A 288,358-nucleotide genomic window follows, 5' to 3' on the forward strand; every position below is an offset into this window, starting at 1 on the left:
ACTGAAAAGAAATATTGGTGAACATTGTAATTTAAATTACAGTGAAAAACTGAAAAGTCAGCATTATTAAAAACTGCTGAAAGTTCAAAATCTAAGTAGGTGACTAAACACCTGGATTAGGAGAATAGAATAGTGGGCTAAATAAAGAAGACACTGAGTGCTAAGAATTTAATTCTTGAAAGAGTAGACTCTGAAATTATTCCAAACATTTCTAAAGAAGTGAAAATAAATTGCTGTCTTCTAGGAAGAAAGTGTCATATCCAGGTCTACAAAAGAGTGGATAAGCTCCCATTGGACAAACTGGTTTGTGTCTATTCTGTTTGTCAGTGTTCATGCTCTCTGCTTATTCAATATTTTAAATATTGTACCTAGTATTATCTACTAGTTTATGATTAATAGGAGGAGGTTAATTTGTGCATTTCTTTGTTTTCTCTTACATATATGATTGAACTTTTTCTTGCATATTTGTTCAGCCTTTATCATTGAAAACCTAAGCAATATCACCATTTCTTTTTTTTTAATTGAGGTATTGTTGATGTACAATATTATATGTTTCAGGTGTACAACATAGTGATTCAAATTTTTAAAGGTAATATTCCACTTATAGTAATTATAAAATATTGGCTATATTCCTTGTATTGTTCAATATATCCTTCTAGCTTATTTATTTTATACATAGTAGTTCATACCTCTTAATCCCCTATATTTATTTTATACATAGTGTTTTGTATCTCTTAATCCCATACCTCTGTATTACCATTTCGTTAACCTAATTTTTTTCTCTATTAAAATTTCAATGGCAGTTTTCTTTAAAAAATTTTTTTTACAATTTTTAAAGGTTATTTCCATTTACAGTTATTACAAAATATTGGCAATATTCCTCATGTTGTACAATACGTTCTTGAGTCTATCTTTGTGTTCTTTTTATGGCTGAGTAGTATTCCACTGTATATTTCTTAAAGATTATATATATTACAATCAAGGCCTCCTTACTTTCAGATAACTCATAGCCTCATTAAGAGCTATAAGAGTCAGCTCAATAAATACTTGCTAAATGTAGGAATAATCCAGCCTCACAACCCCCATTGCTTCATTCTGTTTTACTCTTATTTCCCATGTCTCTGGACAGTTTTATGACGACTTTCCTAGTACTGACTCTGCTTAATATACAACAATGTGTGTATAAATGAAAGCTTAGAATTCACTCCTTCTTTGCTTCAAACCTGTTTTTTTCATTTAAATCATTTCTGAGCATAAAACTTTCACTCAAATATCCATTACAATGCCTTTCCTTTATACTTACTTCATTTTAACAATTTTTTCCCCCGAGGTATGAACCCAATCTTTATCTAGAATACATTTATATCTAAAATGTCATTCACTAACTACAAAAAATTATTAATCATCTATTAGCTTAAAAGCAGGCCTGTGCAAGTCAGTGGGATACAAAATGAACAGAATACAATCCCTGTACTTTGGAGATCACAGAAACTTTGCCAAAGGAGGCAAATAATAGACTGACTATTACCAAGTGTAAGTACTCCAGGCCTTGTGAGAAAACAGAGGAACTCAGTCTCTGTTAACTCTGTCTGGTAACGTCAGACAAGGCCTCTCGGATGAGGTAAAATGTAAATTGAATTTTAAAAGAGGAATAAGAAGTTTCCAGATAGAAAAGAGAGTGGAATTAAGAAAATCATACAGAGCAAACTCCATTTAATTAATTGGGTTAACTGCCCCGCTGTGAATCATTATGACATGGCCCCAAAGCAGGCTTGGGGTAGGAGACTGCTTTCTGGTGGAGCCCATGCTCCTCTCCTCCTGTTAGTTGGGTTGTATGCTTATCACATGCTGAATTTATTCTTAAAATTACTCAGTCAGTTAAATTTTTATTATCATTTTATTATTAATATAATATTACAGAAACAGATAAAGCAGAACAGAATAAAAGTCACTTATATAAAACCTTATTTGAATGTTTAGAAAGGATTAAGGTGAGTCTCTGAATACTTTGCTGTCAATTTAGGTATAGATGGACATTGCCAAAAGATATGGTAGACATTTAAAATAGTATTTAAGAATTTTTTACTCATATTTCTTTTCATTAGATTCTTACTCTACTACAAATATCCCCAATACAATTGCAGACAGATGTGGATGTTACAAATCATGCAGCTCTAGTCCTGGGCCCACAGTAAAGAAATACACTCAACTCCACATCTGCTTTACATTCTGGCTCATTGCTTAAAGTGTGATTGCATTTTGTTAATTACTTCTCCCCTGTCAGATTTTTTTTAAATGAACTGACCACTGGAAATTTTGATTTTTTTCAGAAAGAGCGTTTCTAAAAATCAGAAAAAGGAGCAAAACTATGGCTTAAAAGTCATCATTATAGAAAAAAAATGAATAATAATGTTTTCCTATCCTTCTTAATAATTAATTTATATAGTCATTAGAATATAAAAAAATGTTAAAGGCTAAGTTTGAAGTAAACATTTATTACCATGAAGAAGAAAAAGGAATACCAAGAAAAGCAAGTTTTATTGTTTTTTTTCAGAGACACACCGGCAGCATCTGCAGTGGTTACAAAAATTACACCAAATGAAAGAGTAATAAAAATTTTGCCACAATGCACAAAAGGTTGTTCCCTGTTAGTAGATTGTTAGAAGAGAATTTATCCTTTCACTCCATCAATCTATATGCCAAGCATTGTGCAGTTTACTCAGACTGTTCAAGAAGAGCTCCTCTCTTCTGGGAGGTAAGATCTGGTGAGAGGCATAACAAACAAAAAATTATAATTCCTTGCTATAAATAAGTTCTAAGTTACAAATACTACACCTGTGTATTAGTTTTTTATTGCTGCTTTAACAAATTACCACAGACTCTGTGGCTTGAAACAATACAAATTTATTATCTTACCATCCTGAAGTTCAGAAGTTTGAAATGCTTAGAATAAAGAACACCTCTACCACTGACATCAATCAATCCATTAAATAACAAATATTTATTAAGGACATTCTATTTTCAAGATTCAATATATGATACTATCTCTGTTCTTGTGGAATTTACAGCTCTTTAGTTGATGAGGCAGATATTAATAAAATGATCATAAACATGTAACATTACAATTACAATAGAGTAAGATCTGTGAAGATAAATCACATAGTGCCATAGAGTACGGGAAAAACCTGTCACTGGGGACTAGGGGAGAGGAAATTAAATGGTGATATCAAGAAATAACAGGAAATGAACACATAGAGAAGGGGAAAGTGCATTTAAGACAGAGGAAGGAACGTGTAAAAGGCCCAGTGGTGAAGTCTGAGGTTCAGTTAAGCAATTGAAAGAAGACCACTGTGTGGTAGAACATAGAAACTAATAATAAAGTAAGATCATACTAGGTTCTATTAAAGTTTTTTGTTAAAAATTTGAAGTATTTTGATTAAGGATCTTGAGCTGATTAGACTTGCTTTGTGAACTAATTGCCTTGGTAGCGATGGGCAACAGTGAATACAGAGGGACACGTTCATAGAATTGCATGGTGGTAGCCCAGATAGATTATAGTAGCTTGTTCTAGTGAGGAGAATGTGGAGGTCAAGAGATGGATTCTAGAGGTCTGTAAAAGGTGAGATCACAAGAACTGCTAATGGAAATGGAAGATGAGAGGATACGAAGTGTAAACAATGATTTCTAGTATTCTATCTTGAGGAAGTAAATATATGCTAATACTATTCAGAATTAAGTACCACTTAAAGAGAATCAGGTTTGCTGGGAGAGGATAAGAAGTTACTTTTGAGAAGTGTAGAGAAGAAAATTCAATTTTCTCTGAATTATCAAGCATTTCTGGTTCTTGTGGTGAGATGGTGGTAGTACTCAAGTAATAGGCAATAGGAGATTGGTAATGACTTAGATTAGAGGATTTGAAAGGCCCGTTTTTTCAGTACCAAGTGGAATTTTACTGGGGATGAGTTGAAGGACGGTGGGGAGCATTTCACTTGAGAATCCTGGACTTACATAGCAAGAAACAGAGAAGTATATGGCTTTTTCTACCTTCTGGTCCAGGAGCATAAATTTGGAAGTGTAAAAGGAAGATACGTTGCTTTTTGTTTTTGTTTTGTTTTGTTTTTTATAAATTTATGTATGTATGTATGTATGTATGTATGTATGTATTTACGTATGTATGGCTGTGTTGGGTCTTTGTTGCTGTGTGTGGTCTTTCTCTAGTTGCAGTGAGCAAGGACTACTCTTCGTTGTGGTGCTCCGGCTTCTCATTGTCGTGGCTTCTCTTGTTGCAGAGCACGGGCTCTAGGCATGCAGGCTTCAGTAGTTGTGGCACGTGGGCTCAATAGTTGTGGTACACGGGCTTAGCTGCTCTGCGGCATGTGGGATCTTCCCGGACCAGGGCTCAAACCCGTGTCCCCTACATTGGCAGGCGGATTCTTAGCCACTGCACCACAAGGGAAGCCCAGATAAATTGCTGAGACAACTGAAAATTAGGAAATTTTGGTCTGAAAGTGGAATACTAGATTAAAATTTGCAGGGTGGAGGATGTTAGGGTAATGTCAAGGTTTAAGTGTTAACCATGGATGTAAGTGAATTGTACCTGTTGTTTCACACCGGCTCTTTTTCCAGTTGTGTGACTTCAGATGAGTGACATAAATTCTTGGCACTTACATTTCCTACCTGTATAATGGGATAACAACAATAACTGTCTCAGAGGTTTGCTGTGAGTTTTAAATTAATTAATATGCAAAATGTGTAGCAAATACCTAGAACATGGTGAATTCTCCATAAGTGTTATTTTTATTATATACAATACATGGATTTCTTTTTCTCCATATTTATACTACAAAATACCCTGAGTTCAAAAAAATGTTTACCCTTGCACTTTGCACAACAACTCTATTCTGTATGATTCAATACAACCAATTTTAATAAATATTTCTTCTGTAAATCTTTCTCCAAAGGACAAGATAATAGTAACACTGTACTTGCTAACAACATAATAGCAGTTTCTCAATTAGACTAGAATTCTAATGGCAATGAATAACAAAATGGTTGTCTATCTGTTAGAAGAATTTATTTAGTATATTTTTATATGAACCCTTATGGTCTCATACTTCTGCAGGTTTCTTCTCCTTATTGTTATTATAATTATTACAAGTTAGCTGTCACTTGACATTTTCAGTACTAAAAAATTATTTTTAAAGCAAGATCACAATTAAGATGACATTAGGAGCCTCTCTTCCTATGAACAGAGCTCTCTGTAAATAAAAATAGAAAGAATAAATACCACTGTGGAACAACTTACCACTTCTAAATGATCTGTTATTTGTGTTATCTCATTTAATCATCATAAGATACCTGTAAGCGAGGTATTAAGCTGAGGAAACAAATGGCTAGAGATATAAAGCATTTATCTGCTATCACATAGTTACAGAGCAGTGGACACAGCATTCAAATCCAGGTGTCTGTCTGGTTTCAACATTTGATTTAATTCTTACTATATTTGTCTTTATTTCAGGGAGAATTTGAGCTATCTATAGCTGAGGTTAGGTGTAATTGAGACAAGAAAAAATTTATTTCATTTTAAGAAAGATCTTCCAGTAGCATTGAGATATCATCAAATGTTCTTCAGGGAAATAAAATGTTCTCTGTTGGAAACACATGGCATACACATCCACAGACTTTGTAGTAAGTGCAGCAGAAATTAAGGAAGTTGCAAATGATATTTTTAGAAGTGCACTTGTGACAGATCAGATTCCTGAAGCCTAGAAAGTGGTTGTCATAACACACTTATCAAAAAGTCATTAAGTGATGACAAGTATGGGAATAGAAAATTGGTTGGCTTAACATAAATTATGGGAGAAACTATATCAGAAAATCAAGTATGGAGAATAAATGCTTACAAAGATAAGTCACATTCAAAATGAAAAATAAAATTGCTTCAGTATTGCTTCAATAACTTATTTTTGTTATCATTTTAAGACACTAGTTTCAGTCACCTGTGGGATATACATTGACATTTATACCTGTACTAGTTTCCCACCTAAAACCATGAACTTGTAGTTTCCAATATAGCAAATGTGGTAATGGCTCAAAATAAAGAAGCACATATGGATATCAGTAGTGATGTTCAACTTAAATACATTAGTGTGACTTCGTGCTTGGTCTTTTCAGAAATATGTTTGGCTATCCAGTTATATAATAGGGAAGTGCTAGATGTATACATTAATTACTGCTGCATATCCAACCACCCCAAACTCAATGGCTTAACACAAAAAATACTTATTCTCATGCCCCTGTGGATTTCTAGAGTTTGATGATATAGACTATGCTTTGCTTCAAGCTGTTGGTCTGATTAGTCTTAACTGACAGCTCTGCTTTAAGCATGTTCATCTGGGGTCCAGGCTGTAGAGGTGGTAGCTACTGAGACATGTTGGCTAATTCTAGGTGTCAACTGGACTGGGCTTAGGGTACCCAGATATTTGGTCAATACTATTCTGAGTGTGTCTGTAACAGTGTTTTCAGATGAGACTAACATTTGAATCAATACACTGGCTAAAGTAGATTGCCTTCCCTAATGTGAGTGGCCTTCACCCAATCAGCTGGAGATCTGACAAGAACAGAAAGGCACATTTGCAGGTAAGAAGGAACTCCTCTCCCTGACTACCGTGAGCCAGGACATGGGTCTTTTCCTGCGTTTGGACTCCAACTGAAACGTAGATTCTTCTTGAGTCTTAAAACTGTTGACTTGGGCTTCCCTGGTGGCGCAGTGGTTGAGAATCTGCCTGCCAATGCAGGGGACACGGGTTCGAGCCCTGGTCTGGGAAGATCCCACATGCCACGAAGCAACTGGGCCCGTGAGCCACAATTACTGAGCCTGCGCGTCTGGAGCCTGTGCTCCGCAACAAGAGAGGCCGCGATGGTGAGAGGCCCGCGCACCGCGATGAAGAGTGGTCCCCACTTGCCACAACTGGAGAAAGCCCTCGCACAGAAACGAAGACTCAACACAGTCATAAATAAATAAATAAATAAATAAAAGAACGTGAATTTCTTTAAAAAAAAAAAAAAAAGATAAAGGAAATCCACCTTCTAAAAAAAAAAAAAAAAAACTGTTGACTTGCAGATTGCAGGTCTTGGGATTTCTCAGTCTTCATAATCATATGAGCCAATTGCTTGTAATAAACATTATATATTATATAGTAAGGAATGATAATATGTTAGATGTAATGATGTTATATACAATATATATTAAATATAATATTATGTTGTCTTTATACATATAAATAATATACATGTATCTTTTTGATTCTGTTTCTCTGGAGAGCCCTGAATAATATAACCAGGGAATCTCTTCTGAAGAAAACAAGAATTTTCTTAAGCCTTAGCTCATTGATACTTTCATCTGTATTCTATTAGTCAGAACAATCAGATGTATAAAAGTCATGTCCTAAAGTCAAGGAAGAAGAAAAGGATACTATACTCACTATGTGGCCATGACAAGGGTGAAGATTTGGGGCCATTCATTCATTATACTTCAATAGAGCCAACATTTTAACATGAAGATCCATGAGCATTGATATAATGTCTACTTTTTAGCTATTTTGCTAATCAAGATAATAAAACTGCTCACCTGTGGAATATATTTCCATTACACAAAGTGTAAGGATCAGACATACAATTTAGAATATTGTGTTATAAATACCATTTCTCTCCAGTATTTAGAAGGTACTCTAGAAAGTAAACTGACAAAAATATAACTATAAAATTAAGAGGTATTAGCTGCTTTAGAGGATTAAAATATCTTGCATTTAGTTTTGGTTTTACTAGATATGGTCATTAAACCTGGAAATTTTAATTTTGCATTCACTGTCACTCACTCCTAAAACCTCAAAATATACATGACGGAAATGCTCCAACTGAAAGATACAGACAATTAGAAAGAGAGAGGGAGAAAGGAGGGGAGAGAGAGAAAGAAACAGAGAGAGGCTTTGAGAAAGTAGGCAATTTTTCAAAAATTATAGTTTATATTCTCAAAAAGAGCAAATATTGCATACAGAAACAAGGAGTGTGATACCACAATAAATCACAGTAAATAAATAAATAATAAAAAATAAATAAATAAAAGCATTTAGAGAACAAGAAAGATCTTAGGATTTACAATATCATGGCAGAAATATAAAATTTAATAGACTGAGAAAATAATTTGAACAGACTTTCTGTAAAGTAGAACAACAACAAAAAAGGAGATGGAAAGTAGGATGTTAGAAAAATTAAAGCATTGACCCAGGATGTCTGATATCCAATATCAATCTACTAAGATTTCCAGAAGGCAGGAACATAAAAAAACAGAAGTCATCATTCAATAAATAATACAAGAATTCTGCAGCTACTCTCTCCAAATCCTCAGAACCAAAAAAAAAGGAATGTTATCAAACTTTTAAGGTAAGAACATGGCCATGTTATTTAAAATGTTCCACAATGCAAAATAGAAAGGGAAATTTAAAAATAAATTTTTTAATGAAAAAAAACCACACTATACCTAATAATGATTTTTTTTTTAAAAAAAGAAAACATTGATTTTCAATAGGCACAAATATCATGAGTCAGTTGGGCTGAAGTGTGTGTGTAGGAATAAAACATTAAAAGGCTCTGAGGTGAAGGAAGCATGTATTATTGTGTACTTTAAAAAAATGACAGTGTTAATGTAGCAAAGACAGGAAGGATGGATAACTGATGTGAGAAAAGCCTGGAGAAATAGGCAGAGAGTAGAAAATGTAAAATCTTCTGGGCTTGTTGAGAAAGTTGTCGTTAACTACAATAGGGTGGCATGAGAGTGTTTTAAAGAGTGGAAAGAACTGATGAGATGTGTTTAATTATGAAGTATGTTCAATTATAATAATTTCACCAATTTTGCAATCTTGAAGAATCCTCTTGGTGTCTAATCATGGGTCACAGAGAAAATGCGTACTTGCTCATAGTAATGAATCTGATAATGGACAATGAGAGTTAAGTTACATATAAACAGAACAGGTGATAACCTATATTATAAAATTTCATAGACAAATAGAAACTACTTACCTAAAGTATTACATTACTTCATTTATTTACTGATACCTATAATGTATTCAACATGGCACGCATATGAAAATATCATCTTTTTCTTCCAATCTCCCCACTCCAATACCCCAATATGGCTTTAGAAGAGGCAATACTTGTTTTCAATTTATACTAAAGAGAAAAAGACTATAAAACACCTTTAGATTGTTTTATCAAGGTCGACCAGGGATTGAACTCATGCCCCCTACAGTGGACGCGCAGAGTCTTAACCACTGGGCTGCCAGGGAAGTCCCTCAAGGTCCTTTTTTTGAGTCAGTTTTTCAAACCTTTCTTTTAAAGGTCTGGTTCTTGCTTACATTTCCAGGCTTATCTTTTGCCTTTTTATCTTTATACATCATGGTCTCTTGCTATAGCAAATTTTTTGCTTTCATAGGAATTTGCATGTCAATTACTCTTTATATATTGTGAGTTGTTTGGGGTCAGAGATAATAACTTTTTATGCTATGGTTATTTATGAGATATATGTCCAACATATTTCTTTGTCAGATACTATGCTGCAGACCAGGGACAAAAAGATATTATATGGTTTTGTCTTGGTTCTAGTAGTACTGTTCTATAGCAAGTGCTAAATATATATTTCTTGACTGTGTTATTAAGCACCAAATAAATACTTTTTGAATGAATTTTAATCTCACTTTGCTTTTTATCATTTAAAGCTTAAGTTTGAATAGATAGAGCTGTATTCACAGACAAAACTTTATTTGATAGCTCTTTCTTATCAGGAAATATCTCTACATTAGGCAGAATTTTGTCCCCATGACATTTGTCCCTAGTGTTACATCAAAGAATACATTACATTACATGGCAAAAAAGACACTGGAGCTGTAATTAAGGTTACTAATCAGTTGAGTTTAAGATAGAAAGATTATTTGGGATTATCTAGGTAGGCACAATGCAATCACATGAGCCCTTAAAAGCAGAAAAGCAAGTCAGGGAGATGTGGATAAAGGGTAAATCAGAGAGATTTGAAGCATGAGAAAGACTCCGCCTCCTATTGTTGGCTTGAAGATGGAGGGAACCACATGGTAAACATGAGAAGGAAATAAATTCTGCCAATAATTACTAATCTTGAAAAAAGACCCCAAGCCTTAGGTTGAATTGCAGCCCTGCTGACACTTTGCTCTTGGCCTTGTAACACACTGAACTGAGATTTCACCTATGTCATGCCAGACTTTTGACCTACCAAAACTGTGAGATGATAAATGAGTGTAGTTACAAGCTGCTATATTTGCAACTGGTTATGTAGCAATAGAAATCTAATTTACTATCTAAATCGATGTTCATTGCTATTGTGTTTTTAGTTCCCGTGACAACACTTCAATGTTAAGAGATTTAATCACATAGAAAAACCACACATGTAATTAAATTTAATTGTGTGTTTAATTTAATGAATTATAAATATGACACCATTTTTACTTTCAGTGAAAGCATAATCAATGTACGGGCAGTATACAGATTTGCATCTGTTTCCAAGGAGATTTTGTGTTATATTAGAAAGAGCACTGGAAGAGCAATCAAAATAGCTGATTTCAAGTGCAATACTGGCCACTTGAGCCTATGAAAATCTCATTTTCTCTGTAAGTAATATTTCTCATATTTAAAGTGGGGGTCATGTCAGCTCTCTCCCCTCTCATGGGGTTGTGAAATTCTAATGAAATAAAATGTATAAATACACTTTGTAAAACATAAAACATAATGCAAATGTGACTTATGATTATTATTAGACTACTGCTAAGTGAAATATTCATGTTTATGTTTTCGTAGTTAATGCAGATTAGTTTCCATAATTGCATAGTAATTACGCTTATAATCGATGTAGCCTTCTCAAAAAAGTAAATGGATCAATGAATGGATAGATGGATAGATACTCAAAGGTATATGCACTTAGATTTTTTTAGAAAAAATACTGTGCTCTAAGGAAGCTTTAAAATGTATTTAGAAAACCCCTTTTTCTGCATAAATGATTTTAGAGGGTTAATATCTTTGGAAATGTCTCATCTCATTAAATGTCACCATATAATTTATATACTTTTTTAAAGCAAAGTTGCTCAGGCAGTAAATTCAAAGGACAAGAATCTTTATATTATATATGTGGCATTATTAATTTTGCAGCATCTCCAGGAGATGCTAAAAATAGTATGTCATTAAATCATAGATGTATATAGAGTTTTCTAAGGTCTAGCTACTCACAAGTCTAAGCTCACAAAGAAAATATAAAGGCATTAAAAACTCATTAATATAAATAATAGAGTGAGCAAAACAGATATTGCCTTAGGCAGGGCATTTATTGGTCAATAACTCTTTATTAGTTGTCTATGTTATCATCTCTTTATTTTAGCCCTTCACTTCTTATCCTTTGATCTGGTAATTCCTTTTTACACACTGGACCCTTGTGTTATTTTCTGGCAAGGAAACTGACCTAGAAAAGATTCAACATAATTAATCTACACTTAAAAGTTTTCACTGTATCTTTATTAGTACTGAATTTTTAAATTAAAGATTTTATTTCTTTTTCAATGATTTTCAAACTCTGACTATAATGTGCTTTTCTTTATATTTATGCTGACTGGATTTATTGAACTTCTTTTATTCTTAGGTTCATAGTTTTCATCAAATTAGGATATTCCTTGGCCATAATTTCTTAAAATATTTTTTCTTCCACCTTCAGGCCTTATTCCCTTTGTGCTTCATTCTATTACTGTCTTCAAGCACACTGATCTTTTCTTCTGTGGCATCTAATCTGCTGTTAACATGAACCAGTGTACTATTTATTTCAAATATTGTTTTGTACCTCTAAAAGATTTATGGACTTATTTTTTAGAAGCTTTGGTCTTTTTTGCTATCTTAGTTCCCTCCTCATCATATTCATAGTTTTGTTTATATTCTGAGCATTTGGAACATATATATTAGGTATTTTAATACACTGTCCACTAATTCCTTCATCTCTGTCATTTCTGCATCTCTTTCTTTTGATTCATTTTTCTGCTGATTAGCAACCATATTTTCTTCCTGCCTATTTGCATACCTAGTATTGTTGTATTAGATCTTAGAAATTATGATTTTTACATTGTGGGGTGATGGATTTTGTTTTATTTCTTTAACAAGTTTTGGATTTTTCTCTGGCATGTAGGTAAGCTACTTTTTTGATCCTTTTGGGACAGCCATTAAGCCTTGTGAGGGTGAGTTCAGAGAAGTCTTTACAGCTGATTTGGCCCAACTTTTAAAGTGATATCCATGTGTGAACTATCTCTTATGCCCCATAATGTAAAATGCAATTCTGCTTTTGTATTTTTGAGCTCTAGGATTTGTTAGATTGGTATTATCCCAGCCACCTCATGGAATATCACCTTATTCATGTTCAGACCAGTAATAAGGTAAATATGCAAGAAAACCTCTCTGTAGTCCTCTGAAGCTCTATCTCTGTGCTGTCAACTACTCTCCCATATTCTTTCAGACACATTGAGCCTCCTCTACCTCCTTCCACCCCAACTTCTGGCTCTTCAGCTGGTTGAGATTACTTGGTTTTGTTTGGTTTCTCTTTCCCTGCACCACAGCCTGGAAACTGACCTCAGAAAGTAATCCATGTCAAGCATAAGGCTGGCTTATTTGTTTTCTTTCTCTCAAGGATCACAGTCCTGTTCTGGCTGTTTTCTAATGTCTGAAACCTGTAGATATATATGTTTTTATAGTTGTTTAAAGCAGCAGAGCTGTTCTTAGAGCAGTGCTTTATGGGCAGAAGTGGAAATATGCTTGAAATCATTAAAAAAATTTTTTTCTATTTCTTTCACTGAAAAGGCCCAGAAATAATGATATATCATGAACACAAGGATACCCAGCATCCAGATCCTTGTTTTAAAATACTATTAATCACTGAGATGAAACAAAACCCCTTATGGCTGACTTCCAATTTCCCATTGACTGATTACAGATATGAGACAGGGAAAGTAAGAGATGAGGCTGGAAATTCTTGTTACACTGGCAAGTAAAAAATGCCAAAAAAATGATGACAGTATGTCACAATTTTAAAGGTGTCTGAACAGCTCATATATCAAACATTTCAAGAATGCCAGTGAAAAACAGATGGGTTAATGTTTTAGGAGTAAAGGTCTTTCTCAAAATATAGAGTGACATTGATGTTGTAGGAAAAAATGAATAAATATAGATTCACTCTAACAAAGCCTAAAATAAAAGCCTTCACAAGATAAAGAGATCCACCAATAATTTAACTGCCAGGTAGAAAAAATTCAACATTCTTCTGATGAGGATAACCAAATTAAGATTTTCTGCAATATATCATCTATAATGTTTTATATATAGTTAAAATTTTAGACATGTGAAGAGGCAGGAAAATTGAATCCATAATAAAAGGAGAAAGCAAGTGAATAGAAAAAGATAGTCAGATGGCACATTTGTTAGAATTAGCAGCCAAAGTCTTCAAAATTACTATTAGAAATATGTTAAATAATTTACAGTAAAAGATGAATAGAATGGTAAAGATATAAGGAATTTTAGGACAGATTGAAATCTCTTTAAAAAGTACCAAAAAGAAATCTGAGAACTAAAAAGATATGATAATTGAAATAAAATTATTAGATGGGAATAATAATAATACAGAGAAAAGAATCATTGTACTTGAAGACCAGTAAATAGAAAGTATTCAATCTAATCTGAAGCGTAGATAGAAAAAAAAATAAAAAATAAAAAATAAACAGAGCCACAAAGACAAGGGGATGATAAAAACAGTCTAAAATACATGTAATTGTTGTCCCAGGAGGAAGAGCAAAAATGGGAAAGAAAAAATATTAACACTCAATAAAAATTTTAGCAGATTTTAAAAACATCAATCCACAGAGCCAAGAAGAAAGGAATTTCCAAGCTGGACAAATAGAGTAAAAACCACACCAGGTCTCAGTTTGGTCAAACTGCTAAAAATGAGATGTAAAGAGAACATCTTGAAAGCAACCAGTTAAAAAAAGAGAGAAAAAAAGAAAAAAGGGAGAGAGAGAGAGCAAGCAATGCATAAAGTAGAGAACAATAAACAGGACAGCTAATTTCTCAGAAGAAGTAATGGAGGGCAAAAGGCAATGAAATGACATCTTTAAAGTGCTTAAGAAAACAAAGTGCCCTCCCATCAGGAAACTTGCTCAAGCCTCTTAGATAGCCAGAGGGCAGACAGCAGAAGCAAGAAGAATTACAATCCTGCAGCCTGTGGAACAAAAACCACATTGACAGAAAGACAGACAAGATGAAAAGGCAAAGGGCTATGAACCAGATGAAGGACCAAGATAAAACCCCAGAATAACAACTAAATGAAGTGGAGATAGGCAACCTTCCAGAAAAAGAATTCAGAAAAATGATAGTGAAGACGATCCAGGACCTCAGAAAAAGAATGGAGGCAAAGATTGAGAAGATGCAAGAAATGTTTAACAAAGACCTAGAAGAATTAAAGAACAAACAAACAGAGATGAACAACACAATAACTGAAACGAAAACTACACTAGAAGGAATCAATAGCAGAATAACTGAGGCAGAAGAATGGATAAGTGACCTGGAAGACAGAATGGTGGAATTCACTGCTGCGAAACAGAATAAAGAGAAAAGAATGAAACGAAATGAAGACAGCCTAAGAGACCTCTGGGACAACATTAAACGCAACAACATTCGCATTATATGGGTTCCAGAAGGCGAAGAGAGAAAGAAAGGACCCGAGAAAATATTTGAAGAGATTATAGTCAAAAACGTCCCTAACATGGGAAAGGAAATAGCCACCTAACTCCAGGAAGCACAGAGAGTCTCATACAGGATAATCCCAAGGAGAAACATGCTGAGACACATAGTAATCAAATTGGCAAAAATTAAAGACAAAGAAAAATTATTGAAAGCAACAAGGGAAAAACGACAAACAACATACAAGGGAACTCCCATAAGGTTAACAGCTAATTTCTCAGCAGAAACTCTACAAGCCAGAAGGGAGCAGCAAGATATACTTAAAGTGATGAAAGGGAAGAACCTACAACCAAGATTATTCTACCCGGCAAGGATCTCATTCAGATTCGATGGAGAAATCAAAAGCTTTACAGACAAGCAAAAGCTAAGAGAATTCAGCACCACCAAACCAGCTCTACAACAAATGCTAAAGGAACTTCTCTAAGTGGGAAACAAAAGAGAAGAAAAGGACCTACAAAAACAAACCCAAAACAATTAAGAAAATGGTAATAGGAACATACATAATGATAATGACCTTAAACGTGAATGGATTAAATGCTCCAACCAAAAGACACAGGCTCGCTGAAAGGATACAAAAACAAGATCCATATATAGGCTGTCTATAAGAGACCCACTTCAGTACTAGGGACACATACAGACTGAAAGTGAGGGGATGGAAAAAGATATTCCATGCAAATGGAAATCAAAAGAGAGCTGGAGTAGCAATACCGTATCAGATAAAATAAACTTTAAAATAAAGAGTGTTACAAGAGACAAGGAAGGACATTACATAATGATTAAGGGATCAATCCAAGAAGAAGATATAACAATTATAAATATATATGCATCCAACATAGGAGCACTTCAATACATAAGGCAACTGCTAACAGCTATAAAAGGGGAAATCTACAGTAACACAATAAGAGTGGGAGGCTTTAACACCTCACTTACACCAATGGACAGATCATCCAAAATGAAATTAAATAAGGAAACAGAAGCTTTAAAAGATACAATAGACCAGATAGATTTAATTGATATTTATAGGACATTCCATCCCAAAACATTAGAATACACTTTCTTCTCAAGTGCACATGGAACATTCTCCAGGATAGATCACATTTTGGCTCACAAGTCAAGCCTCAGTAAATTTAAGAAAATTGAAATCATATCAAGCATCTTTTCTAACCACAACACTATGAGATTAGAAATGAATTACAGGCAAAAACAGGTAAAAAACACAAACACATGGAGGCTAAACAATACATTACTAAATAACCAAGAGATCCCTGAAGAAATCAAAGAGGAAATCAAAAAATATCTAGAGACAAATGACAATGAAAACACGATGATCCACAACCTATGGCATGCAGCAAAAGCAGTTCTAAGAGGGAAGTTTAGAGCTATACAAGCCTACCTCAAGAAACAAGAAAACTCTCAAATAAACAATCTAACCTTACACCTAAAGGAACTAGAGAAAAAAGAAAAAACAAAACCCAAAGTTAGCAGAAGGAAAGAAATCATAAAGATCGGAGCAGGAATAAATGAAATAGAAACAGAGAAAACAATAGCAAAGATCAATAAAACTAAAAGCTGGTTCTTTGAGAAGATAAAATTGATAAACCTTTAGACAAACTCATCAAGAGAAAGAGAGAGGACTCAAATCAATAAAATTAGAAATGAAAAAGGAAAAGTTACAACAGACACCGCAGAAATAAAAAAGCATCCTAAGAGACTACTGAAAGAAAGTCTATGCCAATAAAATGGACAACCTGGAAGAAACGGACAAATTCTTAGAAAGGTAAACCTTCCAAGACTGAACCAGGAAGAAATAGAAAATATGAACAGGCCAATAACAAATAATGAAATTGAAACTGCGATTAAAGAGCTTCCAACAAACAAAAGTCCAGGACCAGATGGCTTCACAGGTGAATTCTATCAAACATTTAGAGAAGAACTAACACCCATCCTTCTCAAACTCTTCCAGTAAATTGCGGAGGAAGGAACACTCCCAAACGCATTCTATGAGGCCACCATTACCCTGATACCAAAACCAGACAAAGATACTACAAAAAAAGAAAATTACAGACCAATATCACTGATGAATATAGATGCAAAAATCGTCAGCAAGATACTAGCAAACAGAATCCAACAACACATTAAAAGTTTCACACACCATGATCAAGTGGGATTTATCCCAGGGATGCAAGGATTCTTCAATATACGCAAATCAATCAATGTGATACACCATATTAACAAACTGACGAATAAAAAACATATGATCATCTCAGTAGGTGCTGAGAAAGCTTTCGACAAAATTCAACACCCATTTATGATAAAAACCCTCCAGAAAGCAGGCATAGAGGGAACCTACCTCAACATAATAAAGGCCATATACGACAAACCCACAGCAAACATCATTCTCAATGGTGAAAAACTGAAAGCATTTCCTCTAAGATCAGGAACAAGACAAGGATGTCCACTCTCACCACTATTATTCAACATAGTTTTGGAAGTCCTAGCCACGACAATCAGAGAAGGAAAAGAAAGAAAAGGAATACAAATTGGAAAAGAAGAAGTAAAACTGTCAGTGTTTGCAGATGACATGATACCTATACATAGAGAATCCTAAAGATGTCACCAGAAAACTACTAGAGCTAATCAATGAATTTGGTAAAGTTGCAGGATACAAAATTAATGCACAGAAATCTCTTGCATTCCTATACACTAATGATGAAAAATCTGAAAGAGAAATTAAGGAAACACTCCCATTTACCATTGCAACAAAAAGAATAAAATACCTAGGAATAAATCTACCTAGGGAGACAAAACACCTGTATGCAGAAAACTATAAGACACTGGTGAAAGAAATTAAAGATGATACCAACAGATGGAGAGATATACCATGTTCTTGGATTGGAAGAATCAATATTGTGAAAATGACTATACTACCCAAAGCAATCTACAGATTCAATGCAATCTCTATCAAATTACCAAGGGCATTTTTTACAGAAGTAGAACAAAAAATCTTAAAATTTGTATGGAGACACAAAAGACCCTGAATAGCCAAAGCAGTCTTGAGGGAAAAAAATTGAGCTGGAGGAATCAGACTTCCTGACTTCAGACTATACTACAATGCTACAGTAATCAAGACAATATGGTACTGGCCCAAAAACAGAAACATAGATCAATGGAACAAGATAGAAAGCCCAGAGATAAACTCATGCACCTATGGTCAACTAGTCTATGACAAAGGAGGCAAGGATATACAATGGAGAAAAGACAGCCTCTTCAATAAGCGGTGCTGGGAAAACTGGACAGCTACATGTAAAAGAATGAAATTAGAACACTCCCTAACACCATACACAAAAATAAATTCAAAATGGATTAGAGACCTAAATGTAAGACTGGACACTATAAAACTCTTAGAGGAAAACATAGGAAGAACACTCTTTGACATAAATCACAGCAAGATCTTTTTTGATCCACCTCCTAGAGTAATGGAAATAAAAACAAAAATAAACAAATGGGACCTAATGAAACTTCAAAGCTTTTGCACAGCAAAGGAAACCATAAACAAGACAAGAAGACAACCCTCAGAATGGGAGAAAATATTTGCAAACGAATCAACAGACCAAGGGTTAATCTCCAAAATATATAAACAACTCATGCAGCTCAATATTAAAAAAAACAAACAACCAATCCAAAAATAGGCAGAAGGGCTAAATAGACATTTCTCCAAAGAAGACATACAGATGGCCAAGAAGCACATGAAAAGATGCTCAACATCACTAATTATTAGAGAAATGCAAATCAAAAGTACAGTGAGGTATCACCTCACACCAGTTAGAATGGGCATCATCAGAAAATCTACAAACAACAAATGCTGGAGAGGACGTGGAGAAAAGGGAACCCTCTTGCACTGTTGGTGGGAATGTAAATTGATACAGCCATTATGGAGAACAGTGTGGAAGTTTTTTAAACAACTATAAATGGAATTACCATATGATCCAGCAATCCCACTACTGGGCATATACCCAGAGAAAACCATAATTCAAAAAGACCCATGCACCCCAATGTTCATTCCAGTACTATTTACTTTTGTAAATAGCCATTTACAATGGAAGCAACCTAAATGCCCATTGACAGATGAATAGATAAAGAAGATGTGGTACATATATACAATGTAATATTACTCAGCCTTAAAAAGGAATGAAATTGGGTCATTTGTAGAGACGTGGATGGATCTAGAGACTGTCATACATAGTGAAGTAAATCAGAAATAGAAAAACAAATATCGTATATTAAAGCATATATGTGGAACCTAGAAAAATGGTACAGATGAACTGGTTTGTAGGGCAGAATTTGAGACACAGATATAGAGAACAAATGTATGGACACCAAGGGGGGAAAGCAGAGGGGTGGTGGGGGGGTGGTGTGATGAATTGGGCGATTGGGATTCACATGTATACACTGATGTGTATAAAGTTGATGACTTTAAGAACCTTCTGTATAAAAAAATAAATTAAAAAAAAGGAAAAATTATTAAAAAATATTTAAAAAAAGAAAACAAAGTACATTTACCCTTATTTTTAAGAAATGCAAATTAAGCTAATATTAGTGGACAGAGGGTCATCATGTCTGTAACTTACTCTCAAATGGTTCCGAGAAAAAGAAACAGGTACATATAGCAGATAAAGCACATATGGTAAAATGTTAACCTTTGGGGAATCTGGGTGAAGGATATATAAAAATTCTTTGTACTATCTTTGAAAGCTTTCTGTACGCAGTACAATGTTAGAAATACAGAAAAAAACTGTATGTTTACCTAGAATTTTATATACAGTGAGGGTATTCTTCAAAAAGGAAGACAAAATAAACTTTCAGAAAAACAAAACCAGAGAGAATCTAGGACTAACAGAGCAGAGTTGCAAGGGCCACCACAGGAAGTGAATCCAGCTGAAGAAAATGAGACTGGAAATAATTCTTGCCTTATATGAAGTGGTATGATATTAATTCAAGGTAGGTGAAAAGTTAAGGAAGCATATTGTAATCCCTAAAATAACCACTATAAAACTAATTGAAACAGTGAATAATAAAATTCTATGTAGGAGATCAAATAGAATACTAAAAACAGTCAATTATTTTCATTATTTTAACAAAAAGTAGGGGAAGGGATGGAAACTAGGGACTTGAGGGCTCGTGGCCCAGTGTTCTGCCTCCTTGGTGTGGACTGGACCCTGCTGGCCCCTCAGCAGAAAATTACTGAAGAAATAAATGGCATTCTACAAAAATTGAGGCAGAAGATCAAAATCTGAGTCGTAGGCGGGTTAAATTTCGATAAAGTGCAGGTGAACTGGGAAATGACATGATTAAAAAAATATGATTGTGTGTTTCCAGGAAATGGCTTGGTAGCGTACAAAGATGGGCAACTCTTAATTAAACAGAATATTCAAGGTCACCTTGAATAAGGCCCTAATCCAAGATTTAATCAATGACTGTCTGAGCTACATTGTAGAAACCAAACTCCTGAAGAAGGAGTGCTTTCATTGAAATTCTAACTGGGATGTGAATTCATCCTCTATTGAAAGAAGCTGCAGCCCCAAAGAACACATGGAGTTCTATACACATTATAAAGAAAGAAAATGTAAGACAAAAATGTGTAGCAGATCTGTGGAAAGCATTTGCAAATAAAGGCCTCACATTTTCTGTAGGAGGCCAGATCAGCTTTGAGGTCTTTCGGGATGGATAAAGCAAGAGGTATTGCCTGGGACATGTGGAAAATCATGATTATAAGACCATTTCTCTCTTTGGAGACAAAACTGTGGCAGGTGGGAACGACCATGAGATCTTCACAGACCTGGGAACTGCAGGCCACACGAGTCTGTGCCTGAGGACACAGGCAAGATCTGTGAAGAGCTCTTGTACTAATGGTCATTTTCCCTGTGGGAAGAAGAGGGAGCTAATGAGCCTGACAGGGTCATTCGGTGGCCAAACCCAAGGTCTCCCCTTCATATGCCCACACTACCCAGCCCAGGCCAGGCTCTCCGCAGGGTTCAGTCATCTCATAGGGTACTGACAGTGATATCCTCATGCAGCAGAGAAACCTCCCTCTATCCCCAAACACGTGAGGCCTTCCACCTCCAATGCCAAAAGAGAGAAGAAAAGACTTGTCAAGAATGGAGCAAAGGAATAACCCCACCAGTAGACTTTATCCCTCAACTCCATATTTGCAATCACAGTATGCCTGGGCTTTGGGGAAACTTCCTATCAATCTAGAAAGATAGAGAAAGAACAAATGTGCCGGGCCCCTCCCTCTTCATGGGTCCTATGATAAATGTAACAGATATTTATGTTCGAACCCTCTGCATCAATAACAGAAAGGGGGATTTGTGATGAGTAAGAAAGGACAGGACAATTACAATGATTCGACCCTGGGACAAAAGTCTAGAAAACACTTTCTGAAATGAAGCTCCCTCCTGAGCGTCAGCTTGATGGGGCTTTGAAACTGAGAAGAATGTGATCACTGTGGTGGTATTCAGTTAAATGACTCTGTACAATCTTTCTTTTCCAATCCTGCTTCCTGATGCAGACCTCAGTACGGGCTGCCGACAGATGACAGGCCAAGTGACCACTGACCCCAAGTAGTTTGCACTCAGCTCTCCCAGAAGGCAGATCAGCTCTGTATTCACTACACCTTGAATACCCTGGCTGGTTCTCGGTAACCATGGAGATGGGAGGAAATAGAAACCAACAACCCCTGGTTAGAGAACTGGCATCAGCCGAACAGTCCTTCCCTTGGATGTAGGTTCTGATCCCAGGTCTGGAGAAACTAACTTGGGATGTTAAATTTTACTCAAAGTATCTTCTTATTGGACCTGACTGGCTTCCCAAAGGCATTATTTGCCTCTAGTTTCTCAGGTAAGAGCTTAGATTATTCATAGGAATAGGAGCTGCACTTTACCTCTCTGCAGACTTTTTAATAGAAGTTGTCCACCCAGGCCCTCACTTAGACTTTGACTTAAGGGGTGAGAGCAGCTGTGGTTGGGACCCTCTCTCCTCCCTTCCACATTCTGCAAGTTCTTTGTGAAACTGGAGGCAGCTCAAGGCCCTAGTTCAGAACACAGCTGAAGAGAGCTCCCAAGGTAATTGTTCACACGTCACTTTTCAGTATTTGGCAACGTTGAGACCCCCAAACCCTGCACAGATAGGTGCTGGGGCCAGCTTCAGTCTACAGCGTGGCCTCTGCTGGGGGTCACCTACCTGAATCCTGGGCCAGGAGGAGCCCTGTGCTCTGCATCCCCTGCCTCCCAGCCCCCAAACAGTTGCTTGCATCAGATAAACCTGGTTCCCTCCAAACCTTCTGGCTGCTCAGTCTTCTCTTAGCTCAGGATTGGGTTGGGAGAACAAAAGAAGAAATGCTGGCCTATGAAGTCTGCCCGGCTCAACCACTCCATTTACTACACACAGGACTGTCGTTTCTCAGTGATTCCCAGGCATGACCATCCAGTGGTATCTTTCCTAGTAGAATTTTGCAAATGATACTGCAATGACCTTTCAAAGTGAAAAGCAGCAAATTAAAGTGATTTTATTGTTTCCTAAAAAACAAGGCAAAACAAAATAAAAAGGCAGTGAAGGCTAAACAAAGGACAAAGAACAGATGATAAAAAATAGGACAAATAGCAAGAAGGTACAATTAAACCCCCAAATATCAATAATTATACTAAATATAAGTGGACATAATGCTCCTATTAAGAGTCAGAGATTGTTAAACTGGATAAATAAGCAAAACTCTGTCTATATGCAGTATACAAGAGATGAATTTTAAACACAGGAAAGTTGAAAGTAAAAACATTGGAAAAGTTATACTATGTAAACACAGCAAACTAAAACTGACATGCCTATACTTATATCAGATAAAGTAGACTTCAGGACATGGGGTATTTCCAGGTAATGAATATTCATAATGGTAAGAGAGTCAATTTAACAAGAGTATCTAAAAATATTAAATTGTATGTACCTAATAACAGAGCTCAACAAAACATAAATAATAACTGTCAGAACTAAAGAGAAAACTAGAGAAATCCATCATTATTGTTGAGCATACTGTAGGATTTTACTTACATACTTTCCTAGAACACAAAATACTAATCTAATCTGAGGCAAATCCCATTAATGGTTGATCTTGGTGAGGGTTTGATTCGAAAAGGACAAATTATATTTTCTCAGGGTGATGAAGATACTTTCTTTCTTGATCGGGATGGTGGTTTCACAGCAGTACACATTTGTCAAACTCTTCAGTCCATACACCTGTGCTTTTTATTGTATGTAAATTCTTTCTCAACAAAACCTCAAATCAATGCCCAGTATTTTCCATAATGCCCTTTTGTCACTTACCACATTTAATATTGGATTTTCTACACATTTAAATGTGTTATTTCCCCTTTTGGAATTACAGAGTCCTGCCTGAGTTGTTCATTTACCTTTGCAATTTTGCAGCACTTTTCCCAATTTGGATAATCAGTAAATACCAATTGAGCAAATAAAAATGAACTATAAATATTGAATCCAGCATTTTAAATTGGATTAAGTTTATTTTATATTGTAGAGCAGGGATTAGCAAATGCTGCCCCATGGGCTAAATTTGGTGCACTGCTTGTTTATGCATGGCCCTCAACCTAGGAATGGTGTTTACATTGTAAATGAAAAAAAAAAAAAAATCAGAAGGAGAAAATATTATGTGATAAATGAAAAATGATATGAAATTCAAACTTCACAAAACATAAATGGAGTTTTACTGTAACATAGGAAAGTAAAAAGATGAGAAAAGACATACCAGGCAAACACTGAGAGTGATGAAAAGCTGATATGGTTTTACTAGTATGAGATAAAGGAGGCTTTGCGGGCACAGGGTATTACCAAATATAACTGAGGAGAATTCACAAAGGTAAAAGGTGAAATAGAGATTTTTACTGGGCTGACATAAAGCCCAGGAATCTGAATTGTACCAAGCCCTCTGCAACAAAACCTGCTCTAGAGTAACTGGAATAACAAAATAATCCTTAGTCATGAGCCATGTAAATAATCAGCTATTTCACAAGATACAAAGTAACAGATGGGGTCACACAGATTTAGTGAGAGGAGTGCAAGTGATTATGTAGGCTCTAGGAGAGGATACAATTTGGAAGGCTGTGAGATAAGGAGATAACTGGTTTCTGCCTACACAGTTTCAGCAGCTTTGCAAAGATGAGATTTATAAATACTTTATAAATTAAAGAAATTAACTACAGCATCACTAAACTGAAAATACCACCTACGCCACTTGCACAGTTTTCTATTAATAGTGAGTGAAGCATTAGCTGCCAAGGCCTTGGAATAAATTATTATGGAATTAGAGCTTGCAGAGATGAGGTATTGCCTCTCATATACACATTACTTGTAGCAAGAAAATACCATATTTGGAGTCAATCTCTTGGAGAGTCCAAAAGCTACACACAGTTACATTGACATAAGAGCTTAGACTTACAGCCTTATTAATGTTTTATAGAAACAGGGTGGAGAAGATAAAATGGATAGTAATTTAAATGAAGATGAGATGGTTCTTCAGTACTTCTTAATCCTTTTGGTCTCTCAGCTACTTCTAAGAGTACAAGAAGGCATCCCTTGTTTTAAAAAGAAGCACATCATTCTATAGCGTTATTTATTAAGGAGGGAATACATTCAGTATTAATTACATGAAAGAGTATAGTTAGAAAATAGTTGAGGTCTACATTTAATAAATTGTCATGTAACTCTAATGTGGGTATAAAGAGGTTTCTGTTCAGGATCATCTACCTATAGTTAATAGAATAATTATAACTCTTACTGGCAAATAACAAGCCCATTGGGACTTGCTTCATCAAAAAGGAAAATTTATTAGCAGAATAGAATATAAGGGTAATTCACAGGTCACAGGGGCCTCATGTGGCCAGACCTCAGGAAAAGAACTGGAACCACCAGTATGACTGCCATTAGAGCTTTCTCGTTAATGGTCACTTTGGGCTGTTTCCTTGTTCAGTCTTGCTGCTGAACAACCTCTTCTCATACCTGAAAATGGCTTCTGTTAGCTTTCAAGTTTAGAATCCCTATTGTGGAGGGATGCCATGATAAAGGTTAAATGTCTGGATGCCTTGCTAAGGAACTATTTGGTCTGGTTTGTGTCAGTACCTCTCCTAGTCTAACCACAATGGGTCCTGCTACTGTGTCCAGAGAAAGAGGTCTCACTATTCCAATCTGAAAAGTTATCACTAGTCAAGCCAGAAAATATAGTAATAGGGCCAGATTGACAAGATATCATGTGTCTAAAAAATTCCCTCATCCATAAAAACAATGTTTGATTTTCATTTGTTGCCCTCAACCCACCAACCTGGGAAGCTATTGAGAAAATAACGATAAGAAGATGAGCTTAATATGAATCCATGCTCTTTTAAAATTAGTATCTAGATGCATTTGTCAGAATTCATTGAAAGGATACTGAGGGTTTATGCATTTAAGGTATATAAATTTTACCTCAACAGCAATAACCAAAAAGCACTAGAAACAAATATTGAACTCTGGTTAATAATATGCCCGTTGAGGTATTTGTGGGACCATACTGATGTCTGTAACTTTGTTTGAAATGCATCAAAAAATAATATACATGAATCAATGGTTAGAGGGATGTGTAGATGAATATAGACAAATAGGTCTGTGATAAAGCAAATATAGTGAAATGTTAATTGCAGCACTGACATAGTATATATATATGAATTTTTACAGAAAAATTCTTTCAACTTTTTTGTATGTTTGAAAATTATCCCAATGAAATATTGGAAAAAAATAAAAACTAAATGAATCAGCACTTCCTCACATAATGCATTCTCAATTAGTATTTCTATACACTTGAGAATCTAGAACAATCTCTATGCCTACTACTTTAGATAGTATTTTACATTGCTTTAAACTCATTTGCCTTTGGAGTTTCTAAGTTCAACGTGTACCTTTCTCACTGATTACAGTGGGTCATCTTAAACATTCCTTTCAAGTTTTTAATTACACAATGAAGAGTTATGCATTTTTAAATACAAAAGAGCAAAATCTGAAAATATAAATTATCTGTATACTCACTGCTCAGAGATATTTGGTGTATGTTCTTCTAGAATTTGTTTTAATAAATGCCCTTTTAAAGGTTGGAGAGACTAAAGCAAATATATGGTAGGCATGTATTATCTTTGCCATTTAATAGATCTGGCTAGAAACCCTGCTTTTTTAAAATCCGAATTTATCATTTCCCACCTGAAACTTGTCATGACAAATATTTGTTTTTATCCTTCAATCCTTTCTCATTGACCTAGTCCATGGGTATTTTATGTTCTATTGATTTTCTCAGCTAGTACAGTATTTCATGTAATTCTACATGTAATTCATAATACAATATTATTGGATTGTACTGTCTCAATAACTTAAGTACTGAGATGTTTATCAAGTACTGCCTAATAGGCACCACTATGAATTATGCCACAAAAATAATATAAAGGGAGTAAAACTTATTTTAAAACAATAGAATTATGCCACAAAAATAATATAAAAGGAGTAAAACTTATTTTAAAAAATATTAAACAGGTCATTTTGTTGAATGGTTAAGACAGGTAACTACCTTGAGCCCCAGTTCTAGAACCTTAACAGCTTCAAAGGAAGTAAAATAAGATACTTGTAGCACTTCCTCCACTGCACATCACATGCTCAGTAAATCTAAGTGAGAATTGCTATTAGTATGCTACTTTAAATTTGCATATTATTAGCATATTCACAGACTAAAATATGCTAAAAATGTCTGTACTTAAAAGAGGTTTCAATATTTTCCCCATAAGTAGTTTTTAAATTATTGATATTTTTATTAAGCCCATTTTCATTGATAATGCAGCCCAACTTCAGCTTAGACAAGTTATGGCACCACAAAGTCTGAATTTTTTGATTCTCAGTAATTGAGATTTTGTTATTTAAGAATCTAAGATAATGAACCTCACTTGATGTTTTAGAGTCTTTGGGATGACATCATTCTTTTATCTCTATACTGGACTAGTGACTCTGGTAATGCATCACTAAAAACAGTAAAATCTTTGTTCCTCAAATGATACAATATTATTTATGTTTTCTCTTTGAATTAAAGTTTTTCCATTTGTCACGAAACAGCCTTTACTAATCTGTTCAAATCGTTTGTATAATTCTCACTTCCCATCCATGTTTGCTATATTTTTTCAATCAAAAAGAAGAAAACATGATCGATTAATTTTGCTGTCCTCCGTATCTGATGGAATTTCCCTTCCAATTCCCTTTATGTGAGTCAACTGACATGTGGCAAATACCCTCCTCACAGATGGATGGGTAATAGCAATTGCACAGTTGCTGAATTTTGCAACACAGGTGCTTGGATTGGCTCTGCTTGCCTGCCAGCAATATACAGATCTTGGCAGTCCCCGCACAGTTGTAAAAAGAAGCAGAGGAAGAGCACATACTCATTCAGCTGGCACTCATCCTTTTCTGCACTGAGGCCCACAGTTGAGCCAGACTCACTGCTTTCATTGCCTCTTAGCCCCTGAATCACTGTCAGATTCTTGACCTAAATCTGCGACTTGCAAGGAAACCATTTTGGTTTAATTACAAATGTGCAAGTTTAATATAGAAATAATGTGTTCCTTCATGCAATACTTACTACCAACAAACGAGTGGGAACTGAGAAACTTGAAGATAGTATTTTTTCTTCCTAATACAAAATGGAATGTTTCTACAACAGAAATAAAAGTACATTTAAAGTGAGGTTTTCTTTAACAAAAAAATCATATATTTGCTATTAGTTTTTAAATTAAACCTTTGATTTTCCAAACATTCCTTGGTCCTATGTACTCGAAGATGTACCTTGAGAGAATGATTGCTATTTATGTATGTGGGTGGGTCTAAAATACTACTTGTGAGCTGTTTTTCAGCATGAGAATGTAAGAAAATTTGTCTGTAGTGAGAATTTATGCACTGGGCAAGTTTCTAGGAATCTTAGTACAAATTAGAGGCAGACTCACCCTTGAGGAACGCATGGTAGAGTTGATGAAAATGTTAGTGTGATACCTTCTCCTAAAAAGAAAGAATAAAATGAAGTGATACTTGTGGGGGAGTGGCAGTTGTGCCTGATAAGGGTCAAGAAAAGCAATAGAAAGAAACTGATATATATACTCGGGACTTATAGGATGTGTAATACTTCTTTAGGAAAGTGTGCAGATGTAGATAGTTTGGACAAAGGGAAATGGAAGGGTAGGTTTGTTTTGGAAAATGGGATTTACTTATGTTTGTTAGGATTAACTAGAGACGTGGTTCCAGAGATCCTCTTGGATCAGAAATGAAGAACTAATAATTTTTCCTAAGGATTATGAGGTTTATTTAAACATAGGCAGTGTGGATTGTATGTCAGAAAGAACACTTGATTTACACCCTCAACTAATGAACTGGTTCCACTTCTTGAATTTCCTGATCTCAGCTGCCCCATCTCACCTCACCATAATACACTGAGTTAACCAAAACAAAAATCTTAGAGTCATTCTCAAGTCTTCCTTTTTCTTCATGCCCCATATTCAATCCATTAAAAAGCTCTGATGTTCTCACCTTCAAAGCGTATTCCACCTTCTCATCCAAACTTTCGAGCCATAATCTTTTCTTGTCTGCAGTATTTTAATAGCCTCCTTATTGGTCTCCCTGCTTCTGTTTGGGGCACCTTTCCCAAGAATCTTTGCTTTCAAAATCTAAATCAGATCATGTCATTCCTCCACTTATTACTGTTCTAATAGCTCTCCATTGAATTTATAATAAAATGCAAAGTCCTAATGCTCTTATATGACCCTGCACGATTCAACTTCATCTCCTGTGGCTCATGCTATTCTTTCTAAATTCTAATCTTTTCCTCAAACACAATAAGCTTATTATGGCCTTGGGGTCTTTGCACTAACCTAGAATGCTCTTCCTCAGACATCCGTGTGATGATCTCATTCTTGTTATTTTCATCTCAGATTTAGATAACTGATTTGGGGGGCCATTTGTGACCATTCAGCCTAAGTCATCCTCCAGGCTTACGGTATAACAGTGCTCCTCTAAATAAGACCTTCTGAGTAGCTGGAAACATAAATAAGGAACTTGCAACAGAATGGAAATCAATGCACTGTTTCCTGATGGAGAAAGCTTTGCTGTGTAGCAAAAAATAGTATCTTATGTATAAAGAGTCATACTTGCTATATTCAGAAACTGCAGAAGCAAGTATGGTGAACATTCTAAGAAAAAGTGGCTTTATCTTGATCAGAAAACAGACCTGATTATCTGACAAAGAATCTGCCTGGGCATGGTATTATGACTTTTTTGCTTTTTGTTAACCTCCTATCTTATCAACAGAAAAAGGGAGGAAGGGAGTGTATAGGGGTAACAGAAGGTCAAAGAAATTCTCTCTGTGTGTGGTTGTTATTCAAATTTTGATGCTTCTTTTCCTTTATCTTTTAAGGGGGCGAAATGGCCTGGGTTTTGGGCAAGTCTTCACATCCATTTCATCTGTTCCAAAAACCCAGGATATAGGTACATTCTGATACTGATTGAAGCAAACTGTAAGTGCTCATTTTGGAAATTAAAGACTATAAGTTGTATTTTCATTTAAGGAGTCCTATTGGCTATATATATTTTTTTCCTGTAAAAGAATCAATGCCTCGGTTGAGATCCCAGAGTTCTGCACTGTGGAGCGTGGAAGAGCCATTTTGGCCTGGAAATGTTAAGGGCAGGTGTTACCAGTTATCCATAGACATTGAAGGACTTTAGTAAATTTCTTTGCCAAATGTATAATTTTGAATAACACTGCCTTCATGGATCCTCCAGAATGAGTTAGCAGCAAAATACTGCTCTAAGTAGTTGAAGGTGAAAGCGAGTGAAGCCCTGTGGGGCTTCCAGGCACGGATGCCCTTTTGTCCCCCATTTCTTATAGGCAAGACTGCAGCCTTCATGACCTTCCCTGAGTTCCAGAAGGTGGATTCAAGTGGTTACTAATCAAGGGAGGGAGTAGCCAAGAAACCACCTGAGGCAAGAATGAAGGGACCAGAGAAGCTCAAGATTAGGAGACCAAAGGCCACCTGAGATGAGATTAAAGGAGTGCAGGCCCTACACACACCCTAATCTTGTCAGAGACTTCACCTTCGAATTATTGTTATAAAACCCCTCATCAGGGCTTCCCCGGTGGCGCAGTGGTTGAGAATCTGCCTGCCAATGCAGGGGACACGGGTTCGAGCCCTGGTCTGGGAAGATCCCACATGCCACGGAGCAACTGGGCCCGTGAGCCAACTGGGCCCGTGAGCCACAACTACTGAGCCTGCGCGTCTGGAGCCTGTGCTCCGCAACAAGAGAGGCCGCGATAGTGAGAGGCCCGCGCACGGGGATGAAGAGTGGCCCCCGCTCACCGCAATTAAAGGAAGCCCTCGCACAGAAACGAAGACCCAACACAGCCAAAAATAAATAAATAAATAAATTTATTAAAAAAAAAAAAAAAACCCTCATCAAATCCTTTGGGGTTGGGACACATAGTTTTTCGAGGCAGAAGCCCCTGGTGTGTCTCCCTTTGCCTGACAAAGTAATAAAGCTATCCTTTCCTACTTCACCTAAAACTCTGTCTCCGAGATTTGATTTGGCACCAGTGTACAGAGAGGTCGAGCTTTTGGTAACAAAGGTATTAACATGTTTGATGGAATTATTTAGCATCATCCGTTATATTGCAGAAAAATGCCTGTCAAAAGCAACAGTATGGGTATTCAGTTGTTGTTATATATATTTTTTCCCTGCAAATAATTTAACAGGTTTGGCTGCCTTTTTACAATTACGTGTTATTATTTGTTTTGAATAGGTAATATATGCCCATGCTACAAAGTATAAAAGGCGCTCAAAGACAGAACATGACAAATAATTCTCAGTCTGACATTTCTATCACAGTCATCTAGTTCCTTCCCCAGAGGCATTCACTGCTATAGTACTTTTAAAACGTGTTTCCAGAGAGAATCTATGTATATCTAAGCATAGATACCAAACATATTGTTTTTAAATAGAAATAATAATGTAACCGAAAGTGGGGTCCGGCTGCTTACCACTCAAAAGCTAATAAAGAGGCCAGGTTGGTGGAAAGGAAAGTTTTCTTTATTTTGGATGCCAGCAACCAGGGGGAGGGTGGACGCCTGTCCAGAGGCCAACTCCCCCCCTCCCCTGACAATCAGGGGGCAAGAGCTTTTATAGACAGAGGGAGGGGGCTACAGGCAGAAACAATACACTCAGCTCTGACAGTCACCTTGAAATTGATCGTCGGTGGTCTGACCAGCGTCAATTTGATTGTTTCAAGTACAGTTAATCTTCAGTTCCCGGGTCGGTTTGTTTCCATTTCTTTGAGGCCAGTTCTCAGAATTGTGGCAGCTTATGTCATGGCTACAGCCTGGTCATCACATAGTTGACTTCTTCCACCTGCTGGGGGTTTCAGTATCTATAAGACAGCTCACAGGATATGGCTCAGAATATTATTTGTAGCCTTTGAGGAGGAACTAAAGGTCCTTGACTATGCTCAATGACTAAACTGTTGTTATTTGGTCTCTGACTGTTTTCCTTTGTTTCTGCATTTTCTCACTTGTCTGATTAAACTTATTCTTTGGGTAAAGTTTTTCCACAGACAAAAGGCGGGCTGAGGACATGGTGGGGCAAGGGCCATAGGGTCCTGCTCTGTTTCAATAACACATCTTTAATATTATTCACATTGATATCTATCAATTAAAAGAATCTTTGAGATTTTTCCATATCAACACATAAGGAGTCAATTACCTCATCCAACTGCTGCATGGTATTCCATTTTCTGAATAAACCACATTAGCTTTAACACCTTCCTATTAGTGGACATTTTTGTTGTTTTCTAATCTTTCTCACAAAGAAGAATTTTTTTTAAAGTCTTGGAGAAGTCCTAGGATACTGTACTACTCTAACATTTTTTCGCCCTGAGAAATACTGCCCTTATTCAATTTACAGGCAAAAAGTTTGTATTTAACATACTTTTTTCCCTGAATTACATCATCAATTCTTTCTTGTCCTCCTATTTCAGTTTTCACAGTTAGCAAGCTGATTGTGTTGTATCTCCTTCTTCAATCGTTCCTATTCATCTTTGGCTTTTTTTACTCCTGCTTTCCTTTTATCTTATTTTGTTTATTTTTCAATCCTGTCATATTGTCAGTGTGTTTTCAGCCAGGATCATTCTCTTTTATGATGTTCTTAATGTGGACTTCATACCTGAGATTTTATTTTTTCCTCCTTCTGTCTTGCGCTTTGCTGACTCATGTGTTGTATCTCTTGTTACCTATGATATCTTTCCTGAATTCTTTTATCTCTGCTTTGAACTATTTGTTATATAATTACTTATTAAGATTTTTTAGTTTAATGGCAATATATTTGGTCACAATTTTTATCTGCTCCAAGAATTTTTTTTTCGTAGTGAGTGTTTTTCGTCCATCCTTTATTTTCCTGATTTCTTTTTCTTTTGATTCTAGCATTTTCCTATAAATCCTGTGCTGGTTTTGATCTTGGGTGGCCTTGGCCTGCATTGGCTTGGAGCAGGATGTCGGTTCCCAGCCAGAGATTGAAGTCAGGCCACGGCACTGGACTACTGGTTAGTGACAAGACCCTGGCCCTGCGTCTTTGTAGAAATGAATTCCCACAAAGACGGAAAGTAGTGAAACAAGTAAAGTGTTTATTAGGAGGAAAAAGGGTACGTGTCAATAAGCACACAGGGGTGAGCTCAGAGAGAGGTCTCGCCCTCATGGTAGTTTGAATCACTTATATGGGACATTTCTTCTGGGTTTCCTTTGGCCAATCATCTTGCTTTGCCTGGTTCTGGGTCCGTATTTGGTATATCTCAGGGTCCTTCCCTGTGTGCGTGCACATCTCTTAGCCAAGACGGATTATAGTGAAGAGGCCTATGGGTAGGTTGACATAACTCCCTTTTGACCTCCAACGAACCTTTCTGTGCATGTACAGTCGGGAAGGTCTCCCTGACTTCAAGAATGAGATATATGTGATCTCTGATCTGGGCAGGGCTCAGCTTCTCCTCCCTCCTGCTATTTTGGAGTATCTGTCCACAGGGGACAAACTCCGGCTGCTCAGCCTGGGGCCCATCTATCTCCTGCCTCAGTTTCGTAATTTCAATGAGTTCAGTTTGGGACCAAGAATTTGCAGAAATTTTGCATGAGGCAAGAATTTTTCTTAGAACTTACTGAATTAGGTCATTATTTCCTTAGTTTATTACTGAAAAATATTATATTTAAAATACATTTTGATATTTAATTATGGCATCTACAATCTCTTAGCTTAGTGGTCCCCACTTGTTCATCTTGAGTGCTATTTTTTTTAATTAATTAATTTATTTTTAGCTGTGTTGGGTCTTCGTTGCTGCATGCGGGCTTTCTCTAGTTGCGGTGAGCAGGGGCTACTCTTCATTGTGGTGTGCAGGCCTCTCATTTCTGTAGCTTCTCTTGTTGTGGAGCACGGGATCTAGGCATGCAGTCTTCAGTATTTGTGGCACGTGGGCTCAGTAGTTGTGGCTCACAGGCTCTAGAGTGCAGGCTCAGTAGTTGTGGTGCATGGGCTTAGTTGCTCCATGGTATGTGGGATCTTCCCGGACCAGGACTTGAACCCGTGTCCCCTGCATTGGCAGGTGGATTCTTAACCTCTGTGCCACCAGGGAAGCCCTTGAGTGCTATATTAGAACAATAAAAGAAGAAGCATTTGGTGAATTTACTATGCCCGAGCCGCGAGTTGATTTATTGCATCTCAGGATTAGCGGCACCATGCCTCTTGACATAATCGAAAAAGCATCTCAGTGAAAAATGAAGGAGTCTTTAAATGCTGCTGAACATATAGGCATATTATATAAGGTATATCTGACAGTTATTGAGCTTCTATTACAACAAAAATAAAATTACTGGTGGAAGTGCTACTCAAAATGAAAACTAGTGCTGTGATCCAGTAAAAATAATTGTACAGTTCTTGTGACTATTATTTGAAACATTTTCAGTAGTCTTTTCTACAGGACAATTAATACCAATAGTGTGATCATCAGTTGATATCACTATAGCTGAGTTATTTGTTCTTGAGTGATATATCTCTTTGAGTTTCTGACGTAAGATACCTGACACACTGATTTACAGGTTTTGAGGATGTAGTTTTTTTTGTTTGTTTTTTGTTTTTTCTTCTTTTTCCAGCATAGGAATTTCTGCACAGATGTCACACATAATTCCAACCTATACCCCTTTACTTTTTTAGAATTAAAAAAAATCTTTAAAAATGCAGGTCAGCAGCATTTAGACTCTAACATTTTAACTAGTCATATTTCTAGTACTGAAGACTGAGCCAGACAAAGACCAAACGGACCTCTGAAGGTGAATACTGGTGTATCCCATTACCAAGCAAGGCTGGAAAAATGTGAAATAAAGCCAACAGGAAAAACGAAGAATAAACTGAAATAGGGCATTGCTAAGGCAGTTTTCTGTCTATCACACCTATCTTGGAATGGAATCCAGATAAATATCCCTTCTGTGGAAGGGCCGTCCACTAGAATTACCTCTTAGAACCTACCAGATATTGGATTTCCCCACTGATAAATTAAAATTATATTAAATATAATAATCTTTCTCCTCTTCCTTTGCCTGTATCTGGAGAACTAGACCAGCAATCCCCACCTATTTCTGCCAAAATTTATTTCAACATTTATATCACATAACACTGTGTTAGACCTATGGAAAGATAATTCATCTGAAAGGATGAATTATCTTTCCATAGGTAAAGCTAGCCTGCCTTTGAATTTCTGCTAGTGCAGAAATAAAAGAAAATTTTAGAGTATTTATAAACATATAAACATTTATTTTTGAAAGATCAAAGGAATTTTTATACTTATGAAATTGTAACAATGAGTTATAAAGAGAGAATAAGTTGAAATTAGAAAAACTATATGAGATGCAAAAAAATATAAAATTTAATAAAAATAATTGTGGTAATAAAAATAATGGATTAGTTACAGAAGACAAATCTGGGAGGAAGAGCAAACACCAGAAGGAAATTTTCCCAAATCAGAATATTTCTAAGGAAAGGAATAAAGAAAAATTAAAGTGAGGGTAAAAGGGGACAGATTCAGGTAATTTGACTCATGTATAATAGGACTATGGGAGGCGAGAACGGAGCAGACAGAGCAGAAATAACAAAAAGATATACACACGAAAACTTTCACCAAATTAAGATGTATATTAACTGGCAGATTGAAAGTAGCTTTGAAATCCTAGGGAAAATTATGTTAGATAAATAATACTTAGATATAACTTGGTGAAATTTTATTTTATGTATTAGTTTCTTATGGCTGCTGTAATACAATAACACAAACTTAATGGTTTAAACAATGGAAATTTATTCTTACACAGTTCTGGAGATTAGAAATTTGAAATCGGTTTCATTGTGTCAAAACCAAGGTGTCAGCAGGGCCACCTTCCCTCCATAGACTCCAGGGAAGAATTTGTTCTTTGTCTCTTCTGCTTTTGGTGGCCGCTGGCATTCCTTGGCTTGTGGCTGCATCACTTTAAACTCTGCCTCTGTGGCTACATTGCCTTCTCTTCTGTGTGTCAAATCTCCCTCTGCCTCTCTCTTATAAGGATACATGTTATTGCATTTACTGCTCACCTAGATAATCCAATATTAACTACTTCTCTTAAGATCTTCAACTTAATCACTTCTACAAAATTATTTTATGCAATATAAGGCAACGGTTACAAGTTCCAAGGATTAGAAAATGGCTGTCTTTTGGGCTTCCATTATTTAGTCTGTGAGTTATAAGTATGCTTGCATGTACGTGTAAATCTAGCAAGCACCCAAACAAAAGATAAAGATTATATGCATAAAAACAAAACTCTAGTTGCTCTTAGACTTTCATTCTGTAGAGAATTCTATGGAGTTGAGAAAAATATATTTAAATGGTGATATTATAAATTCAATGAAATAATCATTTATTTGTGAGGACACCAAAAGATTTTCTCAACTATAAAAAGGCTTGGTTTACTTCTCCTGAGGAAAAAATTGTGTTGAATTACAGACGAATGGGAGATGAATCAAGGTTAGAAACTTAAGGATAGGGAAGTCATTTTATAAAGGTCTGGCAATAAGCACAGACCTTTATAAAACTGACAGACGTAAACGTCAAATTAAGTCTCAGGGCTGGAGTGCCGGCTTGGCTCAGTCCAGATTTACACCCAATCTCTAGGTAATCTTCAGTCCTATGGCTTTATATACCATCTTTATGATGGAAACAACTTAATCCATATCTCTAATTTAGACATCTCCCCACTACTCTACTCTCATTTAACGAAGTGTTTTCTTGGTTTCTTTCTTAGAGACTACATAAACATCTGAAACCTAGCATGCCCTGAACCAAACTCTTGTTTCTCTGTTAGATCTATTTCTCTATTTAGACCTACAGCTTTCCCTGTCTCAGAATATGATAAATCCATTCAACCAGTTATTTAAGCAGAAAATCTTGTAAAAATCATTATTTACTCCTCTCTTTCTTTTGGCAAATCTTGTTGGCTATGGCTTAGAAATATAATAAATATAATACCTCTTACTTCTCGACAGGTACTAACTAGGCTCAAGCCATTCTTTTCTCTTGCCTGGAATAATTAAACAGCTTTCTTTATGCCCATTCTTGCTTTTGTGTAATCTAGCCTCCAAGGAACTAGAGTGCTCCTGCTAAAATAAAGGATGATCATGATTATGTTACTCATCTGCTCAAAGCCCTGTGATGGCTTCCTATCTGCCCTTCTCCTCACTTCCCGCCCCATTTCCTACCACCTTTCTCTATTTCCTCCAGCAGTTTAGATCTCTTGCCTGTTCCCTAAACACAGTAAGTGAGACGATCTCCCCAGGGCCTTCTCATTTGTTCCCTCTGCCTGAACTTAAGTGGCACAGTGTCCCCAATCATTCCACTACTCAATTTCTTTAGGTAGGATCCAAGCCAGACTCAATTTACTAAAACTTATATGCCTTGGAGGGATAATGTAATGTGATAAATCAAATACTTTTCATTAAGACATTAGCATAGGATAGTTGGAATTTTTGTTCTTCCAATGGATAGTGACAGTCAAAAAGAGGTTGAAAAGATGATTGAAAGACACCCTAGAAAAAGTTAGAATGTTTTTCAGGCATTAAAAAATATACATGAAAAAGTAGAATTCCATATAGCAGTGCCAGCGAATGATCAAGAACCTTAGGTGCTCTGGAATTCGAGGCATTCCTTTGTAGCCTTCAATCTACTCTAAGATAAGAAAATTGCTGCCTCTCTAACTGGCTGTAACACCAGGTGACCTGAGAGGAAGGACATGGTATTCACTCTCTGTCTTTGAAAACTTCAAAAATCTTAAAAGAAGGACTAGTGTTCTGTTAGAATTCTCACTTAATATTTTGCACATGACTTCAAAGAGACAACTCCAAGGGAGATTATTAAAATTTTATCTTTCATGGTTATGTGCAAATGTTAATTCACTTACCAAAGAGAATATTATGCACACATTTGGTTTAAAATTGAAATGCCACAGCAGATGTTAGCATTTGAGTTTTTCACTCACTTATTACCCTGCACAAAGATAGTAACTTCAAAATTAGCATATTACAATGTTGTAATACAATGATAGCACATTTCAACTAAAGAAAACCAGTAGAATGTCTTTAAAGGCAATGGGGGGAGGAAGAGTCCTCTTAGACTAAAAATGCCATTTTGTGTCTGGGGCTATAGACTAAAGACTCATTTCCACTGATGTGGTGAAAAATAACAACTAAACCAAGTTTTGTTCCTCCTGTGGAAACTGTCTTTAAGAAAAATAATATAAAATTACCTGGAGTGCCTTCAAAGGGGTCCTTGCAAGTAGGATTCCTGAAGTTTAAGCTATTCTTCATGATAATTTTTTTTTCTGGGAAGATGCTATTTTTTGTTCCCAAAGGCCTAACAGCCTAATGAAATTTGCATTATAGATGTATATGCAATCCTTTATATCACCAGTGACTCCTAGACCACTGTACAAGAATCTGTATCTAATTTTTTTCTTTTCTTTTTTTTTTTTTTTGCATTCATGAAAAAGAAAAGGAAAGAGGAGAGGAAAGAAGAGAAAAAAAGTAAAAACCTCCTACACGCAAAATGGGGGAATCCATTTGTTTACAGCCATTCTATCAGGAAAAGGGTATGCCCATGAAAATTTAAATTTGATGTGGAAGGGAAGAAAAAAAAATACTATGGAACATTAAGAAATGCTAAAAATGAAAAATTCCAAAAACTTGAGATTAACACGAGAATGAAAAGTACCATCTGCTTAAACTGTAAAAGATATTAGAAAAAATTACTAAAAAATAGATAGTCAACACCTCATAAATTCAAGTTTTACTGCCCTCTTCACTAGGGAATCACTTTTTCTGAAGGATATCTGCTGCAAGAAAACATTTGTATTTTCCTGATATGATATTGATAGTAGAATATTAATATAAATGTGAATGTGCCCTAGGCACTTTAAGAAGTGTTGAATTTTGGTTTAGGCTGTGAAAGTAAATATTGCACTGAACAAAGTTCAACAGTCAAGAAAGACTTTATATAAGGCTACTGCAGTAGGGGAGAGAGACTGAACTCAACACCCCTGAAATAAAAGATGTGAAGGTTTCTAAGTGTTGAGGTGAGCTAGTGAAAAAGTACTGGAGGACTTTGGGGGAGGGTTGACCAGTGGGATGTGTCGAGCTTGTAGAGTTATCCTAGAGTTTGAAATGTTTTCTTCTGGGATTAAGCCATCTGTGGCTGGTAAATGGCTCCCAAAGTAGTTAGGCTTCTACCTTCCCATCGAGACTGAGAGATGGAGGCACTATCTCTTATAATGTTTAATTTCAAAGTAATAGTTCCCAGATCCTTGTGAAAGACATTTCCTGGGTAGTAAAACTGGCAAGAGGTCAAGAGGCTGGGAGATTTATATACATTTCAAAGGGACAGAGAAAGAATTTACAATTGCAATATTTCTGAAGCAATTTCTCTAAGAAACTGGAGGTCAGAGGCCCACAGCCAGGAAGAAATCTGTCTAAAAGTTAGTCAAACTGAGGGGAACAGTAAGGCTATCTTGGTCAAGGCAATGGCTTTGAATTTATATTCCAGGTTGTATTAGGTATACTAGTAACCCTCCCTTTGGTTAAAATTGGGAGTGGCTATCCTAGATAGATGATAGATAGACAGACAGATGATAGATGATAGATAGATAGATAGATGATAGATCATTCTCTTCATATATTCACTTCAAGGATTATAGAATGCTTAACACTGTTATATACCTTTTTATAGTTTATTATCCAGAGACTTCTTTGATAAGTTTTCCCCCCTTTTCTCCCTGAACCATTGAAGGAAATCAAAAAGAATTAAAACAGAATAGAACATCTCACTTCAGAAAAGCAAGGTAATACAGTAATTACCTCAAGCAAAAGACTTCTGCAAATTCTTCTGAGGAGAAAAAAAAAACTCTTAGTAATCACCTACCTAGTTTAATAATCATTAAGTAATTAATCCCTAAAAACATCTCTTTTTGAGCCTGGTGAGAATGATTATTTATCCATATTTTTGAGAGTTCACAGACAGTTGATACTCTTTACATGAAAAGCGCAATGGAAAATGGGAATTAAAGTTCTGATTCCTTATCTTGAATCTGAATTACTATTATTAATTATTGTCAAGTGAAAAAATTCTGGTTTAGCTCAAACCAAATGATCTTCTGTAATAACTGCAGTTACATAAAACACTGTAAAATATTGTATGTATTTTATGTACTCTTTCTAATTTTTCAAACATACCTCTCAAAGCATATATTTATGGTAAAAATGACATCCTGAAAAGATAACTTTCTGGTGTGGAGGTCATAGAAAAAAAGTGTGCATGCCAAATTCATTTTACACATTCAGTAATATCTGTTACAGTTCCTTGTTCAGAGAAAAACAATTAGGTCTTCAGATATCAATATCAAGTACATTTCTTTCTCATGCCAAACTGCAAGTTTTATAGTTATCTGCTTGTGAGTAAAAAATGGTATGAATATCCCCCCACTTGCTGAAATCAGAATCACCTGGGAAACTTAAAAATACTGATGTCTAGGTTCTACTCCCAGAGATTCTAATGTGTAGCCAAGGTTGAAAGTTAAGAATCCCTGAGTTAAATACCCAAATACCAATGTGAAATTATCTACTCTATATATCTGCAATTCCCTTTCTCATCACCTCTTCTGCCCTGAAATTCTCAAGTATTTAGGATGGCCCATTTGATGGCTCTCCTCCTCCTCCACCCCTGCCCCCAACTTTTTTCTTCTACTTTTTTAATGCTTCTTCCTGGCTCTCTGAGGATTCACAGTGCAATTTTCCTGCTACACAGAGGAACTGAACTTGGCTGTATCTCATCCTCCCATCCATTCACTCAATCAACAAACCCCTACACAGTGTGATGGCACTTTGCAAGCAGTTCCCAGCTGCGAATCTAGAGATGAATCTCACCATATCAAGGCACTGACAATTAATTGCCTTGGAAATTTTGTTTTTTTCACTTTTCAGAGTAACCATAAAGGATTAAACCAGGCCAAGAAAATGGGCAATGTCTGGAGAAGAAAACAGCCTTTTATTTTTTAGTGAGATAAATGAGTTTTTGTGTTGTGTGTGCATGGTTGTGTTAGCATTCACTTCTAAAATCACTGTCACTCCTACTGCTTTATTATCGTCTCATGAATTGGTAACTCTAATGATGAGATTTCAGACCAAGGATAAGACAGAGTAAAGCAAAATAAACTCATGGATAAAAGCTTCAGAGTAAGTCAAGAGGTGTTCTAGTTAAAATTCAAGAATGAAGCAATTTGTTGTCCAAGGTAGGACAAAGTGGTCCATGGGATCTTTTCATATGACTGCATTTGTCATATGAAGGAGGTTACAGGTATTCTACAGACATTAGTTATGTTTTCCTCATTATTGCTCTCATTAAGAGAACTTTTAAAGGGTCTTTAATGCTGTTGAACAGGTATCATCCAGTTATTTCATATGTAGGAGGGCTCTACATAAAAAGGAGGCTCAAGTGATTCAGAAAACATAATAGATCCTAGGGGAATGGTCCCTGAAATGAAGATGGTGGTGTAGAATGGAAAGCCAGATAATTTGTCTATCCTTTGTATGGTTTTTTTCTTCATCTCAGGATGAGGGAAGAAATATAAAGCAAAATGTCCATTTACAGCAGCACTGAAATGAACTAACTTGGCTTGTATAACAACTCTCTTTAATCAGCTGAATTTGATAAAATACCATGATCTTTGAGTGACAATTTGATGAGGATGGCAGACTTATATTGGATCTAACTATAGACATACTTATGACCAATGAATAATGGGACTGTGTTAACCAACAGTCTACAGACGGATAGACTCACTTTATCCTATCCTGAGTGCTAGTTTTCAATGCTTAATTAGCATAATCAACAGTATTGCCCTTTCCTGGGATTTAAAATCCCCTGACTTCTCCCCTTTAGTGAAGCACAGTGAATTTATTCATGGGATGTGTTCTCTTGACATTCAAGTTAGTAAATGCAAATTTGTAATTTTTTAAATTATTAAAACAATATAGTTTGTCTGCAGAAAGTATAATCATTTCTTTTTTGGAATTGAACAATTTCTCTACTAAAATCCTGACATTTCTGGGTCCAGCCAAGGGTTCCCTTATTCCAGATGGTACGTGACTTCTGAAATTGTTCATTTAGACTTCTGCTCACCCACATTTTTTAATTTTTGAGTTACCGGAAGAGTAATTTACATGTGGGCATGTTTGAGGAGAGTTGGGAGGTGAGGAAAAAAAGAGTTGAAAGAATGAGGAATATAATTTGAGGACTCCAAGCATACATATTTTTAAAAATACAAAATATAAATAATTATATTCTTTTACATTTTGTCTCTTGGTAGTAACATTTTGTTTCTATCATAAGGTGTTTCCAAGTGACCAAGTCTGTTATTTTAAGATTCTCTTAAATAAATAAATTCTTTTGCCTTTATATAAAAAAACAAAGCAGCCAATTATTTTCTGTTTGTTTTAATATATCATATTAACATTAAATGCATAAATTAATTAAAGGAAGTGATATTGTAAATTATAGTATCTAATGTTTCAAGACCTTATCCATTTTTAAAAGATACCTTTTATGAGTGGTAATGAAAGTAAACTTGAGACTGGAAAAAGAACACAGATACTTTTTAGGGAAAAAAAAAAACATCTTAAAGTTATTCAGGAAAGAGAGAGTTTGAAGCTGCAAATTGTTTTAATATGCATATAATTAATTGTGAAACTTTATAATGTGAAATGTAATTAAACTTGTTCTAGCCATTTGGGTTTTGAAATGCTAGGTACAATACTAAGTGAAAGATGTGAGAAATCAATATTATCCTTCTGGCATTTTTGCTTCAGCTATATAATAGCTTTCTTACCAGGTGTGTAAGAGATATTTTTGCCTTGATCTACTGGAAGAAGAATGTTCAATAAAGGGTAAATCTATTAATTAGAGACCTGCACAGCTTTCTTTCTTGCTAGTGTAATCATTAAATTGATTTTTCCAGTCCATCATGTAATTGTTCCACCGATGGAATCCTGCTTTCCATTCTCGTTCTGCTTCATCAATATTTCCTGTAAAACATGGAATGAGTTGTATTAATCTAAATTTTTATCTCTGTTTACGTTCATTGAAAAATAATTTTGATTGCAGATGCCGTTATCTCCAAGTACACTGTACAGCGATGTTTTATTCATTATTTATTATCAACTTCTCTCACTACCTGAAAAGATTTTAATCGAAATTTTGTATATTATAAAACCTAAAAACATGGCATTTCAAACTGGTTCTGTTTGTTTAAATGTAAACATTTTTATTATTAATGAATACATTGTTGATGTTATAACAATTATATCATGCATTTACTTTAAATTTTATTAAATATATTTCATATAACTCCTTTGGGGGAATTATCTGAGAAAATAGTGCTAAAATATAAAATTATGTTTTCAAGACACACTGGAAGTATCCCAGAGCAAGGTATGGTATTTCCATACAGCTCAGTGTTGCTTACACTAGAAGGTTGTTCAGGCTTGTGTAGGATTGAGCAGCACCTAGCCAAAAATTTAGGAGTTTGTTTATTCAACCTGCTTTACAGTAGTTGAGTATTTAGAGATAGAGATTTTGAAGTACATTTTCAAAAATTGCTGATATTGAAATTTTATTTTACCAACAAATACATCACAGTAGACCACATGTGCTTGAACCAGAATGACTCAGTTTGGTTTATAATAAATTAGTCATTTAAAATTTGCCCCTACCCCACCTTATTTCCCTTCAAATTATGACCCTCTCATTTACAAATATTTTAAGTAATGATTGAGAATATGTAGTCTGTGATTTGTTAAATGATACCTCTTCTGGTCTCTTGGCAGATTAAATGCATTACCTCATTGCTATTCACACCCAGAGGACACAAGGGCAGCACTGTAGCTCTGTCAAGGGATGCAGAAGCCCATCTCTGATGTATATTGTGCCACAGAGCATTTAGTGATACACAGAGAACTGGTCTATCAGTAATGTTTCCCAAACAGATGAGTCCATAATTATAACTTTGGTGAGTAAAATCTGAGAATCAAAAGGCATATTAAACAATCGAATACAACTCTGAGATGTCCATATTTGCCTGAAACTAACCCCTAACCGCTATAAAGAAGAAACTAAAAGCATCTACTGTATTGTGATATCTAGTACGTAGCCTGAAAATTGCGGAATGTTCTGATGAACAGAATGGTAAAGTATAAAGGAACTAGTCAGCAATGTGTCTGGTGATTGAAAGTCAATTACTTTTATTTGAAAAATATAGAAAATAGACCTGAGGAGCCACATCAGTTATAAATAGCTGACATTAAAAAAAAACAAAAAAAAAAACAGGCAGTGAATTGTATATGTATGCCATTTTTCTCACAGAAAATGTGATCATTCATGTTGGTCATTCAGGTTTAGCCAAATATCTTCTTACCAATGAATTCTGAAATAGTAGGATAATCTGAACAATTTTCTCAGTATTTCCTTATACAAATTTAAGTAATCACTTCCTGAAGAATAGTTAACTAAATTACTAATTTTTTATTGTATTATTTAATGTATGTAGGTGGTCTTAAATATCTCCAAGCTTAGAATATTTAGAAATATTTGGATTGTGTTTTTAAATATGTAAATTTTAGAGATTTTTCCCCCCTTAGAAATCAAGGGTTCTACTATTTATCACTAATTTTTTTTTTCTTATGAGTTATCTCTTCTATACATATTAGTGTATATATGTCAATCCCAGTCTCCCAATTCATAACACCACCACCACACACCCCCACCACTTTCCCCTCTTGGTGTCCATATGTTTGTTCTCTACATCTGTATCACTAAATTTGTTTTGCTTCTATTTGAGTATAAATATATAAAATAAACAATTATACATTGTTTATTTTATATATTTATTTTTTCATTTATCCATTAGTTAATTCCACAAAAATTGGCTGAATAGCGAGAGTGCCCTATTTTAGTTCCACTGCTAGGTTTCATGTTCCTCTAGGGAAAAATTCCTAGTTTTGCTTTCTTTATTTAACTGCTAAGGTGCTGCTTATATAGTAAGCCCTCAAAACATCTCTAAACTTGATGGAAGAAGGTTGTTAAGATAATGTACACATTGGAATCAATTAATTGTAAAGTCACAGATGAACATTATCACTGTGCCATGAATAGTCTACCTTTTCCCCCTTTTACATAATCCATAACCAATTATTTAACCAAATGCTGAAACAAAACAAAACAAAACAAAAAACAACACACACCTGTCATTTCCAAGACTTTGGGAAAAAATAGTGTCCAGAATCTGCATTGTTGAGCACGTAGTTTAGTGTATACTCTTGGTGACTCTGTATTCAAGGTTAAATATTTTTGTTCATTGCTTTTGAAGACAGGCCATCTTGTACTATTGTTTTGGGTCCCATTTGGATTTCTAAAAAATTAAAGAGAGGCATTATAGTTCTACTGAAATTAATGATAGATAAAAATATATATATTTATATATATTGTTCTCAAAAACCAATAAGAGCTTTTAAAAAGTCAGGAAAATTGTGGATTTGTTTGATGATGTCAAGCATAAATGAACTGGGTTGAATGTTTTCAGCACCTTGAAGCACTATGTTAGTTAAAATTGTAGAAATTAAAATTTAAAGAAGAACTTATTACACACATTTCTGCTTAACATACAGGGAGAAAAATATATTTTATTCTAGAATGCTTATATTTTCTTCACACTTAAACATGTGTTTAAATTTGGGACTGATTACACATTTCCTTAGTATGTAATAACCTCGTTACCCTAGGGAACTGCCCTCAGTCTCATTTTTAAGTTGATCTTACATTCTTATAGATCTGTTCACTGATTAAAAATCTTTCAATAATTCCCCTGTGAGTTAGTTCAATAAAGGTTAGTGAACATGCTGCCACCCACATTTCCAAACTTATTTTCAGGTATTCTCTTCATGGGCCAACCAACAGGAATTAGGGACAGTTCCTTAGTGATTCCCTCCTCTATTTTACCTCCTGTCTTTGCCTAGCTATTACTTGTGCTTGGAATTCCTTCATTTTCTAACATCAGGAGTCTAGAACCTTCAGATTCTCTTTTTGTGCTGATGTTTCCCATATCTTTGTGATTTTTAAATCAGTAACACTTGGCTCTATTTTTCAGAAATTTATGATTTTTGGTTCTTTGGTACCTTGTAGGACTCAATAATATATTATTGCCTAGGTCACACAAACAGAAACTCAAAGAGTAAACATTCTGGAAGTGACTCTGTCTAGATAGTCACTGGTGATTCTAAAGATTTTTCTTTAATATATTTGTATGCTATTATTATGAGTCAGACCCTGCCTGGACTCTAGAAACACAAATGAATATGGAAAATATGGTTTCCCTCAGGGAATTTACAATCAAGGACATCCATGAAAACAAAGAACCAACAATATATGGTAGACTAAATCAAGCATAAACAAAGGGACAAAAATTGTCAGAAGAGGGAATTACGTAAAGGAATGCGATTTTAGCTGAAGTAAGGAGAAAAAATAAGGAACTGAACCAGAAAGAGAAGTTTGGAGTGCTAGAGAAAGGGAACAGAATTAACATAGTATAAATAATAAGTGTTATCTTAGTTCAAATAGCAATGAAAAAACTAGTTTTCTTGGATTCTAAGATAGGGGAGATCCTATTAGAATTATAGCTTTAGGATATAAGTGTTATAGCAGTAAGATCTGACAGCTTAGGAAAATGGTTTAGACTTCAGCTTGTAGGCATTTACAATTCTTGAGGGATTCTTTGCTAGATGGTTTATTGTGTACATAACATTTTAGAAATATTGACCTGGAGGTGGTATCTAGAATAATCAAAAAACCTAGAAATTAGTCACATATACTTGTATCATAAAAGGGAGACTAAAGTGATAGGGATAAGTAACTCATTCCTTTCTCTTAGATTCGTCTGACTTAAGCAAAGTCATATAAGAAAAACTCCAGTTGAACTTTTCTAAAAGTTTAGCTCACAGAATTCTCCATTATTCAAATACCTTCTGTATATTATTAATGGATAGGAAGTTGGGAGTAGTGATAGCAGATACACTTTTTTTTTTTTTTTTTTTTGGCCGAAAGCCTGTGAACCCCTAGAATTTGGAAAGCGAAGCAGGCATTCATCCAGCTTGGTTAACTAGAGGCAGATTTTGCCAACAAGAACTTGTGTTGAGTAAGTACCATAAATTCCTAATTTATCACAGATGCATAAATATTCAACCGTGATTCAGGGGCTGTAGAGATAAACAGCTTCTTGATGAACTAGTTGATTTTATGTAGGAGTTGGATGATTTAATAAGAATTATTAATAACCAGAGCTATTCAAGCTAAGCCAATATCAGAACAGGATTGAAACCTCTTGCTTTAGGGTATTATTTGAAAGAGGTCAGGAAGAAAATTTCTTCAGATCACAGATGGCACACTTGTCTAAGAGAATTATGTAGTCTTTTTCTTTTCTTTTAAAGCTTTAGAAACGAACAAGTACAGCTGCTGGAGGCTGGATATATTAAACCAGGAGAACCATCGGTCTGATTCGGTACAGCAATTCTTATGTTCCTAAATTGCCCACTTTCCTTCTAATTCCATTCTAATTAACTTATGGCACCATTTTAACTGTACATTTATTTCTGGCTTCTGCAAATGGCGACTTAAATAGAGCTGACTTGTACTTGAGTTCAAGAGCGAAACACTAATGGCACTGCCAGTGTTCATTTAACAAACTTTGTCCTATGAAATAACTCGTGACATTCCAAATTGTAATTCAGAGATAATAAAATTCCTTTGCCTATGGATGCAGATATAGTTTCCAAAAAGCGACTGAAATAGCTCTTGAAGTGATGAGGCATTTTACTCTCTAATTGAAGAAACCTCCAAAGACTCTAAAACTTTACCAGAGACATAATTCTCTTCCTATTTGTATCAATTAAACACTTTGTGAAGTCCAGTATAATTCCCAGATACAGAATTCTGAAACACTATATAATTTTAATTCCAAAATTATAAGATAAATTTAAACATCTTGACTTTATTATTTTTCAAAAATATTTTCTATTCTGGTTACAAAATAAAGACCTCAAAGTGATAATACTTAACACTTTCCATGAGATAAAGAAATCTCTTCTCTTTTCGTTACCAGGTTCTTTTCCCAATTTGTGGTATACAGAAGTGGTTTAACAGGCATCCATTTCACTTTTCCTCTGATGTAGGATAGAAAAATTTTAAGACATGGCTTATTTAACTAAAAAAGCAGAGTACCTTTCAAACTGTATTACAGGAAATGACCTGCTTGTCATTGGTATTTGAGCACAGATTTGAAAATTCATTTTATGAAGAAATTCTTTAAAAAGACATTAATTTACTCAGGATGCCTGCTATGAAGAAGTAGGATGCACTCAACTTCATGCATCAAGTTTTCTTTGAATTACAAATTCCAATATTGCCTACCTAATCCTAACACAGGAATTAAGATTCCCTTTAAGAATTCAGGGACAGTTATTTCTATTTTTTTTTTTTTTCTCATTTGAAGAACTTGTCTTTATTTTTATGGGATTTAAGCAAATATCAGAATTGTTAAAGGTGTGTTCCATTTGTTTCTTTAGCTTTTTAAAAATTTCCCTGGACCACAGACATCGTTTGTTCTTTCTTTCCGGCACAGGCAGCTCACTTTCCCTGTCATCTATTCAGTCCCTCTAATGTGGTCAAGTTTAGGCACTGACAATTTTTTTTTTTTTTTTTTGGCTGCATTGGGTCTTTGTTGCTGCGCACGGGCTTTCTCTAGTTACAGCGACTGGGGGCTACTCTTTGTTGCGGTGCATGGGCTTCTCATTGCGGCAGCTTCTCTTGTTGCAGAGCATGGGCTCTAGGCTGGCAGGCTTCAGTAGTTGTGGCACGTGGGCTCAGTAGTTGTGGCTCACGGGCTCTAGAGCACAGGCTCTAGTAGTTGTGGTGCATGGGCTTAGTTGCTCCACGGCATGTGGGATCTTGCCGGACCAGGGCTTGAACCCGTGTCCCCTGCATTGACAGGCGGATTCTTTTTTTTTTTTTTAATTTATTTTTGGCTGTGTTGGGTCTTCGTTTCTGTGCGAGGGCTTTCTCTAGTTGCGGCAAGCGGGGGCCGCTCTTCATCGCGGTGTGCGGGCCTCTCACTATCGCTGCCTCTCTTGTTGCGGAGCACAGGCTCCAGACGCGCAGGCTCAGTAGTTGTGGCTCATGGGCCCAGTTGCTCCGTGGCATGTGGGATCTTCCCAGACCACGCCTCGAACCCGTGTCCCCTGCATTGGCAGGCAGATTCTCAACCACTGCGCCACCAGAGAAGCACCAACAGGGGGATTCTTAACCCCTGGCCACCAGGGAAGCCCAGCACTGACGTTTTTAGAAGGTGAAACGTCTAACTATATTTTGTGTTTCCAAACAGTTGCCTTTGGGTCTACCTTCTTCTACTTTGAAATGTGTCCTCCAGAGCTAGGGGTTTCCCTGGGGCCGATTGCCGCACTGCAGGTCTAAGGCCCAGGTGTCCAGTCGGCTTTATGAATGATGAAAGTGGTTTTGATCTCCTCTGTTAGACACCTGTGTCTGTCTCCCAGCTCCAAATCACATGCCGCCTCTGGGAAGCCTGCCCGGCTCTCGTTTCCCATCCCATGAGGTGACATCTCCTGTCCTGCTGTAATTTCTAGGAAGTTCTGGGGAAGCAAACACTGTGTCCTTACGCTGGTGTATCCTGGTAACGTAGCCTGACACTTAGGCAGTGCAGGCAAGCTCTGCTGTGACGTCAGATAAGGAACTTCATTTCGTGTGCCTCGGTTTCCTTGTCTGGACCCTGAGACGGGGCCTGGCGCTTTGTGTGTTCCGTGGGAGCAGGTGAACCATCTCTTCTGGGTGGGCATTTTCAGCTATTTTAACTATGTATTCACTTGTCCTGTTATTTTGGAGGCTCCTTTAGTCCAGAGATGTCAGTAAATTCCACTTAATCCTCTTTTCTTCCCTGATTTCCTTTAAACAGGCATCCTGGGCTGTCTGGTAAGGAGCAGGGTTGTGAGAACTGTAGCATTTGGTTGCTTGGGCTTCTGAAAACAAAAACCTCAACAAAGAGTAGCTTAAAAATCAAGATTTTTTTTTTTTCCTGACACTATAAAGACAAAAGGAGGACAGTTCCTGGTTTGGTTGGGTCAGTGACTTAGAAGCATTTGTTACCCAGGATCCAGGCCTTCCCCTCTTCCCACTTGGTCGTTCTCAGTGTGTCCGGGGTCCTCGGGTGGCTTCAGGAATTCTGGGTGTCCTTACTGTATTGCTTTCTGTATTGTTTCAGTTATCAATCTCTGCAACTAGTTTTTAGGATGTGTGACTACATCTAACTTTAGTAAGATTCTTGATCCCCAGCTTCAGGGCAGGGTGGCCCAGTGAGTCACTGAGTTTATGGATCATGGGTTTTTCCTTGCAGCTCAAGTCACGTTTAACTAAAACAAATCTCTTCTGTTTCAGTGTCACCATCTGTCGGAAACTTAGATTTTGAGTGGGAACCCACACACAGGATGACCCTGTGTCCTGGGGGGGCTCAGGGGTGACAGGGAGGTGCCTTGTGATTGCAGTAGTCGTTAGGGGTCCCCTTCAGAGCCTCTGTTCTGTGATCCTGGCCACTTGAACAGGTTTCAGAGGGGAGCATCAGGCCCATGCCCCCTTCCACACAGCCTGGGGGCCTCTGCCGGACACCTCAGTGCCCACATATCTGCCTTAGCAGAGTCCTGCTAGTGTTGGAGGGTCTCCTGCAGAGGCGGGGGGTGGCTGTGTCCCACCGTGAGGACAAGGACACTGGCAGCAGAAGCTCTGGGAAGCACTCCCTGGTGTGAGCCCCCCCAGAGTCCGCCATCAGCCCCACCAAAGAGCCTGGGTAGGCTCCAGTGCCGGGTTGCCCCAGGCCAAACAACCAGCAGGGAGCCAGAGACAGTTATTTCTAACTAAGATATACAGTGATTTTAAAGTGAATATATTTTATAGTGCTTTACAATCTAGTAAAATGAAGCCACGATTAGTAGTTGTAAATTGAAAGGCCACCTGAAATATTCCACAATCATAAGAGTGCTAAAGGGATACAGTATATATTGGATAATTTCTTAAATATGCAAATATTCCTGGATTTATATTCTATGTCATGTCATGCTTAAATAAAACTGTATTTTTTGGGGGGGGGTGAGGTAGAAAAGGATAATTTTATTACTTTGCCAGGCAAAGAGGGACACAGTGGGCTTTTGCCTTCAAAAACTATGTGTCCGCAAACAGTATTTTAATTTAAAGAATAGAGGGGTTATAAGAGAATCTGAATTTAGAGATTAAATCCATTCTTTCATTAAACAAATATTAACTGAGAGTATAGTATTGAAACCGTGCAACTCAGATTGGGAATTGAACCCACGTTCTTTTAACTGAGATCACACACCTGGTCGCAGGACTTAATGAAGCTCAGGTTCTTGATGTCTCATCACAGAAAGAATTCAGTGAGAGACAAAGTGATAGGTAAGAAGTGGATTTATTTAGAGAGAAATACAATCCACAGATGGAGTGTGGGCAATCTCAGAAGGTGAAAGCGGCACCAGGGCATGGGGTTGTCAGTTTTTATAGGGGTGGGTAATTTCATAGGCTAATGAGTGGAAGGAGTATTCCAGCTATTTTGGGGAAGGTGTAGGGATTTCCAGGAATTGGGCCACCACCCACTTTTTGACCTTTATGGTCACCTTTGGAACTGTCATGGCACCTGTGGGTGTGTCATTTAGCATGCTGATGTGTTACAATGAGTATACTGAGGCTCAAGGTCTAGTGGAAGTCGACTTGTCCGCCATCTTGGACCTATTTGGTTCTAATCAGTTTATGTTGTATCCTTGAGCTATGTCATTCTTTTAAAGTTGTGCCCTGTCCCCTTCCCTCTTGTTTCATTATGTCAGGCTTGTTTGAATCACTGAAGATTCAACAAAAACAAAAAAGACAGAAATTCCTGCCTCTTACAGTTTTCATTCTATGAGAAAGATAGATGATAAAGATGAAAATAAGGGAAAATATATAGTATGTTAAACAGTAATAGCTGCTAGATATAATAATAATGTGGAGAGTGGGGATGATAGGAAATGAGGAGTGTATATTATTGTGTGTGTGTGTGTGTGTGTGTGTGTGAAGAGGCAGTGGTGAGGGACTGTATAATAATGAATTTGATTGGCCTTTGTCCACATTTCCTTGTGAGATAACCCCTAAGTCTTTGGAATTTTTCAGTGTACCTGATACTTTATGCTAACAAGGTGACTCATGTTGTGCACATGATGGCTTTTGCTAATGCGATGACTCAGGGTGAGGCTGTCACACTGATAATTTTAGGGAAAGAAGTATCCTCACCAGAAAGGCTAACCATGTGATTAAAGGGTTGGGACTATGAAACAAGTGATATCATCCTGATCTCCAGGAAGGAGAGGAGCCTGAAGATTGAGTTTCACCACTTGGCCAATAATACAATCAACCATGCCTTTATGATGAAGCATCAGTAAAACTGTGAACCTCAAGTTCAGGTGAGCTTCCTGGTTTAGCAATTCTCCATGTGCATATTGCCACATTTTTTTTTTTAAATGATAAAGAAACTGGATTTTATTTTACATGCCATCAGAATATTTCAAAATGTTTAAGAGGGTAAGTGAAAGGATAAGATCTACATTTTATTGTGTGAATTATTGAATTTTATTTTATTTATTATACAGCAGGTTCTTATTAGTCATCAATTTTATACAAATCAGTGTATACATGTCAATCCCAATAGCCCAATTCATCACACTACCCCCCCACACTCCCCCCGCCGCTTTCCCCCCTTGGTGTCCATATGTTTGTTCCCTACATCTGTGTCTCAATTTCTGCCCTGAAAACCAGTTCATCTGTACCATTTTTCTAGGTTCCACATATATGCGTTAATATACGATATTTGTTTTTCTCTTTCTGACTTACTTCACTCTGTATGACAGTCTCTAGATCCATCCACATCTCTACAAATGACCCAATTTCCTTCCTTTTTATGGCTGAGTAATATTCAATTGTTTATATGTACCACAACTTCTTTATCCATTAGTCTGTCGATGGGCATTTAGGTTGCTTCCATGACCTGGCTATTGTAAATAGTGCTGCAGTGAACATTGGGGTGCATGTGTCTTTTTGAATTATGGTTTCCTCTGGGTATATGCCCAGTAGTGGGATAGCTGGGTCATATGGTAATTCTATTTTTAGTTTTTTAATGAACCTCCATACTGTTCTCCATAGTGGCTGTATCAATTTACATTCCCACCAACAGTGGGAAAGGGTTCCCTTTTCTCCACACCCTCTCCAGAATTTATTGTTTGTAGATTTTCTGATGATGCCCATTCTAACTGGTGTGAGGTGATACCTCATTGTAGTTTTGATTTGCATTTCTGTAATAATTAGTGATGTTGAGCATCTTTTCATGTGCTTCTTGGACATCTGTATGTCTTCTTTGGAGACATGTCTATTTAGGTCTTCTGCCCATTCTTTGATTGGGCTCTTTGTTTTTTTAATATTGAGCTGCATGTGTTGTTTATATATTTTGGAGATTAATCCTTGGTCCATTGATTCATTTGCAAATATTTTCTCCCATTCTGAGAGTTGTCTTTTCATCTTGTTTGTAGTTTCCTTTGCTTTGCAAAAGCTTTTCAGTTTCACTGGGTCCCATTCGTTTATTTTTGTTTTAATTTCCATTACTCTAGGAGGTGTATCAAAAAAGATCTTGCTGTGATTTATGTTAAAGAGTGTTCTTCCTATGTTTTCCTCTAAGAGTTTTATAGTGTCCAGTCTTACATTTAGGTCTCTAATCCATTTTGAGTTTATTTTGGTGTATGGTATTAAGGAGTGTTCTAATTTCATTCCTTTACATGTAGCTGTCCAGTTTTCCCAGCACCACTTATTGAAGACACTGTCTTTTCTCCACTGTATATCCTTGCCTCCTTTGTCGTAGATTAGTTGACCAAAGGTGCGTGTGTTTATCTCTCAGCTTTCTATCCTGTTCCATTGATCTATATTTCTGTTTTTGTGCCAGTACCATATTGTCTACATTACTGTAGCTTTGTAGTATAGTTTTAAGTCAGGGAATCTGGTTCCAAGCTCCGTTTTTTTCCCCTCAAGACTGCTTTGGCTATTCAGGGTCTTTTCTGTCTTCATATAAATTTTAAGGTTTTTTGTTCTAGTTCTGTAAAAAATGCCACAGGTAATTTGATAGGGATTGCATTGAATCTGTAGATTGCTTTGGGTAGCATAGTCATTTTCACAATATTGATTCTTCCAATCCAAGAACATATCTTTCCATCTGTGTCAGCTTTGATTTCTTTCATCAGTGCCTTATAGTTTTCTGAGTACAGGTCTTTAACTCATTATGTAGGTTTATTCCTAGGTTTTTATCCTTTTTGTTGCAATGGTGAATGAGATTGTTTCCTTAATTTCTCTTTCTGATATTTCATTTTTAGTGTATAGGAATGCAAGAGATTTCTGTGCATTAATTATGTACCCTGCAACTGTACCAAATTCATTGATTAGCTCTAGCAGTTTTCTGGTGGCATCTTTAGGATTCTCTATGTATAGTATCATACCTTCTGCAAACAGTGACAGCTTCACTTCTTCTTTTCCAATTTGTATTCCTTTTATATCTTTTTCTTCTCTGATTGCCATGGAGAGGACTTCCAAAACTATGTTAAATAATAGTGGTGAGAGTGGACATCCTTGTCTTGTTCCTGAACTTAGAGGAAATGCTTTCAGTTTTTCACCATTGAGAATGATGTTTGCTGTGGGTTTGTCATACATGGCCTTTATTATGTTGCGGTAGGTTCTCTCTATGCTCACTTTCTGGAGAGTTTTTATCATAAATGGGTGTTGAATTTTGTCCAAAGCTTTTTCTGCATTTATTGAGATGATCATATGGTTTTTATTCTTCAGTTTGTTAATATGATGTATCATATTGATTGATTTGCATATATTAAAGAATCCTTGCATCCCTGTGAAAATTCCCACTTGATCTTGGTGTATGATCCTTTTAATGTGTTGTTGGATTCTGTTTGCTAGTATTTGGTTGAGGATTTTTGCATCTTTATTCATCAGTGATATTGGTCTGTAATTTTCTTTTTTTGTAGTATCTTTGTCTGGTTTTGATATAAAGGTGATGGTGGCCTCATAGAATGAGTTTGGCAGTGTTCTTTCCTCTGCAAATTTTGGAAGAGTTTGAGAAGGATGGGTGTTAGCTCTTCTCTAAATATTTGATAGAGTTCACCTGTGAAGCCATCTGGTCCTGGACTTTTGTTTGTTGGAAGATTTTTAATCACAGGTTCAATTTCAGTGCTTGTGATCGTCTGTTCATATTTTATATTTCTTCCTGGTTCAGTCTTGGAAAGTTAAACCATTCTAACAATCTGTCCATTTCTTCCAGGTTGTCCATTTTATTGGCATAGAGTTACTGTAGTAGTCTCTTATGATGCTTTGTATTTCTGCAGTGTCTCTTGTAACTTCTCCTTTTTCCATTTCTAATTCGATTGATTTGAGTCTTTTCCCTTTTTTTCTTGATGAGTCTGGCTGGTAAATTTAATCCATTCATGTTTAAGGTAATTATCGATATGTATACTCCTATTACCATTTTCTTAATTGTTATGGCTTTGGTTTTGTAGGTCCTTTTCCATTTTATCAATTTTGTTTATCTTCTCAAAAAAACAGCTTTTAGTTTTATTGATCTTTGCTATTGTTTTCTTCTTTTCTATTTCGTTTATTCCTGCCGTGACCTTTATGATTTCTTTCCTTCTCCGAACTTTGGGTTTTGTTTGTTCTTCTTTTTCTAGTTCCTTTATGTGTAAGGTTAAATAGTTTATATGAGATTTTTCTTGTCTCTTGAGGTAAGCTTGTATTGCTATAAACTTCCCTCTTAGAACTGATTTTGCTGCATCCCATAGGTTTTGGGTTGTCATGTTTTGTTGCAATTGTCTCTAGGTAGTTTTTGATTTCCTCTTTGATTTCTTCAGTGATCTCTTGGTTATGTAGTAACGTATTGTTTAGCCTCCACGTGTTTGTGTTTTTTCCATTTTTTTCCTTGTAACTGATTTCTCATCTCATAGCGTTGTGGTCAGAAATGATGCTTGATATGATTTCAATATTCCTAAATTTACTAAGGCTTGATTTGTGACACAAGGTGTGATCTATCCTGGAGAATGTTCCATGTTCACTTGAAAAGAAAGTGCAATCTTCTATTTTTGGATTGAATGTCTTATAAATATCAATTAAATCTATCTGGTCTATTGTGTCATTTAAAGCTTTTGTTTCCTTATTAATTTTCTATCTGGATGATCTGTCCATTGGTGTAAGTGAGGTGTTAAAGTCCCCAACTGTTCTTGTGTTACTGTCAAATTCCTATTCTATAGCTGTTAACAGTTGTTTTATGTATTCAGGTGCTCCTATGTTGGGTGTATATATATTTATAATTGGTATATCTTCTTCTTGGATTGATCCCTTGATCATTATGTAGTGTCCTTCCTTGTCTCTTGTAACATTATCATTTTAAAGTCTATTTCATCTGATATGAATATTGCTACTCCAGCTTTCTTTTGATTTCCATTTGCATGGAATACCTTTTTCCATCCCCTCACTTTCAGTCTGTATATGTCCCTAGGTCTGAAGTGGGTCTCTTGTAGATAGCATATATATGGGTCTTGTTTTTGTATCCATTCACTGAGCCTGTGTCTTTTGGTTGGAGCATTTAATCCATTCACGTTTAAGGTAATTATTGATATGTATGTTCCTATTACCATTTTCTTAATTGTTATGGGTTTGTTTTTGTAGGTCCTTTTCTTCTCTTGTGTTTCCCACTTAGAGAAGTTCCTTTAGCATTTGTTGTAGAGCTGGTTTGGTGGTGATGAATTCTCTTAGCTTTTGCTTGTCTCTAAAGCTTTTGATTTCTCTGTCAAATCTAAATGAGATTCTTGCTGGGTAGAGTAATCTTGGTTGTAGTTTCTTCCCTATCATTACTTTAAATATATCGTTCCACTCTTTTCTGGTTTGTAGAGTTTCTGCTGAGAAATCAGCTCTTAACCTTATGGGAGTTCCCTTGTGTGTTATTTGTCGTTTTTCCCTTGTTGCTTTCAATAATTTTTCTTTGTCTTTAACTTTTGTCAATTTGATTACTATGTGTCTCGGTGTGTTTCTCCTGCCTGGGACTCTGCCTTTCCCTGACTTGGGTGGCTATTTCCTTTCCCATGTTAGGGAAGTTTTCAACTATAGTTTCTTCAAACATTTTATCGGGTCCTTTCTCTCTCTCTTCTCCTTCTGGGACCCCTATTGTGCTAATGTTGTTGTGTTTAATGTTGTCCCAGAGGTCTCTTAGGCTGTCTTCATTTCTTTTCATTCTTTTTTCTTTATTCTGTTCCACAGCAGTGAATTCCACCATTCTGTCTTCCAGGTCACTTATCCGTTCTTCTGCCTCAGTTATTCTGCTATTGATTCTTTCTAGTGTATTTTTCATTTCAGTTATTGTATTGTTCATCTCTTTTTGTTTGTTCTTTAATTCTTTTATGTCTTTGCTAATCATTTCTTGCGTCTTCTCAATCTTTGCCTCCATTCTTTTTCCTAGGTCCTGGATCATCTTCACTATCATTTTTCTGAATTCTTTTTCTGGAATGATGCCTATTTCCACTTCATTTAGTTGTTTTTCTGGGGTTTTATCTTATTCCTTGATCTGGTACAAAGTACTCTGCTGTTTTATTTTGTCTATCCCTCTGTGAATGTGGTTTTCCTTCCACAGGCTGCAGAATTGTAATTCTTCTTGCTTCTGCTGTCTGCCCTCTGGTGAATGTGGCTATCTAAGAGGCTTGTTGTACATTGCCACAATTGATACCATGAAGGTAATGTATCTCTGAGGATATCAAAAGTTTCTGTTTGGAACCTTGTCAGTCATAGGTTTTGCTCTATGTATCTCTTCCTTTCATTCTGAACTATATCGTTTTGCTATATTAAAACTGTTCATCGTAATTATAGCATTTTCCTCGGTTCTGTGAATCATTCTAGTGAATTATCAAATCTGAGGGCATCCGTGGGGACTCTGAACTTGCAAGTGTTGTCAGAAATCTTGGGCCAACTTGACAGTCTGAAGGCTGTGTCTTCACCTTGACTTTGGCTACCTCTGGGTAGTGAAACTCTGCAATATTTGATAGGAAAGAAACTTTTAAGTGAAGAGGACAAGAGTAAGCCATGCAATTTTTTTGAGGGAAGAATATTTTAACAAAAGCAAGAGGAGACCTTCAAGATGGTGGAGGAGTAAGACGTGGAGATCAGCTTCCTCCCCATAAATACATCAAAAACACATTCATGTGGAACAACTCCTACGTAACACGTACTGAACGTTGGTGGAAGACCTCAGACTTCCCAAAAGGCAAGAAAATCCCCAAGTAAATGGGTAGATCAAAAGAAAAAAAAAAGAATAGGGATGGGACCTGCACCTCTGGGAGGGAGCTGTGAAGGAGGAAAAGTTTCCACACACTAGAGAGCCCGTTCACTGGTGGGGATGCGGGGGGGCGTGAGGGGAATCTTTGGAGCCATGAAGGAGAGCGCAGCAACAGGGGTGCAGACGGCAAAGCGGAGAGATTCCTGCACAAAGGATCTGTGCCGACAAGCACTCACCAACCTGAGAGGCTTGTCTGCTCACCCACTGGGGTGGGTGGGGGCTAGGAGCTGAAGTTAGGGCTTTAGAGGTCAGACCCCAGGGAGAGGACTGGGGTTGGTGGTATGAAGACATTCTGAAGGGGGTTAGTGCACCACAGCTAGCTGGGAGGGAGTCCAGGAAAAAGTCTGGACCTGCCAAAGAGACAAGAGACCATTATTCCAGGGTGCACAAGGAGAAGGGATTCCTTCCCCATGTGCCCACAGAAGCAGAGCACCACCTAAGTGAGCTCTAGATACAGGCACAAGCCGTGGCTATCAGCTCAGACCACAGAGATGGGCATGAACTGCTAATGCTGCTGCCGCTATAACAGCAGAATCCTATATGAAAGTGCAGGTAACTACCCCAACACCCCCACACACACTGGGAGCCTGTGCAGCACACACTGCCAGGGTCCCATGATACAGGGACAATTTCTCGGGAGAACACACGGTGTGCCTCAGGCTGTTGCAATGACACACCAGCTGCTGTTGCTGCAGGCTCACCCCTCATTCTAATTATGACTACCGTACCCCTCCTTCTGCCCGGCCTGAGTGAGCAAGAGAGCCCTAATCAGCTGCTGCTTTAACCCACTCCTGTCTGGGTGGAGAACAGATTCCTGAGGGAGGCCAGCACACAGAGGCAGGGTCAAAACCAAAGCTGAACCCCTTTGTGAGCTGTGCAAAGAAGAGAAAGGGAAATTTGTCTGTGCAGCCTCAGGAGCAGCAGAAAAAAATCCCCACAATCAACTTGATAAACTCCGCATCTGAAGAATCCCTCAATTGACAATGAAGGTTAAGAAAATTGAGGCAGTGGAATTTGGGAGCAACTGTAGACTTGGGGTTTGCTTTCTGAGTCTAATTTCTTTCTGGTTTTATGTTTATCTTAGTTTAGTTTTTAGTGCTTATTATCATTGGTAGATTTGTTTATTGGTTTGGTTGCTCTCTTCCTTTGCTTTTTTTTTTTTCTTTTTCCCGTTTTGTTTTAGTGTGTATACATATGCTTCTTTGTGTGATTTTGTCTGTTTAGGTTTGCTTTTACCATTTGTCCTAGGGTTTGGTCTGTTCACTTTTTTCTTTCTTTCTTTCTTCCTTTACTTCTGAACCACATAGGTGGCAGGGTCTTGGTGATCTGAACAGGTGTGGGGCCAGAGCCTCTGAGGTGGGAGGGCCAAGTCCAGGACACTGGACCACCAGAAACCTCCCCGCCCTACGTAATATCAGTCTGTGAGAGTTCTGCTAGAGATCTTTGTTTCAACACAAAGACCCAGCTCCAGCCAACGGCCAGCAAGCTCCAGTGCTGGATGTCCCATGCCAAACAACTAGCAAGACAGGAACACAAACCCACCCTTTAGCAGAGAGGCTGCCTAAAGTCATACTAAGTTCACAGACACTCCAAAACACACCACCAGACACAACCGTGCCCACTAGTAGGACAAGATACAGCCCCACCCACCAGAACAAAGGCACCAATGCTTCCACCAGGAAGTCTACACAAGCCACTGAACAAACCTCACCCACTGGGAGCAGACACCAAAAATAACAGAAACTATGAACCTGCAAACTGTGAAAAGGAAACCCCAAACACACTAAGTTAAACAAAATGAGAAGACAGAGAAATATGCAGCAGATGACGGAGGAAGGTAAAAACCGACCAGCCCAAAAAAAGGAAGAGGAAATAGACAGTCTACCTGAAAAGAATTCATAATAATGATAGTAAAGATATCCAAAATCTCAGAAATAGAATGGAGAAAATACAAGAAACTTTTAACGGGGAGCTAGAAGAACTAAAGAGCAAACAAACAATGATGGATTACACAAGAAATGAAATTAAAAATACTCTAGAAGGAATCAATAGCAGAAAAACTGAGGCAGAAGTATGGGTAAGTGACTTGGAAGATAAAATAGTGGAAATAACTGCCACAGAGCAGAATAAAGAAAAATGAATGAAAAGAATTGAGGACAGTCTCAGAGACCTCTGGGACAACATTAAATGCACCAGTATTCGAATTATTGGGATCCCAGAAGAAGAAGAGAAAAAGAAAGGGTCTGAGAAAATATTTGAAGAGATTATAGTTGAAAACTTCCCTAAAGTGGGAAAGGAAATAGTCAATCAAGTCTAGGAAGTGCAGAGAGTCCCATACAGGAGAAATCCAAGGAGACACACCCAGACACATGTTAATCAAACTATCAAAAATTAAATTCAAAGAAAAAATATTAAAAGCAGCAAGGGAAAATCAACAAATAACATTCACAGGAAACCCCATAAGGTTAACAGCTGAACTCTGAAGAAAGCAGTGACAAAACATATTTAAAGTGATGAAAGGGAAAAAGCTACAACCAAGATTACTCTACCCAGCAAGGATCTCATTCAGATTCAACAGAGAAATTAAAAGCTTTACAGAAGAGAGAAAGTTAAGAGATTTCAGCACCACCAAACCAGCTTTACAACACATGCTAAAGGAACTTCTCTAAGTGGGAAACACAAGAGAAGGAAAAGACGTACAATAACAAACCCAAAACAATTAAGAAAATGGTAATAGGAAAATACATACCAATAATTACCTTAAATATAAATGGATTAAATGCTCCAACCAAAAGACATAGACTGGCTGAATGGATACAAGACAAGACCCGTATATATGGTGTCTTCAAGAGACCCACTTCAGACGTAGGAACACATACAGACTGAAAGTGAGGGGATAAAAAAAGGTATTCCATGCAAATCGAAATCAAAAGAAAACTGGAGTAACAATTCTCATATAAGACAAAATGGACTTTAAAATAAAGACTATTACAAGAAACAAAGAAGGACACTACATAATGATCAAATGATCATTCCAAGAAGAAGATATAACAATTGCAAATATTTAGGCACCCAACATAGGAGCACCTCAAAACATAAGGAAAATGCTAACAGCTATAACAGGGGAAATAGACAGTAACACAAGAATAGTAGGGAACTTTAACACTCCACTTTCACCAACAGACAGATCATCCAAAATGAAAATAAATAAGGAAACACAAGCTTTAAATGACACATTAGAACAGATAGACTTAACTGATATTTATAGGACATTCCATCCAAAAACAACAGATTACACTTTCTTCTCAAGTGCTCATGGAACATTGTCAAGAATAGATCATATCTTGGATCACAAATTAAGACTTGTTACATTTAAGAAAATTGACATCGTATCAAGTATCTTTTCCAACCACAATGCTATGAGACAAGATATCAATTACAGGAAAAAGACTGAAAAATACAAACACATGGAGGCTAAACAATACGATACTAAATAACCAAGAGATCACTGAAGAAAGCAAAAAGGAAATCAAAAAATACCTAGAAACAAATGGCAATGAAAACATGATGACCCAAAACCTATGAAATGCAGCAAAAGCAACCCTAAGAGAAAAGTTTATAGCAATACAATCTTACCTCAAGAAACATCTCAAATAAACAACTTAACGTTACATCTAAAGCAATTAGAGAAAGAAAATTTAAAAAAAAAACCCAAAGTTAGCAGAAGGAAAGAAATCATAAATATCAGATCAGAAAAAAATGAAAAAGAAATGAAGGAAACAATAGCAACGATCAGTAAAACTAAAAGCTGGTTCTTTGAGAAGATAAACAAAATTGATAAACCATTAGGCAGACTCATCAAGAAAAAAAGGGAGAAGACTCATATCAATAGAATTAGAAATGAAAAAGGAGAAGTAACAACTGACACTGTAGAAATACAAAGGATCATGAGAGACTACTACAAGAAACGATATGCCAATAAAATGGACGATCTGGAAGAAATGGACAAATTCTTAGAAAAGTACAACCTTCTAAGACTGAACCAGGAAGAAACAGAAAATATGAACAGTCAAATCACAAACACTGAAGTTGAAACTGTGATCAAAAATTTTCCAACAAATGAAAGTCCAGGACCAGATGGCTTCACAGGTGAATTCTATCAAACATTTAGAGAAGAGCTAACACTCATCCTTCTCAAACTCTTCCAAATATAGCAGAGGGAAGAAAACTCCTATACTCATTCTACGAGGCCACCATCACCCTGATACCAAACCCAGACAAAGATGTCACAAAAAAAGAAAACTACAGGCCAATATCACTGATGAACACACATGCAAAAATCCTCAACAAAATACTAGCAAAGAGAACCAAAAGCACATTAAAAGGATCATACACCATGATCAAGTGAGGTTTATCCCAGGAATGCAAGGATTCTTCAATATATGCAAATCAATCAATGTGATACACCATATCAACAAATTGAAGAATAAAAACCATATGATAATCTCAATAGATGCAGAAAAAGCTTTTGACAAAATTCAACACCCATTTATGACAAAAACTCTCCAGAAAGTGGGCACAGAGGGAACCTACCTCAACATAATAAAGGCCATATATGACAAACCCACAGCCAATATCATTCTCAATGGTGAAAGACTGAAACCATTTCCTCTAAGATCAGGAACGAGACAAGGATGTCCACCCTCACCACTATTATTCAACATAGTTTTGGAAGTTTTAGCCAAGGCAATCAGAGAAGAAAAGATATAAAAGGAATCCACATTGGAAAAGAAGTGAAACTGTCACTGTTTGCAGATGACATGATATTACACATAGAAAATCCTAAAGATGACACCAGAAAAATACTAGAGCTAATCATTGAATTTGATAAAGTAGCAGGATACAAAATTAATGCACAAAAATCTTTTGCATTCCTATACACTAACAACAAAAAATCTGAAAGAGAAATTAAGGAAACACTACCATTTACCACTGCAACAAAAAGAATAAAATAGCTAGGTATAAACCTTCTTAAGGAGACAAAAGTCCTGTATTCAGAAAACTATAAGACACTGATGAAAGAAATTAAAGGAGATACAAACAGACGGAGAGATATGCTATTTTCTTTCTTTGGAGGAATCAACATTGTGAAAATGAATATACTACCCAGAGCAATCTACAGATGCAGTGCAATACCTATCAAGCTACCAATGGCATTTTTTACAGATCTAGAACAAAAAATTTCACAATTTCTATGGAAACACAAAGACCCTGAATAGCCAAAGCAGTCTTGAGAAAGAAAAATGGAGCTGGAGGAATTAGGCTCCCTGACTTCAGTCTATACTGCAAAGCTACAGTAATCAAGACACTATGGTACTGGCACAAAAACAGAACTATAGATCAATAGAACAGGATAGAAAGCCCAGAGATAAGCCCACGCACCTCTGGTCACCTAATCTTTGATAAAGGACCAAGAATATACAATGGAGAAAAGACAGCCTCTTCAGTAAGTGGTGCTGGGAAAACTGGACAGCCACATGTAAAAGAATGAAATTAGAACACTTCCTAACACCATTCACAAAAATAAACTCAAAATGGATTAAAGACCTAAATGTAAGGCTAGACACTAGAAGACTCTTAGAGGAAATATTAGCCAGAACACTCTTTGCCATAAATCACAGCAAGATCCTTTTTGACCCACCTCCTAGAGTAATGTTAATAAAAACAAACGTAAACAAATGGGACTTAATGAATCTTAAAAGCTTTTTAAAAGCTACTGTACAGCAAAGGAAACCATAAGCAAGATGAAAAGACAATCCTCAGAATGGGAGAAAATATTTGCAAATGAAGCAACTGACAAAGGATTAATATTCAAAATATACAAGCAGCTCATGCAGCTCAATATCAAAAAAAAACAAACAACTCAGTCCATAAATGCATGGAAGACCTAAATAAACATTTCTCCAAAGAAGATATACAGATTGCCAATAAACACATGAAAGGATGCTCAACATCACTAATCATTAGAGAAATGCAAATCAAAACCACAATGAGGTATCACCTCACACTGGTTAGAATGGCCATCATCAAAAAATCTACAAACAATAAATGTTGGAGAGGGTGTGGAGAAAAGGGAACCCTCTTGCACTGTTGGTGGGAATGTAAATTGATACAGCCACTATGGAGAACAGTATGGAGGTTCCTGATAATACTAAAAATAGAACTACCATATGACCCAGCAATCTCACTAATGGGCATATACCCTGAGAAAACCATAATTCAAAAAGAGACATGTGGGACTTCCCAGGTGGCGCAGTGGTTAAGAATCTGCCAGCCAATGCAGGGTACATGGGTTCGAGCACTGGTCCAGGAAGATCCCACATACCATGGAACAACTAAGCCCGTGTGCCACAACTACTGAGCCTGTGTGCCACAACTACTGAACCTGCATGCCACAACTGCTGCAGCCTGCGTGCCTAGAGCCTGTGCTCTGCAACAAAGAGAAGCCACCACAATGAGAAGCCCGCACACCACAACAAATATTAGCCCCTGCTAGCCGCAACTAGAGAAAGCCCACGCACAGCAATGAAGAGCCAACGCAGCCAAATAAATAAATAAATAAATAAATAAATAAATAAATAAATAAATAAATAAATTTATTTTAAAAAAAGAGAGACATGTACCACAATATTCATTGCATCACTATTTACAATAGCCACGACATGGAAGCAACCTAAGTGTCCACCGACAGATGAATGGATAAAGAAGATGTGGCACATATATACAATGGAATATTACTCGGCCATAAAAAGAAATGAAACGGAGTTATTTGTAGGCAGGTAGCTGGACCTTGAGTCTGTCATACAGAGTGAGGTAAGTCAGAAAGACAAAAACAAATACTGTATGCTAACACATATATATGGAATCTAAAAAAGTAGTTCTGTTGAATCTAGGATCAGGACAGGAATAAAGACACAGACGTAGAGAATGGACTTGAGGACACATGGAGGGGGAAGGGTAAGATGGGACGAAATGAGACAGTAACATTGACATATATACACTATCAAATGTAAAATAGCTAGTTGGAAGCAGCTACATAGCACAGGGAGATCAGCTCTTTGCTTTGTAACCACCTAGAGGTGTGGGATAGGGAGGGTGGGAGGATACGCAAGAGGGAAGGGATATGGGGTATATGTATACATATAGCTGATTCACTTTGTTATACAGCAGAAACTGACACAACATTGTAAAGCAATTATACTCCAATAAAGATGTTAAAAGAACAAAAAGAAAAAGGAGGAAGCAAAGGCTGGTGAGGCAGGTGTGTGCCTGGAGTTTTCCAAGAATAACAAGTAAGAGAGTGTGGCTCGAGTGAAGCCAGCCAGGGAGGGAGGATTGAGAGTTGACATTATTTAGTGACCTGTAGGATCTTATGATTTTTTACATCTACTCTGAATGAGGAAAGAAGCAATTGGAGGGTTTGCACAAAGAAAGGATAAGATCTCACTTGTATTTTTTAAAAGATTATCTCTGAGAATTGACCGCAGAGAATCCAAGAGCGGAAGCAGGGCGATTAGTAAGGAGACCACAGGAATAATTTAAGTGAGAGACGATGATTGCTTGATCCAGGGAAGTAGTAGCAGAAAATGAGAGAAGTGCTCAGAGCTTGCAAATATTTAGAAGGTAGAGCTCTTGCAATTGGCCAATGGATTAGATGTGGAGAGAAGGAGAGCAGTCAAAGATGACTCCAAGGATTCTGGCCTGAGGAATTGGGATGATTAATGGAGTTGCCATTATTCAGATAGGAAATGCTGCAAGAAGAGCATATTTGGAGGAAAATATCACGAGTCAGCTCTTCCAATGTCTTTAGGAAAAACGTCAGCTTTTTTCCTTCCTATGCAGGGAAAACCTCATTTCTTCCCTACTGTATATTTCTTCCCTACTGTATATTTCTTCCCTGTGTGTCTCCTTTCCTATCACATAGAACACGTCACTTCTGACACTTCTGATCATCAACTGTGTGAAGGCTTTTCTCACAACAATAAGCTAGTCTTTGACACCAGCTTGGTGTTCTACAATTTAACTAAATTCTGACACTATCTACCTCGACAGAGCATCAGATCTCACAAGAAAGGACTCAGTCCCACAAGACCGTCCCACCCTCTTGACACACTTTAGATGTCAGTAGCAAGTTCAGGTTATCACCTGTGCTTCTGACCAACCAACTATAGACTGGAGGTTCCAAGGACCCCTTCCTCAGGTTTGATTAATTTGCAAGAACAGTTCATAGAACTCAGAGAAACGCTTATTTACAATTACCAGTTTATTAAAGGATATAGATGAACAGCCAGATGAAGACATACATGGAGTGAGCTCTGGGAGGTTCCAGAGCACAGGAGCTTCTGTCCCCGTGGAGTTGGGGTGTGTCACCGTTCCAGTGCGGATGTGTTCTCCAGCCGAGAAGCTCTCCAACCCCACACTTCTGGGATTTTATGAAGGCTTCCTCACGTATTTATGATCAATTATTAACTTTCTTTCTAGCCCCTCTCCCCTCTCTGGAGGATGAGGGGTAGAGCTGAAAATTCTAAGCTTCTACTCATGGCTTGTTCTTTCTGGTGACCAGTCCGCATCCAGAAGCCCACCCAGAGTCACCTCATCAGAACAAAAGATGCTCCTGGTGCTCTTATCACTTAAGAATTTACAAGGGTTTTAGGAGCCTTGTGTTAGGGACGGGGTTAAAGACAAAGTAATAGAACCAGAGATGCTCCTAATGTTCTTACCACTTAGGAACGTATAAGGTGTTAGGATCTCTGTGCCGGGAACCACGCGCAGCGACCAACATATATATATATATTACTTATCATTTCACAAGTTAAATTTGAGATCCAAAGGGAAATGGTAAGTAAGCAGTTGGAATTTAGTGGTTAGTCTTTATTTTAATGAGAGTATCTCTGCATTTCAAATGGATTCACAAACTCTTTAATGTAGTGTTCCCCCAGGAGCACTAAAAATGTGACTAAATTTACAAATTTCAATACATAAATGATATTTTAAAGTATATATATTACAATAAATTAATTCATAGGAGTTACAGCACCTGCCCTCTCCCAGATCCTTGTCCTATGTTTGTTCTACCGTCTCCTCAGACAGGCCTTCCTTCAACTACAGAAAATTTTCACATTTAAAAATTACCACTGCATAGAAAATTATATTTCACAGATGGTAATTACTGTAATTTCAGAAAAATTAATACTCTGAGCTAAATAATGTGAAATTCTGCATCAAATAAATTTTTACTATGACTATAAGACACCATGGGGCAGTTTTAACATGTGCCTTACATGTAAACTATTTTTTACCATGATAGTTCAACATTTAAATAAAAATAATTGATAACATAGCATATAGCCTGTGCCTAAAGGGTCCACATTTTAGAAACAAGATGTGCGGATTTAGCACCCTTAGAAAAAGTCAGAAACCAACTGAGCAAAATTGAGAAAAAGAAAATACAAAGGAGACATTCAGTTAGTATCACGATTACTAGTGGGAGCAGCAAATGAAACATTTCACACGTTGCTTCTATTACTTTGACATATTTACAGGAAGAACAGACAAAGCAATTTTCATAGAGTGAACAAATTTACTCTTCACATTTAAGCATATAAAGATGAACATGAATTCCTAACAGAATCTGTTTTAGAAAAATATGGAGACACAAGTGAAACAGCAAAGGACAATAAACAGCAAAGGATAAATACAATCTTCTTTCTCCCAAGATCATTCTCTGCTTTGTCTTGCATACAGGAAACTTCTTAGGATAAATATGGGCATTAAATATATTTTGAAGTAGTTTTGGATTCCATCTAGAAGACTGTAATATATTTGTATATTTTTTAATTAAAACAAATTTATTGGAGTATAGTTGATTTACAATGTTGTGTTAGTTAATATATTTATAAAATTGATCAAGTTCCATTACTAATTATGTTTGTGTTCTAAAATCTGAACAGTCTTTGAAACTAACCCACAGATAGCTTTTTTTAAATTAAATAAGTAAATTATAATATTTATTCTTAATTATATAGCCAAATAAAGTGAGTTTAATACTCACTGAATTCTATTAAAATAACTGAGTATTAATTCATAAATTCATTACCAGTAATTCAATGATACTGGTTCCATTTTCATCTATAAGTCTATATCCTAGGCTGATTAGTTTTATAAAACTTCTTATACTGAATCTCATGGTTTTCTGCAAGCTTCCAAGATGAATCTTCAACAACGAATGGAATAATTAAATAATTTTTCTTCACAAATATACACACTTATACACACAAACACATACATTCCTGTTTATCTGGCTCCTGACTCCTGTATATTATCTATATACATATGTGTGTGTGTGTGTGTATTACACAACTTAAATATTAGGGATACCAAAAACAATTAAGCAAATATCATTTACATAAAAATGTAATCTATATCATAATATCATACTATTGCAACACACTGTAACAGTGCCAAATTATATAAATAACAATGATGTTTTGAGATTTGGAACAAATAACCTTATTTATTTTTGCATGTTCAGTACCTGTCATAAACCTGAGCAGAAAGTATATGCTCAGTAAATGCTTGTTGAAATGAGAACTAAGTGAATAGCCTTCAGAACTTTGGATATATTTTGAATTAATTCAGTATCAGTTATAAAATATTTTTCACAGTAGTATAAGAAGAGAGTAATTCCCTTTATTCTCATGTGTTAAGGTGAATTAAAATGTCTGGTAAATATTACTCTTCTAAGATTAAAAACTTGAAAACACACATTGATTCTTCAAGTGCCTAAAGCAATAATATATTTGACTTCAAAGTCCTACATGATCTGATGGGGGGGTCACAATGTGCATGAGTTTCTCTTAAACATGTTCACAAATTGAATCTCAACTCTTTTCCAAGTCTTGTGTCCTCCATCTAGATGCACTGTGTATTTTTAGGAAGGTTTTTATGACTGTACTATTTTCCCCCTGGATGTAATAAGGGCAAAAAAATTAGTTACTAAAGCAATATGGAGTGTATAATAATGTAGTTGTGTATAGAAATAATTTTATAGGTGGATTATTTGCAATTTAGATTATATTTAATGCAAACGTCTAAATCTAGGTCACTTTTGCTATTTGTTTCCTCCCATCTCCTGACATTTCCATTGCAAACTGTGGAAATGAGAGAAGTAATTATTGAAGGACAATTCCCTAGCTTCGTGAGCTTAAGTTTCCTCCTTACTTCAACAGGTTTGTTTTTCTAGGCAGGAATCTGGGTACCCAGAGGGGCAGGATTGTACTAGTACACTGTAGAAGTTTGCAATAATTCAGAAATTCTCTAGCAATGATTTCTTCCATCTAAATATACTGTATAAGTAGGATCCATGGTCAAGTTGGTTATTAAATTTTTATTAGCCCATCATTCCTAACTAGTGGACTGGGATACATTCTCAACTTCACAGAGAAATAGGAATACAGACTTTTATGAGAGAAAGAAGAGAAAAGAGAAGGCAAGGGAAGGGAGAGAATTAAAGAGAAGACTCCCAAAGATATACATAAATTGTATAATCCTGTTACCAAATCTGATCAAAAGGCAAAACACATCAAGGATCAAACTTTCTGGGGGGAAGGAAAAAAAAGGGAGGAAGATTTATTTTCACTCAGCACAAATAAAAAGGAACAAATTACATTTCGGTTATATAAATACCATTAGGAAGATGAGATATATTTAGCTGCACATCATACTCTAACTTTAAAAATAATTAGCAACTGTAGTAACTGGAGGCATGCAGAATATGGGATGAGGTTTCAGTGCTGGCAACAAGCAAAGGCCAATTATGATATAGTACAGATAGATATGTGCTGTGAAAATGGATGCCTGGGAAATAAGAAAAAAACATCCAGTCTAAAGGATGATTAAAAAAAGTAAAGCTGAACTTTTCATATAAGGTGAGACTTCCTGAGTGTTCCCTGGTGTCAGTACCTTGTCTAATCTTTTTTATTTTTTATTTTTTACTAACACTTAACGAAGAAACTGGCACAGATTTTCAGTGTTGTTGAACTTGATAATATTTAAGGGGGAAAAAAAGGAGTTAAAGATGTCTTAAACACACACAAAGATGCTTCTCCTTTTAATCCAGATCTAAATGTTCCAACACATTACCACCTTTGCTGAGATGTAGTTTCTTTTTTTCTCTAAATATGTAACCAAAAATCAGGTGCCCACTTTAAAGCACATTTTCTATTATTTTGTAGGAACATTTAAATTGTAATTAGTATTTAAAAGAGGTTTTTGTACTTAACCCAGTCTCCTAAATACTTCACTGAAGTGGTTGGATGGAACCATGCAAACAAATTGATTCCCAGGGCACAGTTTGCATTTAGCAATTAGGTTGCACTGCACATCTTCAGTTGTTCATCAGCCGAAAGGGCAAAAGGTTGCCAGACAAAAGATCTCTAAGATCTGCACTAGGTGGCTGGTATGATGGATGAACAAAGCTTTCATGGTCTGGAAGATTATTCTTTCTTCTTTCCTCTGCATTGTTTGGACAGAAGGTTTGGCTTAATTAGCTGGAGCGTTAAAGAGGAATACCAGGCAATGTTTAGCCTCCTCCAGCTCTCTAGAAAAATGAACTGGGCTGAATACTTGATTGATTTAATGAGAAGCAGAAATGTTTCCTCTCTTCCTTCCTTCCTTCTTCCTTCTTGCTTTACCTTATTAGCTTGGCAAGTGCATCCAGATATCCTGCCTAATTTCTAAATGTGAAAATGCATTATATTTGTACCTGTTTCTGTCTTCTAGTGACACTAGAGCAGTTGCTATCATTTGGATGCAAACATAACAATCCCGGAGGGGCTATAGCCCAACAGTCTGTAGAAAGTTCAAATGCACTTTTACATAATGGCACCAGAGCACTTATTTTAATAAGGGTGCAGACTTAGTATTAATTATAGATAAGAAAATAATCCCAGACTTGAAACAAATTGGCTTGTCTTTTGAGTCTTCCAAATTCTACTAGTTTTGTTCTTCTTCATGTCGGTTTGCTCTAGTCTGTGCCATAAAGTTGATGGCAGCAAGCCCACAGTTTCAAGAATAAGCCTAGGAAATGCCAAGAAAAAGTCCTGGAAACTTAGTTTTGTAGTAGTATATGCAAGTCTTAAAATAGCTTGATTTTAAGGGAACACTTGAACATTAGAAGGGATTTGGGAAAGCAAATGCTCTGAGAAAATTACATAAAACCTTAATTATTGCAGTTTTTTTCTTTACTGGAGAGTTTGAGTGTATCAAATAATTCTTCCTGAATTCAAACTTATTGTTCTTTTTATCACTGTTCACTGGGGGTTCCTTTATTTGAATAATCAACTCCATTAGGCTAGAAAGCTCCATGAGAGTAGATAACATGCCTGTTTGGTTCATTCCTGTAGCCTAGCACAGTCCGTGCTCAATAAAATCTGCTTGCTAAAGGTTTTTCCTATCAGAGGGCTTGCTTAAGTAAGTAAATGATTAGACTAATTGTACTGAAACTGATTGTAATTTTATGAAAAAAAAAAAAAAAAAAAAATATATATATATATATATATATATATATATATATATATATATATATATATATATATATATCTCCAATGTGCAAAGAAAAGATTTAGGTAATATGATGAATATATTGCAAACTAAAATTATAAAAATATTCACGTATATTTTATTTTATTTTACAGGACATTGATTCTAGGGAAAGTAAGGTGAAGGAAACAAATATATCATGTTAAGGTGCAGAGAGAGCAGTGACATTATTTTTGGAGAAACAAATATTTTAAGTAAGTTTTATTGCAATACACATATGTACAGAATAGAGCGCCAAATCATGCTTAATGAATTTTCCAAAGTGAGCACCCAAGCATACTGAATTTCTATCATTAAACTGGTTATACACATAAAATAATCTTATTTCATTTAAGATCAATTTTGTGTAATTTAACTAATCGGTGAAATTCTTTGGCCCCAGTGATATTAAATCTATATTAACATTGGAGAGATAACAACAAATATGAGTTTTTTATCTGCCATATAAGATACCATACCTTTTTCAATAATTCTTCTATCATATTAATTATTTGACCAAAACCTGGTAAATTAAAAATAATATTTTACATTATTTAAAACTTTTATGATGTGCCATGTAAGCCTTCAATTATTTCTCATGAAAGCATTGTATTTTATTAACAGGTAGTTGGATATATTTTATAATCAAAGATTTTCTATTCTTAAACTGTTTCAGTTAACTTTTTTCTGGATACTTTTCCTAGCTTTTCTATTAAATAATTTTTATTTTTTTACTCAGAGATAAATATTACGACCTTTAAATAAAGTTGAAGTTGAGATAATGTTGCTTAATCTCCTATTCAGTCTTTCATTGTGTCTAGAATATCTGCTTAAAGCTCTTCTAGCTTGTTTGTTCACTTTCCATAATGGGATGTGTGCCACATTCTGGACAAGGTCATTCCAATTCCTGACAACCTTATTCATCATTCACTCTAGTTGATCAAACAGATCTGTATTAAGACTCTACTAGAATTCCAGGCACTAGAGCTATTGTTTATTTTTTCTCAAAGAGAAATAGTTTTGAGGTTTTTTTGTACTAAGCTAAAATGATCTCCCTATGAATTTTACCTAAAGGTTCTCTGCTTTGTGCCCACATAAAATACATTAAAACTCTCTTTATGACAAAATTTTTGTTTTACTTGAAGCCAGATACCTCACCCCCTCACTCAAACACCTCTTTTTGTCTACCAGACTAAAGATAACCTCTTGGTTCATGAGAAAATGAGGTTATTCTTATTTGGAGATGTATTATATGACAGCCAGTATTCTGTTGAATTTTTTTTAATCCACAATAAAATATCAAACTTATGTTTTTTTCAGGAAGTTGTTTGTTACTCACTTATTGAATTATATTGACTAGCGTGTGCCAGGAACTCCATGGGCAATGGGCATAGCAGTGACAGAGCTGATAAGGGCCCTGATCACAGATTTCCATCAATGTAATGAGTGGAGATAGACAACAAATAAAGTAATATCATTAAAACTTCAGGTAGTTATTTAATCTATGAAGACAAGACAAGCAGTATAACCAAATATCTTTCAAGAACATGTGATAATTCAGAGCTGGCTATTGAGTCATAGAAAGGAATTGTGAGAGGAACTAAGGAAGGATACTGAAAGTGAACCTTACTTCCTGCACTGGTTCTTGGTTACAGCTTTCTGGCTTTTACCTAGAAAGAGAAATGTGAGAAGGAGTGGACTTTGCAGTTCTCATAGATGCTAAATACAGCCCAGGCAATTCCTTCTGGAATCTTCTTTAGTGACAATGATGAATGTGACTTCTAAATGACTTGCAAATTGCAGCTAAGTCAGTCACAGGACTCTACTTCTTATGTTCAAGGCAGATGGACCATAATAAAAACTAAAGAGATAGTTATTTTACACTGGGAAATGTGATTTAATAACTTGTGAATTTAAAAGAAGTGTTCCTTGGGCACTATTTCATGAATTTTATGCAAAAATATTGAGGTAATGAAAAATTAATATCTTTTCTATTAAATTGTATTCTGTCTTATGATTAGGGCTATAGATATATTTATCTTGTTATGATCAGATATATTTTCAACATTTTATGACTATAGAATTATGAAACAAAATATAAATTATGAAATATAATATAAATACAATTTTTGGAATTAGAAGTATTAAAATGTCCTTAATCTGAGAGGTGGGATAAATGTTTATTTTCTACATAGAGAATGGTAGATTTTTAAAGAAGATAAGGAGTATTTCTGCCAACAATATATTCCTCTTATGTTTCAAAGGTTTGTTTTATTTTTGTTTTTTGTTTTTTTGATACGAGGGGTTCTAAAGTGTTACTGCAGGTGTCATAATTTTAAAACAATTTTAATATCATAAAATGAAGCGGAAGAAGTATGTGTTATAAATGTTATTGGTTGTGTGACCTTGGGCAATTTGCCTAAATTCTCCAATCATTAGTTGATTTGTAATATAGGGATATTATTAATGCATTTTACATAGAGTGGTTGTAAACTAAATATGAAATATCTATACAGAATGTATAGAGCCATACCTGGATATGAATAAAATATTTAACAAATGTAAGCTATGATGATGAAGAGGAAGATAGTGATAGTGGTGACAACATTGTCCTGTAATCACTGGAGCTATTCTAGCAGCTGTTTGCTGACTTCCCACAGTAGGATCCACATTACTCACTGGACAAAGTTTGCCAATAAAGATGTGAGATAGATTTTATTTGGGAAATAGGGACACAGAAGAATTAATTACCTTGGCAACTCTGTGGTAAACATGCACTTCAAAAATCAAGTATGTGTTTGTCTAAAGGCCATGCTATTTCTGATGCATCATTGTTTGTTAGAAGTTTAATAAAAAAGCAAGGCTTTGTGTGTGTGTGTGTGGAGGTGAAAGAAAAACCAAGAAATCCATACTAAAGTGTGTGTTTAGATTTTCAACTTTTAACATCATTTATTTCAATATTTTCAGGATTAAAAAGTAATTAAAGTAAAAGTATTGCATCTTTTAAATGTGTTCATACTTTTAAACATTATCATCCCAACTCTTTTTTGGAAAGTACATTCTTTTGGACATTCATGTACCAGTAATTTATATTATCCGTACAATGATGACAGTGTTATACATGAGATAGCTTTTAATTTAAATGTATCTTTATTTTATGCTGTGTCTCTTTTGCTACTACCATCATTTCCTCTTACATTTTTAACGCTTTTTGTTGGTATAGTTTGAAAAGAAGTATTTTAGGTGTTTCTGCTTCCTATGCTGTAAATCAGTGATTCTCAATAGGAAGGGAAATAAGAATAAAAGAAAATGGTGCTGATTAGGAGACACATCCGCTTAGGGGTCTACCAGACTTATTTGCAGGACTTTTTAAAATTGCACATACCTACCTGGAAACTTTGATGAAGATGTATGTCTTATTCTCTACCTTTAAAATCACTGTCATTGTGACTCAGTATTCCAAAGGCAAGTAAGACCTTGTTATTCAAAGGTTTGTAATTAGTAAAAAAAAAACAAAAACAAATTGTCATTCAGATTCTGGGTTCCCTGGGTGTAACTTTTTGTAAGGTTCATTCCCCAGACTCAAATTTTCTTTGTGACTCTCTCCACTCCCTTAACAAACTTATCCACTCTCGGTTTTAATTATTCTTGTCTATGGTGAACTTGCCTGCCTCTCTCCACATTCTTCATCCACAGAACCTTGCTGGACCCTAGAGACGAAATCCCAGCCACTTGTATATATACCTATGTTTAGCATTCTGCTTCCCTGTTCAACTCAGTGAGACCACACTATATTTAACCTCCACAAAAGTGCACACTTCTGTGTTCTCCCATTCAATGGATACCCTCAACCTGCTCCCAGTATCACACTAAATCCTGAAGGGATGCATGATATTTGATTTATAATCACAGGCCTTGTGCTCAGACTCTACTACTAAAAATAGGGTAAACTTGCATGAAGTTATTCAACTTCTCAGGGACTATTTATCCATACATTTTTAATCGATTGTATCAAGGAGACCAAAGTGACTGGAGTATAGTGAGCAGGGAGGGAATTTTAACAGACGTAGACAAACAACATGCCATATAGGTTCTTTTAGATAATGATAAAATTTGGATTTTATTCTAGATAAACTAAGAAATCACTGGAGAGTTATTATCTCGGCAGTGATAAGATCTGGCTTACATCTTGAAAAATTAATTGCAACCATAATGAGGAGAATAAACTACAGAGAGACAATCGTGGAACCAGGGAGACTGGCTATTGTAGTAAACTAGAAGATACCTTCCTGGTATAGATTAGGTTTGTAACTGAGGATAGTAAGGTCTGTTATTTTTTGAAATACTTTGAAGGTTGAGCTACTAGAATTTGCTGATATGAAATGGAGGGAGTAAGGATTCAAAGATAGCAAAGGTTTGGGTTTTGAGAAACTTGTAAATATAGGGGACATTTACAGAGATATAAAAAAATTCATGAGTATATATATGGTGTTTAACATCACAGAAATAAGATGAGATTACTTAGGGAAGCATATAGGAAAAGAGAAGGGAAGAGATCTAAAACCTAAGCTCTGGAAAGCTTTAGATGTAGGGAAGATAAGAATAATTCATTTAATTATCTATTCAGTTTACTGAGTAATTATTCATTGACTATCTATTATGTGCCTAACAATGTTGTAGGTACTGGATAATACAGTTCTGAACAAAATAAACAAAACCCCTTTTTCTTCTGGAGCTTATATTTTGGTGAGAGAGAGAGAGAGAGAGGGAGAGACAATGTATAATATCAATCAGTTAAATAATACATGCTTAGGGGACAAAAGAAGCAGAGAAGGAGAATGTTTAGCATGTAGAAAGCTGAAAATGTAATAAGGTGACCAGGAAAGTCTTTACCAAGAAGGTGATTTTGGATCGACCTGAAGAAAATGAAAGATATATTCACATACTAATCTAGAGAAGGAGGCAAAGAAACCAGTGAAAGAGACTCAGTGCAAAAGTTCTGACTATACATAGTATAGGAGTGTGCCAGTAAGTTCAAGAAACAGCAAGGAAACCAGTGCGGCTGGTGTGGAATGGAGGAGGTTAAGGCAGAGGAGATGAAGTCGGAGAAGAGATTGTTTAAGGGGTCTATAAATCATTGTAAAAGATTTCATTTTACTCCGAGTGAGATGAAAGCAAATGAAGGATTTTTAACAAAGAAATGACATGACCTGACAAACTTAATAGCTCCTTTTAGCTGCTGTGTTGAGAACAGATGGAAGTTGAACAAACACAGAAAATAGACACCAGACAGGAGGCTAGTGCAAAAATACATGTGGGAGATGATGTTGGCTGGAACCTAAGAAGTAGCAGTGGAAGTGGCCAAAACTGGTTAAATTCTGGGTTTTTTCCAACTTATTCTATTTATTTGTTTGTTTTATGCTATAGTGCAGGCATCACATTCTTCACCTAAGCAATTCAGTTTGCATCTTCCTCTCCTCAAATAAAGCATATTCCTAATTATCCAAAATAACATCATACTTAACAAATTAAACAATGATTTTTTAATATCACCTAATGCCCAGACTATATTTATGATTATTTTAGATTAAAAGATATGTAATGAATATTAATAATTGTAAGCAATGTGTACTCTTGAAGAGATTTCTTTTTTTTTTTGAATTTTATTTTTTTATACAGCAGGTTCATATTAGTTATCCATTTTATACATATCAGTGTATACATGTCAATCCCAATCCCCCAATTCATCACACCACCACCCGCCACGCCGCTTTCCCCCTCGGTGTCCATACATTTGTCCTCTACATCTGTGTCACAATTTCTGCACTACAAACCAGTTCATCTGTACCATTTTTCTAGGTTCCACATATATGCATTAATATACGATATTGGTTTTTCTCCTTCTGACTTACTTCACTCTGTATGACAGTCTCTAGATCCATCCACGTCTCTACAAATGACCCAATTTCCTTCCTTCTTATGGCTGAGTAATATTCCATTGTATATATGTACCACATCTTCTTTATCAATTCGTCTGTCGATGGGCATTTAGGTTGCTTCCATGACCTGGTTATTGTAAATAGTGCTGCAATGAACATTGGGGTGCATATGTCTTTTTGAATTATGCTTTTCTCTGGGTATATGCCCAGTACTGGGACTGTTGGGTCATATGGTAATTCTATTTTTACTTTTTTAAGGAACTTCCATACTGTTCTGCATAATGGCTGTATCAATTTACATTCCCACCAACAGTGCAAAAGGGTTCCGTTTTCTCCACACCCTCTCCAGCATTCGTTGTTTGTAGATTTTCTGATGATGCCCATTCTAACTGGTGTGAGGTGATACTTCATTGTAGTTTTGATTTGCATTTCTCTAATTATTAGTGATGTTGAGCAGCTTTTCATGTGCTTCTTGGCCATCTGTATGTCTTCTTTGGAGAAATGTCTATTTAGGTCTTCTACCTATTTTTGGATTAGGTTGTTTGTTTTTTTTAATATTGAGCTGCATGAGCTGTTTATATATTTTGGAGATTAATCCTTGGTCTGTTGATTCGTTTTCAAATATTTTCTCCCATTCTGAGGGTTGTCTTCTTGCCTAGTTTAAGGTTTCCTTTGCTGTGCAAAAACTTTGAAGTTTCATTAGGTCCCATTTGTTTATTTTTGTTTTTATTTCCATTACTCTAGGAGGTGGATCAAAAAAGATCTTGCTGTGATTTATGTCAAAGAGTGTTCTTCCTATGTTTTCCTCTAAGACTTTTATAGTGTCCAGTCTTACATTTAGGTCTCTAATCCATTTTGAATTTATTTTTGTGTATGGTGTTAAGGAGTGTTCCAATTTCATTCTTTTACATGTAGCTGTCCAGTTTTCCCAGCACCACTTATTGAAGAGGCTGTCTTTTCTCCACTGTATATCCTTGCCTCCTTTGTCATAGATTAGCTGACCATAGGTGCGTGGGTTTATCTCTGGGCTTTCTATCTTGTTGCATTGATCTATGTTTCTGTTTTTGTGCCAGTACCATATTGTCTTGATTACTGGAGCATTGTAGTATAGTCTGAAGTCAGGAAGTCTGATTCCTCCAGCTCCATTTTTTTCCCTCAAGACTGCTTTGGCTATTCAGGGTATTTTGTGTCTCCATACAAATTTTAAAATTTTTTGTTCTACTTCTGTAAAAAATGCCCTTGGTAATTTGATAGGGATTGCATTGAATCTGTAGATTGCTTTGGGTAGTATAGTCATTTTTACAATGTTGATTCTTCCAATCCAAGAACATGGTATATCTCTCCATCTGTTGGTATCATCTTTAATTTCTTTCACCAATGTCTTATAATTTTCTGCATATAGGTCTTTTGTCTCACTAGGTAGATTTATTCCTAGGTATTTTATTCTTTTTGTTGCAGTGGTAAATGGGAGTGTTTCCTTCATTTCTCTTTCAGATTTTTCATCATTATTGTATAGGAATGCAAGAAATTTGCGTGCATTAATTTTGTATCCTGCAACTTTACCAAATTCATTGATTAGCTCTAGTAGTTTTCTGGTGGCATCTTTAGGATTCTCTATGTATAGGTATCATGTCATCTGCAAACAGTGACAGTTTTACTTCTTCTTTTCCAATTTGTATTCCTTTTGTTACTTTTTCTTCTCTGATTGTCGTGGCTAGGACTTCCAAAACTATGTGGAATAATAGTGGTGAGAGTGAACATCCTTGTCTTGTTCCTGATCTTAGAGGAAATGCTTTCAGTTTTTCACCATTGAGAATGATGTTTGCTGTGGGTTTGTCATATATGGCCTTTATTATGTTGAGGTAGGTTTCCTCTATGCTCACTTTCTGGAGAGTTTTTATCACAAATGGGTGTTGAATTTTGTCAAAAGTTTTTTCTGCATCTATTGAGATGATCATATGGTTTTCCTTCTACAATTTTTTAATATGCTGTATCACACTGACTGATTTGCGTATATTGAAGAATCCTTGCATCCCTGGGATAAATTCCACTTGATCATGGTGTATGATCCTTTTAATGTGTTGGATTCTGTTTTGCTAATATTTGGTTGAGGATTTTTGCATCTATATTCATCAGTGATATTAGTCTGTAATTTTCTTTTTTTGTAGTATCTTTGTCTGGATTTGGTATCAGGGTGATGGTGGCCTCATAGAATGAGTTTGGGAGTGTTCCTTCCTCTGCAATTTATTGGAAGAGTTTGAGCAGGATGGGTGTTAGCTCTTCTCTAAATGTTTGATAGAATTCACCTGTGAAGCCATCCGCTCCTGGACTTTTGTTTGTTGGAAGATTTTTTTTTTAACTTATTTTTTCAAATGGCATTTCAACACTACCTTTATTTTATTTATTTATTTATTTATTTATTTATGGCTGTGTTGGGTCTTCATTTCTGTGAGAGGGCTTTCTCTAGTTGCGGCAAGTAAGGGCCACTCTTCATTGCGGTATGTGGGCCTTTCACCGTCGCGGCCTCTCTTGTTGCGGGGCACAGGCTCCAGACGCACAGGCTCAGTAGTTGTGGCTCACGGGCTCAGTTGCTCTGCGGCATGTGGGATCTTCCCAGACCAGGGCTCGAACCCATGTCCCCTGCATTGGCAGGCGGATTCTCAACCACTGCGCCACCAGGGAAGCCCTGTTGGAAGATTTTTAATCACATTTTCAATTTCATTACTTGTGATTGGTCTGTTCATATTTTCTATTTCTTCCTGTTTCAGTCTTGGAAGCTTATACCTTTCTAAGAATTTGTCCATTTCTTCCAGGTTGTCCATTTTATTGGTATAGAGTTGCTTGCAGTAGTCTCTTTGGATGCTTTGTATTTCTGCGGTGTCTGTTGTAACTTCTCCCTTTTCATTTGTAGTTTTATTGATTTGAGTCCTCTTCCTCTTTTTCTTGATGTGTCTGGCTAATGGTTTATCAATTTTATCATCTCAAAGAACCAGCTTTTAGTTTTATTGATCTTTGCTATTGTTTTCCTTGTTTCTATTTCATTTATTTCTGCTGTGATCTTTATGATTTCTTTCCTTCTACTAACTTGGTTTTGTTTGTTCTTCTTTCTCTAGTTCCTTTAGCTGTAAGGTTAAATTGTTTATTTGAGAGTTTTCTTGTTTCTTGAGGTAGGCTTGTATTGTTATAAACTTCCCCCTTAGAACTGCTTTTGCTGCATCCCATAGGTTTTGGATCATTGTGTTTTCATTGTCATTTGTCTCTAGATATTTTTTGATTTCCTCTTTGATTTCTTCAGTGATCTCTTGGTTATTTAGTAATGTATTGGTTAGCCTCCATGTGTTTGTGTTTTTTACATTTTTTTCCCTTTAACTGATTTCTAATCTCATAGCGTTGTGGTTAGAAAAGATGCTTGATATGATTTCAATTTTCTTAAATTTACTGAGGCTTGATTTGTGACCCAAGATGTGATCTATCCTGGAGAATGTTCTGTGTGCACTTGAGAAGAAAGTTTAATCTGCTGTTTTTGGATGGAATGTCCTATAAATATCAATTAAATATATCTGGTCTATTGTGTCATTTAAAGCTTGTGTTTCCTTATTAATTTTCTGTTTGGATGATCTGTCCATTGGTGTAAGTGAGGTGTTAAAGTCCCCCACTAGTATTGTGTTACTGTCGATTTCCTCTTTTACAGCTGTTAGCAGTTGCCTTATGTATTGAGGTCCTCCTATGTTGGGAGCATATATATTTATAATTGTTATATCTTCTTCTTGGATTGATCCCTTGATCATTATGTAGTGTCCTTCCTTGTCTCTTGTAACATTCTTCATCTTAAAGTCTATTTAATCTGATATGAGTATTGCTACTCCAGCTTTCTTTTGATTTCCATTTGCATGGAATATCTTTTTCCATCCCCTCACTTTCAGCATGGATGTGTCCCTAGGCCTGAAGTGGGTCTCTTGTAGACAGCATATATATGGGTCTTGTTTTTGCATCCATTCAGTGAGCCTGTTTCTTTTGATTGGTGCATTTAATCCATTCACGTTTAAGGTACTTATCGCTATGTATGTTCCTATTACCATTTTCTTAATTGTTTTGGGTTTGTTTTTGTAGGTCCTTTTCTTCTCTTTTGTTTCCCACTTAGAGAAGTTCCTTTAGCATTTGTTGTAGAGCTGGTTTGGTGGTGCTGAATTCTCTTAGCTTTTGCTTGTCTCTAAAGCTTTTGATTTCTCCATCGAATCTGAATGAGATTCTTGCTGGGTAGAGTAATCTTGGTTGTAGGTTTTTTCCCTTTCATCACTTTAAATATGTCATGCCACTCCCCTTTGGCTTGTAGAGTTTCTGCTGAGAAATCAGCTGTTAACCTTATGCGAGTTCCCTTGTATGTTATTTGTCATTTTTCCCTGGCTGCTTTCAGTAATTTTTCTCTGTCTTTAATTTTTGCCAATTTGATTATTATGTGTCTCAGCGTGTTTCTCCTTGGGTTTATCCTCCCTGGGACTCTCTGCGCTTTCTGGACTTGGGTGGCTATTCCTTTCCCGTGTTAAGCAAGTTTTCGACTATAACCTCTTCAAATATTTTCTCGGGTCCTTTCTCTCTCTCTTCTCCTTCTGCGACCCCTTAAAGGCGAATATTGTTACGTTTAATGTTGTCCCAGAGGTCTCTTAGGCTGTCTTCATTTCTTTTCATTCTTTTTTCTTTATTTTGTTCCGCAGCAGTGAATTCCACCATTCTGTCTTCCAGGTCACCTATCCGTTCTTCTTCGTCAGTTATTCTGCTATTGATTCCTTCTAGTGTATTATTCATTTCAGTTATTGTATTGTTCATCTTTGTTTATTTGTTCTTTAATTCTTCTAGGTCTTTGTTAAACGTTTCTTGCATCTTCTCAATCATGCCTCCATTCTTTTTCCAAGTCCTGGATCATCTTCACTATCATTTTTCTGAATTCTTCTTCTGGAAGGTTTCCTATCCCCACTTCTTTTGGTTGTTTTTCTGGGGTTTTATCTTGTTCCTTCATCTTGCACATAGCCCTCTGCCTTTTCATCTTGTCTGTCTTTCTGTGAATGTGGTTTTTGTTCCATAGGCTGAAGGATTGTAGTTATTCTTTCTTTTGCTGTCTGTCCTCTGGTGGATGAGGCTATCTAAGAGGCTTGAGCAAGTTTCCTGATGGGAGGGACTGGTGGTGGGTAGAGACAGCTGTTGCTCTGGTGAGCAGAGCTCAGTAAAACTTTTTTGCACTTGTCTGCTGATAGGTGGGGCTGGTTTCCCTCCCTGTTGGTTTTTTGGCCTGAGGTGACCCAACACTGGAGCCTACCCTGGCTCTTTAGTGGGGCTAATGGCGGACTCTGGGAGGGCTCATGCCAAGGAGTACTTCCCAAAATTTCTGCTGCCAGTGTCCTTGTCCTCACAGTGAGATACAGCCACCTCCCGTCTCTGCAGGAGACCCTCCAACACTAGCAGGTAGGTCTGGTTCAGTCTCCTATGGGGTCACTGCTCCTTCCCCTGGGTGCTGATGCACACACTACTTTGTGTGTGCCCTCCAAGAGTGGAGTCTCTTTTTCCCCCAGTCCTGTCAAAGTCCTGCAATCACATCCCACTAGCTTCCAAAGTCTGTTTCTCTAGGAATTCCTCCTCCTGTTGCCAGACCCCCAGGTTGGGAAGCCTGATGTGGGGCTCAGAACCTTCACCCCAGTGGGTGGACTTCTGTAGTATAAGTGTTCTCCAATTTGTGAGTCACCCACCCAGAAGTTATGTGATTTGATTTTATTGTGATTGCACCCCTCCTACCGTCTCATTGTGGCTTCTCCTTTGTTTTTGGATGTGGGGTATCTTTTTTGGTGAGTTCCAGTGTCTTCCTGTCGATGATTTTTCAGCAGTGAGTTTTGATTCTGGTGTTCTTGCAAAAGGGAGTGAGAGCACGACCTTCTAGTCTGCCATCTTGAATCAATCTCCTTGAAGAGAATTCTGATTGGTTACTTTTTTGAATGTCAAGTTGACAGAATTTACTGATGAACTGGATGTGAGGAATGACAAAAAGGGAGACAGCAACACTGATGTTGAAGTTTGGAGCATAAGCAAGTGGAAGAATGGAGTTGCTTTTAACTGAAATAGGAAAGAAAGCCTGTGAGGAAAATATTAAAAACAAATTAATGCTATAAATGTTTGTGATAGTAGATATCTAAGTGGATGTGTACATTAAGTCCAGGGTTTCAGGGAGAGATCTGGGCTGCAGATATAACTTTGGAAGTTATCAGCATGTAGATGGTAGTTAGAAGCATGAAACTAGGTTGGATCCCCTATGGAATAAATATGTAGAGAAAAGAGAACATGACCAAGAACTGAGTTTTGGAACACTGAAACATTTAGGGATGAGAAGAGGAAATACCAAAGGAGGCTAAAATACCAGTTTTGGAAAGGTTAGACAAAACCTGGTGATTTCTGGGTTCCCAAGACCTAACTGAAGATGTTTCAAGGAAGAGAGGAGATGCAAAATATATTGAACATTGATGACAGGTTAAATAAGAAGATTGAGAAATGACTATATGACTTAACAATGTGGAAGTAACTGCCAACCGTTATGAGAGTAATCAACATGAGGTGATTGGGATAGTGAAATAGTGTAAATATAGAATGAGAGGAGAGAAGTAAGCAATTGGTAGCATAACTCATTTAGAGGGTTTTGTTGTCCAAGGGACTAGGAACGTGAGGAAGTAGCTATTGAACAATGCGTGGTCTTTTTTAAAGATTAGAGATACTACTATATATTAGTAAGCTAATGGGAATGATTCAGTAGAGAGGAAAAAATTATGATGAAGGAGAAAAGAAAAATAAATTTAAAAGCTAACTTCTTGCATTGTCATGCATGGGCTCTGCAGAATCCCACCCATGGTTAGAGATGAGAGACAAAATATACACTGTAGAAGGAGGAAAGTAAAGTAGTTAGGTGTGGATTTTGATAGGTTGATTGGTGAGCTGATTGAGTCTGGGTTTTTTTTTTTTTTTCAATGTAAAATGAAAGTTTATAACAGAAAGTGTGTCTGGAGGAGGAATTTTTAAGCTTTGAAGAGAGAGAAGATATAAATGTTATTTAGAAAAGTTAGGGAAATGAATTGGTGAGGGACACAACACTGGGCAACATTAAAGACCTTGAGGTTAAGGTCTTGAATTCATTAGTAAGGGGTGTGTGTGTGTGTGTGGTGTGTGTGTGTGTGTGTGTGTGTGTGTGTGTGTGTGTGAGAGAGAGAGAGAGAGAGAGATAAAGATTGAGAGAAAGAAGTCAAAGCATTGGATAGATTATTCGTATGAACACTAAAATAATTAAAAGTGCTTACATGATTTATGATAGAGAGAAGAAAAGTAAGCTAGATGCTAAAAGTTTCTATAAAATTTCAATAAAATTCATTTCATTGAATGAATAGGATTCACCAGGATTTAAGCAGATGGGGAGCGGATAGCCTAGTCTGATGTAGTCTGACAGAATCTGCTTCACGTGAACTGAAATATTCTGAGGGAGGAGGGAGGAACAATGTTTTGAAAATTGTAACCACTACTCATATATATATATATATATATATACACACACACACACAAATCTATGGTACAAGAATAGTGAAATAAAAACAGCCATCTGTTGAATGGACTGAAGGTGAAATAGAATCTTTAGGATCAGCCATACATCACTTAAAGTCAGAGTTAAGGAAATATTCAGAAGCTGAAACTGCAGTGAATTTTATGGTCAGATTTGAATCCCAGAAGGAACAGTTGATGGGGTTTGGAGGTTTGAAAAAGGTAGTAATGTGATTAGTATTTTTTTTTTTTCCAGTATAGATATTATCAAAACTTTAGACAAACTATGATCTATCTTATTTTTCTAAAGAAGCTATTACTTTTTTTTTGGTTGGTGGAGTGGAGATAGTTAACTCAACTAGTACATAATTTTCATTTCTTTATATTTTTTGAGGTAAATATTACTGAAAAACAAAAAAATGTTATATTAGATTCCTCACATAAATTTATTAAAATTTTCCAGCATCTGTTTCTTTGAAAAAATAAGTTTAGAACAAAAATCCTGCAGATTAAGGTAACTTATAGTTGAATTAGAATGTTTGTCTACCTTTCTGACATCATACAAGATTTTTTTTTTAAAGAATTTTGTTCCAATTTCTCATGATAAAAGCCATTTTTAAAGTAAAGTAACATTTTTTAGAAGCTTATTTGTCCAATAAGTTTCCTTATTGGAAAGAAAATAGAGTTGAAATTCTCCCTACATGGAGCACAATATTATTTTAATACACTTAAAATAGTTACAGTTGTTTTTAATAACCAGTTAACACTGTAGTGGACACTGAGATATTCATTTTAAAAACGATTGAGATCAAAATAGAGAAATTTGATTAGAATTTTAAAAATAAAAAATATTTTCCTCACATTGAAATTTTTATGATTAAGGTTTTGTTGAGTTGGATTTCATTAAGAAAAACTGACCACCGAGTAGTATAGTCTTGCTTATTTTAAATAATATTAAGTATTCTGACACCAGCTATTGGGAAAGGAATGATAGATATGTCAGATGCCATTTATGAATTCATAAACACTGATGAAAAATAGATTTCAAGGAATAGATTTTTTGGACTTGTCAAATACATGTCTAATCTTTGTATACTACTTACATACGTTATAAGGAAACAATGAAAAAAGTTTGCTATTTTTTAAAGTAATTTTTGGTATATTTAATTTCTAATACTCCAGTGACATTTTATGAAAAAATGCTGGATAATCAGTCCACTGTGATAAGATTGTCTTTAGTAAATATCTTCTATTTTAATTAAATACCAATTTTGTCTTCTATAAACATAATAAATAAATATTTAATTTTAAAGGCTATGACTATATTGTGGTTACTTTATTTCTGCTACAACTTAAGAAGGCCGATTTTGAAAGCATTTAGCATGCTATGAATTTTCTTCCAAAATGCCATTTATATCTACAAAACAGAGGTATATACTACAGAAAAATGTTGAATATAATCTTATCTGTGGGTAAGTTAAGAAAGTGAAATGTAGGGAAAAAAAACATCATCAATTATGGAGTGGCATATTACAGTTATTTATTCCTTTTGACTTTGTATATATTATTTCATCACTAAGAAAGTCAAAGACTATTTTTACCGTTTATATTTAAAGAGTAGACAATCCATAAGTATTTCTCAAGATATTATGAAATTATTTCCTTTTCTGATAAATGGGTGTCCATAATATTATACAGTACTTAGCTTGTGGAAGACAAAACTGTTATGAACTTTCATTTTTCTATATTTTCAGTAAAAATGTTTATCCTTTATTTTCTGTGGACTAATTTGAAGGTTGGATGGATAACATTAAGCCAATATAAATTAAAATATTGAAGTTCAGGTACAAAAAAAAGCTAAACCCAATTTCCATGTGGTTTCTATTTAAAAATTTTATGAGAGTTTTTCAACTTTTATGATAAGACATCAAACTTTTGCCAAATTTGAATGTTTGTAGGTCTCCTGTGTGACATAACAGCTTAAATACAGTATACTTTTATTTTATTGTTATATAATAAGAATTTAGAATGAATGAGTAGATTTAAAGATTTTTTGACTTTCAAGATGCATTAAAATATGTTACTTGCCATTATATATGTGTCTATATAATTATACACGTGTAACTGTTTAGATCCATTGCTCATATTTAGCATAAGTTTATTAGTGATACCTTAAAACAAGTATGTGTTGAGTATATTCCCCTCTAACTAATCTCACTCATATTGCTATGCATTTTTATAATCTGAGAGTAGCATATTTTTATATTTACAGTACCTTCCAAAGTAGAGTACATAATATAATAATGTACACAAGTTACCTAAGAGAAGTGACATGGTTTTTATGATTAACTTGTAATATTTAGTAAAAGTTGACTTTAGCATATTTAGTAAAGCATGGCCCTTAATTAAATTTCCTTCACTGCCAAAATTTCAAAAACATGGTGTTGTCTAGATAAGAATTATGTTATTATCATAATTTATTGGAAAATGCCCCTATTTCTTCAGTATTTTATAGAGGTCAGTAGAGTTTTACTCATTCTTAGGAGGATTTTTAATGTTTATGATTATTAGTAATATTAAAAATTGTCATTCTTAATCATGCCTACTATGTGATAAACATTGTATTAGGTAATTTAAATCCATTCTCTATTTTCACACTAATTATAGAAGTTGAGATTTATTTCGGTGACAAAAATAATAAGTTTTAGGTAGGCTGTATTCTTGCTAACTTAATTTTTAAAAATATATATTCATTAATGGATGGATGGATAAAGAAGTTGTAGTATATATATACAATGGAATATTATTCAACCATAAAATAAGAGAAAATACTACCATTTGCAATGATATGGATGGACCTTTAAGGCATCATGCTAAGTGAAATAAGTTAGAGAAAGAAAAATACTGTATATGATCTCACTTATACGTGGAATCCAAAAACAAAAACATACCTAACTCATAGAAAAAGAGAACAGATTTGTGGTTACCAGAGGTGGAGGGTGGGGAGGGGGAATTGGAGGAAGGTGGTCTAAAGGAACAAACTAGATTAGTACAAGGGATGTAATGTACAACATGATGACCGCTGTATGATATGTAGGAAAGTTGTTAAGAGAACAGATACTAAGAGTTCTCATTACAAGGAGAAATTTTCCTTTTCTTTTTATTATATCTATATGAGATAATGGATGTTAACTAAACCTATTGTGGTAATAATTTCACAATATATATAAATCAAACCATAATGCTGTATACCTTAAATTTACACAGTGATGTATATCAATTATTTCTCAATAAAACTGGGAAAAATAATTAGGTTTGTTTTCTATAGTTATACTCAATATGAGCTAGGGATAATATTTTTCTGTTTAATCTGTGACTTTCTAGCAGCAGGTTCAAATTCACAGGTAAGATGTTTATGACAGTTTTCCATATTGTCTCTACTAGGAAGATTATGTCCACACAAAATATCTTGATGTACACTATATATAGTGTCCTGGAAGAGTGCAGATTCCGGGACATACACTTCCTTCATTTGTGTACTAGTGTATTTTAAGGGATTCACTGAATACTTTACATAGCTTTATCACTTTATAACATTTGTTCTTATTTTGTCCTTGGGTGTATTATTTTGTTACCAGCTTTCCACTCAGAGGCTAGGCTGTGACACTGGGACAAACATCACTAGTCACAATGCCACTGGGAATAAGGATGCTTATTAAGGAATAAGGATGTGCATCAGCTCTGCTTTGATGACCATCTGGAGAATCAAGTTCCTCCATTTGAAATTAATAGCAAGTTATTTGACATTGGTTTCCTTAGCAGTCCTTGAGGTAAGCTGTTATCTCTTTTAAAATTTCTGTTCTTCAGTATAACATTAAATGAAGAATTGGTGTGGTGCTTTCAACTCAAAGAACAAACTGTGGCAAGATCAGAACATAAGACTGAGGGGAAGCTTCTGCACAAACAGAAACATCTGATTCAGGATTAATACATTAAAACTCTGATTAAAACATGCAGTTGAATGAATTATCCTTTTTTTTTTTTTTTTACATTTTACTTGAGTTATAAATTAAATTGACCGAAGTTTATTTCACAGCGATGATAAAAATGAAGCTGCAGTACACAACTGATAGCTGAAGTAGACACAATAAATCTTTAATTTTTTAAATCAGCCATGAAAACAGTAGCAATGTTAAATTTTAACTAGTAGAATATGACAACCTGAGAAATGAAACAATCTGGCTCAAAAGTGGAAGCCTCAAACTGCAAAAGAATCTAAAGTGGAGGGATTTAGATCTCCATTTAAGAGGCAGTTACAAACCTCACAGAAGAGGTGAAATTAGAAATGATTCTGCACATGCAGGTGGAGGTCTAGTTCTTCTTCTAACTAAATTTCCATTTAATACCAAAGGACAAGAGTCTGAAATAAAAGTGAAGACACACCTACCTATATATTCATGAACAGGTGCCCCACCTGTGTGCAAATGTGCATGACAGAGGGATGTAAATGCGGAGAGAAATTCAAGAATGGAGGATAAATTGAAAAGTAATAAAATTATTTTAAACATGAGAGGGGTTTTGTATGAATAGACAATGGTAATGTTCTGGGAATAAATGGAATATCTGCATCTACCAAAAAACACAAAACTCAACTGACAGCAGAAATTAATTTGATTTTCTCTTCAAAAATTCTATTTTTGGATTTCTATTTTCAGCATTAAAATTTTAATTTCTAAATTTGAAATAAAGACAATTTAATCTGATAATTTAGGCTTCTTGTTTCCTCAGCGAGAAGGTAGGGCACATGGATAACCATTGTTACCTTCCTAGTGCATAGATTTCAGCTTAAGCACAGAATTTTCTGTAAGTAGTGGACATAGTAGGGATTAAAAAATAATAGTAAACATAGTAAAATCTAGAGTGGCAAGGTGGCTACGTGATCTAGTGGAAAAAAAATGGGCTTTGGCGTCAGAAAGACTTGGGTCAGAAGCCCATTACAAACCATGTCTAACCTTTGATTTTGCCCAATTTTATTCACCCTATCTCTTCATCTAACTAGGAGAGATAATACCTTCTAAGCAAATTTGTTGTCAAAATTAAATTAAATGCATTAATGTACGTAAACACACTTAGTCCAAAGCTAGAAACTTGATAAATTTCTATTTTTTTTCTTTCTTTTCTCTCCTTCTCATCCATCATTCTCTAGAGATTCTTTTTACTGTAGATCAGTTCAAGAGTTCAAAATATCTGCACACTAGATCCTGAAGATTCTGTGAGTACAGACTTTCAAGAACAGATAAAGGACCACCTCATTCTCTCAGGAACAAACAGAAAATTATACAAGTAAATATTTTTAGTCTTTATCCATTCTTAACACTTTGGTACTAACTCTGAAATACATAATTTTATCAATAGTTAAACAGTTTGATGAGTTAAAAATATACTGTAATATCCTTGTTCAAAGTTTTCTTAGATATAAATCCATAACTGGATAAAAATTGTATCTCATAAGTCTTTTATATTTTTGTGGATCTACCCCAAGACTTAAAAGACAAAAGTATTAAATTTATCACTGTTTATACTCTATGTTTAGGTTTAAGGCATTAAATATGTTCTTGGTGGCATGATAACCTAACCATTTGTTTCACATGCTAGACATAAGAAAACTATAAAACTACAGTATTATGGTTTCAAATAAATGGAAAGTTCAATTTTTAAACTGTGCTTAAAATTGGCATTTCTAATTTTGTGAATTTTTAAATTCAATTCTTGCATTCTAGTTATAACTTAACTGTTGTAGAGTGCCAGAGAAGTAAAATGAAAATGAAATATTTTACATACATTTTTCATATTTTTTGCTAGTTACTGATGATGTCATTAATATTTATTTGAGCCGTCTTTAATGTGGTATCTTCCCACGGTGAAAAATGTTTAAATAATATTCTATAGGAAGAGATGTAATACCGTGGCTAGGCATACACCCTGATAGTGTACGGGTGTGAAGGGGGAAACTTACTAAATGTACCTTCTTTAATATGGAAGTATGTATATTCTAGTTATTAATGGATGTGCTCCAAAGCATTGTACATTGGCATTAGTTCTTCCCGATTTTTTCTAACCCCTTTCTCTGTTGTTTATCATTTCAAGCTAGTAAAAATGTTTAGAATGCCCTTCATAATGTCATAGGATTTCCACAATTCTCTAGTTGCTCAACCATCTTTACTTTCGTTCCATGATGGTTTTCTGCATACATTTTTTTTGGTCAGGATTATGGTTCAAAACTTTTTAACCAGGGAAAAAATGGTATAAAGAGAAGATACTGTGGATTAAACCACACAAACTGCAGAATTATAATAAATCAATGTTCTGTGGCATGTTGTTAAACAAGAAATAAGTTCACTTTGACTATTTACCAATAATTTTTTAAAATACTTTAAAAAGTTAAATAAAAATACTTTAATATGTAACTGGAATCTTTTTGATGTTGGACTAATTTTTATTATTATTTTCAATATTAAATTATCAAATATTTTTGTTCATTTTCTTACAATCATCTTTTATTCTGTTGTTTTCTTCTTTACTGAATAATTTTCAGTTCTTAAATCACTAAAGATTGAAGATCAATTTTGATTTTTCATCACCTTATTATCTTCCACTTGTGGATATCTGATTATGTTTATATCTAGAGCAGGTTTACAATGGGAGAATTTACATATGATGTACCAATATTTTATAAAGTCAAAACTACTTTACAAGATAAAGGTTATTGATCCTTAACTACGTTGAAAAGTTGGTTGAGCATATTCTGTTAAAACCTTAATTGATCCACCATTTAGATTCACTTATTGGCACCAAAATCTTTCCCTAGTCCAAAAACTGGAGACAAAAATGTTAAAAGACAATGTTGAAATAATTTCTAGGCCTAAGATGGAACTGCTCCTGCCTGGGGTGCTGTATCAGCAAACCCAAACTTTGATAACTTTTGTACTCCTGTAAATGCTCTGTTTTACCAGAAAAGTAGTACAGTTGACCCTTGAACAACATGGGTTTGAACTGCTCAGGTCCACTTATATGCATATTTTTCTCAATAATAAATACTACAGTACTACACGATCCTCCGTTGTTTGAATCTGAAGCCGTGGAATACGTATACGGAGGCCAACTATAAATTATACTGGATTTCCAACTTCACAGGAGGGTGGGTGCCCCTAATCCCAGCATTGTTCAAGGGTCAACCGTACATCCAGTCAGCCAATCCCCAAACATCAAGTCAACTCTGGGCTCTATACTTGTTTCCTTATCCTTGATCTTTAATAAGGTCACACATGCAATGCCAGTCAGTCCTGTCCTGTCTCCTTCTTACTGCTTCTAAAGTCTGTAAAACTCGCTCCCGTCCAAACATCCCTCAGGAAGAGCGCTACACTGCTTGTGAAGCACTGTATTCCCCCAGTCCATAGACTGTTTTCTCTTGACTAGAACACCAAACCCGATACTAAGTTGTTTTATTTTTGTCGTTTGGCAACAATGAATATAAATTTATGTTTTAAGCAAATTTTCTGTAAAAGTTTCCACATTGTAAAGATGAGGTTCAATTTCATATTTAGAAGTTAATAATTTTTCTCACTTTAAAATTACTTATTCATTACATATAAATGATCTCTATTGTACTCATGGTAGAAAAAGAATGTAATTAATTAAAGATATAAACCATCCAATGTGGCTCTATATTATAATTTAGGTAGAGATCAAAAAACCTATCTTAATTTACACTTAGTTCATTAGAAGCCCAAGTAACTAATAGACTATCTGAACCCCAAGTTGATGGAGGAGACAAGATTAGGACTTGTACATCCTTGAATTTTAATTATTTTTATAGTTGTTAGGCTTCTTTAACTTCCACAATGGTTACTTTGTAATAAACCCCCTTATATTACAAGGTCTGAGTAATTTATTTCCTAGTAACTCAAATTGATAAGTAGATAGAACATTGTAAATAATTTTGGGGGGTAATAACTTAAAAATGAAATCTGAGATTGCAGTCTAGTGTTATAAATAGAATTAGTTTGAAGAATCTACAAATAACATTTTCTGGTTTATGTTATTTTCCCCTCATTCTTTATTTCAGGGTTTATTAATATGATTCAAAAGTCTTTATGAACACATTTTATGAAACATTCATTTCCCAGAGGTTATCTTTTCTTAAGCAGAAAAAAAACCAAAACAAAAATCCAAAAATAAACAATGAAATAAACTCAAATGCATATTCAGAGCTTTAGAGATTTAGGGTGAGGGAGAAGGAAACCTTATTTCTATTATAATGCTAATATTTAGACCAACTTTTGCCCTTATAATGTTGATCTTTACTTTCCTTAGCTCACTTGACACTTAATGGAAACCCTAAATATGCAGATTGAGTCCTGCCTAAACCCAGAGCCAACCTTGAGAAATGCAACCAGGACAGTAGAAATGCAGTGAGTCCCTTTGAAACTGGAGGAAATGGGGCACGGCACAACATTTAAAAGAATGACATAGCCCCAAGGGCACGACATAAACTGGTTAGAACCAACTAGGTCCAAGATGACAGACAACTGACTTCCACTAGACCTCGAGCACGCTAAATGACACACCCACAGGCACCATGACAGCTCCAAGGCCGACCACAAAATGTCTAAAAGTGGGCAGTGGCCTAACTCCTGGAAATCCCTGCCCCTTCCCCAAAATAGCTGGAATACTCCTCCCACTCATTAGCCTATGAAATTAACCACCCCTATAAAAACTGACAACCCCCATACCCTGGTGCCTCTCTTGCCTTCTGAGATGGCCCATACTCCGTCTGTGGAGTGTGTTTCTCTCTAAATAAATCCACTTCTTGCCTATCACTTTGTCTCTCACTGAATACCTTCTGTGCTGAGACACAAAGAACCTGAGCCTCAGTAAGTCCAGATACCAGGTGAGTGAATCTAATTAAAAGACTGTGGGTTCAAGTCCCAGTCTGGGTTTTGGCTGGGTCCGAGTCCTGGCACGTGGATTCAAGTCCCATTCTCAGTTGCATGGTTTCACCTTGATAGCCTCCTTCTCCAATCCCTGCTGGCCTGATCCAGTTGTGAGAATGAGTTCTCACTTCAGTGTCCATTTTTTTTATTCTGTTCTTCTTCCTACCAACCTGTGGGCCTGATACTGAGCAGGACCCTGTGGGGCTCCTGGGCACAAAAGCCTTTCTGTGTCCCTCATTTCTTGGTTACAGGAAATAGGCTTCATTCAGACTCTATGACCTTCCCTGAGTTCCAATGAGCAGGTTCAAACAGCTGCTAATTAGGGAAGAGAGGGGATGTGGAGACAAGGGAGGAACAGTCAAAAGAAACAATGGTGCAGCCTTGGGGCAAAGTCCTGGTTCTCCTTTAAGGGATATACATAACATACATATACTTTGAGCTGTTTTGCAGATACTGAAACTCCCACCAGGTGGGAGAAGATAACGGTATGCTGCCCACAAGCACATAGAGCCCAGACCAGTTGGAACCAAGAGGTTGATGATGCGGACTCCCACTTACTTCACCACCAACCAGTCAGAAGAATGTCCACGAGTTGATCACGCCCTTTTTGAACCAGTGCTATAAAACTTCTTACTGCCTCTCCAAGTTGGGACACACAGTTTTGAGGGCATTAGTCCACTGTGGCTCCCTTTCCCTGGCAAAGCAATAAAGCTATTCTTTTCTACTTCATCCAAAACTCTGTCTCCAAGATTTAATTTGTTGTCGGGGTACAGAGGCCGGATTCGGCTTCAAGCCCTTCACTGAACTTCCCTCCAATACTTTTTCAGCTTTTGCCAAACTTTGTTCCTTGGGGCTACTTCACAGTCGCTGTAGGCCATCTGACTTCCAGTTAGGGTTACCAGATTTAGCACAAACAAAACAAAACAAAACAGGACCCCACGCTAATAGTGAATTTTAGCTAAACAAGTTATTTATTTATTTATTTTTTTAGTTTAAGTTATGCCCCATGCAGACTTATGAGACATACTTACACTAAAAAAATATCTGTCTAGTTGACCTAAACAATATGTAACTAATCAACTAAGTATCCTGTTCTTTATCCATCAACCTTACTTGCAGTATGTGTCTGGAAATATGTCAGATATTTTACATGTGGTTTCTCAAATTTCCATGACAGCCAGGAGATAGGTATTAGCACTCCCATATTAAAGATAAGGAAACTAAGGGCAGAAAAGATTCAATTATTCGCCCTTTCCCTTTCCCATTGGTATACAAAAATTCTAATATAGAGGGGACAAAGTACAGGAAAGAAGTACCTGGGTTCTTCCATCAGAACACAGGGCTCAAGCTGGAGCTCTGGTTTTTACTAATACATGTGGAATTTTGAGCAGCTTAAGTTCTTTAAATACCCTCAGTATCCTTGTCACCACCTGTTGATGATGATCATACTTCCTTAGAAAGTTGTCTGTCCTAATGAAAGTGAAGTCCTGAGCAGAGAACGAGCACATGTTAGCAGTTAATACATTTTAACTGATGTTATTATTAATATGAATAATACTATAGGCTTAAAATTGTTAATCCAAACCTACTTGGTCAGTACTTTCTTAAGAATATTCAGACCACAACAATAGCCTAAATTATTATGTATAGGTCATGTGTGAGGCATATTCCTTAAGGGCTCAGTCATTTTTATTGTAACCGCATTAATTTTAACAAATTAATTTTCCTAACAGATATTGCATAATACTTCCTTGAATCTTAAAGGATGCATGGAAGGCACTACATAACATGTTTTGTGGACTCAGGGTCAATATTTTGTCACTACTTAACAGGAGGTTGTGCATTAGAGTTTACTGCCCCTCCCCCACCCACAGCTGCTTGTCTGGCTGTTAGTCTGTGACCTCTCAGTTCTGTTGCAAAGTTGCTTGCTTTCTGCCTTAGCTCTCAGAAATCTGCTGTTTCTGATTGTGTCTCATCTTAAAAACAGAGAAATAATTCTTTCAGAATTTAGGGCACATTATAAGTCCATAGGTTCCAAAGGATGAAATACAATCTTTTCTGTGGAATGAATATCAAAGAAATATTTCATGACAGCCTTTTTTTGATGTTCAGAATATTTGGGTGGTGGTTTTACTTTCCCTTTGCTTCCCATCTCTTGATTCCCTTAGTTTGTGCTCTTCAAAATCCAAGTTACCGACAGCCTGATTTCTAACCAAAGGGTTTGCATTGTGTTTAGATGCATTGTTTTCTAAAGAGAAAATAAATAAATGAATAAAGTTAGGTAGATGATTATGATGCTGACACAAAACCATTATTAGTCACATTAATCACTATACCATTCCCATCAGCACACAAACCTGTTGCAACATCTCCCATGAAAAAGCAAAAACAATCAAAAAAACCTCCTGCTCTCTTGTTCCCACATCCCCTGGTTCAATTCCCCTGTTCCACTTAAAAGTAAAGCTCTTCGAAAAAGACGATTCAAATTGCAATTTCTAATTATTTTCCTCTCATTCTCCTTTGAATTGCCATTAAGGTTTTAGTTCCTATCACTACATCAAAATATCAGGTATCTTTGCCACCAATAACCTCCACAGTTCCAAACCCACGAACCTTTATATACAGTTTCATATAGTTTTCCTTATACTTATCCTATATTTGATACAGATATTCACTCCCACCTTGAAATGCTTTCTTCATTTGGTCTTGGGAGATATCTTGTTCTCCTAGTTGGTCTTCTAACTCATTGGCTAAGCATTCTATTCTCTCTGCTGGTTACTCTTCCTTCTCCAAATCTCTAACCTTGAAGAACTCAGACATCTGCCTCCGTAAATGATATAGTCCTTTCTCGTGACTTTAAATACCATTTTCATGTTGTTAGATACCAAATTTATATCTCTAGCTTCTGCCTCTCCCTTGAATTTCAGACTTCAGTATTAGAATAGCTATTTTACTGCTCCAAGTGTCTACAGAATAGGCAGCTTAAATTTAAAATGTTTAAATCAGCACTTTTGATTACACAATCTCAACCATTATCCTACCGTAGTCATCCCTATCTCAGAAATTGGCACCTCTGTTCTTCTGGTGGCTCAGGTCAAAAAACTTGGTGCATCCTCTTCTCCACTTGCTCTCTCATATCCCACATCCAATCTATCAGCAAATCCTGTCAGATCTTCTTTCAAAGTATATCCTGACCATTCCTTTCCAGTTATACCTAATTCAAGACACCACCTGGATTACTATAATAGCCCCCTAGCTCCTTTCTCTGATTCACTCTTATTTACCTACCAGAGAGATGACATGCTTATAAACTTTGAGTCAAATTATGCCACTCGATTGCCCCAAATGTTCCACGTCTTACTGTTTCACTCAGAGTCGATTCCAGAAAACGTATCTAAGCTCCAAATCTTATATAGCTTGACCCTCTGTGCTTCTCTGACTTTGCCTTTTACCACTTACCCCTCACATACACTCGCTGTCTTGCTGTTCCTGCAACATGCTAAATATTTCAGTCTTAGGGCACGTCCTTGCTGCTTTCTCTCCTGAGAAAACTTTTTCCCAAGATATCGACACAACATTTTTCTCTGGATATCCACATGATTAACTCTGTCATTTCGCTCTAGTATAACTCTGTGAGAGGCTTTTCACGGCAACCCTACAAATAGTGTCACATTCCACTCACTTCAGGCTCTATGTCCCTAAATATGCTTAATATTTTTTCAGACCTCTGATCACTATAAGACATATTATACATTTGTTTATTGTCTTTTTCCGTCTATAAATTGTAAGGCCCCTGAAGGTAGAAACTTCCTCTGGGATTTTTTTTTTTTTCCCCTCCAACGTTTTCCTTTTCGTTTTTTTTCTTTCTTTCCCTCGGTATATTTTGATTACTGCTGTATTCACATCACCTAAGTAATACTTGGTGCATACAGGCTTTCAAATATATTTGTTGAATGACTAAATGGAAGAATGAATAAACAAATCATCATATTCCATGACCCATCTAAAGAAACATTATTAATTTGTGATTAGCAAGTGCTTTATAAAAGATGTAAGTTTTAATTACAAGGAGCTTCATAAAGTGTGTAATTTTTCCTATTTCCAGAAACATTATCAAACGAGCAAGAGCCTGATTGGCATTATGGCTTTTAAGAAAAACATAAATTCTAACACTTGTGATATCATTGGGTTATTATTTTTCAGATAAAATATATTTTGTAATTAATAATTCTAGTCATAAAACAAATATTATTTATATATCAATCCTGAGAGAATGATACACCAAAAGTAATTCAATTTAATTTGTAAGATAAAGATTCACTTGCTTTTACATAACAGAGGTCTGTGGACAGGTGAATATTAACATTTCATGTATAATAAATCAATAGATTATCCCACCAGGTTAATAGTATCTATCATGCTAATGTGAAGGTGTCCAGGAGCGATATTAACATACAGAAAATTTAAAAGAGTGGAGTTATGCTTTTTAGCTCTGATCTTGAGTGTTATTGACTGGGAAGGAAAATTGGAGCAAAAACAATTTCTTGGAACTTAATATAACCAACCACATTTTAATCATATCTGACTATGGAACAGTCAGAAAAATATAGTATTTTAAACAGCAAAATATTTAAAGTCACATTTTGGTTACTGCATTTTGTTATTTTGAGGTTATTATTTTGTATCTGACAAGTCTTTTGAAGTATTGCATTTATGTGTACATTCCTGAAAATATGACGCTGCCTTTTAAAAAATAATTGATAATTAATTCTAATTTCAGATTGAACTTAAGATTTACAGGTAGACTGTATGTTGTAATTTTTCCAAATACAGAAAAAACTTTGGGCAAACATAGAGAACAAATCACATTAAGCTATTTCCAAGTAAATTGATCCTATAAATATAATTTTCTATGTTTTAATGCGCTCCCTTATACCCCAAAAACATTAGTTTTCCCTTACTTCACTGTGAAGAGTATTTCAAAACACTTAGTCAAATATATTCCAGTATAGCTAACTTTGTAGAGGTAGTAGCCTTTTGGGGAATCTGGTTTCTCCTCATTCCACTGTCACTGATGGTAAAATATTGCAACACTCTAATATGGTCTTGCAAGTAATCTTATGTACATTTTAAATTATCCTGTAACATAATTCTTTTCTTTTCATATAAGTTACACTAATGCATATGTATATTTTTTCACTTACATTTATATTCTATTTGTTAAACTAAGTATTTTACAGAAACACTGCAGCCAACATTTATTGTTTTATTCCTTACTAAATCCTCACCTAATTCCTAAGGGGGAGAAAAGAATTTGAAGGGATAGAACATTGATGCATTGGTGCAGTCATGATAACAATAAAATAAATCCCAGGAGACTTGAACCCTAACCCTTTTGTGAGTCATCAAAATGTTCCAGTTAGGTTAATTATGATAATGTACCACAAATAATTATAGAATCGGAGAGTAAGGACTTTTTCCCTCACTCTGGAAACCACATGAACTATTATCTGTCAAAAAATCTAATTATAAGCCTGACAATAATTGGACTAGATGGCCAGATGACAGTCTTTCACAAACTTAAATTTGTCTCTGTATGTCACGATGTCTAATTTTAGTCTATGCTCTGCCCTTACCTCTGTAACATTAACCAGGCAGGTATCAGCATGCTAACATGTTAAAATTATAAGTTTGCAACCAAATGCATTTCCTAAGCATATTTAATGACTGCTTTCATAATAATTCATGGTGAAGACAGCCTGGAGAATGGATAATAGAAGGAAATGAAAGTTAATCGTCTTGAGTCATAGCTAATCTTTGTTCTTCCCCTATTAGCTCCAATTCACTTTTCTTCTATGGACCACACTCTTCTCATCAGAAAATGTTAAATAGTGTCATCATTTCAGCAAATTTTCATTCTAATAATAGCATCCATATACTTCATACCTTGTCAGTATAATGGTACCGTTCACTTTAAAACTATCTTTAACTGCTACTCTTTTGGTGTATTTAAGACATCTCTTATTAAAAGGTGTGTTGTAATTAAGTCCTAGAATATTTATTTTAAGTTGGAAAATATAATAAAAATAAATTCAAGTGTAATTTGAAAATTAATATCTTGGTGAAGGGATATAAACCCTATAAAATGAGAACAGACACATGCTAAGTTCCTATACAGAGATTTAGAATAAAGGGGCACCAGTTCTCCACTAATATTTTCTTTAACTTTTCTTCAGTTTTTCTATTACCTTTTAAAAACATAAAATGATTCCAGGAGATGAAAAGAAAAGAACACACAAAGAAAATATACTTGTTTGAAAATTAAGTGGGGTTGAAATGTTATTTCAATCACTTTATTTCTTGTGTCATATATAAGTAAACACAAAAGAAATATAGCTATTAAACACTGAATATTATTAAATAAACTTCACATTATAAACTTCACAAAATAAATATTAATAATTATTATTAAGTTCACTCCTACTAGTAAAATGAAGTTATAGCAATACATATGAAACACCCATCATATATATATCTGGAATATAGCAATAAAGTTCATTATTTTAGAAATCTGGCAAATCTGTAATTTCTAATTATTGCAATTATAATTTATTACACAGAAGCAGGCCTATTTTAAATTCTCCCAATTATTCAAAGTAATCTTGTGCACTAAGGAATAATGACTTAGCATTTCATTTAATGTCACTTACTTTCCAGTACAAATGTCAAGAACTGTTTATATTTATTTTTTACAGATCAGTGAACCAGGGGACTGAAAGTTTAGTAATATATTTTTGTTTCTATTTAATAAGTTGTTCCTCACACTGTAAGGGAATAAATAATAAATAAATAAAACACACAAGGATAGCAGCAGGTATACTGATGTGAAGTTACTAAAAATACTTTGTTAACTAACTTTTTGGTTTCATGACATCAAACAAAATAAGAGTGCCTTGTGTTATATCATTTATTTCTGGCAAAAAAGTATTAGGAAACAGTAACAAATTCAGAGCAGTTCCGAATAAATGAATTCTCACCAAAAAGACAGAAGCAAGTTAATTGCCTCAATTTTGCAGTTTACCTTTATTTGTTTGAAAACTTGATTAATGTTGAGTCAGGAAGTTAAACAATTGTACATTCTTGGGAGGAAGCCAAATTTAATCTTAGATAAGAATAGATTGAAGTAGTTTATGCCTGGTAGGGGCAAAACTGAATTTGTTTAATGGAAAGGAGGAATGCAGTTTCCTGTCAATGATAAGGTTTATTTCAACATGTCAATAGGGTTGTATATTTATAGTCCCATTTTTCAGATAAGGAAAAACAGTAAGGAATTTTAAGTAACTTGCCTAAGGTTATATTATATACAAAGGATCTGTAGAAAGATCAACACTGGACACATCAGGGCTATCACTTACGATGGGGAAGACTGTGTAACTGCACTGTGAATAGCTCTCCTTGAGGTTGTGCCCTGGAGGAGCTCTGAAAATAGCACCCAGAGAGGACATAGCAAACAAAAGATGCTCTGCAACAGCAGGAGGCAACTGGAGTTGTCCTGGAATAATGATCCTCTATCTGACGTTATGCTACTAATTGTATTTTGGCTTATTTTCCTTCTTTAGCTGTTCTGCTCTATCTGACAAATCAAGTTTGATTTCACCAATTTCCTGTATCACTGAGGTAGTGCTGAAAATATGTCATTAAGTGCTGGTTAATTTAATCTATTGGTCATCAAGCTATTGACTGGATGAATAATTGATGGATATATATGTTATATGGATATTTCAACAACTCCTATTATAGGATATTGGATATAATGCACATATGGAACTGTCTGCTATTTGGATATGGGTTTAATTCATTTTTAGAGATGGGATTGAGGGAAAAGCAGAAGCAAGCAAAGTACATATAGGTGGAAATTCCAACTAGCAAAGGCATAAATACATTGTGGCTTCTACTTTATGAGGACTCTCAAAGACTGCAACTAAAGACACTAAATTTGAATACCATTTAGTGCTTTCACAGAATAATGTTTTCTTTATTTTTGCAAGAAGTCAAATTAAAAAGGTTTTTTTTCTAATATATCTTGGAAATTGAAAAGATCTTTTAAAGTAACTGAAAAAAATGAATTTCATGGAACTGAATGAGAAATGTAAGGTTAAGATTCTCTTAAAATACAAATGGGAGAGAGGTTGGGTTTTCATCTTCATCCATGATGGAGTGACTGAAACTGGATTAACTCTCCTACCAAAAACAATTATATACTACACCAAAACCAAACAAACCAAAACAAAAAGACAATGAGTTTCAGGAACTGGATAACAGGCAGCATAAGTCTATGATGTTTGAGAGAAGGGGAAGTTCAAGGTGAGTTCACATTTACTGTGGTTACTCACATAAGGATAAATTATTGTCCAAGATGCAGGGAGCTTGAGACTAAGCAGAGTACAGTAGGTTCACTGAGGTTAAAAGACAGAAATAAGAGTTCTAGGATACAGAAGAAACTAGAATCTGTGAGACAAGTCTCCCTGCAGATCTTTGGGTGAGTCTTGGGTTAAATATGTACAAGATGAGAGTATGAGAGGCTAAACAGAGAGAAGATGCTGCAGGGCTGAGAGCAGAAAAGAGATGGGAAAACTGGAAAGTGAATAACTATTATAATGTTGTCAACACTTTTGTTTTCATCTCATTAATACTCAGTCCAGCTGAGTGGAAAGTTATAACTTGGGAATGAAGAGACTCAGTCTATCCCCATCCTAATAGACACTTAAACCAAGTAACTGTAATATCCTCAGTGACAACGGACATTGGAGTTTAAGTCCTGCCAAGTTAGAGGGTTTATAAAATATCTTGGGCCTTTCATGGATTCACTCTAACAAAATATAAAACCAAGCCTATACACATTTGAGAAAAATTCAAGTCTATACACATCCCTTAATTGAACTGCCTAGTAAAATTAAAAACAAACAAACAAACATTATTCCATGGAAACATACATTCTTCAGAAGAGCCTAAAATAATATAGAATTTCTACTCATATCATCCACAAAGTCTAGTACAAATTTGAAAATTTCGAGACATGCAAAGAAATAGGAAAACAGAAAATGAACCCGTGAAACAGATATTGGATGAGCAAACAAAACCTTAAGGCAGCTATTTTAAGTATGTTCAAGAACTTAAAGAATAATATCTTTAAATAGAAAACAGGGAGGAACTCAGAAAAATAATGAAACTACTGAAAAAAATTAGATCTGAACACTAATAAGTGAAATAAAAAAATCATTGGGTAAGTTCAACCACAGATTGAAGAGGATAGAAGAGTCATTGAGCTTGCAGAGAAACTAATTTAAAAATGTACCTAATTTGAAAAACAGAAGCAAAACTGAAGAAAAAGGAAGAATAGAAACGAAACTGAGTTATTTGTAGTGAGGTGGATGGACCTAGAGTCTGTCATACAGAGTGAAGTAAGTCAGAAAGAGAAAAACAAATACCGTATGCTAATGCATATATACGGAATCTAAAAACACGGTACTGATGAACCTAGTGGCAGGGCAGGAATAAAGACACAGACATAGAGAACGGACTTGAGGACATGTAGGGGGACGGGGAAGCTGGGACGAAGTGAGAGAGTAGCATTGACATATATACACTACCAAATGCAAAATGGATAGCTAGTGGGAAGCTACTGCATAGCACAGGGAGATCAGCTCAATGTTTTGTGATGAACTTAAGAGATGGGATAGGGAGGATGGGAGGAAGGCTCAAGAGGGAGGGGATATGGGGATATATGTATGTATATGGCTGATTCACTTTGTTGTACAACAGAAACTAACACAGTATTGTGAAACAATTATACTCCAATAAAGATATATTAAAAATAAATAAATAAATAAAATAGAAAAAAAAATGTATCTAATTTGAAAAACAGAAGCAAAACTGAAGAAAAGGGAACAGAACCTTAGAGACCTGTGGAACAAAATTCAATAGTCTAGTGCATGTATATTTGGAGTTCTTGAAGGAGATAAGAGTGAGAATGGGGCAGAAGGAATATTTGATGGAATACTGACACAAAATTTCTCAAATGTGACATTGAAAATCACCAGGAAGAATCTTAGTAAACACCAGGCCAAAACAAAACAAAACTCCTAACCAAAGAAATCACACTTGGAAACATCATGAACAAACTATTGAAACCAAAGATAAACAGAAAACTTTGAAATCAACCAGAGGAAACATTTTTTTTTAAGTGTATACAGTGGACAATCATATGAATAAAGGCTCACTTTACATCGGAACTGAAGAGATAAGAAGAAAATGAAACACGTCTTTAAACTGATAAAAGAAAAAAAGATCAAACCAGAATTCTATCTTCTTAAAAAATATATCATTCAATTGAAGCAAAATAAAGGTATTTTCAGATTAAAAAAAGCTGAGGACATTTGTAACTAGCCAAACTGCCGATGAGAAATCCTGAAGGATGTTCTTCAGCACAAAGGGAAATGATGTCAGATGAGAAGTAGAATCCACAAGAAAGAGTAAAGAACACTGGAAATGGTGTATACATGAGTAAACATAATAGAATATTTTTTCTTTTCTTTTATGAATTTATATTAATATAACTAATCATTTAAAGAAAGTAAAATTTTATGAGGGACTTTATATTATACATTGTATAAACATATGACAACAATATAAAAAACATGGAGGACAATAAATGAAACTATACTGTTAGTTTCTTACATTTGTGAAGTAGTAAGAGTGAGATGGAAAATAGGAAGCATGAATTGTTTAGAAAGTGGGAAATGTCAATGGCAAAGTGTTAAATGGTTCAGTATTAACTCTAAGTAGATAGTTATAAGTTAAAGAAACAATTGTTAGCATTAAGACAAATACTGGGGAAAAAATTAAAGGCAAACTAAAATATCTGTTTAAAAATAAAATCAAATAAAACATTAAATTAATGCAGAAAAAAGCTGAAAAGGAGCAATAAGAAGGATGGATTAAAAATAGCAAGGTGGTACCAGAAAACTACTAGAGCTAATCAATGAATTTGGTGAAGTTGCAGGATATAAAATTAATGCACAGAAATCTCTTGCATTCCTATACACTAATGATGAAAAATCTGAAAGAGAAATTAAGGAAACACTCCCATTTACCATTGCAGCAAAAAGAATAAAATACCTAGGAATAAACCTACCTAAGGAGACAGAAGACCTGTATGCAGAAAATTATAAGGCACTGATGAAAGAAATCAAAGATGATACCAACAGATGGAGAGATATACCATGTTCTTGGATTGGAAGAATCACTATTGTGAAAATGACTATACTACCCAAAGCAATCTACAGATTCAATGCAATCCCTATCAAATTACCAATGGCATTTTTTACGGAACTAGAACAAAAAATCTTAAAATTTGTATGGAGACACAAAATATCCCGAATAGCCAAAGCAGTCTTGAGGGAAAAAAATGGAACTGGAGGAATCAGACTCCCTGACTTCAGACTATACTACAAAGCTACAGTAATCAAGGCAATATGGTACTGGCCCAAAAACAGAAACATAGATCAATAGAACAAGATAGAAAGCCCAGCGATAAACCCACGCACCTATGGTCAGCTAATCTATGACAAAGGAGGCAAGGATATACAGTGGAGAAAAGACAGCCTCTTCAATAAGTGGAGCTGGGAAAACTGGACAGCTACATGTAAAAGAATGAAATTGGAACACTCCCTAACACCATACACAAAAATAAACTTTTGACATAAATCACAGCAAGATCTTTTTTTGATCCACCTCCTAGAGTAATGGAAATAAAAACAAAAATAAACAAATGGGACCTAATGAAACTTCAAAGCTTTTGCACAGCAAAGGAAACCATAAACAAGATGAAAAGACAACCCTCAGAATGGTACAAAATATTTGCAAATGAATCAATGGACAAAGGATTAATCTCCAAAATATAGAAACAGCTCCTGAAGCTCAATATTAAAAAAAACAAACAACCCAATCCAAAAATGGGCAGAAGACCTAAACAGACATTTCTCCAAAGAAGACATACAGATGGCCAAGAAGCACGTGAAAAGCTGCTCAACATCACTAATTATTAGAGAAATGCAAATCACAGCTACAAAGAGGTGTCACCTCACACCAGTTAGAATGGGCATCAACAGAAAATCTACAAACAACAAATGCTGGAGAGGGTGTGGAGAAAAGGGAACCCTCTTGCACTTCTGCTGGGAATGTAAATTGATACAGCCATTATGGAGAACAGTATGGAGTTTCCTTAAAAATCTAAAAATAGAATTACCATATGATCCAGCAATCCCACTACTGGGCATATACCCAGAGAAAACCATAATTCAAAAAGACACAGGCACCCCAATGTTCATTGCAGCACTATTTACAATAGCCTGGTCATGGAAGCAACCTAAATGCCCAGCGACAGACGAATGGATAAAGAAGATGTGGTGCATATGTACAATGGAATATTACTCGGCCATAAAAAGGAACAAAATTGGGTCATTTGTTGAGACGTGGCTGGATCTAGAGACTGTCATACAGAGTGAAGTAAGTCAGAAAGAGAAAAACAAATATCATATATTAACGCTTATATGTGGAACCTAGAAAAATGGTACAGATGAACTGGTTTGCAGGGCAGAAATTGAGACACAGATGTAGAGAACAAACGTATGGACACCAAGGGGGGAAAGCAGCGGGGAGGTGGGGATGGTGGTGTGGTGAATTGGGCAATTGGGATTGACATGTATACACTGATGTGTATAAAATTGATGACTAATAAGAACCTGCTGTATAGAAAAATAAATAAAATTCAAAAATTCAAAAAAAAAGAGAAGAAAATCATAGCAAGGTGGTAGATTTAAACAAAAACATATTGACAATTACATTAACTATCAAATGGATTAATCACACCAACTGTAAGAAAGGGTTGTTTTTTTTTTTTTTTTAAATAGGTGGGTTGAAGTAAACGGATGGAACAAAATATGTTATGTAAATGTAAGCATGGGAAACTTGATGTATCTATCTTAATATTAGGCAAAGTCAACTTCAGGACAGAGACATTTCATAAAGATAAAACGGTCAATTAATCAGGACTACATAATCCTAAATGTACATGGAATTTATAGTATAGATTTAAAATATTAAAAGGAAAATTAGCAGAACTAAATGGAGAAATAAAAAATACCACAGTTATAGTCCAAGATGTTAATACCCTTCTCTCAGTATTTAAAACAAGTAGGCAAAAAATATTAGTAAGACTATTAGAAGACCTGAGCAACCATGAACTAATTAATCTACAGAACACACCATACCAAATAATTGAAGAACACGCATTCTTTTCAAGAGCACATAAGATAATCACCCATAAGGATCATATGCTGGGTCATAAAATAATTCTCAATACATTTCAAAGGGAAAAATCTTACAAAGTATAGTCTCTTACTAGAACTGAATTAAATTAGAAATCCACAACAAGATATCTAGAAATTACCCAAATAGCTGGAAGTTAAACAATAGACTACTAAACAACCCACTGGCAAAATAAAATATCACAAAGAAAAATTCAAAATTATTTTGAACTTAATCCTAATGAGAAATACAATATATACTAAACGTATTATTTAAGAAGTAATATTCATTAAAACATTTTATGAACCATGAACTGGAAAACTCATTTTCCTGGATGATTATTACAGCGCTCAGTTCTACTTTTTTACTTTCTTGATGTGTCATTTTGGGGTTATATGGAAGTAAAATCCTGCAGTTTCCCAGTCTTGGCATTACTGACCTTTGGAATGAATAATTCGCTGTTGTGGGGGGCTGTCGTGTGCATTTTAAGATGTTTAGCAGCACTCCCAGCCTCTACCTTGCTAGTAGCACCCCAACTCCAGACATTGTTAAATGTCCCCGGTATGGGGAGTAGAGGGGAGCCAAGGGGGAGAATCTCCCTGGGATGAGAACATCAAACATCATGTTTGTGGTCAAATAAATATGGGTGGATTTCCAAACCTAACGCTTAAATCAACTTTGTTTCCATGGAGTTTAATCATTCTAAACTTCTGTATATATTCATAGGTATACTTTGAAAACAGATAGTGCACACCAGGAGATTAAAATTATGTTTGCCATCAAGTCAAATCTCAACACATATGACATGTTATTATCTATTCAACTGTGCAAACGTGGACTCTAAAGAAACTCACCGACCGAAATGACATCTTGTTATGGCTGAACTTCTTAAAAAAGTTTAATTTTTATGGTTTACAATCTTGTTTATATGAATTTATCATTATAATTAAAAAGTGTCAACCTTTATTTATTTCCCATTAAAATATGCTAATCATAGAAGGAGATTAGGATTAAACAATCTATTATTCTATTAATTGTCAAATAGTCTCTTCTTTGACCTGTTGCTATCTGTGTACCATAAATATGACCTTTACCACATCTGGTTCTCAGTGTTCCCAATTGTGAAATAAGAAAATATAAATTTCTTGATGATTTAAACATGCAAAGTATGAAGTCCTTTAAAAATTTACAGGCATCAATAATTTGAAGAAATATTGATATTTCCCTTAAGTTCCCTTAATATTCCCCTTCAGTTATGTATAATCTTTAGAATTGCCAGAAAGAATTAAAAAACGTATTCAGATGATTTAATATGGATAGAGCCTTGAGGGAGAGAACAGAATGAAATATACGCAATTCTAATGCAGCTCTAGAAATAAGATGATCCTTCTTAAGCAGAAATTTAGACTGATGTTGAGAAGGTGTAAGGTATTGCACAGCTACAGATAATATAATAACAGATAATATGATAGCCTACATATCTTGAAAAAAATTTTTTTACCCATACTAGCTTTTACCTGCTTTCATTGAATTATTAACCAAATATTTGTTAAGTGTGACATATACTAATATCAGTACTTTAATGAGTATCCAATAAAACCACACGTTCTCTTTCAAGAAGCTAGTTCTTAGTCTAGTTTAGGAGGCTCAGAATACAATAAAAGATAGGATTTAGACACGTGACAGTCAATGGCTTCTGTGAGAGTGAAAAAGGGGTCTGAGGGAATTACAACTCTAGGAATTAAATACACATTGTATGAAACGTGTAGTCAGTCAAAACCTTAACAAAATAGTAGGACTTGTGTCATTAAAAAGGAGAGAGGTAAATGTTCTAAGCAGGGCACATAGCAAGAACAAGGCTCTAAGGCGTAGTTAAGCTTGAAATCTTTGGTATTCATGAGATAACTTGTCTACCAAGCAACAAGGTGTTGGGGAGTACGGGTTGCAGCAAGATTATAGAAGCCTCTTAATGCCAGATGGAAGAGTTTTAGCTTTATACACAGTAAATAAGTATCAAAATTTTTGAGATGAATTATATCATACAAGTACTTTGTAGAAAGATACACACAGTAACATGGAGTACAATGAATTCCAAATGGAGGATGGAAAAGAAAACCAGAAAGCAAAATCATTCTCAACATTCTTTTCAATCGTAAAACACAGGATGACAAATTGGATTAATGCATCAATCGGTTTGTGAGTTTCTGTAAGCACTTTTCAAAAAAAGAGATGCCCAAATTTCTATTCTTTTATTATTCTCATTGATACAAATTATTCCAATGTATAAAATTCAATTTGGGGTTACAAACAGTAAAAAAAAAAAAAAAAAACACCTTATTTTTTTATACACACAAAATATTTAAAAAATAGAATATATATTAAAAGAGATTATTTTCCTCTGACTATTGAAGACATTCTATCACAATATTTATAATAGATGAGGGAAAATATGTTCTTTTGTAACATCTCTGATTATGTAATGTAACGTCATCCATATGACTACTCAAGTGTAAAACAGCTTAGCTGAACAAGATGACCCTTGTAGCTCTCGTTCAACACAGGTTACCTGAAAGCTCTGAACAAACATATTAGGGAATAAAAAACGTTGATAAAATGGCAAATTCTGTATTTTGAGTGATCTGAGGGCCAACCCTATCACCACCTTGCCCTTTGATTTTCTTGAGCAGGGATGTATTTCTTTGTGTATCAGATAACAATGTACTACTGCTTAAGAGCATGAGAAAAAGAGAGAGACTCCTAATCTCTCTTAAACCTGTGAACACTATAAACTTTCAGGCTTAATAACATGTCACAGTAATTTTAGTTCTCGAGGTAAACATCTATTTCCGTACAAACTTTGGTGAACATTGTTCAAGTACTTTGCAGTACTTTGGAAATGAAATCAGAAAATATTTTTCATAAAATTTCTTTGATTATTTCTTTTAAGCACTCTGATGCAAGGAACTGAAATGCAGTACATAATAAAAAACAAAACCAGCTTAAGGTATGAAGAGAATAAATAATCAAAATGTTTCTGTACCTTTAATGAAGTCTACACTGGAGACCAAGCAAAGTTAAGCAAAACAAAACAAAGCCAAACAAGAACAACTACAAAAATTGGCACTTACCCATATTTTGCAAAATTTGCCCAGCGTTTCATAATGGATCTACTCAAAATTTCCTCAGCTTTTGTGTAATTAACTCTTCTTTCCAGAGGCAAACCGAAGACAAATTCAATCTCATAACCATGCATCACTCCCATCCATTCTGGCCAAGGGAGTTTGGAGGATCGGTGTTCAAAATAGTAGAAAAAGGCATTGTTTCCCATATCTGAGAACTTTTTGGTGAACTCCAAGGCAGGGCATATGATATTATAATCCCCAACAACATCATCCAAGGCCTCACGGTAGTTTTCAGCTCTCTGATCATCTAACCAGTCCATGTAGTGGAAGAGGATCGATTCCTTTCCAAATTCACTCAATCCCGGAAAAAATACTTTTAAACCTTCTTGAAATTCTTTTCTAGTTATAATACTATTGTTATCTTTGCTGAAACCAGGAGCACCGTATACTAAAAATGCTGTCCCTTCATCTTTGTTAACACCCACCAAGATCTGGGTTTTTTTGAACTGTCCAAGTTGGAGTAGTGTGTCTGGCATGTCAGTGAGAAAATCACCATCCACAGTTGGACCAAAGTTTACTGACAAGAGCGTACCATAAGGGACAACAAATACTTCATTCAGAAGAATTTCCTGGGGCTCTTTATTTCGAAGACATTTGATTATCTCAGTCTCATTGTCTCTAGAGCAACCAATAAATTTAGCTAAAGTCAATGTTCTGTTCCTAGCTTCATAAAGAGATGTCACTACCCAAGGGGAATTAGAGGATCCACTTTGCAGAATGGCTCTGGTAAACAATGGGTGGCTTCTAGGAGAAAGTAAATGAAGGCTAACTGAAGCCGCTCCTGCACTTTCTCCAAAGAGAGTTACACTCTTAGGATTTCCACCAAAGGCTGCTATATTTTTTTGGACCCACTGAAGGGCCAACTGTTGATCAAATAAGCCCGTGTTTCCTGGTGCCTCAGGATTTCCCGGTAAAGCTAAGAATCCTAGGGCACCCACCCTATAGTTCATTGAAACCACAATAACTCTTTCAGTCCGTGCCAGAAACTTGCCATCATAAACATGCAAAGATGATGTCCCAGTTTGAAAACCGCCACCATAGATCCACACCATGACAGTAGCATTTTTTGGTTTAGGTGCTGGAATCCACACATTCAGATATAAACAGTCTTCACTGAGGTCAGTGTTCGGGTTCCACATCTCTGATCCAAGGAAGCCTGGGAAACTTTGATCTGTGTTCTGATAGCAAGAATTTGCATATTTTGTGGCATTCCAAACATTGGGCCACTTGGTCAAGGACTGTGGCTTTTTGAATCGAAGTCTACCAAGAGGTGGTTGTGCATAGGGGATTCCAAGAAAGGCTGTTACTGTGCCCCCAAGAACTGGCAAGTTCATCCCTCTGACTTTTCCATTCTTGGTGGTAATTGTGACGTCTTCTTCAGTGTGTGACTTCCCAAAGAGCACCCAGAGCAGAAGAAACCGCAAGACAAATCTGATGTATATGATTGTACCCTTGCTCTGCATATTGGTTTCTGCAAGAGAGATAAGTGGGAAGTTTTAACAGCCTCATGCATCTAGTATTATATTTTATTGATGATAATTAACTAAAATTTAGTAGTTCTTATCAATCCTATAAATTATGAAAACTAATAAATCTGTTACTGCTATAAAGACACGTAAAAAAACATAGAAAATGGTTGGAGATATTTCAGTTTTCAATTTAGAAATAAATGAGTGAAATGGAAAAGGAGAAATTATTTCAATTTGGAAAGATTCGTTTTCAAACCTCTGTAAGAAAGATGTAGTTTTTTAAGGAGGAAATTTGTCCAAGGCATTAGTAGATATATATATACTTCTTTACCATACACAGCACCACCAAAGGTGGCATTAAGTGGTAGTCTACTTAATGATAGATATAATAGATTAAATTTCTACCATAGTTAGAAGAGGAAATACAAGCTTATATAGTCTCTGAAATATATACAGTTCTAATCATGGCTGGCTGGCTCTTGACAGTAGGTTAAGAACCTTTAAGGATCCTCAGACTTCTATTACTGCCTTTTTCTGTTTCCATGGTCCCTTCTGTGGTCTTTTTTGCCTAGTGGTTTCTTCCTCTATATAATTGTAGCCTATGGTCAGAAGAGAATTTGGACAAGCAATTCACAGAATGTGAAGTAACAAAAAAATACCATAGTTGCCATTTTTCCTACAAATTGTGAAAACTAACAAATCTGCTACCACTATAAAGGCCTACGGGAAAAACTGGAAAAGGAAAACTGGATATACACCAATTCCTCTGAAACTGAATAACCACGAAGGGCTTTTCTACCTGAATTATATTGTCAATGGAGATAACATTAGATGTGGGAGAAGAAACTGACTTAGAAGAAATTTTACACGCAGGGATTACTCAACGCATGTCTGTTAATTTGTTAATTGATTAAAGCATGTGCAACTAGGGAGGTTAAATGTGCTAGCATGGTCAGATTTACTTGTATTTTGATAGTGGACGCGATGAGTGAAATAAGAGGATTAAAACTGAGAAATTACTGGGAAAAGTGGGGGAAGCAAAAGTAATCTTTGAGACCTATAAAATCATAACTATTTGGCATTTTATTAAATAATATTTATTAATGATATGAAGAGAACATTTGGGGAAATCAAATTTTCATTAAAAATTCATAATGCATACTTGAGTTTCTTTTAAATAAAAAAAAATTTAAATCAGATTCTGAAACTCCAAGTGGCAAAGAGGGACAGAAAAATGTAATGCAGATATCATTTGAAAGAACTAACATCTTTATATAACTGAAAGAAAAAAGAAAATCTGATTAAAACTGTCGAATACAAACACTGATTCTCATCCACATAACAATAGCAAAGGTCCATACATGTACAAGATATTTTTATTATGTTTTGATAGTGTAATAATAAGTCCAACCTATGTGTCCAAGAAGCTAATCCTGTGAGCATTGAGAATTTGTATTAGTCTTTTTATTCTACTTTTTAAATTAAATTGTCTTAGAGGCAGAGATTAAGGCACTATCTATGGTGATAACTGTCTCAGATCTACGATCCTCACAGTTAATCAGCCTCATTCACCACTGCTCATAGGACAGCTAGTGATCAACAAGTATTTTTTGATCCCCTAAAATATCTGAATAATCTAGTCCATTGTGTACATTATTTTGTTCAGTGTCTAGTATTTATAGATATATCTCCATCTATACCTCTATCTCTGCCTCTATTTCTGCCTCTATCTTTGTCTATGTTTATGGCTAGGTCTATATCTATATATTTATATCTAATTCTACTGATGTCCATATGTTTATGCATATATATACATATATATTTATACATAATGATTGTTATAAGGTTTAAAAAAATCAAACCATGAGATTAATTTTTATGCTCTCAATTTTTCTTTTTTTTTAATAAATTTATTTATTTATTTTTGGCTGCATTGGGTCTTTGTTGCGGGCTTTCTCTAGTTACGGCGAGGAGGGGCCACTCTTCGCTGTGGTGCGCGGGCCTCTCATTGTGGTGGCCTCTCTTGTTGCGGAGCACGGGCTCTAGGCACGTGGGCTTCAGTAGTTGTGGTGCACGGGCTTAGTTGCTCCACGGCATGTGGGGTCTTCCCGGACCAGGGCTTGAACTTGTGTCCCCTGCATTGGCAGGTGGACTCTTAACCACTGTGCCACCAGGGAAGTCCCTATGCTCTCAATTTTGATACAACTGAATTTGTGCTAATACCAATAAAATATATTATTGAAGTATATAATATTTTAACACTATGTATATACTATTATAAAATTTAGCTATTATTATAATCATAACAAAAATGCAATTTATCTTCTAAAAATAATAAGTAAATAAAATGTCATAATAATATAAAGTTTCCTGTAAAGTTGACACTTACTAATAAAATTTTATATTTCTGAGAGTTAGGATTTTTAGAGACACTGCTACCACATACCACAGTTGTGTGTTTTTTTTTCTTCCTTCTGATAATTCCTAAGACATTTCTTCTAAATAAATGGAGGAGGGCATTTGGAAGAAAGCAAAGTGCTGTGATAGATTTTTTTTCATTTTTAAAAACTTGCTTTAGAAAGGAAAAGGAATTAAGATACAAAGCTGGTTTATTCTAAGCTGCATTTCAACAGATAAATTGCAGCCTCTTTGGTTGGACTCATTCCTGCCTTTGGTCTAGCTCAACCAATGTATTCTGAGTCTAATAAAAACAATCATTTTTTTTTTTTGGTTTTATATAAATCTTATTTTGTCTTTTAAACCATAAAACAAATCCTAATAATTTTTGCTTTCTGACATTTTTCAAACTTTCATTCTATTGTTTATTAATTTTATTGCACAGCAAATATAAAATTAATACCAAAATTTTGGTTCTGTATGTAATTAATAAATATAATAATTTTCATTGCACGTGTTATGAAAGGCTTCTATAACATCTAAAAGGTTGTACTATCATCCCCATGTCATTTAGTTTGATTTATACTACTACTTCTTGTATGTTTTTATTTATATTTTGTGCTGAGTAGAACTTAATGTTATATAATATGATTTATATGAGTAATAACTTGCTTTTTCAACAATGATATCTGTGAGTCATCACCTTGGTATTAGTAATACAAGTACTTACACCTTGTAATTGTAAATAATGTAATTAGTAACATTCAAAAAATCATTGTAAGCCTGTGTTTATTGCAAGAATGGCAATATAATTCCAATTCACTTTCATGGTACCTGTTGTAGTGTATTATATACCATATTATTAAATCTAGGTTTTAATAGGAAAATATGCTTATGTTCACATACTCATTGTTAGCATAGGCTAGTTTTTTTGTTTTTTATATTTAGCTGCAGTACTTTATTTAAGTAAGCATTATTTTGTTCTTTTCATAACCTGGTATTCTCTAGTCTCACATGTTGCACTGTGGTTTTACCATTAAGAGATGTTTATGTTTTTAATATATGCTATCACATGATTAAACAATCAAAAGAGAGACAAATACAGGAGACTAAGAAATGTTATTACTCTATATCTCTAAGTCTTTACTAATAATTAAAATATTCAATAAAATTTCGTTTATTTCCTCCTATACTTTCTGGTGCAAATTGACTACTGGCACATTAAATAATTTAAACTCTGAGAACACGTAACATGTTTATCATAAAGAACGGGGTAAAGTTTTATACCAAGGACAACTAAATATCTGAATTTAGATCAATTAACTTATTGTAATAATCTTTAATATTTGATTAAAAGACGGAGGTTTTGTTTGGAATTGCAAAAGAGAATGGATGGGAGTGGGAAGAGAGAAAAACCTGAAAGACAATTAATGCTATAGTGTTCCAAGTTTATCAAATGCTCCAGAATATCAAAATCTACTGGCAATTTTGGGAAAATATTCTAAACTTAAAAAAATTTTTTTTAATTAAAAGAAGGTAAAAAAAATTTCCTTTTTGCATTCTTAATTCAATTTTGAAAGTGTAGAAATTCTCTGACTGATTTTTAAAATATATAAGGTTATGCTATAAGATATGGATGCAATCAAATTATTGATATAAAGAGCTATTTATTTGCCATATATTTGCCATAATTGGATATCAACCAAATTTTCAAAATAATTGGCCAGTCAAGGACTTCTTAAAGGATGGTCATGCAAAAATTGATAATAGTTTTCTCTGAATGTAATTTTCCTGTCTTTTAAAAAGTTTTATTAGAATATATATTTCTGTATAAAAATAGACTGTTAAAATGGTGGGGAAAGAGCCATCTAGAAAATATGATCTAGAACAAGTGCCACTAAAATGTATTTAGTTCAATTAAAACAACTGAGCCTTTATACCAAACCTAAAGAGCTTGTATTGTTGTAGGCTAAGTGAAGTGGGGAACTGAGGAAGTCTGTTTATAAATAGACTATACCACTGTCTTTCAGGGACCCTTCAGATACCCAATAGGCACTAAAAGGATGTGTATACATAGAAGACACTATATTAGGTATGAGAAACAGATCTGTAACTGTCCTCAGTCAGGAAGAACATCCACAAACTTCTCATTGTGTGAACAATTTGAACATTTAATATTAGAGAGATATCTTGGGTCTCCTTTGAAAGTTCAATCTGTTCTTAGGTTGACATCTATCCAATTATAATTCTCCAACGTTTGAAACAGTTTAGTTTTGACAAGAATTAGCAGATTTTGGCATGAAAGCGTTAAAATGAAGACAGCAGACAATTTTAGTATATATTATTAATTGTTACCAAGAAATAAATCAAAGCACAAACTAAATTTGTAACTAAGATATCATTTGCTAAGATATTATTAGCTTATTATATTATTAGCTTATATATTATTATTATTATATTATATTATATAATTAGCTTCTATTCTAAAAACTGAAATGTGGGGTAGATCCCAAATATTTTCTTACAATTAAAGAAGCAGGACATTAAAAACAAACAACAACAGGTTTAGGAGAATAAAACAGAACTTCGCAAATCCAATTAGAAATTTAGTTTGCTTCCAAAAGGTCACGTTATTTCAAATACACTGAGAATTCTAAAGATGTCATTTAAAGTAAAAGTCACTCTTTAAAAGCTCATGCTTATCCTTAAACAAAGTAACTATTTATATAAGTGAAATGTAATATTTATCATAGATATGAGATAGCTCATATTATGGAAGCATTACACAGCTTAGTGACAGTAACTCCTAATTGAGTTTATTATCATTCAATATCTTCATAAAAATTTGGAAGAGATAACTTTATTTTTTTTTAATTACAAATAAAAATCATAAATAATGAAATAATTTTGCTCACATTTCAGTTTACTTTTAATCATTCATATATTTTATACTCAATGCTTAATTCTCTGGTTAAACAAGAACTGGTATCAAAATAAAGGTAGATTACAAAATCATAGGATGAGCAGAAAGTCAATATTTGCTTATTATTTCCATAATAATAAAATAATAGCAAATGTAAAATATTTTGCTATAAACACACATATTAAAAGAAAAAGAACAAACAGGGAAAATGGGACAAAAGTTTGTAAATCAAATCAGGAAATAGATTTTTCCTTTTAGAGAAAAGAAACTTAGACTTTTTCTTTGCCAATTGATATTGTTAAAGTTTCAGATGACAAAATGTTAAGTACCCTGTAGAGCCAGACAATAACTATTCATTTCAAACCACTTTAAAAAAAGAAAAAACTAGAGAGTAAGACTGGTCAAAAAACACTTTTGTTACTCTTTTAAGGAGAAATTCACTAAACCGTGCATTTAAGGGTAAAACACAGCATAAAGTGTTTTCCCTTAGAGGGTGCATTAGGAACATATATTACAGTGATTCCACAAGTGCTACGGTCCTTTATACAAAGTTGAATAAATTCATTATTTCCTTAGCAGTTAAATGGCCGCAGTCTGCGTTCCCTGAATAATCGGAAGATTTGATGTATGTGGCTGCTCCCTTACTTCATCTGTCCCATTTGCAGTGACTGTCTCCCACAGAGCACCAAAGGGGCACAGCAAACACGTGAAGGGCTCACGTTCCTCCCACAGAATGAGCTTCACAGTAACTTGCATCTCTAACAGGAAGATGTAAATTCAGAGCAACTTACCCGACTCACTGCAATGAAGATGATAAAGTTTGCAAGGAATGGAAATCATATAATACCTCAGGGAAATGCAGTAAGCAGCTTCTGCTCCAGCCTGCAAATTGGACTGCACTGACATTACAATCAACTGTTACTGACAAAGCTCGCGAGAGTTGGCAGCTGCAACTTGATCTAGAGGCAGCCAATCTTTACTTTCTGACATCTGTTCAGAGGCTAATTGTATGAATGCAATAGTGATTCATTTACAGAAGTATTACCGGCGTCATGCTTTACGATTGCAGGCGCTCATCTAACAGTGAAGAAAAAAAAGACACAGAGCTTCATTAACAGACGCTGAAATTGAACAGCAAATACACAGGTTATTTTTGTTTGTTTACTTAAACACTACCAGAACTTTTAAGGTTTTTTTTCTCCTGTAAGGAATATACATTTTTCTTATGCTTGTTTTGATTTAAAGATATACATGTTGCTTTAAAGAAATGCTGTTATTGAAATCTTTGTACCTTCAATCCGTGGCAGTCATGGAGCTATAAAGGAGCGTAAAAGATTAAATAGGAAACGAATTACTCTGTAGATAAAGCTATGAAAATCAAAAGACTAGTTATATACACACACACACACACAAAAAGGCTAGTTATATGAATGAATGAATGTCTCTGATATGTATGTCCTTCCAGCTCCCACACCCCAACACTCATTTAAGTCATACAGATCTCAGCGTTGGTAATTTCCTAATCGGCGACCCTGCAAGCAGTCAAGTGTAATGAGAAGCCACAGATTTTCTGGTTGAGACAAGGAAAATAAAATACAATGAACAATCAGCACTAAACTTTATAGAAAAACACATTTGTCAGCTGAAAGGATGTATTTATGTCTTTCAACCTTATCTTCTTTGACTTAGATATTTGGGAAAATGAAAAGACAAAATACAAAAAAAAAAACTTCTTATAAACTGCTTAATGCCTGACTTCTCAATGCAGTTATATTCTTTATCTCCCTCAAATGATCACTTTCACTTTTAAATCTCTCATCTTGGGGCTTACTATGGACTAATCAGTAGGCATGTGATTGTGGATAAGCCCATTTTTTATTTTTAAAACATGGTGTTTAAAATTTCAAACATGCAAAGGTAAGAACTGTCATTTGTTATTAACACTACTCTGTGCCAGTCATTGTAATTGACAGTTTACATAAATTATTTTATTTTACTCCAACAAAATATATGAATTAATATGAATTCCAGTGTATGAATTAAATATTATTAATCACATTTTCAGATGAGGACACTAAGGCTTTTAAAGATCAGAAACTTGGCTATATATATCCTACCACTAGTAAGAGTTGGAATCAGAATTTTAACCTAGATTTGTCTGATGTCATTCCATGTCAACTGTTTCCAAGATAATGACCACTTTGGTCTTTTAAAATTATCTTTTCTGGGAAAATTTCTGCTTAGGAGGTATTTATTAGACAATGAAGTTCAGAATCACAATGATTTATATTGTATTTAGAATATAGTTTATGTAATGACAACCTAGCAACACAAAAGTTACAGAGTATATGGTCTATCTAAAAGGAGAAAAAGATTTTTTCAAAGGTGGTACACTGATAATCATGCACTGGATAGTAACGTGATGGCGTTTCTGTTTAAAATGTAGTCATTCTGGTGGCCCATGTGAAAGAGAGTTCATTGGTTTAACATGTGATTTTTTTTAATCCAAACGTCAAAATTCTTCTCTCCAACACAGCTCCACTGCACTGTTCTCTGTGCTGGCATGTGGTTGGTCTTATTCTCAAATCCTGCAACTATACCATAATTTGTTGCACCGTTTGTTACTTATATGATGATAATAATAATTTGCATACACTACTATTTGTAAACACTGTTCTAAGCCTTTGAATACATTAACTCTTTTAAAACTCAAAACCATCTTTTAAGTAAGTACCATTATTATCCCTATTTTATGGTTGAGGAAATTTATCCACAAAGTGTTTTAGTAACTTACCAAGAATCATACAGGTAATAGAAGTATTATCTAATTTTTTAAATGTAAACACTTGCAATTGGCATTTTTGCAACTTTCACTTGTTTTCTTAATTTATTTTCCCAGAAGTGGAATAACTGAACTTAACTAGTAGAATGTGGATTGTTTGTTTGTTTGTTTTTGCAATTTTATGAGGTTCTCAATAGACTGTGGAATAAGAAGAGGTTTCCAACAGTTCTGGCAAAAGGGAAAATGTTCTTAATAGCAATAAATCTGAACAAGTCTCTGGAGCCAAGAGACTAGACATTCATACCTGGATGTGGCAGGTGAGGTATTTAAAGGTAGATTTCTTGACAAATTTTAAAAGTGCCCAGCCCTGCAAGCAAAAAGAATTCTTTAAGAGTACGGCAACACCTAATATTGGAAGTGCCTGCAGGCAGTAGTATCAGTAAATGATAAAACAAAGATCTCTTGGAGTTAAGGGAGAGTGAATGACAGGGAGTCTGAAGTAGCCCTGTGTTATTTAGACCAGGATATAGGTATTTTGTGTAAAAAGTTCTGGAAAGAGGTTTATAAGCCCAAACAATTTGGTTACAGTCTAGATCACTAGACTCTAAGAAGATAATTAAAATCAATAACAAGCTACAGCTTCTGAGGAAATATGGTACCAAGCCCAATTTCATGGAAGGTGCAAAGACAAAAGAATCAAAGTAAGGAAATAAACTCTGAAACTAAATTATTCAGGGCTTGAGCAAAGAAAGAAGGAGAAACTCAGTTTTTAAACATGAAAAAAGAGACAGAGAAGAAGAGCCCTTCTTTGTTTAAAATCTAATTTATTGAATAAGCTTAAATTTACTCTTACCAAGCACTTGATTAATCTTGCAGTTCTACTCTCAGAAAAAAATTCTACATTAGCATGCCACCAAATCAATCTTGGTGCTCTTTAAAAATCCTGGAGTGGGATATTTAAACTAACCTCCTATGTGAGACTGATTTGGGAAGTTCACAGGCCACACTGAGAGGCAGAGTCCTGGGGATTGGCTCATCAGGAAATTGTTATCATGTCATGTTTATGGTTTATCTTTCTTCTGCTATTTACTCATGTGCAATTTTGCCCTCTACTTTAGCTAATTTGGAAATGCATCAAATGTAATATTTTGTAGTCTACTTTCATATAACTAATGCTATCAAATATTTTTCTTCAACTTAATTTCATTGCCTGTATATTGATCTTTTTATGGATGTACTATAATTTATCTAACTCTTTTTTTTTGTTGTAAAGGTAGTTGCTTTAAACTGATCATGGAAATAGTAATACAAAAATGGGTGTAACAATTGTAGATATTTTTACACATTTCTGATTTTTTATGGAATAATTAAATCAGAATTGTTCAAAAGTTATGTACACTTTTATGGCTAAGACACATACCACCAACTACTTCCACAAAATATTATCAATTTGTATTCTCACTGGCAATCTAATGTGTCTCCTTTAGGTTCAAAAGACAGTTGACTATCATATATTTTCCTATTTTTCCATTTTGCTTGATAAAATATGACTTTATGTTTAATTCATTTGCTATTATTGTGATCAACCATATTTTCATGTGTTTATCAGTTTCCTGAAATATAACATTTTAATTTAGGTATAATTTCAGATTATGGAAAACTTTCAAAACACTGTAAAGAACTCTCACTTACCCAGATTCACCACATGTAAATATTTTGACCCATTTTTAATATCATGTTCTCTTTCTTCATGAAAATGTGTATGATAATATAGGTATGTACATATATGTGACTATTATTTTTTCTGAGTTATCTCAGTGTTATTTGCAGGCATCATGTTTCTGTATCCCTAAACACTCCTTTAAGATCTATGGAAATCCACCTGCTGTAGACATAAGTGAATTTAATCAGCAGTCTGATAAATAGACTACAAAACTTAACAGCCCTGTTACTGAGGGATAAGTCTAATTTAGAGAATAAGGACAACTAATATATGTAGAAGGAATAATATGTTAGCAATGAAAATTTAACAAAAATTTAACAAATTTTTAAAAATTTAAAAATGAAAATTTAACAAATGAAAATTGGGTTGGGCAAGAATGAACAACTGGTATTAAAATCATTAAGTGTATGATTGATGGAGAACTAGATATTTGACATTCTTCAGAAATCACACATATTACATTCAGAATTTCATAACTTAAGCAGAGGGTCAAATTTGTATCATGTATGGTGGGGTCTATGGAATATTAGGCATACAACAAGACCTATTCCATCTGAAATGTTTTAAACTGAATTACATTTTTTATCAGCAAACTTTAAGATTTGACTTACACTTTATGTGAAATAGAGAAAATCAATGAACAAAATAAATTATATCACAATAAAGTAATCAGACAACTCCTGAAAGTGGGACATTCTGGCCTGGTCATTTCAACAAAACAGTGAAGAAAGTTTCTATACAAGACTGGGCAAGAGGTAAGGGACATGATCAGATTCAGTGCATGGTACAGATTAGGAATGGGTTTGTATATCAGAAAGGATATTTGGAGGGTCAGTTTGGAAATCTGAATAATTTCTGGCTATTAGATTAGATGAGAATAACTGTGGTGAAAATTCATGATTAAAAGAAGTACGTAGCAGGACACTATGAAAAACGTGATTCCATTGTGGTGTGTGTGCACACGTACACACACAGAGAAAGATTTGGAAGGGTATGCATTAGAATATTAATGGTGGTTATTACTACATAGTGAGTGTATAGACTATTTCTAAATGTTTCATCTCTATTTTCCAATTTTCTGTAATGCTAATGTACTGTTCTTATCATCATCATTTATATATATATCAAAATAGAAAGTCAAATTTAAATAAATAACAGTCAAAATTTTCACTCTGCACTTCATTTCCAGGTGATCTAACGAGATTTTATCTTGTGTTAATTGTTTCAGAGAATTGGGAAGCGACAAAGCCCCCCATTTGATAATACTGAAATGATATACACTTCATGGCAAAACAAGTTAAGGACAATAAAAAAAAAAAAAAAAAAGACAAGTTGCAGTTTGAAGAAGCTGGAGCAAAGAGATTTTAGGTTGAGGTGAGGTAAATAAGATGAGAGGCAGACTCAAGATAAAGGAAAGGGAGTGAGTTGGAGAGCCACCCTAAAGAGTAGAAATGTGGAGTTATACGCATAGGAAAGACTTTGAGGAAGGTAGATATTTGTGGTGAGGTGTAAATCCCTCCTGAGAATCCTCAAACTTGTTAGTAGAGACTAACATTGTTTTTTAATGGTTCTGGAGCAAATGTGTGTGTGTGTGTGTGTGTGTGTGTGTGTGTGTGTGTGTGCGCGCATGTGTGTAGAACTAGAGAGACACTGGCTGCAAGATTATGCTAGCTGGGACTTAGACAGGAAGGAAGACAGATATATATAGTATATAAAATAAAATAGTTATGCTACGATATTTGTTAGGTGGGAAAGTGTAACATTGTGTGTTCTTCCTCTATTTCTATAATTTGAAAAACTTCCTAATTTGCATGTAACATATTTAAGTTAAAAAATAAGCTTTTGGGGCTTCCGTGATGGCACAGTGGTTGAGAATCTGCCTGCCAATGCAGGGGACACGGGTTCGAGCCCTGGTCTGGGAAGATCCCACATGCCGCCGAGCAGCTAGGCCCGTGAGCCACAACTACTGAGCCTGCGCATCTGGAGCCTGTGCTCCGCAACAAGAGAGGCCGCGATGGTGAGAGGCCCGCGCAGCGCGATGAAGAGTGGCCCCCGCTTGCCACAACTAGAGAAAGCCCTCGCATAGAAACGAAGACCCAACACAGCCAAAAAAATAAAGTAAGTAAGTAAATAAATAAGTCAGGAGCTCTTTAAAAAAAAAAAAATAATAATAATAATAATAAGCCTTTTATTAAACAATTTTGATCATTCTAAGAGCACATTTTGGAGCCATCCACGACCTCTGAGACAAGAGTTGAAAAAGAGCAACAGGTGGCACCTTCCCCAGAATGGTCTTGCCTTCATTCCCAAGGTAATCTCATCTCAATTTTTTTTTTCTTTTCCTGACGATCTTCTGTTCTATGTCTTCTTTCCCTGTATCCCCTTTGCAATATTTCCAGATACCTCTCTTTCTGCTTTTTCTTTGAAACTTTATTACTCTAGGATGACGTTGCAAATGCCAAAATTCAAATCTTGTCTTTAGGGAGAGTAGGGAGAAATAGTGTCAAAAGCCACAAGGCAGAAACTCTGAACTGCTGGCATTCACCTCTGTTTTGCAACTGGATTACGAATGTAATGCCGAATATGCTAATTAGCTAAGCACTGGATTGCCAGTGCATTACTGCAGTTACTAAATATAATCAGGCAACTAATAATTAATCTTGCCATGTCAGTATAATCTGTATCTTAATATTGTTTTTGAGTCTGTTCATATTTGGTGATCATATTCACAGAATGATTTTATCATACAAAGGAATTTTATTCGGAGTATATTCCTAAGTATGGAGAGGTTTGTTTTGCTGGCCAGGAGAAAACTTATATCAAAATAATTTGCTGCCTCCAAGTCATGATTCTACCTTTGATTTCCTCCTTAAACCCATCAGATGGCACTTTAGTTCTCTGTATAATCATTCTGATGTCAGATTTCTGGCTCTGTTTAAAAGATCAACATGACATAAGTAGATAAGTGCTACAAATGCCCAGAAATATGACTCGAAAGCACAACCTATTCGTAGACCTTACAAATTATTCTTCTACAAATAGATATACATATCTAAATTATTTTTATCCAGTAATTCTTAAAATTATGGATGCATAAGCTTATGTAAGCCATATAGGTGGACACAGAAAAGACATTAGGAGCCTCCAAGAGAGAATATGTATTTTTGTCTTGTGTATTTCATTAAATTTGGGGAAAAAAATCACATGAAGTAACGTCTGGAAAAGCATGTAATAGATTATAATGTTATTGCATAGCTCTATTGTATAGTTTATAAATATAACTAACCAGAAAATATTTTGATTTCTATTGCTAATCATTCTCTGTTGCCCAAAGCACAATAAAATTGTATCACCAACAGTGATCCGACTCTGGTTCTTCTTACCTGGTCGTAGAGAAGTAAGAAATGCCCCTAGGTCTGTCACCATAGCCTATCAGCGGAGGATTTTCAAAAGCATCAACATCAAAGTATAAAAGCAAACGTAAGTACATTTAAGGGCAGTCACAACAATCTTTTATTTATTTATTTATTTATTTATTTCTGGCCGTGTTGGGTCTTCGTTTCTGTGCGAGGGCTCTCTCTAGTTGCGGCAAGCGGGAGCCACTCTTCATCGCGCTGCGCGGGCCTCTCACTATCGCGGCCTCTCTTGATGCGGAGCACAGGCTCCAGACCCGCAGGCTCAGCAGTTGTGGCTCACGGGCCCGGTTGCTCGGCGGCATGTGGGATCTTCCCAGACCAGGGCTCGAACCCGTGTCCCCTGCATTGGCAGGCAGATTCTCAACCACTGCGCCACCAGGGAAGCCCCAGTCACAGCAATCTTAAACAAGGATGGCCATATCCCAAGAATTCATTACTTTTGAAGCAAAAATGTGAAAATAAAAGGATGGATGTTTAGTCCTATTTCTATTTCTCCTTCTTTCGATCTGCATCACTCAAATAAATAGTCGTTTTTAAGTGAATGTTATACTCTGATTACTTCAGTTAAATTCAACTGAATAGGCCAGGGTAAATGGTCCGAGAAAAAAGACAGAGGGTGCTTTTCGAGTAAATACCTTACTGTAGTTCTTTAAGTGCTAATTTTCTCGCGTCACCCTCCTGTATTTGTTTATAAAATGGACAATCATTTGTATATCTTTGTATTGACAGCACCTTGCAAGTTGCTTGGTACATAGTAGATTATAAAAATTTGGTAGTTGTTTGAATGTATAAATAAATGTATAAAACACGTAGATTGTTTTTCTCAAATACTATTTTATTAATACAGTGTGCCTATTCCTCTAAGAGTTTCATTGTTAGACACAGGAAGTACACTTTTTTTTTAATAAATTTATTTTATGTATTTATTTTTGGCTGCGTTGGGTCTTCGTTGCTGCATGCGGGCTTTCTCTAGTTGCGGTGAGCCACGGCTACTCTTCGTTGCGGTGCATGGGCTTCTCATTGCAGCGGCTTCTCCCCTTGCGGAGCACAGGCTCTAGGTGCGCAGGCTTCAGTAGTTGCAGCGCATGGGCTCAGTAGCTGTGGCGCACGGGCTTAGTTACTCCGCGGCATGTGGGATCTTCCCGGACCAGAGATCGGACCTGTGTTCCCTGCATTGGCAGGCGGATTCTTAACCACTGCACCATCAGGGAAGTCCCTACACTTTTTTTTAAAAAAGAAAAAAATATTTCTTATCATTGGGGATATTTTTTGAAGTCATTCATCTATTATCGGTGGTTACCTACTACAGGGATTTGCCAATATCTTTCCCCATGGTATTTTCTGAACCAGTTCTATTCCACCTGGATGCACCCAATGAAGCAATTTATATGAAAGTTAGACATGTCTCTTTTGTCTAAGGAACGCAATAGAAGGTCTGAAATATCAAATTCAGGAAGATGTTCTTGAACTAGTCACACACATTCCTAAGGTGGGTTATGCTGATTGTGGTAGTCATGAAATACAATGACAAAGACACTTCCTGGGATGTATAGGTACACCATGATTATAGTTCATATGCATTAGTGATTATAATTGAAATCAACACCTTACTATTCTTGCATCAAGGAAGATTTGTGTTAAATTTCACCACACCCAAGGTTAACAACAGCCAATTATTTAGGATATTTTGAAAGCAAACTGTTAGCAGTATTTTGAGAACATTTTGATAGGAACTTAAGTTTTTACTTAAATTTTACAATATTTAATGGGACTCAGCTTTCTCAAATTGCAGACCTGTACTTCCTTTGTCTGGAACACTCCTGGTATATGCTTGTTTTCTCTGCATGATTATTAATAGTGCTGCCATTATGCTCAGAAGTTTAAAGACAAAGTATGGAGGCCCATACTGACTGACGAAAATGGGTCCATGAGAAACGTTGTACATATACCTAAGTAATAAAGGACAAATATTAATCCAGAGTTTTCACTACATCGTTTTATGTAATGACATAGCTGGTAATGACATATATATTCCATCCAAGTAAAGAATGGTATCCTTTCTTATGAGGTCCCTCTATAAACAAAGCAAGATCTTCAAAGTTTTATTGGAGTAATTACTATTCATCCTGTTTTCTTCGATGCATTGCCAAGGCATTTCTTCACCACTAGGATAAGCCTGGCATACGAAGGATTTATTGACTGTGTAGTCTGGGCTGTGACATCGTGATGAGCACAAACCCTGCTTCTTGCCACTCACGCTTCACCTTAGAGTGTTGCTGCTGTGCTTAGCAACAGAATGCCAGATGGCACGGAGACATCAATTGATTAGTGCTCAAGAACAATGTCACCTACCAGAACAGACTACAGGCAAATTGACAAAGACAATGCTGTGTTTGCAGGCCTAAATGAAGAAGCCCTTTAAATAGATTTATGGTTGCATTTTAAAAATGTGTGCTGTTTGGAAGCTTTTGTTTGTAGGAAAGGCTACAATCTTAATTATATAATTATGCATGTTTTGCCCGAATCTGTTCTTTAGTGCTTCATCCTTTTAACTTGTATACACATCTAGAAGGATAATATAGCATATAAAAGCTCTTTGTTGTCTGCCATTGAAAATCCAAAATAATCCAAACTCTCTTTTTTTAATGCATCCTTAGCCCCATTTTTGTGATAATCACTTAACATTTTAAACTCAGGCCAGAGAGAATGGCCAAAGAAGAATTGCCTGAAGAATTCTAGAATTCACAAGCTTTCAACATTAGTGAGCAAGTTTTTTTGTTTGTTTTTTAAAATAAATTATTTTTATTTTTTTAATTTTATTTTTTTAACATCTTTATTGGAATATAATTGCTTTACAATGTTAGTTTCTGCTGTATAACAAAGTGAATCAGCTATATGTATACATATAACCCCATATCCCCTCCCTCCTGTGCCTCCTTCACACCCTCCCTATCCCACACCTCTAGGTGGTCACAGAGCACCAAGCTGATCTCCCTGTGCTATGCAGCTGCTTCCCACTAGCTATCTATTTTACATTTGGTAGTGTATATAAGTCCATGCTACTCTCTCACTTCGTCCCAGCTTACCCTTCCCCCTCCCCATGTCCTCAAGTCCATTCTCTACATCTGCGTCTTTATTTGTGTCCTGCCCTAGGTTCATCAGAACAATTTTTTTTTTTTTTAGATTCCATATATATTTGTTAGCATACAGTATTTATTTTTCTCTTTCTGACTTGCTTCACTTTGTATGACAGACTCTAGGTCCATCCACCTCACTACAAATAACTCAATTTCGTTTCACTTTATGGCTGAGTAATATTCCATTGTATATATGTGCCACATCTTCTTTATCCATTCATCTGTCGATGGACACCTAGGTTGCCTCCATACCCTGGTTATTGAAATAGTGCTGCAATAAACATTGTGGTACATATCTCTTTTTGAATTATGATTTTCTCAGGGTATATGCCCAGTAGTGGGATTGCTGGGTCATATGATAGTTCTATTTTTAATTTTTTAAGGAACGTCCATCTGTTCTCTATAGTGGCTGTATTAATTTACATTCCCACCAACAGTGCAAGAGGATTCCCTTTTCTCCGAATCCTCTCCAGCATTTGTGATACCTCACTGTGGTTTTGATTTGCATTTCTCTAATGATTAGTGATGTTGAGCATCCTTTCATGTGTTTGTTGGCAATCTGTAAATCTTCTTTGGAGAAATGTCTATTTAGGTCTTCTGCCCATTTTTGGATTGGGTTGTTTGTTTATTTGATATTGAGTTGCATGAGCTGCTTGTATATTTTCGAGATTAATCCTTTGTCAGCTGCTTTGTTTGCAAATATTTTCTCTCATTCTGAGGATTACCTTTTCGACTTGTTGATGGTTTCCTTTGCTGTGCAAAAGCTTTTAAGTTTCATTAGGCCCCACATGTTAATTTTTGGTTTTTTTTCCATTTCTCTAGCAGGTGGGTCAAAAAAGGATCTTGCTGTGATTTATGTCATAGAGTGTTCTGCCTATGTTTTCCTCTAAGAGTTTGATAGTGTCTGGCCTTACATTTAGGTCTTTAATCAATTTGGAGTTGATTTTTGTGTAAGGTGTTAGGCAGTGTTCTAATTTCATTCTTTTACATGTAGCTGTCCAGTTCTCCCAGCACCACTTATTGAAGAGGCTGTCTTTTCTCCATTGTATATTCTTGCTTCCTTTATCAAAGATAAGATGTTACCATATGTGCGTGGGTTTATCCTTGGGCTTTCTATCCTGTTCCATTGACCTATATCTCTGTTTTTGTGCCAGTACCATAGTGTCTTGATTACTATAGCTTTGTAGTATAGTCCGAGGTAAGGGATCCTGATTCCTCCAGCTCCATTTTTCTTTCTCAAGATTGATTTGACTATTCGGGGTCTTTTGTGTTTCCATGCAAATTGTGAATTTTTTGTTCTAGCTCTGTGAAAAATGTCAGTGGTAGTTTGACAGGGATTGTATTGAAACTGTAGGTTACTTTGGGTAGTAGAGTCATTTTCACAATGTGTATTCTTCCAGTCCAGAACATGGCAAATCTCTCCATCTGTTTGTATCATCTTTAATTTCTTCATCAGTGTCTTATAGTTTTCTGCATACAGGTCTTTTGTCTCCTTAGGTAGGTTTATTCCTAGGTATTTTATTCTTCGTGTTGCAATGGTAAATGGGAGTGTTTCCTTAATTTCTCTTTCATAATTTTTGTCATTAGTGTATAGGAACGCAAGAGATTTCTGTGCATTAATTTTGTATGCTGCTACTTTACCAGATTCATTGATTAGCTCTGGTAGTTTTGTGGTAGCATCTTTAGGATTCTCTATGTATAGTATCATGTCATTGGCAAACAGTGACAGTTTTACTTCTTCTTTTCCAATTTGGATTCCTTTTATTTCTTTTTATTCTCTGATTGCCATGGCTAAAACTTCCAAAATTATGTTGAATAATAGTGGTGAGAGTGTGCAACCTTGTCTTATTCCTGATCTTAGAGGAAATGGTTTCAGTTTTTCACCATTGAGAACGATGTTGGCTGTGGGTTTGTCATATATGACCTTTATTATGTTGAGGTAGGTTCCCTCTGTGCCTACTTTCTGGAGAGTTTTTATCATAAATGGGAGTTGAATTTTGTCGAAAGCTTTTTCTGCATCTATTGAGATTATCATATGGTTTTCAACCTTCAGTTTGTCAATATGGTCTATCACATTGATTGATTTGCATATATTGAAGAATCCTTGCATTCTTGGGATAAACCCCACTTGATCATGGTGTATGATCCTTTTAATGTGCTGTTTGGTTCTGTTTGCTATTATTTTGTTGAGGATTTTTGCATCTATTTTCATCAGTGATATTGGTCTGTAGTTTTCCTTTTTTGTGACATCTTTGTTTGGTTTTAGTATCAGAGTGATGGAGACCTCGTAGAATGAGTTTAAGAGTGTTCCTCCCTCTGCTATATTTTGGAAGAGTTTGAGAAGGATAGGTGTTAGCTCTTCTCTAAATGCTTGATAGAATTCACCTGTGAAGCCATTTGGTCCTGGGTTTTTGTTTTTTGGAAGATTTTTAATCACAGTTTCAATTTCAGTGCTTGTGATTGGTCTGCTCATATTTTCTTTTGCTTCCTGGTTCAGTCTTGGAAGGTTGTGCTTTTCTAAGAATTTGTCCATTTCTCCCAGTTTGTCCATTTTATGGGCATAGACCTGCTTGTAGTAATCTCTCATGATCCTTTGTATTTCTGCAGTGTCAGTTTTTACTTCTCCTTTTTCATTTCTAATTCTGTTGATTTGAGTCTTCTCACTATTTTCTTGATGAGTCTGGCTAATGGTTTATCAGTTTTGTTTATTTTCTCAAAGAACCAGCTTTTAGTTTTTTTGATCATTGTTATAATTTCCTTCATTTCTTTTTCATTTATTCCTGATCTGTTCCTTATGATTTCTTTCCCTCTGCTAACATTGGGGTTTTTTTTTTTTTTTTTTTTGTTCTTCTTCTTCTTCTTTCTCTAATTGCTTTAAGTGTAAGGTTAGGTTGTTATTTGACATTTTTCTTGTTTCTTGAGGTAAGATTGTATTTCTATAAACTTCCCTCTTTAAACTGCTTTTGCTGCATTTCATAGGTTTTGGGTCATTGTGTTTTCATTGTCATTTGTTTCTAGGTATTTTTTGATTTCCTCTTTGATTTCTTCAGTGACCTCTTGGTTATTTAGTAGCATATGGCTTAGCCTTCATGTGTTTGTATTTTTTACATTCTTTTCATGTAACTGATAATTAGTCTCATAGCGTTGTGGTCAGAAAAAATACTTGATGAGATTTCAATTTTCTCAAATTTACAAGGCTTGATTTGTGACCCAAGATATGATCTATCCTGGAGAATGTTCCATGAGCACTTGAGAAGAAAGCGTATTGTGTTGTTTTGGGTTGGAATGTCCTATAATTATCAATTATGTCTGTCTTGTCTAATGTGTCATTTAAAGCTTGTGTTTCCTTATTTATTTTCATTTTGGATAATGTGTCCACTGGTGAAAGTGGGGTGTTAAAGTCCCCTATTATTATTGTGTTACTGTCGATTTCCCCTTGTATGGCTGTTAGCATTTGCTAGCATTTGTATTGAGGTGCTCCTATGTTGGGTGCATAGATATTTACAATGTTACATCTTCTTCTTGGATTGATCCCTTGATCATTATGTAGTGTCCTTCTTTGCCTCTTGTAATAGTCTTTATTTTAAAGTCTATTTTGTCTGATATGAGAATTGCTACTCCAGCTTTCTTTTGATTTCCGTTTGCATGGAATATCTTTTTCCATCCCCTCACTGTTAGTCTGTGTGTGTCCCTAGGTCTGAAGTGGGTCTCTTGTAGACAGCATATATATGGGTCTTGTTTTTGTATCCATTCAGCCAGTCTATGTCTTTTGGCTGAAGCATTTAATCCATTTACATTTAAGGTAATTTTCAATATGTATGTTCCTATTACCATTTTCTTAATAGTTTTGGGTTTGTTTTTGTAGGTCTTTTCCTTCTCTTGTGTTTCTTGCCTAGAGAAGTTCCTTTAGCATTTGTTATAGAGCTAGTTTGGTGGTGCTGAATTCTCTTAAATTTTGCTTGTCTGTAAAGGTTTTAATTTCTCCATGTAATCTGAATGACATACTTGCTGGGTAGAGTAATCTTGGTTGTAGATTTCTCCCTTTCATCAGTTTAAGTATGTCCTACCACTCCCTTCTGGCTTGCAGAGTTTCTGCTGAAAGATGAGCTGTTAACCTTATGGGTATTCCCTTGTATGTAATTTGTTGCTTTTCCCTTGCTGCTTTTAATATTTTTTCTTTGTATTTAATTTTTGATAATTTGATTAATACGTGTCTTGGTGTGTTTCTCCTTGTATTTATCCTGTATGGGATTCTCTGTGCTTCCTGGGCTTGATTGAGTATATCTTTTCCCATGTTAAGGAAGTTTTCAAGTACAATGTCTGCAAATATTTTCTCAGACCATTTCTTTTTCTCTTTTTCTTCTGGGACCCCTATAATTCAAATGTTGGTGTTTTTAATGTTGTCCCAGAGGTCTCTGAGACTGTCCTCAATTCTTTTCATTCTTTTATCTTTATTCTGCTCTGCGGCAGTTATTTCCACTATTTTATCTTCCAGGTCACTTATCCATTCTTCTGCCTGCCTCAGTTATTCTGCTATTGATTCCTTTTAAAGAATTTTAAATTTCATTTATTGTGTTGTTCATCATTGTTTTTGGCTCTTTAGTTCTTTTAGGTTCTTGTTAAACGTTTCTTCTATTTTCTCCATTCTATTTCCAAGATTTTGGATCATCTTTACTATCATTACCCTGAATTCATTTTCAGGTAGACTGCCTATTTCCTCTTCATTTGTTTGGTCTGGTGGGTTTTTACATTGCTCCTTCATCTGATGCATTTTTCTCTGTCTTCTCATTTTGTTTAACTTACTGTGTTTGGGGTCTCCTTTTTGCAGGCTGCAGGTTCATAGTTTCCATTGTTTTTGGTGTCTGTCCCCAGTGGGTGAGATTGGTTCAGTGGCTTGTGTAGGCTTCCTGGTGGAGGAGAATGGTGTCTGTGCTCTGGTGGGTGGGGCTGTATCTTGTCCTTCTGTTGGGCAAGGCTGCATCCGGTGGTGTATTTTGGAGTGTCTGTGAACTTGGTATGACTTTAGGCAGCCTCTCTGCTAATGAGTGGGTTTGTGTTCCAGTCTTGCTAGCTGTTTTGCATGGGGCATCCAGTACTGGAGCTTGCTGGCCATTGAGTGGAGGTGGGTCTTTGTATTGAGGTGGAGATCTCTGGGAGAGCTCTCGCTGTTTGATATTACATGGGGCTGGGAGGTCCCTGGCAGTCCAATGTCCTGGACTCGGCTCTCCCACCTCAGAGGCTCAGGTCCGACACCTGGCTGGAACACCAATACCCTGTCAGCCACTCGTCTCTGCCCTGCTCCCCCACCAGTAGTGTCACAATGTGGAGACCAACTCAGCCTCCAACTTCCATTTCCTCAGGGTGGGGGTTCTTCCAGGAGCTCCAGCATCTCAGTGGCACAACCCTCACACCTGCCGCCACTCACGCCTAGTAATTTTGTTTTTATAGAAGGCATTTATTATCTAATTTGGCATAATTTTATGTAGCATATCTTGAACCGTTTTCACTCAGTCCTTGGCTACAAGCTGTTTTAGCCTTAGAAGTGGATGCCAATATTTGAAAAACACACATGCCAGTTTACCTAGCTTAGTTTTGGTAAATAAGTCATACTGATTTTTCAAAAATATTCCTGGAAATTTCTTGACTGCAGCAGCTTCCTCTCAAATTTATCTGAAGTGATACTAGTATGATAGTGAAAATCCTACTTCAACAAATGCAGTTTATTGCTGCTTTTATACATGCATGGACTCTGCATGTATAAAAACTCTGCATTTGTTTATTAAATTTGGTTTATCTTCTGGTTGAAAATAGTTCCTTTCACTTAATTACTCTGTCAATATAAAGTTTGAGCATATTATCAGGGCTACATCTGCTTCAGAAGTTCTTACCATAACTTTCCAGTTTGATCCCTTGGTTCAAAGTGAAGCTTTCTAATCTCAGTGGAAGACATTGTCCATAAGCATCTCACTGTTCATTGTCCTCACTGAACTCTTCCCTGACAGTCATTCCTGAACTGTTGTAGGCTCAGGAGCACCTGGTTCAGCCTGATTTTAGACCATCAGGATGGTACTCACTCATGATGACTGGGTGCTTGCACTGCCTCAGGTTCCCAGATTCTGTTGCTCCCTTATTCTAACTTTTGGTCCTTTGCAGGTCACAGGTCCTCAGCATGGCCACATGCTCTAAGAGTGATGAAGAGCTTCTGTAGCTCATGTCTGCTTCAGGCAAGCTCTCAGTTAGGTCCCTGTGCACCATCTTCAGCTCTCCTCTGCCTATGGATGTCTATGAATTTCCAGTTGCTACTTCTCCTCTTCTGTGGTTATAAAGTGCCTCAGAGAACAGGTCTTTTCTTTCAATTTGCTCTTTCCCCTGTCTTGCAATGATTTTATTTTTCCCCACCTCAAGGTGTCCCTTATCAGATCCCTACTCAATATCTTTAATTTTCTTTTTTTTGTAGTATCTGTGTCTGATTCTGATATCAGGGTGATGGTGGCCTCATAGAATGAGTTTGGGAGTGTTCCTTCCTCTGCAATTTTTTGGAAGAGTTTGAGAAGGATGAGTGTTAGCTCTTCTCTAAATGTTTGATAGAATTCACCTGTGAAGCTATCTGGTCCTGGGCTTTTGTTTGTTGGAAGATTTTTAATCACAGTTTCAATTTCATTACTTGTGATTGGTCTGTTCATATTTTCTATTTCTTTCTGGTTTAGTCTTGGAAGGTTATACCTTTCTAAGAATTTGTCCATTTCTTCCAGGTTGTCCATTATATTGGCATAGATTTGCTTGTAGTAGTCTCTTATGATGCTTTGTATTTCTGCGATGTCCGTTGTAACTTCTCCTTTTTCATTTCTAATTTTATTGATTGGAATCCTCTCCCTCTTTTTCTTGATGAGTCTGGCTAAAGGTTTATCAATTTTGTTTATCTTCTCAAAGAACCAGCTTTTAGTTTTATTAATCTTTGCTATTGTTTTCTTTGTTTCTATTCATTTATTTCTGCTCTGATCTTTATGATTTCTTTCCTTCTACTAACTTTGGGTTTTGTTTGTTCTTCTTTCTCTAGTTCCTTTAGGTGTAGGGTTAGGTTGTTTATTTGACATTTTTCTTGTTTCTTGAGGTAGGATTGTATTGCTATAAACTTCCCTCTTGGAACTGCTTTTGCTGCATCCCATAGGTTTTGGATTGTTGTGTTTTCATTGTCATTTGCCTCTAGGTATTTTTTGATTTCCTCTTTGATTTCTTCAGTGATCTCTTGGTTATTTAGTAATGTATTGTTTGGTCTCCATGTGTTTGTGTTTTTTAAGTTTTTTCCATGTAATTTATTTCTAATCTCATAGCAGTGTGGTCAGAAAAGATGATTGATATGATTTCAGTTTTCTTAAATTTACTAAGGCTTGATTTGTGATCCAAGATGTAAACTATCCTGGAGAATGTTCCATGTGCATTTGAGAAGAAAGTGTAACCTGCTGTTTTTGGATGGAATGTCCTATAAATATCAATTAAATCTATATGGTCTATTGTGTCATTTAAAGCTTGTGTTTCCTTATTAATTTTCTGTTTGGATGGTCTGTCCTTTGGTGTAAATGAGGTATTAAAGTCCCCCATTATTATTGTGTTACTGTCAGTTTTCTCTTTTATAGCTGTTAGCAGTTGCCTAATGTATTGAGATGCTCCTATGTTGGATGCATATATATTTATAATTGTTATATCTTCTTCTTGGATTGATCCCTTGATCACTATGTAGTGTCTTATTATGTAGTGTATTATGTATGTATCCCTTGATCATTATGTAGTGTAACATTTTTTATTTTAAAGTCCATTTTATCTGATATGAGTATTGCTACTCCAGCTTTCTTTTGATTTCCATTTGCATGGAAAATCTTTTTCCGTCCTCTCACTTTCAGTCTGTGTGTGTCCCTAGGTCTGAAGTGGGTATCTTGTAGACAGCATACATACAGGTCTTGTTTTTGTATCCATCCAGTGAGCCTGTGTCTTTTGGTTGGAGCATTTAATCCATTCATGTTTAAGGTAATTTTCAATATATATGTTCCTATTACCATTTTCTTAATTGTTTTGGGTTTGTTTTGTAAGTCCTTTTCTTCTACTGTGTTTCCCACTTAGATAAGTTCCTTTAGCTTTTGCTGTAGAGCTCGTTTGGTGGTGCTGAATTCTCTTAGCTTTTGCTTGTCTGTGAAGCTTTTGAGTTCTCTGTCGAATCTGAATGAGATCCTTGCCGGGTAGAGTCATCTTGGTTGTAGGTTCTTCCCTTTCATCACGTTAAATATATCGTACCACTCCCTTCTGGCTTGTAGAGTTTCTGCTGAGAAATCAGCTGTTAACCTTATGGGAGTTCCTTTGTATGTTCTTTGTCATTTTTCCTTTGTTGCTTTTAATAATTTTTCTTTGTCTTTAATTTTTGTCAGTTTGATAACTCTGTGTCTCGGCCTGTTTCTCCTTGGGTTTATCATCCCTGGGACTCTCTGTGCTTCCTGGACTTGGGTGGCTATTTCCTTTCTCATGTTAGGGAAGTTTTTGACTATAATCTCTTCAAATATCTTCTCAGGTCCTTTCCCTCTCTCTTCTCCTTCTGGGAACCGTATATTGCAAATGTTGTTGTGTTTAATGTTGTCCCAGAGGTCTCTTAGGCTGTCTTCATTTCTTTTCATTCATTTTTCTTTATTCTGTTCCACAGCAGTGAATTCCACCATTCTGTCTTCCAGGGCACTTATCCGTTCTTCTGCCTCAGTTATTCTGCTATTGATTCTTTCTAGTGTATTTTTCATTTCAGTTATTGTATTGTTCATCTCTTTTTGTTTGTTCTTTAATTCTTTTATGTCTTTGCTAATCATTTCTTGCGTCTTCTCAAGCTTTGCCTCCATTCTTTTTCCATGGTCCTGTATCATCTTCACTATCATTATTCTGAATTCTTTTTATGACAGGTTGCTTATCTCCACTTCATTTAATTGTTTCTCTTGGGGTTTATCTTGTTCCTTCATCTGGTACAAAGGCCTCTGCCTTTTCATTTTGTCTATCTTTCTGTGAATGCGGTTTTCATTCCACAGGCTGCAGGACTGTAGTTCTTCTTGCTTCTGTTGTCTGCCCTCTCTCAATATCTTAACAAGTCTTTTATTCTCTATATTTATGTTCCTGTCACTGCTCACACGTTTGTTTCCTTTCTGAGTCACAATAAACTGTCCTCATATCATTTATATACTATGCCAGGTCTAGACTTGGCTTTGGCAAAAAAATGCTCAGACTGCTAAATTTTATCTTGATATTTTTTTTAAAAAAAGGTTCTAAAATGTAGAAAAAAATGTTAAAAAGTCTATTACCTTCCATTAGACTAAAAGACTGTCTAATTTGAAACCCAAAATTGATCAATAAATACTTTATTTAAGCTGTATTTGACTTCCTCTGTTACAATGTATACCATTATTTCAATGGGTATGGAAGCCAGCATATAGCTGAGATTATCAGGAATAGAATTCCATTGCTTTCATCTGAAAAAATATTATCTCAATTTCATCCTACCTAAGTAAAACATTGTTTCCTGAAAAAGACACTTATTCTTAGGCAAGGAAGCCATTTCTTCCTAGAATTTGAGAGCCAAATAGTCTCAAACTTGATTTTTCTGTCACTTGCCATCTCTCCAACATCTGAGTACTAGAGGACACTATGTCTTACCCTAGAACAGTGGTTCTCAAAATAACTGTGCATCAGAATCACCGGAAGGGCTTGTTAAAGAACTACACCCAGAGTTTTCAATTCAGAAGGTCTGCAGTGTTTCCAAGAATGTTCATGTCCTCCACTAGTAGCTTGGCCACCAGCATAGGCAAATCTTTCTTTGAGCAGTCATGCACCACTCTCCAGCTAAGTCACAACTGCATCTAATTCAAAAGAGATGCAAGTGTCCTCACCCCCTAAATAATGGTAAGACCCTTTCCTGGCTGCTCAAGACATCTCCAAAGTGACTTAGTGTTCACATTACCAACTGCACATTTTCCTTCAGGCCTGGATATAGAGGCCAGTCTTTTTCTACAAGGTCCGAGCTCTTCAAATATTCTCTCAGCCACAACATTTAGGGATTTTGTTGTGGAAATTTGTATTCTATACCTGAAAAGAGATTCCATATTTTGAAAGTTTAAAACCTAAGAAAGAAGTTTAAAGGTTATTTTCTATGTCCTTCCTTCTTTCTTTATTTCTTTATTTTTTTGGAAAAACCTATTTCTTCCTTGGTATGATATTTTTTCCCTAAAGTGTTGGTCATGACCTTTGGTTCAAATGACTAGACTTCTCTTTATTTTATTTTATTTTCCTAAAGATTAGTAATGACTCTGTGATATGGATATAAATCCCCATGAGTAACAGGTCTGGTTTATACCTCTATAGTCTAGTAGCTAAGGTCTATGTCTTACGTATCATTCTAATTTTGTAAATTCTCTGATGTTATTCAAAAGGCTTACAAGAGGTCTTGATGTAAATATTGCAACACCCACATTGGTCATTTTGACTGGAGCTCTGAAAATGTTGCAGCATTGGTGAGAATCCCTTCTCTGTGATGATTCATGAGCAACCCATAGGAAATTGTTGAGGAAGGCCCTTACCAGAAATGATGAGAAGCATAACCTACATGACTACTCAGCCCAGCAATGTGAGGCACATGCTCATGTTGGGACTGATGTGACTCAAACATTGGCCTGGATCCCACATAGCTCTGTGATGGTGTGACCTATGCTAGCCAAGCTTGTGATGCTGTGTTTGCTTCTCCATACACCACCTCCATAAGTCTCACCTCTGATTACAGTTTCCAGTATCTTCTTCTAAACCCCATTCCATGCCAGATGAACTACATCTTCCTTGGGCCAAGCCATATGTTTTCCTCTATCATTTATCTAATTCTTGTTGTGACATAAGCTTATGTTCTGCTATAAGAGCCTTCAACTTTTGCTCTTCAAGGATATTTTATTCTCTTAACAAAGCTCAACTTTAATAAAACAAAAAACTTGACTTTAAAATAGACTCTGAAAACCTATATTGTAAGGATATTTTTCTTTTTTTCTTTTTATATTCCGGTCATATAAACTTAAAAAGTTTTGAGGCAGTGTGCATAACCCAGATGTACTTTGGACCTTGTGTAAGAAAGGCACCATGACCTTAGGCATAGGATGCAGGCACCTTGATTCATTGCTATAATTGCAGATAAAGAATAGCTAAGGCGTAATAATTAGTATAAAAATGCAAAAAGCAGTATTTGGTAAACAATGCTTCATATCAGATACAGGGTACAATCTCCCAAGCAGATACCACCCTCACAGTTGTAAGAACTTGATAGTCCAGAACACTGCCTCCTTCTGTGATAGATGCAGGGGCTCATTGATCATTCTAGTCCCAATTCTTAGCACAGTGATTTGAATATGAAATATTTTAGTTTATTTTAGCTGAATAGGTTAACAGAAGAGGGAGGTGTATATACTAGGGCATTCTGGTCACTTTAGGTTTTTACATTTATATAGAAACTGGCAATAATCTCAGGTGTTGTGGGTTAATTTATGTCAGATCATCTTAAAGTTTTGAAACTTTGGTTTCTTTGCACACTTAAAAATTATTGAAGATTCCAAATAGCTTTTTTTAAAATAGATTTTATATATTTATGTATTTATTTATTTATTTATTTATTGGCTGTGTTGGATCCTCATTGCTGTGCGCAGGCTTTCTCCCGTTGTGGCGAGTGGGGGCCACTCATCATTGTGGTGTGAGGGCTTCTCATTGCGGTGGTGGCTTCTCTTGTTGCGGAGCACAGGCTCGAGGCACGCAGGCTTCAGCAGTTGTGGCTCGCAGGTTCTAGAGCACAGGCTCAGTAGTTGTGGCACACAGGCTTAGTTGCTCCGCGGCATGTGGGATCTTCCTGGACCAGGGCTCGAACCCATGCCTCCTGCGTTGGCAGGCAGATTCTTAACTACTGTGCCACCTGGGAAACCCCCCAAATAGCTTTTTAATGAGTTATATGTATTAATATTTACAGTGTTAGAAGTTAGAGAATTTTAAAAATATTTATTTATTTATTTATTTAAAATAGTAATAAACCCACTACATGTTAACTTAAATATATTTTTAAGCAAAATAACTTGATTTTTGAAATCACAAAGCAATTTAGTCAGAAGAGTAGCATTAACATTAAAAAAAAAAAACTTTTAAATGTCTCTCTTAATAGCAGACAATTGGATTCTCATATCTGCTTCCACATTCAGTCTGTTGTGGTATCACATGTCATGTAGGCTCTGGAAAACTCCACTGTACACTTGTGCGATAATGAGTGTGAAAAATACAAATGAGGTCTCAGTGTTATGAAAATAGGTTTTGTTTTTTTTTTTAACTTATTTTTGGCTGTGTTGGGTCTTCGTTTCTGTGCGAGGGCTTTCTCTAGCTGCGGCAAGCAGGGGCCACTCTTCATCGCGGTGCACGGGCCGCTCATTATTGCGGCCTCTCTTGTTGCGGAGCACAGGCTCCAGATGCGCAGGCTCAGTAATTGTGGCTCACGGGCCTAGTTGCTCCGCGGCATGTGGGATCTTCCCAGACCAGGGCTCGAACCCGTGTCCACCGCATCGGCAGGCAGATTCTCAACCACTGCGCCACCAGGGAAGCCCTGAAAATAGTTTTAACTTTACAGATCTCCCTAAGGGGACTCACAGAAATGAAGGGATCCCTAATCCATATTTTGAAAACTGTTGGCTTGAGTATTTCTTGGTAGTTTCCTTCTTTTGTTGTAGCCATTAAACACAACCCCTCAACATAAGAAAAATAAGTAAAAGTAAAGAGCAAAGAGAGAAAAAATTTTTGAAATACAGGGAAAAACTGATCTGTCTCTTTATGTCTGCTTAATTCATCCCCTCATAAATTTTTATTTATATTTAAAACTTATTTTGTAACCAAAGTGTATTTAACTTGATGTATAAACTCAAGGAAGAAAATAAAATAGCTTCCACATTTTCTATTGACTCAATAAGGGATTATTATTTTGCTCTTAATCAGAAAATAACAATTTCTATAGTTCACATAAGAAAAATCAAAATATTGTGGAATTTCTAAGTTCCAGTTTTAATACTATCAGTTTGTTTCAATGAAAGTCCCTAATAATATTTAAATTTTTTATCATAGAAACATAAAATTTATTGTACATCAACCATATTTAGACCTTGTTTAAGCAACTCTCAAATGTGCCTAGGCAAAAAGTGAAAGACAAGTGTCACATAATCGGGCTTGTAATTTGTCATCATTGGTTTATAGATTTAAAATTCAATAATGACTGCCAATATAATAAATATGTGGATAGATGAGAATTTCTTTTGGATAATTTAGAAAAAACAATCCAAAATGAAGTTAAAATAATTAGTACTATATGTGCATATTCCTTGAATTTTAGGAAAGTGTGTTTATATGTGCATGGTGTTGTATGTAAGAGAGGCACACACAAAACCAGAAAGACACGGGACATAAAGTAAAAATAGATGAATTAGGGCCTCTAATATGCTAGGATCTTGTGTTTTTCTCCATGTATAAATCAGTGAAACTCAGAATTTGTGTTTGGAGCTGAGACTCAGACATCCGACTCTTAGAGACTTACATATTTCAGTATTAAAGAACCAAGAAAGAGATTGTTATGACCCATGTTTCTGCCAGTTATTTGTGTTAATATTATGTCAAGTGATTTATCTGCCTTCCTTGGGAATCATCGCTTAACATTTCAAGTCACTAGCTCCCTATTAATATCATCTTAAAGTCCTTTACAACTCAAGTTAATTAGCTTCATGTCTTTGGAATAAAAGAGTTTTTTTCCTGAATGGTCCATTTTTTTTTTTTTGTCTTGTTTTTATCTGGTCTAATCTCAGATGTAATGATGATAATACAGAGATGTTCTTATCTCTGAGAAATACGATAGTATGTTAATTATACTAATAATAATAACGATTGCTCCAATTTATTGAACCCTTACTCTGTGCTGGAAGCAGCAAAGTGTTTTGCAGGCACTATCTAGCTGACCTTTCAGGTAAGTGTTGTTATAACCCCCATTTCACAGGTGAAACACAGAGAGGTTGTGACTTGTCCAAGGACACACAGCTAATATGCGTTAGCGCAAATGCTCAACAGCTGTAGCTCAGAACAGGGCTCATGCTTAAACGTCGCCTCGTTCCTGCCACAACTAGTATCCCTGCATCCCTACATCCCTGCGCACAGTCTCCAGGAGGGCAGCCTGAGGTGTGGACAATGCAGTAGCCACCAAAGGCCGGTGCAACCAGCCCAGCAAAAGAGGAGAACCTTCAGGTAAACATGGGGAATGAGCATAAACACTTATATCTGCTCCCGCCTGAAATACCAGAAATGTTACGTAAAGGAATAACAAAAGGGTCGCTCGGCAAAGACAGGGAGAGGAGGGGAAGCCACAGCATCAACACGATTCTGGAAGTCAGAGGGTGGGGAGAGGGTGGACCATTAGCGTGCGGGGCCAATGAAGGACCCGCAGTCCCGGGGTGGAGGCGTTCCGTTCTGGGGAAGATAGGCAAGGGCAGAGGCTGAAAACAGAACTGTCTGGACACTTTCTACAGAATAATCAAGCCCCCAGGTCCCCTCCTCGTACCCTGCACAGGCAAAGAACAACTCCTTTTCCTAGTCAGCTCAGGCTGCTATCACAAAATACCCTAGACTATGCGCTTCAATGGCAAACATTTCTCTCTCAGTTCTGGAGGCTGGGAAGCCCAAGATCAAGGTGTGGCCAATTCATGGTCCTGTTGCAGATGGCTACCTTCTTGCTCTATCCTCACATCCTGAATGGTCCATTTTACCTGCTATTCTGTAACCTGCATTTCAAGGAGAATTAACATAGCATCATGATTCATATATCTTGATATCAGCATTTTATTTTTCACTTGAAACAATATTTTCTCTGTATAACAAAATGAAGTTTTCTCCTGACAGCCTGGAGAGCTCTGTGGTTGAAAATTAAAATCATATTTAGATCTGGAAATCTAGTTTTGTAAATACCTTTAAGCCCAGAGTATTTTCAACTCCTTTTATTAAAATGAATAAACTCTAAATCAATCTTTCCCATCCAAAGTTTTCTTAGAAATATTTTACCTTAAGTAAATATAAATAAATAAATTGATTTCATAGGAAATACATCACCCTTAAAGCAAAGCAGCGTCACTAAATTTTACTACAAGCAACCTCACCGTGAAAATGTCTTTACAACAGAAGGCTCTGTCATTCTCTGAATATGCAAGTAGTATGTGACCATGAACATCTTATAATAAGCATCCGTGCAAAGTTTCCAGATTCATGCCATGATTCCTACATATTGGATAATTTATCATAGTGCCATCTGTTTAAAAAACATAGTTGCCAACGTGGATGGATGATCAAGAAAATAAATTATTTTGTGTCTTTATGTAAATGCTTTTGATGATATATTCATGTGAATTCTGCATAGATCATTAGCTTTTAAAGGCAAAATAACTTTGCAAAGATGGACTAACCATTGAAAATAAATATAATTTCAATCAAACAATACCTCTTAACTATAATAATAAAGTATTAGTTGTTCTGGTCAGTTCATGAAAAAAATAACAAAGTGGTAATTTGGGGGGAAAAATCTGTGTTTCTAGATTTTTTTCTCTCCACCATTTGTGCTGGCATCATATGGACTTAAAACTTATTTCCTTAGAAACAGAGTGTGTATATATTGTTATTAACTTGTATATAATTACAACTATTTCCTCTTAGTACCTACTAAAGATTATATTATAAGTGATCAACAATGGAAACAGAATGCAGGTCATTCAAGCTCTTATACCTCTGAGAAAATGACCTTAAATTGTAGCTCATAGAAATCCTGGCTACAAAGGATTTTGAAGTCATGTGATCCAGTTCCTTCATTTTGTGGCTGGGAAAATTGCTATTCAGCATGGTTAAGTATTCGTTGTGACAGAGTGTTGTTATTATCAAGGTTTTCCAGAGAAACAGAACCATTAGGACATATACACATATATGGAGAGAGAGAGAGAGAGAGAGAGAGAATTTATTTTAAGGACTGGGTTCGTGTGATTGTGGAGATGCAAGTCTAAAATCCACAGGAGAGGCGGGCAGGCTGGAGACCCAGGGAAGAATTGAAACCCGACTTCAAAAGCTGTCTGCTGACAGAATTCCTTCTTGCTTAGAGGCCAGTCTTTGTTCCTCTAAGGTCTTCGGCTGATTGAATGAGACTTACTCACATTGTAAGGATAATCTGCTTTTCTCAATTCCAATGATTTAAATGTTAATCTAATCCAAAAAGCGTTTTCACAGAAACCTCTAGAATAATATTTGGCCAAATATCTGGGCACCATGGCCAAACCAAGTTGACACATAACAACTAACCATCACACTATTGTAGATGCTGCACCTTCAATGTTCTATTAACAATGTTTGGAGAACTGTTTGGGTTTTTACATATTTCCTCTCACAGGTATTCATTACACATCACCCTCTCTTTAAGGAATTTGGTATGAAATTGCATTACAAAGTATGTTTCTAAAAAGTATAATAAGTACATGATGTCACTATCAACTGAACTGAGATGCCTATTTAAGCTAAACAAGCAGTTTAAAAATGTTATGTAAATACGAAATAATACATTTGTCTAGAATTTTTACACTGCTTATAAAATTTATATGTGATCTTAACTCTAGATCTATTTTGAAAGAAAAAAACTTAGTTTATTAGACTAAGAGTATTACTAAAACACTTGCACAACAAATCACAAGGGTTGAAAGGACACTTCTTGAATAGACTTGACAATACATGTCAGCCCTTAATATGCTATTCTTTTGTGTTCAGGTGTCTTTACTTCTGCCATCTCTTTTCTGCTTTTCAACTAATGCTTATTCTCCAAAACAAAACTTAACCATCTCCTGCTCTTCCTATTTTCTGGTGGCTCCTTCCCCCATTCCCAGAGCAACTTGTGTGTATTTCAATCTTGCCAATCTCCTGTGACATAGTTTGCAAGTTTAAGTGAATCAGTATTTATTTTCTACAACAAATATTCTAACTGGAATTCTAACTAGAACTATGAAAGAAAACCTTTCAACCTTTTAGGATGATCCTTGAAAATTTTATTAACTGAAGTAGATATAATTCAATTTTCTGATAAGAGTAAGTATAGATTTCACTATGACAATTATATTTGTTAACATTTCTTTTCTTTCTTCATTAAAAAAGTAATGCCTATCCAATGTTACATTTTAAAATTTAATATAAAAATTTCTTTTAAGGTTTTCTCATTAACTAATAGTTGAAGCATGTGGCTACTGATTTCAACATTAATTTTTATCAGGAATGGATAAGATTTATTTGGGCTACATAATATTTATTCCTCTAGTTATGAAATATTTGATGAAAGGTAATGTGTCTTATTCACCTCTTTATCAGGGGTACATGTCATATCTTATCACAGGTATTACCCAATACTTGTTATTTTAAAAACACTAAATAAATCATATACACTATGTGACTTGTATTAAGGAAACTTGATTTTGGATTTCTACCAAGGATAATTATAATAAAATTGCAAATTTATTTTTCTATGCCCTTAACACCATTTTTAAACACCCATTTGTTACTAACACATGTTTATACTCCACCAAATTCAGGGACTTTATGCTGTCTTTATTTCTTCCCATTAGAAAGAGTTCTGATTTAAATATCTTTCACTAGAGAGTGTTATATAACATAAATGGATCCATCACCAAAGATTTTTTTTTTTTTTTAATATATATAACATAGAGATATCAACACAACTTGGTAAGAGTAAATGTAATAAGTTCATATTGATTGTAAACTGCTACATTTGACATTTAGGTACCATTTATTTTGAAATTATAATGTTAATAAAATATTAATACTGTATATGTTGATAGAGTAGAATATTATAGTAAACACATCCATTTATGCTCTCAAACTTGATCCTTTTCCCCAAATTTGTGAGGCATTTAGGGCACTACTTAGTGTTAACTGTATGAACAAAATCTAATTGGCTCAATTCAATTTTCAAGTGGGATCACCAAGGTCACAACATCTCTTAGTTTAGGAACTGGCATTTGCCCAATCCTGGCATAGGAAAATGTGGCTGAGAAAGTAGGGGAAATACCTCCATTTGGTAAAAATCATGGGTGGGGCTGTAGACATGACAGCGTCCTTTGTGTTTCTGCATGGGTAAACTACCAGGGGTTGCAAATTCAGTGTATTTATTAGTTATCTATTGTTGTATAGGAAAATACCACAAACTTAGAGGCTTAAAATAACACAAAGTTATTATCTCAAAGTTTCTGTAGGTCAGGAGTCTGGGCCCAGTTTAGCTGCCGTATTTGCTTATAATAGTATAATAATTAAATATTGCAGACTCTAAAAATAGAGCTACCATATGATCCAACAATCCCACTCCTGGGCATATACCTGGAGAAAACCATAATTTGAAAAGATACATGCACCCCAATGTTCACTGCAGCACTATTTAAATAGCCAGGACATGGAAGCAACCTAAATGTCCATTGACAGAGGATTGGATAAAGAAGATGTGGTACATATATACAATGGACTATTAAAAAAGAACAAAATAATGCCATTTGCAGCAACTTGGATGGACCTAGAGATTGTCAGACTGAGTGAAATAAGTCACACAGAGAAGGACAAATATTGTATGATATCGCTTATATGTGGAGTCTAAAAACATGGTACAAATGAACTTATCTACAAAACAGAAATAGAGTTACAGATGTAGAAAACAATCTTATGGTTACCGGGGGGAAGCGGGGGAGGGATAAACTGGGAGATTGAGATTGACATATACACACTACTATATATAAAGTAGATAACTATTAAGGACCTACTGTATAGCACAGGGACCTCTACTCAATACTCTGTAATGACCTGTATGGGAAAAGAATCTAAAAAAGAGTGGGTATATGTATGTGTATAACTGATCCACTTTGCTGTACAGCAGAAAGTAATGCAACATTGGAAATCAACTACACTCTAATAAAAATTAAAAAAAAAAAAAAAAAAAAAATATATATATATATATATATATATATATATATATATATATATATATACATATATTTATATATATAGCAGTCCCACAAAGCTACAGTAAAGGCCACCTGGGGCTGTGTTCTTATCTGGAGGCTTGACTGGGAAATAATCTGTTTTCAAGTTCACTCAGGCTTTTGGCAGAATTCATTTCTTTGCAGCTGGAAGATTGAGTGCCCCAGATTCTGGCTGGCTAGAGGTTGGCAGCTAGAGGCTGCCGCTGTTCCTAGAGACTGTTAAAGTTCCTAGTCGTGTTAGCTTTCCCAACATGTCACTGTACTTCATAGTGACAAAGCCTGCAAAGGGTCTCTAGAGCAAGTCTGCCAGCAAGATGGAGATTTATTTAATGTAGCATAACCACAGGAGTGACATCCATCACCTACTTTTGCCAAATTCTATTGATTAGAAGCAAGTCACAGGTCCTGTCCACACACTCGGGAAAGTCCTACACAAAAACATGAACCTCGGTTTGATGGGATCATGACACGGGAGCAGAGGGACCTGAGAGTCTGTCAGCTCTATTCAATATAGACAGGTTTTATCAGCCACAGATGAAAACAGCAGAAGTAAAAGTTTCTCTCAAGTCACCACTAGCAAATGATGACACTAAGACTTAAAAATAAATCTTTCTTATTCCCAGAATTAAAACCTCAATATTATGAAATGTTTATATCTGACTTTTTTTTTTTTTATTTTTTGGCTCTGTGACTTATATTCCACTTCTCGGCATCACCAGCCACTTCAACCCTGGCTTCTGTCCCCATACCAGCTTTATCCCTAGCCTCCACTCAGTATTCACCATGGTACCTTGTTGGCAGAGGATGTGTTTCAGATTCCTGCACCCCACACTTGCTTCAGAAACTTAACATGCAAAGAGGCCAGACATGAGAAATAGGTCCCTAGGATACAGTCTAGAAAGAGACACCCCAAAGCAAGCAGGAAATAAAATAACTCAATAGAGACTAGAGGAAAATTAACTGAAGGACAGAGAGAAAAATGTCATTAAAATGAAGAAAAATGAAAAAAAAAAATACTCTCCTCCTTACATTCTGCATGTTATATCTGGAATACTTTAAATTGCAGGCATAGCTATATGTACAAATTGTAGGTGGCAAATGACTACCCTGAAGGCTGCATATTTTAATAATGTAAAAGTGAAGCAGGCAACTATTTCCTCTCCTTTGGGCAGGTTGACGGAGGTGATCCTGGATGGATGGTGAGCAAGGATGTAATATAGAGACTTGGAGGGAAGGGTAAGAAGTCCAGCCGAAGCCCAAAGCTCTCATCAACATGAAGGGACCAGAAACTGAGGTATAGGCTTGAGGTATAAAGCCAGGGACCAGAGAGACAGGATCAGAGAGACAGCTAAGCAGGAAGACCTTCGGAGTGTCATCCTGGGAAAACACCTAACAACTAGGCTGTATTTGAGGATGATCCCTTGCTACTCAATTAGCTGGATGCCTGTGTCAGGAGGATATCAGACTGTGGCGGACAGAAGGTGTGTATCTTGCAACATCAGGAAATCCTGAACACCCTTTTCTTTAGTCATCCTCTGTGAGGCTACTCATTCATTCATCAGATTCAGCGGGGAATAAAAGAGACAAAAATATCCTCTCCCATAGACTTTATATTCCAGTCAGGGGAATCAAACTCTAACATAATAAACATGCATATTATACAGTGATAGGTGATAAGCCGCATGGAAAACAAGAAACAGGGCAAGGGGTCCAGAAGAGTTAATTATTGGATAGTCTTTACTGAGACAAGGTGACATTTTAAAAACTCTTGAAGGAAGCAAAGGTATGAACAGATAGAGTCTGAAATAGGGTCCTGTGTGTTGTGCCCGAGGAATAGCAAAGAGGAAAGTGCATCTGGAGTGGACTGAACAAAGGGGTAAGTAGTTGTAGATGAGGATAGAAAGGTTATGGGAGTTCTTATCACATAGAACCTTGTAAGCATTTAACAGGATCTGGGTTTTACCCTGAGTGAACAGAGAAGCCATTGGCGAGTTTAGACAGGCACCAGGAAGCCCAGAGGTTTCATTAGTTTGATGTTGCACCTACAAGCAGGCTTCTGTGTCCTCCCCTGTGGCTGATGTTTATCTCTACTCTTTTCTACTTCCAAGTAATAACAATCTTATCAGAATTATAGAAGGCTCCTGACCTTGCATTTGGCCTTAATTCCAGCAGTATGTAGTCACTTGCATTCTTTTAACATGGTTTGCGAAATAATATACAGGGATTGACAAATACCCTTTTAACCAAACACTACCTAATGGATGTGCTTTATAATTTTATTTATTCTTCATTTTGATGCTTTGATATTGTAATAACATTAAAATATCTGTCTATGTCTACAAAGAATTCTTTTGACAAATTTGTGAATCACCAAAATTTAATGAGAGTGATCTGCATTACATCAGGTCCAGGACTGAGGCCAGTAAGGCCTACAATTCATATTCTGATTTCTCATATTTTCCGTATGTCTTTAGACTCTGTTAAACAGGGAATGACCCTCCTTCACACTTCTGATTTTAATATTCCCTAAACAATTCTTTCCTCTTCCTTCACCCCTTACTTTTACTCTCACAGGTGTAGCCAATTATCTGGTTGCTGGGTAAAAGCCATGGTTATGCATTTTTCTGTTTGACTTAGCTAATCTACCAAAAGATATAAACAACAACGGGGATATTGTTTCTTCTTTCATCTCCATTTCAAACCAGTGTTAAGACTGAGAACAAATGAATGTTTGCTGGTTGGGCTCTCCCAGGCTTAGACTGGGGGTCAGTCCATTTGACTATTATTTAAACTCTATCCACCAAGGTAGTCTTGGAAGGCTGACATTTTGGCCTTTTTTTCTTTTTCTCAATTTGTTAAGGATCTTGAGAGTGGTGAGAGATACTTCAAATCCTAGATACCCTTCTTAGATTAAAATCCTACATTTGTCTCAAGACTCAACAAATTTGGAACTATTGTAACTAAGAGGAGGGGTATCATTGAGAAGCCATGATTTTCCACTTTTTTCAACTATGTGTTGCAGTTTTCCTTGTAAATCTCATTCTTGGAATGGTAATATGCTGCTACTAGGTGACAATGTTGCCACACATTCTAGACTTTAAGGCTGAGTTCCTTTTGATTGAGCTAGAAGAATTAGGCATATAATTTATGTTTCTGTGTTAACTTGTGCATAGATTTTAAGTCTATAATTAAGTACATTTTGTCCAATGCATACACCCACAAAAGGAAATACCTCAATTGAAATAGGGAACACTTTCATCACCTTAGGAAGTTTCAGATCACTTTCAAGGAGTCTCAAGAGAATGGGGGAGGGACAGAAGTGGGGAAAGACCCAATTTAGAAAATATCAGAATATCCAAGGTTAAGCATGGTTCAAAAAGTATCCTTTCTCACAAATTACATGGCAGGGAGGGGGTGGTAGTCTGTGTCCTACCTCTGCCTTTAGAGTGTTACTTATGAGAGCACGTTGTGCAAGCGAATGTTCTCAGAGTGGAAAAAATAGGTAAAAATCTAGAACATTTAATGAAATAAGCCCCCAGAAACAATATAGCACTTACTTCAGTGTTTCTCAATCAATATCCCCTTGTTGAAGCATTAATCTTAAACACCGCTTCATCCATTTGCTGACTTGAAGGCAGAAATCTTCCCCAGGACCTTTAATCTTATTGGTAGACTAAACTGCTGGACAGATGCAGTTTTGCCGAGTGATCGGGGCATTTCTCCATATTATCAGTTGCCTTTCATGTGTGGCATCATGAGTGAGTAAAGAGCTATCTATGTGAGTCCTCACTGTAGAAGAGCCTCCACCACTCTCGGAACACTTGGAATGTTTGCTTTTTTTCCCCCAGCTTTATTGAGATATAATTGACATACAACATTAAGTTGAAGCTGTACACCATGATTTGATACAAGTATATATTGTGAAATGATTACCACAAAATTAGTTAACACATTCCGTCATCTCACATAATTATCATTTTTGTATATGTATGGTGAGAACAATTAAGATCTATATTCTTAGCAACTTTCAAGTATATAATACAGTATTGTTAACTATAGTTGCCACACTGTACCTTAAATCCCTGGAATTTATTCATTTTAGAATCAGAAGTCTGTAGATTTTGACCAACATCTCCCCATTTTCCCCATCCCCAGCCACCATTCTACTCTCTGTTTCTATGAGTTTGTTTTCTTAGATTCCACATATAAAATGAGATCATATAGTATTTGTCTTTTTCTTGCCTGACTTACATCACTTAGCATAGTGTTGGAATGTTTGCTTTTATCATAAGAAAGGAAATATAAATTCACTCTTGAAAATTAACAAATTACTCACTCTTTCTAGACATTATTTGGATTTTTCCAGCTAAGTATAATTTGATATTTTAATTTTTGCCCACCTAAAATGGCTTAGCAATTTTATTTTTGGAAAAAAGATTGTAAAAATACATTTACAAAAATGCAAATTGCTTTAGTAAAATAGCTGTAAAGATTTTATGTCTTTGGAAAATGAAACAATCAACCAAAACCGAAATAAAACTCAAAAAAAAAAACATGAAAGTAAATAAAATGGCATTTTAAATATTATATTATCAAAAGAAATAGTAAGCAATAAAGGAAGCTTCCTCTAAGTTCTTTAATACAGAGTGCTACACTATGTCTGTGAGATGATGATGATGATGATGATGATGAAGGTGACAGCAGAACTTAATTGCTCCTAGTGTCAGCCTCTGAGCTAAATGCTTTGCATGTGTCACCTCCTTGCATCTTTAAGAAATAGACATCGTTATTATCGCTCGTTTACAGGTAAGTAAACGGAGACTCAGCTACATTAATGTCTGAGGTGGCCTAACTGCAAAGTGGCAAACCTAGGGGTCAAAATTAAACTGTATGACTCTGAAGACCTTGAACTCAACTCCCATGGCAATGTTTCTCCAAGTATGAGCTATGAACCGTTTACATCAGTGTCAGTGGAAAATTCAGGGTCTTTGGCCTCGCACAAAACCTTCTATGTTTATGTCCAACACTAATAATTAAAATTGACCAAGCTCACAGTAATTCTTAAAACACAGTTTCAGTGCATGTCCTCTCCTAACAGCCAACATATCTGCAAAGACAAAGGATGAATACAAAAAGCCATTTTGGGTATAAAATCACTTCTTGGAATAAGGTAGAGACAATTTTTGTCTACTTTCATTGTCTATGAGAATTGCTTAAATATCATGACATCAAAAAAGAATGATTTGCTTTTACTGAATAGGAAATTATTTTTAATGTATTACAGTTGAATGTTTCTCAACTATTTGGCTGTCCCTCCACACACCTAAGTAATCAAATGTGCTCCTGTTACTAAGAGTGGTGACTAAAGCAGTGTTTGAAAAGGGGGAAGGAATAGGGTGTGTGTGAAAAAAAAAAAACAACAACACTGTTGATGGGAAAGTAGTTAATTACAATGATCTCCCTAGATCATTCTGATATAACCTCTAGTTTTTATTTTTTGTTGAATATAGTTGACATACAATATTGGCTTAAGGTGTACAACACGGTGGTTTGACATTTATATACATTAGGAAACAATCACCACAATGAGTCTGGCAATCATCTGTCACATAAAAGCTATTACAATATTGTTGACTATATGTTTTATACTGTATGTTACATCCTCATGACTTATTTATTTTATGACTGGAAGGTATAACCCCTAATTTTAGTTGAGAATCCTTGATGTCATTTTTGTCAACCACTTCTACATCTAATTTCAGTAATGTGCTATTTTGAATCTTGGTGAAAAAAAATCACAGAACATATCACTGACAATATTCATAAAAATATTTGTAGATCAAACATCACATGTTATAGTAACTGAACCGCAAAACTTTCAGAAACTAGCCAAAAGGAGTTTTCACTTTATCTTGTTTCATTAAAGGGGGATCAAAAAATTCCTTGCTATTCAATGACGGGAAACGTGTATTCTTTCAACAAGACATTCTGGTTAATATATTTTATTGTGTAGTGAATATTTATAAGAAAAAGAAGTTTATAATATATTTTCCATGCTGACATAACATATTCTTTTTGATATGAATATAGAATTTACAGAAAATGGTTCAATTATTTCACAGACTATTTATATTCCATCGCTGTAAGTTCTAAATATTTTGATGCTGAAAAATCAATGATCAGATCTAGTTTAGACTGACAGATATCCCCAAATTAAGATGCCAGATATTTGAGTTATTCATTCTGAATAAAACCACAATGCCAAATGTTACTACTGAGTGTAAAGGAAATTGTCATATCAATTAAGATGAAATCAGTAATGATCCATATGTTAAAAAAAACATAATTGTGAAGGAAGGCTGAGCCATTACTTAGGAATTTGAGTTTTATATGTTCATAAATACATCATTGATGTAGTAACTCTTTTCCTCTTTTTGAATCTATAGAAAATAGTGATCTAAAAGATATAAAAAACACTATTTTTGTCACCAAATTTCAAGCATGTTTTGAATTTAAAAAAAGAAAATTTATTGCAAATGGAGACACTCTACACGTCTCCATAATCATAGCTCTACATCTCCACAGGGGTGCAAGACTGTCACAATAGAGTGTCGGAAACCATCAATTCCTTTGTAATTTTTATACAATTTATTGCCTCTTGAAATTTTGCCTGTATTGCAGCTCTCTGTGAGCATCTTTTATCAACCATACAGAACTATAAGCTCTTTGAAGGTAGAGTCATAGTATTCATCTTTGTTTCCACACTTGTAGCCTAGAGACTTGACAGTGGTAGACTCTGAGTAAAAAATTGTACTTTTCTGTGTCTGCTCTTCTCATGAATGACCTGAGCAGAGAGGTTATGAAAACAGGTATTCCTGTTTTCCCATGATATAAACCATGGGAGAGCCAGGACCTGTGGTTTCTACAAGACTTTATCACAGAACTAGGTTATTATAGTTGTCAGAAACATTTATCTCAACAACAGAAAAAAATTTTTAAGTGTTTTATCATGTGGATATAACTGCATTAAGATTTTCCAAGTTTCTTCTCTCCAATACTTTGTGAGGATTATTTAACATAATTATTAATCACCTACTACATACAAGGCACTGAAGAAACAGAAGAGGAAAATATAAACATGTCCTCGGCAGCATTCACAGACCTTACTGGGCGAACATCTCAGAACTAAAGCAATCAGGATTCAGCCTTAGGTTACCAAGTGAGGAAGGGAGCATTGTAATTTAGGGTAAAGGGAGAAAGAGGTGGAGTCAGGAATGTTGGACATCATTCTGTGTGCCCCATCAGGGCAGTGCTAGAATTAGGCTATAGCACAGAGTTCTAAGTTCACTGTGTGAAATTATGTTGCCAACATAAGACTGTGGGTCATGCATTTTGATATGAAGTCAGCTCTCTTTCTTGAACATTTTCAAACAAAGCCTGAATGGGCTTTTTTAAAATTAAGGAGCTTGTAGTGGAGATTTTATGATAAAGTACTAATGTTGATGTTGGGGGTATGTGGAATGGGAAGGGAGAGGAAGCTGAAGTAGTAAACTTTCTGACATCTCACCTGGCCATACTTCTCTGTGTCTGGAATCAGGTTACCAAGCCAAAGTCAGGAAATCTGGGGACGATTCAAATCTCTAAACCTAGGTCAGAGACAAAGGACATAGACTTACAAAGATGGACTCACTAAATAACCAAAATTAACTAAATACCTTCAAATATTATTAATTTAACTTTATTAGTTCATTTATCAAACCCAAATAAAACTATTACCTTATATATTAGTGATCTCAAATTATACTTCTATCTATGGAAATAATTGATAACACACAAATAATATCTTCTTATATAAATAGAAAATTGTGAATCAAATTATATCTTACATTTCTGTTAGCATTAATATTTTGAATTATTAAACCCCCCAAACTAGACCTTTTAGTCAAATAATATTTTCTTTCTTTTACCAAAAAAGAGCTGCCAAGGAAACTAATTTTTAATTCCAAACTACAGAATATTTTTGCATTTAACCATTCTACTAAACAATACAGAGTGTGATCCTTAACAGTTGTTCAAAAATGTGAACCTAAGACACTTATATAACAAATTATAATATACAAATAAATTTTATTAACTTTTAGCTACAAAGATGGAAATATAGTTTAATTTAGAAATATGTTTAGTGAATGCTGAAACAACAAAGAAAAATTCTATTTAAACATAATGTTTCCAGAGAAAAAAGCAGGGATTATTTCTTTTATTAAGAGAAACTGAAGTGAGAGAATTTTCTAGTGCTGGTCCTTAGGCAGGCACTTGCCTCATTTGTACCAGTAGTTTTCTGTATCATTTATCATATACGTTCTTTCTGAATACAAGAAAAGAGAGACATACTAAGGAATTGTTAAATAAAATAATCACTGTTAAAGTTTCCCATACACCTTAACTATAATTTATCTTTTTTTGCTCCCATTTATGCAGTCAACACTTTAATACTTTCTGCCTTTTACTGCAATAAACTGTCCTCATATGCCTCCCTTTTCTGTCAATATTAGCATCTAAGTATAACAATTGATATAGCATATAAAAGTCAGACTTGAGAATCTGTCTTATTCCCTCATATTTCCTATATAACTTACTTTGGGCTCACAAAGATGATATAATTGTTAACACTAATTGAATGAATTCCCAATAGTTGGCTAGTGTGGGGACGAGTGTAAGAGATAAAGAAAATAATATTCTCTTGCGTTGAATAATGTCATTATCTGAAATGATCCTCAATTTTCAAAGACTTAAGAATAAAATGGTTACCAATAAAAAGAAATTGAATATAATTTTCTCTTTACTCAGAAACAGAACCTTAGAATGAACGATACAGAACCTCCTGATTCTTTTAATCTTGGATTAATCAGCAGAGTTACATTAGGGAAAAGTCACTGTGACTCCAGTGGTGAATTAGGCAATTTTACCAATAAAGATTTAGTCATGCTTTGGGCTATTTTAAAGTATTTGTATTGTAGATGTATTTATTCATCGCAAGTTACACCAGTATACACCGAAAAGGCTAGAGTGAAGAAAATGTATTCAAGATTTTAGTCACATTCAAAAAGGCCACTTTAAAATTAGGATGATAGAATCAGCCTGCATTAGTTATCTACTTTCCAAATGACTGGTATGGCTGTTTTCCTAAATCTGGATGTTGAGTACAAAATTATCTTCTATAGTAAAGTGGTAGACTCTAGATATATGAAATCAAAGCAGAAATATGCTGAGTCATCTTAAAAGGGATAGTTATGTCAAGGTCTGGTTGACCAGATTAAGCTCCTTTAAAGAATGCAGTGGAAGGTGGTTACTAAAGGAAGAACAGAATATCAGCAAAGCAAATTAATTAATAAATACACATATTCTATATACCAAGGGCTGTGCTCATTTCTGAGAGTATAGCAGTAAATCCTAATTTCTAACCTTTCATGTTCATAAAATTAAATGAATAAACAAATAAACATATAGTAAACAAATGTATTCATAAAATAAGCATATACTTATAAATATAATATACATAATATATAATCTTATATCCCTGTATGTATGTATGTATGTACGTAGATCCCAGAAGCAAAGTGGGTGAGAGTAACGGAAAACAGCGTTCTACTTTAGACTGGGATGTCAGAAAACATAGCTCTTGGGAGTTAATATTCATGCTAATGTTTGAAGGGTGAGCAAAACTTGGCCAAAGGAAGTGGGGAGTATTTCAGGGAAATAGAACAGCAAGGGCAAAAGCCCTGAAGTGAGATAGAGATTTACCTGTTGGAAAAAAAGGAAAGTAGGTCAATGTAACTGGAACCTAATAAGGGAGAGACCAGTAAAAGACAATGTTGTGATTTTTGTGAAGGCTGATGGGTTTTTCCCATCCATCTCACACTTCTGCTGTCCTCATGTTGGTTTCATTTTCAGACAGCTTTCTCCACTTTGTGGCAAACATTAGCAGCTCCAGTCTTTAGGGCTCAGAAAGTCAGAGACATTCCTGTCTTCACAAATCTGCTTCTTTTGTGGTCTTTCCCACCTAATTTAAAGGGGATTCCATCCTTCCAATTATTTGAAGGCAAAAATGGTGTCATCTTTGACACCTCTTACATGCCAAATATAAGCTGTAAGGATTTCTTGTAGGAAACACCTTCAAAATAGTTCCAGTGTCTGCTCAATTTTATCACGTGTCCCTACTACCATCATCTTTCACTTGGATCACTGCAAGAGCTGTCTCCGTGATCTTTCTATTTCACACTTGCTCTGCTTCAGTTGACTTTTTTTTTGGCTGCGTTGGGTCTTCGTTTCCGCACGTGGGATTTCTCTAGTTGCCGTGAGCGGGGCTACTCTTCGTTGTGGTGTGCGGGCTTCTCCTTGCGGTGGCTTCTCTTGTTGCGGAGCATGGGTTCTAGGCACACGGGCTTCAGTAGTTGTGGCATGCGGGCTCAGTAGTTGTGGCTCATTGGCTCTAGAGCGCAGGCTCAGTAGTTGTGGCGCACGGGCTTAGTTGCTCCGCGGCATGTGGGATCTTCCCGGACCAGGGCTCGAACCCGTGTCCCCTGCATTGGCAGGCAGATTCTCAACCACTGTGCCCCCAGGGAAGTCCCTCAGTCTACTTTTAAGGCAGCAGCCACTCCTCTGACCTCATCTCTACCTCATCTATTATCTTTTCTCTTTGCTCACACAGCTCCAATCCCATTAAAAAACCATAATTGTACATACATCTTTCCAGGCTTTAGTTTACTGGATCTACCTCAGGAAATTAAAGAATTTTATGACAACATACATGTAAATGTTTACTATCATGATTCCTAATAAATTCTAATATTAGCAGCTATTAATATTATTATTGATGATTATAAAATTGATTAGTCAATACAGACAAAACATGCTATTTATAAAGACTTTTACATCTATTGTTCTATTTCTAGTTGTCTCCATAAGCTAATACAATACCATTAGAATTTAAACAATGCATTTTTTGTAAGGTACCTAGTTTAAAAAGTTATTAATTTTGTATTAATTTGGAGTAAATCTGGACAAAGTAGACAAATGACACCACTGAAATTCAAGATTTAGACTTTAGGTGGCTGAAAAATTACTAAAATAGCACCCCTTAAGGAAAAGTGCACAATAAGCTATAAGCACAGAGACTTGACATAGTGTGTGATGCCTATATGCTTATGGAGTGAGTGACCAGTGAACATGGGACTCGACAAACACTGCAGCTGAAGGGAGTAACCAAGAGGATGTTACAAAAAATTTATGGTTCTTCTTTATTACTTATTTGCAATTTCTCGCTTTGAGTACCTTATCCTTGTATCGGGTATCTGAAAAAAGTAAAAAAGGGACTTGGAGAAAACAACTTGCTCCAGAGTGACTCTCCATGTCTTATTTTCAAACTGTTTTTTGCTCTCTAATTTTCCTTTTTATGGTATACTTATTGCTTAAATGATAGATAGAAGGAAGTTCATGATAGGAACCAATTACATTAAAAAACAAAACTAACGTTCTGTGTGCAGTAGTGAGAACACTACAGATTTCATTTCCTGCACTGCTTACCCCCTACTTGAAATATATATTATGTAAATTAGTGCCTCATCCATTTCCCTTTAAAGCTGGTGAAATATTTCCAGTCTCTATACATTAAAAAAAAAGGAGTCATCTAATATACTCTGTATTCCAATTAATTAATTATTTATGAAATGACAGCATAATGACTAAAAAAAGGAAATGTGCATAACAAGGCAACTAAACCCCTTTCAGGAAGAATCTCCTGCCAAGAAAGTATTGAACTATATGTATAATATTATAAAATATGTTTTTCAGTACTGGTATTTGAGTTCTGCAAGAGGAAAGGCACATTCTTGATAAACAATAATAGGAAAACATAATTATTTAAGACTCTCCATAATAAGACATTCATAATCTGAGTTCTTTGTGTGAAATAAGGCTCCTTTTCTGGCAAAAATGTGATTTGGTAGATGAAAATCTACATTTTGTTATATGTGAATATAAAATATGTCAATTGTAAAGCAGGCTATTTTTCTCCAGTGTGTTTCATAAAATTTACCATGACAGAAGTACAAATCTTAGTTTATCCTGGAATCTGTTTCTCTTTTATTAATAAAACTTATATTTAAACATCTAAATTAAACTAGCATTGAATGCTATATTCTTTGTCTAGGAAGCCATTCTCATTTATTTCCTAGTGAAATTGAAAGTATATAATGGAATTTCATAGAACATGAATATAAAAATATGAAATAAAAATAATGTCAATATTTATATCAATGTTATCATGTTACATGGCTTTCTGTGGTGTTTCAACATGTTGCCATTAATCTAAAAGAAATATGACAATAAGACAAAATGTAAACTTAATTTGGGACAGATTCTTGTATTTTACAGAAAAAGTGCATAAAGTGCATATCTTTTAACAAAACGGACACTCTAAAACTAAAATTCTTAGTGAAACATTAACTGACTATATATTTTAACTGGGAAGTCAATGAGAATATACATATTTGTTCAACTTGAAACACTATAAATGAACTATAGAACATCCTGTCATTTATAAATATATATAAATGTCTATATTTTCATATATAATAAGAAATTTATTTATTAAATTTTATTTTAAGAAGGACCTCATTAAAAACAGTGAGAAAATAATGTTTTTCCCTGCCTGGCATTGCCACAATATTTATTGCTGTTACAGTAAATTATTAGGTCAAGAATGAATTCTCCAGTGGACAGTAGCCATGTTGGGCATTTCAGAACATGAGAAGTTTTTATTGCATCCAAAAGAAAGCTCTGGGGTCATACAATAACAGCATAACTATGAATATTTTTTATGAAGGCCATAGAAACTAATGCCACTTAAATATGTGTGTTTTCATTCCACGAATATATATTTTTAAGTTTTGCTTAACCCTAACCTCCACTTACCAAAACCACCCTCCTTAAAAGGAATGGATAATTACAAACATCCAAAAAATTGTTCAGCTACACAATTATTCCTTTTCAGTCTGTACTAAAGTCTTTCCTTCATTGGTTCTATCCCAGTCACATTTAAACATGCTTTAACTGCTTCCACATTTAAGTATAAAACAAACAATCAAACATTTGAATGCATACTCACATGCATGAATCCAATCCAAAGTCTCAATTACCATCTCTAAACTGATAATTCCTTAATCTTATCCACTATGTGCTTAATGGACAGCTCATGAACTGCAAACTTAGAATGTTGATATATCAGTTTTTCTCACAAATTTTTCCCTTCTCCAGGTTAATCTATCTCATGAAATAACCTGCAATTACTCAACCTTGGAAATATCTTTGATTTGTTTTTATTCTGTTCCCCACTACAATTGTTAATCATCAAATTCACTTAATTCTACCTATTCAAGATGTCTTAAAAGATATACTGATATCTCAGCATCCTGCCACTAGCATGGGTTACATCTTTGTCCTGACCACTGCAGTTATCTCCTGTTGGTTTCCCTGCATCCACTTGCCCTGCTCCAAATCATTATTTTCAGATAAAAATCCAACTGTGTCAGTTCTGCTTAAATTTTTCTAATGAATTCCCATTGATCTTGTTATAGAATCTGAAACACTTAATAGAGCTTAAAAGGATCTCCACATGAAGCCTTAACTTCCCAGACACATTTTACCATACCCTGCACCCAGATATTCTAGACTTTATAGTGCCTCAAATATGCCATATTCTAATTCTACTCCAGTGCTTTACATATACCACATTCTCTGTTTAGATTGAGCTGACCCATTCAATTCTGTAGTTTCACTTCAGTAATCTACTTTTCCTTATAACCTGAGCATAATGTCATTTTATCAGAAAATCTTCCCTAATGCCATAGACTAGGTTAAAGTACCCCAGTATATGCTCTTTTATCACAATGTTCCTCTATGTACATCACACATGCACTTTTTCTGTCTAGATAATCTACTCCATGAGGACTGCCACCTTCTCTATCTTATTCTAGCTGCATTTCAGTGCTTAGGATAAGTTTTAATCAATGCATGTTTGATAGAATTGAATATACAGTTAGTCATAAAACCTAAACACATAGATATCATTTATGTTTTGTTTTGTTTTTTACAGATCAAGTTTCTTCAGTGGTGTACTAAAGGCACATGATTATTTAATGAAATAACAATCATTAAACAAATCATCTGAGGAAACCCAGGGATTGAAGGGAATTAGTGTTAATGCACTGTGTTTATAACAATTTTGCATAGTGCATTGTATTGTGCATAGATAATGAGATAACACATTGAATACGTCATGTAATGTCATTGGCCACATCATGTAATAGTGATCAATATTTTGTTATCTATGTTGACTTATGCTTTCAGACTGTGGTCATGCAGTAGAATAGACATTCTGAGCTGAAAATTGTACACTTGCTTATAGTCTTCACCAGAACGAACACTGGTTCACTGCTTTTTTTCACCCTAATAAACTTTCAGGACTAAGCACTGGGAAGAGTGATCTCCTTGGACAAATAGGTCAGTGAGGCATAAAGACAGAAAGGTAAGGATTTGACAAATTGCTTCTTGAATAAAAGAGGAGCACAAGAGGGAGTTCTGGCTTCCAGGTATCATCTAGGAAAAAGTATTAAGAAGTATATGGAAAGGAATGCCTTCCTAGAGATCACACTTACGTTTCCTCTTTTTATTTCCTCAGCCATACTGAGAAGGAATTTTTCTTTTAGACAGGGGTTCATTTGAAGTGTTTATTAAATGTAAGGGGTTTTGGGTTTTTTGTTTGTTTGTTTGTTTTGCTTGCTTGTAACTTGTACTTCATCCTCAAGTTTATAACAAAGGAAGAAAAGGAAAGAGTAGTCAGTCACTTTGGAGACTGAATGAGCCACAGTAATTTCTCTTCCCATGATACCAACAGTCAGTGTAGAAAAAACAATTATAATTACGATTGAAAGCTTAGTTTAAGCAGTGAGAAGGGAAGTATTGGCACTGTTCTATAATCCCTTGAGAGTGTTTTGCTTTGGCATTTGGTTCCAGTATAAATAATGCTTTCATCCTTTAATGGCAATGCTAGCCATTGTTATCTGGCATAAATGCAAATATCTATAATATTAAAGATACTTGGGTTTTGGAGGGTGTCTCAAAGGCGAGTTGCAAATGTCAGAGATGTCCTGGACCTGCATTTCTCCCGGGTCCCGCCTGAGTAAGCATCTACTAAATTTGCTCCAGAGATCCCAATCCCCTGGAGTTGGGAAGGCCAAAATGGTAGAAATGACGCACATAGAAACACCAGGGAACCTAGTGATAATGAGGAGTGGGTGAGGTAGCCATATGTTCAAATTATTTTATGAAAAACGTTCTCCATGACAGCAATTGATTGGATCATTCTTATGAAGCTCAAATACTGAAGCCTAACCTCACTTCGGATCCACGGTGGCTCTGAGAAGAGTCAGTTCCTGCTGTTATTATGTCCAGACAAAGGGCTCATGCAGAGAATGCTACACATGACGAGGACCTGCTCCAGCTTTTAAGAAATACTGTCCAAGGACTTCAGGCAGCCCACGGATATTGAATCACTGAGCTCATTCTCATCTACATTCTATGGATAGAGCATGTCAGAAAGTAAAAAAGGTAACAAAGGAAAATGACAGTATCCCTGCTCCTCACCTAGGTTTCTACCAAATGACCATCCCCAAAGTCCCCAATTCAGAGAATTTTATTCCCAAAATAACCTGAGAGGGAGAGGTCACAGAAGACTTTGTCATTTCTTAGATTATGCTCAGAGCATAAAATAAGGCCACAAGGTGTTTGACCCTTTGGAGAAATATTGTGCTTTTTGAAATCAATAATTTGTGAGAACACAGAAAACATGCTGATATACTGTATATTCCCTAAGTTCCACAGCCCTGGGCCTTCTCATCATGGAAATGCATTAAAAAAAGTAAAAAAATATACATATGGCTGTGATAGACCATGGTAGTCTGAATAGACTCATTAGTAATAAATTGTCAAAATATTTCCTGAATTCAGAATGCCCTGGGGTGTTTATGAGGAAGCTGCTGGGTTTTATCACAGGATTTGAAGAGCAGATATAATTAAAAACGTATGGTTAATGAGAATTTTAAAAATACCTTTGTTTTCTCAAATGGTTTTATTACTTTGGCAGTATGCTCAAAGGCAGTGAGTGCTTCCCAATCTTTTTCATGGCGTGATATACATAGAAAATAACAACACTGGTGTGGAAACACAAGAGTAATTGGGAAGAATGCTTCAGGGCAAGAAGGTTGCCGGGCCAGGTGACTCCAAAAGCCACAGGCCCACCACGCAACCATGATGAGAATGAATTCAGCAGCACTTAAAAAAACCCAACACTTTATTAAGGGAAGATTGACATACAAAAAGCTGAACATATTAAATGCTTAATGAGTTTGGCGATAAGTATATACCCATGAAACCATCACTATAATCAAGGTCATAAACATATCTATTACCTCGAACAATTTCCTCTTGCTATCTTTATTTTTTTTCTTTAATTAAAAAAAATAATCAATGTCATGTCAGTTTCTGTTCATTTCAGTTTCAACAGGACACTGTAAATCAACTATACTTAATTAAAATTTTTTTTTCTTTTGTGGTAAGAGTGATTAACACAAGCTAGACTTGTAGCAAATTTTTGAAGTACAGGATACAGTATCATTAACTACAGGCCCTGTGTTGTACAGTAGATCTCTGGAACTTATTATCTTGCGTAACTGAAACTTTGCACCCTTTGACTGACACTTTCCTATTTTTGCCTCCCCACAGCCCCTGACAAACACTACTCTATGCTCTGGTTCTATGAGTTTGACTATTTTAGGTTCCCCATAAAAGTGTAATCATGCAGTATTTGTCCTGTGTCTGGTTTATTTCACTTAGCATAATGTCCTCCAGCGCTTCTTAACCCTTCACTGTACATGAGCCTGCAATGGCACACTGATTGGAGAGCTCCATCCTCAGGTATTATTTTGAGAGAAAAGCTCATTGGGGACATAATTGAACTGGAAGTCTAGTTCATGCAGGTTTACAAATTTATTAGTGTATATTAGCTTATAATGCTCTCTGTTGGGATATGCCTAGGGAGAGCATGACTTCAGCTCAAAAACTGTGATGGATCCCAAAGGCACTGAGCACCAGCTACCTTCACACCTTACTGAAAGTTTCTTCTTGAAGAGAGTTCTGAGTGGCGTATTTCCATAATTGCAACAGTCTACCACTTGTGCTGAGGACATCCATTTCTCCATTGTTAAGAAAGCAGCACATCTATTGTTCATTCTCAGGAGATTCTTTCTCCTGAAGGGAAATTTAGAAGAAGAAGTTTGGGGTTTCACAAAACAGCCCAGGGCCATGACTTGTGTTAATCCTTTCCCTCCACTGCTGTTCATTCTACACCTCCCTCACCCTTATTGATCTCACCTTTATGATCTTGGTGGTTTGGCTGTTGGCTTGACTCAAACCCTCATTCCTGAGAAATCTGAGCCCCTGGCATCCACATGCTTCTCAAGCCAGGGTTGCTGCATTTATCCATTTACAGTTATAGGTGGGCAAGGAGAACCCTAATGAATTATTTAAGTTTTCCACATACTTTTCCTGCCCCAGTGGTGTAACAGCAGGTATATGTCTTCTTTTGCTGACCAGTTTCAATTGTCTGTCTGTATGGGGACTCCTCTGGTATTGATCTTTGTGCCAGGTCTTCTCTTTGGACCAGCCAACACTTTCTCAGAGCTACATCACAGTCAGAGGTTTTTTCTACCCCATCTTCCCTTTTTCTCCATCTCTCTCACAGGTATCAGATCTGCATCATGGTCTGAATGCCTTCTTATCCTACTCCTGTTCCCTTCTCCCTTTATCTTTCACAGTCATTACCCCTAATAAATATTTTGCACTATTAACTCTGTCTTGTTCACTTCTCAGAGGACACAGATACAATGAGCAAGTGTGGGAAGGGAAACAGAATAAGTCAGGCTGAAAAGTTCAGCATCCTCTCCAAAGGAATGAAGTTGAACTAGAATAAATCTAAAGGAGATAAGAGGGGCTAGTTTACCAGAATTTGCAGTACCTAATAGGTAGTCCATAGAACCTTACACAACGATTTTAGAAATCATTAAAGAAAAAAACTTTAAAGCAAACTCAAAGTTGGGTCTTTAATCCAAAATTGAAGAGGCTTTCATGTGTGAATGCTTCCTAATATTGCATTGTCGACATTCATCCTCCTGGGTCTAGAAGAGATTATCATTTGATTATTAATTATGTTAAATTAAGTATTAATAGTACTTATGAACAATTATCACTTATTATCTTCTATGGTTGGTACTTGGTTCAGTGACTAAGAACTTGAGCTGCTATTGTCCGGTAAAAATTTACACCTGGTGGTACATGCTGAACTTGAGCAGGGGAGAAGTGGACACCCCATCACAAATATACTGCAGGTAATACATATGAGTCTCATTCTCTGTTTACCTCATTGTGGGTGCTAATTTTGTGGGTAGTACTTGCTGGCTTTTGGGAATTCAGAGATAAAAGTCACAGTGCTTTCCATAGAAAAGGTGACATATAGATTCAATTGTATTATATTATGATAAATGTTATAGTAAATGTAATCATGTGATTTTATGAGCTAATATAGGGAGTTCCCTAACTTAGCCTGTCATAGAGGAAGTGAGAAGGCAAGAAAATATTTCCATGCTTTGAAGCAAGCATGAGCAAGCTAACAAGCAAGCATGAAGCAAGCTAACAAGAAGAATGAGGATAGCATGTTTGGAGAAGTGAAAATCCTTCCATATTGTTCAAGAATGGGATAAGTGTGGAATATTTAGACATGTGTCTGGGGCAAAAAACTAAGGCCCAAATGAAGTTAAGTAATGGAGTAAGATTTTCTTTTAGCAGTAAAGTGAAATAATATTTTCAAAATATCATTTGTCAGTAGTATAAAATAAATATCGATTTTCTAATATTATTTTTATTATATCTTTCTTCACTGTTTGCAGTCAAGTGTTTGGCAGTTAAAAAATTTGAATATTGCTATCATTACCTTTTTATCATTTTCTCTAAGTCCTTTCCTTCTTTCTGGTATATAACTTTTCCTCTATTTATCTAATAGTCTTTGCCTAATCTTTTCTTTGATGCTAAAGAATGTTGAAAAATCATTCATTTCTAAGTACATCTTCATTCATTTGACTATAGCAACATCTCAGAATTACTTTTATTTCAACTTTAAAAGATAAATCTCAGTTGTGTTTAATAAATATATATTCTAGATTTATTTTTAATACTGATAGTTTTTTCTTTATTCCTTAGAAAGATGCCAGCTAAATTCTCTGTTATGAGTCAGAAAGTTATTCAAGCCTACTATATTTCATAGTAAATAAAATTAAAATAATTAGACTTCCTCAAGAGCAGAGATAACCCTCAACATATATTGATAGGGACAGAGTAAAGGGACAAAGTAGGTGATTAAATAGTTAATCCCACTAGGGGATTGTAAGTAGAAAAAAATACGGGAGACCACTGTAAGTTAATGATTACTCAAGAAAGCAGTTTTACTTAACCACAAAACCAAGCAGGCTTGCCTAGCAACAAAACCATGCGACAGAAGCACGAGACATGTCCCCAAACAGCAAAACAGTGGTGGCATGAGACCCACATCCTGCCCAGTGAGCTCAGTAAGTCAATGATCCCTAGGACATACTCTCTGCACACATAAAAAAAAATAATGTATGGAAAGGTGCTCATTGTACAGAGACCTGTAATAAGTTTTACAGTCCTGGCTTGACCATGTAGGGACAAAAAAACTCCCCTGCCCAACCTGGAGGAGGAGCTGTTGATGAAAGCATAACGTCTACTCAAGAATGAAGAAGAAAGTGATCTTTTCCCCCTCCTCACTTTTCCTTTGATTATAAGACTGTAGCCCACTAAATTCTCGGGCGCGGCACTCTCTTGCCCACACTCTTGTAAGTCTCACAAGCATCCTATTCCTATAAATCGTCTCTTATCCATCACTTTACCTCTTGCTGAATTCTTTCTGCACTGAGACATAAAGGATTGGGCTCCTCGGAGCCCCCCTAAATGAAACCTATTGGTTTCACATGTGACTATATATATATATATATATACACACACATATATGGAATTTTTAAGAAATCTGTAGTACTTAATGCATAATTGGTCATAGATACTTTTGAGTAACTAATAAAAGTGACATTTTCTCCCCAGAAAAATGAACATAATTTTATCAGCTATTTTTTATAAAATTTATTGTATCGAAACTTTATTTTCCTCACATGGATAGAATAGGAAAATAATCCTTACAAAGAGTTACGTCTCTCTCAGTTGTATCTTTCGCATACAAACAAATTCCACTTTCAGAGAAGTAAATATATTTTTTTAAATGTCTTAATAAAACCAAATTCTATTTCTGCACAAAAGTGTATTTCAAGAGAAAAACAGCTATAGTTTGATTTGCGTAAGAAATTGAAATTTCAAGCAGTCTTTTACATGGCAAGTTCCAAGTGATGTTTTATATCCAGTTGATTTTGATTTTTCACTTTTATAAGTAATGCTATCTCTTGCTCAATGTTACTCACAGTGTCAGAATCAGTATCAGAACTCCTACAATTTGTTTTTCCAGATATCCATAGCCTTGTGTTAAGAATCACTAGATTCTAAGAGAATATTTGTGTCAGAATATATATTGATCTCTTTTTAGTCAAGTTAATGAGATAACATCTGGCTCAGGCTGAATTATGGATTATGTATTGGTAAAAATGAACCTGATTGCAATTCTAAGACAAGTTTAACAAAAGTATGTTTCAAAAGAGTACTAACAGTTCCTAGGTCTGTAAGTCTTGGTTTCCATTAAAGGAAACAAGGTTTATGTTTTTTCACTCCAACCTAGAAAATCTGTTCCTGCAGCACTGAAAAATTTTTCATAGCTATTTGCCTGTAATCGATGGTTCTGGTATCATTTCAAGGTTCTGGCCAAAGAAAATGAAATTTTTCAGCAGCATCCATTATGGTGGCTGGAGGGTGTTGAATTGAAGATTCATCTTATTTGTAATGCAAAAAGTTTTCCAAGTTTTTATTGAGCTCTTTCTTGTACAATAGTTCTGAGAGTGGCTTTCTTCTACCTGTGATAACAGTGAAATTTACACCAATATTTGAATCAAACACTTGAGTCCTTCCTGTGGGAAAACCTTCAATGTGCATTAAGATTCACACTCTCTTCCTATTTCTTGATCAAAGTGCTTATCTAAAGCCCTTGTTCCAATAAAATTGATAATATTCATAGCATTAGCCAAGTATATTTGTTTCCAAATAACCAAAATAAGATGAAAACCAGTTGAACAAAAAATGGAATTTGGGGGTTAGGGAATCCAAAGATAATTAAAATAACCAAATTAAGAGGACAGAAATGCAGGTGGACCCCAGTCACTACTGAAAATAGGGACTCAAAAAACCCACAAGAACTTTCCGGCTCTAGTCTCTGCTTTTCTTAGTGGATTTGTTATATTTCCCAGCCCCCCCCAATTTTATTTTTCCTTGTTCTAGGAAACATAACTGTTGATACCTTCAAGATTTTAAATATAATAACTTCTACAGGGGAAGAATTTATCTAGAATCTCAGTTTCCAGAGACTCATTAATCCAGCCTTGTTCAGATGAATTCTATACTGATCAGTGTGGCAAGTGCCTGAGGTCATATAACAACTTAGAAGCTTCCAGAATAGCAATATGGATAGGATATTGCACCAATAAGATTATAGGGACAACTGGGAAAATATTTTCATTGATGTCACCCACAACATGTTGAAATAAGTTTTAATGCTAATAGATGCTATACAGAAAAGAATACTACACAATGTGGCTACCTGTTTTAAAATCAGACAAACTAAGCCTTTCAAGAATTTCATCAACGTTTAGAACCACCTATTTTTATTCTGCTCAGTGTTCTGTATGACAAATTTTTCTCCATGTGGAAGTTGTAGACAGCCTTTAAAGTTTTCAAAAGAGGTTTAGCTTAAAAAATGATAATTTTTTTCTGGTGTCAATAGGAATGCAGCCCCAAATTGGGAACTAAAGACTCAAGTAAGCATTATTAGTTTTATCCTAGACAGGGAAAATGGTGTATCTCTCAATATTACTAAGACATATATAAAAATAATTTAAAAAGCTTTAGTAATTCTTTGGTAATGACATCATGAAAAAGTAGATGTTTTCATTTTTTATGGTAGAGATTGTCAAACATATTTAAGAGTTTGGATAAATAAAAAATTACTATGTGCCCATCAAACAGATTTAACAGTTATCTATATATGCCCAATCTTATTTCATCTATATCTCTTTCACTTGTCTCCATAACAGATTGTTTTAAAGTAACTACTAGACATAAAATCATTTTTCCTGTAATACTGAAATAGGTATATCTGCAAGGAGATTGAAAATTTAACTTAGTTTTATGTGTTTGCTTGAATCAGATTTCAAAGGGTTTTATAGTTTTATACATTGCATTAGGCTGATCAACCTACTAAGTCTCTTTAATTGTTTTCTTTTAATTTAATTGTTCCAGAAGTGGGATGGATTTCTCACATTTTGAATTTTTTATCTCTGTGAGAAAAAGGAGTAGTAACTGCTAATAGGTAAAGAGTTTCTCTTTGGGGTGATGAAAACATTCTAGAATTAGATTGTGGTAATGACTGTATAACTTGTAAATATACTAAAATCCACTAAATTGCACACTTTTATATAGTGAGTTTTATGGTATGTGGATTATATTTTTTTTGAAAAAGGAAATAAAATCAGAACATTTACACTGGAATAGAATTAAGGTATCTTCTGGCCCAGTGGTTTCCGAACTGGCTGATTATTGAAATCACGTGAAGAGGTTCTGATATAAATAGATTTTCTAGACATTCTTATTTCATAGGTCTGAAGTGAAGCATAGAAGTATTATATTTTAAAAGAGATTCTGTGATTATGATTAATATTTAGGTTTCAAAACCATTAAGAGGAAAATAAAGCCCAAAGAAATGTGATCCCAAGGATCAAGGAGCTAGTAGCAGCAGGAATCATATGCCAAGCCTCTCAGTTTCTTTTTCATGATCTTTTCATAATGCTGTGCTGCTTCCCATTATAGACAGCTTCAAACCAATTAAGCTTGATACACAGGATCCTTTATGTCTCCTGTATATCCTATAGTGACCCAAGAAAAGCCATTTAAGCTGGGTTTCTTCTCATTTACCCTAGGCCAACAATCCATCTCTTTCCCATTTCTGCCCCCTTCCCTTGAAAACCCCTGCTTCTCCCTTTGATCTGGAACAAGAGAACAGTGAGGTTTATGTTGCAAATTTAGACAATCATGCTGAGGAAGGGGAAGTAGATCAAAATAAATCCACAATTCTGTTTCAACACGATGGATTTAAGTATATTGTTATTGTTGTATTGTACCTGCCTCTTTCTAATTTTGTCTGCCTGCCTTTTCATGCCCCTCTCCCTCCCTCTCTCTCTCTCTCTCTCTCTCTCTATTTCTTTATAAAATTTTCTCTACTCTGAGACCATCTTCCTAGTTCCTGGGAAGAAGGTCAACCAAAGCAGAGTTGATATTACTACATTCTACAATATATGTTATTAATGCCTATGCAAATACTTTGTAGCTAAAACAACCATGTGGTTATATGTCTACGGAGGAGAAACATAAAGTTATAAAGGAACAACTATGAGAGAATTATTAATGTGATTTTCACTTTGACCTTTTTACTTGCATGATCTTCATCCTAGTTGGTCTAAAGAACACATTGACCAGGGTATAGTCTAGCATTCCTTACAGAATGAATGAAAGGAGTGTGAGGTCATGATTTAATATGATGATTAACTTAATGACATGAGTTAAGAATTGTGAAGTGGTTAGAGCTATGTCTGACGCATAGTGCTTTTTGAGTGTTATTATTGTTAGTATTACTAAAGGAGTCACAACATGGATTTCTCCCTGTAGTATAATAGTGAAGATACTTCTTCTGCCCCAGTTCTTGAAACAAGGTTTACTTCACTGGGGGTGAAGTGTGGGTGATGTTAGGGGGTGATAAAAAGGATTCGGGGATGGAAACAAGAGATGGAGGCAGAAATGTAAACTGATAGAGACCAGATCACCTGATAAACAAAGCACCAAAGACTTCTAGCTCTTTCCTGCCAGCTTATGTTTGCGCACAACTACCTTCAGACATCATCTTGGGCGGAAAGCATTGGAGAGCAAGGCTATTTGAGAGAGGTAGCATTTTTTTCTAGAGAGACTGAATATTAACTGAAAAGACTGTTTAAATGATGAAAGGCAGTAAAGGGACTTCCGCGGCTATTCCTTTGCTACCATGTTGTATTTGTTGTTTTCTTCTGAAAACCCACTATCTATTCGTCCTTCAGTCGCCTCATTTGGCAATTCATCTTCTCACACTCTTAAACTGAACATATGGTTTCATTTCTGTGGTCCCACCTCTTAACTCTATATAAGTGTTTTATTTAAAGCTGTGATCCTGTTGTGTAGCAGTAATATTAGCGGGTGATATTTTTCTCATGTACAATCCAATGTAAAAGACTGAATCGTTGAATTTGACAGGTATCCCTTCTAATGAACACAACAGTGCCAAAGATAATTCTGAAGCAGTATATTTGAACTCACAAAGTCCTCTCATATGGAATTTATGTTTTCGACTTTTTTCAGTAGTTACATATGACTAAGAGGAATATAGACTTCTAGATCAAAAGCATCTGTGGATAGATTGTGTGCTGCATTTTGTGTCCTATATTATGTGGTAAAGTGAATTTTCCCCACTCAGATACATAATAGACTATGATCTTTGTTCTCCACTGGTGTCTCCCTCACCCCCTGCATTGGAAACATTGGTTGCCTTTGCTATAAATGTCAAATGAACAGTGTTAGGGAAATTCAAGTGGCTGTTGAAATAAATTTTTAGGCCCAAGGTGGAGCAGCTCCTCCCTGGGGTGCCACATCAGCAGATTAAAACTAAGATAACTTTCCCATTCCTGTAAATGCTTCACTTGACCAGAAACACTGTATATCCAGCCAGCCAATCCCCAAATGCCAAGAATCTGTAATGACTTCCTTGTTGTAAATAAGGTCAGATATACAACCCCAGCCAATCAACTTAAGCTAAACACACTTTTCTTACTCCCCAGTTGTCTTCCTCTATAAAAGCTTGCAGCCCTGTTCCTTGCTTTGCAGTTCTCTGGACTCTTGAGGGTGGAGACTGTCTGCTCTGTGAAATGTAAAATAAAATTTGCTTATATCAACTAAATTGTTCTCTTTGGTTATTTTAACATGACCCCTTATAAAATTTTGCTTTGGCATAGCTTGTGTTAGCAAAATATGTCCAAAGATTTCATACCACTTATAATTTTGTGTTGCAAAATGTACCTGAGAGGGAGGTTTGTTATAAAAGAAGGAGCAGATAAAGAATTAATAGACAGAGAATCTCAGGAGTTCTAATTTGATGCATTAGGGACTATAGCCTCCGTCTCCTCCCCACCACCATTTCTGATATTTAAAAAAAGATATGGTTACCAAAGGGGAAATGTGTGGGGGAGGGATAAATTAGGAAGTTGGGATTAACACATACACACTACTATATATAAAAAGATAATCAACAAGGACCTACTCTATAGCACAGGAAAATCTACTCAGTACTCTGTAATAAACTATATGGGAAAAGAATCTGAAAAAGAATAGATATATTTATATGTATAATTAAATCACTTTGCTGTATACCTGAAACCAGCACAACATTGTAAATCAACTATATTCCAATACAAAATAAAAATTAAAAAAAATAAGACACAGCAGAATACACTCATTCTAGACCTCGGAGATAGATATAGAAAGTTCTTTGTACAGGTATGCATGCCAACATGTGTGCATGCTACCCCTTTCTTGTATATGCCACAAATATTGTATTTAGTTCATGTGGTGTGAAGCAAGAAAAAAATTACTAGCTCAGAAAAAATTCCAGAGAACAAAACTTTAAGCCATTTCTGTATTTCTGAATTTTTCTTGACCCTCTTCAAAATGTGGACTTGAAATTATTAAATGTTAGTTCATTTTACAACTATAGAGATTAATACCCTCCTGTGCGGGGGGTGTGTGTGTGTGTTTACTTGTTTTCTGCTGTGTTTCAGAATGGAGTTAACCAGGATTAGTTTTATAGTAGTAAAGGACCATATTTTTAAGGAAAAAAATAGAGCAACATGAGATTACTGGCGTCATGGTTTTATGATGTGTCCAGAGAGACTCAGATGAGCCCTGGAACTGAAGTCTAGTGCCTTATCCAGACAAGTACAAAGGGATAAGGTGATTAAGGGTGGTGCTGAGAAAAGTTTATTTCATTTCATCCACTATTTTGTTTCTGGATTTAGCATCTCCAAAAGTTTGCTCAGGAAATAACGCCATTCCAAGAACGACACAATAAAAAAAATAACTTTTGTAATAATAAAGAGTTGTAACTATTTCTTATCATTTTCCACCCATCTTTGAATGAATGAATATCATTTTCAAAAGCCTGATGATCAAGATAGTGTAACTGGGCTGATTTAGTATTAAAGAATGGAATTAGAAATTGTAGAATATGCCGGAGGCTATAAATTTCATTGGTGATTGGGCTTTGTCTGGGATTACCTATGGTAAATTTACAATGCCTAAAATAGTGATGTTTATAAATGAGGTACTCAGTAAGTGTTTGTTACATGAATTTGTGAATGCATATTTGAGATTATGCAAAAGAAGTTATAGCAATGTATATCTCAGGGAGTACTTGCCAGTAATACTTTGCAGAAGCCAAGTTATTAAACTTTCATTATGAGAAAGGGAGTAGGTGACTTAAAAAATGTGCATAGTTAATTATTATCCTCTTTTCTATGAGCTAAGTTCATTTTATACCTGAGTGGAACCTGGGTTTGGGAAACAGGATTCTGCTCAATGGATGTCTGTCTGTACTAGAAACATTCAGAAGGAGACTCAAGTAGAAATTCAGCTCATTAGAAAGACTACTAAGGTCAGTGGTTCCCAAAGTTGGAGTATACATATTCTAATTTCTATTAAAAAAATGCTATTACAAATTCTTTCTTACATGGGCTGCCATTTGTCAGTGTAGTATATAAAGTATCTTCAAGTAACTCTGAAGAGTTCCCACATTCACTCCTTCCCTTTTAGTGTATTGTGACTTGGTAGATAGTTCACTATTACCCAAAACCATGAACAGTAAATTTCATATGAACATGTTTTTTAATGGTAGAATATTTATAATAGAGTGGAAGGAATGCAGAAGTACCAAAACAATTTTTTTTTAAATCACCCAGAAATTTACATGTTTTCTCATAATGAAATACTCAAAAAGGAGATTTCAAATCACATAATTTTGGTAACAGAAACCCAAATGTTCCAAATTTTCTGACAATTTCCTTGATATCATAAAGCTAAAATGTTGTCTATAGTAGTTAACCAGACAGATATTAAGAAATAACCAAATACTTTTTAAGACAAAAGATTCATTTCAAAGTGACAAAACTTTTTGAAAATAGATGCCTAGAAATGTTCTCATTACTGAGATAGCTCAGTAGCTGAGTAGCTTCTTATGGATGAGCAAAGAAAGTGTTTCTTGAGGTGGAATCTACTCCTGGTGAAGATTGTTGAAATGACAACAAAGAACCTAGAATATTACATAAACTTAGTTAAATAGATAAAGCAGCAGCAGGTTTTAAGAGGACTGACTCCAATTTTGAAGAAGTTCTAGTATGGGTAAAGTGCTATGCTACAGAGAAATCCTTTGCAAAAGGAAGAGTCAATCAATGTGTCAAACTTCATTGCTGTCTTCTTTTAAAAAAATGCCACAGCCATCCCAACCTTCAGCAACCACCACCCTGATCAATCAGCAGCCATCATGGAGGCAAGACCCTCCACCAGCAAAAAGATTACAACTTTCTGAAGGCTCAGATGATAGTTAGCATTTTTTAGCAGTGAAGTATTTTTTAATTAATGTATGTATGATGTTTTGTAGACATAATGTTATTTCACACTTAATAGACTACACTATAGTGTAAATGTAACTTTTATATGCCCCGAGAAACCAAAAAAACCTGTGTGACTTGCTTTTTTGCAGTGGTCTGGAACTGAACCCACAGTATCTAAGAGGTATGCCCGTAAAACCTCTTAAATGTTTATTTCATATTTTTTTCTTCTTTGTGAAATTTTTGTTTTTGTGTTGTTTAATACAATAGTACATAGATAAAATTTTCAAATAAATGCACGCACTTTTATTAGGAGACACATTCAAGTCTTTAAGTGATAGGAATACATGTCAGAAATGTTTGAAGAACCCTATATTGATTGTCCTACCCCAGGCTTACCGCAAGTACATGGATCTCTAAAGCAGTGAGAACAGTCAGCTCACACGGTAAACACTTCTGGGACCAAGAGAGTGAGAAAAATGGCAGCAGGCATTCACCAGGCAAATTGAAACATCAACTTGACGTTTTTCTGTTATCCTCCCATCCCCTTCCCGCTGCGTGTGCAAATATTTATGTCTTTCAGAACATAAATGTCACATGTTTTTAACCAGTATTTGATGAGATAAAGCAGAAGTTAGGATTCTAATATAGAAAATATGACTCTAGAGCCAGTGTTTTAATGACTATTCTTTTTTTCTTCTTTGTTTCTAACACTTAAAACTTGTATTTCACACTCTTGTCAAAATTTGTTGTTGAAATGTCAAAGCCATATTAAATAATATGAAGTCAGAGCGTTACACTCCTGTTCTTGTTTTTATTGTGAATGTCTTCAGTGTTTCCTTAGAGGGATGACGTTGGCTGCTAATTTGGATTGATGTTGATGTATTACATAATGATATGTATATAGATATTATCATAGGAACAAATATTGCTTGTTTTCTTATATATTTAGAGGTTTATAAAAAATTCAGTGTTGATACATATCTGTCATTTAATCTTTTATTATATAGATTATAAGCTTGCTCCCCCATGCATCTATTGCATTTATTAATTTCCTAAGTGTACTGTGATGTACCCATGAATTCCCAGTGTAATGCTTAGTTGGTAATGGTATATTATTAGATCAAATTTAATAATACTTTATAATTTGTGCACTAGTCATAAATGAGTTTGTGTTTATTCTATATTCATCACCTTTTTTGTTGTTGTTTTTCTTGCTTTGTTCATCTTGCTTATCTTCTTTCCCTATGTAGTAGAACATTTTGAATAGCATGTGTATTTATTATTTTTTCAATCTGAAATACTCTCATTTTACTCAGATGCTATTGGATTCTTCAGTTTTCCTAAACCTTCTAAAGTCCATTTTGGAAGTTCGCATTTTCTTAGAAAGCTAGCATTTCATCTAAACATACAAATTTATTTTATAATATTGTATGAAATTATATCTGTCTGAGTTCTTTTATTTCTTTTTTGTGCATTTGAATTTTAATCTTTTAACAACTTGATTGACATATAATTCACATAGCATACAGTTCTTCCATTTAAAGCGTAATTCAATGGTTTTTAGTATATTCACAAAGTTGTACAACCACCACCACAATTTCATTTTGTGACATTTTCATCACTCCAAAAGAAAACCCAGTACAAATTCGCAGTCACTCTCCATTCCTCTCCCACCCCCAGGCCGAGTCAACCTCTAATCTCTACTTTTTATCTCTATAGATTTGCCTGTTCTGGATATTTCATATAAATGGAATAATATAATTTGTGGCCTTCTGCCCCTGGCTTTTTACGTTTAGTATCATATTTTCAAGGTTTATTTTATTGTAACATGCATCAATACCTATTACTTTTTTGGCTGAATAATATTCTGTTGTATGGATATATCAAAATTTTTTCAGCCATTCATCTGTTAATGGACATTTGAGCTGTTTCCACTTTTTGGACGTTACAAATAATACTGTTATGGATACTTATATACAAGCTTTTGTGTGGATGTATGTTTTCATTCCTCTTGTATTTATACATATACCTAGGAGTGGAATTGTTGGATCAAGTGTAATTTTTTATAACATCATAGTAATGATATTGGTTTAGAAATTCAGCAGAAATAGATCTTAAAACATTTATTGGATTCTTTATTCCTTCATATTTAAAAAAATAAATAAATTCCTTCTGTTTTTCATGGAGAGTTCTGAAATTTGAAGAAAAAATGGGCATTAATGTATATTTCAGACAGACATTTTAAATTTTACTCACCTATAAGAGAGCCATATGGATTTGTTATGGGAAAATAAGCTATTGATTTTTTTCTTATTTGTCTCAAAGAGATGCCATGCAAGATATGAACTGGAACCATACAGAGAATTAAGAGTTGAATGGGGAATTGCTAAAATCTCCATGTGGAAACTCTACAGCATCAGACAAAAATTATTCAGTTATCTGTGTGCCAAGTTGCAACTGATTTTATAGTTTTCATAAAGGTAAATGATATATGCTAGAATGTTGTGATTTTACTGTTGAATTCTTTTTCAAATAATTATTTTTAGATTCTGTTATTCATTAGGATGTACGCATATGCATATGTGTTTATGTCTGTAGGTCTACACACACCATACACACATGTACCCACACTTAATCTCTAAAACCTAACAGGTTCAAAATAAAACAAATTATTTTTTTTTCTCCACACGTCTTCACCCTTATTAGCAATTTTATTAAAAGTCACCAAAGTGCTTAGTTGTATAAAATAGAGAACTCCGAATCATCTTGACTCTTTCCTATCCTACAGGGTGCTTCATGGTCTGGATTCTGCTTATTACTTCAGAATCACTCCATTTTAGTTCCCAAACACCAGCTCTCTGTGATCAATCCATATAGGCCTTGTCTCAAATCCTACAGTACCATTCTTATCCTGTTGCCTAGAAAGCTTGATTGGTTTCTTCTTGTTCTCCAAGAATCGGATAGATTCCCTCCTTGATCACTAAGATTTCTAGGATAGGAACCTCATTCTGAATCCTGTTTATTTCCTTTGGAGCACTCCTTAGCATGAGGAATAATTTTTATTTTATTTTTCTTCTTTCTCCTACACTAAATGACAAGCTCCAATAAGGAAAATATTATGACTATTATATTTACCTTGCAGAATAATTGACATTAGAAGTCACAGACTAAATATTTATGGATTGAAAACATAAAATAAAATATCAAGTATGGGTTAATTTCCTGGGAATTCTTTGGAAGATTTAAACCAGTAAGCAAACAACTAGCAAACTATCAGCTCAGACTCAAAATGAATGACATTTATTTTTAAAATTACATATTCTTGTTTCCATATGCGAAAATTGCCAAGAAAAATATAATGTACATCTTTGTTAGTTTTCATGAAATTTACAAAGATTAAAAAAAATTCCTTTAAAAATTAATATTAAATATAAGGCTGAAAAAATTTGCCTTTTCTAGGTAGTGATTGTGAAGGATGTGCTGTAAGATTTATCCTTAAAATAATCAAACACACAAATAGTAGAGAGAACAGTGAATAGGGACAATGCAAGACCATACATTTTCCTAAATATGCTGATATTGTTCAAAGTATTTCTGGATCTTCTCTTGGGACTGTTCTTGGAGGCCACAGCACATTCCTTCATGCTTTCTCTGTCAGGGAAAATGTTTATCATTTAAAGGTGGATTCAGTTTTTGGAACACACAACCAATTTTGAGCCAAGTTTGCTGAGTAAGAGAGTGATTAAGTTGGAAGATACTGCTTAAATCAAAGAAAAGCAAAATAACTGAAGAAATAAGATTAAACTTCATGGTCAGCTCACAAAACTGAACTTGAACTAACTCCCAAGAAAGAAATTCCAAAGGTTTTCAGAAAAATAGAAAAAAACTGGAATAACTTTATTGCCTCATAAATGTGACTTATAAAGTTCTAATAGCTCTGTCTAAAAATGAGCCTTTTCCTATTAGCAATATTCTGTTGATTTTTGTTGTTATTGTTGAAGTATAGTTGATTTACAGCTTGTGTTAGATTCAGGTGTACAGCAAAGTGATTTTGTTATGTATACATTTTATATATATATATTTATATATTGATATATATGCTTTTCAAAAACTCTTTTCCATTATAAGTTATTATAAGATATCGAATGTAGTTCTCTGTGCTATATGGTATGTCCTTGTTTTTTATCTATTTTATATATAGTAGTTTGTAACTGTTAATCCCATACTCCTAATTTATCCTTCCCCCTGCTTCCCCTTTGGTAACTATAAGTTTGTTTTCTACGTGAGTCTTTTTCTGTTTTGATATTTTGAACTACATTGTTAATTCATTTAAAACTCCTAAGGTAATTACTTGTATGCTTCAATACAATTTGAGTGTATTTACTGGGAGATCATAATGCATATGTTTTTTGGAAATTACTCATAAAGAAAGAGTAAAATTGAAAATTGTTGACAGAGTGTTTGATGGCAATGTAAATGTGAGTATGGCTACTTCAAATTGGTGAGTTAAGTGTTATTTTATTTTTCTTTAAAATTTTAAATTATTAAATAATAATAAATATATAATGCAATAAAAATAATAAGAATAAATAATAATTATGTCTAATTCAGTTTCTTATTGTATCAAAATTTAATGTAGTTAATTATCAAAATGCTAAAATGAGCCATTATTTTTCTTTTACCAAAAATTAATATTCATCAGAATTGTTCAAGTTAATAGCTTAAATTATGCTTAATGTAGGAATTAACATAGAGAGATTGCATAATAAAATTTATTTCCTATTCATAGATCAAACAACCATGATTTTAGAAATAAAATACTTTAAGAATAATATACTAGTCAAGGGATTTAGCTGCCAGAATAAGAAACCACTTCTCTTTAATGTAATAGAAATGGAATTTATTAAAAGATACGTAAACAAGAAATCAGCCCATCTCACCAGAAAACTGGTTTGAATGTTTCTCTGGTGCTGACTCTAATTAAAATTGAATTCATGGGACACCAAGAAGGTGACCTCAAGTGCTCTCCTAATTTGTATTACATTTTTTCCCAAACTCAGATACTTTTTTTCTTAACACCTTTATTAGTGTATAATTGCTTTACAATGGTCTGTTAATTTCTGCTTTATAACAAAGTGTATCAGCTATACATATACACATATCCCCATATCTCCTCCCTCTTGTGTCTCCCTCCGACCCTCCCTTTCCCACCCCTCTAGGTGGTCACAAAGCATTGAGCTGATCTCCCTGTGCTATGCGGCTGCTTCCCACTAGCTAGCTATTTTACATTTGGTAGTATATATGAGTCCATGCCACTCTCATTTCGTCCAGCTTACCCTTCCCCCTCCCTGTGTCCTCAAGTCCATTCTCTTCGTCTGTGTCTTTATTCCTGTCCTGCCCCTAGGGTCTTCAGAACCTTTTTTTTTAGATTCCATGTATATGTGTTAGCATACGGTATTTATTTTTCTCTTTCTGACTGGCTTCACTCTGTATGACAGTCTCTATGTCCATCTACCTCACTACAAATAACTCAATTTCATTTCTTTTTATGGCTGAGTAATATTCCATTGTATATATGTGCCACATCTTCTTTATCCATTCATCTGTCGATGGACACTTAGGTTGCGTCCATGTCCTGGCTATTGTAAATAGAGCTGATATGAATATTGTGGTACATGACTCTTTTTGAACTATGGTTTTCTCAGGGTATATGCCCAGTAGTGGTATTGCTGGGTCATATGGTAGTTCTATTTTTAGTTTTTTAAGGAACATGCATACTGTTCTCCATAGTGGCTGTATCAATTTACATTCCCACCAACAGTGCAAAAGAGTTCCCTTTTCTCCACACCCTCTCCAGCATTTATTGTTTGTAGATTTTTTGATGATGGCCATTCTGACTGTTGGGAGGTGACACCTCATTGTAGTTTTGATTTGCATTTCTCTAATGATTAGTGGTGTTGAGAATCCTTTCATGTGTTTTTTGGCAATCTGTATATCTTCTTTGGAGAAATGTCTATTTAGGTCTTCTGCCCACATTTGGATTGGGTTGTTTGTTTTTTTGATATTGAGCTGCATGAGCTGCTTGTAAATTTTGGAGAGTAATCCTTTTTCAGTTGCTTCATTTGCAAATATTTTCTCCCATTCTGAGGGTTGTCTTTTGGTCTTGTTTATGGTTTCCTTTGTTGTGCAAAAGCTTTTAAGTTTCATTAGGTCCCATTTGTTTATTTTTGTTTTTACTTCCATTTCTCTAGGAGGTGGGTCAAAAAAGGATCTTGCTGTGATTTATGTCATAGAGTGCTCTGCCTATGTTTTCCTTTAAGAGTTTTATAGTGTATGGCCTTACATTTAGGTCTTTAATCCATTTTGAGTTTATTATTGTGTATGGTGTTAGGGAGTGTTCTACTTTCATTCTTTTTTATGTAGCTGTCCAGTTTTCCCAGCACCACTTATTGAAGAGGCTGTCTTTTCTCCATTGTATATTCTTGCCTCCTTTATCAAAAATAAGGTGACCATATGTGTGTGGGTTTATCTCTGAGGTTTCTATCCTGTTCCATTGATCTATATTTCTGATTTTGTGCCAGTACCATACTGTCTTGATTACTGTAGCTTTGTAGTATAGTCTGAAGTCCAGGATCCTGATTCATCCAGTTCCATTTTTCTTCCTCAACATTGCTTTGGCTATTCAGGGTCTTTTGTGTTTCCATAAAAATTGTGAATTTTTTTGTTCTAGTTCTGTGAAAAATGCCATTGGTAGTTTGATAGGGATTGCTAGTATTCTGTTCAGGATTTTTGTATCTATGTTCATCACTGATATTGGCCTGTAGTTTTCTTTCTTTGTGACATCTTTGTCTGGTTTTGGTATCAGGGTGATGGTGGCCTCATAGAATGAGTTTGGGAGTGTTCCTCCCTCTGCTATATTTTGGAAGAGTTTGAGAAGGATAGGTGTTAGCTCTTCTCTAAATGTTTGGTAGAATTCACCTGTGAAGCCATCTGGTCCTGGGCTTTTATTTGTTGGAAGATTTTTAATCACAGTTTTAATTTCAGTGCTTGTGATCGGTCTGTTTATATTTTTGATTTCTTCCTGGTTCAGTCTCAGAAGGTTGTGCTTTTCTAAGAATTTGTCCATTTCATCCAGGTTGTCCATTTTATTGGCGTAGAGTTGCTTGTAGTAATCTCTCATGATCCTTTGTATTTCTGCAGTTTCAGTTGTTACTTCTCCTTTCTCATTTCTAATTCTATTGATTTGAGTCTTCTCCCTTTTTTTCTTGATGAGTCTGGCTAATGTTTTATCAATTTTGTTTATCTTCTCAAAGAACCAGCTTTTAGTTTAATTGACTTTTGCTATGGTTTCCTTCATTTCTTTTTTTTTTTTTTTAAATTTATTTATTATTTATTTTTGGTTGTGTTGGGTCTTCGTTTCTGTACGAGGGCTTTCTCTAGTTGCGGCAAGCGGGTGCCACTCTTCATCGCGCTGCGCGGGCCTCTCACTATCGCGGCCTCTCTTGATGCGGAGCACAGGCTCCAGATCCGCAGGCTCAGCAGTTGTGGCTCACGGGCCCGGTTGCTCGGCGGCATGTGGGATCTTCCCAGACCAGGGCTCGAACCCGTGTCCCCTGCATTGGCAGGCAGATTCTCAACCACTGCGCCACCAGGGAAGCCCAAGTTTCCTTCATTTCTTTTTCATTTATTTCTGGTGTGATCGTTATGATTTTTTTCCTTCTGCTAACTTTGGGGTTTTTTTTTTTTTCTTTTTTCTCTAATTGCTTTAGGTGTAAGGTTAGGTTGTTTATGTGAGATGTTTCTTGTTTCTTGAGGTAGGATTGTATTGCTATAAACTTCCCTCTTAAAACTTTTTTTGCTGCATCCCATAGGTTTTGGGTTGCCGTGTTTTCATTGTCATTTGTTTCTAAGTATTTTTTGATTTCCTGTTTGATTTCTTCAGTGATCTCTTGGTTATTTAGTAGCATATTGTTTAGCCTCCATGTATTTGTATTTTTTACAGATTTTTCCTGTAATTGATATCTAGACTCATAGCATTGTCATCAGAAAAGATACTTGATACCATTTCAAGTTTCTTAAATTTACCGAGGCCAGATTTGTGAACCAAGATATGATCTATCCTGGAGAAAGTTCGATGAGCACTTGAGAAGAAAATGTTTTCTGTTTCTTTTGGATGCAATGTCCTATAAATATCAATTAAGTCCATGTTGTTTAATGTATCATTTAAAGCTTGTGTTTCCTTATCTATTTTCATTTTGGATGATCCGTGCATTGGTGAAAGTGAGGTCTTAAAGTCCCCTACTATTATTGTGTTACTGTCGATTTCCCCTTTTATGGCTGTTAGCATTTGCTTTTGCATTGAGGCACTCGTATGTTGGGTGCATAAATATTTACAATTATTATATCTTATTGGATTGATCCCTTGATCATTATGTAGTGTCCTTCTTTGTCTCTTGTTATAGTCTTTATTTTAAGGTCTATTTGGTCTGATATGAGAATTGCTACTCCAGCTTTCTTTTGATTTCTGTTTGCATGAAATATCTTTTTCCATCCCCTCACTTTCAGTCTGCATGTGTCCCTAGGTCTGAAGTGGGTCTCTTGTAGACAGCATATACACAGGTCTTGTTTTTGTATCCATTCAGCTAGTTTATGTCTTTTGGTGGGAGCATTTAAACCATTTACATTTAAGGTAATTATCGATATGCATGTTCCTATTACTATTTTCTTAATTGTTCTGAGTTTGTTATTGTAGGTTTTTTCTTTCTCTTGTGTTTCCTGCCTAAAGAATTTCCTTTAACATTTGTTGTAAAGCTGGTTTAGTGGTGCTGAATTCTCTTAGCTTTTGCTTGTCTGTAAAGATTTTAATTTCTCTGTCGAATCTGAATGAGATCCTTGCTGGCTAGAGTAATCTTGGTTGTAGGTTTTTCCCTTTCATCACTTTAAATATGTCTTGACACTCCCTTCTGCCTTGCAGAGTTTCTGCTGAAAAGTAAGCTGTTAACCTTATGGGGATTTCCTTGTATGCTATTTGTTGCTTTTCTCTTGCTGCTTTTAATATTTTCTCTTTGTATTTAAGTTTTGATAGTTTGAGTAATATATGTCTTGCCATGTTTCTCTTTGGATTTATCCTGTATGGGACTCTCTGCACTTCCTGGACTTTATTGGCTATTTCCTTTCCCATATTAGGGAAATTTTCAACTATAGTCTCCTCAAATATTTCCTCAGTTCCTGTCTTTTTCTCATCTTCTTCTGGGACCCCTATAATTCGAATGTTGGTGCATTTAATGTTGTCCCAGAGATCTCTGAGACTGTACTCAATTATTTTCATTCTTTTTTCTTTATTCTGCTCTGTGGCAGTTATTTCCACTATTTTATCTTCCAGGTCACTTATCCGTTCTTCTGTCTCAGTTATTCTGCTATTGATTCCTTCTAGAGAATTTTAAATTTAATTTAGTGTTTTTCATCATTGTTTGTTCTTTAGTTCTTCTAGGTCCTTGTTAAATGTTTCTTGTATTCTCTCCATTCTATTTCCAAGATTTTGGATCATCTTTACTATCATTGCTCTGAATTCTTTTTCAGGTAGACTGCCTATTTCCTCTTCATTTGTTTGTTCTGGTGGGTTTGTACCTTGCTCCTTCATCTGCTGTGTGTTTCTCTTTCTTCTCATTTTACTTAACTTACTGTGTTTGCAGTCTCCTTTTTGCAGGCTGCAGGTTCATAGTTCCTGTTGTTTTTGGTGTCAGCCCCCAGTGGCTAAGTTTGTTTCAATGGTTTGTATAGGCTTCCTGGTGAAGGGGACTAGTGCCTGTGTTCTGGTGGATGAGGCTGGATCTTGTCTTTCTGGTGGGCAGGACCACATCTGTTCGTGAGTTTTGGGGTGTTTGTGACCTTATTATGCTTTTAGGAAGCCTCTCTGCTAATGGGTGGAGTTGTGTTCCTGTCTTGCTAGTTGTTTGGCGTAGGGTGTCCAGCACTGTAGCTTGCTGGTCGATGAGTGGAGCTGGGTCTTAGCGTTGAGATGGAGATCGCTGGGAGAGCTTTTGCCATTTGATATTACATGTTGTCAGGACGTTTCTGGTGGACCAATGTCCTGAACTCAGCTCTCCCCGCTCAGAGGCACAGGTCTGACACCTGGCTTGAGCACCAAGACCCTGTCAGCCACACGGTTCAGAAGAAAAGGGAGAAGAAAAGAAAAGAACAAAGAAAGACAGAACGAAAGAAAGAAAGAAAGATGAAAGAAAAAGGAAGTAAAGTTATTAAAATAAAAAATTTAAAAAATTATTAAAAATAAAAAATTAAAAAGTGATAAAGAAAAAAGAAAGAAAGAAAGAAGAGAGCAACCAAACCCAAAACAAACCCACCAATGATAAGAAGCACTGAAAACTATACTAAAAGCAAAACAAAAAAAGGACAGACAGAACCCTAGGACAATGGTAAAATCAAAGCTATACAGACAAAATCACACAAAGAAGCATACACATACACACTCACAAAAAAAGAAAAAGAAAAAAATATATATATATCTATATATTAAAAAAAAGGAAGAGAGCAACTAAATAACCAAATCTACCAATGATAATAAACTCTAAATACTAAACTAATATAAACATAAAACCAGAAACCAGTCAGTTTCATAGAGCAAACCCCAAATCTACAGTTGCTCCCAAAGTCCACCACCTCAATTTTGGGATGAATCGTTGTCTATTCAGGTGTTCCACAGATGCATGGTACATAAGTTGATTGTGGAGATTTAATCTGCTGCTCCTGAGGCTGCTGAGAGAAATTTCCCTTTCTCTTCTTTGCACAGCTCCTGGGGTTCAGCTTTGGATTGGCCCCTCCTTTGCATGTAGGTTGCCTGAGAGCATCTGTTCCCACCCAGACAGGATGGGGTTAAAGGAGCAGCTGATTCAGGTGCTCAGGCTCACTCAGGCCGGGGGGAGGGAGGGGTACGGATGCTGGGCGAGCTTGTGGCAGCACAGGCTGGCGTGACATTGCAACAGTCTGAGGCACACCGTGTATTCTTCTGGGGAAGTTGTCCCTGGATCACAGGACCCTGGCAGTGGTGGACTGCACAGGCTCCTGGGAGGGGAGTTGTGGATAGTGACATGTGCTTGCACACAGGCTTCTTGGTGGCTGCAGCAGGAGCCTTAGTGTTTGATGCCCGTCTCTGGGGTCCGCGCTGATAGCCGCGGCTCACGCCCGTCTCTGGAGCTAGTTTAGGTGGTGCTCTGAATCCCCTCTCCTCGTGCACCCCAAAGCAATGGTCTCTTGCCTCTTAAGCAGGTCCAGACTTTTTCCCGGACTCCCTCCCTGCTAGCCATGGTGCACTAGACCCCTTCAGGCTGTGTTCATGCAGCCAACCCCAGTCCTCTCCCTGGGATCTGACCTCCTAAGCTGGAGCCTCAGCTCCCAGCCCCCATCCACCCCGGCGGGTGAGCAGACAAGACTTTCAGTCTGGTGAGTGCTGGTCAGCCCTGATCCTCTCCGGGTATCTCTCTGCTTTGCCCTCTGCACCTCTGTTGCTGCACTCTCCTCCCTGGCTCTGAAGCTTCACCCCTGCCCACCCACCATCTCCACCAATGAAGGGGCTTCCTAGTGTGTGGAAACTTTTCCTCCTTCACAGCTCCCTCCCCGAGGTGCACAGCTCCCTCCCCTCCTGTCCCTATTCTTTTGTCTCTGTTTTTTCTTTTTTCTTTTGCTCTACCCAGGTATATGGGGAGTTTCTTGCATTTGGGGAAGTCTGAGGTCTTCTGCCAGCATTCAGTAGGTGTTCTGTAGGAGTTGCTCCACATGTAGGTGTATTTCTGATGTATTTGTGGGGAGGAAGGTGACCTCCACATCTTACTCCTCTGCCATCTTGAAGGTCTCCTCCCAAAGTCAAATTCTTGAGACCTTCCTGAAGGATTGAGTTTGACCCATTAGCTTCCAGGGTTCTGGGAGAATGAATACCTAGTATGACCTCTATATATAGTCTGAATCAGATCTTAGCCTTCCATCAAGATCGACAAAGAAGCAGACTGCCAAATTTAGCAATACTTTTAGATGATGGGGAATAAAAAAAGAGGGAAAACTAATTTCCACCACTGTCCTTTTTCATGGAAGCATTTTAAGATGAACAGGTTGTTAAATTTTAGTAATTATTGACACTAATATTCTACACACTAATAATACATACATTAATAATACACTCCTAGTAGGAAAACCCTGTTTAGAGTGACTCAAAGATGCTAACGTTGTATAGATACAAAGGAAATGAAACCTTAGCATACTACTTGGTATTTCTTATTGTTATTTTTGTTTTCTGTTGTTTATTTTTATTTTTATTCCTATCCTTATATGTTTTTAGCTTTATAAAACTTACATGGAAGAAACACAGCAAACTTAGGAATGATTAAGATCTGAAAGAAGATAGGTCCTCAGTGCAGAGAGAAAAATGGAAAATGGTAGTACTACTATCTTCATCTTGCAGAGTACAAAAGTCAATATTATTGAAGTGATGGAATAGACCTAAAAGTTAGAGCATTTTATTTAAAAGTTACAGACACAAACTATACAAAATTTTAAATAATATTTATATCATAATCTACATATGGAACTGTGAAGAAGGAAACAGTGAAATCTTTTATATAGGGAAGAATATCAATCAGTTGCTGATGTGAAATAAACCATTTCAAAACCCAGTTATTTAAAACAGTCAAATAATTCTCACTCATGTGTCTGAAGGTCATCTGATCTACTCTGAGATGCTCTTGACAGCTCTACTTCAAGCTACACATCTGCTTGGGCTTGGCTCCTGCTGTGGATTTGACTTTTGTCTGCTCTTCATGTCTCTCATCCTCCTTGGACCGGCACATTCATTGGGGTAAATTCTTTTCACGGTGAAGGTAGAAACAGAGAGCATGGGGAAAACACACAAAAGCTCTTAGGTCCAGGTTTGAAAATAGCACAAAAACACTGACTAATACACATCTCATTGTCCAGAGCAAGTCTAATGGTCAAGCCAACATGGTAAGAAAAGGGAAAGTATCTGTTAAAGTTGAGGATACAGATTTGTAGTCAATAATTCAATCTATTGTAGTGTAACCATCAGAAAAGCTAAAATCGGAAACAAGGAAAGGATAACTCCTTTGGGGAATGGTATTAGAAGAGAGGAACGATGAGATGGGTGATTACTCCTTTTCATCCTAATCTGTTCTGTACCATTTTGAGTCGTTAGAACATTTGCATTGTATTACTTTGTTGAACAGGAAAAAAAAAAAGCACAGAAGAACAAAACCCATGTGTGATTAGCAAAAAAAAAGAAAAAGAAAAAAGGAGAGAGAGAGAAATAAATGACTTTTTAAATTGGCCTTGCATATATTTATTATTAGAAAATGTAAAGAATTTATGAAACCAAATTTTAGGTATTCCATATTTTTATGCATGTGTCATATTAAATCACCAGAACCATAATTAATCTGTCTTATGCTAAAGGTTTTCTACTAAAACATGCAGTTTTATAGAAACACTATGGAGAAGGATTTTGATAATAATACAATATTATATAATATGATTATATTTACACAAACTATATATTTTTAGAACAATTTTTTGAGGGTGTCTTTCTTTTATTTTACTTTTACTGATTTTATACTATTATATTGCTTTCAGACTGCATTTATGCCAGTTAAATACTAAATAAGAACACAGGAACAAAAATTTATCATTGGTAGAAAAATAATTTATTTAGGATGTCTTGTACTATGTATTTACTTTTATGAAAACTTCTAATTCTTAAAAGAAAAAATACTATAGAAGAGTCAACAAACAGAGAAGGCAGTTTGACAAAAAGAGACATATAGTTTAATAACTGACAAAATGGGTTGAAATACATCTGCTCTGTTTTCAATACTATGAGTCTTTTTCAGTTATAATAGCTAATCTTTCTGAGCATTTATGATGTTCCAGACTCTAACAAATGTTTCAAATTATCAACTATAATCTTCACAATGGCTCCGTAAAGCAGGTGCTAATGTTTTTACCATTTTACAGATGAGGAAATTGAGTTTTCAGGGAGATCAATGAATTTACAAAGGTGACACAAAAAGTAAATGTTGAGGTAGCAATTACTTTGAGTTTTTTCTTCTTCGGTTTCTTGTTTTTAACTATAATACAAGAATACCTTTCTCAAGGTAACTTCTGGTACATTCATATTACAAAGAACATTGTACAGATTTCACAGTTGTAATATTACATAGGGTGAGTATACAAATTTGCTCAAGAGAGGAGGGGAAAACCAATGGAAAGTTATTTGAAAAGTTCCTTTAAAAAGATTGTTAAATTTTAGATGATATCAAAGATAAATAAAAATATTTAGAATAGAGATTGGAAGACTCCATAGGGTGTTAGAAAGTAAGTAGATGGAAATGAAAATATAAGTAAATTTATGTTTTAACAGTTATTCTGAGAAATCGAAGGCCAGTAAATTGAAAGAAGGCTGAAGCTCTATTTATTGATGACTCTTTACAAAGTTTAAATGTTTAAATATAGGTATTTTAAATCATTTTTATTCCTGCATTTATTCTGCCATGTATCTCCTGCTCACTTTTTCACTCAAGTCTCTGTTTCTTAGCACTTTTATCAGCAAGAGATAAGAACAGAGAACCAATTAATTAAAGGAATTTTGTTTACAGATCTAGTAAAAGGTTTAGTAAGGATTAAACTACTGGCTTGTTCCTTGCCCTCCCCTGGGTTCAATAGATAATAGACCTAATTAGCCATTAGGAAGAAATGCTCTATTCAGAGTTATAAGTGCACAGAACGGAGCAGTTGAGGCTCTGGAGAACCCATGGCATTAAGAATCCGCTTTTTTACAGCCAAAAAATCCAAAAGGAAAATCATAGGCATTAAATGTACTTTCAACTACATAAAATGGCTTTAAAATTTCTGTATTCTGATCCATCAGCTCACTGACCAACAAAAATGAGGTTTAATTGCTCTTAAAGGATTCAAAACTTTCAGGGTATCTGTACCATCGTTACAGCACTTAAGTTTCCAATGGGCTTATATTCCAAATACAGATGGTCCTTAATTAAAACCAAACCTGCCTGGTTATAGCTGCAAACTCTTTAAGTCGGTGAAATCCCCTCCTTAAAATTTCTTCATTTCACAAATACAGGGCACAGACACACACAGATATTTTCTTTATTTTATGAAGGAGAACAAGGGATAATTTAATTTTTCTGTTACGAAGATTATAAATCAGTATATTACTGATCACAATGGCCTTAATATTCCCCTCAGCTTGAGTAAACTTTAGACAGATTTATTCTTGTCTATAGTACCACTAGCTCCCTTTTCTTAGAGATTTACTTTAGAAAACTTGTAATTACAAATTCTTTCTCTGCCCCCTTTGGAATGTACATAAATTCCCTTAAAAGTCTCTTGACAGTTTTATGACCCAGGGGATGTCTTCCTCAAGGACCGGGGAGCCATCCTTTTAAAACATAGTGCTCCTATCTCCCAGTCTCTATGTCTGTGTGTGTGGGGGGGAGGGTAGAAACCTAATTTTTAGTGGGTACATCTTGTACCTCCTGTCCTACGAATATGAGAAAATTTAATTTTCCTTTGGGTAAGGCCAACCAGCAAACACAGGTGGCCTAAGATTTCCCCCATCTCAGCTGGTAAGGCTCTCTAGCCCTTTGTTTCACTGGAGTTGAAGAGTAGTCTTTTTTCCCCACTGCAATAGTCTTAGACAAAGTCCTCCTTGACTGTTTAACTTCACTCAGTGAAATTTTTCTTTGACATTATTCAAAATACTTTTCTGTGGAGACCCATAATGTTTCATATGTTTTAGAGGGTTTCTGCATTCATATATGAAACATGTGAATATTTATGATATATACCAAATTAAATTTTGTGATTTGGGGTTAAAGAAAGTCAGTGGGCAAAAGGACTTTGAAGACTTCAATATCTCCAAACCTCGCTCCTGAATTATGTTTTATTATTTTTAGTTTACTTTTTTATTTCCCAAAGAGAATAACAAGAAAAGCAACAATTGAATGTAGTTGAAAAATAACAGACTCATCAAAATTTAAATTCTATAATTCAGTAATTGAATGACTAGCCTATAAACTATTATACCAAATGCCTTTTTGCTAGTTATCTTTAAACATGCCTTTACAGATTACACTCCATTTAAAGTTATTATAAACTAATGGGCACTTTTCCCTGTGCTGCACCATATATCCTTGTTGCTTATTTATTTTATACAAAGCAGTTTGTACCTCTTAATCCTATACCCCTATCTCGCCCGTCCCCACTTCCCTCTCCTCACTGGTCACTAGTTTGTTTTCTATATCTGTGAGTCTGCTTCTGTTTTGTTCTACACATTAATTTTGTTTTTTAGATTCCACATGTAAGTGATAAAATAAAGTATTCGTCTTTCTCTGTCTGACTTATTTCACTAAGCATAATACTCTCTAGGTCCATCTATGTTGTTGCATATAGCAGAATTTCATATTTTTATGGCTGAGTTATAGTCCGTTTTATACATATGCCATATCTTCTTTATCCATTCGTTGGTTGGTGGGCATTTGTGTTGCTTCCATATCTTGGTTATTGTAAATAATGCAGCTATGAACACTGGGATGTATGTATCTTTGCAAATAAATGTTGTTGTTTTCTTGGGATATAAGCCCAGGAGTGGAATTGCTGGATCTGATGGTAGTTCTATTTTTAATTTTTTTGAGGAACCTCCATGCTGTTTTCCATAGTGGTTGCACCAATTTACAATCTCACCAACAGTGTACAAAGGTTCCCTTTTCTCCACATCCTGGCCAACATATGTTATTTGGAGACACTTTGTTGATAGCCATTCTGACAGGTGTGAGGTGATATTTCATTGTGGTTTTGATCTGTGTTTCTCTGATGAATAATGATGTTGAGCATTTTTTCATATGCCTGTTTGCCATCTGTATATCTTCTTTGGAAAAATGTATATTCAGATCTTCTGCCCATTTTTTAAATCAGATTGTTTATTTTTTTGATATTGAGTTGTACAGGCTATTTATATATTTTGGATATTTACCCCGTATGTTGAGACATGTTCTCTCTATGTCAACTTTGATGAGATTTTTATCATAAATGGATGTTGAATTTTTTCAGATGTTTTTTCTGCATCTGTTGAGTTAATCATGTGATTTTTATCCTTCCTTTTGTTAATATGCTCTATCATATTGATTGACTTCAAATATTGAAACATTTTATCATCCCTGGAATAAATCCCACTTGATCATGGTATATGACCCTTTTTATATATTGTTGAATTAGATTTGCTAATATTTTGTTGAGGATTTTTGTGCTAACATATCAACTACTTTATACTAGAGTCAGGAGTTTTTTATACAAAGAAAACTATAGCAAGTAAAGGAGAATATTATATTGTGAACAACAAGAGTGCAGGATTCTGGGTTTTTTACAAGATGGAGAGTAGAAATCACTTATCCCTCATTTTCCATTCTTTTGCATGTTCCTCCTTACTTTTTCCCAACACTTTCCTTCTGCTGGTTAAAGAGCTGTGGAAGTACATCAGCAGAATGTGTGGTTTCAACGTTTATCGAGACTTGGGGATAAAGGACAAATAAATCATCTAAACGCCTTTGGCAACATTACTAGACATTTTCTTGCCTACTATTCACTGACTGTTGTTTTGTAAAGGGCAGAGTTAAGAGCATGATATGGAGTGAATGTTTCCAAGTTCAAACACTGATTCTTCTGCTCTTAGGTAAGATGGAGAAATTACAGTGCTAAACATTTAGGAGGGTTGAAAAGGGCAAACCATGTAACCCTGTAAAGCACTTAACACAGTGTCTCATCCTATTAAATGTTAGTTTTTGTTTTATTTATCAGTTATGATGTAACAAACTCTCACAAACTTAGGAGCTTAAAACCACCATTCCTATTGTTCAGGATTTTCTGTGTTAGGAATTTGGGAAGGTCTCAGTTGGGTGGGATGACCTCATTCCACATGGCACCAGATGGAGCAGATGAAGCCAGAGGATACCCTAAGTTTCCTTCTTCACTCACATGTCTGGCATCTTGACATCCTTTCTCCTTCTTTTCATGTGCCATCCCATCTTTGGCCCTTTCTCTGGAGCTTTTTCTCCTAGGCTGGTGATCTCAAGGTAGTCTCACTTCTAACATGGTTGTTAGCTTCCAAGAACCTTTCTATGGAAACTTTCAGGCCAGTTTAAAAGTTAAGCCTGCATCTGACCAGCAATCACAGGACTCAATCAGATTTGGCGGCATTCAGAAATAGGCTGAGTTTCTTGGTGAGGCTTGGCAAGGTCACACTGCAGAGGTGCCTGGGAGATCTTTTGTTACCACCACCTTTGGAAAATACACTCTTCAGTAGTTAGTCTATTTACGGTTATTACTACTTCAGTGATTTTTTCCACATTATGTAACCCAAATGAGATACTTTCATTTTTGACTAAGTTGTGTTGATCTTAGTTTATTAGTTCTTTCATTCATCTTTTAAATAAATATTTACTGAATAACTATCATGTGTGGGACGCTGCTCAAGGAACTGTGACTACAGAAGTAAACATTGCAGGTAAGCTCCTTGTTCATATGTTATCATAAAAATAATTCCCCAGGATATGATAGAAAATGACTGACATCACAGATGGGGGAAATGGAGAGCTTACTGTTTGCTGGAAATCATGGCACCCATTTTTGAAAAAGTGACATTTGAGCTAAGATCAGATTGACAAGAACCCCTATGAAAATATTGAAGAAGAATATTCCAGGTAGAAGGAATGGTAAGTATCAAAGCCCTGAGGTTTTGACTAAATCATCAGCCACAGAAACTTAAAACTCAAAGGGATTTTTAGGGCTGTGATGAGTGTTGGGAAGAGATTTACCTCTCTTAGTAACTCTTCTCTATCTGCAATTGTTCCTAATTGGGAGAATCTTCTCTGGCACTTATGGGAGAGGAAAGTAAGTACTGTTAATTCAGATGTGGAAAAAAAAAAAAAAAAAAGCAGTATATTTATTTGATCCAAAGGGTCCCACCTATGACACCAGGTTAGCAGCCCATTTCCTCTATAAATGTAAATACTGCCCAAACTCCATTAACTAAATCCAACACCTTTTCCTTCCACAGGGTCTGTGTAGGATAGTGGCTTGGACAGCTTTACCAACAGAGCTGTAGTTTCAGTTTCCTCCTTGCCAGAGTTCTCGGACATTTTCAGATGGGTAAGTATGGCCTTCAGTTTCCCTTGGGGATGGAGAAATCTCTACTCCACCTCCAATTTTCCTTCTCCTCAAAGTAACTGTGGTTGAGGGAGAGAGCTACAGGGATGGGGGCATGGGACATGGATGGAGAGAGTAACTCCATGCCATTAAGCAAGTCTTCACCTTTATTTTCTGCTGCAAGTGCCATGGCAATGTCATGTGACTCAACCAAATGAACTTCTAATATTTTCAGCCTACCCAATGTTCCATATCATCTCTGATGCCATCTTTTATTTCAGTCCCTTGACTCAACAGCCTTAGTTGCTTTGTTTTCCGGGTGGGACTATGGGGTTTGAGCCCTCTGTCTGACTCAGGCTTGGCTTGTACGGCAGAAAAAATGCTTTGAACAATCCACTTCAATCAGGGGCATCTGCTGCTTTTTGGCCTGGTTTAATGTAAGCACTAAGGGAATTTTCTAAGGGGGCAAGGTTGACTGAAAATATTTATGCAGTTTTTTTGAGTCAGTTTCTCCAATAGGTTACCAGCATCAGAATTAAATAACCAATCTAGGAAATAAGAGCTCAAATTCAAGTCAATGCTTTATGCTTGATTTACCACAAGAGTTTGTTTGTTTGTTTGTTTGTTTTTCCCATAGAGAGCGAAAACCCCTTATAGTAGCCCAGGAATCACTGCAAAAACCTAAAAAACAAGGAAACATTTCATTGTCATGTCCAGATGGATCTAATGTTGGCTTGATGGACTGCAGAAATGGCTGAGCTATAAAATTGTCCAGCTATTGACATTCTTCCTTAAGGAGCCTTGAGCATCTTGCCACCTCCTCTCTCAATTGTATCAGACATTTCCTAACGATTCTCCTAGTTTCTGCCTATAGCAATTGTTACCTGTTCTCCTTTTACATGCAGTGTAGATATACATCTCTGTTATCTGAGAAAGGTTAGAACCCTCTGTTAACTGAGGACAAATCTCAGTACTAGTTATTACAGTGGAGCAAACCAAGGTTGACTGCCAGCTTGATGAGGAAGTCCCCCTGCCCAGAAGAGAATGAGAAACAACCAGGGAAGCTATTTTTGAACCTATCCTAGGACTTAGCCTATAAACACCTACTCCTTATAAAGTAAAGAAAATGCGTTGCTCAGAAAACCATAAAGTTTGGTCATCATTTTCATTGCTAGTTAGATTGACTCCTCTCAAGTAATTCCAATTGGCTTATGAGGCCTTCATTTTTCCCTTCTAGAAAATCATGTATGTCACATCCCATCTTCATTACTAAAACTATCAAGAAATGTTCAGGATCTGAGATTTTAGCCCACTTGCAAGCTAAATTAGCATGTCACAATTATATGTATATGTACATATATACATACATATACATATTAAGATCATAAAAATGTGCAAGCTGAAACTGCACTAAACATACTTAATATTCAATGGGTAAAATTGTATTGTTCCTTGACCTTTAAAATTTTTTGTCAAAATACTAAAAACTCTCTTATTGTTGGTTATAAATGTACAGAGAAGGGAAAAAATAAAATCATTATTTTTTAGAAACATAGAGAATTAGTGTTTTATTTCTTTGTAAAAACTTATCAAATATTTGAAAAGTGTTTATTCTTGGTGATTGCAACCCAAAGGAGTTCAAAAAAGGAATTTTTAAAGGCTTATGCATCTCTGTAAAATATATCTTTTTAATTCAACATTTTATTTTATTTTTTACGTTAAAATTTCTAATGCGGGGGCTTCCCCGGTGGCGCAGTGGTTGAGAATCTGCCTGCCAATGCAGGGGACACGGGTTCGTGCCCTGGTCTGGGAGGATCCCACATGCCGCGGAGCAGCTGGGCCCGTGAGCCACAACTACTGGGCCTGCGCGTCTGGAGCCTGTGCTCCGCAACACGAGAGGCCGCGATAGTGAGAGGCCTGCGCACCGCGATGAAGAGTGGCCCCCGCTTGCCGCAACTAGAGAAAGCCCTCGCACAGAAATGAAGACCCAACACAGCCAAAAATAAATTAAGAAAAAAAAAAAAAATTTCTAATGGGTAAAAATAATTTCCTATTTTTCTTAGATAAGGTTCATGCCTTATGGATGACTATGAATGATCCTCATTTCTCTAGCTCACACTTCGACAGAGTTTCCTGAAGACCTACTGTTTTCATATGCCCCGCCCTTATGACCTCATTAAACCTTAATTATTTTCTTACAAATTCTATATCTAAATATAGATGCACTGAGTGTTAGGGCTTCGTATATGGATTTTGAAGAGACATGATTCAGTTCATAAAAGCCATCAATTTGCCAGTCTTGAATAACTAAATATGTCATCAAAAATCTAGTTAAAGTTGTACTGCTAAACAAAATCTAAATAAAAAAAGTTCTGATGTATCATATGTGGGTGTCTCCTTAAGTCAGATAACCTAGTAGAGTCAACAGTAGTCCCTGTTATTTTTTATATAATTACATTAAGAAAATGAGAATCCAGTTTGCTCTTATGACAACAATCAATTGAGGGGAGCCCTGTAATCAATCTGATGCCTCGCCTCAGGTTGGCTTTGCAACATTACATCCATCTTGTTAGGCGGACATCCGTAGAACCATTCCTGGTCCTCTGACGTTCAGCAGCATGTTAGTATGAGGACCTAGGCAGCCAAGCAAAAGGCTCTAGATATTACATTTGAAATAAGACACACACACTTCCTGTGCATAATGGGGTTGGGATAGAATGAAAAAATAAGCTCTTTTTTTTTTCTTGTCCCTCGTGCTAACAAGTCACACTTTTTCCCTCTTTTAACCACTTGGTGTTAAGGAGGGCTTAATTTGATCTAATAATATGAGTGTGTTTGGAAGAATAGAAATAAAGACTCTAAGTCACTTTAAGGTAGCCCAGCATATCATTTGCTACCATGAACCAAGGATGTGGACAGAGATAATAGAAATGGATCTTGGAGATAAGACTCTGAGTCTTGGCTCTAGTGCTCATTAGTTTTGGTATCTCAGTTTAACACCTTCAAAGGAGAATATCATGTATCAATTTTATGAAATTGTCTTGAGGATTAGATATAATTTCCATAATATAGTAGCTTGTACATGATCAAGACCATAATAAAGACAATATTCTGTATCAGAGTATCATTCTAGGATTGTGGTCTAGAATAGAAGTTTCTCCAGGGGTATGGTTTAAATATTTTTCATTATACTTTAGTCTTGTTATAATTTTAATACTTTAAATATAATCATCATGCAAAAGCAAATAAACCAACACATGCTTTATTGATTGTATTTTAGACAAAACTACTGCTCATATTTTTTTATATGTGATTTCAGACCTCATAAAAGGAGCTGAACCCAGATAGTAGTGTTCTGAGAAAGTGATTATAAAACAGCCCTATTGCAAAGTTTAATTTAAAAGGAATTCAAAAGTAATTGCATGACATAAAATAAAATGAGTCACTGCTAACTTTGAAAACACATTTCAGGATCTGGTGTCAGTTACCAACTTTGTCATTGGGGATGGTGTGGCAAGTGGGTGAGAACCAGGTCTAAAAATGTTTATATGATAATTTACTCTGGAGCTAATACTGAAGAATGTATACCCTAATCTATGAATTAATCCTTCTTTAGTGTTTATGGAGTTTTTGATTCTTTTCCCCTAAATCCTTGTCTATCATTGACATAACATGAAGAAATAGCAGTAATTGGCTGATGGGTTTAAGAGGTACATTACTAGTGAAAAGTTTGGGCTTCATTAAGGGCTTTTCCTGCACAGATTATAATACACTCATAGTCATTTTCAGGTTGGTTGGCAATTTGAAGTGCTTTGCTGAATCTGAAAATTGTTATATAATCAGTTACATGCCTTTGTGTATTTTTTGTTCCACTTCAGTAAGCCTAAAGCAATTGCTAGAAGCAGGCAACCCTGACAGAAATGTAAAAATGAGTTGAGTTTTCTTGGTTACTTAACAAGAATCACTTTCTTTTCTCTCTACCTAGTTATTCCACTCCCCAGTTGCCCAATATTTCATCTCCTGAAGCTTCAATCTTGAAGTCAATGTTTCGGAGGCTGACCAGGTCTAATCTTCATCATTCGCTTTTCTGTATGTTAACATAGTGTTTTAGAGCCTGAGCTTTGGACTGAGACAAAACTGGATTTAAATTCTGACACTAATGCTTACTAGTTGTGTGTCCTTGGGCAAGTCTCAGAGCCATAACTGGTGAACGTGATAAAATAATTTAAAGTCTCTGGAAATTGTCCTGAGGGTATAAAGAAAACAGGGAAATATTTATTCTAGAAAATGTAATAAATCATCGTAAGAACAGGAAGAGTTTGTGGCAACTTCCTTCCTCTCACCCACTGAGCTTGGTGTGACAGGAGCTCTACCAGAGGCAGGTAGAGAAAAATACAGGCCTACTCTTCCCTCAGCCCTAGTTGAAGGCTAGGGCATCTCCCCTGGTTCCATGTTGCAGAAGTTTTATTCTAGGAAAGAAAGGCTGAGAGACCTGGGGCTCTCTTCATCCACTCAGCCTCCACTCTTAGGGAAGAAATTCTATTCAGGTGAGGCAGGCCAAGGATGTGAGGACCCTCAATCACTCTCACCACAGCTCACTCAGAAGGCAGAGATTTTCAAGTCAAAAGAGGCAAGCTGAGAAGACCAGAGGCTACTGCTCTCACTCAGAGCCCTGTTTATAAAGCAGGTATCACACTGAGGGAGGCAAGCCACTGTCCACATCTACCACTACAAAGTAGTGGTTCAGAGAGTCTACCCAGAATCATGAAAACATATGTGCACATGAAAATTTGTACATAAATGTTCACAGCATCATTAATCATAATGGTCCAAAAGTATAAATAATCCAAATGTGCATCAACTGATGAATGAACAACAAAACAAAATGTGGTGTATCCATGCAATAGAATGTTATTCAGGCATAAAAATGAATGAGGTACTGAAACATGCTACAACATAGATGAACATTGAAAACGTTATGCTAATTATAAGAAGTCAGTCACAAAAAACACATATGGTAGCATTCCACTTATATGAAATGTCTAGATAAGCATAGAGACAGAAAGTAGATAAGTGGTTTCCAAGGACTGGTAGAGGGGAAATTTTCCTTTCAGGAGTGATGAAAATGTTCTAAACTTAGGTTGTAGTGATGAGTGCACATCATTGTGAATATATTACAAAAAACATGGAAGGGGTGAATTTTATGGAATGTGAATTATATCTCAATAAAAGTCCTAAGAAATGGTCACCCTCTCCCCCAATAATAAACTTGATTTTGATTTACTCTTTCAAAGCCTTTGATAAACCTTTGTCAATAAATCAGGTCAATCAAGTCAGTATACTTAAGTAACATCCCTGGTCACCACCAGAGATATAAAAAGTGCAGGAGATAACATCATTTTACTCAATATACTCCCAGTGAAAACAGGGGAAAAAAATCTCTATAAGTAAGAAGAAAAACATGCATCGAAGAAAGTGCATAACAATTTTGCTCCCAACTGATATTTACTGATGTGTTAAAAAATTCAACACCAAAGTTTATGTAAAAATGGATAGGATAATCTATAGACCTAAATATACAGAGGCATAGGAAAAAATTGAAGAAGATATATCAAGATATTAACTATTTTCATCTTTAATTGGTGGAATTACATGCAAGTATTTTATTTTTATTATTTTCTGTATTCATAATTCTATAATTACATATTTTTATAATCAGAGCAATATTACCCCTTTAAAAAGAGTCAAAGGAAAGATGTAAGTTTCCAAAGACTAACAAATAATTATTAAAAGTTTCCATAACTTATCCATATGCAAGAAATAATTCTAAGTGATATAAAGAATTTAAAGATACATAAAACTCAGGCTGGCCTTTCAGGAGCTTAACACTTAGTAAAGGAGATGAATTCTGTATATAAATCTAACACAAACTTTAAACCTACTATGTGATTGATTTTATATGTGTATTAGAAACCTTAAGTGCTGGGGGAAATTGTGGGGGAAGATCTTATCTGATAAGAAGGTTTTATGGAAAAGATGCTTTGCCTTGGGTATGCTACTGATAAATTGTGTTATGACAAAAGTCATTCTTAGTTAAGGGAATAATGTGAACAAATATTATGAAATTTAAAAAAAATAATAATTGAGGCCATAGAACAGGAAGTATAAGGCAGAACTGACGAGAGATAAGACCAGAAAATTATGTAGAGCATGGAACATGAAGATCAGAGAAGGATATTTTTTGAACTTATCATGGATCTATTTTGTTGGGTAGGAATTAAATCAGCAGAGAGTATGTGGGAGATCATTCCCAGGAGAAAGATGAAGGAAGAGAAGAGGATTTGCTGAATGTGTATGAGAATAGTGGCTGAAGTTGGTGAATATGTAGAATAATGGAAGAAAGCTTTATGCTTTGTACATCTAAGGAAGGGCTTGAATTTAATTTGTAGGTAGTGGAGTGCAATCAGAGTTTTCAAAGAAATGGAGTACTAGCATGACATAAGTAACACATAATATGCTTTTCTTATTCTATGTAGCACTAAACACACTCTTTTTTTGTGGCCTACTCATTGGTGTATCTCACCCTTTCTATTGTAAATTTTGGGGGGACACGAACCATAACTGTGTGGCATTCAATAAATATTTGTTTAATAAATGGAAAGATGAAAGAAATAGGGGAATGTGTAATACATGATATGGTTTTAAAAGTTTAAATATAAAATTAGTGTTAAAGAACAAGTAGTGAAGGACAATCGGAACTTCAGACACCATAATTATCTCAAGTTATTTGAGAAATGGCTTCTCTAGGTATTCAGATATTAGATAACTGGTTCATATGCTTTAGTTACATCAGAATTACCTTATCACAACCCAGACTGCTGCACCTCATTACCAAACTTTCTGATTCAGTAAGTCTTGGTGCCCAAGACTTCATTTCTAAGAAATTCCCAAATGATGTCAATAACGCTGAATGCCTTGAACATATCACTGAACTCTGAGTGGATGGTACATGGTTGTACTCAGTTAATGGTGACGCTATACGAGAGTGATTAAAGAGTTTGAGGGTCAAAAATGTTAATTAGAAGCAGGCCATTCTGTGTGATTGGTTGGGGGACATACTGGGCTTTCCCTGGTTGGTCCCCAGTTTAAAGTGGCATCAAAAATTAGGGAAGCTGTCAGTTTTTTTCAGGTTCTAGATATTTGGGGCCAATTATTGCAGGGGTTATTGTTTGGCTTTCTGGACTGGTTGCTAGAGATAGCAACATGACTTCCTACAAACCTGACTGATAGAAAACAGGCTGGCTTCCCGGGCTAGTAATTGTTACTGTAAAAAAAAAAATTGGCTTGGTTTCCTGGACTGGTTGCTGTAGATAGTGGGCCAGAGTTCTGTTTTTACATATGGTTTAGCCATTGTCCATTGGTATATTCTGTATCTCAATAAAATGATTGTTTTAAAAGTCTTCATGTTTTGGGACCTAAAGATGGTGGAGAGATAAGATGTGGAGATGACCTTCCTCCCCACAAGTACATCAAAAATACATCTACATGCAGAAAAACTCCTACAGAACACCTACTGAATGTTGGCAAAAGACCTCAGACTTCCCAAAAGGGAAGAAAATCCCCACATACCTGGATGTGTGGGTGACAGGGTCTTGGTGCTCCGGGCTGGTGTCAGGCCTGAGCCTATGAGGTGGGAGAGCCAAGTTCAGGACATTAGACCACCAGAGACCTCCCGGCCCCATGTAATATCAATCAGTGAGAGATCTTCCAGAGATCTCCATCTCAACGCTAAGACCCAGCTTCACCCAATGGCCAGCAAGCTCCAGTGCTGGATGTCCCATGTCAAACAACTAGCAAGTCAGAAACACAGCCCCATCCATTAGCAGAGCAGCTGCCTAAAATCATACTAAGTTCACAGATACCCCAAAACACATCATTGACGCAGCCCTGTCCACTAGAAAGACAAGATCCAGCCCCACCCACCAGAACACAGCCATCAGTCTCCTCTATCAGGAAGCCTATACAACCCACTGAACCAACTTCACCCACTGGGGGCAGACACCAAAAACAACGGGAACTATGAACCTGCAGTGTGCGAAAAGGAGACCCCAAACACAGTAAGTTAAGCAAAATGGGAAGACAGAGAAATATGCAGCAGATGAAGGAATAAGGTAAAAACCCAAAACACCAAACAAACGAAGAAGAAATAGGCAATCCACCTGAAAAAGAATTCAGAGTAATGATAGTAAAGATATCCAAAATCTTGAAACTGAATGGAGAAAATACAAGAAATGTTTAAAAAGGACGTAGAAAAACTAAAGAGCAAACAAATAATGATGAAAAACACAATAAGTGAAATTAAAAATTCTCTAGAAGGAATCAATAGCAGAATAACTGAGGCAGAAGAACGGATAAGTGACCGGGAAGATAAAACAGTGGAAATAACTACCACAAAGCAGAATAAAGAAAAAAGAAGGAAAAGAATTGAAGATAGTCTCAGAGACCTCTGGGACAATATTAAACACACCACCATTCGAATTACAGGGAACCCAGAAGAAGAAAACAGAAAGAAAGGGTCTGAGAAAATATTTGAAGAGATTATAGTTGAAATCTTCCCTAACATGGGAAAGGAAATATAGTCAATCAAGTCCAGAGAGTCCCGTACAGGATAAATCCAAGGAGAAACACACCAAGACACATATTAATCAAACTATCAAAAATTAAATACAAAGAAAATATATTAAAAGCAGCAAGGGAAAAGCAAAAAATAATATACAAGGGAGTCCCCATAAGGTTAACAGCTGATTTTTCAGCAGAAGCTCTGTAAGCCAGAAGGGAGTGGCAGGACATATTTACAGTGATGAAAGGGAAAAACCTACAACCAAGATTACTCTAGCCAGCAAGGATCTCATTCAGATTCGACAGAGAAATTAAAAACTTTACAGACAGGCAAAAGTTAAGAGATTCAAGCACCACCAAACCAGCTTTACAACAAACGCTACAGGGACATCTCTAGGCAAGAAACACAAGAGAAGGAAACGACCTACAAAAACAAACCCAAAACAATTAAGAAAATGGTAATGGGAACATACATATCGGTAATTACCTTAAATGTAAATGGATTAAATGCTCCAACCAAAAGACATAGAGTGGCTGAATGGATACAAAAACAAGACCCATATATATGCTGTCTACAAGAGACCCACTTCAGACCTGGGAACACATACAGACTGAAAGTGAGGGGATGGAAAAAGACATTCCATGCAAATGGGAATCAAAAGAAAGCTGGAGGAACAATTCTCATATCAGACAAAATAGACTTTAAAATAAAGACTATTACAAGAGACAAACAAGGACACTACATAATGATCAAGGGATCAATCCAAGAAGAAGATATAACAATTATAAATATTTATGCATCCAACATAGGAGCACCTCAATACATAAGGCAAATGCTAACAACCATAAAAGGGGAAATTGACAGTAACACAATAATAGTAGGGGACTTTAATACCCCACTTTCACCAATGGACAGATCATCCAAAATAAAAATAAATAAGGAAACCCAAGCTTTAAATTACACATTAAACAGGATTGACTTAATTGATATTTATAGGACATTCCATCCAAAAACAAAAGAATACAACTTCTTCTCAAGTGCTCATGAAACAGTCTCCAGGATAGATCATATCTTGGGTCACAAAGCAAGCCTTGGTAAATTTAAGAAAATTGAAATCATATCAAGTATCTATTCTGACCCCAACACTATGAGACTACATATCAATTACAGGAAAAAAACTGTAAAAAACACAAACACATGGAGGCTAAATAATATGGTACTAAATAACCAAGAGATCACTGAAGAAATCAAACAGGAAATCAAAAAATACCTAGAAACAAATGAGAATGAAAACAGGATGACCCAAAACCTATGGGTTGCAACAAAAGCAGTTTTAAGAGGGAAGATTATAGCAATAAAATCCTACCTCAAGAAACAAGAAAAATCTCAAATAAACAACCTAACCTTACACCTAAAGCAATTAGAGAAAGAAGAACAAAAAAACCCCAAAGTTAGCAGAAGGAAAGAAATCATAAAGATCAGATCAGAGATAAAGGAAAAAGAAATGAAGGGAACAATAACAAAGATCAATAAAACTAAAAGCTGGTTCTTTGAGAAGATAAACAAAATTGATAAAACATTAACCAGACTCATCAAGAAAAAAAGGGAGAAGACTCAAATCAACAGAATTAGAAATGAGAAAGGAGAAGTAACAACTGACACTGCAGAAATACAAAGAATCATAAGAGATTACTACAAGCAACTATATGCCAATAAAATGGACAACCTGGAAGAAATGCACAAATTCTTAGAAAAGCACAACCTTCTGAACCTGAGTCAGGAAGAGATAGAAAATATAAACAGACCAATCACAAGCACTGAAATTGAAACTGTGATTAAAAATCTTCCAACAAATGAAGTCCCGGACCAGATGGCTTCACAGGTGAATTATACCAAACATTTACAGAAGAGTTAACACTTATCCTTCTCAAACTCTTCCAAAATATAGCAGAGGGAGGAACACTCCCAGACTCGTTCTATGAGGCCACGATCACCCTGATACCAAAACCAGACAAAGATGTCACAAAGAAAGAAAACGACAGGCCAATATCACTGATGAACATAGATGCAAAAATCCTCAACAAAATACTAGCAAACAGAATCCAATGGCACATTAAAAGGATTATACACCATGATCAAGTGGGGTTTATTCCAGGAATGCAAGGATTCTTCAATATACGCAAATCAATCAAAGTGATACACCATATTAACAAATTGAAGGATAAAAAGCATATGATCATCTCAATAGATACAGAAAAAGCTTTCAACAAAATTCAACACCCATTTATGATAAAAACTCTCCACAAAGTAGGCATAGGGGGAACTTACCTCAACATGACTTCACTTTTATAATTAGCTTGAATTAATTTTTTGAAAGTATATCTACACCTAAATTTGCCTGCAAAATTATTTTGAGGTATTAATACCAGCTTTTCTATAGGACTTTTCTTTTTTGTTAAAGTTTTATGTTTAAATTTAATCTTTACTTTCTGAAAATATAATGAATCCCTAATATTTCATCATTTTGGAGCCAGACTGCCTAAGTTGGAATTTTGGTTTCAACTCTTGCCAATTGTTGACTTTGGCCAAGTTCTTAAATATCCCCATGCTGCAATTAATTTCCTTGTAAAACAGGCATAACAGTATCTACTTCATGATATTTTTTGAAGATTAAATTACTTAACGTATGCAAAGCACTTAGAAAAAATACCTCGTACAAAGTAAGTGCTAAAAAAATCTTGGCTATTTTTCTTAGTATTATCTATGGTGTTGAGAAAGAGGAATTCAATGAGTAATTATAACAAATGCCCTGAATTTCATTTTAGGTAATGAACTATGTCCTAATACTTCAAATACAAGTAATGCCAGGACTCGAAACAAATTCCATGCAATAATTTCAACAGAGTAATTTTAGCAATTTAGTGAGCTCTATTATGCTGTTTGTGTTGTTGTGTTAAGTACTGTTTGTGGTCCTTATTATTGAATTGAGCAGAAATAATACTTGGAGATACTCAGTGTTGCCATAATGAATGTAGGATTCAGATATTCATGAACTACCAGTTAGGGTTCAGTGAAAAAATCTGGATCAGCTCGGGATTAACAATTTCGAACATGAAACAAGTAAACAGAGGAATTCAGTATAGCAGCACAGAAGTACTGGATTGGAATTTAAATATCCAGTTTTAAATCTTGATTATGACAGATAACTGTGTAACATTGCTTAACTTTATCATCTTCAGTTTTTTGGTAAATGGAAGTAATAACATATTTTATAAGTATTTTGAAGATTCAATGAGTTAATTTCTGAAAAATTAATTTCCATAAGTGTTGTTGGTGTTTTTATGGAAAAGTGACAATTAGGTATTTTATTACTTAGAGGCAAGAACTATATCTCAGTGTGAAATTGTTTCATGGATAACCTTACAAAAGAAAGACTTTAATCCTTCTCTAAAACCAGCCAAAACCAACTTAAAGACTTAACAACTTTTCCAATGAAACTAGGATAATCACATAAGTCAAAACCAGATATTATGATATATCTATTATGATATATCACTGCCAAATACAGGACAGTTTGAATGACACCGAAAGATGATTATAAGAGCATCTGTGTTAGCTTTGCTGACTCCTCAACACAGAGATAAAGGAAATGGAAAAACCTTTCAACAATTACTTACTTTGAGTTGCAAGTTTCAAGTCTACTGTGGAGAAGTACAGGGCACCCAAATGGGACTAAACAGCAGGAGATGAGCTATTTTCATTTTCTATTACCCAACCTCATTTTGGGAAATGTCTTTGTGATCAGACAGGGTAAGGGAAATAAGACCTCTGACTTAGCAACAAATGACCACAGTCAGGGGATCAGATACTTAAAATGGCAAACACTAAAGCACCAAATGGAACCTCACTAACGTACCTCATAGAGAACTGAGACAGGAGAAATGTTGAAAACCAAGGAGAGATGCGTTCCCAAGGCAAAATTGTTGAGCAGGTGTTTTAAACAACATTTCTGAATTGCTAGCTGCTCCAGATCATTCCTTTTGCCCCTCCTCACAGAATGCTTAATCAAATTGCTGAACTACCTAGAAATGATCTCATTCAAAAGCTCCTGAGGCAGTATATTAGTGAGGGTTTTCCAGATAAACAGAACCAACCAACAGCATATAAATATATAGAGAGATTTATTTTAAGAAATTTGCTTTCACAGTTGACTTGAGGTTTCCAAAATCTGATGGGATAGGTGGGTGGGCTAGAGACTCAGGGAAGAGTTCTTGTTCAAAGACAGGCAGGTGGCAGAATTCCTTCTTGGTCAGGAGATGTTAGCCCTTGTTCTAGTTAGGCCTTCAGCTGATTGGATGTGGCCCACCTACATTATGGAGGACTTTGGCTTTATTCAAAGTACATTAATGTGAATGTTAATCTCATACCAAAAATACCTTCACAGAAACATTCAGAATAATGCTTGACTAAATATCTGGGCACTGTGGCTCCGCCAAGTTGATACAAAAAATTTATCATCACAGGCAGTAAAGAAGTAGTGTGGTTCTTAAGCCGAATTACTGAAACTTTAAAAGTAGTAACAAAATGTCAAAAGCAAAAGGAAAATTAAAATATTTTTCAATAGAAAAACTCAAACACACAATCTTCCATGTCTTCACAAAATTAATGTGAAATGGACTTTCTAAAAAAAAAGCAGGTCAGATTATATTACTCTTCAAACTTTCCATTGGCTCTCCAGTTCACTCAGAGGGGGGAAAAAAAAAAATCTTTGGAATGACTTACAAAGCCTGACATCACTTGATCTCATTAATTCTCTGACCTAATCCCCTTCTACTTTTCCCCTTGATCACACAGTTATAGACACACTGGCCTTCTGATGTTTCTTGATATTCCATCATGCCTTCTCCTTGGGGCCTTACACTGGAATTTCCTTCTGCCCTTTCCGAGGTGGTTGCATGACCAACTCCTTCACTATTTCCCAGTTTCTGCTCATTGTCGCCTTCTCAGGGAGACCAATGCTGTCATCCTATTCAATGCTGCACATTTCCCCCGCACTACTTTCACACATTCACCTTCCTTTCCCTGCTCTATGTCTTCTTTCTTCCATAGCAATTATCATATTCAAACGTTCTGTATTATGTACTTATTTATTATGTTTTTACCTTTATCTCCCCAGCCCTGCTAAAGCATAATTTAACTGGGCAGGGATCTTGGTGTGCTTTGTTTATTGATATATCTCAAGCACAAAAAATAGTACCATAGCAAGTAGACAATAGATTTGTTAAACAAGGAGGTAGATGGATGAATGAATGAAGCAATCATCTGAAGAAGAAAGATATATAAACTATAGGGTTTCTATTCTAAAAAAAGCAGGAGCCAAGAACATTGAAAATGAGCTATAAAAATTAGTAAATATATATAGATAAAGTAAATTTAAATATCATTTGTTCAATGCTATGCAAAGAAACTTGAATGATCTGATGATATATTATTTTTTAGAAACACATGCATTTCCAAACTCTATCTTAAAAGACATGAAATATTCACAGTCCATATGTCTGAAAATATTGAGAAATCTTAAGGCATGACATTCCTTAAGCACCAGGACAAGACGTTTTTGTCAGTGAATTATTTCAATGAATTATCATTCCAGGAATGAGATAAATTCTGGTACAATTTAAAATGCCACAGTGCACAATAGAAGAAAAGTTTCCCAAATTCATTTTTGATGCTACCCTAAGACTGCTTCACATGATAAAACTAGCAGTTTAAAAACTATTACCTAAATTCACTAATGAATTTAAATCCAAAAAAATTAAATGTTGGAAAATAAAATGAGGAAATATATAAATACATATTATAATATTAAAAATGGCATTGATTTCAAGAATATAAGAAAAATCAAGCTAGAAAATTCACTATTGTAATTTACCATTTTAAATATTGGAAAATGAAAGTTTAATGTAAATTTTGACAAAATTCAAGTAGAATCAGATAGATACTCTGTATATAGTAAAATACACATTATTTCTTCCATGTAACCAGCACTAACTTTAACGTGAGTTAAATAACCATTGTTATTTAACAAATTAACATTGCCTCAGAATACTTATACGAGTGGGAAAAAATTAGATTTATAAATATTGGATAGGAGGAAGACAAAAAATAAATTCTTGTATTTCAAGATTGATTACTTAGAAAACTTAAACGATGGTTCAACTTAACAATTCTTCTCTGGACTTTATTATGGTACAAAAGCAGTATGCATTCAGTAGAAACCGTTCTATGATATTGAATTTTGATCTTTTCTGAGGCCAGCGATATGTAGTACCATAATCTCTTGTGATGCTGGGCAGGGCAGCAAGCCACAGCTCCCAGTAAGCCATGTGACCACACAACCACATCACTATGAAGGTAAACAATCAATACACTTACAGCCATTCTGTACCCATACGACCATAACTGCTTTTTACTTTCAGTACAGTATTCAATAGGTTACATGAGATATTCTACACTTTATTATAAAATAAGCTTTGTGTTAGATAATTTTGGTCAACTGTAAGCTAACAGTAAGTGTTCTGAGTACGTTTAAGGTAGGCTAGGCTAAGTCACGATGGTCAGTAGGTTAGGTGTATTAAATGCTTTTTCAACTTATGATATTTTCAACTTATAACGGGTTTATCAGGACGTAACCCTATCAAAATTGAGGATGATCTATACTAGAAACAATTTAGCAAATTTACTAATTTTAAAACAAAAAAGGCAAAACAAATGCTTTATATAAGTTAAAAGTAACAAATATAATGGCTAATATTTCCTATTAACAGTAATCATAACAAAAAAACCTAGGTAAGTATTCAACAAAAATTACTTGGATCTCTAGAGCATAATATGAAAAATTGAAAGATTTAAATGGAACTTGTTACTTTTCTTTCATATGAAGACTTTCTATGGTATATTTCATATACAGGGAACATACATTTATACACAAATGACATTTCAATGGCAATCACAACTCCTTCCTTGCAGCCTACTTTTAACAAAATAATATAAAATTCCTGTAGAAAAAAATAATAGTGCAAATAATTATTTTGAAATATAAGTGACAATATTCAGAAAATTTCTGAAAAGTAGAGTAAGGAGGAAAAATTAATCCTTCTGTTTATTCAAACACAATGTAGCAATTAATGTAGGCTGAAACTAACACAATGAAGGTCTAAATATATTAATTAGATATAATTGGGAGAGCAAATGTATATGACAATTCCATAGATGCAAAAGAAGACATTTCAAATCATTTGGGAGAAAATTGAGTATTCATTGTGACAGTTAGCCAGCCATTTGTAGAAAAATAACATGTAACTTTACTTCACTACTTGTGTCAGAAATAATTCCAGATGGATCAAATATTTAAATGTCTAAATAGGACCAGAAAGTTATTAGAAGAAAAATCATGAGTTTTAAAACGATAAACTTGGAATGGAGACAGCATTTTAAAACATGGCAACTTATTCAGGAAAATGATAAATCTCACAAAAGATTCAAATTTTGATTACATTTTATTACACTTTACTAGATAGAAAATTAAAGTATAAAAAACAAAGAATTCTTAAAAACTAAATATGAAGAAAAACTCTATTGCCAAAAGAGAAATCACAGAAACACATGAACTTACAAACATCTAAGATGATGCTTTTTTTCACAATAAAAGAAATGTAAATTAAATGAGGAAAATGTTTCACATATGATGGCATATAATTTTATATATTGATGATAGTATTTGAGAGGAAAACACACTCATAAATTGTTTCTGGGACTATATGTTGATGAAATAGTTGCGGAGCACAATTTGGAACATATTGTAAATTATAAAAATCATGTATTCTTTGGCTCAGCAATCATCATTTGCATAAAAATATAGATTTCATATATATTATGTGTGTATATGTATACATTTTATGTAGTCTCAGTGTAGAGACATATATTCATAAACATTGCCTAGAATTATAAATAAGTTATTAAGAGTGATCATTTCTGTGCTAAACCCAGGATGCGGGAGTGGAGTGATGAGTATTCAGAGAAGAGCAAACAGTATGGGGAAATCTTCAGTCTTCACTGTGAATTCATCAACGCTTTTTAAAAATGTCTTTAGTTTTAATTGTATACCCTTTTTACTATTTTTTTTCACCATAAGCTTTGATTGCTCTTTAAGTTTTATTATCTTTGGTGTTTCTTAGGTTTACTTTAGTTCATGGTACATGGTAATTACTGATCATGAAGAATCTGCTCTAATTAATTAGTTGATCAGTTATTTTTGATGAGTTCAAAACCCCAAGCCAAGGCTAAAACCTTGACAATAAACACCACCTAGATACATAGTTCCAACACAAACTGTTTAAACTCCTTCCCCCACCAGAAATAACTACTATCCTAAATTCTATGTTTATCATTTTCTTGTTCTCCTCTTTATATAATCTTGTGTCCACATATTTATTTATAAAATATGCTTTTAGCATCATAAAAAAGGGCATCAAGTTATAAAAATATGGGGACTTAATTTTAAGCTTCCTATTACATTCCTAAAATTCATTCATGTTTGGAAACATTGCTACAGTTCAATTTTTGACTGCTGTTAAATATTCCATTGCATGAATATACTATAGTATATTAATCTATTCTCCTCATGGTCAGAGGTGGAGTCGTTTCTAAGTTTTATGAATTGCTTCTATAAATATTCTTGTACATGTGTTCTGCTGTTGATATATACTTAGGCATGGAATATTCAGGTACCGGAGAAAGTGTCTGTTTTCCAAAGCAGTTGTACAATTTACACTACCACCAGCAATGTACAGAGACCCTGTGACTGACATCTTCAACACGTAGCTATTTTCACACATTCTGGTTTTTTTCCCCAAATAATTAGGTGTAAACAGAACTTCATTATGGTCTTGAGTTTTCTGATTGTCATTGATGTTGAATATCTTTTCATATGTTTGTTGGTCATATGTGTTTCTCTTCCTTAAAATGCTTATTTATGTCTTTTTTTTTTTTTTTATAAATTTATTTATTTATTTATATTTATTTTTGGCTGTGTTGGGTCTTCGTTTCTGTGCGAGGGCTTTCTCTAGTTGCGGCAAGCGGGGGGCCACTCTTCGTCGCGGTGCGCGGGCCTCTCACAGTCACGGCCTCTCTCTTTGTGGAGCACAGGCTCCAGATGCGCAGGCTCAGTAGTTGTGGCTCACGGGCTTAGTCGCTCCGCGGCATGTGGGATCTTCCCAGACCAGGGCTCGAACCCGTGTTCCCTGCATTGGCAGGCAGATTCTCAACCACTGCGCCACCAGGGAAGCCCTATTTATGTCTCTTGCTCATTTTTGTATTGGGTAGTTTTTTCACTTCTTACCGATTTTTGTTATTTACACATTTTTGACATGACAATTTTAAATATGATTCCTTTAGTTTGTAATTTGCCATTTTCACTTTCTAAAAGTGACCTTTGATGAAAAAAGTTCTTAAATTTAATTTAGTGAAACACATCTTTTAAAGTCTATCGTTTTTGTGTCTTGTCCTAGACCTCTTTCCCTCCTCCAAAGTTTAACATATATTTACCTATATTTTATAGAAAAAGTTTTTAAGTTGCTTTTGTCATTTGTCCTTAATTTGTTTGGGTTAATTTTTGTGTATAGTGTGGGGAACAGATCCATTTTTCATCTTTTCCCACGTGCTTAATTAATTTCAAAGATCAATTTTGTTGAGTAGTTTCTACCTTTCCCATTTGATTGCTTTTCTAATTAAAAATGGAAGCAAAGGTAAATAACAAACACAACCCTAGGCTCTAGCTTTAAAGCTCATTTCCTTGAGATACACTTTGATCATTCCAAATGATACTATGTTCTTTTTCAGGAATCACCTTCTAATTAAATATTAGAATGGGAGAGGTTTACATGTCCATATGTGTCCTGTGTTAATTTCCAACATTTTCCCCCCCTCAAATTCTGCTATGAATGAACTTAGACAATTCAAGGTAAGGCACTTAAGTGTCAAGTTGTAAAGCAGTGTCCAGGAGGCTTAATTCTCAAATAGAAATATTGACATATAATAATACTGTAACTTTTACTGTATTTTTATTGCTTCTGGGCACTATTCAACCATTCATACATGCATTATCTCATTTCATACTCACAATAAGCCATAGAGAGGTTTGATTAGTCTCAGTTTTCCACATAAGGAGGATTAGAGAGGTTATATAATTTGCCTACATCATACACATCATGTTTAAAGTGATTTGAACCTAATTCTTTCTCATTCAAAAGCACGTGTTCTTTCCCATTATATGAAATTATCTTTCTACGACCCTAAACTATTTTTGTTGTTTATTCATCCTGTATTGTCTATCAGTGTTTCTAAGGTTTACCTCAGTAGCTGACTGAACAAGTTCATATTCAGTCCAGGCCCCCTCTTCATGGATGGGCCTTTTGTTAGGTGCCAGGATTTTTCTCTTCTCACATGCTGCTATAAATGAACCAAGACAGTAGAAGGTAGGACACTTGAGTGTGAAATTATGAAAGATTATCAAAGGTGTCCAAATATTAAATAAAAAATATCGTTTTCCAGTATTCAAACCAGATCTGAAATGTAATTTCTTTTTTTGAATGTTTATTTTAATAGAGACGCTGAAAAAAGTGTGTAAATCGAGTTATGAAGATCCATGTAGCAAATGTGTTGCACTATGTAAATTTCACCAAGAATATATAAGAGATGTACCTTCCTGACATGGAAGTTATTTTACTTTCAGAGAAGTTTTTTGAAAGTGCTCTTGATTTTTAAATAAAAACTTTCTTTAGGATTTTGTACAGCAGTAATTGAATAATAGCCAGAATATAATTTCAACATTAAAATATGACTACTAAAATGTAAAATAATATTCACCAGATGCCACCATATACCATTAGCCCATCGAGCCCAGTGTGACAGTGATCATTTCTCACTGTTAGGGCAGCACGGCCCAGCAATATCCTTGCTTGCAGATTCTGTCTTGGATGGTCCACCTGCTACTATTGACTCCAAATTCCCTGACAGTATAATCACTGTTCTCTGATAGAAGGTTGGCTGAGGCAATCATCATTTCCAAGGGAGTAGCCAGCTACTTACTGAGTTAGGTAAAGCTGCCAGACACGTTGTCAATCCTCTGTGCTGACGCAGAAGAAGACATATCAAGAATCCCCACTGAATTGTGTTTGGACCCTGCTTGGGTACACAATACCATTGGTATCCCAGATTTTTTCAGATATCAAAACGGGAAGACTTTCACTGGTCTCACACATACTAATATTTTTGTGAAAATGAAAAGTATTTCCATAAGAGCTTCTTCTCCCACATTTTCCCATCCTCACCCAGTGTGTTAAGATTATTTTTTGCTGTCCAATGTGTTCCTATATACATTTTTGTGTGTGTAAAGAACAGGGTAAGGGATGTATTTGTATAGGCCAATGGGGATTTTTTTTTTAATTGTGGAGTATATGATTGATTATGTCTGTGAGATAATGAAAAATACTTTTGTCATATTTGCCTTTAACCCTGAGCAGAGAATTACTAAGTGATACACAAGCAGATCACCTGTGTTTCAAAAGTATTCCTTCCTGCCCCCATGGAATAATAGCTACCCAACTTCATCCTGGTGATGAGGGTTAATTATTCCTGCCAGTATGGTAATACTTTCCATTGCCTCCTCATCTCTTGGTGAGAGGAGCCTAGAAGTTAGTAGGTGGTTTGCCATAGTTTTAAGCTGAATGAGACACTTAACTTCGTGTATGGTAGGAGTGATCCTTCTCTGGGAACCTGGATCTCCACATTAATAGTGCCTAAAATTGTGTGTAAGAGAAGCAAAATTCCCTATGTGGGTCACTGTTGGGCCCACTTGCACATTCACTCCTTGGTTTTTAATTCATGTACTCTAAGGGGCCAACAGCTCCTGGGTATTACAGTATGTGATACAGGCAATGGATTCCATGTACAGGTATATAATCCTTCTCTCCTACGTGGTAAAGTGGATTGGTTACCTTCTATAATGTAATATTATGTGGAACTGTGTCCTGATGAGTCAAACGCTTTATAGGAAAGGTAGAACCATAACCAGAATACGTATCAATTCAGGTCAAGATCGATCACTGCCATTCCAGGTTGGGAAAGGTCTAATGTAATCAACATCCCACCAATCCATTGCAATCCAGCAATGGTGGGACTTAATGCAACAACAGTAGCTGGTCCAACTTTGATGAGGGGAAGCCCACATTATTTGGTTCATTGCATAGTGTCCTTCGCATTGTGCCTACTCTATTCATGTGCCCATGTAACAGATCACTGGTCACAATGACTAGATGATGTCAGTTGGCTCAGCCATTCTGTATACTTGGGTGTTTGGTTCCAATAACTGTGTGAACGGTGTCTGCTGGGCAAAGCTATACAAAACAAAGTTCTTCACACTTTGTATCCACTCTCATAGGCCCACCTGCGTGATTATTCCAAAGACTTTTATGTCCCCTAGCTTCCAGTTTTTAAATTTCCTGGCCACTGACCAACTAGCCAGTTCATTTAACATTACTTCCCTTTGCACACAAAAAAGTAGGTAACCGGGTTTGCCACCTGAAGAACTGCCTTTAGGAGAATAATCCCTCATAACCACAGTCATGGTAAAGTGAAGCTGTTTAGAATTAGCTCGGTAAACGGCCATAGGTCAAATCGGCAAAGAACTGGGGAAATCATTGTACTTTACAATTGTCTGCATTCTGAGGGTCTCTTTCTCACTGGAACGCAGTCTTGATTTCAGTTAATGGGTTTACCTGTGAGAATTGGCTCAAAGAAAAATTGGACAATAGATCTTGATAGTACAGCCATAAAATCATTTTTCCTTGATGTCTTTTAGTTGTACAGATTAAGTAATACCCTTGTTGGCTATTTATCTATTTTACTCCTAGGAACATGGTGTCTAAAACCATCTTCATAGCTCTCTGCGAGTTAGCCAGGCCCCTCTGACTGCCACTTAAACTTTGCAACTCATTATAATTAAATGTTAAACACAGACACCTGGCTTCTATTATTTTTTATTTCTATATTCCCATTGCTTTCAGGGAGTCCAATTCTGTAATAGCATTTCCTATTCTGCACTACCATCAACGCTGGTCTACGTTGCTCATCTTAATAGTGCATTTCCTATCACTTGTGAAATAGAATGCCCTCCAGTCCCTCCTGTGGGACAGTTTTCTGCCTTACATAGTATACCCACTCTTGCATACCCAATATGTTGATCCTTTTAATCTCTTCTTCCACCATTTACTATGTCAGTTTTAACATTTCTTCTTCATTTAGTGTGGGCCATCACTATTCATATGCTTCCAAATGCCAAATGAGCAGCTTAATAGCATCCTGTCCTGGTGGACTTGTCAGTGTATTAGATTCTGCTGTCACAGGGGAATGCACCTATATTAAAAAATTCTCATTTATCCAATTTTGCATTACCTCCTGCTTGATCATAAACATTGAAGATACAATTCCATGTAATTCTCTACCACCTGATCCTGTGACATGTTGACTATAACTTTGACTATAGTTTGATTAAATTATAGATTCCTTTATCCTCAGCAGGCCAAGCACTTCACTGGCTGCATTTCCTTCCAATGACATCCCTTTCCAATTTACCATCAGTGAAATTTTAACAATTTGCTACCTCAACATTTGAGGGGTTATCAGTACTTCATCTGACACTAGTGAAATATTTCACTTTTTCATCCAGCTAAGAGGTAATCCAGTTTCAGAATCTCATTTTAGAATCTGCTCCCTATGGTCACTTTTCACAATAACTGCTTTAGGTCAAGTTTCCTAGAAAGTGACCCTGTGATGGACATTTCCACATAGGATGTTGTTTGAAAATAGCCCCTAGGAACACTTTCACTGGGTAGTCAGTTATGCCACAGGATAAAATATAACATGAGCGTGGCCAAAGTCAAAAGGTAGATAAATACAACCCAGGGAAGAGACCAGTGCGTGATTTGAGGTCACTGAGAACAGAGATGAAGTCTTCTTCATCTATTATTTTTAAAAAAGTGTGTATATTTTTTTTCTATAGAAATCTCGGAATTATCTTCTTATATTTATTTTTGGTTAATATTTGATACTAATGTATTGTATTTATAATTTAATTTTTATTACTTTTAAAAGACATATCAAAATATAAAAATGAAATCAGCATATAATAAAATGAGGGAAGAGAAAATATTTTGGAAACAAGTATAGAAAAATGTGTATCTACCTCTCAAATATTATATAAGGAAGTAATGTCATCTGAATCATGTTTTAATAGTGAATTCACAACACTCAGAACTAAATGTTTCCTATCAATTCAAAATAGAGACTTTATTAGGTTATACCTTAATTCTAGTGAGCATTTATTATTTTAAAATACTTTGAAGCTGGTTTAGATGCTCTCTTTAAAAATATATATATATATATATATATACATATATATATATATATATATATGTATATATATATATATATATATATATATATATATATCCAGTCAATATTTGTCTCCTGAGCTCTTGAACACACACACATTTTTTTTTTTTAAATTTCTAACTGGATTTCTCCTAAGTATCTCAAATATACCATATGCAAATTTGATATCATTGTTTCATCAACACCTGCTCCATCAACATACAGATTTCCTCTCTTATAACCTACTCTCTCTCTTTTGCAAATGGCACAATTCTCCTTTTTTACCAAAATAGTTATTTTATTAACCTAACCTTATTAACTTGACCCCACCTTTGACCTAATAGATCACTGATTTCTATTGTTTCTCTCTCTTAAATTCTCTCTTCTCTCCATTCTCATTACCTATGCTTCAAGCCTTCCTTAGCTTCTGTGTTAACTCCCACAGTTAATTTTTCACTGGTTTCCCAAGTTCCAGTCTTATCTATGTCCAATTAAACTTTCTCAATATCTCCATTATTGCTAAAAGCACCAGTTTTATATGCATATTACACAAATCTTGATTGGTAAAGTAATTTGCAAAACGGAGATACTTAGATGTGGATTTAAGTTTTGGAAAGAGTTAAATATCATTGGCTTGTGAATAGGAGTTAATTTTGTTTGAGGTAAAAAGTAAAACATAATTACATAATGATTTTGATTTCCTTGTGTTACTTGCAAAGGTCACTGATATAAATCTACCTTATTATCTCTGTGCCATAATTAACTGAACTATCTAATGACTGAAAAATCTAGTTTTTGCTAATAATATGAAATTAGTTGCTATTCATCCTACGCTGTCTCTATTTCTTCACCAATATTTTGCAATGCTATACTTACCTGTGATCAGTGCTAAGATGCCCAGAAGTGATGGGAAGGCTCCTAGGAGAGCCGTTTTGCCATTACAATGGCTTTATTATAAACACACTCTGAAATTTTAGACTTCACTTAGTTTCCCATCTCTAATCACATAAGTTTTTCAGAGAAATAAACATATTTTCTTTAACAAAAAAGCATGTGCCCTCTTCTGTCCTCTATATTTAACTTGAGAAGGATTACTTTGCAAAGAAACATCATAGGAAAATGTACGTGAACTTTAACATCAAAAGGACTAGATTCAAATTCCAGTTCAAATACTCACTGACTAAGATATGTTGGACAAATGGTAAAATGAGCTTCTTTTTTCTAAATCTCCAAATAAAAATGGCAATGAATTGTTTGCAATATTAGAGAGATTAAGGTAACTCATGAGAATCTGTTGGTAGAAAGCATTTTCTCTATAACTTGAACATAAACATCTTAGAGGCCTGGTGTCTAAGATTTGAAGTAGAACTTGAGAGTCTAATAACGAAATCCTGTTTTCATAATCTTTTATGTAAATCATTGTCACGTGACAATCCCTTTGATGGAGAGAGGCATGTATTGGTAATCATTTACTATCTGAGGACATTATGTTTAAGAGTTGTCAAGAAACTTCTGAAAGATCACACAACTCACAAACACCAGACCTAAATCTTTCATCTGAATTTCAGGTTTCAATCCTGTCTTTGCATCGTCAATGCCAGCAGGCACTAGCCAGTGCAGGATTTTCTCTGCCGCAGCCATTGCAGACGTCCTATTTCACAGTTGTTGACTAATTGAATCGCCAGTAAATTCTGTTAATTTAGAACTGAATCTGCTTCACAGTAATTTCTAACCCATAATCCTAGTTTGGCTGTCCAAAACCACACTATTTACTCATACTGAATGATATTTCAAGGGTATCATGTTCCTCATATCTTCTGCTTTCTAGATGTTACTTACTTCTGGAGAAACCCCTATTTGAATAAAAATCTGTGGAGGATTACAGGGCAAAATATTTCAAATCTTTCTATAACATATGTTGCCAGTGACAGCAGTGAGGCCAATGACAGCAGTGAGGATAACCTTGGGCAGGTTATCATTATGAACATTCACATAAATGTGATTTGCTATTTAGAATGTGAATATACTGTAAAAGAATAGGTTGGAAGCTTACTATCATAAAAATAGCCACAAAGTCAGTTTAAATTAGAGGGTAATTTTGAAAATACTATGCTTTTTAGCAGATGGAATCATCAGGCTCAAAATGTGTTAAAAGAAAGTTGGGTAAAAGCAGATATTTCTGTTACCAGTCTTCCCTGCAAAGGAGCTAAGAATGACTGTGGATGGTTTCTTCTCCTTTCAGTTCCTAGCATGTGAGCTTTTGCATTATACCTTGCATCACGACAGCTTAAAATCTGTTATAGACCATTCTGGTAACGAAAAACATATGATATTTATTACAAAAAATTAACCTCCTAGACTAGGACTCAAGATGGGAGAGTTCATTTTAAGTGGAGTTCATCAAACTTCATAAATTGTGGGCTTGTGTGATGCTTTACTGAAAATAAAATGCATCTGAGAATGGTAACAGTGCATAGCTCCATAGTTTAACTCAGTAAACCTAGTCAATATTGGTACCATTATTTTCATTATTTAAGCCAATTTATGTGCCTACTGGAATAGTGGTCATATAATTTATACACAGATAGTGGTTATATAATTTGTATACAGATGGTGGTTATATAATTTAATTAGTCTCAGGTCTACAAGTTTTGTAATTTTTAGCTATTAAGAAATTTTATATGTGTTTGTGAATATTTGTGTATGTGTGTTTACACACAAATAATTCATACAATTGTAATAATTAATACATCCTCATCTATACTACTCTAGTCTTCTGAAAATAGGAAGATAGTTGTTGCTAAACAGAGCACCTTATACATAGATAAGAAGGTTGAAAATTTTATTAATTTTTTAATATTCTACCAAGGATAGCATTTAGAGCCATTATGACATATGTACATCATGTTAGGAAATAGTTTATCAGAGCCTTTCAAATAAAAGTTCTAATTAAGAATAGACATGAGCTTATAGGAGACCAGACTTTTCTCTCCCCTAGAAAGGAGTAAGCACTGTTGGAAAGACTTCACTCCAGGAATAGGAAAGCTAACAAAGCTAACAGGAATCAGCAGTTCCCCAAGAAGAAAAGATGTCATCATGGGGCAGCAAGTTAAATAGAAGAGATAAATGTGAATGAGAATTTATTTTGATTTCCCCAAACTGAAGTTGTCTAGTGGCCCATCAAAAGTTCTACTTTTTTTTTTTTTTTTTAACCAGGTTAGTATCTAACCTAAAACTTTACTATAAGTTTCTTTCCGTTGCTATATATACTCAGCTTCCCAAGTTCACTTTGAATCAACTCCACCATATTGCCGGTTCCTTCATGAATGAGTTAATAAAAATGTTAGGCACATGCTAATTTAAAAATAGTCCTGTTCTGTTAGTTCTGAGTACTATGAGAAGTCACAGTGAACAGAACAAGAGTACCTTAAGGTGCTCGATTTCCCTCAAAGCAAAAGATATTTCTCATATACCAAAAACTTTACCATAGAGTTGACTTTGTCATAATTCAAGAGAAATAGTAGTGCCAAAGGGGATTTGTCCAAAACCTCGAACCAATTTACAGACTTTAGTAACCAACTTCTTATTTCCCTTAACATTTTTTTTCCTCCCTCAATAGAGGTAAAACAATACAATACCAAAGCTCTATAAAATGTTTAGTCTTTTTTTATCTCTCCTAAAATTGAATTGCAAAATGTGTCTCCTAAATTCTCATTTTTCTAATTTTATATGAAATATGGTTGTCATTGTACTTATAGCCTTCAGGAATTTGACATAGGATGAGTTATATATGTAGGATTCTAGAATTTCTTTCACTGCTGGAGGTTATGAGGCATGATCACTAGTAATCAATATATTTTTATTTACCAACTTGAATATTTCTCTGTGTCTCTGTGCTTTCCTTTCCCTTAACCCATAATACTCAAGCTTATTATGTAAATAAATGTTAGATATATCAACAGTGGACAGACAAAATGTGTCATCTATTAAGTTTGAATAAATCTCTCAGCAATTGATAAAACGACTAGAGGAAAAAAAAAGTCATTTGTCTTAGAAGATCTGAATAATGCTATCAATCACTTTGGCCTAATAGCTACTTTAGTACACTTCACCCCAAAACTGCAGAAAACACGTTCTTTTCAAATTCATATGATATATTTATGATAGACATATGCTGGGTCATAAAACAAAAACAATTCCCAATATATTTAAAATTATTTGCATCATACAAAATGTCAAAATATGACCTCAGACAAGTAGCACATTGAATTATAAGCACAACAACATCTATTTATTAGAAAACAGTTCGATACATACATAGATGTAGATACTGAGAAATAACAATAATTTTCACTAAGGACATTCTCACCTATCTAGAAATACAACAACACACTTCTAAATAACACATAGGTCAAAGAAGAATCTCAAGGGAGAGGGCAGACAGCAGAAGCAAGAAGAACTACAATCCTGCAGCCTGTGGAACAAAACCACATTCACTGAAAGACAGACAAGATGAAAAGGCAGAGGGCTATGTACCAGATGAAGGAACAAGATAAAACCCCAGAAAAACAACTAAATGAAGTGGAGATAGGAAACATTCCAGAAAAAGAATTCAAAATAATGATAGTGAAGATGATCCAGGACCTCAGAAAAAGAATGGAGGCAAACATTGAGAAGATGCAAGAAATGTTTAACAAAGACCTAGAAGAATTAAAGAGCAAAAAAACAGAGATGAACAATAAAATAACTGAAATGAAAACTGCACTAGAAGGAATCAAGAGCAGAATAACTGAGGCAGAAGAACGGATAAGTGACCTGAAGGACAGAATGGTGGAATTAACTGTTGTGGAACAGAATAAAGAAAAATGAATGAAAAGAAATGAAGACAGCCTAGGAGAATCCTGGGACAACATTAAACGCAACAACATTCGCATTATAGGGGTCCCAGAAGGAGAAGAGAGAGAGAAAGGACCTGAGAAAATATTTGAAGAGATTATACTCGAAATCTTCCCCAACATGGGAAAGGAAATAGCCACCCAAGTCCAGGAAGCACAGAGAATCCCATACAGGATAAAGCCAAGGAGAAACACGCCGAGACACATAGTAACCAAATTGGCAAAAATTAAAGACAAAGAAAAATTATTGAACGCAGCAAGGGAAAAATGACAAATAATATACAAGGGAATTCCCATAAGGTTAACAGCTGATTTCTCAGCAGAAACTCTACAAGCCAGAAGGGAGTGGCATGATATACTTAAAGTGATGAAAGGGAAGAACCTATAACCAAGATGACTCTACCCATCAAGGATGTCACTCAGATTCGAGAAATCAAAAGCTTTACAGACAAACAAGAGCTAAGAGAATTCAGCAACAAAAAACCAGCTCTACAACAAATGCTAAAGGAACTTTTCTAAGTGGGGAACAAAAGAGAATAAAAAGACCTACAAAAACAAACCCAAAACAATTAAGAAAACGGTCATAGGAACATACATATCGATAGGTACCTTAAACGTGAATGGATTAAATGCTCCAACCAAAAGACACAGGCTTGCTGAATGGATACAAAAACAAGACCCATATATATGCTGTCTACAAGAGACCCACTTCAGACCTAGGAACACATACAGACTGAAAGCGAGGGGATAGAAAAAGATATTCCATACCAATGGAAATCAAAAGAAAGCTGGAGTAGCAATACTCATATCAGATAAAATAGACTTTAAAATAAAGAATGTTACAAGAGACAAGGAAGGACACTACATAGTGATCGAGGGATCAATCCAAGAAGAAGATATAACAATTATAAATATATATGCATCCAACATAGGAGCACCTCAATATATAATGCAACTGCTAACAGCTATAAAAGAGGACATCGACAGTAACACAGTAATAGTGGGGCCCTTTAACACCTCACTTACACCAATGGACAGATCATCCAAACAGAAAATTAATAAGGAAACACAAGCTTTAAATGACACAATAGACTAGATAGATTTAATTGATATTTATAGGACATTCCATCCAAAAACACCAGATTACACTTTCTTCTCAAGTGCACACGGAACATTCTCCAGGATAGATCACATCTTGGGTCACAAATCAAGCCTCAGTAAATTTAAGAAAATTGAAATCATATCAAGCATATTTTCCAACCACAATCTTATGAGATTAGAAATGAATTACAGGGAAAAATCCATAAAAAAACACAAACACATGGAGGCTAAACAATACGTTACTAAATAACCAAGAGATCAGTGAAGAAATCAAAGAGGAAATAAAAACATACCTAGAGACAAGTGACAATGAAAACACGATGATCCAATACCTATGGGATGCAGCAAAAGCAGTTCTAAGAGGGAAGTTTATAGCTATAAAAGCCTACCTCAAGAAACAAGAAAAATCTCAAGTAAACAGTCTAACCTTACACCTAAAAGAACTAGAGAAAGAAGAACAAACAAAACCCAAAGTTAGCTGAAGGAAAGAAATCATAAAGATCAGAGCAGAAATAAATGAAATAGAAATAAAGAAAACAATAGCAAAGATCAATAAAACTCAAAGCTGGTTCTTTGAGAAGATAAACAAAATTGATAAGCCATTAGCCAGACTCATCAAGAAAAAGAGGGAGAGGACTCAAATCAATAGAATTAGAAATGAAAAAGGAGAAGTTACAACAGACACCGCAGAAATACAAAGCATCTTAAGAGACTACTACAAGCAAGTCTATGCCAATAAAATGGACAACCTGGAGGAAATGGACAAATTCTTAGAAAGGTACAACCTTCCAAGACTGAACCAGGAAGAAATAGAAAATATGAACAGACCAATCACAAGTAATGAAATTGAAACTGTGATTAAAAATCTTCCACCGAACAAAAATCCAGGACCAAAAAAAAAAATCCAGGACCAGATGGCTTCACAGGTAAATTCTATCAAACATTTACAGAAGAGGTATCACCCATCCTTCTCAAACTCTTCCAAAAAATTGCAGAGGAAAGAACACTCCCAAACTCATTCTATGAGGCCACCATCACCCTGATACCAAAACCAGACAAAGATACTACCAAAAAAGATATTTACAGATCAATATCACTGATGAATATAGATGCAAAAATCCACAACCAAATACTAGCAAACAGAATCCAACAACACATTAAAAGAATCATACACCATGATCAAGTGGGATTTATCCCAGGGATGCAAGGATTCTTCAATATATGCAAATCAATCTGTGTGATACACCATATTAACAAGTTGAAGGGGTAAAACCATATGATCATCTCAATAGATGCAGAAAAAGGTTTTAACAAAATTCAACACCAATTTATGATAAAAACTCTCCAGAAAGTGGGCATAGAGGGAACCTACCTCAACATCATAAAGGCCATATACGACAAACCCACAGCAAACATCATTCTCAATGGTGAAAAACTGAAAGCATTTCCTCTAAGATCAGGAACAAGACAAGGATGTCCACTCTCACCAGTATTATTCAACATAGTTTTGGAAGTCCTAGCCACGGCGATCAGAAAAGAAAAAAAGTAAAAGGAATCCAAATTGGAAAAGAAGAAGTAAAACTGTCACTGTTTGTAGATGACATGATACTATACATAGAGAATCCTAAAGATGCCACCAGAAAACTACTAGAGCTAATCAATGAATTTGGTAAAGTTGCAGGATACAAAATTAATGCACAGAAATCTCTTGCATTCCTATACTCTAATGATGAAGACTCTGAAAGAGAAATTAAAGAAACACTCCCGTTTACCGCTGCAACAAAAAGAATAAAATATTTAGGAATAAACCTACCTAGGGAGATAACAGACCTGTATGCAGAAAACTATAAGACACAGATGAAAGAAATTAAAGATGATACCAAAAGATGGAGAGATATACCATGTTCTTAGATGGGAAGAATCAATATTGTGAAAATGACTATAATACCAAAAGCAATCTACATATTCAGTGCAATCCCTATCAAATTACCAATGGCATTTTTTACAGAACTAGAACAAAAAATCTTAAAATTTGTATGGAGACACAAAAGACCCCAAATAGCCAAAGCAGTCTTGAGGGAAAAAACGGAGCTGGAGGAATCAGACTCCCGGACTTCAGACTATACTGCAAAGCTACAGTAATCAAGACAATATGGTACTGGCACAAAAACAGAAACATAGATCAATGCAACAAGATAGAAAGCCCAGAGATAAACCCACACCCCTACGGTCAACTAATCTATGACAAAGGAGGCAAGGATATACAATGGAGAGAAGACAGCCTCTTCAATAAGTTGTTCTGGGAAAACTGGACAGCTACATGTAAAAGAATGAAATTGGAACACTCCCTAACACCATACACAAAAATAAACTCAAAATGGATTAGAGACCTAAATGTAAGACTGGACACTATAAAACTCTTAGAGGAAAACATAGGAAGAACGCTCTTTTTTTTTTTTTTTTTAAAGAACGATGGTGTTTTTTTGTTTTTTTGGTTTTTTTTATAGTTTTTTATTTATTTATTTTTGGCTGTGTTGAGTCTTCGTTTCTGTGCAAGGGCTTTCTCTAGTTGCGGCAAGTGGGGGCCACTCTTCATCGCGGTGCACAGGCCTCTCGCTATCGCGGCCTCTCTTGTTGCGGAGCACAGGCTCCAGACGCGCAGGCTCAGTAGTTGTGGCTCACGGGCCTAGTTGCTCCGTGGCATGTGGGATCTTCCCAAACCAGGGCTCGAACCCGTGTGCCCTGCATTGGCAGGCAGATTCTCAACCACTGCGCCACCAGGGAAGCCCGGAAGAACGCTCTTTGACATAAATCACAGCAAGATCTTTTTTGATCCACCTCCTAGAGTAATGGAAATAAAAACAAAAATAAACAAATGGGACCTAATGAAACTTCAAAGCTTTTGCACAGCAAATGAAACCATAAACAAGATGAAAAGACAACCCTCAGAATGGGAGAAAATATTTGCAAACATATCAATGGACAAAGGATTAATCTCCAAAATATATAAACAGCTCATGCAGCTCAATATTAAAAAAAGAAACAACCCAATCCAAAAATGGGCCAAAGACCTAAATAGACATTTCTCCAAAGAAGATATGCAGATGGCCAAGAAGCACATGAAAAGCTGCTCAGCATCACTAATTATTAGAGTAATACAAATCAAATCTACAATGAGGTATCACCTTACACCAGTTAGAATGGGCATCATCAGAAAATCTACAAACAACAAATGCTGGAGAGGGTGTGGAGAAAAGGGAACCCTCTTGCACTGTTGGTGGGAATGTAAATTGACAAAGCCACTATGGAGAACAGTATGGAGGTTCCTTAAAAAACTAAAAATAGAATTACCATATGATCCAGCAATCCCACTACTGGGCATATACCCAGAGAAAACCAAAATTCAAAAAGATATATACACCCCAATGTTCATTGCAGCACTATTTACAATAGCCAGGTCATGGAAGCAACCTAAATGCCCATCGACAGACGAATGGATAAAGAAGCTGTGGTACATATATACAATGCAATATTACTCAGCCATAAAAAGGAACGAAACTGGGTCATTTGTTGAGATGTGGATGGATCTAGAGACTGTCGTACAGAGTGAAGTTAAGTCAGAAAGACAAAAACCAATATCGTATATTAACACATATATGTGGAACCTAGAAAAATGGTACAGATGAACCGGTTTGCAAGGCAGATATTGAGACACAGATGTGGAGAACAAACATATGGACACCAAGGAGGGAAAGTGGTGGGGGGTGGTGGTGGTGGTGTGATGAATTGGGAGATTGGGATTGACCTGTATACACTTTTACGTATAAAATTGATGACTAATAAGAACCTGCTGTATACAAAAAAATGTATATCTAGATTAATGAATATTTTCTGACAGAATCATTAAATCAGAGAGATTTGATTGGATGTCAGAGAAAATTTATTAAAAATTGATAGGATTTTAGAGTATTTGACCTTAAGCCAGATTCAATTGTCAAGGCCATTCCTAAATGCCCCAATTCACATATCACGTAGCCTTAAGAACATTTACTTTTCTACTCTTAGTACCTGGGGTATATATATACAATCTATAGTTTTAAATCATTAACGAGCAAATTAAAAGTAGTGGATAACAATATCTATCCCTATTTGATAGTTCTCTTTGTCTAGAATATTTCTGCTGCCCCTGACCTTGATAAGGTGTTAATATGCAGGTTCTACCTGAAGTTTAAGTTTGATTTGGAAAGGTTTCACTCCAGAGAGCCAAGGGCAATGAAAATATCAATAAAACTAAAAAAAATGGCTTATTTTATGCCTAACAGGTTTTTTGGCAAACTGACTAAGCAGGGCCAGGAAGGGGACTGGAAAGTGAGGCACCTAAGGCACAAAATTTCAGGAGGCCTTCCCTCTCAGCTGTGGACAAGTGAAGACAAAGGAGTATGATATGCAGAAGTAGAGATATGGGGCTGTTTTGCCTCAGATACAAGCACTCAGTACTTCAGTGGAGGAGCAGAACATTCCATAAGTGAGCTTGGGGGGGGCGCAGCATAGGGATGTATTTTAGTGCTCTTTGTACAGGTAGTGGAGGTGGTTTCCACACTAATTTTTAACAGTGCAATTGACTGAAATGAGCACCTAGCAATGTGTAGGAAAGTCTCTCTTTGTAGCAAAGGTTGCGGTAACTCTTCCTTGGTTATTTTACATTCTTCAAAGCTGTCTGTACAAAGATAAACCTTCTCATAATATATATGTAAATAAATAGATATTTCAAAAAATTTAGCTAATTATTTAAAAAAAAGAATCTCAAGGGAAATTAGAAAATATTTAAAACTAAATATTAATGAAAATACAACACAAAATTTATGGGGTGTTGCTAAAAGTTATAGTGCTTTATAATATTCCAAGGGCAAAACAATGCATATAATATTGACTCACTTTCAGTGAGGCACCCTTCTCTCTGGTATCTTGGCCCCTCAAGTTGTGGCTGGCTTGGAAACTTGTTAATGAACTCACAGTGATTGTTTTTTGTTTTATATTATCCAGCTTTTCTAGTTCTCAGAAGTCATTCGTTAACAGCTACTCCATCATATCTGGAAGTGGAAATCTGGAACGTTTGCCTTTAATATCTAGAATTAAGAGGCCCAGGTAAAGCATTAATATTTGTAGTAAAAAGACTAGCTGAACTAATGGGGATCTTACTCAGTTTTCTCTAATGTTAGCACAATTCAGAAATATTGCAAAGCGTCTGAAAATGCTAGATCTCTTGATCTTAATGACTCTGCCTTTGGATTGGTATTTTGTTCTCCTGGGAGATAAATTAGTTTTTCATAAAGCTGTCCAGGAATACCATAATCATTGAATTTTACTTCAGATTTTCAGATGTAAATCTCAGAGTCTGTAGCATATATCATTTATCAATGCAACTTTGAACTACAGCAGATTATTGAATTTAAATTTGAAACATTATTTATAATTATATCAGAGTCAGTGGAGTCTGTTACAAGTTATTAAATTTGTTACACAAATCTTTCAATTGGGTCTAATAAGAACGAATGGTTTCCTAATGTTGTTGCTGTAATTAACTATAAAAAGCAATTAAGAAAATGAATTGAAAAGTAACTGAAATTCAACTTCCAGAAGAACTAATATGGGAGCAAATTTATAAAAATATCGAATAAAATACCAGTTCCTTAATAGTAACTCTATCTTCAAATAAAAACGAATACTTGTTAAAAATAGTAATCTGAATTACTGCTATAACTTATCCACTTTAAGCAGCTTTAATTATAATTTTAAATGTTTCCTTTGCAAAATTTTTATCAATTTCTTTGTTATAATTAAAACATTATGAAAATATGCTTTGAGTTTTGCTGTTTATTTAATTACAATTCTAATAAACAAAAGCTTCAGGGACTACACAGAAAAGCTATTGTAGAAAATGCACTAATTTTGCTAATTCACCACAAAGTTATTATTCCACAAAGAATATATTTAGTTCTTAAAATGTGATCCTGTCCTATCACTTCATCAATGTTTCATTAGCACTCTTGGGAATGTTTAAAACTTCATGAAACTCTTAAAACAAGGTCAAACTTTCTTAACTTTTATTCTACTTTATTTCTTCTATTTCTTGAAGATAATGCCACTATTTGAAAACTGATTCTTCAACCAAAAAAGATAAAAATTTTCTTTAAATTTTCTTTTTATTTCTTGTTTGTTGCCACATAACTCAGTTTCAGTTTCTCTTATTATCTTAGTTTCCTTATTAAAATCCTAAAACAGTGCATACTTCTCTCTACATGCATTTGGAAAATTGTAAAGCTCTATATAAATGCTAAGTATTTTTACAATTTTGGAGAGATGATCATTGGCAATTAAAAATTGTTATAACCAAGATTTGTTTTCTTTCACCAGGTTCAAGGAAACTATGGAGCTAATTGTTCCTGAGTAAATTCTAGAGAAAAAAATTAATAGTGAAATGTTTTGCTATGTTTTTTAGGTAAGGAAAAATTATTCTATTATTGACAAAAATAGGTCTCTGGAAGATACTTTTGGAGACAACAAATAAATCACCTTTTGAGACTGCTGGCTAAACAGTAAATGAATACCTGCATTGTTGGTTCAAGTATTAACAGTCATATTAAACTATTTAAAGATAAGGTCATTTTGGTGGGAAAGAAATATGACTCTGAATTTGCACCAGAGCAAACAGATGTGGTTCTGCCTTTATTATTTACTCTATCTCAGAAGATCATCTAGAATTTACTTTTGGAGTACCAGTATTATATATGATCAATTAAATTAGCATAGCGTCTCTTAGGGAAGCTTCCATTCAACAATGGTTAAAATAATTCCTATTTTATATCTCTACTTTAAGCAATATTTTGCTTAAATAAAAAATGTAAGCCAAAAACCTATACTTTTCAGTTTGTATCAGAAATGATTTATGTACCCAGTAATTTGGCTATATCAAATTACATATGTTTCTCTTTTGTCAACCTAAATAAACACAGGAGGAAATAATCAAGCAAAGACCAGATCCCGTTGATTGGGAAGAAAATGTCTTTGTGGCTTTCCAGAACCTGAAAAGCAACTTCTCAGTCCCCCTCTTTAGGACATCCTAATTACCAGCTTCCCTTTTATTTTTTGTTTACCAAAAGAAGAGGAATGTCTTGGGAGTGCTTATAAGAGAGGCATGGAGGTCAACACCGACCGCCTTGGCTACTACAGGCAGCAATTAGACCCTATAGCCAGAGGTCTTTCCCCAAACATGAGAGCTATTTCATCAGCAGCAGCCTTTATGAAACCAACTGAGAAATAGTTACGGGCTCTCTATTCAATATCTATGTTCCTCATGAGGTAGAAGCTTTGCTCAATTCTTATCACACTCAATACCTTTCTGTAAGCAGTCCTATGTCGTATGAAATCTTGTTATTAACTTCCCCTCAAATAACCCTTTCCTAACTACAGCAACCTTACCCCTGTAAGCTCTCTTCCTTTACCTATTGACATAACTCGTCATTACTGTGTGACTGATCAGATATTAATCCCTAGAGCAGACTTACAAGAAACTCTTATTGCTAATGCTGAGATTTCATGGTTTACTGATGGTTCTTTTTTAAAATGTGGAGAAGGAAAATTTCATGTCTGGTATGCAATCACCTCCTCCTCAGCCCAGCAGGCAGAACTCCATGCTTTAACTAGAGGTTGCACCTTAGCAGAAGATAGAGCTATGAACATCTATACAGATAGTCACCATGTCTTTGGGGATAGTCGCACGACTTTGGCATGCTTTAGAAACAAAGAGGATTCTTGACCTCAGGAGGAAACCAGATTAAGAATGGAAGTTGAGTCAATGAGTCGTTGGAATCAATCCAACTTCCCTCTGTCCTAGACACTATTACGGTGCCTGGGCATTCAAAATTAAATTCAGAAGAAACCAAGGGAAATAATTTAGCTGATCAGACCACAAGGACAGCAGCCTTAAATTTAAGCCACCAAACCTGAAACTGTTACAGCAACGTTTGACTACATTCAGAAATATAATTTAATGAAAAAGGTCAAAGACAATTGATCACTGATCTCTGATCAACAGTGATCAAAGACCAATTTAAGGCACCACATAAAGGCGAAACCCCATTGACAAGGCACTCCTTTTTCATGATGGTGAGTTTCTTTTTGAGTGTGTTATAATTTTGTGATTAAAATTTCAAGGGAAAAAACCTTCTTCTGCCTCTTTCCTTTGGGAAGGGGAGAACCAAGAAGGGGGGCGGGGGCTGTTGGGGTTGTGCCTATCTACCTCTAGACAGATAGAAATGAAAGAGGAACAAATTCAATACCGAGGTGCCTAAACCAGGACATTAGCTTTAACCCTGGAGTGGAGGTTGGCAGGGTAGGGGTGGGGAGTGAGGGAAATAAGGTACCGCAAAAAGTGAGGCTTCACTGAGCTGATAGCAGTTGTATTTTAAGTCCAGCAACCAACTTACGATATGGCCCAAATAAAAGACCTGTCTTGCCAGAGTCCATGTAAAGACTCTTGATGGAAATGAGTCATCAGATGACCCACTGGTCAGCAGATAAACTTATAAGTTTCATGAAACGAAACTGGTGGGGTAATATTTCTAAGGCCACCAAGATGGCCCAATTAACTTATGTTGTATGTTCTAAATACAACCCAGGGAAAACTATTCAAACCACCTCTGGACACTTGAACCTTCCTAAAGGGCCTTTTGACCTTTGAGGAATGGATTTTATCCAGTTGCTTCCTTCCTAAGTCTATAAATTTGTTCTTCTTATGATTTGTATGTGTTTTCATTGTATTGAAGCATTTGCTTGCCAATGGGCTACTGTTTTTGTTACCGAGTTGGCGTGCATTGTGTCAAATAGCTTCAACTGAGGAGGTCAACGGAAGAACCGGACCAGCAATCTCCGTCCTTGTGATAGCAAGCAAAGAATTGCAGACTACCACTTCGTGCTCAAGCGCAAAGCACAATTTATTAAAGCATAGTTACACTCTCAGGGCGAGAGCGGGCTGTTTCTGCGAAGTGAAACCAGCGCTCCTGTACAGGCTTAAGGGTGTTTAGAAGGAGCGTTCGTTTATAAGGAGGGTTCAGGGAGGAGGCGGGGTGTGATCATGGGTGAGGGACAGGAGATCATTATTTGATTGACAGTCCCGAGCTATGTAACAAGTTCATTATTGCGCATGCCCTTACCCTTGATTTGCTAAGAACAGCCCACGCGGGGGGGTGGGGGGACGGAAGCAAAACCATGTGTAGATTTTATTATAATGATGGTATAATGAGTTTGGGTTTACTCTGGTTTATACGCCTGTCTCGTCTGGGCATGCTCAGCCCGGGGAAGTTCCCTCACGTTACTGTACTCCCTCTTTATCAGGAAAAAGTTGCCCACCGCCCGACCACAGTTTCGCGGTTCTGGGTGGGGTCAGAGGAGGTTCCCCAGATGGCTGGGGCATAACTTGACCACTTCCTCTGTCTTTTTGCCCCTGTCATCTCCTTGCTGCTAATGTCTGACTAACTACCTAACACTTTGGCAGTTACAAAATTGTTACTGGCCATGTTATGAAGCAGATCTGTGAGGTTTGGCCTATTCTATAATATTTTTGTTGTGCCTATCACCCCTAGTCCTCAGGACTGGTAGAAAGAACAACAGCATTATTAAGATTCAATTGGCAGAATTTATCCTTGAAATTGACTTGGCCTAAGGCACTTCCTCTGGTTCTTTTGAATCTGAGAGCTACTCTCTTTGGGAAACACAATATGTCACCATTTGAAATCACTATTGGCAGACCTCTGCATTTGGCTCTCTCTGCTCTTGATATTAAACTAATTAAAGGAGACAAGCTGCAATACTGCAAAGAACTAATCAGAGCCTTAGACAAAAAACCATACCCTGGTAGGACCATCTTTCCACAGTGTGTTCCCAGGAGAGGAAGACCACAAACATCACAATCTACACAAGGTAATTTTGTCTACTGGAAATGACATCTTCAAAAAGATTCTTTACAACCTAGATGGAAAGGACCATGTCAGGTACTCTTAACTAATTCTTGTGCTGCAAAGCTTAAAAGTGTTGATTCTTGTATTCATGTTTCTCATTTAAAGAAGACTCCAGAACCCAACTGGACTTCTGAACCAACTGGAGAATGAAGATTAAAATTAACTAGGAAGTGAAGCAGAAGACATCTGATGCTGATAGCTTTCCCAAGATTTGGGAGCAGGCCAGTATATACAGACACGCTGCTCCAACCCCTTTACTGATTCTTTTCATAATAGACCTGCACTATTGTACTGATGAATTTACTGAGGTTAATTATACTAATTTAATGTTCTTCATAAGGAAGTCCACTGAGTTGGCTGGTGGTTTCAGAATGTTGTTGGACCCAAGTTCACGTGCCTGACGCACAGTGAAGCCAAACAAACCAAAACATTTAAGTTTGGAGCAGAGAAACGTTTATCAGTCGGGGAGGTGTCAACCTGGAAGATGGGAGACCTAGACTCATTTCAAATCCATCTTGTCAGATCACCAGGGCACAAAGTTTTTAAAGGCAAAAAAGGTAGGAGTGCAAGGTGGTCTTTGTGACTTCAGCTTCCTGATAAGATCTCAGCTGCAAACTTCTTGGCACCATATTGTGACTCGATGTGTCACTGGTGATTGTGATTGATTTATGTGTACCTGCAGTGCAAACTAGTAAATCATGATCTTGTGATCCCTTAAAATTTTTGTAGGAGAGAGCAAAAGCAATGGTTGAGGCATTTTATTATTTACTTAGAGCCTTCCGGGTGGTTAGGGGTTTCAGCTCTTAATTCACTCTCCCAGTGTCATCAATTTCAAGTCCACATGATGCAGCTCGTTGAACCCACAGAATGTCAGCTGGACAGTCTGGGGTCATAAATCAAGACAATTAGTTTAAGCTGACAATCATGGAAAAGATTATGTTGGGCTCACTTTTCTTTTGTTTCTGTGTTCCCTCATTTCCCTAGTCAGCAACTGTTTGAATATACTCTTTGGAACTCAGGGAAGGTCTAAGAGACTAAAGTCTTTACAAACAAGAGGTCTGTCCTAGGAAGGTTTTAAAGGCAAAGAAGGGAGGTTTGCATTGCAAGAATTTTAACTGGAGTTGGAGGTAGAAGCAAGTCTTGACTAAACATAATTGAGAGCTAAGGCTATAACTAAAGGAAGGAAAAGTCCATTAGTACAATAAGTCACAGGTGTTCTTGGAGAATCCTTTGAATATCTGTGGTTTGGCCCAGTTCAAAAGTTCATGGTTCCACCCAGCGAGGATGTGTATAAGGTCCACCTCCTTAATGACTTCTGGGCTCAATTTTAAAATCCCTTGACATAAGTGAATTCATTTTATTTCACATTTCACACTTTATAGATTTAATTTAGATACTAATTAGTGATTAAAATGAACTCCTTACTTACTGATTTTGAACAATAATTTCTAATTTAATTTATATATTTTCCCTATTATATTTGGCTGAGTACACAATTTAGCAATTCTAAATATTCCTAAAACAAAAACGGATATATTGCATTGACATTTGAAAGTGTTCTTTAGATGAGGGTATCATGTCACACTAGGATAGTGCCTATATAGAGCTTTGGAACCAGTCTTAGCTAATAAAAACGCATGTTCAGGACGATGGTATAAGAGGTATGAGATTTGTCTCTGAGGTCAAATGGCTGTAGTTTTATATCATGGCTCAAGACTCGATTCAAATATTACCTTTCCTTGGACAATTTGCATAAGCTTTCTGAGCTTGTATCCTCAACTGAAAAAAAAAAAAAAATAGCAAGTAGCCTATATTCACTATATGTTAGTTTTCAATATAATAGGTTTTTTTATATTTCATGGAGTTCCTCATCTACAAATATTCTTTCCAAACCACACTTAGTAGATGCCAAAATTAGGAGTTTGGGATTAACATATACACATACTATACATAAAATAATCAACAAGGACCTATTGTACAGCACAAGGAATTATACTCAATATTTTGTAATAATATTGGGAAAAGAACCTGAAAATATATATATATACATACATATATATGTCACTGTGCTGTACACCTGAAACTAACATGACATTATAAATCAACTATACTTCAATAAAAATAAATAAAACATAAAAATTTTTAAAAAAGAATTTGATGTTTCAGAACCTGGATTTTATCCACGGAATCAGGATTAACATCTACTTCTCATAGCACCTTGTGCTAAAAGGTGAGATCATTGATATTATTGGGACCCAAAATGAGCCCCAATGGTATATTGATTATTTTGAATTAAAGTTATTTAAGAAACAGCCAAGGTTGAAGAGACACTATGAACCTCCATTCTGCCTCCTTTAAAGCAGGAAATAAGCCTCTCATGTGAAAGGTGCACTCCCTGCATCTGGGGGTAGGACACCCTTATCGACAGAGATGAATTCAGACCAAGAAGTCTGTTTAAACAAACCTTGTTACTTTAATTTACTACCCAAACCCAAACTCAGTTTAGATTCGTCTCTGAGCACCCTGAACCTGGGTTTCTTTGTCCTGTGAATTCCTCACAAATTTACTGTTTCTTTATCTAAAAAGTATAAAAGCTGCCTGCTTTGGCCTAGGTCCTATTCCCATGAGACCTCTTTGCACGTGATTAAAATTGATTTCTTTTTCTCCTCTTACTCTGTCTTGTGTCAATTTTATTATTAGTCCAGCCACAAGACCTCAAAAAGATAGAATGGGAAATTTTCCCCTCCCTCATGATATAAAATACACTTAATCAAAGACAATTTTTAAGCAGCCAAAATCACACATTTCAAGTGTATAACCTTTTGATTGCACAATTTGATTCAAGGTCAGATAAACAAATAAATAGACTTTTTAGACTCGAAACATTCTTTTCCATCAAATATCACTTCCTCAGAATTTGTAGAGAAGAACATTTTACTTCTATTTACTGATTCATGCCTAATATTCTGCTGTTCTGAATTGTTTATAGAATAACAATTCAAATACTTTAAAAAAGCCCCCTGTATCTGTCTGTAGTTTATTTCTAGTGGTAGCATGAACTATAAAAATGCAGTTATCTTCAATTACTTCCACAAAAGAGAAGTGCAACTCGATGCTTTGGAGCGACTGAAGAGTTGAGGACCCATAATGCAATCTGTCTGCTTCCAGATATGGTCAGTTCAATTTCTAGGAGATCACTGCTTCAGTCAGCATATCATTATTTCTTACAGAATGAAAGAAACAAAATTCAGTCATTTCAATTTAAAAGGAATAGTGATTTCTTGATTTAAAGCTTTGTTCTTCTCGGTTTCCATGGGGTTAAGACCATGAAATAAAACTTAGTGGCCAGGGTCCACCTCTGTGGAACTTGAACAAAAAAGTACTAACCACAGCCTGGAATATCAGAGTGGAAAGAATACATACATAAAGAAACATGAATTATACTTCAGAAAGAGCACAGAGCTATGAATTTTGGCCTAAAGATGATTTCTTGATCTCCTGAGAATCTCTAGAGCACTTTTTATTGATGAGACAGAAATGAAAGCAGTCATTAACTTGTGCAACACTAAAAATAGTGCATAAATGGGAGGATGTGAGCACCATGTATCATTCTGGATAATGATGAAAGATAATGCATGGCTTTAAGACATTGACTTACCAAGGATATCAAGCATTCTTTCATAATAAATTCCAGTCTCCTTGCATTTCTCTGTGGACCATATTTAAGGCCAAATGATAAATCAAGATTACTACAATGAGACTCCAAATTCTAGATTACATTAAAATCTGAAAGCATTCAGGCCATGTAGCTGAAATTTGGGAGGTTACTTGTATATAAAGGATGCATAATAAAATAGCCGTATTTCTTAGCACTTGCATTTTGAATATATGAATTTTTGTAGCAATAAATAGAAGGGCAAGAGGAATAGTAAATACATTTTAAAAATAATTTCAAGTGATTTGTTCATAAATGTGAAATATTGAGTATGGTATATTATATAAAAAATTAATACTGATCGCTTTATAACTGAAACTCATTGTAAGAAACACCTTATGTTTCCAGACAGTCTTGGCTTTCATGTCAGTCTAGTTCAGGAGAAATAGAAGATTGATGAAATTCAGCTTTGCTACAGATTTAATGGATTTATAGAGAAGTGGTTGTGAGTAAAGGGAAAAAGGAATAAAGAAGGTTTGATGTGGAGCTATTGAACCACTGATCCAATAATATGAAGGAGGAAATTTTCCAGTATAATCTAAAGTAAAGAGATTCATCTTCTCAGAGTTAGTAAGAATATATTAAAACTGTCATCAAGGAATATCTAATAATTGACAAGGTTTATGCACACCAACATATATTATATATAGGGACATCAATTTATCATATTTCACTACAATTTTCTATTGTTAAAAGAAAAGCAATTGTACTTACTTGTTTTGGTGGTTAGGTACACAGATTTCAGGTCTTAGCTATTGACTTATTTTGGACTAATTTTGGGAGAAATCCCTAGAACAGCAGAGATAGCAATTGAAAATTGTTAAAGATAAATTGCTTTAGTGATGAGTTTCTTAACTGAATCCATTGAAGACATAAATATAATTGAGGTAAATTATGTCTGTTACATGAATTTAGAGAAGAAATACTATCGGCATTCTTTTAACATGCCAACTTGATTGTTAAGCATTGTAAGTGAGTTAATGATATTTTTCCATTTTCTTCTCCTTATATTTCATGTTAAAAATGAGTACTCACAAATATACAATTTAAGTCACTTATACTATATATTTTTACCATGTTTATTTATAAAAATTGATAATTACAAATACATGTATATATATAAAATATATTCTAATTAGTTTGTGCTATTAAATTTCAATAATCAAGATAAAATTTTAAGCATATGTGTTTATTTGACTTCTGTGATTCTTCAGTCATAAACATATATGCGTACATATTTACATTTATAGCTCAAAGTGACATAGATTAAATTGATATGAATTGTTGCTGCCTTCAGTACCTGGAAATATAACAAGAATTCTACCTGTGCTGAGAGTTTACTCCACAGCCACACTGGGCATCATGTCAAATGTTTGTCTTATCTTTTCAAATTGAAAGCCAGAGTTCTTTTCTAAGACAGAATATATGCTAAAATCTATCTCAGCCTAGTTGCATTAATGACCATTTTCCTTTCGCATGACACTTAACCTTATTATGTGGGGCGATGTCTTAGAGGAGATGAAAGATGGGAGATGATGCCCCAAGAAGATTTTATTTAGAAACACAGACTGAATATAGAAGAGTGTAGGAAGTGGTTTGGATCTGGGAAGTAGAGAATAACTTCAATTATCCTAGAAAATAAGAACGAAATGTATTTATGGGAAATGTAGGACTGAACTGAATTAAATATGTATAGGTCAATTTTACTTAAATTTTTATCCGGAGTATAAGGCACTATAAAAGCAATAAACAGATTGATATCTATTATACTAATTTGACAGAGTAAGTAGAAATTAGACCTGGCTTAGTAAAAAAAGCTGAGATGTGAGAATCATTCACTTGCTGTCTCATCCTAGTTTTCTGATTCCTAGATATGAAATTTGAACAATTTGGTTTGATAGTGGTGGTGGTGGTACTCACTGAATACTAAATACTTTCTAGGCAAGAATCAATGCTTTACATGACCTTAAAAGTCCTTTCAAGTCTTATATTTGGAAAACAGTAGATGGAAGCTTGCAACAAAGAGGGACAGAAAGTAATGACTATGGGTTTTATTTGATACTATTGAGAGAACTGAAAATATATAGCAAATGTACAAGAAATTATCATTAACACTTAATGATGGGTTGCCTGTAGGCTGTTACCTCTGGAAGTAGGTAAAGTGCAAAAATGAAAGTTCATCTCTGGTGAATTTAAACTAAATAAAGCTCATTCTAGATGAAATTTATATATCACTTCTGAACCTTGAGTCCTAAATTGTCTAGACTGGAAATTCACTGTCCATAATGATTAACTGCCCATTTTTCCTTCTCATTCTGTCTGCACTTTTTAAAACTAGGTGCTCATACAAAGTTTAGAGTATAATGCATTTCCTGGGGATTTGAATTTTAAAAGCCAGTTTTATACTGAATCAGACATCAATACATTATGGATTAGGACTCAAAAACCCAGTGCAATCTTAAGACAAATCTTGTGATATCTAAGAAATATTATCTTATGCTCCCAAACTCCCTAAATTCCAGTTTGAGAAACAGGAGGTTGACTTATGTGTTTGGGATTTGTCTGTCTAGGGAAGAAGAATTTTTTGTGGCATAACTGTATGTATTCTTTTTACTGTTCCCTATTCTCATCACATTCAACATTTAACAAATATTTATAGAGTGTTCTTGTGTTCACAATATCTAGTTATTCTCTCCTATCTGGGCTAGCAGAAAAATACATTTTGTAGCTTATTTGAAATCAATCAGGGTCACGTGGCTAGTTCTGGTCAATCACATATGACGTAAAGTGAAAAATGCCACTTTTATTCTGAGACTATAAAAATGTGTTTTACAATTATACAGAGTCTGTATTCTTTATATCAAGAATGGAAATGGCCATGGACTTCAGCTGGTGCAGCTAAAAGTCACTGTGCAGAGCAGGGTACCACATTAACCCGTGCATAAGCACATTTGTAGGACTTGCTGCATGAGCAAAAAGTAAAATTCTGCTTTATTAAACCACTAAGATTTGAGTGTTTCAAATAAGGCATTATAATGTAATAAATACAAGCACTGCTATGTTTCCAGCATGGTTCCAGATCCTTGGAATTCATTGAAGGCCAAAATGAGACAAAAAAATCCCTCCCCTGCTAGAGTTTACTCTATAGAGGATCACAACATATGTAGTAAATATATTGGAAATAAATAAGGGGTTAGTGAAGGTGTGGAAGAAGAGCATAAGTAATATAACGTTTGTGGTAGGTAGAATAATGACCCCCCCCCAAATATGTCATTCCTGATCACTGAAAACTTTGAATATATTTCCTTACATGTCAAAAGGGACATTACAGATGTGTTTAAGTTAAGGGTCTTGAAATGGGGAGTTTACCCAAGTAGGTTAAACGCAATCGTAAGAGTTCTTATAAGAGAGATGTAGGGGGCTCAAAGTCAACTAAGGAGAGGTGATGATGGTAGCAAAAGTTGGAGTGATAACGGGGACAAGAGCCAAAGAATGTAGTGACCTCTAGAAGCCAGAAAAGACAAGGAAATAGTTTCATCCCTAGAGAATCCAGAAGAATGAAATCTTGCCAACCCATTTTAGACTCTGACCTTCAGACTGTAAGATGGTACACCTGCGTTGTTTTAAGCCACTGTGTTGTTTAAGTTTATGGTAATTTGCAGCAACAATGAGAAACATATACAATTACCTAAAAAGAAGTGCTACAAGATCTGCCTACTTTTTTGAGAATAGACTATATTTGGGATTGTAATAATTCAGGTGAGAGGTGATGATAGCTCAAACCTTGTTGGTAAAAGTAGTGATAGTTAGAATTAGTAGGATTCTGTATATGTTTTGACCCTTATTGGTCAAATGTGATGACAGAAGAGACCATGTGAAACAATCTAAGAAAGCAGAGGAATGAGTAGACTAGTAAAATATATTGTGATATACTATAATTGCAAGGAGAACCAAGGGCCCACTTAAGCTGTGTGTGGACATGAATTTAATGTGGTATCAGTTAGTACATTCCCCAAAGTCTAGTGAGGCACCTGTCATATCATCATTAAAGATCTGATGAATAAATTTTAAAAGGCTTGAAGTCCTCTTTAAAGATACTGAATTCATATCATAGGGATGACCTTTGCCTGTTTGATTTTCTACTTTTTCTTGTCCTTCTAAAGCACATTTCACACTAATCATGGGGAAAAAAAGAAAGAACTACTTTGTTCTAGATGCTCGAGAAACAAAATCTGAGATCTGCATGCAAGAGGTTTATTTGAAAATATTTCTAGAGAAACAGAATTGGGACTAGGGCAATTGAATTGGGATATAATTCCAATTAATCCTACAAGGAGTTGGAATGTATCTTGAAAATTGTTGCAGTTGAGATAAGATTGGTGGAACTCCGTACTCTTTTATTAGCCCGTCACTGGATATAGGCTGCCCAGGGAGTGGGTGTAACATGTTCAAGGCAACATATTTCAGCCTAGGGCAATTCCCGAAGAAGGACTAAGATGTCAGATAAACGATAATGTTAGGAAAGTTCTTAGATAATTTTCAGTTACTAAATTCTCCACTTCTTGGTAAATATCCAGAACACTTTGTAATATAATTACCTCTTTTTCCACAGTAGCGACATTTAAATCTTTATCCAAGACTAGGGTATAAAATATAGAAAAAACATAGGGTCATTGAGTCAGATAAGGATTATAAAACACTTATTCTGGCTGTTCAGTAGTTGGATACAATAATCCAAACCTTTACTTCTAGCTTCTCTAACTCTATATTTTGAAATTAATAATAAATAAATAAATAAATAAATAAATATCTAATTATAGCCCATTAACTTGATTTTATAACCTCCTGATGGTTTTCAATCTGAAGTTGGAAAAAGATGGACTACAAAACACAGAAAAGACACACCTACTCTTCATCCATTTAGCAAGAATTCGAGAAATTTCCTGGGCACAGGTTCTATCCATAGGTAAAGTGAAGTGGTCATAGAATATATAATCCAATCTCAGATTCTTTGAGAGTAAATGAGGCATAAACAAGGACTGTCCCACTCTACATAGTGGGAGTTTTCCATCACTAAGCCAGGTCAAGGGTCAAAGTAAAGAAACCAGAAGAGCACAGCAGTGGGATCCCAGCAGTTGTTTGTCCTCTTCCCTATTTTTCCTTTTGTTTCTCGTGTCCAGAAAAAATAGAAAAAGAGGAAGTCAAAAGACATTTGCTATGTACTAGAAGCTACTAACTGAGCTTGGATAAAACAGGGGAAAAATATTAATTTGCAAGTTAAAATTGAACCCAAAGCAAAAAGTATCATTTACACTTGAATTGGCAAAAGCCACACTTGCCTGTGAAATGACACACAAGAAAGCACTATGTTACTGGGTTATGATGCACTGAGTAAAGTAGTATATGCATATACTTGATGTCTCATTGAAACTCTCAGAGGTTGCAAGTCATGGAGAAAGTATCTTCATGTGTAATTATGAGATAAAAAAGCAACCAAGGAACTTAGCTTTATTTGGATTCTGAAGGTTTTGTTTTGACTATCAATTATCCCAATTCCTCATACAAATCTAACATACTTCTTTGTAACTGTATTTAATCAAAACTGCGTTTTAATTTTTTTCCAGAATTTTATAGAAGTTTATTTGGTGTGATGGTTAATTTTATGTGTCATCTTGGCTGGGCTAAGGGATGCCCAGATAGCTGGTAAAACATTTTTGCTGGATGTGTCTGTGTGGGTGTCTATGAAAGATTAGTATTTGAATCAGTAAACTGAGTAGAGAAGGTTGCCCTCACCAAAGCGAGAGGGCTTCATCCAATCCACTGAGAGACTGAGTAGAACAAAATGGAGGAAGGGTGAATTTGATCTCTCTGCTTGAACTAAGACAACCATTTCTACCCTTGACATTGGTGCTGCTGGTTCTCAGGCTTTCAGTCTCTGACTGAATTACATCACCAGCTTTCCTGGTTCTCCAGTTTATAGATCATGGGACTTATCGGCCTCTATAACCATGTGAGCCAATTCCTACAATAAATCTCCTCTTATCTATATCTATACCTAGATCTATATCTATCTATCTGTCTATCTGTCTCCTATTGGTTCTGTTTCTCTGGAGAACACTTACTAATATATTTCATTAAGTATTTCACAGGAAGTGGTTGAAATGAATGCAGTAGGATACATTATCTTTCCTTCTCCCACCAGATCATTTGAATTTATATTTTTACCCAAATAATTTTCACAGAGTACTAAAATCATTAATGTTGAGCTTTTCTAACTTGAATGTGATTTCAATGGAACTTAAAGCAGAAAAGGAAGTATATTTACTGGAGACTAACTGAAACCAAAACCAAAGATATATTTTAGGAAATAGTACAGCTCATTAAATAAGCTCTTCTTACCTTCAAATTCAACACCGTCTTCTAGTCAAAAGGAGGAGAGGGAATTCCTTGTCGGTCCAGTGGTTGGGACTCTGTGCTCCCACTGCCAGGGCCCCAGGTTCAACCTCTAGTCAGGGAACTAAGACCCCACAAGGTGACGCAGCCGAAAAAAAAAAAAAAAAAAAAAAAGAGGAAAGTTTCAGAAGGAGCTTCGGAAGGAAATTTCAGAAACCTGGACCTTTTGAAACTAAAGCACCCCATGTATAACATGGAATAGAAAATAATATAAACAGTTCTCAGTCATGCCACTGTTTTTCTTTACTATAAAAGCAAAGTTTTCCTGGCTTCTTTCTTATTTGAAGATACCTGATTAAGCTATGAATTCATTACACACACTCCATGGTTACAACTTTAAATGTTTTCCTTAAACAACAGTGAAAAAACTGGTGAATCATATCACTTCCATACTATGGTAAACTTCCCCTCTCACATACTTACATACTTATACTACATACTTACATATAAAGGCATCTGAATAAATATGTTCCTGCTTACAAGGTTTTACTTGCATAACAAATCAAGACTTGTTATTCATTCATTGTGTGTGCCCAAGTGTTTATAAACTTAGTATGCACAGGTTCACATTTGAACATTCATAGTTCATTTCTGCTCTCATAGTGTAAATTGTCATCTTGAGAAATATATTGTCTGTCACTTTACTCTGCAGAGTGACCATTCTTTTGATAATGAAAACTATTGAATAATGTGATTCTTTTGCAGAACTAGATAATCCATTAAAAGAAAGTAATAAACATCTGAGTGGTAAGAATAACAGAAAATCTATCTTATTTTCTGTTACCTATTATTCATTAGAGTAGAATTGAGTAATTTTTCTCAAACAATTGATTTTAGAAATGTAGACTTTCTGTTCATTTTGCAAAACTTTGCTTTACTAATTTTTATCATAAATAATTTTTAAAAATTAGTGTCTTTTAAAATGTATTCTTAATTTTCTCTTAAAGAAATGTTAGTGCTTATGAAGTTTAAAAGCTAATTAATAAATAATAAAACATGCAAAATAAAAGTATTAAGTTATAGAATGGAAACTATACATAATTCAGGACATGAAACTAATATTGAATTAATGTAATAATCTTAGAAAATTTGGAAAACTTTCTACTTTAATACAAAGTTTCTTTTTTAAAAAAACAGTAATATTTATGTAGCTGCTTTTGTAGTAGAATAATTATTTTAAAATTCAGGCCAAAAACTAATTTGCAGGAAAAAACAATAACACAGAATCACAGGTAATTTAGCTTAAAAAGTCTTCCATTCTACTATGGTTCAAAAAGGATATGTTTTCATTCTCAAAAATGGGCCATAAAACTTTAAAACAGGAAAAATTCAATAACTCTTGTTTCCAATAAAACAGATTTTTAAAATATCATGAACCCAATAAAGAGTTCTAAGAATTATTTAGGAAAAAAACCTTCATATTAACATTCATTCAGATTATAAACAAAAAGTATAGCATCTATGGCATCCCTGAGTACCGTACACTAAGCTCAATGAGGGATTACTACAAGCAACTAAATGCCAATAAAATGAACAACCTGGAAGAAATGGATAAATTCTTAGAAAAGCACAACCTTCTGAGACTGAACCAAGAAGAAATAGAAAAGATAAACAGACCAATCACAAGCACTGAAATTGAAACTGTGATTAAAAATCTTCCAACAAAAAAAAAGCCCAGGACCAGATGACTTCACAGGCGAATTCTATCAAACATTTAGAGAAAAGCTAACACCTATCCTTCTCAACTCTTCCAAAATATAGCAGAGGGAGGAACACTCCTAAACTCATTCTACATGGCCAACATCACCCTGATACCAAACCCAGACAAAGATGTCACAAAAAAAGGAAACTACAGACCAATATCACTGAAGAACATCGATGCAAAATTCCTTAACAAAATTCTAGCAAACAGAATCCAACAGTACAGTAAAAAGATCATACACAATGATTAAGTGAGGTTTGTCCCAGGAATGCAAGGATTCTTCAATATACGCAAATCAGTCAATGTGATACACCATATTAACAAACTGAAGGATAAAAACAATATGATAATCTCAATAGATGCAGAAAAAGGATTTGACAAAATTCAACACCATTTATGATAAAAAACCTCCAGAAAGTAGGCATAGAGGGAACCTACCTCAACATAATAAGGACCATATATGACAAACCCACAGGCAACATTGTTCTCAATGGTGAAAAACTGAAACAATTTCCACTGTGATCAGGAACAAGGCAAGGTTCCCCACTCTCACCACTATTATTCAACATAGTTTTGGAAGTTTTAGCCACAGCAATCAGAGAGGAAAAAGAAATAAAAGGAATCCAAATCGGAAAAGAAGAAGTAAAGCTGTCACTGTTTGCAGATGACATGATACTATACATAGAGAATCCTAAAGATGCTACCAGAAAACTGCTAGAGCTAGTCAATGAATTTGGTAAAGTAGCAGAATACAAAATTAATGCACAGAAATCTATTGCATTCCTACACACTAACAATGAAAAATCAGAAGGAGAAATTAAGGAAACACTCCCATTTACCACTGCACAAAAAGAATAAAATACCTAGGAATAAACCTACTTAAGGAGACAAAAGACCTGTACACAGAAAACTATAAGACACTGATGAAAGAAATTAAAGATGATACAGACAGATGGAGAGATATACCATGTTCTTGGATTGGAAGAATCAACATTCTGAAAATGACTATACTACCCAAAGCAATCTACAGATTCAGTGCAATCCCCGTAAAGCTACCAGTGGCATTTTTCCCAGAACTAGAACAAAAAATTTCACAATTTGTATGGAAACACAAAAGACCCTGAATAGCCAAAGCAATCTTGAGAGAGAAAAATGGAGCTGGAGGAATCAGGCTCCCAGACTTCAGACTATACTACAAAGCTACAGTAATCAAGACAGTATGGTACTGGCACAAAAACAGAAATATAGATCAGTGGAACAGGATAGAAAACCCAGAGTTAAACCCATGCACCTATGGTCACCTTATCTTTGGTAAAGGAGGCAAGAATATACAATGGAGAAAAGACAGCCTCTTCAATAAATGGTGCTGGGAAAACTGGACAGCTATGTGTAAAAGATTGAAATTAGAACACTTCCTAACAACATACACAAAAATAAACTCAAAATGGATTAAAGACCTAAATGTAAGACCGGACACCATAAAACTCTTAGAGGAAAACATAGGAAGAACAGTCTTTGACATAAATCATAGCAAGATTCTTTTTGACCCACTTCCTAGAGAAATGGAAAGAAAAACTAAAATGAACAAATGGGACCTAATGAAACAAAAGCTTATGCACAGCAAAGGAAACCATAAACAAGATGAAAAGACAACCCTCAGAATGGGAGAAAATATTTGCAAAGGAAGCAACTGACAAAGGATTAGTCTCCAATATATACAAGCAGCTCATGCCGCTCAATATCAAAAATACAAACAACCCAATCCAAAAATGGGCAGAAGACCTAAATAGACATTTCTCCAAAGAAGATATACCGATTGCCAACAAATACATGAAAGGATGCTCAACATCATTAATCATTGGAGAAATGCAAATCAATACTGCAATGAGGTATCACCTCACACAGGTCAGAATGGCCATCATCAAAAAATCTACAAACGATAAATGCTGGGGAGGGAATTGAGAAAAGGGAACCCTCTTGCACTGTTAGTGGGAATGTAAATTGATACAGCCACTATGGAGAACAGTGTGGAGGTTCCTTAAAAAACTAAAAATAGAACTACCATGACCCAGCAATCCCCCTACTGGGCATATACCCTGAGAAAACCATAATTCAAAAAGAGTCATGTACCACAATGTTCATTGCAGCACTATTTACGATAGCCAGGACATGGAAGCAACCTAAGTGTCCATCGACAGATGAATGGAAAAAGAAGAAGTGGCACATATATACAATGGAATATTACTCGGCCATAAAAGAAACGAAATTGAACTATTTGTAGTGAGGTGGATGGACCTAGAGTCTGTCATACAGAGTGAAGTCAGAAAGAGGAAGACAAATACCATATGCTAATACATATATATGGTATCTAAAAAAAAAGGTTCTGATGAACCTAGGGGCAGGACAGGAATAAGAAGCAGAAGTAGAGAATAGAATTGAGGACACGGGGATGGGGAAGGGTAAGCTGGGATGAAGTGAGATAGTAACATTGATATATATATACTACCGAATGTAAAATAGATAGCTAGTGGGAAGCAGCTGCATAGCAGAGGGAGATCAGCTTGGTGCTTTGTGACCACCTAGATAGCTGGGATAGGGAGGGTGGGAGGGAGATGCAAGAGGGCGGGGCTATGTGGATATATGTATACTTATAGCTGATTCACTTTGTTATAGAGCAGAAACTAACATAACATTGTAAAGCAATTATACTCCAATAAAGGTGTTAAGAAAAAAAAGAAACAATATAAAAGGATTAATATTGGCAGGAACAATATAAATAAAGTACAGGATTTTTTCATTTAAATAAAGAACAAGGGAAACTGATAATAAGGTGTTAATCTCCAAAAAATTTTGTAAGATTGCTTGAACAAGGATATTTGAAGAGAAACCATTTGCATTTTTGTGTGTTCTGTCAGTCAAAATCACAGCAGGTTTTTTGCTTGTTGTTTGTATTTGCTTTGTGGAAATGAATATGATGATCCTAAAATATTTATGCAAATCCAATGGACTTAGAACTGCCAAGGCTGCCTTGAACAAGAATAAAGATGGAGGATTTATACTAGTAGATATAGATTATTATCAAGTTATAGCAATCATAATGTGTGGTATTAGCACAAGTATATAAAAATACACTCATAGAACAAAAGGGAATGTCCAGAAGCAGAGCACACATATACAGTCACCTGACATGATCAAAGAAACACTATAGTGCAGTGGGTAAAGGATAGCATTTTTAGTAAATGTTACTTTGGAAAAAGAATGAATCTTTTACTCTTCCTCACACATACACACAAAAACTTTATAAATTGTATATAGCTCTAAATGTAAAAGTTGAATAATAAATCTTTTTAAAAAATTGACTGAATAGATTCATTATCTTGGATTAGACCGAACTTTCTTAAACAATACCCAGACAGCAATAAACCAAAATGAAAAAAATGATAATATAGAATACATTGAAATTAAGAAATTTTAACAAAAGTAAAATTCTGAACAAAACAGAAGTATGAGAGAAAAGCAAGTTACATAGTAGGAGAAGATACATCTTAATATCATGAATGATCCGTTGGATGAATCAATAAAAAAAGAAGGCAGGAAACCTAACAGCAAAAAGGAAGAACAAAAGAAAGATTTTGAACGACTTTTTATAAAAGAGGATATCTATTATCTACACTGCAGTACACATGTGAACGTGCTAATCTTCATACAAACCCGTCAGAATAGCTCAATTGAAAAAAAAGAAAAGAAACCAAGCAAAACAAAACAAATAAACTAAAAGAAGGGTTGGCAAGAATTTAGAGCAGCCTGAAACCTGGGGCACTGCTGGTGAGAGTATAAATCGTTAAAATCACTCTGGAAAATTGCTGGGCAGCATCTCTTAAAGCTGCAAATGCACACTCCTATTTGAAGCATGTGTATATGCCTTACCAAAATCTGTATACATGTTTACCGAAAATTATGAATAATTATTTCTATAACAGCATTAGCCAAACATTGGAAACAACTCAACTGTGCACTAACAATAGAATGGATATATTGCAGTATATTCATACAATACAACGGAAGATAGAAAACAAGACAAGCTACCATTTAACACATGATAGGATACATCTTGCAGAGATGATATCGAGGAAAAAAAAAACAGCAAAAACCAAAAAACCAAAACTCAAAAAGGGGAGCAGCCACAAAAAGTACATTCAGTGTGATTCTATCTAATGTGTAGAAGCAGACCTCCATCAACAGTGTTAGAAGTAGGGATGATGGTTACTCTTAGAGGAGATACTGATGGGAAAGCACCATAAGGAGGTTTCTGGGACACTGGTAATGTTTTTCTTCATCTGGATGCTGGTTAGAACGTGTGTGCTCTCTTTATGAAACTTTATCAAGCTATATACTAGTGATTTTTACATCTTTCTGTGTGTATGTTATGCTTCAAAAGAGTTTGCAAGAAACACACGCACACACACACACACACACACACTACACCTGACAGTACATAGCAGGTGGATAGTATTGGAATTTGCAAGCATTTTTAATAATCTTAGTAACAGATGAATCTCCAAGGAAGTGCTGAACATTGCAACCTGGAAAGAATTCTCTCATCTCATAGTCACTTCAGCAAGTGAACAGTATGATTAGGTAACGCAGCCATAAAGGTAAAAAGGAAGTGAATACTTTGACAAAATTGCCTCTGGATTCCATGGATAAATATTCATTTGGGATACATGCATTCATTTAATAGGTGGTTTACCAAGTGTTGTTCCCAGGCCAGCAGCATGAGTATCAGCTGGTAAGAGACCTACTGAATTCTAAACTCTGGGGGTGGGTGCCAGACACCTGTGTTTTAACAATTTCTCCAAATAATTCAGGTGCATGCTAATTTTTTTTTTTTTTTTTTTGCCATTTAGTAAGTTGTCTGGTACATTGTTGATGATGAATGAACAGCTTCTGAATGAATAAATAGTGATTTGCATGATAAATGATATATAATTATTTATTGAATTGCATTTAATTAATTGTATCCAACATACCGGAATGAGATCAACAAAATCGGAATAACTTTCATGCTGTTTTTTGCTACTTTAGTTCAATAATCATGCATTGACATGAAAAAAGGCAGAGAAAGAGTGAGGAATCTAATTTTTTTTGGCATTTGAGTACCACATTTCCATAGAGATCTTGATGTAGTTCCTAAAGTTTTAAAAGAACTCCTGACAGAACTTCTTGATCATGGACCATTGATTTGGACACAAGATAAAATAGAAGTGGAAAAAAGCACTCAAACACTGACTTGTGAGGGAGTGAGGCTTTACTTAAAAAAGAATGAAAAAAACCCCAAACCTTCTCTAAGGTCATGAAAGAGTGAAAAACACAGAATACAGAGTATCTTACTACTAACCGTCATGAATTAAAGTGAAATACCTAAGGCTATAGCAGGGAATCAGGCTAGCATAATCAGAGAAATGATCTGTCTGCCTAAATCTGAATGCCTAGCACTATGTGTGCTTTCTGCATAAACATTATACGTGGCATCAATCTCATAGAATAAGCAGAGTTTGAGCTAAGGTGTCATAATTCATGAATCCGTGAAAATTTCATGAGTACCAGAAGTCAGATATCACTGAAATGTTTTCTTTTTTGAAGCTGAGGTCACAGATCATTAAGCAGCTATTTAGGTATAAATCTTGCAATTAAAAACATCAAAATTGATGTGCAGCTAGAGTCCCTGGCTTAGTAGTTGATTGTTAATCAGAATTTGGTATACTGCTACTAAACTACAGATCTTTGCGAAAAGATTTCAATTCCCTTTCACAAACACTGGACGGTAACTTGAATTCTAAACAAAATAGAAATTAGAAATATTCAGTGGCATCTGAAGAAGAGGAAAATATTTTATAAAGTCACTCTATTTCATTATAACTTGATTTATTAAACCAAAGAAGACACCCATTAAGTTGTGTTACTTATATCAATCACTTTACTTATGAGTTAATGTCATAGAGATGCAAAAAAAAAAAGATGCCATTATATATGGAGATTTTATTAGTTTTAGTGCTTGTATCATTTAAATTTTTGCAATAATAGGCTCATTTCTGTATCCATTGATTAACTGATTGGTCGATTGATCTTCTACTCACAGTTTAATAGTAAAAATGTAGAAGTTTGAACTCAAATCCAAGGGTCCTCTGTGTTGAAATTATGCCTATGTATTAATAAAGTAACCTCATGTTTCTATATTTTCTTCAAGTAAATTATGCTTCAAATGCTATCACGATTTTTAAATTTTACTCTGCAACTTCTGGTCAGATTTTGACTCCTTTGGGTAATTTTTCATAGCTTACACCAAAAGTTTCCCCTCTAAGAAGGAGTATCAATAATAGCCAAGTGTTAGGAGTTCAAGATTGTGTTTGAAGGATTAATTTGTAATATTCCAAAATGTAATATAGCCCTACAGCTTATATTTTCATCATTGGGCACTCTTTCTTTCTATATTTACTTAATATCATCAGTTCTCCCCTTCATTGTAAGAGAACTGGAGTCATTACCTTGGAAGCTAAACAACTCTTTTAGGAAGAGATGCTTTCTCTTAATAATAGGATGATTCAAATAAAAATTGCCATTTTGTGAACCAAAAATTATTGAACCTGATAATTTCTTATGGTGCAAACTAAAGATACATATGAGATTGATCAGTTAAATTATATCAGTTTAATAGAATTTTCTCAGCTTTTTTAAGGTGCAATTGACAAGTAAAATTGTAAAATATTTAAAGTGTACAACGTGGTAATTTGATATACATATATATTGTGAAAGGATCCCCCCATCAAGTTAATTAACACAACCATCACCTCATATATTGTGTGCTTTTTTTTGGAGGGGGGAGGATATCGCAGTTCTATTCTCTTAACAAATTTCAATTATACAGTGCAATGTTATCAGTTATAGTCACTATGTTACACATTAGATCCTCAGACCTTCTTCATGTTATAACTGAAAGTTGGTAGCCTTTTACCAACCACTCCCTATTCTACTCCTTGTATCTATGAGTTCATCAGCTTAACTGGTTTTTAAAAACGTGTAGCATTTGTCAAGAATTTTGCTAAATATTAAGAATACCATGGTAAAAAAGGAATCATCTGACAAGTAGAACACTCGGTCCTATAAACAAAGTCATAATGCTAAAAAGGTTTTAAGTTTATTTTTATTATTGTAATAACTCCATACATATTCAGATATAGCACAAAAAAGGGGAAAGGATAATTTATGGTCCAATAAGAGAAGCCTGCAAGTGGGACTCAGAGAAGAAGGAAACTAACGTGTCTGTCTGGTCCTGTTCATGTGAGATTCTTAATGGTCCACTCTTATAAACCCAGAAATCTCCCTCTGACAATTAGTCCCACTTTTATATAAAAAGCTCTTTTGTTATCTTACCTGTCTACTGGCTCTTTTATTGCAGACAAGCCTCCTTAAAGTCTATTTTCAAATTTTCTTATTTCATCTCTCTCCTTCCCATCACAGCCCAAGGTGTTTTCGGATAGTCTACTTTTTACATCAACATCTTCAACATATAATATTAAATATATACAAAAATATATGAAACATATATGTAAGTTATAAATATAATGCTAAGTGAATAATTGAAAATGAACAATTGTAAATCTGTATCATAACTCATGAAGTAGAACATTACTGATATGTTTTATTTACCATGTGCTCTTTTCATGTCCTGCACTCTTGCCTCCCCTGAGGTACAGAAACCTCTCTCTAGAATTAGTGTTTACCCTTTGTTTTTTAAAAATTAGTTGTACTTATATACATGCCTAAATATTATACTGTTTAGTTTTTATTGTTTTGGGGATTGTTAAAATTTTATTATGCTTTGTGTAATCTTGTGGGACTTGATTTTTAGTCAACATTTTATTGCTAAAATTAATCCACACTGTTGTGGGTGACTGTAGTTTATTTGTGTTCACTGATGTATGACACTGATATATAATGTGTTAACATACCACAATTTATTTTCTTGTTGACCTGTTGATGAATAGTTGGCATATTTTGTCTTTAATCTTTTTTCCTTTTTTTAGCAAATAATGCAGATCTGGGCATTTTTTTACATGTCATTTGTTGGATATGCTCAATAATTTTTCTGAGATGCACACTTAGGACAAAACTAATGCATCACATTTGAACCTTCAACTTTATTATATGATTTTACCTTGTGATACAAAGTGATTATAATGATTTACCTTCCTACCAGATATATAGAAAATGAAAAATGGACTTTGTCCTTAAGATCATGAACATTGGAGCCAGACTGCCTGGGATTACTTTTCCTTTGAACTAAAATGCACAACTGAAGTACACTTAGAAAACCACACAAATGTAAGTGCACAGCTTGATGAATTCTCATAAATTGAACCTATCTTTATAACAAGCACCTAGATCCAGAACCCCCAAATTACAAACATCCATGGGTCTCTGCCTGTGTTCTTTTCCACTATTACTTTCCCATCCCTTCAGAATAACTGCTATCTTTACTTCTAGTTCCATAGATTAGTTTTGCCTGTTTATAAATTTTATAATACTGGAATCACAGAACATGTATTCTTTTCTGCCTGGATTTTATGGCTCAATTCATATTGCTTAATATAATAGCAATCCATGCGTTCTCACAGGCAAATAGAATATCATTGTATAAATACACCGGGATTTATTCATCCATTCCACTGTCTATTAGCAATTAGATAGGTTTCTATTTGGGCCCATTTCTAATAACGCTGCTATCAGCATTCTCGTACATGTTTTTTTGAGAACGTACATGCATTTTTGCTGGGTTACTTAGAAGTGAAATTGTTGATTTTAATATGTTCATCTTTAGTAGATACTGCTGAACAGTTTTCCAAAGCAGTCCTACTGATTTTTGCTCTCTGCCAGCGGTGCATGAGAATTGCAATTGCTCTACGACCACAACTTATTTGTTTTATTTCTACTTTGTTTCATTTTGTTTTCACTTTAACCATTCTGGGAGTATATTTCGGCATTTCAGTGCAGTTTTATTATGTATTTTACTCATGATTATGTAAGTAGAGCCCTTTCAAGACGTTTATAGACCATTTGCACTTTCTTTTTGTGAAGAACCTGTTAAATCTTTTGTCAATTTTTTAAAAATTGATTTTTCAATATTTTTTCTTAGCAATTTTATTTGTATTCTGGATGCAAGGACTTTGGTAAGCTATTTAAGTATATGTCTGTGGCTTGTCTTTTTTAATCATTTGATGTTTCTCTTTGATGATGGCTTATACAATATAGTCCAAATTATCAAGTATTTCCTTCATGATTATTGCCTTAGAGTCCTATTTTTTTTAAATATTGGAATACCCCAAGTACAATATGTTGTTTTCCTATATTTTATTTTAAAACATTATTGTTTTCCTCTTTGTATTTACGCCTCTAATCCATCAGGAACTGATTTTGTGTATGTTACGAAGTGGGGGCCAGACTCCCTGGTTTGAATCCTCGGTCCAGTAATTTTGCTGTGCAAACAGGGTAAGTTACTCAACTTATTTGTCCCTAAATTTCTTCATCTGTAAAGTTGGGATAAGAATACTGTCTAACACTTGTTATGACAGCTGCTGGGATTGCTGTCAACACGTAGCCCTCATCTGTCAACTTCTTTTAGGGAGGAATTCAGCTGAAGAGAGCTCCCTCACTAACCCCCTAGCCTGGGGTGTCTGGCATCCAATGGCTGATCAACACAAGTGATAAAGTCCCAGGTCTCTGTCGCCTCAACTCAGACAGTTCTCACAGTCATTCTATTTTCACAACCATCATCTAGTTAGCTAAGAAGTGTCTTGAGATTACACCACAGCTTGATTCCTCTTTCTGTTCAACCTGACTTCCTTCTTTTCTCTTCCTCAGGTGTTGTTCACAGGAGCAATCTCTAATAAACCTCCTGCATGGCAAAGTCAGCTTCCTTTTGAATAAACCATACCTGTCACCCTGCCTTGTGGGAATCTTATTTATGAGGATTAAGTAAGTTAATATATGTAAAGCCCTGGAACACTGCTAGTTACCATCTAGTGTAATCAAAGGAAGACCAGGGAAGGCTCTTGGGAGAAAATAGCCTCCACATCAAGGCAGGAATGGCGAAGAGCTCTTAGCAAGTTTAAGTTTGTTGGGTAGAAGGAAGTATGTTCCAGGCAGTGGAAATAGCACATGCAAAAACTCTAAGAGAAGAACTAGAAACTGAAAGACATTCAGTATGGCCTGAGAATATTATGGGAGGAGGTAGTGTGTTCAGAAATAAGGCTGGACAGGTGAGCAGGAGTCAGCTCTTTCAGTGTGTTGTCAACTTTGCCAAGAGATTTATATTTTTTTATTAAGAGGATGGAAATGGCCAAAAAGAAGCCATTGCAGGAATTCATAAATATCGGTGTTGTATATTTCCAAGATTACTCTAGCTCCAAACAATTGAATAATTAGAGAAGAGGTATTAGTTGGAAAACTACATTAGTCTAGTTTATCAGTGAGAGTGACATAAACTAAGTGCAAAAGGATCCAGAACCAAAAAGTTAGGTGCTAGCAATAGAGAGGAACCAAAATTAACATGATTTAGTAAATTATTTGTTATGGGGAGGGTGGGAGACAGAGGTCACGGTTAATGTTCTTGCTGGTGGCTTTAGTAACTGCATGTATGGTATACTCTTTGTTGAGCGAGGGAAACAAGAGGAAGAGGTTTGACACAAAGTGAAAAACTTATTTTTAGATATGTATTAGACTACCTATTTGAAAATCCACATGGATTTTCTTTTAAATTAACATTGTAAAAAAAAGAGGTTTACATGGTAGGTGCAAATTTCAGTGTTTAATATATTTTAGTGTTAAAAGCACATACTTATTAATTTAAATTAGGGAGTGAATGAACAAAAAGTAGACAAAAAGATATTATCACTGGATCAAAAGGTATTTTATGACAGTGGTACTTCAGACAATGGAATATTATTCAGTGCTAAAAAGAAAGGAGCTATCATGCCATGAAAACACATGAATGAAATTCAAATGTATATTACCAAGTGAAAGAAGTCAATCTGAAAAGGCTACATACTGTATGATTCCAGCTTTATGACAAGGGCAAAACTGTAAAGACAGTAAAAAGATTAGTGATTACCAGGCATTTGGAGAGAGAGAGAGAGATGAATAGGCAGAGCACAGAGGATTTTTAAGGCTGAGAAATTACTCTGTATGATGATCATATATCTATGATGATAGATATATGTCATTATACATTTGTCCAAACCCCTAGAATACTCAACACTAAGAGTGAACCCTAATGTAAACTGTGGACTTTAGGTAATAATGACGTGCCAAAGTAGGTTTCATCAACTGTAACAAACGTACTACTTTAATGAGGGATGCTGATATGCCGGAAGTTACACATGTGTCAGGGTAAGAGGTATACGGGAAATCACTGTGCCTTCTGATCAATATTTCTGTGAACCTAAAACTGCTCCAAAAAACAAAGTTTACTTTATAAAGGTATTTTATGTAGTCTAAGTTTCAGTAAAGATTTCTGCTTATATGGCATATATTAAAGCGACAATAACATAAGTAGATTGCCAGGTATCTTTCTATTTCACATCCATTCAAAAACAAACAAATAAATATTACCTATTAAATGGCAATTACAACATTAACCACAATGAAAACACCCATGAACAAAATTACCAAGAATCTGTGCCATATGGCTCTTACATTTTAGTTGTAAAAATCACACCCTAAAGAATTAGCATAAGAGTCAGTAAACAATGCAATTCATTAGTGGGGGTAAGTCTTAAGGATAAAAATTGATCGTCTGAGAACTGGCAAAGAGGAGACCGAATTAAAATAATGGAGAAGTGCATGACATGCTTGGTCCTACAAGACTCATCTTTTTTTGAACACTTGTTGTTTTTATGTTATTACAATCATCATCAATGCAGTATTATTTTTGGCTTTCTACTCAAAGACTTAGGTTTTCTTTGTTACTTTCGTTGTTCTAGTGAATTAGGATCCATTTATTCAATTTAAAAACTCTAGAATTCTAAAGATTCCGTCTTACAGTGGGGGTATTCTGCATTCTATCTAGTGGCATATATACTCAGTTTTAAAAGTAAATATTTGCTGAAAAAAATTAGATGCAAATTTTTAAAGTGGTATGCTAAGTTATAATTTTAAAAGTAGCAGTGCACTGATATAAATGACTCCCCAGCTCCCTCCTCATATCACTCACACTGAGAGACCACCTGGGTTGAGATTTGGAGATTTCCAAGTATCTTCAGGGCTTGTGGAGCTGTGCATGAGTCCCTTGGAGGGAGTGGGGAACAGAACCGTGAGTGGTGGTGGTTATTCCAACCCTAAACCAACAAAAAGAGGCTCTAAGAAGACAGCATGAAGTGCTTAATTTGTGTTTCTCTGCTCTTGAGGGAACACCTTGAGCTCTTGTCTGATTTACAACTAAGAAAGGGGGAGAGACTGATGAAGTGGTTTATTGAAGCAGAATAAAGGTGAATTTTTGGTATTTGACATTTCACAGTTTGTGAGGCAAAGCATTTGAGAGCATTTCTCTTGAGTCATATGAATCAACTCAAGAAAGAGAGCCAGAAAGGCATCACTTTAGGTTTTGCCCAAGAGGGGGAACTAGAGCTCAGCAGAGAGAATCTAAAAGGATTCCTGGGTGCTGAGAACTGAGGGACTATCCAGTGGGAATTTGCTCTACAGGAAACTGCAGGTATGAGATCCCCAGAACGAGGCAACTTTTCTCAAGACAACACACCCAATTAGTCACCTGCTAAATCTGAGATTGTTTGTGTGCATCATGGTGAGATTTCTTAAGTGAAATTTTTCCTGATGCCCTTCCTTTGCACCTTTTAACTCTAGGTCCTATCTCAACATTGTCAGATACCACAGTTATTTTTCTGGGGGAGAAGAAGCATTATGTAGGGGAAAGAAAGAGAGCAACTTGGTCATAACCCCACTTTCTTGAGAGTGGCTTATATAAATGAGGAAACAGTTTCAACTTTAGATCATATTGGGTTGTTTGATTTTTACCTGGTACTAGACATTTAAATTCTTGAATTAGAAATATATTTTATGGTCTAAAGTGCTTGTAATGTTTTAAATTACCTAAAAGTAATCATAAAGTTAGGGACACTGGCCAGCTTTCTATCCAGGAGCAGGGAAAGAACAAACAAACCCTTCAATACAAATTCCAGGAGATAGTGGGAGAAAATGATTTACCATTACAATCAATGAGTTGTGTGAATTGTGCCTTTTCAGTGAACCAGAAACCCACACACACACAGAAACTATTTTTGTTGCTGTTGTTATTGACAATGTGAAGGATGAGAGAGGAATCCATTAACTCCATCTGTAAAACATGAATATGAAAATTCTACAAAATTTCCCCATATACCCAACAGGATTTTTAAAATTAAATGTGAGATATTTAAGTGCTGGTAAATATTAATTGTATTTTTTAAAATTTATTTATTGATTGATTGATTGCTATGTTGGGTCTTCGTTTCTGTGCTAGGGCTTTCTCTAGTTGCAGCAAGCGGGGGCCACTCTTCGTCGCGGTGCGCGGGCCTCTCACTATCGTGGCCTGTCTTGTTGCGGAGCACAGGCTCCAGACGTGCAGGCTCAGTAGTTGTGGCTCACGGGCCTAGTTGCTCCGTGGCATGTGGGATCTTCCCAGACCAGGGCTCGAACCCGTGTCCCCTGCATTAGCAGGCAGATTCTCAACCACTGTGCCACCAGGGAAGCCCTAATTGTATTTTTATATTATCTGTCTTCTCTTTTAAAAGTTACTCATAATTGATTACTTTTGCGTTTTAGAATATATTTTATAGGCTTATGTATAGTTATGTAGACATGACTCTATATTTAGTTGGTTTTATTGCCAACATTAAGCTTTTTTTACTCTCTTCCTCTTCAATTTGCATTTTGATTCATTTTTCATTCAAAGAGAGATTTTATTTATGTAATTCATTCAGGAAGTTTACTTGAGTGATATAGTTACTAAAGTCTTGCTTTAATGATTTTAATCAATGAATAATTTATAAGCACCTACTATGAGTCAGGGAAGTCTGTTTGCTTAGTGCATGACAGGTATTTTGGCTGAGTAGAGAATTCTTGAATTTTGAGTCTTCTTTGTATAACTCCTCACCTACCATCCCCCAAAAGCTCGTTAGTTGTATTTGCATTATAAATGTCCTTTAAGGTTTCCAGTCTGTTTTGTTTTTTTCTGTGTATTCCACTCACCTCCATTCTGCATAATTTGGATGCTTACACAATTTTTGAATATTTGGAATAAAACCATTTCCATGAAATAACACTTTGTATTAGCATCTTTTACTTTTGCTCATAGATTCATGTTAGTCTTCATTTAGAAGAGTTTTTATTATTAACTTGAGTTATAAATAACTTGAATTTCCTGTTCTATCTTGTTTATAGATTGGATTTTCTTCGTCTGTCAAAGGTCTTATATTTTCTTGTAATTATCTTTTTTTTCCATTAATTTGTCAGTTGTCATTATTTTTCTGTAATTTCCAATAGGTTGTTTGATGCTTACTGGGCAAAATCATGCCTATCAAACTTAAAAAAAAAAAAAAAAATTCTCCATCTTTTTAGACTGTTTTCTCTTTATGATCAATTGCTCTAGCTTTATAGCCAAGATATATTCTCTTGAATCTGGAGGACAAAATAAAAAATGTTCTGAAGTTTTGTTCTGTTTATGTCAGCGAAAGTGTTTTCATGGTACTATCTCCTTTGATTAACAATAGAAGACCCTGGTTTTTGACTATTATGTCTTTACATATTTTTGATATTTTTCATTTTTGTACTCTTTTAGGTAAAAGTCCTAGAAATAATTCTCTCCTTGTAGTAACTGCTCATTCTGGAAAAGGACCATATTTGTGACAGCCAAACGTGAAAAGGCTTTTGATTTGTTGTGGCTACCCAGTCTAAAAGGAATTCCTACTTCTCAAATACTCTGCCTCCTAGGGCTGCCTTTTATCATTCATTGAACAATTAGTGATGCCCTATATCACTTGAGGAACATAGCTTTAGGCTAGGAAATACTGTTTAGAAGGAGAGGTACTCTGCCCTCATGGAGTTAAGAACATGCCTAATACTGCCCTTCGGGTTTATCAGGATTCCTTTGGGTTTATCAGGATTCCTCTGTGAATGCATAGCATTCATTTTCAAAACAGGATATTCCATTTTCAAAGCAAAAGAAATCAAATGTCTTCCTTCTCTGTCAGGTGTCTGTTACTCTTTTGAGTGCACTTAGCAGAAATCCCTGGTGACAAGTCTTATAAAATGTCCTTTTGAGTTTGAAGCAGTGATATGGATTTCACCACGTTTTTATTTATGCTGGTCACAAATCTGGTGCCTGTCTGGTGGGATAAGAAGGAAGATGAACACCCATGTTTATGTTGTTTGTGAGTCAGATGTCACTGTTGTCTCACAATTTCTAAAACTGTTCAGACTTTTTTCTGTGGCAGAAGACCTCTCTATCGTAGAATCACTTTGTCTCATAGAAATTAATGTACTTGATTTTTATTTGAATTAATTGAGAAGCAACTCTAGATGTACGGATACTAATGCATGTAAGATATTGCATGATTTTGTTCAACTTTAAGTGCAAATATATGCTCACATTCATTACCAATCATTAAGAATTTGATAAACCTATCCAGCAGATGGCAGTGTTACCCCAATTTGGTGGATGTTTAACTGATTATTTTGGTCATAGCGGTTGGGGAGGTACAATTTCATTTAAAGGGAATCTTTTTCAAGTATGAACAAATATGGTACCATCTATGCAGGGATTCAATAATGCATATAAACTATATCAGGAAATTTTCTGTGTAGAAATGATAAAATAGCATAATATAAGAAAATCAATACAAATAATTTTCAAAGAACGTTTTTTAATAAATTATATATAATTATAATAAAAGTATATGCAAATATAATTTATAAATATAGTTGATAGTTATGTATAATTTATTAAAATAGACTTAAAAAATTAATGATTTTTATATATTTATTTTGCTTATATATATACATATGTAATATGATTTATTTTATAGCTTGAATAGACATAATCAATAGATCCATATATATGTTTCTAAAATATTTTTGTGCCAATTTTATAGTATAAAATAAATCATATTTATTTAACTTACTGAATCCATGGACTAGATTTTAATTGAAGCAGTTAATACAAGGAAAATAAATGTTAATGGTTCCTCACACCTATTCAGAATTGGGGAACTTTATAAAAGATCTTGAAGAGTGACATGAAATATGAATTCTAAATATGGTAGGATGTTGACAAAGACAGTGTCAACATGGCAGCATAAGAGGATTAGCTAAAGAAGTGTACATATCACCAGGACTTAGAAGGCCCATGGGTACTTTGACATAAATTTTTGTTTGTTTGTTTTTTATATTGTGATTTTCCTGTCATTGGTATCATTTTATATTTGCTGGAAAAATTAACATGACCCAAGGAATTACATTTGGGATTTACTTTTCCCAGAAAAACATTTAGTAGACTTTTTATAATCAATTTTTTTTTTTCTAATCAAAACGTGATCTGTAAGCTTTTCATTTAAGGGGGAGAATAAAGGACACGTGTGTATTGATCGGTTTTACTAGAAAGCATATATTTTGAATTTACTATTTCTGGCAGTAACATGAGACTTTCATTTTTGATTGGGAAATATGCATTATAAATGAAAACATAGTTGAACAAATATATGTAAAAATGTTATTCAAAATTTACCATAATCATTCTAAGGAAAGGACACGTGTGTATTGATTGTTTTAAGGAAAGCTTAAATACGGTGCTTTTCAAAGTGTGGTCCCTGTGCTAGCAGCCTCAGTACTACCTGGGAATGTGTTAGAAATACACATTCTTAGACCTCACCCCAGACCTAAAGAATGAGAAACTCAGGGGTTGCTATAGAGCCCACCAGCTGTGTTTTAACTTCTCCAACAGATTCTGAAGCCATGAAAATTTGAGAACCATTGCTCTAGTATAGTGGTTTACAACCCTAGCAGTGCAGTAGAATCACCTTGAGATCTTTTTCAAATGACTTTCCCTGATCTCCACCCATGTTGGTTCTGATTTAGTAGGTTTCAAAATATTTTTAAGCTTTCTATTTCTTACAACACTGTACATAACACAGTTACACTGTAATATGTTATTGACCTAATATTTTGTATGTTCTGCAATGCTTTTTCTTTTTTCTCTTTTTCTTTCTCCCTCTTTTCCTCTTTTGTCAGAGGCTACTGCTATACATCCAAAGGGAAAAACAACAACAGCAACATTTCTACATTTTAACAAAATCTATCATTATACCATGTTGACTTCATAAACTAACTTTTCTAAATTAATCTTACAGACTCACACATGGCCCACCTCTAAATTAAACTGGCAACTGTACTCCACTGGGAAAAAAATCATGAAGAGCAAATACTGAATCTCTGTCCAAAAAAAAAATGTAATCTAAGATCTAGATACAACCCTATTCAACGTGATATTTACACTAATTCTATAGCACTTAATCTAATTTATTATTTTGTTTGATTATAAAAATAACACAAGCTCACTATATAAAAGTATAAAGAAAAAAGTAATTTACCCACAATTATCAACTTGTAATACACATAATTTATATAAATATATAAATTTATAATATATAGTATACGCATAAAACATTTATAAAAGTTAATATATTGCTTTGATGTATATCAAAAATTTTATGCAAATGTATTTATTGTATAATATATGTGTATATTGAATATTAAGTAAATAAATCTATATAATCTCATTAATGAAGTACATTATGCCTTATTTAAACATTATTATACTAGTTTTAATTTTTATAAAAATTCTGCAATGGTAATTGTATACTTTTTCTACATATCTATATATCCAATCAATAAATACATAGATACATAGATAAATAACTAATTATTTTTGGCATTTTAACAATTTATATAAATGGTAGAATCATACTTATCTGTCACTTTCAGTTTCCTTTTGGCTCACAATTATATTTTTGAGATTTTTTCCATGTCTATCCTCTTATTTATAATATTAGAGTTTATTGTAAGATTAAAACATACTTTATTCATTCTCCTAGGTACTATTCTTTCAGAGAAAATTATTTTTTAAAATATTTTATGACATTACTAGAAATGAATATTGTTGTATATATTTCTTTGTGCACATGTGATCCTTCTCTCCAGAGTAGAAATCTGGATTAATCAATGCTGGGCTACATAGTCAACAGTTCTGGAATCACTAAAATGCTTTTCCCAAGTAATTGTGCCAACTTGAACTGCCTGTGAAAAAATTTAAATGGTCCATTACCCAATAAGCTTACTACAGTTTTATATAATGGCTTTTTATTATTATTTATCTTTTGCTCCACTGATGGTTGTGAAATAGTAACATACTGTTTTAATTTACATTTACATGTCATTGGAATTTAAACATTTTCTCCAACTGTTATTGATTAACAGTTTGATGGTTAATCAAATTTTGATTTTCTCTGTTGTAAGAGAATTGTTGTATGTGAATTGTCTGTTCATATACTTTGGACTCTTCTTTGTTTGTTATTTTTTTATTAACTTGTAACAGCTTCTGTCACGGCTGCTAAAATTGTTCATTATTTACCTGTAAATATGTTTTCCTAGAGGGGCATTTGTATACTCACTTTGCTTAGTGGCTTTTGTTATTGATAAGTTTTAATTGTATAATAGATAACATTATATTTTTACATTTTGTCCTTTTATTTTCTTAAGAAAGCTATATTGTTACATATTCTCCTTTGTTGTACTGTAAATGTTTTACTTTTCTTATGTTCATAATGTGGCCTTTATTCCTCTCAAATTTATTTTCTTCATAGGTAAGACAGAGACCAGACGAGGTTGGTTTTTGTTTTTATACCTGTATAAGTAAATTATTTTTCTAGGAATGTTTATTGAACATAAATTTTGGAGTGAAATCTTATCTTCAGTTTTGGTGAGTCTCAGCCCCAGAATCTCCCCTATTGCAGAGCATCCAACTGGAATGTTGTGTGTGTTCACAGGGTCCCTCCCTCTGGCACAGTCTGAATTCTAATTCCTGTCTACTCCACGTGGTGAGACTGCAGAGTATTCCAAGCAGTATTTTTGGGGAGGTTATTAAACATTTCAGCTTCTGCCCATGCAGAGTTTAGCAAATATCTTTGTGAAAATCAGTGTGTATCAGGCTTAGTTCTGCATCTCACCCTTCTTACGGAGCCTGTGTTCTTCAGTCTCTAATTTTGTCTCCCTGAATCAAGGAGGCCACCAGAAGAGCTCTATTGCTTTCTTCTTGAGCAGCCTCCCTCTGCCCACAAAAGACTCCTGTTCTCAACCTCTATCCTGCACACAGGATGGATGAAGGGGCTACAGAATATCAGCTCACCTCCCCATGGTTTCCTGGCTCCCGAGTCTTGGTCCCTGCAGTCCCAGTTTCTCCAGAAGCCCTCTTACGTCCTTAAATGGATCCCAAATGTTTTATCTGTGTTTTCTAATTATTCTCAGGAGAGTTGTATTGCTTCAGGCTACTCCATTATAACCAGAAGCAAAAGTATAATGTGATTAATTTTATATTTGAATTTGTTTAATTTATTTTGTATTCTTAATTTATTTGTATGTCTTGCATTTACTGTGCTTTATCCTTTGTTTATATGGAAAAAGCATTCTCTTTTACTCTGTCCTTCTATTTGTGTTTTAAAGTTCTTATTACCCTAACTCCCCACTCCCTCCTTAGAAGATGTATGTTTAAGGATATACTTTCAAAAATTTTCTTTACTATTGTAGCATGCATAATTGCCATAGAAGGTCTGAAGCTAATAAAGAGTTCTATCCTACTCCTAAATAAAAGAAGAGACTGATTGCTTTAACATCGCGTACCTGCTCTCCAGTTTCATGCTATTGTGCTAGTTATTTTATTTTAACAAGTTTTTAAACTGCCAAAAAGTTCTTATTAAGATTTCAAATCTTTTTAATTTTTAAAAAATATTTGCCAGCACAATTAATATTTTTTTTTAAATTACATGCTTCTTTCATCTTTTCTCTCTTCTGGTTTCCAAAATGCATCCTTTATTTAACTTTTCGTGAATAGCAATGAATAACATTTTCAAGTTTGACAATGTGAAAATGTTTGTATTTGTCTCACTCTTTACTTGTAACACAATAGGACATGAAACTGCTTCTGGTCAGTTCATTATTTAAGTTCTTAATAATTAATAATTGTTTTGGAACTATGTATGGTGACTGATGTCAACTAGATTTATTGTGGTGATAATTTTGCAATATATACAAATATCAAATAATTACTTCATGCAGCTGAAATTAATATAATGTTATATGTCAATTTTTCCTCAATTAAAAAAGAAAAATAATTAGTAATTGTAAGCTTTTTTGGGTAATCTTGTTTTCACAATGAGACCCCCTTTTTGGTTTGGATGGAGGAACATAATCACAAGTAAGGTTTTTTCAAATCTTCTTTATTTAGATTTCTTCATTATATAACTAAGACAACTTGGAAGTTTCTGGACTATGTGGCAGTGGAAAGTCAAACCAAATCTCAAACAAAGCACAGATTTTGATCACATTTACTTCTGAGACAAATTTTTTCTACCTGAACCCCAAACAGAGTTCAGTAATAATTTTAAATTGTCCCTTTACAATGGTAAAAAATATTTTGCTTAGTTTAATGTTTAATTCTGAGTACAATTTTTCAAGCTTTAAGTAAGATCCCAATTGAAACCTCTGCCTCACAAAAGCCCAGAGATTTGATCTATGGCCCTCACATAGTTTAAACTGAAGTTATGTGTTACCAGGATCATAATCACCACCATCGGAATCCACGGCTCAAATCTATTATCTATGTATTTACCTCTCTCTCTCGCTATATATATATATATATATGTAGAGAGAGAGAGAGAGATCACAAAATGTAAGGACTTTAAATGACCCTAGATCCCTAGCAATTATGGAGTTCAGTTTATCACTGTGGGACAGAATTATAATATTTTTGACAGATGGTCATCAACCTGCTTCTGTTAGGCAGCACACTATACATATTAACTGCTCATTTCATTCCCCAGTTGCTTTAGTTGCTGAGATAGTATATCAAATCCACTGATTTTTATTATCACTATCTTTATTTTGTCTTTGTTTCTGAAATCAATATCTTCAGGAAAATGCTATTGTGAACTATAAATGGAACTATAAATGGATACAGCTAAAAATACACTACTAAGGATAACAATTCACTGGAGCATTTTTGGATAGAACAAGCCAACTTCAATAAGTCACTTTATTTTCTTTTTTTTTTTTAATAATCTTTATTGAGGTATAATTGCTTCACATTGTTGTGTTAGTTGCTGACGTATAACAAAGTGAATCAGCTATACGTATACATATATCCCCATATCCCCTCCCTCTTGCGTCTCCCTCCCACCCTCCCCATCCCACCCTTCTAGGTGGTCATAAGTGGAAAAGAAGAAATCTTTATTTCTGGGTTAGTAGCTAAGTATAAGCTTCTTTTTACTTCCAATGTAATATTTAGATAAGTAAAATATCCTAGCATATGATACAGTATTGATTAAGAATGGGAGCTTTGGAGTGAGCTCATCCCAAGTGCAGTCTGACTCTGCACTTACTAGCTTTGCCTATAGATATTGGGAAAATTTCTTACACATTTTACCTAACCTGTAAAATGGGATGAAATGATATCTTCATAATGAGCTCTTAAGGAAATTAAATAAAATAGCACATATAAAAGATTTAACACAATGACCAGCTGTTGATGGGGAGGAGAGTCATATTGAAAGATATTTAGGAGATATATAGAGACCACTTCATCATTTTTATATGATAATGGCTTACAGAAGAAAATTTGATTGGCAGAAGGTGTATTACTTAGGACACAGATTAAGACAATGGCATATGTATTGTGGATGCATTGTAGCAGGACCCATACATAGGTACTGAACTCTGTATTGGTTATGATACAAGCTCAGTTACTGTGACAAAGGTTCAAAAACAGCAGTGGCTTAAACAAGATAGAAGTTTGTCTGTCAAGTAAGAGTTTTATCATGGGCAGTCCAGGGTTATTATTGTGGTTGTATTGTATCTGGAACACAGGCACTTTGTATATTGTTGCTCTGCCATTTTTCACATGTGGCTTTGACCCCTTTGCATAATAAAGGTGTTATATTTCCACCATATCCATATTCCACGGAGTAGGAAGGAGAGAAACTAATGGAGATCATAATCCCTTTCTTTAAATCTGAGTTAGGAAGGTGACCATGTCACTAACTTTCCATCACCCAAAACATAATTACATATACCCACCTGCAAAGGACATTGCAACATGCAGTATTTATCTCGGTTACTAGGAGATCAATTAAACTCACAGAACCTCTGTTATTTGAAGGGAAACGGGGAAAGTGGGTATTGAATTTCTTCCATGGTTTACCAATTTAGCCACCCAAGTATACTTTTCTCACTCCCTCACTTTCCAAATGAGACAATGACAATAACATGTCTTAATAAGTTACTTTATCCTACTCCAAGTCAGGATCTTCAGTTTATGAATGATCCTCTACGTAAAGGAGAAATTACCTGACCCCCCAAACCAGATATAAAATGGTAGACTAGCAGACAGATGACCACAATTAAAATCTTCCTCTAAAAAGGAGATAATGGGAAACATAAATTAATCATCAATCTATGATAATGATCATATTACAGAAATTATGGGAATTTCTTGCCCTAAACATTGAAAATAATTTAGCCCACGTGACAGCCTGGATCTTGTTCTGTCCATTGCTCTCTGTGGTCCCTGGCTTTGACCTCTGAAGGATGTTTCTTGCCCATGATTTATTCTGGAAGAATTTAATGTGGGCATTGGAGAATATAGCTCTTGGGGATGTAAGATGTTGCAACCCATCTTTTCCTGCAGGCAAATTTGGGATTCAGAGGATCAAACACTGGCAATAAATCACCGTGCAAAATAAGAAGACTATCAGTTTATTGGCAGACAGGAAGTTCCAAATGCAAATAAGCACAGTTAGAGGTCACATTTTGACCATTTTTTTTATAAAACACTGACTTTTGGTTACTACCTTCTCTGCTCTTTACATTATTTTTTCATTTGGCTTATTAAAGCCATTCGATATAGTAGGCTTGGATGGAAGAGTAATTGTCTTAATCTCATTTTTTACCATTTAGCTGGCTTCCAATGTCCATCCAAGAATATAGAGGGAACTTCTTAAATAATGGGAGAATCTAGAATAGAAGTTATTTGAAGCAATACACCTAAAGTTGTGTGTAGCAATTGCCATCACAATCTTGTCAGTCAAAATATAACTTCCCTGGTAGTCCAGTGGTTAAGGCTCTGTGCTTCCAATTCAGGGGGCACGGGTTCGATTCCTGGTCAGGGAACTAATATCCCACGTGCCTCAAGGCAAAATAAAAATAGAAATAAAATCAATAAAAAAAATAATTATATGGCCACCTCTAGAGGTAAAGGCATATGAGAAATGTATTCTGTGTATGGGGAGTGACACACCAAGATGTTACTTAGACTGTTATTAATAAAGAAGGGAAGAACTGATACTAGAAAATATTTAGCAATCTCTGACACTGAAAGATGAACACTTGTTTTGAAACAGTGCTTTTTATATTAATTAAATTTAAGTTGGTTAAATCTTTCAATTAAAAGACAAAGAATGTTGATATGCCATTTACAAGAATGATATCTAAAATATAAGGATGAAGAAAGGTTGAAAGTAAACAAACGATGTGTATGAAAAAATTGCTAGGAATATGTTAGTATTAGAAATCAGTATTTAAGATAAAAGAGTATCCAAGAACCAAAAGTGAATGCCCAAGCAGATCCTATACCAGACTTGCCGGAACAATTTTTATTGAGAGGAAATCACAAAAACAGCAGTAGTGGCAAGTATGTGGACCCCCTGTTGCCCACTCAGGAGCAGATATAACCAATTTGCTTTGCTGTACTCCTGAAATTAACACAATATTGTAAATCAACTATACTTGAATTAAAAAAATATACATGGGCAAAGAAGAAATAATATTGGATATTATAAAAGTTTCATATGGATCTTATGGTAAAGAATATATATCTTAAATTGTGGCTTATACCTAAAAATTATCGGAGAGAACTATTTACCTTCAAATGCAAATGTTAGAAAAAAAGGGTAACAGTTAATGAGCTAAGCATCTATCCAATAAAAATGCATAAAAAGCAGCAAACTAAACTTGAACAGAGGAGTAGGAAGGAAAGAGCACAAGTATGAATAGAAATTAGTACAATAAGAAAATATCAAATAATAGAAGAGATCAAAAAACCCAGAGTTCTGAAAATACTAATAACCTCGGTAAACCTCTTGAGAGAAGGATAAAGAAAAAAGAAAAAGCACAGAACAACCAATTTGAGGATTAGTTATAAATTAGAATAAATATATTAGAAAAATATAACTTTTCAAACTTACCAAGTTGTATCACAGCAATAAAATTTCCTCTTACATTTAAATTACAGTAACATATGGCTTCACAAATTAATTAGTCCAAACATTCAAAAAAAAAAACTAATACAAATTTTTAAATAAAATATTAATGAGAGAACACTTCAGCACATTTGATGAGGCTAGAAAAAATTTGATATTAACATCTTGGACAGCCTGAGACAGGAATATAATAGCCATTCTTGCTCATGAGCAAAGGTACAAATATTCTAAACAAACATTATCAAATCAATCCCAGCAATTTATAAAGAAGATAATAACTTATCAAGTAATAGGGTTTGTCCCTGGGATTCAAGATTGGGTCACACACAAAAACGTCAATTGATGTAAACCACAACATGGATAGAGTGAAGGAGGGAGAAGTATATATTAATTTTCATAGATGCAAAATGTATGTGTAATAAAAGTCATTATACTTTTTTTTTAGGTGGAGGAAGATGATGGAAGTCAATTTTATTCACCCTTCCAATAGGACAACTGGGCAGGTTCTACTGTCTGCACATTTTCCTAAGACAGTATTAAGGTCACTTACATACATATTAACTCATACATATTTGGCAATGAAAATATTGAGTAATATGTCCTGTGGCTTTTTTTGTTTGTTATTTATTGAAGTACAACTGACATATAACATTGTATTACTTTCAGGTGTACAAAATAATGATTCGATAATTGTAAACACTGCAAAATGATCACCACAATAAGTCTAGTTAACATCTGTCACCATACATAGTTACAAACTTTTTTTTCCTTGTGCTGAGAACTTTAAAAATTTACTCTCAACAATTTTCAAATATGCAATACAGTATTATTAACTATAGTCACCATGCTGTACATTACATCCCCAGGACTTACTTATTTTATAACTGGAAGTTTGAACAAAAGGTACAAACTGCCAGTCACTATCTTTTCTTGATTAAAAAATGTCTCTAAGCTAAGTATTGATATGGAGAAACTCCTTTATCTAATAAAGAGTACCTTCAAAAAATCAAAGCAAGCATACTTATTAGGGGATCATTGAAAGCTTACCTTTTGATAACAAGAACAAGACATTAATGCTCGCTAACAGAACTTCTATGTATCACACTGCAATTGTAAATGCACAGTATAAAAAAGAGAAAAGTGATAAACAGTGTCAAGATTAAAAGTGTACAACAAAATCCTTATTATTGGCTGATATGATTATATTTATATATATATAGATATTTCAGACAATCTTCATACAAATTATCGTAAGTAATGAGGGCTTAGGAAATTTTCTAATTACTATTTTAATTCTAATAGAATTTATTTTTATTTCTAGATTACAGAAACAACCAGGAAATAACACAAAACTAAAAAGTAACTAGTAATAAATCTGACAAATAATGTAAGGACCTCTATGGAGAAAAGTGTATAAGTTTATTGAGAGACATAAAAGAAAGCTAATAAGTGGAGAGATACATCATATTCTCCATATTCAAGGATTCAAGAATCAAATATAATACAGATGTCCACTGTTTATAATTTATATTTCAGTGCAATTTAAATCAGTCTCACCAGATGTGTGTGTGTGTAAATAGCCACATCTCTCTGGACAAAAAGGAAAAAGGTGGGGCTTGCTATGCAAGAATCAACATATAGATAAATTGACAGAATAAAAACCTCAGAAGGCCCACACATATATCTTAATTTGATACACAAGGATATTATTTTTCAGATCAGTGCATCAAATTTTTTGTTTTAATAACAGTGCTGGGAAAATCGAGTAGCTATATAGAAAAATATAAAATTGAATTACTATTTCCCAACATACAAAAAAAGCAGGTAAAGAATGTAAAAGCAAAGCTACTAAATTTTAGGACAAAATGTAAGTAACTTTAAAAAATTCTTGAGATAGGGAAGAATATATGAAACAAAACATTAAAAGCATAAACATCAAAATAAGTTTAACTACATTAAAAAAAAAAGACATCTGTTCATTAAATAACACTAAAATGAGAGTGAAAAGACAAGCCACAAAGTGGGAGAATATATTTTCAGGGACTATAACAAAAAAATATTTAAGTTCTTAAAAATTAATAAAAATAAATAGACAAAAATACAAATACCACACAGCAAAATAATTTAGTAGGAATATCATACTATGAAGAATACAAATACCCAATAAAAAAATCTGAAGATATGTTAGTCTTAAGAGACAAGTATACTAAAATCACAATTAGGTATTATTACACTCCCTATATATTGGCAAAAATACTTAATTATGAAATCCTAAGCATAGGAGTGGAGTGGGACACACACATTCTCACATACTGCCTGAGGGAGTAAAATTGGTCTAAGAACTTTGGAAAACTATTTGGCATTGCCCAGCAAAATGCAAGATGCACAAACTCTACAGATCAGCAATTCCACTCTTAGGTACAAACCTTAGAAAATTTATTACACATGTGTGCAGAATCACGTTCAAGAATGTGAACAGACACATAGTTTATTATTGCCCAAATCTGACAAATATTTTAAGCAAACAGTAACAGTAATAAATAGATTATGGTAGATTCTAAAATGAAACAAAATATAACAATTAAATGCAATACAGCTATAGGCAATGCATATGAAACTCAAACAACATTGAGTGAAAATACATGCAATATGATTAAATTTATATAAAGTTTGGAAAGAAGCAACAGTATGCATGCAAAGTTTATAAATGCATAAATTTAGAATTATTAGCATGGTATGACGACAATAGAAATTAGAGCAAAGTAGTTCCTCTGGGAAATGTGGGGATTCATGTTCAGGAAGGGGCACTTGTGGGGCTTCTGCTATGATGGCGATAATTTATTATTTGAAATAAGTGATCAATACATCAATGCTTGCTTTTTATTATTCTGGAAACTTTGCATATATATTTTATGCACATCACATTAAAATATGTAATGAACCAAAATAAATGAAGAAAACATCTTAATTACTGACACTGTAAGTCCCATAGGCACACCATATCCATTGTTTGTGAAAAAAAATTGATATGGTATTTTTTTCTACTTTAGGTAATGCTTTTCTTTGGATGAGATTTATGATGGAAGAAACCTATAATGACTCTCTTTTATGCTCCTTATCTAATTAAGCAAGTAAAGCAAAAGCAAAAACGTTGTAGCTTAGCTTCTCAGGGAGAAAATTAAAGCAATATATAAAAAGCAGTATGCTTATTTGAGAAGATAAGTTCAGTTTTGTTTTGTACTTGTTGAGATTGACATGAACATTACCTTTGGAAAGCAAGTTTTCCTAGTTTATTGATTAGTGAATTAACACTCCCAGATCGAAATGCTGATGTCCATGATTTAAAACCAGTTGTAGAGTAGATGTTTTGATGTGGATGTTAAAAGTGTCCTTTAACACTACTAAATTTTATGTAGTTGACTTTTAAATATAGTTAATAAAATTTTGCCACTTTGGCATGGCCAAAATGTTTACATGTTCATTTACTAGAATTATCTACTTATGCTATAATTGCTAGCAAAATGACTTAATTATGTAATGTAGGAGATTATTCTTTGCAGTAGGAAGCATCTAAATGTTAGAATAGTTTGGTATTTGTAGCTTTTAGTTTGTCAGTATAGTTCCCCAAGCTATATAACAATCTTATTTCTCCATCTTCTTTCTTTTCTTTATCAAAAAAGTAAATATTTTAAATTATAGTTTTATAAATATTTCCAGGGAAGATGAGCAATTATAAAATAAAAGAAGAGGACAGAGAAGGAGGAGTAGGAGAAAAAAAAAGAGGAGAAAGAAAGAAAATTACGAAAGGAAGGAAGAAGGTGGCGGGGGCGGGGAAGGAAGGAAGGAAGGAAAAAAGGAAGGAAGGAAAGAAGGGAGGGAAGGTGGAAGAAACAGTGTCTTGCATCAGAGTTGCTTATTACTTTTTGTATTTCAATGGAGAAAATACTACGTATAAGATACTTAATAAGGAAAACAGATTTGGGTATGTTCAAAAAGGCTTGGATAAGAAATATCTGTGGTGAATCGACAAAATGGGACCACTCAATAAGCACTAGAATGGCTTAAGTGGGAAACATTGGTGAGAGAAAGGTTCAAAGTATTTCACTTGTGAAATAGAATTCATGTTTTTGGCAAGACAAGAAAGTTTTACACATAAAAAATTTTCTCTGCCCTTTGGCCTCCTTTCTCCCCACTACTGTGCACTGTGTATTTGCATTATGCATGAGCCAAACCTTCCCCATCAGCAGAAATACTTGCTCAACCATAACGAGCAACATTCCTGTAGATCAACAAGACAACTCCTTAAAAGATAACATGCTTTCTTGATCTTGTAAGGGGCCAGATGACTCTTAGATCTGGATTGTGTAAACTGTCAGTGATACGTCATTTAATGTACAGCCAGCCCCCTGTCTCAAAAAAACTTAAATAAATGTACCTTGATTTCTAACAGGTGGAACAGTTCTCAGAACTTTCTGAGATGCTCTTTCCTGTGTTATAATCCTCAAATTTAGCTCGAATAAAATTGTGTACTTATTTCATAGATTGGCTTTATTTTTTGACATTAATTTTTGTTGGCACACTGCAGAAAAATAATGACAAAGGGAAGGAAGAAAAGGATTGGCATATTTATTTGTTAATTTGCTGGGTCCATGATACAAACACTGAGCTTAAAGTGGGGGTGAGGCTGGGAAGTAACACTTAAAACTCTTGTTCTAATCTTGTATATAACATTGAAATTTGATTATAGAACAAGCAGTCCCAGAACTAAATTAAGATATAAGAATCTTTCTTGTCATAACATTCATTCCCATCATCACTTGAGTCTTTTCATATTCTTCACAAAATCGAGAGTGATATTATGTCAATCGCAGAAGTTTAAATCTGTAAATAATATAGTACCTGATAATTTTTGGCTTAGTTGGTAAAAACTTCATCTTTTTCTCCTGAAATACTTCAGGAAATATTAAACATAATCCATCAAGCTTGCGTCCCAAACTACTGTAGCCTACATCCAGTAGGATAAAAAGTTTATAATAATTTTACTTCTTTATTCTCCCTGGCTTAAATTCCAGGTTTTTCTGGCATTTTATACTTTCTTTGGTTCTTTTTCTTTTTAAATAAGTGAGTATTCTTTTACTCTGCTACTTTCATCCTGAGTCATTATTTACCACAATATTTCACATTCCTGGTCCTTCTATCATTATCTGCTCACATACAACATTTTCTGTGCAAGTCTCAGTGTTCACCAGCTTCCTCCCCACTTCCGCTCTCCCTGGTATAAGAAATAGTTTGTCAAGTATTGTTTAGTTACAATCCTTTCTCATGAAATGTATCTTGGCTGGGTGTGGAATTGTTGGTTTGCAGTTATTTTTCTCAAATAATCTCTGGGAAGTTGTTTCGAAACCTGATTGCACGTTAGAATCACCCAGAGAGATTCTAAATAGTATTGCCCACTGATCTACTTATAGAGATCCTAATATATTTGCTTTGGGGTTAGACACATTGTTACTGTCTTTTAAACCTCTGAGCCGATTTTAATGTGCATGTAGGTTTAAAAACCATTGACCTAAAATAAGGGTTTATATCTTTGTTTTCATTATTTCTTCAGCTTCTAGCTTCTAATTTTACAGATAAGTTTTTTTTTACATCATATTATTCTTCTCCCCAACTTTTTTTGGAATGTAATGTGCATTCTTTCCGTTTTTGGAAACCTTTTTTTTTTTTTTTTTCCATAATCCAGGTACCTCTTGTCTTTTTCTGGGTGGGTCTTCTCTTTACCTTGTCTACAATCTGGTCACACCTACCTAGTTCTAGTCACTTAAAATTGTTCCAACTCAGCATGCAGCCATACCTATCACTCCCCTATTCCCAACAATTTGCTGTACTTCACACATACTTATAAAATATTTCCCATGATACTGGTCTTTAAATTATTTTATCTCTTTATACCTCTGCATAGTGCCTTATAGATTATTTTTTATATGAAAACTATGAAAGGGATTTTGTAAGGAGTAGGATATTTTATTTACAAACTTCTCCAACAAATAAATACTGGGCTGAGATACTCATAACTCACTAATGAGTACAATTAGTTTCCATGCGCAAGTAGGACTAAGAAAGTGAATTTGCTGGCCTGGGAAAAGAATCCAGTTAATCCGTCCTGCAGTATATGATACATCTGGGTAAGCAGGAGCCATATTCCAAAGAGTTTATATAAGGGGGCACATGCTTTAGCTATCCCAAAATGTATTAAATACTTATATTGGACTAATCAATTCTGAGACCTTAAATTCCTCAGGCACCACTTCTCTTGCATTTTAACAGCAGAGTGCCCTGAAAATTTTCAGTATCCTATAATTGCCCTGTTTTAGGTGTACTAAGTATTAAGATAATACCTATTCAGAATTTCTAATATGAAGACTAATCCAAGGTATGGGAAAATTATGAACAGTCACATACACTAGTAACTTCTAAAATTAATTTTAGTGAATCTATATTTGCTGGCATTTATCTCTAAATTTACAATTGTTATTAGTATTTTCACATTACTTTTATTACATTTATATCATAAAATATAAGTATATAAATGTATTATATGTACTATTACCTTAAGTTCTAGAGGCAAGAAGTTCAAAATCAGCTTCACTCGGCTGCAATCAAAGTGTCAGCAGGGCCACACTACCTCTAGAGACCCTAGGCAGAACCAATTCCTTGCCTCTTCCAGCATTCCTTGGATTGTGGACACAAAACCCCCATCTTTGTTTGTCTGATCCCATTGCTTTCCCTCCCTCCTCCTGTGTGTCAAATCTCTGTTTTTTTTCTTTTTGTAGGGAGACATGTGATTGCATTTTAGGGTCCATCCAGAAAATCCAGAATAATTTTCCATCTCAAAACCCTACATTTAATCACAATGCATAGTCCTTTTTTTGTCATAAAAGGTGACATTCACAGGCTTTAGAAATTAGGACATGGATATCTCTTGGTGGGTCATTAGACACACCTTTCTATTCAAATGATGTTCTTAATTATGAGGTCAGAATATGTAAACATATTTAGCATCTACAAATAAAAATAAGCATGGTTTTATTGCAGTATATGAATTAATACAGATAATACAAAAGGAAATTTATCCCATTTAGATAGTTTTTTGGTTGAAACATCTATAATTGAAACTGTAACTAGAGAATCAGTTGTCTGATTATCCTTTGAAGAAAATTATCCTTACAATATATATGCTAGAACGAAAAGCAAGAATTTATTTTCATTTAAGCCAAGTTCATTTACTTGATAACTGAGGCTGAACATATATCCTTTGTTTTGCAAAATAAATATGAGTTTTTGCTGTAACTATACACCATCTACTATGAGATTACTTCACGAGCTGTTATATGAATGTACAACATGTTAGTAAAATACTAAGAAATTTATAATATTAGTTTTCTTCCAAGTGTGTGCAAACCATTATAAAGTGAAGGAAAAACTGAGTTAACAGAGGTTCCAAAATTTAGTGGCTTAACAAAAATAAATGTTTATTCACTTACTTATGTAACAAACCTATGGTGATAGTCTTGGTTGGTGAATGGCTTTGTTCCACATGGTTATTCTGGGAACCTGTTTTTTTTTTGGCTATTCTACCTCCTCTTAAGTTGTTCACTTCATATGCCATGCTTCACAAGCATATTCATTTTTGTGTAAGGGAAGAAGAAATAGATAAAATGTGAGATACTTGAAGCTCACATGCTGTTATTTCTTTTTATGTCTAATGCAGGATTCTGCATACTGAATAAATGTTCATTAATTGAATATTGTTTGATTACATTAAATGTGTTTTTATTTTATATTATTCTCCAAGTCTCACGCAATCGAGGATTTATTGACTGAGAAGATTTTAAAAAATCCTCCATTACAAACACATTCATTATCTGTTCCTTAGTGGGATGATATCTAAATTCCAGTAGCATGATACATTATATTTTAGTCACCTTATTTATACACTGTCTTCCATATTTTAATTAAGGTATTTAATTATCATTCCAGGCTTTACACTTTCTGATCATAATTTGTTAACTACTTTGATATGTGTTCATCACCAGCCATTTAAACAAAAATCAATATGTATATTTTTAATTAAAAAGGATAATGCATGTAAAATATGATCTCTTAGCAGTGGAAATAACATTTTTTATATCAAATACTAAAAAAAAAGTACAGCTTTGGGGAAGTTTTATATTGATTTTTCTAATTCATCAGGCTAAACTTCGTTTGCAAAATTTACAACAATTATTCTATTTTTACTCCTAAAGCCATCTGACTTAGTAACAGAATTGGGTTTTTTTAGTGTTAAATTGATGAAAATTATTATTTCCCTATTCATTGTATAGTTTTGCCACACATTTCTACATGCACCTAAGGCAACAGTGGTGTTGATAAATATGTAGCCTGTGTAGCTACATGACGTTTAAATAAGAGGATCTGCTTAGAGGTCATACCCCATCCATAAAAGTAAGGGGGTAAATGAGATTTTTAATCTTGTAAATTCTTTTAGGTGAGTTTGCTAATACTTTTCTCACTTGTTGAGTGTGTATGTGCACCCACATGAGTATATTTAAAGAAATTTTTTCTTTTCAATTGTTTCTAAGTTTCCTAGTCCAATGTGATGATGATAGAGCAAAAACTGAAGCCAATAAATAGTACACATTGTTATTGAACTGTTCTCATATTAATAAAATCTATTACTTAAGGGCTAATTAAAAATAAATTTGAACCACAGTTTTCATTTGGAAGGGTCATTTTGAATTTTCTAAATCTCAGAAGTTTGCACTCAGGATTTATGAGTGTGAATGGATTTTGTTTGTTTTTTTTTTTTTAAATCTGATGGTTAGAGTGTGTTTGCATATTCATAAAGCAATAGTTTTTATTTTTCTTAAAATCCAATGATTGTATATAACCACAACTATATAAAAGTTCAAAAAACTAAAAATAGTACATAATATATAATGATAACAAAGGAACAGCTGGGAATAGTTGAGATCAGGTTTGGTTTTGCAAACAAGGTTATCTCAGTTAATACTATCTTTAGAAAAGATTTTTACCTTACTATGTTATAAAAATTCTATGAATGAGATGATTCTAAAATCTATTTGCATTGCAAGTTAATTATTTGAACTTTTGTTAAATTTAAGTACTATTTCTATTTAAATATTCTTAAAATAAGAACCATGTAAATTCTTATGTTAATATTTTCAAAGAAAAAAGAACAATTTCTAATTTTCACATTAATAATTATAGAGACCTTAAGAGAGAAGGGGAAAAAGTAGAAAAAAAAGAAAAACACGTTTTTGACTACAAGGTTGATTTTTTTCACTTACCTGAGGTCAGGGAGTTAGTTTTCTGTCCTTCCTTCCAACCCCTTCACCTAAACAGAAGCTGGGAGGTGGTAGATACTCAAATATTCCCGAATTACTAAATCAATGAGTGAGCGGAGGACAGTCTTCTTACTCCTCAGTCCCAGTTTTCATGCTCACACTCCCCAAATGAATAAAACTTAAAACAGATCCAGCTAGGATTCTTTAAAGTACAAACATCTTGTTCAAAAGAGAGATGAAATTCTTTTTTGCTCTCTCTCAGTTGGGCCTCATCATGTATATTTTTCTTGCTTCTTATCTAGCAAACCAGCCAACTAGGATTTTCCTGCTTCCTTCCTAAATTGATTTAAGTGAGTCTTACATAGAGAGTTCACTAGTATATCAAAAGCAATATATATCAAAATTAGTATGAGAAGAGAAAAGGGAGCATAGATGAGTGCTCCCTATAAGTTTGTATAGGTTTGCAAGAAAAAGGTCAAAATTTAGTTCTGATCTGTATATTCAAAGCAAACAAAGAAGAATATCCTCACATGTGTCAACATATAACACATTCTTATTACTAAAAATAAGTGTAAAACTCCATGCTTCTGAGATCTGAACAAAAGTTCTTCTTTTAAGCCTCATTATTTCATTATTAGATATTAAAGGTGCCAATGACCAAGGAGGGGAAGTACTTTTTTTTTCAAAAAATTACATTTATTAGAGTATATGTAGTGCAACAATAATATAAAAGACATTTTCCACATATAAGCATCTGCAAATAACTCATTTCTTATCACCCTAAGAATCTGAATTGTTTTCCGACAGTCAATACAAGTTTAAATTGCTTTAGTTTCTTCTGTTGAAAATAATTTTCACATGCATCAATCAAATTAAATAAGCCAATAACTAGAGAAACAAATTGAATGTGGATTTTGTGTTAAAGGAGTACATGGGAAAGAGAATATTTATTGAGTATTTATTATGTCAGATTTTTGTTAGGCTATTTCATACATATGAGGTATGAGGCAGTGTGTCAGTGAATAAAGAGGCAGGACATAGAAGTTATCAGGAGCCTGACTCTTGAGTTATTTAAATATTCTTAATCTCAGGTCCCTCGTCTGTGAGATGGATATAACAATATGCTTCCCAAAAATACATATATGGGAAATGTTACTCCCTTCCCCATGTGCCTAACATACGTGAAGATGAACTAAACCAGTCAGAGCAGCAGGCTGGTGGAAGAGCTGACGGGGGTGGTTACTTAGCCCCTTCTCAGGGATCTTAGGGGAACTTCAATATCAATGTCACACAAGCATGTGTTTTTCCAGACATTTAAATTCAGGAAGGAATTGAACTAATGAGCCCAATCTTCTCTACCTTTTGAAGCTGGAATAGTGAGGGAGACTAATAAGCAGATAGGTATTTTCTGTGTTCTTCCAGAGAGCACTGGATATGTTAAGATACTCACTTGCATCCAACCTATTTACCCGAGGAGTTCACAATGGCAAATATTCAAACAATTGGACTGGAAACCACAAAATGAGTGCACAGAAAGAGACAATAACCTATGTGAGGGCTCCAACTACTAGGGAGGTATGTATTACAATGAGAATACTTGTCAAGTGAGATGCAACTATTGAAGGAAGGATAAATGGATGACATACATCACACATACAAGCACACCCACACACAGACACACACACACAAAGAGATCCATCTGCAACAAAAACAACATTCTCTGGAGCTTAAATATATGACTATTAAACTAAAAATTAAATACAGATTAAGTACAGTATAGATGAAATAAATGATTTGTAGTTCCCGTCTGAGGCTCTAATTAATGCTCTGGAAAATCAAGGGCAAGAAAATCTCAAAGCAAAAGCAGAACATTAAGATGAGGTAATCATGAAGGAAACAATTTATAAAAAAACTTGGAAAGATAGAGCTGAAAAGAGAGAATGGAACAGATGTGGGAGAGGCAATAATTAAACAATTTATAGAAGAGAATTTCCCCTTGGTAGGAAAGATCTGAGTCTACAGATTGAAAGGTGTCACTATTACTCAGGGTAAATTAATGAGAAACACACAGAGAGGACAAATTCTGGTAAAACTGCTGAGCTCTAAATAAGAAGATTAAAAATATTACAAGTTCCCAGGCAAAAGAACAAAGATGGTCAACTGGCCTTGGACTTCTGATGTGTAACACTGGACGTGAACACAGTGGGATCCTCCATCCCCATGTTATCATTCAGGGTGAAATGGATTCTTATCTTACCGTAAAATATGTGGAAACAGTATATACTGATTTTAAAGAGAAGCATCATAAAAGTATTTTATTATTAAAATACATTCAAGAGGTAAAATACTGGTTACCTGGGGAAAGAAATACATATTTTAAATTTATAAAGAAGCTACAAGATTAATAGAAAAAAAAGGCAACAATGAAATCTAAAACTCAAGAAAATAGGGCATGAAATTTGATATTATCAGTATAGAATTTAGAAGTTCTGAAGCACGAAAAAAATCTTTGAATATAATGATTAGACACTAGTGTTGGTTGATGATTTGTGGCAGAAGTGACCTATATTGGTCCTGAATATTGCTGATAACATAAGAATGAAACAAAAAACAAACAAAAAATAAATGAAATAAAACTTCTAAATGAATAAAAAATTTCTAAATGAAATGAAACCATTAATGTTTTCTAGAAATTTTCTGTTTATTAAAAGGAAAGCAGACCAAAAATGAATTGAAGGATAAGGAAAACAACCTCTGGAATAGATGACATTGCCACTGACAGAATAAATGACAGAGAAGGCTGTCAAAATAATTCAGAGCTTGCAGTAAGATGAACAAGGTATTAGTAATAAGGAATGAGGCAATAATTCTTCTGCCACCAAGAGAACACCAAATTAATTCCTGATTGATTAACTCTTGCATATAATACAATGTTTTATATTTTGTTTGTTTTTGTGCTCTGATTTTATTGCAAGATCCCAAGTTATACAGCACATAATTTAAATTACTCCCATTTAACCACTTCCCTATCCCACCCCTCTGGGTTTCACACCATGGGGTTTGCCTAAAGAAAATTCTAGTGCCCTTTCTCTTCTTTTTAACATCTTTATTGAAGTATAATTGGTTTACAATGTTATGTTAGTTTCTGCTGTATAACAAAGTGAATCAGCTATACATATACATATATCCCCACATCCGCTCCCTCTTGCATCTCCCTCCCACCCTCTCTACCCCACCCCTCTAGGTGGTCACAAAGCACCGAGCTGAACTCCCTGTGCTATGCGGCTGCTTCCCACTAGCTATCTATTTTACATTTCGTAGTGTATATATGTCAATGATATTCTTTCACTTCATCCCAGCTTACCCTTCACCCTCCCCGTGTCCTCAAGTCCATTCTCTACTTCTGCGTCTTTATTCCTGTACTGCCCCTAGGTTCATCAGAACCTCTTTTTTTTTTTTTTTTGATTCCATATATACGTGTTAGCATACGGTATTTGTTTTTCCCTTTCTGACTTACTTCACTCTGTATGACAGACTAGGTCCATCCACCTCACTACAAATAACTCAATTTCGTTTCTTTTATGGCTGAGTAATATTCCATTGTGTATATGTGCCACATATTCTTTATCCTTTCATCTGTCGATGGACACTTAGGTTGTCTCCATGTCCTGTCTATTGTAAATAGTGCTGCAATGAACATTGTGGTACATGACTCTTTTTGAGTTATGGCTTTCTCAGGGTATATGCCCAGTAGTGGGATTGCCGGGTCATATGGTAGTTCTATTTTTAGTTTTTTAAGGAACCTCCATACTATTCTCCATAGTGGCTGTATCAATTTACATTCCCACCAACAGTGCAAGAGGGTTCCCTTTTTCCCACACCCTCTCTAGCATTTATTGTTTGTGGTTTTTTTAATGATGGCCATTCTGACAGGTGTGAGGTGATACCTCAATGTAGTTTTGATTTGCATTTCTCTAATGATTAGTGATGTTAAGCATCCTTTCCTGTGTTTGTGGGCAGTCTGTATATCTTCTTTGGAGAAATGTCTATTGAGATCTTCTGCCCATTTTTGGATTGGGTTGTTGGTTTTTTGATATTGAGCTGCATGAGCTGCTTGTATAATTTGGAGATTAATCCTTTGTCAGTTGCTTGCTTTGCAAATATTTTGTCCCATTCTGAGTGTTGTATTTTGTCTTGTTTATGGTTTACTTTGCTGTGCAAAAGCTTTTAAGTTTCATTAGGTCCCATTTGTTTTTGTTTTTATTTCCATTTCTCTAGGAGGTGGGTCAAAAAGGATCTTGCTGTGATTTATGTCAAAGACCGTTCTTCCTATGTTTTCCTCTAAGAGTTTTATGGTGTACGGTCTTACATTTAGGTCTTTAATCCATTTTGAGTTTATTTTTGTGTATGGTGTTAGGAAATGTTCTAATTTCAATCTTTTACACGTAGCTGTACAGTTTTCCCAGCACCATTTATTGAAGAGGCTGTCTTTTCTCCATTGTGTATTCTTGCCTCCTTTATCAAAGATAAGTTGACCATAAGTGTGTGGGTTTATCTCTGGGCTTTCTATCCTGTTCCATTGATCTATATTTTTGTTTTTGTACAGGTGCCATACTGTCTTGATTACTGTAGCTTTGTAGTATAGTCTGAAGTCGGGGAGCCTGATTCCTCCAACTCCGTTTTTTTTCTCAAGATTTTTTTGGCTATTCAGGGTCGTTTGTGTTTCCATACAAATTGTATAATTTTTTGTTCTGTGAAAACTGCCATTGGTAGTTTGATAGGGATTGCAATGAATCTGTAGATTACTTTGAGTAGTATAGTCATTTTCACAATGTTGATTCTTCCAATCCAAGAATATGGTATATCTCTCCATCTGTTTGTATCATCTTTGATTTCTTTCATAAGTGTCTTATAGCTTTCTGCATAGGTCTTTTGCCTCCTTAGGTAGGTTTATTCCTAGGTATTTTATTCTTTTTGCTAAGGTGGTAAATGGGAGTGTTTTCTTAATTTCTCTTACAGACTTTTCATCATTAGTATATAGGAATGCAAGAGAAATTTCTGTACATTAATTTTGTATTCTGCTACTCACCAAATTCATTGATTAGCTCTAGTATTTTTCTGGTAGAATCTTTAGGGTTCTTTATGTATAGTGTCATGTCATCTGCAAACAGTGACAGTTTTACTTCTTCTTTTCAAATTTGGATTCTTTTTATTTCTTTTTCTTCTCTGACTATTGTGGCTAAAACTTCAAAACTATGTTGAATAATAGTGGTGAGAGTGGGCAATCTTGTCTTGTTCCTGATCTTAGAGGAAATAGTTTCAGTTTTTTACCATTGAGAACGATGTTGGCTGTGGGTTTGTCATATATGGCCTTTATTATGTTGAGGTAGCTTCCCTCTATGCCTACTTTCTGGAGAATTTTTATCATAAATGGGGGTTGAATTTTGTCAAAAGCTTTTTCTGCATCTATTGAGAATATCATATGTCTCTTATCCTTCAGTTTGTTAATATGGTTTATCACATTGATTGATTTTTATATATTGAAGAATCCTTGCATTCCTGGGATAAACCCCACTTGATCATGGTGTATGATCCTTTTGAGGTGCTGTTGGATTCTGTTTGCTAGTATTTTGTTGAGGATTTTTAGATTTATGTTCATCAGTGATATTGCTCTGTAGTTTTCTTTTTTTGTGACATCTTTGTCTGGTTTTGGTATCAGGGTGATGGTGGCCTTGTAGAATGAGTTTGGGAGTGTTCCTCTCTCTGCTATATTTTGGAAGAGTTTGAGAAGAACAGGTGTTAGCTCTTCTCTAAATGTTTGATAGAATTCACCTGTGAAGCCATCTGGTCCTGGACTTTTTTTTGTTGGAAGATTTTTAATCACAGTTTCAATTTCAGTGCTTGTTATTCGTCTGTTTATATTTTCTATTTCTTCCTGATTCCGTGTCGGAAGGTTGTGCCTTTCTAAGAATTTGTCCATTTCTTCCAGGTTGTCCATTTTATTGGCATAGAGTTGCTTGTAGTAATCCCTCATGATCCTTTGTATTTCTGCAGTGTCGGTCGTTACTTCTCCTTTTTCATCTCTAATTCTGTTTATTTGAGTCTTCTCCCTTTTTTTCTTAGTGAGTCTGGCTAGTGGTTTATCAATTTTGGTTATCTTCTCAAAGAACCAGCTTTTAGTTTTATTGATCTTTGCTATCATTTCCTTCATTTCTTTTCATTTATTTCTGATCTGATCTTTATGATTTTTTTCCTTCTGCTAACTTTGGGGTTTTTTGTTCTTCTTCCTCTAATTGCTTTAGGTGTAAGGTTAGGTTGTTTATTTGAGATTTTTCTTGTTTCTTGAAGTAGGATTTTATTCCTATAAACTTCCTTCTTAGAACTGCTTTTTCTGCATCCCATAGGTTTTGGGTCACCATGTTTTCATTGTCATCTGTTTCTAGGTATTTTTTTATTTCCTCTTTGATTTCTTCTGTGATCTCTTGGTTATTTAGTAGTATACTGTTTAGCTTCCATGTGTTTGTATTTTTACAGCTTATTTTCCTGTAATTTATATCTAGTCTCTTAGCCTTGTTGTCTGAAAAGATACTTGGAATGATTTCAATTTTCTTAAATTTACCAAGAACTGATTTGTGACCCAAGATATGATCTATCCTGGAGGATGTTCCATGAGCACTTGAGAAGAAAGTGTATTCTGTTGTTTTTGGATGGAAAGTCCTATAAATATCAATTAAGTCCATTTGTCTAATGTGTCATTTAAAGCTTGTGTTTCCTTATTTATTTTCATTTTGGATGATCTGTCCATGGCAAAAGTGGGGTGTTAAAGTCCCATACTATTATTGTGTTACTGTTGATTTCCACTTTTATAGCTGTTAGCATTTGCCTCATGTATTGAGGTGCTCCTATGTTGGGTGCATAAATATTTACAATTGTTATATCTTCTTCTTGGATTGATCCCTTGATCATTATGTAGTGTCCTTCTTTGTCTCTTGTAATAGTCTTTATTTTTGCTGATATGAGAATTGCTATTCCAGCTTTCTTTTGATTTCCCTTTTCATGGGATATCTTTTTCTATCCCCTCACTTTCAGTCTGTATGTGTCCCTAGTTCTGAAGTTGGTCTCTTGTAGACAGCGTATATATGGGTCTTGTTTTTGTATCTATTCTGCCAGTCTATGTCTTTTTGTGGAGCATTTAATCCATTTACATTTAAAGTAATTATTGATATGTATGTTCCTATTACCATTTTCTTTATTGTTTTGGGTTTGTTTTTGTAGGTCTTTTCCTTCTCTTGTGTTTCCTGCCTAGAGAAGTTCCTTTGGCGTTTGTTGTAAAGCTGGTTTGGTCATGCTGAATTCTCTTAACTTTTGCTTGTCTGTAAAGGTTTTAATTTCTCCTTTAAATGTGAATGCAATCCTTGCTGGGTAGAGTAATCTTGGTTGTAGGTTTTTCCCTTTCATCACTTGAAATATGTCCTGCCATTCCCTTCTGGCTTGCAGTATTTCTGCTGAAAGATCAGCTGTTAACCTTATGGGAATTTAAAATGAGTTATTAAATAGTCTTAAAATGAGTTTATTTCTCATAAAAGCACTAAAATATTAGTTCAAATGTTGTCCCAAGAGAAAGAGTAAATGAGTGTGGGTGTTCACTATTGCTCATTTAGAGAGCAGTTTATTTATAATGAAAAGGAATTGCCTCCATTTCTAAAAGTTTTTATAAAACACCTATATTTGAAAACATAGTGTCATTTAGACTTCTAAGATGGAACTATGAATTCCTCTTTGAATCAAGTACTGTCTAAATTAATGCCAATTCACAAATGCTGTATTAACTAGTTTTTTGAAACATGTAGCTGCTGTTATAATTAATACAATGCTCTTAGTTTAAAATGAGTTTATTGCATCTGATATTTGTTCTCATGAATAAGGAAAGTAAGAATCCTATTACCCAAGAGTCACAGAAATATTTTACACTAAAAAATACTTTTAAAATACAGAGGCACTATCCAATTTTTATATGCCTTAGCTCTTGTTTTTCTCTGCACTCTATATTAATGTTGACAAATCCTTTTTACCATTATGAATGAAAAGGCACTATAATGGAGCCACTGATAAATAGAAATATGCATTTAAATCCAAATCTCCCTTGCTTTTCCGTTAAAGATTTGCCACTAAAATAAAATGAGTGGCATTTCTCTGATCCAGAGCCAATTAAATTATTGGACAGAATTTGAATTTATTTGAGGGTTTTTTCTCTTTGGTTTTCCTCAATTTGTCTGTGTATTTCTTCT

General features: G+C 35.2%; 1 protein-coding gene and 1 pseudogene across 1 annotated transcript; one reads left to right on the forward strand and one right to left on the reverse strand.

The window, feature by feature from the left end:
• Positions 1-19,997: 19,997 nt before the first annotated feature.
• On the forward strand, positions 19,998-20,751 carry LOC137765865 (phosphomannomutase 2-like; annotated as a pseudogene).
• A 21,555-nt stretch (positions 20,752-42,306) lies between these two features.
• BCHE (butyrylcholinesterase) lies at positions 42,307-118,497 on the reverse strand. The gene is made up of 4 exons (XM_068547392.1): positions 118,379-118,497; positions 110,745-112,269; positions 44,842-45,008; positions 42,307-42,627 (listed from the first exon to the last, which is right to left on the reverse strand). The coding sequence occupies exons 1-4, from the start codon at positions 118,491-118,493 to the stop codon at positions 42,503-42,505; spliced, it is 1,932 nt and encodes a 643-aa protein (XP_068403493.1). The 5' UTR covers positions 118,494-118,497; the 3' UTR covers positions 42,307-42,502.
• Positions 118,498-288,358: the final 169,861 nt, after the last annotated feature.

This window comes from Eschrichtius robustus, chromosome 6 (genome assembly GCF_028021215.1).
Source record: "Eschrichtius robustus isolate mEscRob2 chromosome 6, mEscRob2.pri, whole genome shotgun sequence".
Taxonomy (NCBI): domain Eukaryota; kingdom Metazoa; phylum Chordata; class Mammalia; order Artiodactyla; family Eschrichtiidae; genus Eschrichtius; species Eschrichtius robustus.

Bases quoted from the DNA above. Each gene is read 5' to 3' on its own strand.
- BCHE (XM_068547392.1), bottom strand. From the start codon at position 118,493: ATGTCAGTGCAGTCCAATTTGCAGGCTGGAGCAGAAGCTGCTTACTGC. The intron at 45,009-110,744 runs GTAAGTGCCAAT...TTAATTTTTTAG, and splicing joins GCAAATTTTGCAAAATATGG to AAATCCAAATGGGACCCAAA. The intron at 42,628-44,841 runs GTGTGTGTTGTT...CATGTTTTACAG, and splicing joins CAAAGTCTTGGAAATGACAG to GAAATATTGATGAAGCAGAA.